The sequence below is a fragment of the Crinia signifera genome, chromosome 6, assembly GCF_055691185.1.
Source record: "Crinia signifera chromosome 6, ASM5569118v1, whole genome shotgun sequence".
NCBI classification, from domain to species: domain Eukaryota; kingdom Metazoa; phylum Chordata; class Amphibia; order Anura; family Myobatrachidae; genus Crinia; species Crinia signifera.
Genome location: NC_139222.1, coordinates 177,733,640 through 177,950,278, shown reverse-complemented (window position 1 = coordinate 177,950,278; position 216,639 = coordinate 177,733,640). Strand labels below are relative to the sequence as shown.

Below are 216,639 nucleotides of genomic sequence, written 5' to 3'. Positions count from 1 at the left end.
GTACATTGTATGAGTGACAGTTGTTGTCCATTGTCCGATTTGGGAAACAAATGACTTCATTACAAATTACATTTGCTCCTATCCAGTACCAGGTTTTTATTCCATCCGATCAACTAGTTGGTTGGTTGGAGGAAAGTTGGTCTGATGTGTGGCAAGCATAACCCAGTGGTCAGGGAACTCGGTCCTTATTACCCCACACAGTGCATGTGTTTGCTGGTAACCCAGCAGGTGCACAGGTGTACTAATTACTCAGACACATTTAATAAGGTCTGCAGGTGGAGTTAATTCTTTCTCTTGTGATTCTGTGAGGAGACCTGCAAAACATGCACTGCGTGGGGTAATGAGGACAGAGTTCCCTGACCACTGCACTAAACCATGGTTGCCTACCTGACACTCTTGTTCAGGGAGAAAATGCTCTGTTCCTGGACTTCCCTGGTAATGTAGGATTGTCATCACCTTTCTTATCAATTACCTAGCTTACCACAGGTGATGTCAATCCTACATTACCAGGGAAGGACAGCAATAGAACATCTCCCTGAGGTAGACAACCATGCACTAACCTGAGAGTTGGTGTCTGGTTCCCCTGTGTTGCGGTTAGTAGGGATGGCCATTGATGCCTTTGCCATCAATGGCAAAAGTGCAACTGGCCATCGATAGTGTAAAATTATGCAATCAATACCATCAATAGTTTTACATATCAATAGTCATCTATTACGTCTGAGTGATTGGTCTGTGGGCCAATCAAAACAGATGTGTGGGGCTTCGTGTGTGTCAGGGGGCGAAGCTTTGAAAAAAAACTTCGTTTTTTGCTGTGCCATCGATGTAGGGAAACCATCTGGTTCTCCCCATCGATGGAAAAAGTATTCAACATCGGCCATAAACTATCAATGATTTTGAATCATCAATGGTCGATGCCCTAGCAGTTAGGGCAAGGGTGGCCAAACCTGTCCTCAGGACCTACCAATAGTTCATGTTTTTTCATGCAACCTGTGGATCTATAGTAGGAATGAATGCAGCATGTTTAAATATGTGAGTTAGTAACGACTACAGCTGTGTACCAGCTAGGTAATTTGGAAAATGTGGACCGTTGGTAGATCTCAAGGAATGGGTTTAGCCACCCCTGGGTTAGGGTATCACTACATGTCACGTGTTCTGTATGTTTTTGTCTGTTTAGGTTGTGTGTCCTGTGTTCTCCTGGTGTAGCCTAACTGTGAGCGTACACTGGGCCCACCTTATGCTGCACTTTGGGAATATAGTTGTCATTTGCCTTATTCATTGAGCCATTATGTAACTACTTATCTGCTGTATGTATATTAGTCTCAAAAATTGTGTGTTGTGTGAGCTCAAAATCCTATCTATAGCACCTGGATGTGGGTTTGTGCTGTCAGCTGCTTATTTTATTCCTGCACAGGTCTCACACATGCCCTGGAGGCATTTTATCAGTAATGTTCACCAGTGATTCATGTTAGCGACTTATGCTGTGTACACACGGGGGCGATAGGGGCTATAATCGCTGGGAATATGGTGCGCGCTCCCGTTTTCAGCCCCATTGTAATCGCTGGTCACAGGAGCTTGCTCCTGCGACCAGCTAATTACCTCTGCGGCACCCCCGGCATCTCTGGTCGCTGATGAAAAGGAGACACTGGGCAATATATTGCTGAGCAATATATCTCCCCCATGTGTACGGGGCTTTAGCATTGAAGATTTCAGTTAAGCAAGCTAATGCAGAATGCTGATCACTATTGCGCTACACAAAACACTGGGGATATACAGTCTTTTTCTAAGCGATCTGATTAGATTTCTGGTACACGCTCATTCTTCATCTAATTTCCTAACTTCATCTACTTGCATTAACTTGCTTAACTGAAATCTCCCATGCGAAGTCACTAATCTGAATAGCTGGTGCATATCTCTGGTGCTTTCCGAGCTATCTAGATGCTGGGAAGCTCAAAGGGCATCACCCATGCTTAATCACTGGCACAAATCGCTATGTGTGTAGGCCCCATTAGAGTCGACCCATTTAAGGTTGACAGTCAATGGGTCGACCACTATTGGTCAACAGGGCAAAGTCCGGCACACAAAAAAGGTTGACATGGCTTTGATCTACATATGCAAAAGGTTGATACTGGAAAGGTTGACATGAAAATGGTCAACATGAGTTTTTCCTTTTTTTTTTGCCTGTGTCAAGATGAACACCATATAAATGTACCGATTTGCTTGCCATGCTTTAGGCACGGTGCCTCGCTATGCTCGGTACACTATTTTAGTCTAAAGCCATGTGCACACAGCAGGGTTCTTCGAGAAATCGTGATCCGCACCCTGACAGAATCGCCCTGTGTGTACACAGCGGCAGATAGCAATGGGTGGCTGGCCAAATAGACTGTGCAGGCTATAACATTTTCACTAGAATCTGCCTGCACAATGTATTTGATCGCAGCTCCCTGTGCCGGCAGGATGTCGTAAGCTGTCTCTCTAATGCAAGGGTGTCCAAACTTTTTGCGACGAGGGCCAGTTTTGGTGAGGTGAAAATGTGGGGGGGCCGACCATTCTGCCTGACATTCTTTGAATCATTAATCACAGCAGAATGGTTCCCCATTCTGCCCCCATTCACTCTGTCCCCCAGCCTGCCCCTATTCACTGTATATTCCCTAGACTGCCCCCTTCTCTGTATTTCCTCCAGCCTGCTCCCATTCACTGCATGTCCCCCACGCTTCCCCCTTCACTGTATATTCCCCTGCCTGACCATCTTTCTCTGTATGTCCCCCAGCCTGCTCCTCCTTCTCTGTATGTCCACCATTCACTGTATGTTCCCCACTCTGCACCCATTCACTCTGTCCCCATGCCTGCCCCCTCCCTTCTCTGTATGTTTCCCAGCCCCTTGTGTGAGCCAGATGATGGAGAGGCAAAGCAGGAACTGCAAGGACAGGAGATCGTTGGGCTCCTGCTGCCGCTCTCCTCCACTCTGCATGTTATGGGAGCAAGCTTCCCCCTTGCTGCACCCCCTCCCCACACACTGCTGTCACTGTGATTGCAGAGGAGGGTGATATACAATTGCAGCTGCAAGGGTTCGATGCATACTCACCTGAAAGACGCCAAACACATCTCACTGTGGCGGCCGGCATCTCCTCACTGCTGCAGACAGCAAGGTAAAGGCACGCTCGCCGGGGCCCCACCTTTAGAGCTGTGTGTACCACATCTGATGCTCCACTCGTTTCTGGCTGGAGGCTGCGGACCGCTTGAAATTACAGCATGGGCCGCAATTGGACCCCGGGCCAGACTTTGGAGAGGCCTGCTCTAATGGCTTAATTTTGTCTTAATTACACACGGGGCTCTGTCAAAATTACCGGGATGGAGTCCTGTGTGTACACCCTTTACTCTATGCCCACTTGGCTAGTAAAGAAAGGAAACTCCTTAAAAAAAAAATCAGCCTCTTCATGGTGAAAGCATCAGTCAAGCTATGTGCATAGGCGAATTTAGGGGGTGATCCAGGGGTGCACTGTCCCGTGTCTCTAGCCCCCTGGGAACCGGAGATACTGCCAGGCAAAGCTGGAACATTTTCCCTATAGGATAACATGGAACCCGCTAATTCCGACCCCCACCCAGTTCAGCGGCTGCCAGTTCCCCCTTCGGCATCATTGAAGCTCGAGGTTGATCTCAGTGGAACCCAAATCGCTGGGCCTTCAATCTGATAGAAGGCTGGATCCATATGGGTTAACTGGTTCCAGGCATATTGAGGTTAATTCACGGGGGTGGTTTTTTTTTTTTCATTTCTTAAATGTAATTTCATGCCTGTTTATGTTCTTTGAAGTCAGATTTCTCTGGAATCAAACAGCCCAGTTTCATGGGACCAAAATCATTTGAAGTCAACTCAAAAGTTCTTCAATATGATACTGGTCTCATGTAAATGGGTCAGTTGGTTCCGAAGATATAGCTGGTTGGTTAAAGGGGGGTAGGGAGAGGGGAGTGGTTGTCTCTCCCCCTCACACCAGAAAATGCAGGGACTAGGCTGGTGTATAAGGGGTCAGCCTGGGAATGTCCCTGCATGATCCTGGGACCATATTCACGGGTAAATCCCTGCATTTTCTGTTGTGAAAGGGGTATTATTTCAAACAGCCGTGACCTGCAGTGCTCTGAATACAGCCAGGCAGCCCCCTGCTCTCTGCCCAGCTGTCAATGACTGTCACCCCTGCAGCTTCCGCTCCAATTCTTCTCCCCGCTTTCACCTCAGCCCGCCCCCCCCCCCCATTAATCATGTGGTGCCGGCGCCCGGCGCGCACAATATTTCAAATGTCCACTCGGCTAGAGGGGACACCAGGAGGGGAGTGGGAGCGTGCTCTGCGCTCTGCTCCTCTCCCCATAGAAGCAGCTGCACCGCTCTCCATCTCTCCCTGCAGCAGCAACGAAGGCTCATATAAAAATTTACAGTAATTGGCACTTTTGGGGGCATTGCTTAAGGTATGCTACAAGTGGCGGTATGTGGGGGCATTACGCATAATGTGTGGCTTAATGTGTAAGGGGCATTACGGTGTGCAGCATCATGTGTAAGGGGCATTATGTGTGCAGCATCATGTGTAAGGGGCATTATGTGTGCAGCATCATGTGTAATGGGTACTATGGTGCGCGGCATCATGTGTAATGGGTACTATAAGGGGTCGGGAAGGGATAGTATCGGGGTACGGAGGGTAGGTCACACCTTAGTCCAAAGGGAAGCGCTGGGCCCTGACCTCAAGTGGTCTGTCGGCCACTAGCGCAGGATGATAACCGCGGGCCCTGACCTAGAAGTGGTCAGTTGGCCAGGGGCACAGCATGGAAGCTGCGGGCCCCGACCTTGAGCGGTCTGATGCATACTAGCGCAGCAGGGAAGCTGCGGGCCCTGACCTAAAAGTGGTCAGTTGGCCATGGGCACAGCATGGAAGCTGCGGGCCCCGACCTTTAGCGGTCTGATGCATACTAGCGCAGCAGGGAAGCTGCGGGCCCTGACCTAGAAGTGGTCAGTTGGCCATGGGCACAGCATGGAAGCTGCGGGCCCCGACCTCGAGTGGTCTGATGCACACTAGCGCAGCAGGGAAGCTGCGGGCCCTGACCTTGAGTGGTCTGATGACCATTAGCGCATCACGAGTTGCCCGCATCGTAATTTGGCCTCGCATCATACCCCTGTTTGTGTTAGAGAGGTGCACGTATTGGAGGGCAAGGTGGCACGGTGGGTCTGGCTGCCTGAGGTGCAGTCACCACACAGGGGCAAATGAAGTTTCGTTGCCACCATCTGTTTCTCCCTGTTAGAGTCTTCTCTCCTAGGTAAGGAAAGGGAGGCTTAGAGTTGTGGAGGATCTATTCCTAGGAGCGTCCTTTTGGTGCTCTAGTCTGGTGGCGGGGTGGGGGTTCCTGGGACCAGGAACCCCGCTCTTGGCGGGAAAGAACGGCAGATTAATTGATTTAGGTCTTCAGTAAGGGATGCTTAGGCATCACATCGGTTGTTTTCGGTGTGCTCACCTTTCATCGACTATAGGCCTGCGCTGGATCACCCGCTCGGGGACAGCGACACCACCCGGTCAGGTGGACAGTCAATCGAGTAGGTGGAGCCATACCGCTTGTTTAGAGAAAATGTCGTTACCACGTCAGTCGTGGGGTGGAGCTTAGATCCCTAGCCGTTCTCTCTGGGCCACCATTCACTAAGCTATAATACAATAAATTAGCTTAAAGTGCTTTAAATAAATTCAGCTAACAATTTCTGCCAAATCCAAGTCTCCGAGTCGTTATTTCAGGTTTATATAAGTAAGTGTTGAAATGTGAAACTGTATACATGCACAAGGTCACACATCAGATGCTAGGATGTTTATCAGCTTTAACTGGTTCAGTATGATTCACCGATGGTCAGTATACCAACATTGGAATCCTGGATGCCGGTATTCTGACAGGGTTAGCAGCATTTAAAAAAACCCATTGTGGGTTGGTGGCTCGCTTTACATGCCACAGGTTCTGTTATCCCTCTATGGGGGCCGTGGACCCCCACAAGGGTGAATAATACTAAGTGCCTAATATTAAACCTCCCTCTCTGCAACCTAACTATAATCCCCCTAACTGGATACGGTCATTAGGTCTACAACAACTAGGTCGACAAGCATTGGGTCGACACCACTAGGTGACATGGATCTAGGTCGACATGCCATTAGGTCGACATGGGCTAGGTCTAGGTAGATGTTGAATTTGCTTTTCCCTACCACTGTGTCAGCGTCTGGACTGGTGGAGGGACATTTGTCACAATTTGGCGGCCAATATTTGCTTAAGCGAAATGATCACCACAGAATGGATCATCACAAGGATTCCAATACCCTGAGGGGTTAATGCATGTTTGTAGAAATTCCATGTGAGTGTGTCCAATAAATGTAATCGGTACTTGTGTATTATCTGGGCGCACGCGAAATCGGCCGCAAATCGCATGCAAAAATCGGATGCGATATGGCGGCCGATTTTTGGCCAATTTGCATGCTATTCCATCATTGCACACCCCCCGATGCGTGGCAAGCGGACGTGGTACGCGTCCTCCCGACTGGTTCATACCCCCACTATCCACGTTGGCGTGGAGTTGAATTTATGAAGCGTGACGAACGCAGCGAGCCACCGAGCCCGAAGCGTGGCGAGCACAGCCAGCCCCGCGAGGGGACGCGGAATACATGTAAAGTAATCCGTGTCCGCTCACCACGCTTCTGGCTCGGTGGCTCGCCACACTATCTAAGATCAACTCCACGCCAACGTGTATAGTGGGGGTATGAAAAGGTCAGAGGACGCATACCGCCTCCCCTCGCGGGCTCGCCATGCTTCGGGTTGGAGTTGATAGTGGGGGTTTAGTTGACAATGGGGGTGCATTTAACATTGTAAGCACCCATCAGCGAGCTTGTACAATTAAAAATCGCATCGCATCACATGCCACTTGCTGGCATGCGTTGCTGTGCGATATTTTATTGTACAATCAGGGGCATTTTCCCAAAAATCGCATTGCATACCATGGCATATGTTATGCCATGGTATGCGATGGGCGCCGTGAAGGACACAGAAAGTCCATTTGATCTGCACATTAACTCCATATAAATGTGAGTGAATTGAATAACAATAAATGATTCTCACAATCCAGACACTGTTGCACTATGATCTGTCCTTTTTGAGGTTCTTTTATTAAAAGGATTGAAGGAAACACTACTCCAGGAACTCTATTTACATCAAATACATTTTGTAAGTTTGATTGTGAACTCGCCAGTGGGTGTACAATTTCTTTTTTTGTGTACAAAAAGTCTTGGTGAAGGCTTCTTTGTATCACCCTGGGCAGATTTAAGTTGTTTGCGCTGTGGGTATCAGTGCTCATATTGTAAACTCATTCACTGTAGACTGAAAAATCATACCTGCATGACAGAAAAGTCTTATAACAATCTAAGTAAATCCTGTTGCCTGGTATACTTCACTAGGTCTGGTGGACCGTGAAAATATTCTGAATATTTATAAATATTATATATAAATAGTATGGGTGGGTCGGTTATGGGTGGTCTCAGATGGCCTCACAGCTGATGCATGGATATCACTGGTCAATGAAGTTGGCCATTAAAAAATTATGTATATATCACGTGAGGTGGAGGCAAAAATGTATAAAATATGGGATAGACGACTGAAGTCTCCTTTTTATACACATCGTGTAGACCCAAGGTAAAATATCATATGAGGCCTAGTAACTCACTTTACTGTGCCCCAAGTAATAGACCATTATATCACTTGTGGGGATGGCTGTGAGTTGTAGGTCTCCTATAGGGCGAGATTCACCAAACACGAAATGCTGTAAAAACCCTGTTTTCGGGGTATTTACAGCATTTTCATATGCAGCAAAGCCCCACTGCCGGGACTTCGCTGCGGGGGGTTACGCCAGTTGTAGATGGCGTAACCCCATGGACCATAACCCCCTTCACCTGTGTCTGGGCAGCTTCCTGCTGTGCTGCCCGGACCAGTAATCTCCTCCTGCCTGCACCGCTTCTGGGTGCAGGGAGGAGGAAGAGGAGCCCTCTCACAGCAGGCTGAGTGTTTAGGGAGGGAGGGGGGACATCGCCGGCAATCGCCTTTGTGTTAATAATCGCATATGTTACTGCATATGTGATTATTAACAATGCGAGTGCCGGCGATGTGCTGCGGGGGTTATTAGAGAATCCCGCCCATACTGTGGCAAAGTTAGCCTGCACTACTGTAAGATGTTTGTCCTATAATACTATTCTCTTTTTGAAAGTTTTTGTTTTGATGATATAACACTTTCCTGGTTTCCTGTCATGTATTATGACCATATTAATAATGAACCAAATAGGTAATATAACTTCAGAAAACTATGAATCTATTAGCAAATTGACACTGAGGGCAGTATTCAATGTAAAATATCGCCGTGTGCAGAGAATCCTGTTTAGGATTCGCTGCACACTCGCTGTGTTCCGGAGGGCTGGCTGTCTGACACTCGCTCTCCCAGTATTCAATGGGCAGTATTCAATGAGAATACTGACGACGTGCAGCGAATCCTGTTTAGGATTCGCTGCACATTCGACACTGCTCGCTGCGTTCCGGAGCCTCGCCGGCTCCAGTATTCAACGAGTCAGGGGCTCACTGCCCCTGACTGGCGAATTTTAACTCCTGCGGCGATGCCGCAGGGAGCCCGGGGACGGCGGCAGGCAGGGAGATGGAAGTCTCCCTGCCTGCCCCAGAACGTTTGTGGGGGAGAGGTGGGCTCCCCGGGTGCTAGGCAGCACAGGCTGCCCACCGGGGGTGCCAGCAGGGGACCGGGTATATTCACTACACCCGATCATGCATATGTAAAAAAAAAAAAATTAAATATATATTCATGTGCTTACAGCACATGAAGAAAAATAGCATGCCCCTCCTCAGAATAAATTTTTTGACACCAAATGTAAAAAACAAAACACTTTATTTTAAAAGTTCACATTCCACTTCACCATAAAAAGATAGCGATTGCTACTCGGTGAATCGAGCCGAAAAAAACCTTGAAATGTATTCGCCATCTGGTCATTGAATAGGGTGATTCACCATTTTAGTCAAAAATTCGCCTTACAGCACAAAATCGCCATAAAAACATGGCGAATCAGCCTCATTGAATACCGCCCAATGTCGGAGGGGCGAATCTTAACCCCTGCAGCGGATGCTTGTCCGCTGCAGGGAGCCGTGGGACGGTGGCAGGCAGGGAGATGGAAGCCTCCCTGCCTGCCCCAGAACGTATGTGGGGGGGGAGGTGGGCTCCCCGGGACCCAGGCAGCACAAGCTGCCCCCCCCCCCCCCCAGAGCCAGCAGGGGACCGGGTATATTCACTGCTCCCGATCATGCATATTGTAAGACAGTGACAGGGAAAGTCATAGACGGCAGGTACCTTTCCCCTAGAATCCTGTCTTATGGCATATAGACTGCAGGCTATTTCAATCTGTGTGGTAAGCTCCGGCTTACAAAGGGTGTTCTGTCCTGGGCTGGTAATCAGGAGAGCACCTGATTCTTTAAAAAGGAGTCAGCCCTCTCCATAGAGCTCTCTCTCTCTCTCTCTCTCTCCCTGGGTGTTGGAGGCAGTAAGCTGCTGCTAGAGAGAGACAAGGCTGTAAGTACTGCACTACTTGATCTATATCTGCTGTGTGTGTCCAGTGTCACATAGTGTGGCCCTGGTATAGAGAGGGACGTTTATTCTGTTTAGTTAGAGCTCAGACGAGCAGGTTTTATTTTCTGTTTTGCCTGAAGTGTAAAGGCTGTTTTTTTAGTTTCTTGCTCTGAGTGCTGCAATAAAACTCAGGCAAGCCCTGTTTTGGACCCAAGACGTGATGTCACTGTCTAAGTCTGTGCCAAATCCTCACCTGTGCCTACCCGTTTGATGCTAAAACCCCACATATGGTGGAGAATGCGAGCAAGCATCTCACTTAAAGAGACATACATCGAACTATAGGACTTTTGCTACAGCAAGCTGGAAGTTGGAAGTTGTTGCTAAAGGCAACCAGCCACAAGTGAGTGTCTGGAGTGTGCTGATACTTGTATGTCCTGGCTGAAGGCTGCTGTAACACTGCAACAGGAGACTGTTAAAATGGAGGACCTTTTAAAACACTTGGTGCAGGCAAATGAGCTGCAGCGGCAGGCCAACGCACATCAGCAAAAGGTGCATGAGGAGGCCATGCGTGCCCAGGCTGAAACCAATGTTTTGCTGCTTGAATCCAACAGACAAGCCTTAAAGGAACAGCAGCAAACTAATCTGCAATTACAAGAGCAAATACAGAATGTGGCTAAGAGTGTGGCGCAGAGTGTGCAAACACCCCAACCCTTGCTTCCAACCACACGGGCTGCAGTACAGAAGTCTCTGCAAAAGATGACTCTCACGGATGATGTAGAGGCCTATCTTGCAGTGTTTGAACGTGTAGCAGAGCGTGAACAGTTACCCGTGGATCAATGGGCAGGTGTGGTAGCACCTTTTCTAACTGGAGAACCACAAAAGGCGTATTTTGATCTGAGTGAGCAGGATGCTAAGGACTACGCGAAACTCAAGGGAGAGATCCTTGCTCGCTTAGGCGTAAACATGAGTGTGCGTGCCCGGAAGGTGCATAACTGGACTTTTTCTGAACAGTTACCTGCGCGGTCCCAAATGTATGACCTGGTCCACCTGGTAAGGAAATGGCTACAGCCAGAGGAGTCTACACCAGCGCAGATCGTGGAGAGAGTCGTGCTGGACAAGTATCGTTGTTCCTTACCTCCAAAGGTTCAGCGCTGGGTCGGTCAGGGCGACCCTAATGATGCCGAGGGGCTTGTCAACTTGGTTGAGAGGTACAGAGCTACTGAAAATCTAATCCAAGAAGTGCCTCCTGGACATTCCACCCTCAAGAACAGCAAAGCGGCCGGATCATCTGGTAAGACTGTTCCGTTTACTAGAGGGGTGAATAATGTTGTAAAGGGAGGTGGCCTAGATGGGGAACAAACAGTGGAGAGGCGTTCCCAAGGGACAGTAGGGTCCAAACCTGGGTCGCAAAAAGACTGGGGCCGCATACAGTGTTGGCGTTGTCATGGACCTGGGCATATTGCTGCCAATTGCCCCCTTACTTCTGAGCCAATGGAGTGTGATACAGCCAGGCGAAGCTCTTTATATGCACGTTCTGTTTTCTCTGCTGAGACTGTGTCAGAAACTGGACAGCAAATATGTCATGTAAAGGTGGATGGTTATCCCAGGAGGGCTCTACTGGACTCTGGGAGTTTAGTTACTCTCATCCATGCCAGCTTGGTAGACCCTGGGACACTCACAGGACGTTACATAGGGGTCTTGTGCATACATGGGGACACCAAGGAGTATCCCACAGCTTTAGTCCAGCTAAAGAGTACTTGTGGAACTGTGTCCCATGAAGTGGGCGTGGTAGAGACCCTGATGCATAGTGTGATCCTGGGAAGAGACTTCCCATTGTTCTGGGACTTGTGGAAACAGAATGTACACTGCACTAGAAATGCTGTTAATAATGAGAATGTGTGCCCTGTGATTAGTCCTGAGCCTTTTGATCAGGATACTGAGGTTCAAACGGTAGGGGTGACCACTATTGAATCTGACCGTTTTCCCCTAGCTGTTCTTGCAGGTGAAGCTGAGGAGCAGGAAGAAGCGTGTGACATGCCTGAACTAGAGATGTCACGTGATAATTTTGGGACTGCTCAACTTAGAGATCCCACCTTATTAAGAGCTAGGGAAAATCCTAAAGTCATAAATGGTGAGCCCCAATACCCCAATGCTGACAAAGAGTTCCCATATATGGCCATTAACCAGGATCTACTGTATCGGGTAGATAAAAAAGTGGGAAGTGTAAATTATAAAGTGTATCAACCAGGTAAACGGAAGCCAGAACAGTTGTACCATGTGAACTTAATTAAACCCTGGAAAGACAGAGAGACTCTGACAGCTGTAAGTGCCCCCTCTAGTGATAGCCCAGAGGTGCGGGTGTCAGAGACCCTGTCCAAATCCCAGAAGCAGGAAACTAAAGAGTTAGTACAAAGGAATTATGATGTGTTCTCAGAACTTCCAGGGCGCACCACAGCCATAAAACATGACATTGTCACCGAACCTGGAGTTCGGGTACGCTTAAAACCCTATAGAGTACCAGAAGCGCGTAGACAGGCCATATCTGGGGAGGTCCAGAAAATGTTAGACCTCTGGGTTATCGAGGAGTCTAAAAGTGAGTGGTCAAGCCCGATTGTGTTAATTCCAAAACCAGATGGCTCATTGCGCTTCTGTAATGACTTCCGGAAGCTGAACGAGGTATCAAAATTTGATGCCTACCCAATGCCAATAGTTGATGAGTTAATTGAAAGACTTGGTCATGCTAGATATTTCTCTACCCTCGACTTAACTAAAGGTTACTGGCAAGTACCTCTTACCGATAGTGCCAAAGAGAAAACAGCGTTTGTCACCCCCGATGGTCTGTTTCAATATCTCTGTTTGCCTTTTGGTTGCATGGGGCTCCAGCAACTTTTCAAAGGTTAATGGACATTGTTCTTAAACCCCATCGTCAGTATGCCTCGGCATATCTAGACGACATCATAATTTTTAGTGATGACTGGAAGAGTCATTTACCCAAAGTCCAGGCGGTGTTGAATTCCCTCAGAGAGGCGGGGTTGACAGCGAACCCAAAAAAGTGTACTTTAGGCCTCGAGGAGGCACGTTACCTGGGGTATGTTATCGGGAGAGGTATAATAAAGCCTCAAATAAATAAAGTGGAGGCTATCCAAGACTGGCCTCGTCCTTCGACAAAAAAACAAGTCAGGGCTTTTTTGGGAATTCTGGGGTATTACCGTAGGTTCATTCCCCAGTTTGCAACCATGGCAGCGCCCCTAACCGATCTTACCAAAGGAGGTAGGGCAGTTATGGTCAGCTGGAACCCAGAGGCTGAAAGGGCATTCCAAGAATTAAAAGTGGCCCTTTGTAATCAACCAGTCCTGATCACTCCAGATTTTAAAAAAGAGTTTGTCGTACAGACTGATGCTTCTGATGTGGGACTAGGTGCTGTCCTCTCCCAAGAAGTTGGTGGAGAGGAACACCCGGTAACATATTTGAGCAGGAAGCTCACACCTGCGGAGAGAAACTACAGTATAGTCGAGCGGGAGTGCTTAGCAATCAAGTGGGCCCTTGAATCCCTAAAGTACTATCTCTTAGGACGCTCCTTTAGATTAATCACTGACCACTCCCCACTTACATGGCTGTACCAAGCCAAAGAGAGAAATGCAAGGGTCATGAGATGGTTTCTCAATTTGCAAAATTTCAAATTTACAGTGGAACACAGAGCAGGAAGGCTTCAGGGTAATGCAGATGCCCTATCCCGAACATACTGCCAGTTGGCAGACAGTGTCCGACCCCACAGGTTCGAACAGAGGGGGAGGGTATGTAAGACAGTGACAGGGAAAGTCATAGACGGCAGGTACCTTTCCCCTAGAATCCTGTCTTATGGCATATAGACTGCAGGCTATTTCAATCTGTGTGGTAAGCTCCGGCTTACAAAGGGTGTTCTGTCCTGGGCTGGTAATCAGGAGAGCACCTGATTCTTTAAAAAGGAGTCAGCCCTCTCCATAGAGCTCTCTCTCTCTCTCTCCCTGGGTGTTGGAGGCAGTAAGCTGCTGCTAGAGAGAGACAAGGCTGTAAGTACTGCACTACTTGATCTATATCTGCTGTGTGTGTCCAGTGTCACATAGTGTGGCCCTGGTATAGAGAGGGACGTTTATTCTGTTTAGTTAGAGCTCAGACGAGCAGGTTTTATTTTCTGTTTTGCCTGAAGTGTAAAGGCTGTTTTTTTAGTTTCTTGCTCTGAGTGCTGCAATAAAACTCAGGCAAGCCCTGTTTTGGACCCAAGCCGTGATGTCACTGTCTAAGTCTGTGCCAAATCCTCACCTGTGCCTACCCGTTTGATGCTAAAACCCCACAATATGTAATGATCGGGTGCAGTGAATATATGAATATCTAATGTGCGGCTCGGCTCCCGGCCCCCTGCTGGCTGCTCTGTGTAAAAAAAAAAAAAAAAAAAAAAAAATTTTTTTACAATTAAAATATATATTCATCTGCTATAAGCACATGAATAAAAATAGCATGCCCCTTCTCAGAATAAAATTCCAGATTTTTTGACACCAAAATTAAAACAAAAAAACTTTTATTTTAATAGTTCACATTCCACTTCTCCATGAAAAGATGGAGAATTGCTACACGGAGAGACACGGCGAAAATCACTCAGAAAGACGGCGAGAAGTGCACGTTGAATAGGGTTGCTTGCTTTTTGAGAGCAAAAGTCTCCGTCCAATGCGAGAAAAGCACAAACTCGCCATAAAACACGGCAAATTTTTCTCATTGAATACTGCCCTTAATATTTAACAGTGCTGTACATTTTACAATTTTAAGTGTTTTACATATATGTACTTTTCTTGAAAAATCTCAATAAAAAATATTGAAGAAAAAGAAAAAGAAAGGTTGAGACAAACTTTAGCAAAAAAAAAGTATTCCAGGCCTAGAACCAATAATTATAATGTATAATAGTGAACTCAGAAATAAATCGGACAGCCATTTTGGGCCATCAGGGATTCTAGTTTATAACAGATAGGTAGTAACCGCATCTGGGTCATTTACACCACAGTAGATCATATAGAAGTTGAACTTGATGGACAAATGTCTTTTTCAACCTCATCAACTATGTTACTATGTATAGTTGAAACATAGTGCATGCAACAATCATTCTAAAGGTCCACACACACTGAGCGATTTTTGCCCGTCTAAACGATTTTCCCAGGAGTGGATGACATTCCATAGCAGGACGCTATGAAAAGCCATCAACCCCGTTGCTCATCTGCTGGTAATACCAACCAGTATGCCCGCGATGCCCTGCACACAGAGGGTGCAAACATTTTTTTTGCATGCAGAAATGGTTCCCAAACTTAATGCTCAAAGCACCATGGACAGGATTCAGACCTGATGGCTGTTGAGCATATTTGCACAGCGGGTGATTATCGGTGAACTGCGCATGCTTATGGGCCATAAGGCGCGCATGCAATGCCTGCTAGAAATCCTGCTACTTTTTTCCTTTGCTAGCTGTTCACAAGGTGATTGACAGCAAGTAGGTGAGTCTGGGTGGTAACCTGCCATTAGTAGGAATGCTAAGAAAAACGCAGTTGTGCCAGAAAAAAACGCTAGGCATGCTTAGGAAAGCACAGGCATAGCCACACTTTTTATGGGAGGGTGTGTGACGTTACGCCAGGCCGGATATTGCTGTATTCATCGCAGTCGCCGAATAAGTCCCTGGCTACACCTAGCTTGTGATGACTGGTGACCAGTGGAAAGATCATTTGATGGTGAGTGAGCAACGGGATGTGGACATTTTTACTCGGCTGCGAACTTGTCACTACACATCATACACATCAATTTGCAGGGCGAGATTTCACTATAGTAGTGTGGCGTCCACCTGTTCACTGGCCAATTCACTCAGAAGCGATATGGTCTGAATCAGCCCTCTTAACTGTCCAGCTTTTAGGGAGATCCATGCTTGATCACAGGTGGCTTAATTTAATGCCTCAGTCAATTTGATATAAACATCTGTGCTCAAGTATGGTTAATAATTAAACTTGGACTGTTATGCTGTGTACACACTTGCCGATATATAGCACGACCAGTGTATACCAGTGTCTGCGAACACCATAATTTCCATCTTAAAATGGGAGTTCTATGTCAGATGAAAGCAACCAATCAGTTCTATGTCAGATGTGAGCAACCAATCAGAATCTACTTATTTATTTATTTAGAACCTTCTAGAACAGTGGTTCCCAAACTTTTTTGAATCACGGCACCCTAGAGCATCAAAATATTTTCAAGGCACCCCTAGGTCAAATGCTTCTTATCGAAAAATTCTGAAAAAAAAATAAAGTGCATTGTGTTTATATGTCACAGTTATCTGGTGAGGGACAGGATTTGCTCCTGTTTGTCCACATATGTTATGATGTGCAGCCTGGTACATCCTAACAGGTTTTGCCTGGTACATTGACCATAAATAATATGAATTGATCTTGGTCCACCAACCCAAGGCACCCCTGCAAGTGTCCTGATGCAGCCCAGGGTGCCTAGGCACACAGTTTGGGAACCACTGTTCTAGAACATAATACCTGATTGGTGACCCATAGAAACATCCCATGTGAAATTGAACTCCCATCTTAGTAAATTTCGTCCAATGATGTAGGGCCCATTCAGTTGCTTTATTTATATCACTATAGTCAATGAATTTCCTTTTCTTAGACCATATAACCAAACTGCAGGAAATATCTTTGTCTGGAATTTCAGTTTGTAGGAGTGAAGTAGTATCTCACATTCAGCTGTAATGGAATAAAAAGTGATGATTTTTTCTGCACATTTAAGAAGCACACCCACCACAGAAGGTTTGGGTAAATCTATCTTGATGTCTTCGTTATTATGCCACGCAGATAATTGTTTCTTTTTCCATTCTACGCACCAGGATAATTGGTTTCGGCCCAGTTGTCCATGATTCTCAATCTCTAATGCTGCAGCTCCAATGCTCCATTCATCACTGTTGTCTGTGCTGATCTCCCAATAGCTGCATTCTGTGGAGAATCCCTCGGCACAAAGGACCTGACTGTGTGTGAATCTGCGCCCATGTTTTGGGTACTGATTCTTATCAGTCACTGTCACCGTCTTAAGGTCTTCAGAAAGATGGAGACGAATGTTGACTGTATTTTCATCAAAAGACACGCTGGTGGCCCCTACAATTAGTAAATATGTATTAACGATACTGTCATTTGTTTAATGTTACTATTCTGTCACTGGAAACAATGAAACATAGCAAGCCCTCTTACTGTATATACAGTATGGCAACAAGAGGGGGGTGGTCACAAGAGAGACCAAAAAGGGAACATGCAAACGGGTTTTTGGGGCACACTTGATGATAAAGATAGTATAGTTTAAGTGAAGAGATGATATATGGGTGAAATAAGACTTAACTTTTATTGAGAAAAAACTCTAAAAAAAGGGGTTGATATTTATATCTGATACAAACAATGTACTAAACAGGACAATACATATTAAATAAATTGTGTATGGAAATATCACAAGATATAAGGTTATTATATATACAGTAGTACCCTGTTTAATTGCCTTATATTGATACTAATTGAACAATTTCTGTTTAACAACAGGGACCCTTTGTTACAGGTATACTTGTACTTTCATCTTAACATTGCGCCCACTTTGATAATTATATCAAGGACCCTCTCTCTTTTTTGATAGGTTAATAACCTTATATCTTGTGATATTTCCATACACAATTTATTTAATATGTATTGTCTTGTTTAGTACATTGTTTGTATCAGATATAAATATCAACCCCTTTTTTTAGAGTTTTTTCTCAATAAAAGTTAAGTCTTATTTCACCCATATATCATCTCTTCACTTAAACTATACTATCTTTATCATCAAGTGTGCCCCAAAAACCCGTTTGCATGTTCCCTTTTTGGTCTCTCTTGTGACCACCCCCCTCTTGTTGCCTTACAGTTTAAATACTGAACATCCTTTGGGAGCACCACCAGCCAAACACTGCCATTATATATTCTTGGAAAGCAGTAACTACGCTGGTTCTTTCTATCCAATACCCCTGTACAATTGTTACTTAATGTGTATTTCAAACCAGTGCCAATCCCTCTCTCTAAAATTCACTGTATATACAGTATGTCATATGCAACAATGGAGGTCATTTACAATAAAAAAAATCTGCAGCCCCATTCTCAGTTAAACCATCTGACCAACGCAGCACCAATTTGTACACAGGTTTGCGCAGAAACATGGCCACATTTCTTACACGAAGCTGGGTGAAATGGAAGTGATGCCATAAAACTTCAGAGTAAGCCCAGAATTGGAGAGGGTGCACTCTTGTGGGTACCCAGCCACTGCCCGGCCATTTGAATTCTGCAACAGCTCCTAGCTGGCTAGGATCTTGTCCCATCTTATACTTTCAATGTGACAAATCACTTGCCAATTACAGCGCATTTTGTAATAATAATATATATATGCATAATTAAAGTATAGATTTAGTGGAAATTAACATTCTACAGATTAATCCATGGGGAGTTGCAAGTTATACCTGTACATAAAGCAAACTAACAAAACACATTGGACAAGTTTTATGATAAGTTTGAGGGGTTATGAATCACTGAAATTATATATATATATAGATCTCTCTCTGCATAGATATATATAAGCCTGATGAAAATACGACTCTAGTATTGAAACGTTGCTTGTAGTAAAATTGTGTTTTAAACTTATCCTGGAGTGCCGTGCCTCTGTCTATTTTATATATATATATATATATATATATATATATATATATATATATATATATATATATATATATATATATATACAACACCCAGTTGTGGAATGGCGCCAAGATTAATAAAAGTCCATAAATATGGTGGTCCGATCTCCAGTGAAACACTCAGGGTAATTTTTTCAATCACTTTATTTTCAGAAAGGTAGTGCCTTCCCTGCAGGACAGAGCGATTTGGTAAACAGACCCATTGATTTTGAAGCTGTACATTGTGGATAAGCTGTTATCCATGTCAACCATTGGATCTTACAGATTGTAAGACTTGGCAAGTCAGTACTGGCAGGGAAGGATTTTTCGGTGAATATATAGTCACTGGGTTACTCTAGTAGATTTACTCACCATTTTTAAATTGATTACCCAAGGCCTCGAACTCTTTGAAGGCTAACGGATCTAAAGTTGTCCTGTATGAGGTCTCTAAGTGTAGGAGACACCTCTTTAAAAATTCCATTGCTGGTTGGAAATCAGTTTCAAATTAAAGACACAAAATTGTTCCCCTGATGAAGTCTGTGTAAGACGAAACGCGTCGGGACGTTTCTGTACATCGTGTCTAGAATATATTTCTGAAAATAAAGTGATTGAAAAAATTACCCTGAGTGTTTCACTGGAGATCGGACCACCATATTTATGGACTTTTATTAATCTTGGCGCCATTCCACAACTGGGTGTTGTATGGTTATTGGGGTCCCTTATCCCTCTGGGGACATTGTGGTAAAGGCTGCCGAACCAATTGTGGACTAATAAGATTAACTTAACTTAATTGTACAGAGAGCGCGATTTGGAATATTGGGTTCATATATATATATATATATATATATATATATATATATATATATATATATATATATATATATATATATATATATATATATATATATATATATATATATATATATATATATATACAGGCTTAGACCGGCACTTGGTACATCCAAACAACAGGGAGGTGCCTTCCACAAATGGATAATATAATAACGGTATTCAAACAAATGAATGAAGACTGGAGGCGGCACTCTCAGTGAAACAAGCAACCTTGTATTAAAATGTCACATCACAGTGGAAAAATTCACAGTGAAAAACGTGTCAGCATTTTGTGTCGACCGTTTCGGAGCTTTCGCCCCTTCTTCAAGACTGCTGGCTGTGCAGTAAAACTCAACAAAGCGTGAAGTGCAGAAAAACGTTTTCATTCATTTGTTTGAATACCGTTATTATATATATATATATATATATATATATATATATATATATGCCAGTCAATAACAGGGTGCACTCACCAGTCTTCTTGCTTGCAAGAAACGTTGACCGTGAACCCACTGTCATGTAACTATACCCTGTTGATGCATTAAAAACTTTTTTTGTCTGCAAGCAAGAAGACTGGTGAGTGCACCCTGTTATTGACTGGCATATGATTGGAAGGACCAGACCAACATTTGGGACTTTCTGGTATTGTGGCACCCCAGCAGTTGGCTAATGGAGGAGAGTGCTGTCCTATCTGGATGGAGATATATATATATATATATATATATATATATATATCCTTGTTCTACTTGAAATACTAGGTACACATCAGGTACATATCATCTGTTGTGTGTGTGGTCAATTTCGAGGTACCGCAGGTAGAATGTGACATCTTCTGTTCAGCAGTGCTGTAGGCCCACTGGACGGTATCACATGGGGCACCATGCATATTAAAGAAGGACATTACAGTGATCATTCCGTCATTCATTAATTCTTCTTGGCCTGTACTTGCATGGTCTCAGGCGAAAGGAAATTACCTCAACCATCGGCCCGACTTCATTGCGATGTGTAGCCTGCCTTAGAGATAAACCTGTCAGTAATGGGGTGTGATTAAATAAAGATACCATGGTATAATAGTATCATAGGCATAAGCAAAGTAAAGTTATGAAATATGACGTTGTGGGCACTATAAGAAAACAGCAGATATCCAAGACCATACACACCCTGGGAGCCAGATATTACACTTACACTGCAGAAGTTTCCTTGGACCTTTCTCTGCAACTCTTACTCTGATTTCCTGTGTGCAGGAGGCTAGAGGTTCAGTAGGCATTACCAACGTTTCTTCAAGCACTGAAACAATAGCAAAAAAAGAAGTATATAAATGACAAAAACATCCAGAGATACCTGACAGAGAACTGTGATGAGGAAGAGAGTCTAGCAAGGTACAGGGTTTACATAGGCAGAGTAACCATCTGAGGAAGAGGACAAGTCCAGCACCATACCTGGCTCCATACTCAGAATGATCATCTGAGGAAGAAAAGAGCCTGGCTACATTATGTGAATAATAGATTCAATTGGGCAACACCATAAAGCCAACAGGTACAAGAGGTATACATTTACAAAAGGACAAAAGGTAAACAGTTCTTAAGGTTGACCTGTACAAAAGCGGGACATGACAATGGTCGACACCCAAAGAGTAAAACATTTTTGGTGCTGTTTCATGTTTTACAAAAACATTTGGTTGAATTTATTATCCACATGGACATCTATTGGGAATAATTACCTGTGGCAAGCATAGGGGTAGCAGAGTGAGCGAAGCAGATTTGTTGACTCACTTACTTTAGACCTATTGACATTGTAGATCTATTATACCAAACACGTTGGCTACAGAGGCAGAGTAATCATCTGAAGAAGAAGAGAAACCCTCTAGCGCTTAAACATGAAAGATGGTACTTCCCTTTGTTGGCGTGGATACTTCTTAACAGACAGGTGTGTGGAATTGGTCGTCCTTGTGGTTCAACTCTCATAGATTTTTATAGTCCATGTAAAAAATGGAGAGTATAGACATCAGTATTCCACACTATATAATTAATTCTACACCCGTGCAGATAGATGGAGGCTGTGAAGTGTTCTTTCTTCCACCAGACAAAAAGGGGGACAGACAGATATAATCTGAAGGAATGGTGATGCGTACCAAGACTCACATAAAAATGTGGCTGGTTCCACACATCAAGGTATCTTTTAATCTTTGGTGCATACCCAACTCACAATTAAGAAGTATGGTATCCTCACATAAAGGTATCTTTTAACCAAACGAAATAGAAATTCTGTCAAGGGGGTGCGTACCCCAACTCACTGGTGCAAATGCTGTAATACTCGCATCAAGGTATCTTTTAGGCCACTCAGTTGATAAATCAGAAAGGTGCTTTAATAACTTCCACATCCAGAAGTGACAATATAGAATGAAATCAAACAGAGTAATCACTGTGACTGCCGTATACAATAGAACAATGGTGCAAACTTGGAATCTACAACCTGGGAGGTCTTCCGGACAATCCAGCCAGGGAGTAGGTCAGTCAGAGTTCCAAGGTCCAGCAGTCATCCAGGGATCACCTTCCTCTAAATACACACAACGCGTTTCGATCCGCTCTGGGATCTTTTTCAAGTGTATAGAGGATAAGCTTGGATGGGTTTATATACCCATGAACAGGAAGTAACAGGACTTCCTGTTTCCTGTGGTCCGCACAATTTTACAACCATTTACATTAATAAAAAGCATATATTACTATAACAGCCTTTAATAACATTAGCCCCAGGTCAGTTATCCTATAGGACATATAACATAAAAACATAAAAACAGCAGAGTTGAACAGACGCTAAAAGCCGCGATACCGGAAGTGTAATGCGTTCCACCGCATACACTTCCGCGTGTCAGCGCGGCCGGAAGTTCCGCTGCCGCGATCCCAGAGCCAGTAACATCAGGCTCTGTGTTGTATGGATGCGCGGCGCCCACTGATAATGCGTGCGCTCCAACGCATCAAAACTTGGGCGGTATATGCGGTCTAAGTAACACTGTGGTAGTGGAGCCGGCTGCATCATGTAGATGCGCGGCGCCCGCTACTGATGTGTGCGTTCCAACACATCAGGAACTAAGTTAGATATGCGGTCCAAGGCATCAATAATAGAAAGTGTATGTGCTTAATAAAGCGCAATAACACTGATCAAAAAGTGCGATTTAAGCACAAAAAGGGTAAAAAGTTTATTAGTACAAAAGATTATATAAAATATTATAAAAAAATATTATAAAAAATCTAAAAATCCTTTTGGAGAATGGACCATGGGCTGTACATAAAATACATGAATCACATATATATCACATATATAAAATACATGGGTTGTACATAAAATACATAAATCACATAAAAAACATCTAATAATCACAAAGTGCGTTGGTGTAATTCATTTGTTGCTTCCAGATAGATGAAATAATATACTATGGAAAAAGAAGACATGTCTTAGAATACATTTGATAGACACATACAGAACATAAAAAACATATCAGCTATTCATAAAAACCGCTTTAATTCAAAGTCACTGTTGTGGCCGCCTGGAGATAGTGTATTGAATTTAAAAATATACTCCATCTTCCGCCTTTGCTAATTTGCTTGCCACATCTTTATCTCTTAAATCCGAATTCACTATTTTTAACCCCAAAAAAACCCTGATATGTGGGTAGGGGAACAATTGTGTGAAGTTTTGAAATGGGCGGACAGAGCATGTGTTTCAACTCCTTTTTTTATGTTACGCATATGTTTGGCAATGCGGACTTTTAATGCCCTTGAAGTACGGCCGATATAAAACTTATTGCATGTGCATCTAATAGCATTCACTACATTTTGGCTATTGCAGGTAATGAAATCACAAATTTTTGCCTCTTTCCCATTTATTGAGATCTCAGTAATTTTGCTTTTTTCCCCTTTTATGTTTCTACATGGTAGACATAAGCCGCACCTATAGAAATACTATACCTATAGAAATAATGACACGCGGAAGTGTATGCGGTGGAACGCATTACACTTCCGGTATCGCGGCTTTTAGCGTCTGTTCAACTCTGCTGTTTTTATGTTTTTATGTTATATGTCCTATAGGATAACTGACCTGGGGCTAATGTTATTAAAGGCTGTTATAGTAATATATGCTTTTTATTAATGTAAATCGTTGTAAAATTGTGCGGACCACAGGAAACAGAAAGTCCTGTTACTTCCTGTTCATGGGTATATAAACCCATCCAAGCTTATCCTCTATACACTTGAAAAAGATCCCAGAGCGGATCGAAACGCGTTGTGTGTATTTAGAGGAAGGTGATCCCTGGATGACTGCTGGACCTTGGAAATCTGACTGACCTACTCCCTGGCTGGATCGTCCAGGAGACCTCCCAGGTTGTAGATTCCAAGTTTGCACCATTGTTCTATTGTATACGGCAGTCACAGTGATTACTCTGTTTGATTTCATTCTATATTGTCACTTCTGGATGTGGAAGTTATTAAAGCACCTTTCTGATTTATCAACTGAGTGGCCTAAAAGATACCTTGATGCGAGTATTACAGCATTTGCACCAGTGAGTTGGGGTACGCACCCCCTTGACAGAATTTCTATTTCGTTTGGTTAAAAGATACCTTTATGTGAGGATACCATACTTCTTAATTGTGAGTTGGGTACGCACCAAAGATTAAAAGATACCTTGATGTGTGGAACCAGCCACATTTTTATGTGAGTCTTGGTACGCATCACCATTCCTACAGATTATATCTGTCTGTCCCCCTTTTTGTCGGGTGGAAGAAAGAACACTTCACAGCCTCCATCTATCTGCACGGGTGTAGAATTAATTATATAGTGTGGAATACTGATGTCTATACTCTCCATTTTTTACATGGACTATAAAAATCTATGAGAGTTGAACCACAAGGACAACCAATTCCACACACCTGTCTGTTAAGAAGTATCCACGCCAACAAAGGGAAGTACCATCTTTCATGTTTAAGCGCTAGAGGGTTTCCACTTATAAAATTGTACTGTGTATCCTTGTTGTGAGGGGTGGTGACAATAAGGTGTCAATAAGTGTTTTGAGACCCACAAGCAGCTGCGCCCGAGGGTGATCCAAATTACTTCTCCTTTGAAGAAGAAGAGAGTCTAGCAGGATACCTGGCTACATATGCAAATGAATAATACGAGGACGAAGAGAGTCTAGCAGGATACCTGGCTACATATGCAAATGATTAATCCGAGGATGAAGAGAGTCTAGCAGGATACCTGGCTACATATGCAAATGCATAATCCGAGGATGAAGAGAGTCTAGCAGGATACCTGGCTACATATGCAAATGATTAATCCGAGGATAAAGAGTCTAGCAGGATACCTGGCTACATATGCAAATGAATAATCTGAGGATGAAGAGAGTCTAGCAGGATACCTGGCTACATATGCGAATGATTAATCCGAAGATGAAGAGAGTCTAGCAGGATACATGGCTACATATGCAAATGATTAATCCGAGGATAAAGAGTCTAGCAGGATACCTAGCTACATATGCAAATGAATAATCCGAGGATGAAGAGAGTCTAGCAGGATACCTGGCTACATATGCAAATGAATAATCCGAGGATGAAGAGAGTCTAGCAGGATACCTGGCTACATATGCAAATGATTAATCAAAGGATGAAGAGAGTCTAGCAGGATACCTGGCTACATATGCAAATGATTAATCAGAGGATGAAGAGAGTCTAGCAGGATACCTGGCTACATATGCGAATGATTAATCCGAGGATGAAGAGAGTCTAGCAGGATACCTGGCTACATATGCAAATGAATAATCCGAGGACGAAGAGAGTCTAGCAGGATACCTGGCTACATATGCAAATGATTAATCCGAGGACGAAGAGAGTCTAGCAGGATACCTGGCTACATATGCAAATGATTAATCCGAGGACGAAGAGAGTCTAGCAGGATACCTGGCTACATATGCAAATGAATAATCCAAGGACGAAGAGAGTCTAGCAGGATACCTGGCTACATATGCAAATGCTTAATCCGAGGACGAAGAGAGTCTAGCAGGATACCTGGCTACATATGCGAATGATTAATCCGAGGATGAAGAGAGTCTAGCAGGATACCTGGCTACATATGCGAATGAATAATCCGAGGACGAAGAGAGTCTAGCAGGATACCTGGCTACATATGCAAATGATTAATCCGAGGACGAAGAGAGTCTAGCAGGATACCTGGCTACATATGCAAATGATTAATCCGAGGACGAAGAGAGTCTAGCAGGATACCTGGCTACATATGCAAATGAATAATCCAAGGATGAAGAGAGTCTAGCAGGATACCTGGCTACATATGCACATGATTAATCCGAGGATGAAGAGAGTCTAGCAGGATACCTGGCTAAATATGCAAATGAATAATCCGAGGATGAAGAGAGTCTAGCAGGATACCTGGCTACATATGCAAATGAATAATCCGAGGCTGAAGAGTCTAGCAGGATACCTGGCTACATATGCAAATGATTAATCCGAGGATAAAGAGAGTCTAGCAGGATACCTGGCTACATATGCAAATGAATAATCCAAGGATGAAGAGAGTCTAGCAGGCTACATTTCAGACCTGATCACAGGGTTACAATTTGTAGCAGCCCTGCAATCAATGAGTCACATCCCTTACAGAGTGTGCATGGCTGTGAATGGCATCTCTCAACCTCTCAAGTTAGTAACAAGCATGATGCATTGCTCCATCCAACATTCTGATCAACAACCAATGAGGATGCAATTTGTTTAAGAAATGAAAGAGCCAGAAATACCATGGGGATTTACGTTACCTTGTTTTGGTGGACAGTGAATTTGTTCAAGCAGTGGGTGAGAAAGGAGATTCTTTTTAATTTGAGATATGTCATGACTTATATCTGCAAGCCTGTTTTCATCAATGATGCTTTGTATCTCTGCTGAAGACGTTGGCATGTATACATTTTCTGATCCAGTGTCCTATAGAAATTAACATGAATTATAGGCATTTAAGATTAAGGGGTATTTTCAATTAGAGTCTGATCCATTACGACATGGGTTTGTCAGAATGGATCAATGAGTGGCCAAAGACTGTCATATTTGAGCCAAATTCGACTGTCGGATTTGGCCGTTGCCGGTGTCCCGTCCTGTTGCTGCTGTCAACAGCTCCCCATGTGTAATATCTCAGGGAGCTACTGGAGGGAGCCGCACCCACCCTGTAGCCACCAGCCAGCTGGGGACCACTGCCAGGAGAGAGGACCCTGGCCAGGGGGATGCCTGTAAGAGAAGAGAGTGTCTTCCACCGACTGCAGCTCCAGCTGCCCCCTTTGGTAAGCACTCTCTCTCTCTCTCCTTCCCTCGCCCCACTCCCCCCCCCCCTTCCCCGCCTGATCTCCCCAATCCAACTTTTTTCAGAAACGGGGGCAAAACCTTTCAGATTTGGCTGTGTTTTGGACAAAAGCATGTGAATCCGCGGCTATTCCGCGATTCGTGTGTTTTCCGACAAGTTTCTGAATTCATGGCTTAATGGGGGAAAAAAACAGCCCTTATTGAATAGGTCGGAACCTCTTCCGACCTAAATCAGATGAAAACTAGGTACTGCTTTGCTAGCACGGCGCCCACGATCTAGATTGTATGTGTGGGGCTGATATCTCAAGCATCTCATGCATCTTATGTGTTTTTGTGGCATAAGATGCATGAGATGATGCAATCGACGCGATGGACGAGATTTTTACATTGCAAGCATCTCATGCATCTTATGTGTTTGTGCGGCATAAGATGCATGAGATGAAGCAATCAATGCGATCGACGAGATTTTTACATTGGAATCAATGTGAAATGGTCCCTGAGACCCAATGTTACATTTATTCCAATGTAAAAAGCCCCCAAAACCCCAATTTTAATTGCTAACCCCCCCTCATGGGTGAAATGTCCCTTCCCCCCCCCATTGTTAACGCCACCCCACTATTGACGCCAACCCGAAGTGTGGCGAGCGCAGCCACTATCCACGTCGGCGTGGAGTTGATTTTATAAAGTGTGGCGAGCCCCGCGAGGGGATGCGTAATACATGTGAAGCAGTCCGCGTCCGCTCGCCACGCTTCGAGCTCGGTGGCTCGCCACACTATATATAATCAACTCCACGCCGGCGTGGATAGTGTGGGTATGAAAAGGTCGGAGGACGCGTACCGCCGCCCCTCGCGGGCTCGCTGCGCTCGCCACGCTTCGGGTTGGCGTTGATAGTGGGGGCTCACGATTTTTGGTTATTGGGGGCTCACGATTTTTGATCTCATGCATCTTATGGATGCATAAGATCCATGAGATGCATAAGATGAGATCCATACGATTAAAAAATCGTTTCAATTGTATTGATTGTATGCCTTAAGTAAGGCATACAATCAGTGAGACGGGCGCCGTGCTAGGAAAGTAGTACCGAAAACTATTGTATTTCCAACAAGACAACAGTCCTGACTCCAATTGAATATACCTCTAAGTGGTGAAATGAGGGAGCGCAACCAACATTACTCATTTTAATGTTTTACACAAGGCTGGTTCCTAGCTGTGGTTTTCAGTGGATATTATTTAAGCAGAATCCTGACAGTGGAATCCTGACAGTCACAATGCTCATTAATTACAAAGGTGAGTATTAGGGTTAGTGTAAGGGTAGGCTGCTGGAGGGTTAGAATACTCACTGGGATCCATCAGAATTCTGACCATAGGGATTGCAATGTTGGATACTGCCGGCATTTCATACCCAAAGCCATCAATACATAAATAAGTATTCATGTGTAGAACAGCACTAAATTAATTTAATTTATGGACAATGTGTTGTTAAAAGATAAAAATTCCAACAAACAGATTGAAAAACCTGACTTATTTGGCGGGATGTCATAGAGGAATAGATGTATTATGCCTGGTGAAGAGATAAAGTAGAGATAACGTAGAAAGTGATGATGCACCAGCCAATCAGCTGTTTGAAAAGGGATAGTTAGGTTGGCTGGTGCATTATTACCTTCCACTTTATCTCTTCGCCATGCTTAACCCCTTCCCGACATTTGACGTACATGTACGTCATGGCCGGGATGTACTTCCCGACACATGACGTACATGTACGTCATGACTTCAAAGTGCCACCGCGTCTACAGACGCGGTGACAGAGGGACGATGTCTGCTGTCCCTGACAGCAGACATCCTCCCTCATTGCCCAGGGAGGGCAGCGATGCCCCCCGTCATGGGCGATCGCTGCGATTGGCTGTTCAAACGTGAACAGCCAAAAGCAGCGTTAAACTGTATGATGTGTAATATTTAGACTCTGCTGCCCCCTAGTGTCCAAAAAAATTAAAGGAGCTTGTAATAATGATTTAAAAATAAAGTTTAGATATGGTCTTTGTTAGTTATTAACTATTTTGAGTGGTATGATTATTTGTCTCACAAGCAGAAAATTTTACATTTTGCAAATAGCAAAATGTTCCATTTTTTTATGACATTTTGGTATTTTTCACACAAAAAAAAAAACTGTATCGACCAAAATTTACCACTAATTTAAAGTACAATGTGTCACGGGAAAACAATCTCAAAATCACTGGGATAAGTAAAAGCAAAAAAAAAGTTATCCCCACTTAAGTGATACATGTCAGATTTGAAAAAAAGGCCTCTGTCAGGAAGGCAAAAACATGCTGCGTCGGGAAAGGGTTAATACATCTGCCCCAGAGTCCAAGTTCACCAGAGGTGCAGGATGCTGGACAAACTTGGACATTTACATAAAGCAGCAATCATATACAAGGCAGCACCTTGTAAATGACTGACACTTTTAACTGCACAGTTAAATCCTGGATAAACTATCTTCTATTATAACTAACCTGCAACCTCTCAGCACCTGCATAATATTATCCTGTAATACAATCACAACTGCAAAACTGAAAAGCTCACCTGCAATTTCTCATCACTTGCACAGTTACTACTTAGTACTTTTTGATCTCTGTATCAGTATACCTGAAAACTATGAATGTAATGAAACCAGATGTATCAATCTTCAAAAAGTGATAAAGCAGAGTGATAACCAGCCAGCCAATCCCTGTATCTTTAAGCATGTGATCTGCAAACTTCCAGCTCATCCACTCACGCTGCCTAGAACTCATCTGCTTCTAATAAACCACAGGTCAGTCCAGTCTTCCTGAGTTCAACTTTTATTATTATATTGCATCCTCATGAAACCCCTGTATCAGTTGCAGGTGACCCAGGCAGAGGGCTGCGACCTGCATGTCGGGTGACGCTAAGATTATGTCCCCTTGCGGGGACCTCTGGTAAACACCCCCAGCGTGTTATACCCGCGCCTCTGCCATGGGTTGAGTCAACTACCTGGCACTGATTTTGACACACCTATATTCAGTATTATCCTAACAACCAAATCATGCAGTATATCTGTTTTCTGAAACCTCTTCTTTGTTTATGTACTCATCTGTCATACAATACTTTTATTATATGGTCTCGAACCTTGAGCACCGTTATCCAGTCATTTTCTAAATGATCTTCGAGTTCACTTCTTTGCTTCTTCATTAATGTTATGTCAGTGGTCAGAAGCTGAATCCTTTCCGATGACTGCTTTTGCACAGTGTCCTGTTCTTGCTTTATCCGCCAGAAGGCCGCTCTTTCCTGCTTCTCTATATAGTCCCGCATCTCTCTGAAGTTCTTGGTGAGCTTATCTTTAATATCACTAATAAATATCTAAAAGTACATGAAAAACATTAACTGTATTGAAACAAGAATAAAATGCCATGCACAATATATATACCCCGGAGTTACGACACTGGATGAACAACCTGCAGCAGAAATGATATTTTGGTACAAAATCCTGCTTTTATGAAAAACTTAATGGAATTATCACATACAAAATAGAACGTCCACAAGGGGCCAAATGTTTGCATGTTTTGAAAACAGTGGTCATTCAAGGGTGTTCATAACTTAAGTGTGGGCTAGGTACATGCACTTGTATTATTTTATGTATAAATGCCTGAAGAAAAAAAAAGAAAATATTAAAAGATTCTTGGTGGAGAGATACATAAAGGGGTATATTCAATGCTAGCTATTGACAGCAAGAAGGGCCGTTAGCTCGCCGTCAGTATTCAACTCCCACACCTTCACTTGCTGTTTCCACCTCGCCTGTTCCCTGAGGCTAGGTGGAAACGACGAATGTGGCCATTAAAACGGCGGGGCTTGCCCCAAAATGCAGCAGACTTACCGTTTAAGGGGATCCTTGCTGTCCTCTCATGGCGAGGATTTGTCCCTTACATGGAATATGGTGAGAGGATAGCAAGGGTGGCTTGTTTTCCTTGAGGAAAAGCAATCTTTACCGTACAAACCCCCTCGTCAGCCGCGTTGAATACTGCCCTAAAAGGGAAGTTAAGTTGGGGCCACAAAACTGGCTTCCACCTAAAAGGACTTTTTTCCCACATCTTTAAAAGTGGTTATCTGCCTCAGACTATACTTTTTAGGGAGACCAATCCTGGGATTCCCAAGATCCCGAGACTGGAGTGCACTTACAAATAATAAGAGCAGTGAGAGTGGGTGTGGGGAGCAGAGAGGAAGTGCATAGGCAGCAGTAATGATTGGTGTAAGGAAGGTTCAGAGTAGGGAGCAGGGACAGTGGGTCTGGGGTGCAGGGAGTGTGGGTATAGGAAGCAGCAAATGAGGGTGAGTGTAGTGAGCCGTAAGAGAGGGTGGATGTAGGGAACAGTAAGGGACTAGGGAGAGACAGTGTAAAGAACAGTGAGGAAGGACAGGAGTAGATAGCAGTGAGGAAGGATGTGAGCAGAGTCATGGTAGGGAGCAGCGAGGGAGGATGGGAGTAGGGAGCAGTGAATGAGGGTCAGTGTAGTGAGCAGTGAAATAGGATGGGAATAGGGAGCATTATAGAAGGATAGGAGTAGAAGTAGAGAGCTGCGAGGGAGGATGGGTTTAGGAAGAAGTGAGGAAGGATGAGTGTAGGTGGCAGTGAGGAAGGATGAGTGTAAGTGGCAGTGAGGAAGGGTGCAGGAAACAGTGAGGGAGGGGGAAACACAAATTGCATATAGGTAGTATGTATCTGTGTAACGTGAACATGGCCCTTAGTCGGACAACCATAGAGACAAACACAGTGCTACAGCATTTCAAATGTACTGCAGACAGACAGCCGATTGGAGCTTGTGGTTGCTTTTCTGATTGGCTGTTGGTCCGCGAGCTCTGATTGGCTGGCAGCCAGTGCTACATTTAGAATGCTGCCAGGTCTTTCCAGGTACCCTGCTAGCCAGAAATATGATCCATGGCACTTGCTAACCCTACAGCAAAAAGTAATGGGATTTACCCACAAATGTGTGACCTGTGGTATAAGAACAGGGGGGAGTGGGGATAGAGAGCAGATAAAGAGAGTGAGGTACATTTAAAATGTTCAATATCCAGCCACCCAATCGTGCCATTAAGAATCTAGGCTGGTTAATTCTGGGGCTGGAATTCATAGGGAGAATTGAGCCTGCAAAAACAAAAAAGGTGGGCCTTTGTAATGACAGCAATAGGGTGTAAGGTTATTATATTGGTAGAATATTAGAAATAATATTGTTGTTATCTAACACACAATATTAATGGCTTTTCCCCTTCAGAGACCATTTAAAGATTATGGGGGAGATTCTCTAAACTAAAAATGTGGTAAAAACCCAGTTATCGGGGTTTTTACTGCATTTTGGGATGCTCTAAGCATCCCCCGCCGGGTAATCGCGACGGGGGGCATCGCCAGAAAAATCTGGCGATGCCCCATAGAAGCCTATGGGCTTCTACCACGACCCACCGCCGCCCCGCACCGACCCCAGCTGCCTTGCATCGACCCCGCCGCCCCACATCGACCCCCCCTGCCTTGCATCGACCCCGCCGCCCCGCATCGACCCCCCCTCACCTGTGTCCGGGCAGTACAGTGCTGTGCTGCCCGGACCTGTGACCTCCTCCTCCCTGCACTATGATCCTCTTCCGGGTGCAGGAAGGAGGAGAGCCCGGCGCAGCAACAGCAGCAGCGCTGGGTAAGGGAGGGAGCCGTCGGGAGCTGCTGGGTCCTCACAGCAAAGGATAGCCCTTCGCCCTGCACTGATCCTAGAAGGGCCACTATATGCCAGCGTCGCTACTACATAAATTCATATTGAGACACTTCCCCGGCAGTTTGAATATCCCAGCTATGGTGTATAAAGATTCATCAACTGTCACAGAACAGTTGATTATCAAAGTTCTCAGTAGCGACATAATCGTACAGCATTTCTGCAGGAAGTATGACGCAGGAGACATTGAAGCAGTGTACAGGATTGCAGTTACCTGCATTTGTGCTGCCACTCCGCATTGCATCATCTAAACCAGGCAAGGCCAAACTCTGGCCCTCCAGCTGTTATAAAACTACACTTCCCAGCATGCCTTGCCATAGTTTTAGCATTCCCTAATAGCAAAACTGTGGCAAAGCATGATGGGACTGGTAGTTTCACAACAGCTGGAGGGTCACAGTTTGGACATGCCTGATCTAAACGGTCCTAGACCGTCAATCACTTTGCACAAAAATTCTCATTGCAAGTGCCATAGCAAGACCATCGCCACCCATGCACTGAGTGACTTAGGTGCATGTGCAGATAGCTGATAATATGCAAAACATCATATTTCAGCCCATCTCAGTGTCTGATCCAGAGGTAGCAAGTGCAGCCAAATGAAAGTAAAGGGGTGTACACACGGAGCAAATTTGTGCTATTTTCTAAGCAATCTGACTAGATTGCTTAAAAAAGTAAGCACAGATCTCTCTGTGTGTATGCTCCGAGAGATTAAATATCTCTTGCTAACTAAGTCAGTGCATGCCGTCAAATCTAGTCAGATTGCTTAGCAAATGACTGCAAATCTATCTGTGTGTACAGAATCAGAGATACTGATCGCAATCTCTTATTCTGAACCACTGCCCTGCCTTTTTTTGCTTAAGCAAAATTGCTTAGCAAAATTGCTAAGCACAAATCTCTGCGTGTGTATGTGCTCTCCATGGGAGATCTTGACACCATAAAATTTGCTTAGCAAAATTGCTTAGCACAGATCTCTACGTGTGTATCCCCTTAACATAAACAGCATATATATTGTTGGGAACACTTCTGATCATAAACCAGGGAAGATGGCATGTACAACATCTATTGCACAAAAGGTATTACGGTACTTGTTTCCTAGCACGGCCACAACGATTTAGATCGTTGTGGTCGTAAGATAAAAAATCGGATCGATCGCATCGCATGCGATTTGGTCGCATGCGATGCGACCGATCCGACCGACCGATTTTTCACCCGATTTTTTTTTTTTTTCACTTGATTATTTTCAATTGTCCCCCCAAATGTTACTAAGTGGGCTAGACCCCACGATAGACGTCAACCCGAAGCGTGGCGAGCGCAGCGAGCCCGCGAGGGGCGGCGGTGCGCGTCCGCCGACCTTTTCATTCCCCTACTATCCACTAGGGCGTGGAGTGAGAATAGAATAGTGTGGCGAGCGCAGCGAGCCACCGAGCCCGAAGCGTGGCGAGCGTAGCGAGCCCCGCGAGGGGACGCGTATAACTTCACAGGTATACGCGTCCCCTCGCGGGGCTCGCTGCGCTCGCCACGCTTCGGGCTCGGTGGCTCGCTGCGCTCGCCACACTATTCTATTCTCACTCCACGCCCTAGTGGATAGTAGGGGAATGAAAAGGTCGGAGGACGCGCACCGCCGCCCCTCGCGGGCTCGCTGCGCTCGCCACGCTTCGGGTTGACGTCTATCGTGGGGTCATGGCGGGCACATAAAAAATGTGAAATGGGTCATATTGGCCCATTTCACCTTTTTTATCATTTTTCCCTATGTGAGATGGACTTAATCAAGTCCATCTCATCTTGTGCCATTATAATGGCACAAGACCGACAAGATCCTCCCGATTTCAATGTTAAAAGATTTTTTAACATTGAAGTCTATGAAAAAATCGGGTCAATCGGTCGGTCGCATCGCGGCCGATTTTAATTGGTCGCGACCGACCGATTGACCCGATTTCTGTCAATCAAAGGGAAAAAATTGTTAAAAATCGGCCACATCGTGAGGATCGTGTCCCTTAATTAAGAGCCACGATCACTCACGATTGTGGGCGTTCTAGGAAACAAGTACCGGTATTACTTGCCAGGTACAAAGGGTTTTCCCAGAATGTTGACTCACTTACCTGGGCTTCACAGTAAATTTGCTTTTGACTGGCTACACTCCTTTCTTTACTTAATAGATTTTTTTCCAGGTCATTGATCCTCTTCTGAATTTCCTCCTTCATAAAAGTACAAAACGAAATTATTCCACCCATCCAAACCACCATCATCAATGAATAATCAATTTTCAACCATATTATTATATTTCTCTCTGCACATGTTACATCTGCCCCACCTGCAGTGCACATGGTTTTGGACATTTTCCAAACAAATTTGTATTGCAATCAGATCTGAATAAGGGCCAGTGTGTATGCCCCAGCGATGAGCGGTGAGCGCTGCTGCGTGCTCCGGCATCATCGCCAGAAAAGCTGTTCATCTGCTGGTCTTCCAGCAGATGAGCGGCTTTGAGGACGGCTTTGCATAGCACTGCACTATGCAAAGCCGCTCTCTGCCTGTTGACGGCGCCGGGCAGGGGGAAAGCCGCTCAGTCTGTATGCACTGAGCGGCTTTCCCCCCAGCAATGATAGCGATCATCGCTGTCCATACACGCTGGGCATAGTCGCCCAGTGTGTATGGACCTTTAGACTTATTTAGATGGAAAAAACTCTTTGATGTTTTCTTTTTTTGCTCATTGATCTGAGACAGCATCGCTATTTGCGAAGCATTCAATTTTGCAATGGGTGGTTATTCTTCCTTTGTGGGAGTCAACTTTGCAATTTTTCTAATTAGCATTCCATGCAGAACTAGGCCCACTGTGTGATAATATCCAAATGCTGCTGTTGTCTAAATTTGTATTGACATTAAATTGGCTGTAAATAAAGATGCAGCATGCCTCAGATCAGTAAATTATCAAAGTTCTGACTGCATCACTTTAGGAAGCGAGAAGTCAGAGCCGCTGTTACTAAATATGGGATCGCAGACAGAGGCTGAAACCAATCAGTGACTGCCAAACACAAAAGCATGCAAAGATGGACAATGCCTCAGCAATGGGTGTGGATTAGCTCACAGACAATAACTAGGCTGATGGTCACTAGGTCGACACCAAAAGGTTGAAATTGACAAAATGCCGACTTTGACAAAAAAAGGTTCAAATACACAATGTCAACCATTTGAAAAGGTTGAAAGGTTGACATGAGTCACCTAATTACATGGACCCCCAAATAGTGTACAGCGTGGCATCCCTGCGGCACCCCAATGACTAATCAATTGAAAGTTTAATTTGCTTACTTAGTTCTTAATTACTCACCGTCCAAGTGACGTATTCTTCTTCCAGCCTGTTCTACAGAGGGTGAGCGTGTGTGTATGTGTGAGACCCCCGTCAGGTGTGTGTGACCCCCCCCCCACACACACACAAACACTTGTGTGTGTATGGTGGCAGCAGTAGGGTACCACAACCACATTTCCCAGCATCCGCCTCTGCAGGAAAGGTGTAAGGGAGATGATGGGGAGCATGCGAATGTCATGTTAATAGTTGGTATGTGCTGCACATAATATCTATCGAATTGCAGGAGCAATCACATGTGGTTGCATACCCTCCAACATATAAAAGTTTGAAATCGGTACACATTTTAAAGGGGCGTGTCCAATGGTAATCAGGGCGTGTCCATGGGTTAATGGGGTATGTCCACGCCCCCCTTTTCGAATGTGTACTCTACTGGGCATATATCAGGGTTGCCGACTTTATTATTCTCCTCTCCGGGAGAAGCCCGGAGAGGAGAGTTTCAGAAGCCGCTCAGGGGGTTGGGGCTTAAGAGTGACATCACTAAGCCCCGCCCCATGATGGTAAAACAGCAAATTCATGGATCTCTGTGGAGGGGGCGGGGCTAAAATTATGTGATTGTGCCGTCTTAGCTCCGCCCCCTCCTCTGAGACCCGAGGATTGCCCCCTCCTCTGAGACCCTTACATACTGTATATACAAATTAACGCCCACCTCCCGCCATGGATGCTGCACAGTTTATCACAAAAATTGAGCTCAGGCTGCATCTGCCTTCAGCTGCAGCATCTCCAGCCCGAGTGCGAGAGGGGTCGCGTGACGTCATGGCGCAAGCTGCCGGGACCCGCCGCAATGCACTACTGGAAACGGAGATTATCGGAGAGGGGCCAGGATCAGCAGAATTAATTATTCTTTCAAGGAGAGGAGGAGCCGCCTGAACCCAACAGAAAACCGGTACAATCGGTACACTCTGATTTAGCCGGTACAGACTGTTAAAAAACAGTACTGTACCAGCTAAATCGATACAGTTGGAGGTTATGGTGGTTGCTCACATGCGGGTTGCTCACATGCAACCTGCGGGTGGTGGGCAGAGGGAACGCTTTCAGCGGTGTGGGTTTGGGGAGAGGGGGCCGGAGGGACTGTTGGCAGTGTGGAAGAGGGCAGGCAGAGGAGTAGCATATCGCTACCGGCAGGCGGGGGTCAGTGGTGGTGGCAGAATTGTTGAAAACAGGCCACCGAAGACCCCAGTGGCGTAAGTTCGTCCCAGTTGCCCGGAGGCAAGATGAAAATTGGTGTCTGCATCTGTCTTAAGGCTGGTGCCAATAGTGTAATAGTATAAGGATGAAACAACTGGTATTATAATGTACACGAATGCTAAGCAATGCCATTTCAGTCCCTGCACATCTGGCCAAAAAGGATGGAGTTTGTAGCACCATACACTATTGATCTGGCAAGTGACAATGGATAGACGCTGCAATATGTGAGGCAGAATCCTGCTTTATAAATCATGTATCCTACCTTCTTTTTTTTGTATAACTCCAGCAGCTGGAAAATCTGGCATTCTTTGTGCTTCAGCACACACACTGAGCACACAGGACAGCTGTGTGACAGGCAGAAATATTCCAGCACTTTCTCATGCTGCTTGCAGGACCAAGATGTAGTGATGTGATTGACCAGCAGATGGCGCTGACCGCTGTGCAGCACTAGGTGATCCTTACACAGGGGAGTCATGCAGGATAAGCAGAGTTTTAAGGCCCCGTCTCCAATGCATTGCAGACATTGTTCATGTGATGATTTACTGTCCGGTTCCCTCAGGCTGTCAAGCAGATGTGAGATATCTGTGTTCTTGCAAAGCTCAGGCTTGCTCTGGAATACCTTATTACACAAGGGACACGTGTATTCACCCCTTTCCCAGAACTTATCTATGCACCCTTTACAGAAAGTGTGTCCGCAGGGCAGAGTGCTGGGGTAGTTGTAATGGAGATAATAACAGATAGTGCAGCACAGGTCTTGGGCCTGCAATCTCAGTAGCAGCGGTCTCTCTTCCATGTTGGAGATGAGAAATGAAAGTGAAAGAAACAGGGCTGAATGACTTGTCTTGGGGAGGGGGAAGGAGGAGAAATACTGGTACATACCTCCCAAACAGTGTCTATTTACATCCATGACCAATTCCAGGAGGTGCACAATGCTCTGTTCCTGGACTTCTCTCTGAATGTAGATTGTCATCACCTGTTTTAAGGTGCCCATACACGCACAGATTTTGTGTGCTGTGCGTTTTGTACCTGAAGCTGCCATGCGATTTTGGCACTTGAAGTGGATGCGATGTGATGTACTACATACCTCCCAACTGTCACGCTTTCCGCAGGAACGTCCTGATATTCGGGGACGTTCCCGTGTCCCGCCCGGGGCCGCCATTGTCCCGCGGTGGGGGGGACAGTTGGGAGCCCCCCCAGCTTGCCGAGAATAGACGCTGTGCGCATGCGCACAGCGTCTATTCAGCGCCGACGAGCGGCGAAAACGGGGGCGTGGCCGGAGTGTGCGTCACCCCGTGAGGCCACGCCCCCTTTTCTTGAGGCCACGCCTTCTTTTCGGGAGCGCGCGCGGCTTAGCCGCGCGAACGTCCCGACCTCCCAACTTCAAAAGTTGGGAGGTATGTGTACTGTACTTTGCGGGTGCGATGCGATTTTAGCCACTTTTTTTTTTTTTCAAAGTTAATAGGTACTAATGGACATCGCATCACATGTACTAATGGACATCGCATCACAAAGTACAAAACACATGCGATAATCGCAGCGTGTATGGGCACCTTTAAACAGGTTCATTGATAAGAAAGGTGTTGCTACACAGGTAATGGTAATCATTAATTAAAAGGGAAGTCCAGGAACAGAGCATTGTGTCCCTCCTGGAGAGGGTCATGTTGGCATGTATGCTGGTAGGGCTGGCCATCGGTGCAGTCACCATCGATGGCAGGGCCGGTGCAAGGCACCGGAGCGCCCCAGGCGAGTCGGGCTGGGGGCGCCCCGGTGCCGGGGGGGGGGGGGGGGTGTGTGTGTGTGTGTGTGAGGTGTGGGGTGGTACCTGTCCTACCGGCGCTGTCTATTTCAATCTGGCGGCGGAGGCAGCGGGGGTCCCTGCAGTCTATTAAAAATAACGAGCGCTATCCGCCGGGCTATGCGGAAGCGCTTCTAGTGTGAAAACTCTGGCAGCACGCTGATTGGCTGAGATCAGCGTGCGCCGTGCTGCCAGAGTTTTCACACTAGAAGCGCTTCCGCATAGCCCGGCGGATAGCGCTCGTGATTTTTAATAGACTGCAGGGACCCCCGCTGCCTCCGCCGCCAGATTGAAATAGACAGCGCCGGTAGGACAGGTACCCGGGCGGCATTTTCCGCCCTCCAGTGGCCGGCGCCCTAGGCAAATGCCTAGGTTTGCCTAGTGGTGGCGCCGGCCCTGATCGATGGTGATTCTGCGACCAACCATCGATAGTTGCAAACTAATGGTCATTCATTCTCTGACTGACTGGCCCAAAGGCCAATCAGAACATGGGGGCAGGGCTTTAGAGTTGTCAGTGGGCAGAGCTATACTTTGTGTCCCGACACCTTGAAAAAAAAAATTAAGAAACAATGTTTCTTCTGTGCCATTGACATGGGGAAACCTTCTGATTCTCCCCATCAATGGCAAAATTATTTGACATCGACCACAAACCGCTGATCATTTTAAATCATCGATGGTCGTTGGCCATCCCTACTGTGGAGCACAAGGGGCTGAGGGTCAGGAGGTTTTTATGTACTGAGGTTCTTTTTGCTGAATGGTTGATAACAATCTGTGAAAGATAGAGGGTGAGATGCAGCAGACATCACAAAAAGCTTGCAATGCGTGCTGCCAGCCTTCGCATGCATACCAGCACTTTCTAACGCCGTATGCATGAAGTCTTCTGCCTAGAACAGCTCTTGCAGTAAGAGACATCCTTTGCGATGATGGGACTTACTAGTTCTGCACCCGGAGTCCTATCTGCGCATGAGGGATAGCGCGATAGAATACAAACAATGTTTCTATGGGTGACACTGATTTTAAAATCGTGTTGCCCACCGCATCCAAGCCCCGGAATGTACCGCATTCCGGGCTTGGTGCATATGGAGGCTGCGGCCAAACCTTTGAAAACAAATTTTTTAGAGATTTAGCCAATTTTTTTTACTTTGCTGCATCTTGCCCTGCACACATATGCCAAAATATGAAAGTATGAAGTCGGGACTTGCCACACCAAAGCCAGACCTAAACGAGCTACCAGTGTAGAGGGGTGCCCTCCCCATTTTCATAATTTTTCGGGGGTGTACCCAGTGGCTACCCTTGCAGCAACTTTAGATTCTGGTCTGAAGTAGGCCCCTAAAAAAGCATCAGGAGTGGTCTCTGGTATATGGCATGTGGCCTAGCACATAACCACCATTTCAATCATTTGGGTGGCATGCCCAGCACTACCTGTGCAGCTAGACAGTCCACAGCTCTCGCCCCCACAAACAATAGCTGAGCATCCACCATCATTTCTTTCAAAGAGATGGTAACGGACCATTGCATCAAAAAAGAATTTGATAGAAAAAAAAATCATATGTTTGGCGTGTATGCAAAAAATGTCTAGTATTGTGCATTAGCAAATATAGGATGGCCACGCATGTGTAAAACCTCTACAACGTGGCCAGGTAGGAATGGGACTGGGGCGGGACCATCGCAACATCTTCATCAAATGTTTACCATTTAATGGGGCAAACATCAGAACATCGCCCGCCATTGAATTGTAAAACCACTGCCATTGGAAAGAAAACAAAAAAACACTCAATGATGGTGAACCATCATAATGTAACGTGCATCCCTACTAATAGATGCCATGCGAATGCGCACAACATCTATTCAGTGATCAAACAAAATATATATAGGTGGAGCGCTAGAAGTATTATGGATCAATCAGATATTACAGTAAACATTACAGATTTTATTAAAAGATATATGTATAAAACATGCAATAAAAAGGATAATAATACAATGGATTGTAACAAGTGTACTGATCCCTTACAATCCATTGTATTATTATCCATTTTTTATTGCATGTTTTATACATATATCTTTTAATAAAATCTGCAATGTTTACTGTAATATCTAATTGATCCATAATACTCCTAGCGCTCCACCTATACAGTATATATTTTGTTTGTTCCTATTATAGGGGATTTGACACCCCCCTTGTGGGAGCAGCTTAACAAAACACCCTATTGGGCGCCTGCTCTATTTAGAGCCATCAAGTGCTCAAATACACCCTATTCAGTGATTGACTGTTGCTCTGCTGTTATCATTGGCTACCCCAACCTTCCCACAAGGCCCTGCCACCCACAGGGGGCACAATGGGACAGTATGCAATTAGCAGGACTTTGGGACAGTTGGGACGGATGTATGCCCACTGCAGCAGATTACAATCAATATTTCTAGCTATCAGGGTGTTAGTGGGAACCCAGGCAAACAAGTAAATTCTACACAAATATGGTCTTGGTGAGAATTGCACTGAAGACATCAGGTCCGTGAGGCACCAAGCTAACCATTGCACCACTGCGATGCCCACTTTGTGGTTCTTTAGTTGCAACAAGGTGTTGCCATCAAAGCTTGCACCTGCCACCAGGGCCGGCAAACGAAATCTTGGGGCCCTGTACAATAATATTTCTGCCCCCCACCTAATCCCAAATCCACACAATGCTCTTCTGCATGAGCCTCTTTTAATCTTTCGCTGCTCCAGAGCCTGCTTTCAGGTTGCGGCTTCTCTCGTTCTAAGTCCTGCTGACCTGGCTCCTGCTTCCTGCTGGCTCTCGGCTGCTGTTGGCCTGTCACTTTCACAAAAGATTGCTGAGCACTACGAGCAGGCAGGGCAGGTCATTTGCAGAGTGCAGAACAGCCGACATGCGCATGCGCAGTAAAGTACAGGGGCCCAGAGACTGAGGCCACAGCGGCAGGTACGGCTGTGCACCTGCGGCCCCAGGCCATGTGCACACAGAGTAGACAGCTCTGAGCGCCGAACGGCAGTGTGCGCACACACATTAGACAGCAGTGGCACACAGTGAGTCAGTCAGACAGCCACACACAGATGGGGCCCTTCAGATCACTGGGGCCCATCACACTTGTCCCCCTTGACCCCCCATGTCGCCGGCCCTGCCTGCCACATGCTAGTTGTAGAAACTTCATCAGAGCTTGGCCTCCATTGTGAATGATTAGGAACATCCCATACATTGCCACGACATTTATACACAAATATTGCTACTGCATCTGTGCATCATTGTTGTCACAATGCAGGTGCAGCCCACACCTGGGTCTCACTGTGGGAAGGGGTGACACCAACGTCCTGCAGTGACAGGAGCCAGGTGCTGCATTGTGATATTTTGCTGCAGCACCTGGTTCCTGTCACAGATAAAGAGCCAACACTACAGAAAGCCCTGATTCCGGGAGCAGCCGGCATCTCTGGGAATGCTGGACATGGCCATGGAGCGACGGAACAGAAAACCCCGTGAGTCCACACCCTGTTTTCATGCAACGACACCTTCGCCGCGGCGGGTGTAATGCAGAGTGCGATCCCAATGTCCCTATCCCCAGTGATGCCTCTGCTGCCCATTATTCCCTCTCATTTCATGCAGCATCAAAATGCACCTTATTCATATACACATCTATCATCGTGTTTAAACATGCACGTGGCTAGTGTAAAAAAGTTATAATTATATAAAAATATACTAAAATCCTTCATATTATATTATATGGCTGCTACAAGAATGAAAGTCAGTATCAAAATTACCTTTCCCAGTCTTGTGTGGTCTCTTTTTAAGTTTTTTTTAAAGTTTTTTGACAGGTGTCACACAGATCTGTCAATATTTCCCGCTGCTATATTTATACAGATTTATTATAGTAACTGTGAGAATACTTATTTTATTTCTTTTTATTAATCTTTTAGTATACTAGTAGTTCATACAGCAATCAGCCGATCTGTTCTAGGACAGAACCGTGGGGGACCCCAATATGGTGAATGAAAGGGGGTAAGGTAGAGCCAAAGAGAGACACAGAGAAGGAGCAGTTAGTTCGATAAGGGGGGAACCAGGCCAGAACAGTGCTAGAGAGGACCATAGTCTGGAGGCTGCGGAGGAGGAGATGATGATTCACAGTACTAAAGGCAACAGAAAGGTCCAGTAGGATAGGTAGCGAGAAGTGACCCTTGGACTTGGTTTAAAGCATATCATTGGTGACTTTGACCAGGGCAGTTTCAGTGGAGAGGAGTGAAGTGAATGAAAGCCAGACTTCCTTGTCTGTGGAGGGGATCTTCTTGTCTATGGTGGGGTGGATGGAGCACAAGGTGGAAAGACTGGGAAGGAGTAGTCCGTGTAGGCAGCAGAGCTGCCCAGGGGAGGTGGGAGGAGATTTTGTGGTGGATGGCCTTAATTTTGGAGAAGGAGGCAAATTCACGGGCAGAGGGTAGGGGGGCAAAGGAGAGTGTTGAAAGTATCAAAGCGGTGGAGGGACTAGAGGACTGAGAAGAGATGAATTTTTGGAGAATGCATTACTTGGTGAGGGAGCGGGCAGTGCTGTAGGAAGAGAGAATAAACTTTTAATTTAGTAAATCCACTAGAGCACAGGTCTTCAACCTGTGGCCCTCCAGATGTTGTGGAACTACATGTCCAAGCATGCCCTGACAGTTTTGGCATGCCCTTATAGGAAAAAATGTGGCAATGCATGTTGGAACATGTAGTTTCACAACATCTGGAGGGCCACAGGTTGAAGACCCATGCGCTAGAGAGTGATATTTCCTTGAGAGGCGCTCAGCAATGCTTGAGCATTTTTGCAGGAACTGAGACAGTTTGGAGTGCCAGGGTTTGGGTTAGAATGATAGAGGGGGACAGGGGAGATTGGGGCAACAGGATGGCATATGGTCATTGGGTCACCAGCAAGTTGTTAGACAGTCATTATGTCGACACCATTAGGCCAACATGCATTTAGGTTGACATGTGTCTAGATCGACATGCAGGAAGGTCAACATGAGTCTAGGTCGACGTGGGTTAGGTTGACAGGGTTATAAGGTCGACAGGGTCATTATATTGTCATGGGGAAGGTCGACATGGGGTTTTTCACTGTTTTTTGAGCGACATGTGCCGACAGGATGTATTTCATGCCCTACCATCCACTAGGGCATGCTGGGAGAATAAAATAGTGTGGCGAGCGTAGCGAGGCACTGATCCCAAAGCAAGGGGACGCGGTGTACTTTAACCTGTGTCCATGTCGACTGTGTTGACATTCAGGTAAAAAGACAATGAAAAACCCCATGTTGACCTTTTGACTGTTGACCTAGACTCATGTCGACCTTCTTGCATGTCGACCTAGACACATGTCGACCTTATGACCCTGTCAACCTAGACTCATGTCAACCTTCTTGCATGTCGTTGGTGTGGTGCACCTTAGAGAATTTGTTACGATTTTTATCGTTACAAGTTCTCTAAGGTGCACCACACCAGCGACAACCTTTTTTCTCCTTATCTTCTTGAAAATGTTGTTGTATCATATTTGTTGTCCAGTGGTAGCACACCTCCCCTATCCCATTGTAGCCACATATTATATTACATCTGGGGGGGTCCAATCTTTTCCTTCTTATAGGAAGACAGTCCTGTGCGAGTGACAAACAACCTCTGTTTCCAATAAACTTCTTGCATGTCGACCTAAATGCATGTTGACCTAATGGTGTCGACCTAACGACTGTTTAACAACTTGCTGGTGACCAACTAATCCACACCCAACAGGATAGGGTGTGGAGGTGAGGGTAGAGTTATAGAAGGAGGCCGTCTAGTTGGTGCAGGCCATAGTGAATAGAGGAAAGGATAGTGGCATTTTATGAAGTCCTTAAGTCACAGATTCATATATAAAGGATATACTTTTTATTAAATAATGTCAATAATACACATTTACAAACAATAACACTAAATAATGGAGATACATGCCATATAGCTTTATGAAAAGAGGAATATAGAAAAGAAGAAAAAGATAGTGCAAATATATTCTTATATTGCACAAACATCAGTAGAACAAGTCACACATCAAAAAATATAGAATACATTCAGCAGGGTGGAGGGTTATGGTATAGGGGGTTGACGGTACTTGGGCGCCCGATTTTTTCATTGCATGCCACTACTTAAGGCATGCGATGCGATGCGAGGCAATGCAATTTGATGCGATTTTTCATTGTAAAGACCCAATTTTTAATTGTATAGTCAGCCATGGGTGATTTCATACCCCCAGTATCCAACTACGCATTGGAGTTGTTTTTATATAGTGTGGCGAGCGCAGCGAGCCCCGCGGATTACTTTACATGTATTCTGCGTCCCCTCGCGGGGCGCGCTGCGCTCACCACACTTCGGGCTCGGTGGCTCGCTGCGCTCGCCACACTATATAAAATCAATCCATGCGTAGTTGGATAGTGGGGGTATGAAATCACCCATGGGTGACTATACAATTAAAAATCTGGTCTTTACAATGAAAAATCGCATTGCATGAATTGTATGCCACTATATTGCATGCGATGACATGCAATATCGGGCGCCCAGATATTACACAAGTACCGGGTTGACAATGCCTAGGTGTGATTCACTAGGTCCACCTCTAATGGTTGATAGTGACAAGGTCAACGCCTAAAAATGGTTGATATACCATAGGTCAAATTTGACATGTCGACACAAGCTTAAGGTAGACACGGTCGACACTCAAAAGGTTGACATGCTTTTTTTTTTTACAGGTTTGGATTCTATGTCGACACCGTATAATTGTTCTGCGTCCCCTCGCATGGCTCGTTGTGCACACCATGCTTCGGGCACTGTGCCTCGCTGCACTTGGCACCTTATTATATTGTCACCTTATGCCCACTTGAATAGTAGAGTACAAACCAAGTTGGTCTAAATGAAAAAAACAAAAAAAGGAAAAGTCGTGTGACCTTGTGAGTGTTGACCATGTCCATGTCAACCTGAAGCTTGTGTTGACCTTCTGTCAATGTCAACTTAGGGTATGTTGACCATTTTAAGTTGTCGACCTAGTCACTGTTGACCATTAGTGGTCAACCTAGTGACTGTCAACCTAGACATTGTTGACCTAAGGATTGGATACCATAGAGGAGGACGTAAAGCAACTGCATATGTCAAGCACACTGTAGCATGGGTGGATGAGGAATTAGGACAGGGCTGGGCAACACCGGCCCTCCAGATGTTAATGAACTACACATCCCAGGATGCTTTGCATTAGTTTTGATATGTGGCCATGCTGAAACTGATGCAAGGCATGCTGGGATGTGTAGTTCATCAACATCTGGAGGGCAGGTGTTGCCCAGCCCTGAATTAGGGGAATACTGTTGTTTTAAAGGCAGTACCTAATGTTAATTCATATGTTGCTGTAGACAATGGCACGTCTGTATTTTTGTGTCCAGTCTGGCTTTATCTGTAACATATTGAAGATGATTGTAAGGTTGCCCAAAGTGAAGGAAACTGAGAACACCCACCCACATCTCATAGCTTCTGCTGCCAGTGGCAACATCGTTCCACCTGATTTATTATAGAATAACTGATGTGTTTCCATCCACAGTCTCTGAGATCACTTTGAACGGGCCAAGTGGATAATAGCAATAGGGTCTATAAATTGTGCTGCATCAATTCCTGTGTTGTAGGTTGGGCATAAAGTTATTCTAGTGTTCTCCTAGTTTTCTGAATTATACCTTCGTATAACGGGCCTTATTCAGACCTGTTCGCTAGGCTGCATATGTTCGAAGCCTAGCAAATAGGTAATCACCACACGTCCACCCCCCTTTCCCCCCGTCACGCTGGTCACTCACCATCGAATGATGGTCAAGCCTGACTTTTATAATGGCCACAGATCAGACGAAAAGGGGGCAAATGCTGACGTCATGTGACATCAGACGCCCGCACCAAGCAGGCATCGCCTGTGCGTGCAGGGGAACATCCAATGTTTTTATGGGCTGCGTCCATCCCCTGCCTGCCCTCTTTGCTCCCCTCCGAGAGTGAAACTTGCCGAAGCTGTTCGCTCCCAGGGTTTGCACATGAGCAAACCTTTGACCATCAGAGAAGGGGCCAAATTAGGAGCCCAACGAACGGGTCTGATCAACCCTAATGCATACTTGCCTACCTGACTCTCTCCATGAGGGACACAATGCTGTGTTCCTGGACTTCCCTGGTAATGTATGATTGCCATCACCTGTGGTGAAACACCTTTCTTATCCATTACCTAGCTCACCACAGGTGATGGCAATCATACATTACCAGGGAAGTCCAGGAACATAGCATTTTCTCCCTGAAGAAGAGGGTCAGGTAGGCAAGTATGCCCCAATGGGAGATAAAGAAGCTAAAAAAAAAAAACACCTCAATACATAGTTCACAGCACCACCTAGTGTTTGATAATTGTTTCTGACATCCATTGATGAAAGCTTGCAGTTGAATTATCAGTCTCTGACATCTTACAAATCACATAAACAACTGTGAATAATGAATACTGAGAGCAAATTTCCCCGGATGTGAATGCTGGTGATGATTCTGCATTGTCCTCAAGGATTAGGGTTCCCCCTCTTTTCTTTTCCAACATAATTATTAGTGGGGATGCAGTCTCTTTAACACGTCACCATTATTTCTTGGTTGGTTTTCTAAATCTGACCTCTTCTGCAAGTTGAAAACAGACATTTTAAAAGTTAAGCTGCATATGGCAAATTTACACAATTATCACTGCAAGCACCAAAACAAATTCTCATACGTTTCTGTGTTCCCTCAGTTCTATTTGCAAAAATACTTATGGGTATATTCAATCAATTTTTTTTTTTCCTAGGACTATTTAGACACTTCAACATTTAACTGCAAACGCTATGACCATTTTTTTTTCACCCATACCTTGGGCGTTCCCATGAAAACGCTGGGCATACGTATGGTAATGCGGCCGTGATGCACGTGTGTGGGGCGGACAGCTGACATAGCCGGATGTCAGCTGGCCGCCCATATCCCTGCTTTCATACGGAAAAATGACTGAGTGGTCTGGAGCACTCGGAGCTGTCTGACCACTCGGTCCATCATTCGATGGTCGGCAACCATCGAACAATGGGGGAGGTTCCCACAGATGGGGGAGGTGTTCGCATGAAACATCCACTCGCGGTCCATTCGCTAGGCGTCTTACCGCATTTGAACGGTCTGTGCGATCCGTACAGTAGGCGGGGCTAAGAACACTCGGTGGCCATCCGAAAAACGCATCCGACCGATTCAACTAGAATAAGGGCCTGTGTGTGAGCATACTTCTACCCTTTGCAAACCTATAAAATGCAAAGATCAATGCCCAATGTCAGCCGCTATACCCCAGTCTCTTGCTATTGTTTCTCTATATCATGATGATACTCTGTCTTACTGTGAGTTACCTATTGTGTCCTGAGATGTCATTGGACGGAAAACAATCTGTCTTAGAGCCTCTAGCCATTCTCTCTGTTCTTTGGTGTTTTCACAGGTAAATACAAATTCTCGCTCCGGTGTTTTTATAATAATGCCAGCATCCCACTTGCTACCTTTAGGTAAACCTTCTGAGACTTGGTATCCACATTTATGGCTTCCAATGAAAAGACCACCTTGCTCATAGGGGTCCTGAAAATAGAAGATAAAGTAATTAATGTTGTATTCTATTGCAGACAAGTACAATGGTGCAACATCTTACAATGTATCATATTCCAGAGGGTTTGTCAAGGATCTGTTCATTGCATTCCTTTCCAACATTGATAGCAGGGGAGAAGGGACACAAAATATGGGGCTTGAGCTATGATTGCGGTACTCCCGCAAGGCCACACCTCTATTTTCCTCACTGTGAGGGGTATGGCCAGCTCTCTGAGAGCTGCTGGGCGTGCCTCCAGCCCTTCTGTCTATCTGAATAGATGCCGTGTACATATGCTAGCGATGTGCAGACTCAGATTCCAGAGATCCGAGCCCCCACGGACGTCATCATTCCGAGCCCGGTTCCGAGCAGCGCACGGAGATTCCCGCCTGACTCGGTCCGTCCGCTTGGTCAGAACGTCATCTCTCGCGCCGGATTTCGCGAGGCTTTAAATAGCGGCTGCTGCGCCCGCCATCTTCACTCCAGTCTAGTAGTGGGCTGGGAGAGGGTGTGTTGGTGCTGCTGCTGGGGCTTAAACTTGAGCTTGACCTTGAACGCAATATTTTTTATTCGCTGGGGCTGTCTCTCAGTGCTGCTGTGTAGTCTAACTGTGTACTTGTAATACTACTGTCTCCTCTGTGCGGTCTACCTCTGGTGTGCTGTGTTGTAATTATTTTATTAGCTGGGGCTGTCTCCCTCAGCTGTAGCGCACACAGGGGGGGGGGGGTTCTTAGTACCCAGAAACCTGAGGGTCCCCTCTTTCCATGGGTACAAGAATTCTTAAAATCGGCCCTGGGGGACCGGAGATATCCGACTTCAAAGCAGTGGTCCCCATCCAAGCCTGTTAATTGCTCTCCCCAGTCAGATATTTCAGTTTCTGTCTGACTTAAAGTTTTTCTGAGGGTATATTCCAAAAGCTGGGACTCTCCCCCTGTGAGAGACACTAGAAGCTGGTCTCTACAGTGCCCAGAACCAGAGATATCAGCCTTCCAGCAGCTGGTTACTGCTCCAGCTCCACACACCTGCTATGTAGTTTTATATACTCATTGGCAGATTGCTCTGCCTCCTGATCCCCGAGTCCCCAATACCATTTGGTAGGTGGGATTCTCAAGTTTTTAGTTCCATTAAAACTTAGAAATCTAATTCCGGGAACTGAAGATATCTGCAGTCAAGCAAGCTGTCCTCCCACCAGAAAATTATGAATAATAAGCCCACTCCACTATACACCCCTCCTCTCGTATTAAACATCCTCTACCACCCTGGAAGTTATGTAGTGGGACCCCTTAATTCAGCCCAATGCCCCCTTCTCCCACCTCATCTCCCACCATCTGTGCAGTAAAGGGGTAATTAGTGGAAATTACTGAGCCCTACATGAGCGGTTGATATAATACCCCCTACCACCAGCGGGACATCAAAGCTTCCGCTCATAGCACCCCCTACCGCTGGAGGATAGGTAGGGGCCCCAATACATTGCTATGCCCAGGGGTCTACACAGCTGTTATGTATATATATTTATATATATATTTATTATTATTATTTATATACATTTGGTCATTCCCCTCCGTTCCTACTTATCCTGTTGTTTTTCGTTCGTCCACCCACCTATTTTTAGTATGTTAACTCTTATGAGTAGGGTCCTCCTGCCTTACGTACTCACCCTACCTCTTTACCTCACCTGTCCTCCTGTCCTGTTCTTCCCTTCCTCTACTTCATCTTCAGTCTCCTCGACAATTTTGACACCTACTTCTGAACTGAAGCTGATTTTATTTCTACCAGCTATACCCCTATTTATACTGTATTTTTCAACACACCCTGTACGTTACCTTGTCATTTGTTTTTTTGTTTGCTATGTACGGCGCTGCGGACACTTTGCGGCGCCTTATAAATAAACGTACTACTACTACTACTATCTATAATACTTTAACTGACCCGGCATATACTGGGTCACCTAAGTGTCCATCTCCGTGCTTTGCTCCGCCCCTCTGGAAACCCCCTTCTGAAAATCCTGCATTTGCCCCTGCTCTGTGCTGCTGTGTACTCTGTTCACCTCTCTGCTTAGGGTGGGCTCTCCCTAGCAAGGAGGACAGTCTGTGTACTTGTAGTATTATTTACTCAGTCCACTGTTGCACCTAGTAGTACAACTACATACTAGGCTGCTATATATATAATTTAATTAAAAAATAATACTTGTGCTGCGTGGGACTGTAAAAAATAATTCCATGCTGCTGGTGCACTGATGTGTGCCACTGAGTGTCACTGCCAAGCAGTACCTAATAATAAAATAAATTATTATAAATTCTGCTGGTGCACACATATACTAGTATTGCTGACGTATCTACCTGTCTTGTGCCTAGTACTGCCGTATCTACCTGTCTGCTGCCTAGTACTGCCGTATCTACCGCTGCAGTGCCACTCTTACATGAGCAACGTGTTTGTGCCGCACACTTGTGTGGCTTAGCATAGTTATCCAGCTACCTCGGTGCAACCTTTTGCCCTAAAAACAATATTGTGAGGTGTGAGGTGTTCAGAATAGACTGGAAATGAGTGGAAATTAATGTTATTGAGGTTAATATAGTAGGAGCAAAAAAAAAAAAATCTGCAATTTTAGCAGTTTTTATGCTTTTTTTTTTACAAAAAAATCAGAACCCAAAACCCAAAAAATCTAAACACAAACATTTAGGAGATGTTTTGGCAAAACCCATTAGAACCCAAAACCTCAAGGTAATCAGAACCCAAAACCCTAAAAGTGGCCGGTGCACATCCCTAACATATGCACAGACTCTATTCACCTGCACTCTTCTCAGCAGAGCAGCAGTTAATAGAGGGGCTCCCTACTGCCCCACCACCCCACCGTGGGACACTGCCGGTCCCGAGTGGGATGCAGGACAGTCACAAAAAAATGGAACTCTCCCGCAAACAATCGGGACAGTTGTGAGGTGTGTTATTGGTGCTATATGGGCGCAGTATGTTCAGTGCACATAGTTGCCTGGGTCCACCTTGGCCTATACCGCACACACATTGCATCCATGTTTAATTACTTACCTTTCTGGAGTCCAATGTTAGCACTGCACAAATAGAAAATGATGCACATTCACAATAGACTTTGGCATAATGCCAGAGTATACTGCGCCATAGAGAGGAGGAGGTGGCAGCATAGTCTGCACATGGGCCTCCTTCTTTGTTAATCCACTCATGGATCTGTTATATATTGTATCTGAAAGGAATATTAATTAATCAGCATATCTGATACTCTTGATCTCATTATAGTTCATCTTCTATTAGTTGCCATTACCACAATACATTTCCTGGTTTAGTTGTCAGTATTTTCAGAACTTTTTAGAACTTACCAAGGGTTTTTTATAATAGAGCAGTCTTCTCTCCTCAGAATCTAAGTTGAACCACCGCTTCTTGAAAGGTTCTTTTTGCTACAGAGTGAATGTGAAATGATTGAGTAGTTGGAGCATGAATAATGGTGATAATTATATTAGTATGGCTGAATTACTTTAATACAAGGAAGTGAAGAACTGAAATTTCCTTCCAAGAAGCTTTGTTTGTTTTACTAATAGGAATGTGATGAATGGACATGTAAAAGGATTGCGCGGCTGGAATGGGGAACTAATCTCTATCTCTCTGCATTAATGGGGAAGTTACACAAAGCAAGTTTATGTACTGGATGTAACACAAAATGAAATCTCCTGATTCTGCACTTTTCTAGTGTTACAACACACACAGCAAGCTGACCTCTGACTCCTAGAGATGCTGAGAAACGCCAGAGACAGTCATACATACCAGTAAATACTCTAGCATAGCAGTGTTCTCCTCCACAGCACGTGTCAACTACATGAGCGTTACTATAATGGATGCAATGTGTACTAGGACTAGTCACTTTGCATTCCCTCTTGTGCCAGATGTATAATCAGACCCACTGTGACCAATGCAAAACAAGGATTTTTCTATACTATATAATACTGTATAATACAGAGGGCAAATATACATATAAATGATGTGTATATAACTGTTATTCAGTTTAATCATTCACACTTGATTCCATTGAGTCTAAATAATCAGAAAAAAAAAAATTCTCAGCAAATGAAAAAGTAAAATCTACTTCCATTATCACCACTTCATAATACAATATAATCAAGACTGTAATCAATGTAATCTGATATCACTCACTGTAGGACCAGTCTTCGCCATGTAGCCAGATTTTGCATAATTGCGAGTGATCTTTGGTAGCAACTAGAAAGAAGATCAAACACATTCAAACTTGTAAACTTTTTTTAATAAACTAGACATTTTCAATGTAACTGATAGATTTATGAAGTAACAAGGAAAAATAAAATACTGGGTGCATAGACTAGACAGATTAATGTAATGGTGTGTACACACGGTCAACGGCCGTGCTATTCGACCCCAATGTGATCGGATCGCATCCTCCAACGATCAAAAAATTGTCTCCACAGAGTGGATATTGAAAAGATAGAGGTCGGTATTCAATGACTTTTATCGCCAGTCACGGCGATACTGTTTTTAGATTCGCCATCAATTCGCCGGCTTTTTTGCGGCGATTCGCCATGCATGGGGATTCGCCGGGACTCGCCGAGTCACCCTATTCAACATGGCTGAGATTCGCCGCCCCCTAACGGCGAATCTCAGCCAATCCGGCGTATCCCTAAACAGCTCCATTACTGTAGTCAGTGTTTAAGAAATTGCAGTGAAATGCATAAAAATGCAAATTACCCTGAAAAAACGATTCCAATACAGCAGACTAAAAAAGCTGTGTAATCTCCTCAAAGGCCAAACGAAGGAGTGAGGTGGGGAGGAGATTCATGGGTAATTGAAGTGAATCATGGTGTTAGGATGGGACAAAGTTATATTTCCACACAAGTTGAAGATTTCAAGTTAATAAACAATATAGTTAATCAGTATACGTATCCAAGGACTTATCCATGTGACATATCGTAATTGCAAGCTACTATCATCTGTTGTCATCAATCAAAGACTACCAGCTCAATCTATTTTGAAGCTACTATCACCTGTTGCTGTCAATAGAAGAGATCGTGAAGTGAATGTATAGCTGAAAATGTATACTCTAATTACAACATGTTTACGTCAGAGAACCGATTAGAACTGCTGACCAATACTAAATATGTTCTTCCATATATGTAATGATTTAAATAAAGGTAGTTAGCATGATCACCATATATGAAAGCACCCCCATACTATTGTGGCCAAAAATAGATAGTAAAAAGTATAAATTGTATGATGTGAGAACAGAAAAAAAAGGAGGGCTGGGGCCTGCCCCGCCTCCTTCTCACACTCCTTCTCACACTCCTCCACACGCCACACTTCATGCTGTGCTGTTCTGTTCTGTCTGTCTAGGAATTAAGCAATATTGTATAATATATTATTTTGGATAAATATGTAATTATGTGTCATTTATTTATCCTCAAACTTAACAGTGGATTTATTCCCGACTTATCAATGGTGACTCCGACGGCTGCTGCCTTCTGCATTGGACTGCCTGCTCCATACTTATATGTGACTTTCCACACAAATAAGGTAAGCGTACCTTTTATTTACTGTAATGTGGTTAATAAGTCACGATGTGGGGAGTAGGTGGTCTAGTGGAGAACGGTATGTAACACGATATATGTTATATTATGTGATATTGCTTATTCTTATTCTAAATTGGAAAACTTATTATAAAAACTGTAGTTATAGGCTGATAAGAAAATAGATGTCATTTAATCGCAGTGAGTGACGTTAAGTCAGCTCTAGTATGTGATAGGTACAATGACTATTGTGTCATAAAATATAAGCCTTTCATTTGTACGGGTTTTTAAAACCTACGAAACTTCGATGAGATATGTCTGGGACTATCAGCTTGAAGTTTTATTCTGGTTCATAAAAGTCTTAGCAAGAGACGTCTTGCTCGGATATTGAACTGGAGTGTTCTGAATATGGTAATTCAGTAATCATCTATTAACTAGATCAAAATCATAGCCTATTCTAAAGTGAAGTAACATGTGGTATACAGTTTTTTTTAATAAAGCAAATTAAACTAAAAAGTAATTTAAGAAGAAGTGTTAAGATAATCATAACAGATTAACTTAGCTTAAACTTAATAAAATAATGTACACTGAGAGCAATTAAGAATAAAATTAAGGACAGACAGTATAAAAATTCAGATAAAACATGCCAACTAAAGTAACTAGTTACAATGAAATTAAAGTTTTTAAAATCCTAGGAATACATAAATGTGTGCCCAGATCAAACAACATGATCTGAGAAAGTAAAAATGTCTATTAAGCCTTATGTTTGAAGTCTGCAATTTGGTAAAATGGGAAAATGTATCCTGGCCAGGAAAATACATTTATATCTTTATTTAGTTTTTTTCCCTTTACCAATAAACAGTCAAATGTATTGCGTTATGCTCATGAGCTCAAAAGTAACAAACTAAAATTATCTAAGAAATCTTGACATAAGTTTATGTCATGTGTCTAAAGTAATTTGTAATGTTTCATGTGAATGCCTAATTCTTACGTATGCCTTTGAGTGCTCTGCATTTGGTGAATTTTACTACTTAACTGTATTTGAACATTCAGTAAGTGCAATATTTTAACATTTGAGCATGTACTGATCTAAACAACTGCATGTGAGAACTCAGGTCAAACAGGTCACGCTGCTGCACTATTTTTAGTACCAGTGTGTGAATTGAGTGATGTCTCTCTGTGTTAAAGCATGTGACATCCGTAGCAGCTGCTCGTGCACGGAAGCTGAAGCTAGCTACAAGAACATCTTTAAGATCAATAGCGCTAAATTTGAAATTTTTTTTTCTTTTAGAAATCTGATCAGTATCTAATATTGTATGTTTCATTTGTTTTTGAAACCATTATGTGACAGTAACATTTGTTTTTTCTGTCTCCTCAGTCAAGTAGAAATACGATCTGACTGCTATTTCTTTTTTTTCAAAGTTCAAAAGCAAAGTACAGTTACATTATGTTTGCAGATAAGATATTTCTTATATTTCATTGATTATTTCTACTAGAATTTTTCCTTAAAGCAAGAAATATGTGATATGTACACTAACACACATTATGTGTGTGCTTTATAGTCTGTTTTGTATCATTTGTGGGTTAAGTCAATTTTCCAATTATGACCTCATAGCCTCTACGGGTGCCTTGTATATAACGATAAATCCATGCTGCAACGGAGTTTGGGCGAACCTAATTTGCCCTTCCAACCGTGGCGGCCACAGGTGAAGACTAGTATCTTGCAGGCACCTGTGGACCACTATGGGATATAATATAATATTATTATTATTTTATTTATAAGGTGCCACAAGTGTTTTATAGCACCGCAAAGGGCCCAGTCTAGGGCTTCAGACTAAGTAGAGCTGTTGAAACATCACTACTAATCACAGCTTGACCGTTAGTTGTAATACCGCTTCCTCGCAAACATTGATACTTGAAATTATGTCATAGCCTATATTGACAACTGTGGTATGCAATCTCTTGATAAATTGGTTTATAACTATGCTAGTGGATTAATCTTTTTCCATAGTATGAATAATGCCCAAGTTTCGTAATTATTTTCTCCTTTATAATTATATGGTTAATTACACGCTAATTGTTTTAAAAAGAAAAATATGTTTCTTAAGTGTTTTGTTTGCTCCATGGGCGAACCATAGTGCAAACAAACAGGGGATATATGTAATAAATATATTTTTAGTTTTATAATGACATAACTGCTGCTGTGCAGTTTTCAATGTTTTATTTTGTTATACAATAACCATGCACATTCAAATAATGGTTATTTACATAACACCAATGGGAAAAATTAATGTCTAAGTATTATTTAATAAGTATATATGCCTTGATAAGATTCCTTGTATGGTCTGCGACCGCAACATACAGTATTTTAGTTTTGGATAATGTGCAAAGTTAATTTATTTTTTGTGTTTCTAGTTAGGTGATCTAAATCTTACCAGAATCCTGATTCAGTTGGGACTGTGTCACTACAAAAAACCAGGGTGGAGCTAGTCTGCCCCAGAAAGGTGGCTATTAATGGCGAAGTCAAAGACCTGCGCAAGTGCCTGCTGACACAGGATATGGTAACAGTCAGAATTAAAGGATACTGTGGTTTTACTACCTCAGTTGCAGAAGCACAATTCAGGTTGAAGTCAACTTCTTACAGACCTGTGAGCCAGAGCAAGGGTTAATTCTGTGCTCATCACAGATTAGCATAACATCTGCACCACTGACATCCACATTTTAGGGCTTATCATGTGTGAGACATTATTGATTATATGTTATTAAATGTTTTATAGATAAAATCCAAAATATGTAAATTATGAAGTTAAATCTACAAAATAGTCAGACAGAAAAGATTTGCCTTATGCTACCTCATAGAAACATCTAGACTGCTATTGGGGATAAGACAGTAAGTATTTGCACTGTACAGAGACAATTATTAAAAGTTATACAGTAACAATAGTATCCATTATGAAATGGAAGATGGATTCTCTGCTGATATAAGGATTGCAGAAGTATTTTACATAAAATCTATTGTGTGAAACATTATCCTATGGTCAAAAGGTAGTTTTATATGTACTAAAGAAATATTGTCTTATTTCAGAGCGACTATTGGTAAGTGTGGGGAATTGTGACCTGTTCACAGACTACACCTCAGGACAATAGTGTGTGCCGTGAAGATCACGTGTGCTCACATATAGGGCAAGCCAGAACCCAAATTTGGGTTATCCGTCAAAACAGATGGAAGGTAGAATGGAGAACCGCAACACACAGTAAGTGGAATTCTTATTTAGGGTCTAAGAAGATCTGAGATAAGACCCAGTACTGTAACACATTGGAACTCCATGCTCTAAATAAAAATAAAAAAAATACATGTAGAAAAGGCTGTCCAATCCTGGAGCGTGGTTGTGAGCGATGGATATTTGGTTCAAGTTTCCTGGTATTACCAATAGCTTCTCTAGTCTGTGTTCATTGCACATAGCTAGGGTTACTGACGTGGATAATGTTACACAAAATTAGATTTACTATAGATATAGATTAAATTGCTATAGTTTGAGAATTTACATTGTCTCAATCACACTAAGTGATTATAAGTACAATGGCCTTATTGTCTCTGGAGTGCAACATACTACTGACATTAAATTAAATGAAAAACATCTTTGATTAAAAAGCACAATAACTATTCGATATTATAAGTGAATTCACGATTTAAGGTTCAATGAAGAGAAAAGTAATTTAAAGCTAATGACACGGGTTTAATGTGTATAATAGTCTAAGATATTAGTCGACAGTTTATTTATCATATTCGTATTGTTCCTACATACTGATAATATTACTAATATCCATTGATTGACTATATAATTGATACAATGATGAAAAAATAGGGTGCTAAATAACAATTTTCTTTTCACTTACACTTAGCTGAACATATGGTATCCATAAGAAAGATGATCATTTATAGAGATAATTCTATATTTTCGAGACCGATAATTATACATATTAAGGGATAAAGCTGATTCTAAAGAAAGAATAATGCAATGGGTTTATTCTTAGTAAGATTCTAATAAAATGATTTATGAATCAAGACAATAGGTTACACGATTATTAATGCATTGTGCTCCAAGATTACAGAAGTTTCTCTGAGTACTTCAAACTGATCATCTGGATCCAGAGATGTCACCTGTATCTAAAGAAGTCCTGTCAACTATAAATCTTCATTTGTGGGAAAAACAGGAGGAACTGTTAGGATGGGACAAAGTTATATTTCCACACAAGTTGAAGATTTCAAGTTAATAAACAATATAGTTAATCAGTATACGTATCCAAGGACTTATCCATGTGACATATCGTAATTGCAAGCTACTATCATCTGTTGTCATCAATCAAAGACTACCAGCTCAATCTATTTTGAAGCTACTATCACCTGTTGCTGTCAATAGAAGAGATCGTGAAGTGAATGTATAGCTGAAAATGTATACTCTAATTACAACATGTTTACGTCAGAGAACCGATTAGAACTGCTGACCAATACTAAATATGTTCTTCCATATATGTAATGATTTAAATAAAGGTAGTTAGCATGATCACCATATATGAAAGCACCCCCATACTATTGTGGCCAAAAATAGATAGTAAAAAGTATAAATTGTATGATGTGAGAACAGAAAAAAAAGGAGGGCTGGGGCCTGCCCCGCCTCCTTCTCACACTCCTTCTCACACTCCTTCTCCACACGCCACACTTCATGCTGTGCTGTTCTGTTCTGTCTGTCTAGGAATTAAGCAATATTGTATAATATATTATTTTGGATAAATATGTAATTATGTGTCATTTATTTATCCTCAAACTTAACAGTGGATTTATTCCCGACTTATCAATGGGTAATAACAATGCATTGTGGGAGAAAAAGAAAATACCAGAAAAAATTAAATATATATTTATATAGCACTTCTACAACCATAAAATCACACAAGGGCAGCAAATAATATTAGATTACACTTGCAGAGTTAAATTGAACACTTAAAACCAATTATTTCAGAAGTTCATATAAAAGTTCACCATAAAAAGATGACGAGGGAAACTCGGTGAAGAACGGCGATAAGAATCAAGAAATAGATTCGCCAACTTCTCATTGAATACACTATTGGCGAATCCCAATGAAAAATCCTATTGACAAAGCCCGGCGATTTGCAGCGAATAACATATGGCGAATTGTCCTTCATTCGCCGGTCGCCATCGGCGAATATAGCTCATTGAATAGGGTGATTCGCTTTTGGAGCTCCAAAAATCGCCGAGACACACAAAAAAATCACAGATTCGCCATAAAACTTGGCGAATCTGCCTCATTGAATACCGCCCAGAGTGTCTTCCGCTGCAGACAGTTATGCCTCCTTTAGAGATACTTGAGCCACATGGTTTTTCCGATTACATTAAATGTAAACAATTTGAACTGGGTGTAGTTTGCTGGCACAACAGTTGGGATTCCGGCGGTCGGTATACCACTGGTACTCGAACAGGGGGGCAAGCACAGAGAACCACAGGTTCTATTCTGCCTCTATGGAGGTTGTGGACCCCCATGAGGGTGAATAGCCCCTGTCTGTCAGAATCCTGACTGTCGCTCCGTCATCCAGTACTAATTTGAGTTGGTCCTGGACAACCAAACCTGGGCACCCCTGCAAGTGGCCCAAGGCACCACAGGGTGGCATGGCACACATATTGGGTACCACTGCCATAGGGGGCAATGTAATTCATTCCACATTAAGGGGTGTGGAAAATCAAACACATCTTCACTCCTTTAGTTTTCTACCCCATAGGGTTATGGAGCCCCATTTCCAACACCCAAATATTAAAATAGAATGACACGCAGGGGTAGATGTATGAAGCAGTTTTAAGGGAGGAGAAGTGATAAACTGCCTGGTACTTCATCACCGGCCAATCAGCTCCTGACTGTTAAGGTAAAGGCTGGGTTTAAAAAGGGACAGTCAGGAGCTAATTGGCCGGTGATAAAGTACCAGGCACTTTATCACTTCTTCTCCCTTATCACTGCTTCATACATCTACCCCTCAGTTACTACTTTGGAGTTGAGTTACTACTGCTGATAAAGAGTGCTCTGTATTTTTAATAAAGTACAATTCATGAAAAGTACTATGACTGTCCATACTTCCTTCGAGGGCAGAAAAATAAAAGCAATATAATATGTTACCAACACAGGGATACTCCATTGTCTCCCAGAATACCCTGTTGCATTTGTCTGATGCTCAGTGGCTCATAGGTGAACATAATAACCTAATCATGCCCAACATGGGGAAAAAAATAAGCTGAATTAGGCACAGAGGGCCTTATTCTGGTTACTGTAGGTCGGTGAAACGTACGTACGGTCCGTTTCACCGTACGTTTCCCCATACGCGGACGGTGAGCGTAAATCCGCCCACAGAACAGCCGCACACGGACGGTCACAAAACACCGACAATGGGGAGTGGCGTACACTTGGGTGTACGCCACCGTGTATGGACGGATCTCCCCTCAGCCCCCATTAACTGGCATACATCAGAGCGTACGCCACCATATACGGACGGATCTTGTCCGTTTTCACACCGACACCTTCCGTATATCTAAGCGTACGCCACAGTGCATGGACGGGTCTCGCCTTTTTTCAATGGAAAACTCAGCGTGTGTCACCGATCGTGAGAGGGAGCGTACGTCCGTGCACGGTGGCGTACCCTTCACATATATGGCCCTGCAAATCTTGCCTTTGAACTATAATTAAGACAATTAATGGTACTTGTGAGTTATCCGGGCTGCCGATTTCTAAATCGGGTCGGATCGGGCACATCGCATCGCATCGCATGCGACCATCGGATGCGATGCGATGCGATGACCCGATTTTTTCATAGGAATCAATGTTAAAATGGACTGAGTCCATTTTAACATGGAATTCAATGGGAAAAAGGGGTCCTTTTCATACCCCTACTATCCAAGTGGGCATGGAGTTGGATATAAACCTGTGGCGAGCGTAGCGAGCCACCGAGCCCGAAGCGTGGCGAGCGTAGCATGCCCCGCGAGGGGACACAGAATACCGTCCCCTCGCGGGGCTCGCTTCGCTCGCCACGCTTCGGGCTTGGTGGCTTGCTACGCTCGCCACAGGTTTATATCCAACTCCATGCCCACTTGGATAGTAGGGGTATGAAAAGGACCCCTTTTTCCCATTGAATTCCATGTTAAAATGGACTCAGTCCATTTTAACATTGATTCCTATGGAAAAATCGAGTCATCGCATCCGATGATCGCATGCGATGCGATGCGATATCGCATCGCATCGCATCTGATTGTATGCCTTAACTTAAGGCATACAATCAAAAAATCGGCAGCCCAGATACTCACAAGTACCCAATTAATTATTCTAACTGTTATTCAATAATTGTTTTCTATTAACTCAATTGTCTACCTTAATAAAGACCCTAATAAAACAACATTTTAACCCTTATTACATGTATATTTATTATGTTTTAATGTGGCATTTTACTCACTATCTATGTGTCCCCAAATTGGTTTAACTTTTAAATAAAGTTATGTTTGTGTTACAGTGAAAAAGTTGACACATGTCGACTTCTGTGAATTGAGTGTCCTGCTTTTTAAAGTATACCAAAACACTTTCTGAATGTGTGTAGATGGTTATAAAATAACTACCTTGACATATATAAGCAGGTCTTAGAATGAATCTTACCTCAAATTAAAACAACCTTTACATGTAGAGAAGTGTAGAAAGATAAGCTTCCAATGTGTTTGAGGGCTGTGTGTGGCTTGCAGGTAGTGAAATCATGGTTTTCACTTAATAGGCTGCAGCATTGCTTATTACATTCAGGTATAGTAATCAGCGTTAATTAGCAGACCCAGGCGTCCGCATTCATACGGTATCTCTAGGGGTGGTCTGGAGCTATCTTTGGCGTCCACCTGTTTTTGGGCCAAAATGCACAGTGCGTTCGCCAAACGAGGCGGTTGTGGCACCGTACATTTTGTGTGCACACCCCCGTGTACGCCCATGTTTACACCCAGTTTTCCTCATTATTCCGGCCGCTCCCATAAAAACGCCCCAATGCCGCCCACAAAGACCGTGCTCTTGAAGGCATATTTTTTCGCACGGAGAGACCCGTCCGTGAGCGGTGTGAGGTCGCCTCACATGTGCATTGCGAAAGCTATGCATGCGCAGATGAAAAAAACAAAACGATCCACCCGTATACGGTCCCACCGTACCAAGCAGAATAACCCCCAGAGTGTAAAAACATGCAAACTTCTATGAAACCTCCAAAAAAACTTCTCTCAACAGCAAAACACTCCATCCGGAAGTTGCCCGTGTGAAACATACAACTCGTCCAATGTAGTAAGGTGTAAGGTATAAACTCGTAGAAAGAAAATGGATAAATAATTTAATTTAAGACTAACGAATTACCCCCAGCATTATTGTGTTTAGCAGAAGCATGCACAGATCAGGGTATCTGTGCAGGCTTCTCTATGTTGAAACTTAATGAATTTTTTTTTTAAATAGTTCCCCCTCCCAAAAGAATAACCAGCTCTGTTCTGTTCCTGATTGTGGAAATATGGAGGGGACAAAAGTGTATGGCTCCCCCGTATTTTTAATCAACCGAAACTAGGCTCCGTGAGACAGTTCTAATTGCGGAAAATCTAAATGACTTAGATGGTAGAACTATCTGAAGTCACATGAATATATGAATGAGAATAATACAGTATATTCTCATTCACTCCTCCCCGACCCCATCACTCCTGTCCAAGGTCTCCGAATGCCTCACGGCCATCTCAGCCTGGATGACCCAATGCTTCCTGAAACTAAACATGTCTAAAACTGAACTTCTAATCTTCCATCCCACGAACATCCCCTCTTCGCCAACTATCTCCATCAGCATTGGTGAAACCGAGATCACCTCCACCGACCAAACGCGCTGCCTCGATGTCATCACTTACTCCTCCCTCTCTTTCACCCCCCACATTCGTGCTCTCTCACAGTCTTGCCGCTTTCACCTCCGCAACATCTCGCACATCAGACCATTCCTCTCCACTGACACAACCAAAATTCTCATTCACTCTCTTGTCATCTCCCGCCTTGACTACTGCAACATCCTTCTCTCTGGGCTACCTCTCGCCCACCTCGCCCCTCTCCAATCCATTCTTAATGCTGCTGCTAGGCTCATCTTCCTCTCCCGCCGCTCCACCTCCGCCCCCCCCCCCCCCTGTCTATCTCTTCACTGGCTCCCCATTCCTTTCCGGGTTCTCTTTAAACTCCTCACCACCACCTACAAGGCTCTCTCCTCCTCCACCGCTCCTTACCTCTCTTCACTGATCTCTATCCATACTCCCTCTCGTCCTCTTCGCTCTGCCGCCGACCGCCGACTGACCTCTCACCTAATCACCTCCTCCCACTCCCGTGTCCAAGACTTCTCTCGCTCTGCCCCCCTGCACTGAAAAAAACTCCCGCCACCCATCAGGCTTTCTGATTCCCTTACCTCCTTCAAGCGCTCCCTCAAAACCCACTTCTTCCGACTGGTCTGTGCCTCCTCCTCCTAACCTCTTTTGATCCTCCTATCCTACCCTACCCCTCCATCCGGTCCTACTTATCCTATTGTTTTTTTGTTCGTCCACCCACCTTTTTTTAGTCTGTTAACTCTTATGAGTAGGGCCCTCCTTCCTCACGTACTCACCCTACCTCTTTACCTCACCAGTGCTCCTGCCCTGTTCTTCCCTTCCTCTACTTCATCTTCAGTCTCCTCGACAATTTCGACACCTACTTCAGAACTGATGCTGATTTTAGTTCTACCAGCTATACCCTATTTATGCTGTATTTTATCAACACACCCTGTACGTTACCTTGTAATTTGTTTTTGTTTGCTATGTACGGCGCTGCGGACACTTTGTGGCGCCTTATAAATAAACGTACTACTACTACTATATGTTCTAATACTCACCTCAGCCTCTGAGGTTTCTGGGAAGGTCTTCTTCAAGAAATTGAACCGGGCTGACCTTAGTACATTAAACCATGTCACTATTTGCTGTAGTAGGACAGAGCAGAGGAAAACAAATCTTTATTACATGAATTCCATCCTAAAGTATGCAAATATCAGAAAATTCCACTCTTAATTTATATAAATAATTCCTCAGTGTTTATTATCGGTATTCAATGCCGCCGGCGAGGGGATTTGTACGGAGAGGATGGCCTTTCCTCGCTGAAAAAAATAAACCATCCTCGCTGTCAAACCCCCTTGCTGTATTTAATGTAAGGGCTGAGTCTGCCGCATTTTGTGGCGGGCCTAGCTATTTTAGATATGCCGGGGTCCCAGCTTGCTTGGTGGTGGCCAGGGACTTCTCCACTATGCTCCAACGCGTTTTGTACAGCTAGGGTACTTTTTCAAGCAGTACGAAATGCACTGGGACATAGTGGAGAAGTCCCCGGCCACCACAACTGACCACCAAGCACGCTGGGACCCCGGCACATCTACCCCGCTGAAGGCGAAGTAAGCCGCGGCAAAGATACAGTAACGCCGCAACCTCCGGCAAATGACTTTCGGCACCTCCCGCTGTCAATCAAAAGACACGGGGAAGGGAAGCCGCGCAGCAAGGTAACTCAGCCTCAGAGCTGACAACATTAACAGCAGGGATAGCTAGGTTGGCACCGGGAACTCCAACACCTCAAAGAAGAGTGTAAACATTATTTTAATAACCCCATTCCTTCCTTACAGGTCACACGCATCTGGTTAATTTCTGTTGTAATTTATTTTAACTTCTATATTTTCATTTTTATTTAATTTTATTATTATTTTTATTTTTAACATTTCATTGGCCAATTATTATTTTTATTTTATTTATATTTATATTCATTTTGTATCTGTGTTGTTTTTAATTTATTTTTATTCATTATTTTTCTCCCTTTATTATTTTTAAACACAATTTTTTAACACTCCTCATATACAAAACAAAGTGCTACTGTGTTATTACAACTATGAATCTTTACCTTTAGTGTAAGAATTGTGGCATCGCATCTGTTCTTCCTATTACTGTGTAGCCAGTTATGAGTGACATAAATAACTCATTATGGATTTGTTTATCGGTGCTACATTCGACAAGTGGTAGGATCTATTACAGGGGATAAAGCAACTGGGTTGATGTCACTTCCCATAATCCATTGGTGCTAATCTGTGTTTCTGAAAATATGTTTACTGGCAGTGCTGGAGAAAAAAAAATGAATTTACCTCCCCATCTTCGTGGTATACATATATACTCCTAGTCCGTCCACCTTCAACACATGTTATCTCCAGCCCATGTGGGTGTTTAATTTTATCACCTTGGAACATGGCATTCAGGGTTTGTATGGGAAACTTGCCCTTAGGTTCAAAACTCTGAGGAAGAGAGACATATGAAGTTGCATAGGCAGATAACCCTTGAATGGACAATGACCCCCTAGGTACATGTCTGCGCTCTGTATAATGAAGATTGTAGAAGTACCATATATTTTCCAATAGGCAATAGCATGTGTGATCTATTTAGCTCCCATATTTATTTCCATGTTAAAGGTCAAATTGAGAAAGGACTTGTTTGATTTTCAGATATGTTTGTTTTTATTTCCTTTCCATGTTTGATTTTTCTCATTGTATACTGAATTGTTTTTATGTCTGCTGTAACTTCCACTGTATGGCACTATGGACATTTAGTGCCGTTACATAGCGAAACAATAATAATATCACTTTTTTTTTTTTGATGTTTCACCATAGTGCCCTGATTGAAACATTTGTTACGTTGGATAGACTTCTGAGTGGGAGATTAGTGAGAGCCAAGGACATCTGCATTTGATGGCATGCTGGTACATATACTGATATGAGTACATCCTGTTTAGAAAGTAGAAACGGTGATGACAGATGTGGAAGTCGAAATTGCATCACTACTCCATTAAGGTATTACGACCGCCCTCTGCACAATCCCAGTATGCCATTAGCATTTTAGTAGCTTAAACGTAACTACCAAGGTAGGATGTGAAACATTAATTGGTAATTCTTAATGACATGTCCCCTCTTGTTTCTTTGTCTTTGTGTGAAACCCCCTGAGTTATCTTGTTACAAATACCGTCAACAGTCGCAAAGGTCAGTATAGTGAAACAATCACTATACATGACCTTAGAGATAGTCGGACTGTGTTATCCTGTTTCAACATGTGAAGACACCAAAAAGAACAATAAACTATAATCCAGTAGAGACTGGTTCTCCCTTTATCCTCAAGACAAAGGACCACATGGCTCGGACGATACTCTCATGAACAGGAAGAGGTCCCCGTGAAGCTGAGAGCCAATGGAGAGATGCCCTAGCCCCTCTCCCTTACCCAGTGACCATCCAGTTTGACCCCACACCCCTTTGCTTTAAAATCCTAAACCCGAGGTCTCTGGACTCATATGTGATCTAATCTGAATACATACCCGGGATCTTGGGGGGGAATTCTTATCCGATCATGGTCTCTGCTTCCTCTTGATGGTAATTGCTATTCCTTATATGTGCTAGTTCTATATGTTAGCTGTGCCTGCATTTGCATCCTTTTGTAATACTGTTTCTTCTATGTATAAGCTGTACCGCATACTTTTATAGTTTATATTGTGTGTCATCTTTTAATCATCTGCGTCCACTTTGGACTTAAATATATTAAGACACGGGGTCGGAGCCGTGATCTCCATATAACCAGTGTTTAATTGCATTATTTCTTAATGAGTGTAACAGCGTCTCAGACGCAACATCAGCATTGACCATAATCAATTGTTCTATCGATTGTATCGCTGGTGGACTTAAGTCTGTATCAATATACATTTTCTGTGAAAGCTCCTTGAGAGTCTCCTACGCACGTGCGTCCGAGTTGCACGTGGAAGAGTAAGCGGGCCAGCATTGTTATATCGTGTAAGATAGCGGTTTCTAAGGGTAATCGAGTGATTGGTATAGAAGGTAACACATACAGTGTAATTAATACATTATCCACTGGTTTATTAAAATATCGGTTTTAATACAGATTATCTGAGCTTTTTTATGGAACTCAGTAGCAGCAATCTATTTGTGACCATCATATCTGCTAGAAAGCATAACAGGTGACATGAGTTTATGCTAAGGCCAGAGACCAATGAGCGTCAGATCTTGTGAAGACTCTTTGAAACACTGCTGACTATCAGTGTTTGACGACCATTAATCTAATATCTGCAGTGGCGGTTTTTACCTATGGGCTGCAGGCTGCAGCTCGACCAGGTAAAATTTGCCACTGTGTGAAGCCAGATGCAGCCTGTGAGACTGCACTGGCTTCACTGTGACTGGCAGTGACTTCCTATTGGAAGTCTGACCTGCCAGTCACCCAATGCAGTCCCATTGGGAGGTGTTTCCTCCCTCCGGGGTGCCTCTCTATGTGCAGCTGCGGGATAGCCCCTAAAAACAGATTATGCGCATACGCAGTACCACAGACGATACTGCGCATGCGCTGGACCCGGGACCGTCAATACAATTCTACGGGTTTGCTCCCGAAGCAGCCCCATAGAGGCTGGGGCCAGCGCAAACACAGTACCGAAGAGACTACTGTGCATGCAATGGTGATCACCACAAGCAGGTGGAGGGGATCTGTGGGGACCAGCAGCGGCGGCACCAGAGGGGGGGACCTGGCATCATGGCAGTCCCTCTTCTCCGCCAAGGTAAGAGCCGCCACTGAATATCTGTGATGTATGCTGCAGCATTACACCTGTGTTATTTTGCAGATGAACTAATTTTCATAATTGCATATGCAATTAACCGTCATTTTAACCACCATCCCACAGAGCCTGAGCATTGACGAGTGACCGAGGTGGCCTGGAGAAATCAGAATTAATGTAAGTTGGCAGTTTGCAGATCACCCATACCGCACAATAATCTAAAGGGGCCTACACAAGATCTGAAATAAGCATCTTTTTGCATAATCTGTACCCTGAATCGTGCTTTAAATGGAATAACCAACTATACACATCTGAGAAAAGCATTTTTTGGGGATTAATTCATCAATTAATGTCACTAATCAATATGTCACTAGTTCCTCATCAGTTGATAATCTGTGATTTTTAAAATATTGGTTCAGAATGCAAATGGTCTTTTTCCAAGTTTTTTTTTTCATGGTTTCTTTGTCCCAAAGATTTTTCTGGATTTATTGTGAAGTAAATATAAATATAAATAGAAAACTACTGTGATACTCACTTTGTCTTTAGTGTAATATTTCAGCAGTCCCTCACTCTCCGAGAATTCAAAAAATCTCTTTAAAAATTGACCATTATCTCGTCCTTTCTTCCACAGAAAACCCTCTTTATGTTCTAACAGAGACAAAATGGAGGCCACTTTACAATACGCAATCAGCTGTTGACACAATGACCAGCGAGATATTGTCCAACCTGAATCAACTATATAAAAGTGAAAAATTTTCCTTCTGTCTGTCTCTCCATACAAATTCACAGTTTACAAGCCAAGATTGTGAAATTTTACATATGAGCATATTATAACATGGCCGAGGCAACTAAGCAAATTAAAAATCGAAATAATTCTGTTACTTTTTAATTAACAAAAAAACACAATTTTTGTTTAACGCTCATTCCGATTACCAAAATCACTGATCACACCAACTGATACAAGCCCATCAACATATGCTCAGTGCAACTCACATCAATGCACTGATTGCCAATAATCTGAACTGAGCAAAATTCAGGGTTGCATCTCTCTTTTTTTTATTAAGTAAAAACACAATTTTTGCTGTACGCTCCTATGTATGTTCCAGCATAACTCTGGAATAACTGCAGCTATTTACACCAAACTTGTATATTACTTACAATCTGTGAACAAACACTGTGGGGGTAACACACCTTTAGCACCCGTAGGGGTGAGGCACCAGCACAGAGTATTTCAGCAGATAGCATAACTCTGGAATGGCTGGAGCAAATTACAACAAACTTGGTACACATATCAATTACAATCTGTGAACAAATACTGTGGGGGTAACACACCCCTAGCACTTCTAGGGGAGCAGAAGCACAGATTATATCAAGACATTCATAATATGTCAGTGATGACAGGGCTGCATGTGCCTGGGACAGTGGAATGATGTGAGGAGGAGGATGGAGACCCACACACAGAGTTATTTAGTGGCAGTAAAAGGGTCCCCCAGCAGCACAGAGTATATCAGGATATACATAATGTGCTGTGCTCCAACGTAAATTAATGAATTACTAATGTTATTTATACTGTTTAGTGTTTATTTATTATTTATTTATTTACATTTTCTTATATAACTCAGCAGATTCCGTTGCGCTTTACAATTGTAAACAGAGATAAAACAAACTGGGTAACAACAGACAGACTTGGAGGTAAGAGGGCCCTGCTGCAAGCTTACAATCTATAGAGTTTAGTATTTAAATAGATTTTTGTAAAGAAACATTCTTAAAATCCCGGGCAACGCCAGGTAATCCAGCTAATAAGTGATGCTCTATGATCATTCTATGTACAGAACACAGATGCCAGATTCACATAAATTTAAGCCAGTGACACTTTGCTGCTGAGCTGGTGCCTTAATGGAGGTTGACTGTGATACAAAGTGGATTTGGAGCATTACAAGATCGTTTTATGTTTGCTGAATGCACTTTTATTGCACATTATACTCTTGCATCAAACCAAAGAATCAGAATAGTTTGCAAGAATAGTATATAGCATGCAGCGAACGAGAAATGTTATTGTACAGTATAGTTGGTCAATACAGAAATATAAAGACACATCAAAGGACAGATCTTTAAAACATGGGACTGTTCCTGGAAATTAGGGTTTACTAGCAGCTATGATAGAGAATGAGGAAGGATGTGATTTTGATTTGAGCTTACTAAGTTCTTATCTATTTACCTACTGCATATGGAGAGTTACTATTACTTGTAAACTCTCGTCGTTCATACTTTGCTCTGATCCACTGTTCCTTTAATACCCTACAAAAACAAAATAAAATAAAAAAAATGATTAATTAATTAATTACTAGTAAAATGCAAAAATAACAGAAAGAAATAGGACAATTACCTGAATTACTCAGTGACAGAAATATTTCTCTGTTATCCCATCAGGGACATTTGACTCGGGCACTATAAAGTCTCCTTCAAGAAATGGCACTTTATATATTAAAAAGTTAACTTTTATCTTGCCAACAGGACAGGGTGTTTCACAAATTGCTTTGAAAACTAATGTACTTTATTAGTTCATTTATTTTCTTCCTCTGATTTACCAGTGTTTTTTGGTGGCAATGCTTCTGTAGTTAAAAAATAGCTTTATTACACCCTCGAGTAGAGTATTTGTTTTCCATGGACTGGACTAACACCACACTCCAGAAAGATAAACTAACTGAACGTTTTTTTTTTTTTTAAACATGGCTTCCATACATCTGTATCTTATCAGCATCAACCAAGGAAGCACTTCTTAAGTGTTTTCAATTTACTACATGGTACAACATGGAGGTCATTGCTGCGGGTATCCCCTTTTAAATGTGAAGGCTTATCGTTTCCTTTTTTCTTAGTTGTGTGATGTTGGGTTTGTGTTTGTCCTGGCTTAACCCAGATATTTGACTAAGATTACATTACATTATATCTCTATGTTGTATTTAGTTTTATTACCAGTTAACTATAACTATACATATGTATTTGTAAACCACTCTGTATGTTATTCATGCCGGCATTGTGTCTTGAACATGCAATGTTATTTTTCTCTTTTTGTGTTATCTGTCAATAAAATATTTTAGGGAAAAAAGAACAGATGTAAAATCTCAGTACCGGATGATGAGGAACATGGACACTCACAGAAAATCAGTAGGACTATTGTGGGATCTTCCTCAGAGATGGAACTATTTATATCAGGGGCTGTTTCAACATCAGGTAACTTCTGATGAAGTTGTTTTTGAATGAAAAAAACATCAACAAGGCCTATTAGAAAAAGTCATATATTGGACGACTTGTGAGACTCACTCCACACTGAATCCTAGCTGGACATGATATCCAAGAAGATTGACACAAATTTTTATAATCGTACTGTACTATAAGCATGTTATCCTGCTCATGGACAGTGTAAATTGATGGAAATGGATGTTTTCATTCCAATATCCCCTATATGTATTTCAATCCATAAACTCATATTCATCCTTATAGCTGCGTTTTCACTGACATTATCAAGAATTATTTGGGTAAATCTTTACCTTGGCCAGTGCTGAATACTGATTTAAACCATATGATTTATATTGTACTATGTACTATGAGCCTTATTCAGATTTGAGCTCAGTACAAATTTGTTTGGAAAATGAGCAAAACCATGTGCACTGCAGGTGGGGCAGATGTAACATGTATAGAGAGAGTTAGATTTGTATGAGTTATTTTGTTTCTGTGCAGGGTAAATACTGGCTGCATTATTTTTACACTGCAATTTAGATTTCAGTTTCAGCACACCCCACCCAAATTTAACTTTCTCTATACATGTTACATCTGCCCCACCTGCAGTGCACATGGTTTTGCCCATTTTCCAAACAAATTTGTACTGAGCTCAGATCTGAATAAGGCTCAAGGTGTGATATTTTGTTACTAAATATGCTATTTTAAAAATTTGAAGTGATTCGCCTACTATTTTTATTATAAATGTATTTTTAAGTAGCCAGGTAGTTATAACCCCAGCATCAGTGGCGGAACTACCGAGGGTGCAGTTGGTGCAGCTGCTATGGGGCCCGGTGACTGGGTCCCCTGCACCCTCGGTAGTTTAAGTATTTTATTACAAAGCCGCCGCCTCTTCAGCGTGCCTCCACCACACTGACAAGTAAGGAGCCAGGTGGGGGTTGCGCCATGGGGAAGGAGCTGGGCGGGGGTGGGGGGGTAGCGCCGTGCAGCATCGTTAAGGTAGGAGTCAGGCGAGAGATCAGGTGGCATCGTGCGGGCAGAGGCGGGCGGGTTTGACGCTGTGCAATGGCTGCAGAAGGAGCCGGAAATGGGGGGTGTGTGCTGTCACCGGGTGGGAGAAGCCCGCGCATGGAGAGTAGAAGAAGTGATGCACACGATGCCTGCTGGTGCCCGCCCCGCATCCTGCTTGGCAGAATGGCCTGTGCTGCCAGCTCAGAATGTGGCTGGGACAGAAAGTAAGGGATAAGTCCTGCTGCTGCTGCTGCTGGTGAGATGGGCTACTGCACATAAACATGTTGCAGCAGCACCAGATGCAATATGATTATATATAGGTTATAAGTTTAAAATGTTTTCTCTACTTTTCTTTTTATGTGTTGATCTGCGTTTATGTGTTTTTATTTTCTTAATGTGTTTATCAGGCTGTGACTCTTGGCATTGTTAGTAAGGGGAATTATGGTGTGCTGCATAATGTGTATGGGGCCTTGCGCTGTGTCTCATAATGTGGAAGGGTATTACAGTGTGATGTGTATTGTGTAATGGCCATTACGGTGTGCTGCATAATGTGTATGGGGCCTTGCGGTGTGTCGCATAATGTGCAAGGGTTTTACGGTGTGTCGCATATTGTGTAAGGGTATCGCGGTGTGTCACAATTTGTGTAAGGGACATTACGATGTGTTGCATAATGTGTAAGGGGCATTGCGGTGTGTCGCATAATGTGTATGGGGCCTTGCAGTGTGTCACATATTGTGTAAGGGGCATTGCCAGGGGGGGGGGTTCTAGTTACGCCCAGGGGCGTAACTATAGCACCGCAGCCCCCGCCACCGCGGGGGGGGGGGGGGGGGCGCTGTGCATGTGGGGGCGCCGGGGGCTGCGGTGCTATAGTTACCCCCCCCCCAATCCCCCGCAGACTTACGTATCTCGCTGGTCCAGGCGGCTCCGTTCTTCTGATGAAGACCACCACAAAATGGCCGCCCCCATATAGCACACTGTTCTCTGAAACTGTCTGCTGTATGGGGGCGGCCATTTTGTGGTGGTCCTCAGCAGAAGAACGGAGCCGCCGGGACCAGCGCAGCGCGATAGGTAAGACTGCGGGGGAGGGGGTTAGCATAGGCGACGGAGCGGCCGGGGGGGGGTGTGCTTGACGGGGCGGCGGCGGCGGGTGGGTATGGGCGCCCCCCCCCCCCCTAACGGCGGGGGGGGCGCCCAAAACGTAGCTACGCCACTGGTTACGCCGCTGCACAGCATTTTATTTCCCGTTTCTCTTCATGGATTAGCGCAAGTGGCTGATTAAGCCATTGTCCAGGAGAATTAGCAAGGAAACCTGTTTCAGTGAAGAACTATAACAGGGCCTGGAAGACATAATGGTTGATTTGATATGTCAACCTAACAACCGTATACCACTGCTTCAACCTCTCTCCCACTACCACTCTCTGCATCTTCCTGTCACCCTCTGTCAGCCTCATCATCTTTTGCTTCCCAATACCAACCTCTGCCTCCCCATCATTCTGTGCATCCCCTGTTTGTCCTTATTCACCCCTGCAACCTGTCACCATCTGCCTCCCCTTGTCACTCACTGCCTCTCCAAAGCACCCTCTGACTATCCCTGCCACATTTGCATCTTCCTGCCAGACCATGCCTCAACCCCTCTCCCAATGTCACACTCTGCCTCTCCATGCCACTTACTGCCTCTTTCTTAACATTTTCTGCTTACTCCCTGTAACTCATTGCCTCCTCTGTCACCCACTGCCTATTTGCCATACCCAAATCCTTCACCGCAGATATAAACTTTAACATTTGCATAAATATAATAAAACACATGCAGGGCAGGGACTCCTAAAGAAGCTTGTCCCTGCTATTGTGTAAGAAATAGAGATATTGCATTGGCAGTCACTTCACTTCTGTTTTATGTTCCACAATGCAGCCATGCATGTGCGAACTGCTGACCACACATGTGTAGCGGCCATACTGTAGTAACTTGCTGGGGTCCCCTAATAATTTGTATTGTCTGACAGTGTCCCAGAGTAATGTAGTTGGTAAAGCCCTGGTCTAGGCCAAGAGTTAAAACATGAATTCAAAGTTTAGCTTTTTGCCCTTTATGTTTTATTCCAGAAAAGAATTGCATTTATACAGGTAGTGCAGACTTATTTTCCCATGGAGTGGTGCAGTGACAAGCATTCAGTCCTTCACAAGTCTTTTGGAACTGGAATTTAATGCTGAACAAATTGAACACTATCTCCATTTACATTGAATCCTAGGCTTGAATAGAAAACCCATTTTCAATGTGAGAAACATTGGCTGCTTAGTGGATCTGGAGGGTGTCTGAGCTGAGATCTCTTGCAAATACAAATTCTTGGTTTTTCTTGAAGATAAGGCTGCTCTTCATATAAAACAATGGGGAATTTTAATAAGGAGAAATGGCTACGAATACGCCTATTTCTGTCTGTATACGGCCTTAAATTTGTATTTGATCAATTTATTATGGCCGATATACGGCATACCTCCCAACTGTCACGATTACAGCGGGACAGTCCCGATTTTCGGGTCCTGTCCCGCTGTCCCACCCGCGGCAGGCATTGTCCCGCTGCGGGGGGGGGGCAGTTGGGAGACCCCCAATCTAATAGAATAGACGCTGTGCGCATGCGCACAGCGTCTATTCTTGTATGAAAATGAGGTAGTGGCTAATTAGCATAAGTCGCACCCTCATTTGCATACACCCCGCCCCCTTTTCGGGCGCTCGCGTGGCGAAGCCGCGCGAGTGTCCCTATTTCCCCAACACAGAAGTTGGGAAGTATGTATACGGGCATTCAGGCGTATTTGTATTCCTATTCAGGAATGAGTAGGAATCATCATTCATTCGAATGGTGATTCCTAATTTGCTAACCAGCCCTATGTTATATACGGCTGGTAATTGAACAGATAATATTCCTCATTTTTCAGTCGTATTTGGGTGAAGTCTGCATGGATCAGTCAGATTTGCACAGGCTTCTAAGTGTAAAAATAGAAAAAAATAATAATAAAAAAACAACAACGTGCTCTCCCCTTCCCGGCATTTACCAGCCTGGTGTTAAAAATTCAGGGAACCAATGACATAGGGGTTCCCTGTAATTTTTAAAACTAGTACCAGATTCAAGGGCCGGTCCTGGATCCCAAAATACAGGTGACAAAATGAATAGGGGTCCCTCGTATTTTGAGAACCAGCAGTGGGCCCAGCCAGCAGGGTAATGCCACATCTGGGGACACATTATATAAGGTTCTGCGGCTGAACCATTAACCCCCTGACCAGTCAGTCCGGGTAGGGATCCTGGGGGAGTGGGGACCCCTCCAATAAAGAGAAACACACCCCCCCCCCCTCCAGGTCAATGGGCACCAGGCTGTTTACAATGTAAAAAAAAAATATTAAACTATTGTACATTGTCGTGAAACTACAAGTCCCAGCAAGCCTGCACCGCCTGCACTTGGAGAACCATAAGAACCAGTATGCGGGACAATAAAGAGCCCGCTGGTCCTTGTAGTTCTACCACAATGTAAATAATTAAACAAAACACACTGACACGTTAGAAAAATAGAAACGTTTATTTCACACTACAATCATTCATATAATATACTTATATAATGGTCTCCCGCAGGTCAGTCCCCTTCTCCTGTAGAATCCAAGTTTGGGGTACCTGCGGATGGAAATTGTACTTACCCAGTGCTTAAAGTGGTCCTGGAGAGGTTGTAGAACTCACTTTCCCCGCCTACCCCCCTTCCCCATATGTCACAGCTAGGGTGGGTGCTAGTGTATTCAGCACCCCCCTGCAAGCTCTAAATGTATGGCCTATTCCACACACCCATGAAAAGAATAAAGCATGGGCATTATACCACCCCTAATTCAATTTATGCCCCACAGTGCAAAACAACACAACACATAAAAAAAGGAGGGCATGGCTTTGAGGGACAGGGGATTATGCACACCCTAATGCCCATTAGACATTATGCCACACACCGTAATGCCCATTGCACATCATGCGACACACGGTAATGCTCATTACATTATGCCTCTTAAGTGCCTCTTAAATGCTCATTGCTAGGGTTTTTTTGCTCAATGCCAGGGGTTTTATGCTTTTTTACAGGGGTTCTAGTCACAGTGCCAGGTGTTTCATGCTCTTTGCCAGGGGCTGCATGCTCAGTGCCAGGGGTAACATGCTCGGTGCCAGTGGTTACATGCTCAGGGCCAGGGTTACATGCATGGTGCCAGGGGTTACATGCACGGTGCCAGCAGTTACGTGCATGGTGCCAGGGGTAACATGCTCGGTGCCAGGGGTAACATGCTCAGTGCCAGGGGTATCAAGCACGGTGCCAGGGGTTACATGCATGTTGCACAGTGGGAAGTTACTGTATGCACTGCACTGTGTGGTAAAGGAGATAGTCAGGCAGAGTGGTGGGAACCCTAGCTGTCTCAAAGCAGGTCCATCTGTGGTGTGGCTATTTCAAATGATGCGCCGGCATGAGACTCATGAGCCAATCAATGTTCGTGCCTGGGAGTCAATCAGGCACATTGTCTCCTGATTGGTTCCCGGGCCACGAGCTTGCGAGTCATGAGTAGGGCAATTTCAAAATTTTTAAGTCCCCATTGTGAACAGTTAAAAATGCCTCTGCCATCAGTATCATTGACGGAGAAGGATGGAGGTCACTGCTGGTGTCGCAGCATGGCCAGGGTCAGGGAGCAGCTGAAAGGAATGTCCGTTTTATGCTCGTCACCGCATCCCCTCCGCACAGCGAGTATGAGCTGACAGGCTGCACATGTTTAAATTCCCCCTGTATGAGGGACAAGGATGCAACCGGCTGAAGGCGGCGGGGACAACTGAGCAGCTCAAACAGAAGCAGGGATGGAAGACCACGGGGAGGGGAGCTGCCGCATATTGTCTCTGCACAGTCTGGTGGTGGAGTGGCCGCTTCTCCCAATGGTCTCTGCCTCAAACCTGCCCAGCGCTGACGTCAGACGGCCCTTTCAATGAAGGGAATTAGAAGCTACCGCCTGCACAACACAGGCAGGTGTGCGTTGATGAAGACAGAGCTGTTGGCTGGGATGATGGAGCAGGAGAAGGTGAGCAGACGGAGGGGGTACCATTCTGCTTCCAAAATGGAACTGATGGGATGCAGTTCCACCCCACTTTAACCCTTGTACTTACCAGCTCTTCCGGAGAAGATTGTGTCCTCTTCGTTCCAAAGTAGGCATCCCCGGACTGGAATACCAATACCCAAAGCTAGAACAGCCCGTGAGAAGCGCAAAATGTTATTGTTTAGTAAATATGCCCTATTTACGAGTTATATTTCATCGAGAATACGGCCAATACCAGACTTATGGCTTAGTATCCGGCATCGGCTGTATTTGTATTTCTTAGTAAATTTCCCCCAATATGTTTATCCAGTGGGTTCCATATTCCAGACTGACTGGGAACAGCAAATATGCTAATGACATATTGTAGTTTTCACAAGATCTTGGGCAAGCGTCCTATGGCTGGCCAGATGGCACTGGGCTGCTCTACTAAAGGACTTCCCAAAATTAATGGAAAGCTTTCTCTGCCCCATTCCAGCGACCAAGAAGTTACTGAATAAGTAAACAATAACACCAAGATAAATTAAGTATAATAAAGGAGAAGCTTTAGTGGTATGATAACACATCTTTTCCAAGGAGAAGTCAGATGGCAAAAATGTCTGGCTCAAAATCTTGAAATATTGCTTCTTGCTTACGAAGAGTATTACTTATTTTGCAGAGCGTTGAATAATAGATTGCATCATTCTTGGCACTTGCCACTAATTTGGGCCCTGACTCTCCTCTGTGTTTGTTCAATTATTTCAAGTGTTCAGAATATTTGCTTTAAGAAATCAAACACATTAGGTAGCCCAAAAACCATAGCATTTTACCTGCAGTCTAGTCCGTGGCAATTACATAGAATATGACTAACATATAAGGGCTACAAAATTATGCAGCAATAGGACCTAATGCTTAATTAAAACAGTATGCAGGTATAGGCTTAATAAAGTCTATATCATTTGTATCATACGTTTTGGGAATGTGATCAAACTGATCATCTACACCTAGATTATACTTTATACTCTGATCATACATAGCATGCATGTAGAATAGCCTCCATATGCCATACTTGCCTTACTATTTTCAGGGAGATTATAGTTGGTAGTAGAATTTTGCATGGCGCCCTGTTGAGGATGTGTGTGTGCTTAAATGTTTGTTGCAGTTATTTTTACATAACATTATTAACTATATATTTTGAGGAATTTGGGAATTAGATAATAACATTGCTGCTTGCAATATTGTATTTATCTGTTGGTAACTATTGCTGTGATATTTATTTTCTTCTCACTTAGGAGACATTCTGGTCGCCGCCTAGCGAATATTCCCGCTGCTTTGTGAATGGATGATTTGCATAAACATCCATTCGCAGGGTAGCAAGCGGGGCCAAAATCATTCGATGGTCGGCAACCATCGAATCATTTCTACCCTGCTCGTAAATCTAAATCAGTCTGGGCTGACTTAGTTGTGGCCGAGGGTCCGAGAACTGGGCGGGTGGCTGATGTCAGCCATCCGCCCCTGGCAGGCAGCTGCCTGTCTGCGTTCGCAATGGGATGCCCAGTATTTTCCTGGGCCAACTCAGCATTTCTGTGGGTATGCCCAGGTAGCACTGCGAGTGCCCCCTGCCCACCTCCATCCCACCCCCCCCCCCCACTGTGCGAGCGGACGACACGGCGACTATGCAAGTCTCCAAAGGCATCCGCACTGAAGCCCTGCATGCGCAGGTTAGAAACATCGGTACCCGGTGCGAACGCACCGGGGACCGAATCAACCAGAATGAGGGCCTTAGCACAATATACATAATAAAAATGTGATGCCATATGTGATGCCATATGCAATCTAATATTGTGTAAATTCTCACTTCTATGATCATCTCAAATGGATTTTAAAACTTTGTATTGTCCTTTTTGTGTATTGAACTATAGCACCATACTCATGTGGCGACTGCAGCCCCATGCTGAGTGAGGTGCTTATGCATGGATAGCTGAGCACACATCGCTGTACACAGTGCGATGCACCCGCAATGCGTGCTGAGCGATCTGTGCGGATTTTGACAGAACACAGTTGAGATCTAGTCAGGCGATAGTGACTCACGGGACTGTGCATCACTGTCGATATGGCCTCTACACACGGGGCAATGTGAGCTTTATTTCAGAGAGAGCTAGTCAGATCGTTTGGAAATAGCCTTGAAAGCCTTGAGACTAGATGGGAAGAAGTGGTTATCTGCTGTTCAATTGTATGTTTCTATTACTAATAAAACATTATCGACCTCACCCACAGCTTGCACCACAGAGCATTTGCGGATCCTGAGATAAGACTGATACTATGCAGGGGACTAAGAGGGGGCTGCTGAGAGTTGTCAGTAGGTACTGCTTTGCCCATAGCAGTGATGATAGTGACTGCAGCAAATCACTGCCCTTGGTGGTACCTTAGCTGCAGTAAACAATCCAGATTTGTTCTATGATGCAGGGCAGCAGCCAGCAGAACACAAGAACTTGATTGGGAGGATAGACAACTATTCCATATACTAATCACTCTCCTTGGCATGTAAAGTAACTCTATACATACTTTGTACATACATTACAGCTGGAATAACCCATACACCGAGAATATAGTCAATAGGTCAACACCATATGGACAACAGGGTTAAAAGGTCGACATGGACAGATGGTATACAATGACCACCACAAATGTGTCAACATGGTCAAAAGGCTGACACTTTCAAAGGTCGACACAATGTCAACATTTGTTTTTATTCTCATCCTAACCATTCCCATAGTGCCTTAACTTAACAGTCCCCTTCTGCAGCCTAACCCTAATCGCCCCCTCTGGCAGGGTAGCCTTCCCCTAAATGTCTAACCATAATACTAACTCTAAACACAACCCCTAAATGGAATGAAAAGCTATGTTCTACGTTGACCATTTGCATGTCGATCTTTTGACCCTGTTGACCCAATGACTATCTATGTACTGTCTAACTACCATCCAGATAACAAAGGGATGCAGGTACTTTATATAGAATAACTTCCATGTCCTATTAGTAGACTAGCCCCTTACACCGACCAGGCAAAAACTGCATGTAGAATAACCCCATACACAGATTCCATATGTATACAGATAACATACATGTAATCTTTTTCAGTGGGTCTGTAGTAAAACAGAGGCACACAGGCTTCATATTCTTCCTTCACTCTCTGATTCCCGTGACTTCTCATAAACTATGGGGAAGAAATAACAGACAGTATGTACAGTATGTGTGTGTGTGTGTGTAAAACATGAAACAATATGATGAGAGAAATATTGTCCAATATCAAGTAACTTAGAGCAATAGATCATGCACAGGGAAGCACATCATAGTAACAGAAAAGAACACAGGGCACCATGTAAGAGCAGCAAAAAACACCATTGACTATAAGATTATAGTGACACAGTCCAGCATGTAACAGGGGTACAGAATAAACAGGCCAGTATCATCTCTATATACATATGTCTAGTAGTGTCCGTTTGTGTGTCCCTGAAACACTGTCATCTGTTGGCAGCCAGTGAAACTACGGGTGACATTCTATGGATTGAGATAATTCGACTTTTGCGATTTTTTTCGCAAAAACGGCCAAAATCGCATTTTTTTCCATTTTCGCATATTTAATGAGCTGCGAAAATGTCAAAAAAGTGCGATTTTGGCCAACAAGTTGGACACACTGGAAATGCGATGGCTGCTTTTCGCAGCACATCGCATCCAGATGTTTTCACATGAAAAAGTATACAAATCGCATATTTAATGGTATGCGATTTGTATAAAGTGTGTCTATAGTTCGCCCAAAAATCAGACCAGGTTCTGATGGGCGAATTAGCCAGAACCCTGCACAGATCGCAATGATCTGTGCAGGGTTCTGGTGTAAAAAAAAACCATTTAAACAGTTAAAATAAAATAAAAAACCAGCGCGGGGTCCCCCGCCAGAGCATAACCAGCCCCGGGCTCATTGAGCCGGTGCTGGTGACATAAAATCAGGGTCCCCGACAAATAGGGGTCCCCTTGATTTAATGAAACCAGCACCAGGCTCAAGGTCCGGCGCTGGTTCCCAAAATACGGGGGAAAAAATGACTAGGGGTCCCCCGTATTTTAAGAACCAGCACCAGACCCAACCAGCCAGCAGGGTAATGCCACAGCCGGGGGACACTTATTATATAAGGTCCCGCGGCCAAAGCATTATCCCCCTGGCTGGTCAGCATGGGCAGGGGTCCTGGGGAAGTGGGGACCCCCCCAATTAAGGGGCCCCCCCCTCCAGGACTTACCAGCCCATGCTGAAAGTCCGGGGCTGTCCCCGATGCCCCTGGGCGGTGGGCATCGGGCTGATGGATAGTGTAAAAAATAGAAGAAAAACTATTGTTTTCTACTGTAGAACTATGAGTCCCAGCAAGCCTACCCCGCATGCTGGGACTTGGAGAACCACAAGTCCCAGCATGCATAGCATAGGATATCACACAGTAGCAAGAAATACATTATGGTCATCCGTAGCTTCCCTAATACTCGGGGCCAGCAATAGAAATCTTAGGGCCCCCTCAACTCGCCATGACCATGCCCTCTTATAGCAGAGAGGGCAAAAAAAACAAAACATTTTCTATACAGTATGTATTTATATATACATTGAGGGGCCCCAGTGGTATTAGTGTACATAAATAATGCCATGCCTTTGTTTACCCGTTTGTAGACAGTCACCCTGTTTGAATTAAATAAGGTGTAATGAAAGGTGACCTTTGGTGGTATTTAGTGCAGCAACGTGCAGTCAGGGTAGGCAGGGCCTCTCTTGTCATAAGCCATGGCAGGGTACACCTTACACTAGTGGGAGTCCATGTCGACAGTTGTTGACAATGACATAAAAAAAAAGGGAAATTAACTCATGTCGACCTTTTCATTTTTCTAACTTTTTCATGTCAGTCTTTTGACCTGGTCGACCTATTGCATGTCAATCTTTTGGGGTCGACCTATTGACTGTCTATCTAGACACTGTCATTCTAATAATCCACACTCGTTACAATACATATATAACTAATAGAATTATACTCCTACCTCTACCAGGTCTTGCTCCATGTTATCTAGTTGAGTTGATTTGACCTTGCCAATTGCTGATATCCTGTGGACACCAGAACACTGCAAACAGACAAACACCCCGATATTGCATGATGCCCAGACAGGATCTGTAGAGAGAACATGTATTTATTGACAAGGTTACCACATACTAGTAATTTGTGCATCACTTATTTTAATTAATAAATAACAAATTAACATAAGTGATGTTGCCCATAAAAAACAATCAGATTCTGTCTATTATTTCCCTATTCCATACAAGAAAATGATAGAATCTGATAATTGCTTTAGGCAACTTCACATTTTTCATTTGTAGAAGCATTAGTATATGTGTCCCTTATTCTCTCTTATGGATATGATATGACAAAATATTCCATTATTATATTGAAGAGAGAAAGCATTTACTGAAGCATTACCTGCTAATACTGAAGAGACACCATTCTACATGATCGATGTGTGAAAATACTGTATGCGTGACATACTGTATGCCTGCATACCTCCCAACTGTCCCGTTTTCACAAGACCGTTCCATTTCTTGGGGTGTGCTCATTCACTCATTCAACTTCCAATATCACCTCTATGCTGATGATACTCAAATCTACCTCATCTCCTGACCTCTCTCCTGATCTCTCCGCTGTCTCTTCTAGGATGTCCCAGCGCTTTCTTAAACTACACATGCCTAAAACTGAGCTGCTCATCTTCCCACCCTCCCACATTACCTCACCTTCCACAATTTCACTTTCTATTGATGGAACAACGATCTCCTCTAACCACCAAGTACGCTGCCTTGTTGTCACTCTTGATTCCTCTCTCTCCTTTAAACCACACATTCAGCATCTCACAATCCTGTCGTTTCCACCTCAATAATATTTCCAGGATCAGACCCTATCTCACCCAGGATGCTACAAAGACCCTCATCCACTCTCTAGTTATATCCAGATTGGACTACTGTAATCTACTAATTTCTGGCCTCCCTTCACTCCAATCTATCCTAATTGCTGCTGCCCGTCTCATCTTCCTCTCCAAACATACTATGTCCACCTCCCCTCTCTTACAAGCTTTGCACTGGCTCCCCTTTCCCTTCAGAATACAATTCAAGCTCCTTACACTCACTTATAAAGCCATCACCCATTCTTCTCCCACCTACATATCTGACCTTGTCTCTCTTTCCATTCCCACCCGCCCTCTCCGCTCCACAGATGCACGTTGCCTCTCCTGCAAACTGGTTTCTTCCTCCCATTCCCACCTCTAGGACTTTGGCCGTTGTGCACCGCATCTCTGGAATTCTCTACCACTCCCTATTAGACAGGGACGTGCAGTCAGGGGAGGCAGGGGAGGCAGAGCCTCACCTGTCATAACTGATAAAAAAAAAAAAATACAAAGATGATATTTATTTCAGATATGCTGTTATAAATATCTTATTTGATTTTTTTTGTTTTATTAGTTAACTTATGAGGTGGGACTGGACACTGTGGGAGGCTGGGCGGCAGCGGGACCTGTGCCTCCCGCTGACAATTGAAAACTGCCCTGCAGCGGGGGCGGGAATAACCCGCAGGGTAGAAAGATGCGGAAAAGCCCATTGAAATTGAATGGGGAAGCGGCATCTACTCCTCTGCCTCAGTGACAGGGACGCACGCCCCTGTCACTGAGACAGATGTGATAGGACAGCGGAGAAGGCTGTCACTCACTGACAGCCTGTATCCGCTGTCCCTGAGCTGCACAGTGACTGTCTGTCAGTGTCTGCTGCAGGGACTTGATCAGCAGCATCATGTAAGTGTTTAGTTAATTAACACAGACATGACATACATTATATAATATATAACATGATGTATCATATTAAAAATGTATCCCGACCCCCTCCCAATTCCCCACACACTCACAATGGGTTTTATTTCTCTCACACACACACACACACACACACATACTGATTTTATTTACATTTATTTAACTAAGGGGCTTGCGGGAGTAGGGGCAGAAGCAGCTCTGGCAGGAGCAGCTTTAGGGTTAGGGGCAGCAGCGGCGCTTGCAGGAGACTGGAGTAGCGGGCAACAGCAGTATCGCTACTAGTACTGCCGTTGCCACTACCAGCCAGCCTGCCGCTGCAGGGGTGCAGCTGACACAGCTGTAGTAATGGTAGAGGGCGGGTGGTAGCGGGCGAGTGGTAGCGGGTGAGCGGGCGGGTGGTAGCGGGTGGGTGGTAGCTGGTGGGTGGTAGCGGGTGAGCGGGCGGGTGAGTGGTAGCGGGCGAGTGGTAGTGGGTGAGCGGGCGGGTGGTAGCGGGTAAGTGGTAGTGGGTGAGCGGGCTGGTGAGTGGTAGCGGGCGAGTGGTAGTGGGTGAGCGGGCGGGTGGTAGCGGGCGGTCGGCGGGTATTTCATCTGCTGCTCAAAGCCGCGGGGGGGAACCCGGCCGCCCACAGCCCTGCGCCTCTACCAAACTCCCCCCTCCGGCTGCCTGTGGTCCCTGTCCGGTCAGGTGCAGGGGGAGCTTTCAGTGTTCTTCCCCGCATGTGAAGCGGGGAAGAGCACAAGCAGGGAGACTTTTGGCTGCAGACAGTGCTGGGCGATATAGATAGTAATTAGTTATTTTTGCACTACAAGTCCCAGCATGATTAGTCAATTGCTGGGACTTGTAGTGCAAGAGTAACGCTAAGTACTATTTATATTTATATATAGCAATTGGTGGAGGCGGCAGTGAGTGAAATATTTGAAATTTAAAGATGGCCGCCGGGAGCCAATCAGAGTGCGGCATGTATTGGCTCCGCCCCCTCACACAGTTTTAAGAGTCTGCGTGAGCCAGTGGCTGACAGTCTGTCTGCAGGAATGGAGCAGAGAAGAGCTCCCAAGAAAGAAGACACTGGGAAGTCCTAGTGGGCGGCAGCCTTGCAAAACAGCTCAAAAAAGGCTGCTGCCCACCAGGTGAAGATGCTGGAAGCCCTGGCAAGGCAGCAGCCGTGCAAAAGAGCTTTTTGGCTGCCGCCTGCCAGGTGAAAATGCCGGAAGCCCTGGTGCGGCGGCAGCCGTGCAAAAGAGCTTATTGGCTGCCGTCTGCCAGGTGAAGACGCCTGAAGCCCTGGTGCGGTGGCCGTCCGCCAGCTGAAGATGCCGGAAGCCCTGGCATGGCGGCAGCCGTGCAAAAGAGCTTATTGGCTGCCGCTCGCCAGGTGAAGACTGCTGTGTTAATAAAACTTTACTTTACACGGTGTGGGTGTTTTTATTGGAGTATTGGTTCTGCTGTGGGACTGCAAGTCCCAGCAGGCCCATTAATGCCCTGCATGCTGGGACTTGTGGTTCCCCAAGTCCCTGCATATAGGGGAAGGTTTGCTGTGATTTGTAGTTCTGCAGCAGAACCCAATACTTTCTTTTTTACACTTATTTTATCAGCCCGGCGTCCACCGCCCTGGGACGCCGGGGACAGCCCCGGGCTTCAGCCCAGGACGGGTGAAGCCTGGGGGGGGGACCCCTTTATTGGGGGGGTCCCCACTCCCCCTGGTACCCCGTCCAGTGCTGACCAGCCAGGGTGATCATGCTTTGGCTGGGGAACCTTGCATAAAAAGTGTCCCCCAGCTGTGGCATGACTCCGCTGGCTGTTGGAGCCCGGTGCTGGTTCCAAAATATGGGGGACCCCCAATTTTTTTGTCCCCTGTATTTTTTGGAACCAGGACCGGTTTAAGAGCCTGGTGCTGGTTTCTTAAATATGGGGGAACCCCACCATTTCCCCCCCCCCCATATTTGGGGAACCAGGACTGGCTGAATGAGCCCGGGGCTGGTTATGCTTGGGAGGGGGGACCCTACGCGTTTTTTTTTTTTTTACTTGTGCACACTTTTTTAGACAGAACCATGCACAGATCTCACTGAACTGTGCATGGTTCTGTCAAACTTGTGTGCGATATTTGGTAATGTTTACCAAAAGTCACACCATATTATAATTTTATAAGTTTGCTATGAGAAAACATCTGGATGCGATTTGTAATTTGCTATTTTTTAAATATCAAAATGTGCGATTTAAAGCACAATTTGCACCCTATTAAATGTGTGATTTTTTGAAAACGCCAGATTTTTTGCCCATTTCTGTTTAAAAAAAAACAGCAAATGACTAAAAATCGCACCCTATTCCATTTCGTCCTATTTGTGTGATGGATGAGTCAGGACTGGGAACGGGAGGAGTTGGGACTGGCAAGGGGAGAAGTCAGGGCTGGAGAGGGGAGGGTCAAGATTAAACAGCAAGCCACCCCCCCCCCTCCCTCCACCCCAGATAAAAAAGTCTACATCCGACAATGAGCAGCGCCGCTAACGTTCACGTCACTTCCAGGTTATGCTGTACACGCTGTGGTGTAATAATACATTTTGGGCCCCTTCATGGTATTTTAGTGCTGCTCAAATGCATAATGCCCCTTACAGTGCAGCGTAGATGCATAGTTCCCCCTGCTGTGTGGCGTAGATGCATAATGCCTCCTGCAGTGTGGCGTAGATGCATAATGCCCCTGCAGTGCTGCTTACATACATTATGCCCCCACTAGCTTTAAATGAATGCCTTTAGTAGGACTTACCCCATTGCCCAAAGATTACGTGCTTATTGCCATGGGAGTTATATAGTTATTGCCATGGGTGTTATATTGCCATGGGGGTCATATGCTCATTGCCATTAGGGATACATGCATGTTGTCCAGGGCCCAAACTGACTCTGCTCCCTGCACCTTGGCCACCTACCCTCAACCCTCCCTTTACCACCAGGGTGTGTGGCTATCACCACTGACAACATGCTGTTGACTATAAGTACTTCTTTGCTTTAAATCCTGTGGAGATGCCGGGAAATATGTTATTGTTATTGTTCAATTAAATGGTAAACCTATCCGGGCTATATTGTATGTGTGTACGTGTGTAACTCTGGCTCTGATACTAGCCAGTGCCTCACCAGTCACTGACCTCACCGCACGTCACTGCTATTAGACTTGCCACCTCCCTACAAAACTTTAAAGGGGCACTCAAGACCCACTTCATTAAATCTAACCATTTCTCATCCTAACCCTATGTTTATGCTCGATTCTATCTTAGCTGTGTCATCCCAGTTTGTCTGCCCCGTACCTTTAGAATGTAAGCTGTAACGAGCAGGGCCCTCTCTCCTAGTGTGCTTTACTTAGAATATATCTCTGCCACTGTTATAATTGCATCAGTGTCCGATGTTGCAACTGTCTTTTTTATTTATCAAGTACTTGTCCTAATTTGCATGTGTACTGTAAATCACAGTCTTTCTTGTATTGTTCTTTGCTCATCTATGTATTGTCAGGCGCTGCGGAACCCTTGTGGCGTCATATAAATAAATGATAATAATAATTTGCATATGCTGCGCCCGCATTAGCATAGTCCACGTCCCCAAGTGTCCCTATTTCCCTAGTCAAGAAGTTGGGAGGTATGTGCCTGTCACAAATATTACTGTTTCACTTCTTGACATATTTGAGATATAATCAACTGAACATGTGCACTATTTATTTCAGCCATCTTTTTTTGTGTATATACAGGATATCCATCCAGAGGCATAACTTTGGGAGGCAATGGAGTCACCAGCTGCTGGGCTCATGTTTTCAAAGGGGCACCTCTCCTTCACTGCAAGTTTGAATCAGTTAATTGAAAGCTGTCGATACCGCTTCTGTGACTCCCCCTCCTAGCAGGACCATAGACACTCTCAGTACTCTTTACCTAGCACGGCGCCCACGATCTTGATCGTGGGCATCGTGAGGTAAAAAATTGCGTCGGTCGCGTCGTATGCGGGCTAAAGATGCCCGGACGCGACGCGACCGACGCGATGTCCACGATTTCCCATTGAAAACCATGTTAAACATGGACATCGCGTCGGTCGCGTCGCGGCCGGCCATAAATGTGCACACGATGGCCGCGACGCGATGCCCACGATTTGCCATAGGAATCAATGTTAAAAGGCCCGATGGACACGATTTTCATGTTAAATGGCTGAATGGACCCGATTTAACCATAGGAAACAATGTTAAATGGGCCTTAGAGCCCAAATACTTACCCTGAACTCTGAAATGGCCCCCCCAATTGTTTACGCCACCCCACGATCAACGTCAACCCGAAGCGTGGCGAGCGGCGGCGGTACGCGTCCTCCGACCTTTTCATACCCCCACTATCCACGTCGGCGTGGAGTTGAGAATAGAATAGTGTGGCGAGCGTAGCGAGCCACCGAGCCCGAAGCGTGGCGAGCGCAGCGAGCCCCGCGAGGGGACGCGGATACCTTCACAGGTAAACGCGTCCCTTCGCGGGCTTCACAGGTGTCCGCGTCGCCATGGACACCTGTGAAGCCCGCGAGGGGACGCGTATAGCTGTGAAGGTATCCGCGTCCCCTCGCGGGGCTCGCTGCGCTCGCCACGCTTCGGGCTCGGTGGCTCGCTGCGCTCGCCACACTATTCTATTCTCAGCTCCACGCCGACGTGGATAGTGGGGGTATGAAAAGGTCGGAGGACGCGTACCGCCGCCCCTCGCGGGCTCGCTGCGCTCGCCACGCTTCGGGTTCATGTTGATCGTGGGGTGGCGGTAACAATTGGGGGGGCCATTTCCCAGTCAAGGTTGCCTATTTGGCCTCTGTGGCCCATTTAACATTGTTTCCTATGGCCACATCGGGTCCATTGAGGCATTTAACAGTAAAATCGCGTCGGTCGGACCATTTAACATTGATTCCTATGGGAAATCGGGTGCATCGCGTCGCGGGCATCGCGGGTACATTTATGGCCGGCCGCGACGCGACCGACGCGATTTCCATGTTTAACATGGGTTTCAATGGGAAATCGCGGGCATCGCGTCGGTCGCGGCCAGACATAAATGTACCCGCGATGCCCGCGATGGGCGCCGTGATAGGTAAAGAGTACCACACTCTCTTTATTTTAAACATAATATACATAACATACATACGGTACATACATACATACAGAAATATATTTATAGAGCATATAGCCTGCATATTTATACAGCATATGGGTATCGACATGAAAACGCTGGGATTCCACCGATAATGCAGGTGGGCCGATGCCTGTACGGGGTGGGCGGCTGATGTCATATGACGTCAGTGCTCACCTCCTTTTCTGCAACCTCCCACAGCATTAAAAGTCAGCTTACCCGCTCGCTAGGCAGCGAATATATGTTGTTTAGGGTGGCACACTATAATATTTATTTAGCATTTTTTTTACACTTTCTAGCATTTTTAACACACCTGTGTAACACTTTTTAACCCCTAGCTTCTGCATCTTTCTTATTAAGGGGCCCATTTATCATTCAATATTTGCAGCTAAATCTCTGAAAACACCCGTTTTCGCAGTGATATTAAGGGTGAGATTCAGAAAGTGAGAGATTTGGTGAGAAATCTCCAGTTGTTTTAAAGCGGAAATCATGTGCACTTCAAAATCAAACCGGATAAGCAGTGTAAATGATTGCCGATTTAAAAACGCTGGAGATTTCTTATCAAATCTCTCACTTTCTGAATCTCTCATCCTATTAAATTTCACCCTAAGTATTACTCCAATGTATGTATGTAGGAGGCACCACAGCAGGAATCTCCGATCCCTGCTGTACCGCTGCTTTTCAACTTCCCCATAGGTTACTATGGGGGATGCATAGATCCCGCCATTAGGATCGCATTTTACAATACGATCCTGGGCGGTAATATTCCGCCCAGATCGCATTGTAAATGCGATCCATGATAAATGGGGCCCTAAATCACTAACACCTTAGCTTTGCACTAGTGTGCTGCCATGATGTGACTGGCATTTGCCAGCTATTTTAAGGTCCTGCTTCCCAGATTCAAACTTAGTATTAGGGACCCACTAGAGACGAGGTCACTTAGAGTCTGGTTGGCGGGCTATTATTTATTGGCCAATATATATATCAAGATTCTCAATATTGCTTCATTTTATATAGCAGAGTTCATCATAATTGTGTACAGTGTGTATCAGCACTATCTTTTTATTTATTTGTAGAACTACAAGTCTCAACATGACAGCACCTCTTATAGTGTGTATTTTCATTATTTTTTAATAATACTTGGAATTTTTGCTTACTATCAGCATCAGTATATTTTACTGCTCCTGGCTGGAACTTGTATTCCCACAATCCTCTGCGACACACTACTTCATAGACAAGGGAAACACTAAAGCAAGCCAGAGGGGAGTTTAGGAGGTGAACACTGTTACTTTTATCTACTTTTATGCTGTGTACACATGGTGAGATTTGACATTCGATTTTTACTATATAGTCAAAATCGTATGCAGATCTCACAGGTTTTTTACCTTTCGATCCCAATGCGCGATCCAGTGACAGCACAAATCAAAACCCAGATAGACAGGGCAGCAATGACTATATAGTGCAAATCTAATGCTGATTGTATAGCAAAGATTGCATAGCACTCGAATCTTAAGTCGAATAGCAAGGGTATCTCACATCATAAGAGCTACGTATATACATAGGATATACAAGAAAAAAAAGGTGCAAAAAAACATTATTGACAAACCAAATGGAAGCATTATCTGTGTCCAGCCTGATTACTACACCTTGGAAATCACAGGGCCAGAAACTAGTACTACTATCTTGAAACTGCAATTCGGTGCAAAAATCATTCATGTGAGGAGGGTTCCATTGCCCCATTATGATGTCAATATAGGAATTTTGTAATTTGTGCAACATCTGAGTGTTCTCCATTTTGTCCATAATCATCAGTTTCCTTTTGTGCTAGTATCATCCCTTTAATACGCATCCTATTTACACAACTGGCAGAAGTCTATTTCTGTTCAGAACAGGAAGCTGAGCGGGTGACCACAGTGTGAGCAACTTTTATACACTAACCATTGGTTCTGTCTCGAGAAAAATGTGTGATAATTAATTATCTCATGGCCCCCTGGGAAGGTGAGCAACTCTTCTGCAGGGACGGGACTACATTTATGCAAATAGATCATTTTGCGTCATTTTAGCCTCTTTCCTTTCTGCAGACACACGAATTGCGGTGTTTGTATGGGATGGAGGCACAATTAAAAGTTGGCAGCCCTGAATTATGCTTTATTGTATTGACAGAAAGCTGTATACACAAACCTCAGCCAGCTAGAGGTATTGAAGAAAGAAGCTAGTTGTATTCCATGGTACCAATAAAAGGCTACGCTTTCTGGTTCAATAAATAGAGACATTAGATGACTTTCAAATATAAAGGACAAGGCGCCTGATTTCGGAGATGGGTGGTAATGCAGCAGCCACTCCCTGCGTAGCTGTTGTGGAAATATGCTACAGGTAGAGTATCCCTTATCCAAATAGCCATTATCCAAATTATTCAGAGAACCATAGTCTCTAAAATGTACCTTTATTTTGCATTTTTTGCTAAAAACCTACTGGGTACATCTGTAACTGGCTCTTAGGGGGAAATTATATATATATATATAACTCAGGGTTGCCGACTTTATTGTTCTCCTCTCCGGGAGAAGCCCGGAGAGGAGAGTTTCAGCAGCCGCTCAGGGGGCGGGGCTTAAGCGGGAAATCACTAAGCCCCGCCCCCATGATGCTAAACCATCGAATTCAGGGATCTCCGTGGAGGGGGCGGGGCTAAAATGACACGATTGTGTCATTTTAGCTCTGCCCCCTCCTCTGAGACCGGAGGATTGCGGCATTTTAATGCCGCAACCCGGGGACAGCGGGGGTCCCCCCTGAATCCAGGAGGGTTGCCCACCCTTCCGGGGGGGCGGGAGGGGGACCCGATCGGCAACCCTGATATAACTGGCACTAAATATGTGCAAGGACATGATTGCTTGGCAATCAAATTCAGTGTCTGAGATAGTACACAAACTTGAATTCATGTTTTAAAACATTGTTTCATGCACAAATAAAATATATCTGTGTGTATTTCATGTGTTTAATGTGCTAATACAACATAGATGCAAGATACCTCATGATACATCATTGAAATATTCCAAAATACGGAATAATCTGTTGTCCAAAATTCTTCTGGTCCCAAGCATTTTGGATAAGGGATACTCAAACTGTAATCCTTTTTTTTTTTTTTTTATCCAAGACCTGACCCTCTCAACCCCCCCCCCCTTTTTTTTTTTCCTTCTTTTTATCTTCTCCCCTTATTTCACTAGATAGTACCATTGATGTATTGAAATGTAAGAGCTATCTGTGTATAGCTATTCAAATCCTATTGTGCAAATTGTTAACCTGGCTCTATTTGTCTAAATAAAGAGTTAAAAAAAAAAAAACCTGTAATGTTAATCTCAGCCTTTCCTTATGCTCCACCATGTGATGGAGTATACAAGCATTGATACTGACTTCCAAGGCCGCATGCAGGGCCGGTGCATTTAACCATCTGTGGTGAGGCATGCATCTACTTAAAACCGTGACCATTATGCTGGGTATACACTAGACAATATGCAAATGATACAATGTTGCTTATAATTTCTCTTGTACTCCCTGAAACTCAAAATATATTGTGTGTACACACGTAGGGATTTTAAAAAAGACCAAACAATATATTTGAGTCAATTGACACTAACAAATTGTTGATTTTTGTCCTATTTAAGTACGTTTAAACATATCTCTCACGAAAGTTGCTTCTAGTCATTAGTGATATTTAAAAAATGAAGTTACGTGTACAGATGACATAGGACGCCACTAGGGACCCACAAGAGAGAGCAATATAGGGCCTGATCAGACCTGAGAAACGTAGAAATAGGGATGGCCATCGTTGCCATTGCCATCGATGGTTGCCATCGATGGCAATTCTGCAACAGGCCATCGATAGTGCTAAACTATGCAATGGATGACCATCGATATTTTTACATATCGATGGTCATCCATTGTGTTTGATTGATTGGCCTGTGGGCCAATCAAAGCACGGGGGCGGGGCTTCGCGGGTGTCAGGGGGCGGAGCTATGCTCAGTGTCCCGACACTTTGAAAAAAAAAAAAGTAAAACATCGTTTTGCTGTTCCATCGATGGAGGAAAACCATCTGGTTCTCCCCCATCGATGGCAAAAGTATTTGACATCGGCCATGAACCATCAATGATTTCGAATCATCGATGGTCGATGGCCATCCCTACTTAGAAAATAAATTATTAAATGCAGTGAATTATGTTTATATGTCATCCTTGTGTGATGAGGGACAAGACTTACTTACATTTGTCCACATACATATGATTGGCAAACACAAGCACTCCTTTGCCTATTGCATTGTCCATAAATATATTGAGCTGGCTCTATACCACCAATCCAAGACATCCCTGTATGTGCTCCAAGGCACCCCAGGTGCCAAGATACACAGGCCCTTATTTAGATCAGATTGCAGTACAAATGTATTCTCAAAATTAGCAAAACCATGTGCACTGCAGGTGGGACAGATGTAACATGTGCAGAGAGAGTTACATTTGGGTGGGGTGTGCTGAAACTGAAATCTAAATTGCAGTGTAAAAATAATGCAGCCAGTATTTACCCTGTACAGAAACAAAATAACTCACCCAAATCTACCCCACCTGCAGTGCACATGGTTTTGCACATTTTCCAAACAAATTTGAATAAAGGCCACAGTTTGGGAACCACTGACCCAGGTTATTTCTGGGCTGGCTCCTTTTACATTGAAACTGGGTCACCCATGTTTACATTATGGAAAAATTTACTTTTTCTGTCTTATGTTAGTGTCAAAAGGGAAAAAAAGGGAGAAGGTTGGGGAACTACTCACAGCATTGTAGCAATGGCTAACAGAGCACTACTGTGTAGCCCTGAGATCGTGATTCATTGTACAATATGTCATCTTTGACAGTGCTTATATATTTCCTGCATACAGTATCTCAGATCTCCCCTTGATCCTCATTAACTCCCTCACCTACATGGCAATTAACCCTCACACTACTGAATTCTGCACTCTTGATATCTGCAGTGTACTGTCTGTGTGTCCAGGACTCTGGCTGCTGACAGCATCAAGGGAAATTCAGGAATAGCCAATCAGAACCTTTTGCTGATTACTGGGTTGAATAACCCAGGTCCAACCAGAATTTAACCCTGCTTTAATCCCGGGTTGAAATGACCGGTTGCTCAACCCAGGTTATTTCACTTTGGGGCTTCACACTGCACTTCAACCTGGTTTGACCTGGCAATAATCCAGGTTATTTTGGCAATGTGAAATATTGGAAATATTAATGTAGTCTAGAATAGCACTGACTTAATACCATCCATGTAATCAAGAACAGAACTGATCAGGAAAGTTCTATGCAGTCTACAACAGTACAGACCATGAAACATTTAAACTGGATACACACTGTAAGATTATATTTCCAATCTGGCTGGTAAGAACAAAAATCTGATAATGGGTGAAATTTAATAGGATGAGAGATGCATAAAGTGAGAGATTTGGTAAGAAATCTCCATTTTTTTTTTATTATTAAAGCGGCAATCATTTACACTGCCAAATCAAACTGGTTTTGCAGTGTAAATGATTGCCACTTAAAAAAAACCCTGGAGATTTCTTACCAAATCTCTCACTTTCTGAATCTCTCATCCTATTAAATTTCACCCAGAGTCTGGAAACAAATTACAATCAACCATTTGATCCCGAAAGCTGGAAAATGGACAAAAACTTTTGGCAATATATTGCTAGCAATATATTGCTCAGCAATCATATTGCCCCGTGTCCCGTTTTCATCTGCGACCAGAGATGGTCGCAGATGAAAATTTAAACACTGCTGGGTGAAGAGGCAGGGGATGTCGCTGGTCGGAGGAGCATGCTCCTCCGACCAGCGACCATTCAGGGGCTGAAAATGGGAGCGTGCACCCGGCGATTTATCGCTGGTGCACACTCCAATCACTGGCAATATGGTCGCTCAGCGACCATATTCCCAGCGATTTCAGCCTCTATCTCCCCCGTGTGTACACAGTATTAAGGTGCATATACACGGAACGATGCCAGTAGTGCTCCAACTTCATTCACCAGTGTATAAAATCGCTCATCGTGCGTACACATGGAACAATTTGATACACTTCACAAAAGATTGGTCTATGCACAGTGGGAAGATCATAGACCATCATTAACGATCGGCAGGTACGGGCATAGTTAACGATGCATGGAACGATTGGTAGTTTCCATCGATCGGGAACACCCACATTGTCCTTCAAATCGTTCCATGTGTATGCACTTTCAGACGGTGTCTATGTCGACCTACGTCGACATAGACACCCCAAAAAACATAAACACATGTTGACTAGTCGGCATGTTAAATGTCGGTATTTTGACCACGTCGGTCAGTTGAACATGATGTTATAATGAATGTCAGTATATTGACTGTGTCGGTATAATGACCGTCGGTCAAACGTCCGTCGGTAAATCATACTGAACCATTTATAAAACTAATAAGGAAAACAACATGTAGTTTAGAACCATACATACCATTAAATATTGAAGGGGATAACGAAAATAAGTTAAGAATATTCAGGGAGAAGATTATACAGGTATGTAGAAGTTAGAAAATCTAAAGTAGTAGTTGATAGAAGGAACAGTGTCCCAGTGGTGGTGGTAGAGGTACAATAAGTAAAAGCTCACAGAAAGCTAAGCTATAATAGATAAGTACTGGATATTTCCTCACCTGGCTTGCCACAGTCCGCACATTGTGAATTCTCTGGCAGTTTCAACAGTTCTGCAATTTTGTAATTGCAATAAGACATCCTGAATCACTGCAGTTAGTGCAGATCTGTGTATTAGAGATTCTGAGATATGTCTCAGCTATCTACACAATAGTAGTCCTGTCATCTGCAGATATTTACAGTTAGATATGCACATACTGTAGTGCTAACTGGGAGCTGGAAACCAGAAGTCAGAGTATCTCTCTGTGTGGTAAACCACTCCCCTGAACTGTACACACACACACACACACACACACACACACACACACACACACACACACAAGTGGCCAGTTCTCATCTGTTTCCCTTTTTCTATTTAATCGATGAGCCAGCTCAGGGAGATTGAATCTAGTATCACAGCCAGTCCAGATGCCACTTTTCATTCAGGACTTTGCAAGTTTGGATGACTTCTCAGTGCAGGTACCCTGCTTCCCAGCTTGTGCTGTGTCACAGAATTACAAGGGAGACAGATCCAAATCAACCGCCTCATTTATTTGTTTCCACTCTCCTGCCATTTCCGAACAGCCTCATCCAACAGCTGGGTGCGGGATGACTTCTTAACAGTCGGGATTCCGAAAGTCATTACACCAACGTCGGGAAATCTCGACTGTTAAAACCCTGACAGTTGGTGTCCTGACTAATAGGTGCTATTCTCCCTTTGGGCCGTAGAGGGAGAAAAGGTGCAGAGAGCCCGCAAGGGGCTTCATTGAGCTCACCACGCTTTTACTTAAATAATGCAGATATTATAGTATCTGGGCTACAGTATGTAGCAATAGCCAACTGCAATATATATCACATAAATCTCCTGCAAAAGTTTACTTAGTGATTCAGACTTAAGTCTGACCCCTGTGTGCCAAGCTGCAAAAAAGTGTAGTGGCAGATGTGTGTGGCAGATGTGTGCGGGAATATTTATTGCATATGTTCATCACTGTACTCATAGAGTATACAAGTCATATTCAAATAGCATTAAGGGGCCCAGTTATTACAGATCACATGTTCATTGCAATCTGAGAATGATCTTACCAACCCAGAATGGCATTGTACTATATAATCCTATTGGAAACATGTATGACTCTTACCTGCAGGAACAGATGCCCCCCTTCCCTGCGATGTGCTGTGCCAGCTGTCAGGGGAGGTGTGCACAGCAAGGACAGCGCCTCCGGAAAGGAGCCCCTCCCTGTGATGTGCCCCGCCAATTGCCAGGGGGTCTGCATATGCACGGTCAGCCAGACCGCGCTGTCCAACAGCCTCTTCCGGGGGAACCTGGCCATTAATGTGCTGTATAGCCTATAAGCCACAATTGGCTACAGCCATTTCAAAGGTCGGTAGCTGCGGGTGCCAATAGCCATATTGGTAAATTGGCCAGCAGGGGTGTGGTATAGCTTACAATGTCTAGGTCAACAGGTCGATAGTCAAAAAGGGTGATGTAAGTTTTTTATTTAGTTTTGTGTATAAATGGCGACACCTCAAAAAATTATTCTCCCCATACTTGCGTGGGTTTCCTCCCACATTCCAAAAATATACTGGTAGGTTAATTGGCTTCCATCAAAAAGAAAATTAACCCCAGAATGTCTGTCTCTGCGTGTACATGTGGTAGGGAATATAGATTGTAAGCTCCACTGGGGCAGGGACTGATGTGAATGTTCAAATATCCTCTGTAATGCTCTGCGGAATATGTGTGCGCTATATAAGAAACCATTAAGAAAGAAATCAACCTTTTGTCACCATCTCCCTTTAGTGCGCAAATGCAGGAATCACATGAGGGAACGGAGATACATTCGCATACCCTCCAACATGACCCATTCCATTAGGTACAGAATGCTCTGTTATTTCCCTCTTAATGTATGATTGCTGTCACCTGTGTTGAACTAGTTCATTCATAATGCTGTGTACACACGGGGGAGATAGGTGCTATAATCGCTGGGAATATGGTCGCAGGCGACCATATTGCCAGTGATTGGGAGTGTGCCCCGGCGATAAATCTCCGGGTGCGCGCTCCCGTTTTCTGCCCCATTGTAATCGCTGGTCGCAGGAGCTTGCTCCTGCAACCAGCTAATTACCTCTGCGGCACCCCCAGCAGAGGTTCGTTTTCAACAGTGACCATCTCTGGTCGCTTGTTGAAAAAGAGACACTGAGCAATATATTGCAAGCAATATATTGCTAGCAATATATCTCCCCCCGTGTGTACGCACCTTTAGAAAGGTGTGTCAACACAGGTGACAGCAATCATATAAGTAAGAGGGAAGTCCTGGAGCAGAGCATGTTGTACCTAATGGAATGGGTCATGTTGGAGGGTATGCATGCAGGGGGGATTACTTAATAACCCCCTTTTCGGGGGTGAGCGGCAAATAATAAGTACCCCGCAAAGTATGACGTAGGGACAGCAGAAGGTATATCCCAGGGTTGCCTACCTGACCCTCTCCTTTAGGGACAAAATGCTCTGTTCCTGGACTTCCCTGGTAATGTGTGATTGCCGTCACCTATGGTGAAACACTGTTCTTATTAATTACCTAGCTCCCCACAGCATACCCTCCAACAGTACAGATTTTGCCGGTACAGTACCGTTTTTTTTAAACGGTCTGTACCGGCAAAATTCAAGTGTACCGAATGTACCATTTTCTTGGTTGCCAAGCACCCGTTCCCAAGGGTGCATTGCGGGTCCCGGGCAAACGCATTGTGTCATGACATCATGCACTGCGGACCCGGCGCACAGCATTCAGGGGACAGCTCTCAGCAGTGTGTCTGCCAGCCCCCTCTCACATGCGCAGTGGTGTTTTCTGGACGTCAAGTGCTGCAGAGAGAGGAAAGCTAGCACAGCATAGGGTGCAGCAGCCGTGGGAGTGACATGGGGGGAATGACTGCAGTGGTGGAGCCCCACCGTGCTAAGGTAAGGGACTGCATCCTGCAGTGCACTCCAGCACCAACGCCCGCCTGATGGAAACAGCCCCCCTACCCCCTCTTTCCCCAGCACCAGACATGTCCTCCCATCCCTTGCAGTAGTCCCCACTTCACAGACGCAGACCAGCCCACCAATGGTGTTTCCTACCAACTTCACACTGGGGCTAGAGATCTCTGTGAAGGGAACTGAACTGTCCATTGGTCCATTGACAGTAGGATCACTACCCCACAGCAGCCAACACTAGTTAAGTATGGCTGTCATTACCACAGTAGTTGTGGTAAGGTGCACAAGACTTATCACCTAAATAGGATACATTTTGACGAGGCTGAAGTTGGCTTCTTATTCGGGCAGCTTCTTATTCGAGCTCCAGCTTCTTATTCAAGCTTCAGCTTCTTATTCAGAACAATCACTTTTACAAGGGTTATTGAATCATGGACCACAAATTTGACTGCAGAAATCAACACAGGGGGGGTCACGTACATATGACCCACTAGCAATTTATTTTGACCAACAACTATTTGGGCAGAAAATGGGCACAAAAATGGGCATGGGTCCCAGATATAATTTTGAATAAGTAGCTGGTGTCCTGCAAGGGTTAAACAGCGTTGGTCAAAAAATATTACACTTGGAATCCACACAGGGGGGGTCACTTACATATGACCCACTTGTCATTTATTTTGACCAACAAGGATTTGGGCAGTAATAGGGCACTAAAATGGGCATGGGTCCCAGATGTCATCATTTTGAATAAGTAGCTGGTGTCCTGCAAGGGTTAAACAGAGTTGGTCAAAAATTTTTACACTTGGAATCCACACAGGGGGGTCACTTACATATGACCCACTTGCAATTTCTTTTGACCAACAAGGATTTGGGCAGAAAATGGGCAGTAAAGTGGGCATAGGTCCCAGATTTCATCATTTTGAATAAGTAGCTGGTGTCCTGCAAGGGTTAAACAGCGTTGGTAAAAAAATATTACACTTGGAATCCACACAGGGGGGTCACTTACATATGACCCACTTGCCATTTCTTTTGACCAACAAGGATTTGGGCAGTAATAGGGCAATAAAATGGGCATGGGTCCCAGATATCATTTTGAATAAGTAGCTGGTGTCCTGCAAGGGTTAAACAGCGTTGGTCAAAAAATATTACACTTGGAATCCACACAGGGGGGTCACTTACATATGACCCACTTGTCATTTATTTTGACCAACAAGGATTTGGGCAGAAATAGGGCACTAAAGTGGGCATGGGTCCCAGGTGTGTGTTCCACCACATCACCAGGACCACTTTAAGCAGTGGTGTGGGGCATAATGTGAAGTGTGCAATACCGTGAGGGACATAATGGTGAAAATTTACACAGGCTAATACACCTAATAAATTTGTATAGTAAAAAACTAATTTTTAGGAGTATACGTATTTTCAGGATTTACTATCCTGAAAATACGTACATTTGTATTCGTATTTATGGCACATTCGTATTTGTATTTACAAATACGAATGTATACGCCATCGGAAAATACGAATAGGAATCACCATTCAAATGAATGGTGATTCCTAATTTACTAATTACGTAAAATACGGCCGCTAATTGCCGACCAAATACGCCAGGAAAATACACGTCATTTTCCTGCCGTATTTGTCAGAAGCCTGCATGGATCAGTCCCGTGAGTATAATTTGCTTCCACAGGTCTCCCCTTGGAGAAAAGTGGAAACCCGGCTGTCTCTCTTAGAGCAGGTCCATCGGTCTGCGACTCCACGGCGCAGCTATTTAAAATGATGTGCCGACAGCTCCGATTGGCTCGTGATGTCACGAGCAAGGATGCCTTCTGATCAGGTCCATGATTATTTGAAATATAGCGCTGGGTCACCAGCCAATAGGAGCTGCTCCTGAATGGCTGCCGGGCCGCGATCTCCTATTGGCTGGCGATATTTCAAATAGCCGTGGACCTGCTCAGAAGACAGCCGGCCAGCCCGCCACTCTGCCCGTTCTGTCAGGTGAGCCGGCATGCAAAAGCATTGGCTGCGGTACGGCGACCTGCAATATATTTCTTACAGATACGCCCTACCACGCCGTACCCCATTATTTGCACAGCTGATTTATATTAAAGTATATAAAGTTTAAACTGATTATACACTAATGTATGGTATACATTTGACCAGACCTGTTTAACCCTTGCAAACTACAGATACTTTTTCCATTCAAACAAATCTGTTGCCCACGCCAACTTTACTGTCTATTTTGATGCCACAAAGTCTGTAGGTCAAAGAAAATTTGTGGTGTGTGATATGTAAGTGACACCCTGTGCGAGCTTCAAGTGTCATACTGTTTGACCAACGCTGTTTAACCCTTGCAGGACACCAGCTACATATTCTAAATGATGAAATCTGGGACCCATGCCCACTTAACTGCCCTATTACTCCCCAAATCCTTGTTGGTCAAAATAAATGGCAAGTGGGTCATATGTAAGTGACCCCCCTGTGTGGATTCCAAGTGTAATATGTTTTGACCAACGTTGTTAAACCCTTGCAGGACACCAGCTACTTATTCAAAATAATGACATCTGGGACCCATGCCCACTTTAGTGCATGATTTCTGCCCAAATCCTTGTTGGTCAAAATAACTTGCAAGTGGGTCATATGTATGTGACCCCCCTGTGTGGGTTTCCAGTGTAATATTTGCTGACCAACGCTGTTTAACCCTTGCAGGACACCAGCTACTTATTCAAAATGACATCTGGGACCCATGCCCATTTTAGTGCCCTATTTCTGCCCAAATCCTTGTTAGTCAAAAGAAATGTCAAGTGGGTCATATGTAAGTGACCCCCCTGTGCGGGTTTCCAGTGTAATATTTGCTGACCAATGCTGTTTAACCCTTGCAGGACACCAGCTACTTATTCAAAATGATGAAATCTGGGACCCATGCCCACTTTACTGCCCTATTACTGCCCAAATCCTTGTTGGTCAAAAGAAATGGCAAGTGGGTCATATGTAAGTGACCCCCCTGTGTGGATTCCGAGTGTAATATGTTTTGACCAACGTTGTTAAACCCTTGCAGGACACCAGCTACTTATTCAAAATAATGACATCTGGGACCCATGCCCACTTTAGTGCATGATTTCTGCCCAAATCCTTGTTGGTCAAAATAAATTGCAAGTGGGTCATATGTATGTGACCCCCCTGTGTGGGTTTCCAGTGTAATATTTGCTGACCAACGCTGTTTAACCCTTGCAGGACACCAGCTACTTATTCAAAATGATGACATCTGGGACCCATGCCCATTTTAGTGCCCTATTTCTGCCCAAATCCTTGTTAGTCAAAAGAAATGTCAAGTGGGTCATATGTAAGTGACCCCCCTGTGTGGGTTTCCAGTGTAATATTTGCTGACCAACGCTGTTTAACCCTTGCAGGACACCAGCTACTTATTCAAAATGATGAAATCTGGGACCCATGCCCACTTTACTGCCCTATTACTGCCCAAATCCTTGTTGGTCAAAAGAAATGGCAAGTGGGTCATATGTAAGTGACCCCCCTGTGTGGATTCCGAGTGTAATATGTTTTGACCACCGTTGTTAAACCCTTGCAGGACACCAGCTACTTATTCAAAATAATGACATCTGGGACCCATGCCCACTTTAGTGCATGATTTCTGCCCAAATCCTTGTTGGTCAAAATAAATTGCAAGTGGGTCATATGTATGTGACCCCCCTGTGTGGGTTTCCAGTGTAATATTTGCTGACCAACGCTGTTTAACCCTTGCAGGACACCAGCTACTTATTCAAAATGATGAAATCTGGGACCCATGCTCACTTTACTGCCCTATTACTGCCCAAATCCTTGTTGGTCAAAAGAAATGGCAAGTGGGTCATATGTAAGTGACCCCCCTGTGTGGATTCCGAGTGTAATATGTTTTGACCAACGTTGTTTAACCCTTGCAGGACACAGCTACTTATTCAAAATAATGACATCTGGGACCCATGCCCACTTTAGTGCCCGATTTCTGACCAAATCCTTGTTGGTCAAAATAAATTGCAAGTGGGTCATATGTACGTGACCCCCCTGTGTGGGTTTCCAGTGTAATATTTTTGACCAACGCTGTTTAACCCTTGCAGGACACCAGATACTTATTCAAAATGACATCTGGGACCCATGCCCACTTTAGTGCCTGATTTCTGCTCAAATCCTTGTTGGTCAAAATAAATTGCAAGTGGGTCATATGTATGTGACCCCCCTGTGTGGGTTTCCAGTGTAATATTTGCTGACCAATGCTGTTTAACCCTTGCAGGACACCAGCTACTTATTCAAAATGATGACATCTGGGACCCATGCCCATTTTAGTGCCCTATTTCTGCCCAAATCCTTGTTAGTCAAAAGAAATGTCAAGTGGGTCATATGCAAGTGACCCCCCTGTGCGGGTTTCCAGTGTAATATTTGCTGACCAACGCTGTTTAACCCTTGCAGGACACCAGCTACTTATTCAAAATGATTACATCTGGGACCCATGCCCATTTTAGTGCCCTATTACTGCCCAAATCCTTGTTGGTCAAAATAAATGACAAGTGGGTCATATGTAAGTGACCCCCCTGTGTGGATTCCAAGTGTAATATTTTTGACCAGACTGTTTAACCCTTGCAGGACACCAGCTACTTATTCAAAATGATATCTGGGACCCATGCCCATTTTTGTGCCCATTTTCTGCCCAAATCCTTGTTGGTCAAAATAAATTGCTAGTGGGTCATATGTACGTGACCCCCCTGTTTTGATTTATGCAGTCAAATTTGTGGTCCATGATTCATTAACCCTTGTAAAAGTGATTGTTCTGAATAAGAAGCTGGAGCTCGAATAAGAAGCTGGCCAAATAAGAAGCCAACTTCAGCCTCGTTACATTTTTCGATTATTGTACCAATTTCTGACTTTCAGATGTTGGAGGGTATGCCACAGCACAGGTGATGCAATCCTACATTACCAGGCAGGAAAGTCCAGGAACAGAGCATTTTCTCCCTGAAGGAGAGGGTCAGGTAGGCAACCCTGGTATATCCGATATAGGTGCAAATACTCTATAGTACATGGTCATGGGCTCAATTATATAGCGTGATAGGTAGTCACGTGACGTCACTCATCATAGTCTCATCATCAGCAACCGCCCGCAATGCAGCAGCAGTAGTCCGGCTCACGAAGTCACATGATCTTCAACGTCACTAAGCAGGCCGGCCACGTGACTGTGTGAGGTCATTAACATGCCGCTGCTGCTCTGAAAGCCGCTGTCTGTCTGCTGCTGCTGCTGCCTCCATGTTCACTTCCGTACAGTCCTTGATTAGTGCCGGTAACAGTTAACATAATTTCTAAACTGCTCAGTGCAGCCGTGTTCTACTATATGTGATATCCGTCTCTGCACTAATACATACACAAACCTGCTCTGCGCAGCCTTGTACTAGCGTATTATACCCACCCATGTGCTGTACTGCACTGCTATCAACACAGGCACAAGCCCCGTTATGATACCGATGTGAACTACTGCCCATGTACTGCAGGGTACAGACTGTTCTATTACATGTGACACCCTTCCCTTTAATGCTCTGTACTCAATACCCATATACTGTTCTGCATAACCTTGTATTGCGTATGGCACCTATCCTGTACTATTCTGCACACTTTCCTGCCATGTCATGCACAATTATGCCATTCCCTATGCTGTATTCAACCCATCTTTATGAGGTTACGTACCCCTAAATTCTCTCTTGTCTATCTATTTCTATGTTCCATTGCAGTCCCAAAACTGTTTCCATACTAAGGTATGGTCTAACCCAATGGTAGCCAACCCTAGCCCTCGAGAGCTACCAACAGTTCACATTTTCCAGACAACCTAGCTGCTGCACAGCTGCACTCATTAATCACTGACACATTTTAAAAGATACACAGATGGAGCTAATTAGCTCACTTGTGATTCTGTGAGGAGACCTGCAAAACATGCACTGTTGGTAGCTCTCGAGGACTAGGGTTGGCTACCCCAGGTCTAACCAGTGACCTATAGAGTAATGGTAGCAGCTAGTTCCCAGGCTGTAATGTAGTTTGCACTATGTGACCCGTTACAGCGGTGGCAGCAGCAAGGTTGGTGGAACTATCCACGCCACCACCAGATGCCTTTCTGAAAGTTACAATGAATCTTGTTTGTTAGCGCCGGTTATCAGTTTTTTTGGAAAATCTATCTCTTATGAAACTATTTTATGCAGTACATTTCAGAATGACATACCTCAGAATTCCATCAAGTCATTTATACACAACATTTTCCACTTTTACAGGAAGAATTCTCTTTATACGATCATGTGCTATCAGTTTATTGGAACGACGGACTATACATGGTACAAGATGTCTTTTGAAGTTGGACATCCCAATGGAGAAAAGCTCTGTGGCCAAGGATATAGAGGAAAGCGTGGACAAGGCGTATACAGCACAGCAGAGAGACACAATCTTGCATATGGTGAACACTGTGTCGGAGAGACAGCTGAAGCGGGTTAAAGTGCTGCAAGAGGGGATGTCTGCCCAGATTGTTCAATACCGGGAGGCTCATGGACCATTCTTAGATCTTGATACTTTAAGCGAAGTTGCTGACATCAACGACATTAAGAAGTTTTGTGATACAATGCTAAGCTACACACCCAACTTACGGGAGAGGGGGCAGACAGCCAAATTTTTAAAGCCAGACATCTCCATGCACAGGCTACAGGTGGGTTTGTTATCGGGAAGACATAGCCATCTTCAGCAGTCTGAGAATCCAACCTGGCAGCTAGACCAATATATCTGATTTGTTCAGAAATTGATAGATTGGTATGTATTACAACAGTCAGTCTGGCCTTAATGTACTGTGCAGCTTGGAGCATATAACTGTAGACATGGAATCAGTCCAATTTCATTTATAATTGTATTAAAAGATTAGAATGGAATTTTGTGAACATTGTCCACCTTCTGCCCCTCCTGTGGATCTCACATCTGCTGCGCTGTAGAAAGCCACATAGGAATAACCTCATAGCTACTGTACATCCACCTGAGGTATCACTGTGCCACATCTGTTTTCTCATGGAAATAACTCTTGAAAGTCAAAGCATGTTTGCTGCTATTGCTAAGATTTGTATGTGTTATTACTCTGAACAAAGTGGATGTATAGGCATGAGATAGCAATCCACTGAGGCGGATTCTGCAAATGTAGGACTTGCAGTCAGTGTAACTTTTAACCTCCAACCAGCTGGGAAGTGGCGGATTCATAATGAAGCCCATAGTCCTCTTTGTGAGACCCTATTTCTATCGCCATCCATATACTGTGTCACAAATTAAGAGGTCTAAAGCCCCATAAACACACAGGGTATTTCTGTTAGCCTGCATGTTGAGCGATGCCAGCTAGTGAAACCACCCTTCCCGGGGCTAGATCGCCATACACATATAGCAATGTGTGTATGGGCGATCCTTGCTGACCAGTGTTCTCTGGGTAGAACACTGGCGATGTGAATAGATCTTGACTACATTTAGTTAAGCTCTTGTCAGGCTATGGCGAAGAGTGGGACCGCGCATCGCCATCGCTAAGGGGCATACACACCTAGTGATCTGTGCTTAATTTCTAAACAGTCTAGTCTAGACAGATAGAAATAGGGCTAAAATTGCCCCATGTGTATGCCTCCTTAGGATAGAGGGAAATATACCAATAAGGTAGTAATGTGGGGAAGTTGTAATTTTAGTTTAGTAGAAATATCTCTTGGAGATGCAGTTGTGACCAGTTGCAAATAAATGCTTAAACCAAGCAACTAATAAGAAACATAAATATAAAGATACTATGGTCATCTATGAAATAAATCTAGGCTTTAAGTATATCCATGCTTGTGCACTAGGGTGACTAATGCTGTGTACACACGGGTCTATATGATTGCTGGGGATATATTGCTAGCCATATATCCCCAGCAATCATATTGCTAGTGTCTCCTTTTCATCAGTGATGAAAAGGAGACACTGCTACTGGGCGGAGGCGGAGCGCAGCAGCAGGTGACTGGAGGAGGGAGGGAGCAGCGTCGCAGGGCATGGGAGAACAGCGCTGATTTCTCCGGCGCTGACCTCCTGCCCGGCGATCGCTGGGGGAAGCCGCTGGTCGCAGGAGCATGCTCCTGCGACCATGAAGGGCTGGCCGCGGGAGCGCGCTCCCAGCCATCTATTGCCGGCTGCACATGAAATCACTGGCAATATGGTCGCTGAGCGACCATTTTGCCAGCGATTTCATACATAATTGCACCCGTGTGTACGCACCTTTTCTCATCCCTTTAATCCGGGACACATATTAATTACACAGGTTCTGTGGCAGTTTAAAACCAGGTGAAATGGAGTCTTGAGGTGTGGCAGTTTAAAACCAGGTGAAAGCCAGCCACAGAACCTGTGTAATTAATATGTGTCCCGGATTAAAGGGATGAGTTGGTCACCCTATTGTGCACAGGTAGTATAATCAAATTGAATTCTTTAAAATCTGGACTCTTAAATTGCATACACACCTAAAGATTTTGCTGTCCAATCTGTCTGCTGGGAGCAAAAATCTGCACTGTAATTTTAATCCGACTTTCTCTAATCTTTGGTTCATAAGGAAGATATGTGTTATATATGTGCACTATACACTGTAGAGCAGTGCTTCCCAGTCATCGGAACACACTAGACGATTTACGTTAAGGATATGCACGATAACTATATTGTTAAAGATATCATTATGCATATTATTTAGTATGTATCTACTATATCGTAACTATGTGCACTCCTGCGGATCATTAACCCCTATTGTTTGAACTTGCAGCAAGATCCCAGTGATGTCACAGAACGATATCGCTAACTATATTGCTCAGCGCTTAACTCGCAGGTTATTTGTTTTGTGGCACTGCCGATGACATTGCGGTGCCGCATATCGTATAGTTGGCACAACAGTGCATGTTTTCCACATCTCCTTGCTGGAGCACAAGTGTATTAATACTGAAAAATGCAGTTATGTGCAATAAAGGAGCTTCTCTATGGCATATCACCGTGGAAAGTACCATATATGTGTAGTGTGGCGGAGCCTAAAACTTCAGAAGTGTAAATAATATTGTTCTAATCCCCTAGATAACGTTCTTTGCAGCATGGAAGACAGTGGTCAGTGATATCGTAAGCATGCTTTCTGCAATATGTTTCATGTTTGGCTCTTACATCTATACCTTACTTTTAAACTATGATAAAAGCCAGCAAAATATTACGTTTCAGTTTTACTTTATTTATGGATTACAATCTGAGAATCTGAACTTCTCCATATAAATTCATTTAATCATAGAAAGTTGTCATTAGACAATTGTATCACTCATATTTATGCTGTATAGATAACCAGTTCCTTTCTTCATATTTTACCAGGCTGTAGAGAGCATCGTATCCATTGTGTTTGGATTGAAAAAAATAGCCTGGGCCCATGTAGACCATAACATGACTGTAAAAGACTGGCAACAACATGAATGGCTTCGATTCATGAAGGGGAAGCAACAGCCTGAGGTCTACCTGGAAGATGTAAGGCATTTTTTTTTGTTTGATCCATGTTAGTAATAATAAAGGAATACTGTTGAATGGTCGACATACAGGAAGGTCAACTGGGGTCTAGGTTGACATGGGTATAGGTGGTGGGAGAATAAAATAGTGTGTCAACCGTAGTGAGGCACCGTGCCCGAAGCATGGCGAGCACAGCAAGGGGATGCGGTACACTTAAAATTGTGTCCATGTCAACTTTGTCGACATTCGGGTAATTAAAAAAAAGGTCTAAAAACCAATGTCGAATTTTTGACTGTCGACCTAACACTTGTCAACCTTCCTGTATGTCAACCTAACGGCTGTCGACCAAATGATCCCATTCCATAATGAAGCCCCTACAGGTCTTTGAATTATAATCTACCGTAATCAAAATAACAGTAATGTCAGCATATCTTGCATGAAATGGACACTGCACCCTCTTATCTATACTAGAATCCAAAGAGCCCGAGCTGGAGTGTGACAGAGCGTCTTATGCAGACATGGGCGTAAACAGAAATATCATTTTTTTGGCATCTTGATCTATGATGACTAGCATCAAGCTAGGCCAGTGGTTCCCAAACTGTGCGCCTAGGCTCCCTGGGGTGCCTCGGAGCACTTGCAGGGGTGCCTCAGGTTGGTGGTCCAGAATCAGTTATTTATGGCCAATCAAATAGGCAAAATCAGGGCTTGTGGCTTCCAATTAAGAATATGTGGGTAAACAGAAGTGAATCATGTTTCTCACCACATAAGTGGACCTAAGGAAAACTTTTAAATCACAACTTTTTAAATATTTTTCCTGAAATTAGTAGCCAACTTTTGGCCTTGGGGTGCCGTGAAAAATATTCTGATACTTTAGGGTGCCGTGATTCAAAAAGTTTGGGAACCACTGAGCTAGGCACATATGTTTCAGACATGTTATGGAGACAACTAGCATATAAGCTACACATTTCTTCAGTAATGTACGTTTCTGCCAGGTCTTCATAATATAAACTAACCCCTGGAATCCACTTCCAGAACCCAAGTTATTCATGTTCCTAGAGATTCAGGGCATTTTCAGCGATACAGGTAAGGGAGATATGTGATCTGCGTACCAATGTTACATGACCTTCTGCAGCTAGTAACACAATTCCAATTTTAAGTTACAGATGATGGTGGACTTGAATAGTATCTGCTCCAATAAGCTATATTCCCCATACTTTGAAAGAAATGTCTGTGCGAGGCTTTACAGTATTCATGCCATAAAAATGAATGGAAAACAGAAAGACTATGTTGCCTGTGCTTTAATTAATAGCTGCAGTTCTATGTGTATTCACCATGTTCTTTTTACATGCGGTTTCATACATAGTCCTTTTAATTATGTAATTAAAGATAAATTATTCTGAATGCTTAATGGAAGAGCCATTTGGTTTTTACTTTTGGCCCCAATTCAAGCTTTATCCTATTACCCATTTTGCTTTCTATCCTAAATTGTGGTCATTATGTGGCCTTACTCCAATTCTGTGAACAGCCGATGGGGTTGTATATAATATGCTGGTATAATAACAGTAGCTGCCACTAATATCATTCTTATGGTAAGGCCTGTAGAGGGTTAATAAATCTGGTGTTGTGTAGTGCTTTTCGCATAGAGGTGACTTTCTTGTGTGATTGCATGCAGTTTAGATTATGTACGCCATGTTTTCTTGCAAAAGCATCTGTGTGACAGAACCCTAAAACAGAATATTCATTGACTTTATAAGAAAATAAAGAGCTAGTATTTCTGGTGGGGATTCCAATAAACCTTCTCTTTGATCTGGGTATAATGGCTGTAACTGGGCTGCTTTCCTGGTAAAGTTCTGGGGGGTCAAGAGTTTGATTCAGGCCCTAATTCAGCATTAATTACGCTCTTCTGTGCATGTGGCAGTGCACATGCGCGAGCCCTTAAATAGAGCTTGCATTGTGGAACCTGCAACCAGTCTATGAAGGCTAGCAGGGTGGTGGTGAAAGGGCCGCCACTGCAACCCAAAAACATGGGGGACAGCACCTGCCTTCACAGCAAAGCTGTGCAGGCAGAGGGCTACCCTAAACAATTAGGCCCTTAGTTTAGATATTTTTCTGTTTATTTACATTGGGTTTCTTTCAATAACCCTATAACCTATTGGTAGGTTAATTGGCTCCTGATAAAAACTGACCTAAAGTTTCTCTGTGTTGTACCAAATTTAAAATGTATGCTCCACTAGGCCAGGGGCTTGTGTGAATATCGATATAGAGATAATATAAATATACTGTATCTAGCTCTGTGTAATATGAGTGACATATAAACAATAACTATGTATTCAGCTTGTTGCATTATGTCATACACTGTTTATTTCTAGACATAAATAACACATTTTCTTATTCACTTTGTCCAGGTATCATTAGCAGTGTCTAAACTTCCAGAAGCGGATATTTATATAACTGAGAAACCCTCTATTTCTATTCAAAGCACTACATTGTTTCCTGTGATGTTGCATTTGCACACAGTTGAAGCCATGTTGTATGCAATGCTAAACCCCAGTTTCACAACAGAGCAGGAACACAGGGTATTTAGTATGTCTAGGAACACAGTCGGAAAGCACTTTGATATCATGGTAGGGGAGTCAAAAACCAGCGGTGTGAACATTGTACAAAGACTCGTTGATGAGGCAGTCACACAGAAACAACCCAGAATTTACTTTACACAAGATATTATTCAACAGTACAAGCACAAGTTCCAGGCCAGAGGACAGAATCGGAATGAGGAAATGTGTGATGCCTTGCTGCAAGCAGTCACCTTCTATGAACTCACTACAGGGAGAATTGTGCCTCCTGCATAATGTACTGGCTGCGGTGTTGCCCACTGTTTAGTGATCTGGTTATGTGTTATTCGGCTGCACAGGTTCTTAAGAAATGGTTTCCTATAAACACATTTCGACAAATATGATTCAATTTATTGGGACACTGAAAGTCTCTCATTTTATATATATTTTTTCTTATAAAGTACAAGTTCATCTTTACCAGTGGTCATGGAACTCGGTCCTCATTACCCCACGCAGTGCATGTTTTGCAGGTCTCCTCACAGAATCACAAGTGAAATAATTAACTCCACCTGCGGACCTTATAAAATGTGTCTGAGTAATTAGTGCACCTGCTAGGTTACCAGCAAAACATGCACTGTGTAGGGTAATGAGGACGAGTTCCCTGACCACTGATCTACACCTGCTCTAGTAAATGTAATGCTTACACTGGCAGTAACAAGTCATTCTACCCTACAATATATATATATATATATATATATATATCACAGTGAACACGTATATGGGGGTTAGGAATATATATTCCTAACCCCCATATACGTGTTCACTGTGATTCAAACCTGTGCAACTGCATTCACGGTTGCTTTCTCCCCTACTGTTTGAGTTTGACTTTTCCAGTAAAGATTATTATTTCCCTTATCTGACTTTGGTGTTTTATTCAGGGTCACATGTGAAGATTGATTATACGTTGCATAACATTGTTTCGGAGGGCTTTGTATAAATGCATTAGTCAGAAATGTAATCCTCCTAAATAAATGGTATAGGCCTACCAGCGTTCCTGATCTATATACCAGTGTTTCCCAACCTCGGTCCTCAAGTACCCCTCAAACAGTTCACATTTCCCAGGAAGGTGTGAAATAGATGTGTATTACCACTAGTGCAGGCAAACCCAACCACAGACAAACAAACATATATATATATATATATATATAGGTAGGAACAGTGCGGCACTCCCAGCATAATAAAGAAACTCTTACACACCAATAGTGGTCAACGTTTCAATTTTCCTGATGAAAATTTTTCTATAAAAATTGAAACGTTGACCACTATTGGTGTGCAAGAGTTTCTTTATTATGCTGGGAGTGCCGCACCGTTCCTACCTACATACCTACCCATTGTGAAGGCACCGGCTCAACATTACTGCATCTTATTGGGAGTGCCGATTCCTGGACGTATATATATATATATATATATATATATATATATATATATATATATGCCAGTCGCACAGGATTTAGATGCTTTTTAGGGTATTTAATATCACGTAAGGTTTTGCCCCCTGCCTATTTTAATTGGTATTTTCAATAGTTTTTGACCAAAATCAGGGGTGTGCTATCAGACACAAAAATATGAATAGTTTTTAGGAAATAAAAAGGTGTGTCTATAGTGCGATGCACCTCAAGAAAAGTAATTGCACAATAAGATAACTTTTAATAATGTCTTATTTAAAAACTTCAGTGAAAAATATAAAAAAAAAACACAAACATAAACAGACAAGTGAGACAGTGTGCGTGTTAAAACAGCACGTGTGGGGATATTGTGTGTGTTTTTTTACGTCTCAGTTTTATTTATCAAACAACTGTTGCAGGTTTGTAGAATCTCTATAACCAGAGGGATAATACTTTTTGTTATATTGTAGCTGGTCTCATTTGTATGATGAAATCATGTGTCAGATGACCGGTACGGTAAAGGATGCTGCAATATACCGGAATATCAGCAATATGATGGCAGCATCAGGATTTATAAGAACCACTACGCAAATTATAAATAAGCTGAAGGCATTGAAATGCTTATTCCACAATGTACTAGACCAGAACCGGAACCGAAGCAGCTCTGCACGTAAGGAGTGGTTGTACTCCGACCAATGCATGGCGGTTTTTGGGCATTCTGCACTTGCTAATCCAGTAGCATTATCATCTAGCCTGCCAGCAGCTGAAAGTCGGCATGAAGCTGCACAGTTGTGTGCAGAACAAACATTAACCCCACCTGTGGAACCAGCCCAGTCCACAACATCCACACCTCTGTTTAATGAGGACATGCTGCGACTGCAGACCCCTGAAGTGATCCCTGAAACTCAGAATGACATGTGCTCTGTCTGCCATTATTGCAACACTAATCAAACCACTCCTCCCCCCCCTTTTATTCTCTCAAAACATCATCATTGTGGGCCTGTGGGGGAAGAAAAGTCCATTCTATATGACAGCCCATGTTTACTATGGGTTTAAACGTGTTGCTTAAATGGGTATATGTGAATGTGACAAAAACAGCATTTAAATGTCAAATTACTGTTTAAGAGCTGCAGTGGGAAAGGGTCTTTATAGCTCTTACCCATTTAAAGACCAATTTAGGCAGTGGAAAAGCAGCATTAATTAGTATCTGAGAGATTCTGATTAAACCATCTGTGCTGAAGCCTGGATATCACTAAAACCTGCACTGTTGGTGTGTCTTGAGGACCGTGGTTGCGTTGGGAATGCCTGCACTAGGGTAATAAACAGGCACTGTTAGGGCTTAATTCAAATCATTAAATGACATTAAAAAACACTTTTAAATGAATGATTGTAGTACATAATATACCTTTATTGTGCTTTTACTTGGCATATATATGGTGCAAGCCTTGAAAAATTACCCCGTTGTTGAAATGGGGGTATTCGTATGCGGATCCTGTTCCTATTTGGACTCCAAATGGGCAAAAGTAAAAAAAAAATTTGGGAGGGGGGGGTGTATGTATATGCCACTGCCCCGTGTTGTAGTAGAAAGTGGTCCCCGTGAGAACGATGCACTGTCCTTGCTTGTGATATTGAAGAATCCCGATTGGTAACAAAGTCCACTTTTGGGTCCTGGTTCAGGTATCCTTGTGGAACATTGTGCTTGGTTCCACAGCCGCACTGGGTAGGAGAAGGTGGGGGTGCTGTAGACTTTTGCCCATTTGGAGTCCAAATAGGAACAAGATCCGCATACAAAGGACTAGTGGGGTGCTTTCCCACAATACCCCCATTTTAACAATAGGGGTTCATTTTTCAAGGCTTGCACCAATTATATTATAAGTATTATGTACTACAATCATTCATTTAAAAGTGTTGAATGTATTTTAATTTATTTTTAATAAATCGATTGTAAATAGTGTGATTTTCTTCCACAAAAAGCGCAGTTTCAATTTCTTCCTACCTGGAAGATGTATCTTGTTGTTTTTTTTTTTTGACTGACATGCTTTCACATTAATACATACAGATAGTGGTAGATGCTCAATTAGTTCAGTAATATTACTCAGGTGCATGAGGGAGGGGTTAATACTGGGTAAGTAAAACAAGACATTGCCCCCCCCCAGCTCACTGAATAGTATTAGTAACCAATCTTGAACACTACATAATAGAATTCAGAGATATTGGTTACATATACCTGCGCAGGTGTATGCTTTGCCCCCCAAGCCACGTCAAGGCTTCTCTGTATATTGGGGGTCCCTAGCGCTATATCTAGGTGCAGGGTGTGGCACCCCAAAAACTATCATGAGCTAGGAAGCCCAGTGCGGCACGCCAGTGAGATACTATAGTGTTAATAACTAGTGATAGGAAGCCAAAGCTACCGTGTTTCCCCGATTTTAAGCCCTCCCCCGAAAATAAGACCTCCCCCAGATTTGGGCTGCTGCACCAATATAAGCCCTCCCCCGAAAATAAGACCTCTCCAAATACCTAAATTTTCCGTTTAGAAAATCCCCCTTGATGTCCCCCGTCCACCAGCCCTAACTCCCCTCACCTGCATGGTGTCGGGAAGGTGTGCAGTAGCTTCTACTGAAGCCACTTCTCCCTTGCTCGCGGTCCCAGTCATGCTATGCGAGCCGCGATGACGTCATCGCGCAGATCACACGGCTGCAGAACGGAGTTCTGTGGCGCAGTTCTGTGCTATGTGTCCCGTTACCCGGATTTATTTTGATTCAGTAAGTTTATTTATATTTTGATTCAGTAAGTTTATTTAATTAGCACTGGGGGCATGTTAATTAAGGAACACTGGGGGCATTTTAAGGCGCTCTGGGGGCATGTTAATTAAGGAGGATTGGGGGCATGTTAATTAAGGAGGATTGGGGGCATGTTAAATGTCTGGCACCTGTTTTAGGACATTTGCTGTCAAGGTCTATTAAAATAAGCCTTCCCCCGAAAATAAGACCTATGGTCTTTTTTGAGGGTTAAAAAAAAATAAGACAGTGTCTTATTATCGGGGAAACACGGTATATATAAAAGAGATAAAAATAAAAAATGGAATGCAATTAAAATGAGAGATAGTGTTAGTGAGGGGAAAGTGTTAATAGAATGTAAGGGCGTGCCGCACTAAAGCCACCCAGCCCAACCAGTCCAGGGGCACCGCACCCCACACCACTGTTACCCTAAATTAGGTCTACGATTAACCAGCAAGGAGCCACATGATAATGGCTCCTTACTTGATATATCCAAACTAAGAGCTACCTACCTTGGAGCAACCCCAGACTACTCCATGTGGCATATCAGGACCCATATCTCCTCCCAATATAGGCTCCCTTCTGCCTCTCACAACATACATACAGATAGTGGTAGATGCTCAATTTGTTCAGTAATATTACTCAGGTGCATGAGGGAGGGGTTAATACTGGGTAAGTAAAACATGACTTTTTTTCCCCATTTTATATATAGCTTCGGCTTCCTATCACTAATTAACACTATAGTATCTCACTGGCATGCCGCGCTGGGCTGGGCTTCCTAGCTCATGATAGTTTTTGGGGTGCCACACCCTGCACCCAGATATAGCGCTAGGGACCCCCAATATACAGAGAAGCCTTGACGCGGCTTGGGGGCATAGCATTCACCTGCACAGGTATATGTAACCAATATCTCTGAATTCTATTATCATGTAGTGTTCAAGATTGGTTACTAATACTATTCAGTGAGCTGGGGGAAAAAAATATCTTGTTATGCTTTCACATTAAACCTGGATTGCCCACGTTATTGGACTGTGCTAACTCCACCATTTTTGCACTACGTTAAATTGAGTTTGAGAATTCTCCATTTAGAACAGGCATGTCCAAACTATGGCCCTCCAGCTGTTGTGAAACTAAGATTACCATCATGCCTTGCCAAAGTTTTGCTATTAGGGAATGCTAAGACTGTAGCAAGGCATGCTGGGATGTATAGTTTCACAACAGCTGGAGGGTCATAGTTTGGACATGCCTAATTTAGACAGACGAACCACAGTTTCTCACATTGAACAGTGTTAAGAAATGCATGTGTAAGTGGGGGATATATATTGAATCCTTAAGGTGCCCATACACTTATCAATTACCCGGTACTTTTTGTGCTAAAATAGCATCGCATCGCATGCACAACGATGCTATTTTAGCACAAAAAGTACCGGGTAACTGGTACGTGTATGGGCACCTTTAGATAGAGACTCCCAAGAGCAGATCTTTTCCTTGTTTGAAGGCACCACTTAGTATTTATAGAGATCTCTTGGTAGAGATAAAACTACATCCGAGACCTAATTGGGTGGGTAGGGGGTTGATTTTTGTCAGTGTACAGTATTTCTGATTTCGTGATCTGATGCATTTTGCACATAACTATATCTGTGTCAGCCTGTGTCTCTTTCTGACAAAATCCTTCTTAGATGGACAAAACCATGTGCACTGCAGGTGGGGCAGATGTAACTTGTGCAGAGATTAGATTTGGGTGGGGTTTTATTTCAAAGTGTGATCTACATGGCAGTGTAAAAATAAAGCAGCCAGTATTTACCCTGCACAGAAATAACTCACATAAATCGAATTCTCTCTGCACAAGTAACATCTGCCCCACCTGCAGTGCACATGGTTTTGTCCTTCTAAGAAGGATTTTGTCAGAAAGAGTGAACTAGAATAAGGCCCAGTGTGCTGTTTCTGGGTAAACATCATTTAGGGTGAACCCTGTATTAACATAGAAATGGCAAAAAATTTATTGCAGGATATTATGTTATAGATAATTTATATGAGAATAACATTTCTATAGCACCCAAACAATAGTTCATGTGAGTGTGAGCCAGTGTACAACTGAATTCCACTACAAACCACATACACTTCCTTTATATTTGCAAATACTGTATTTGGACACAGGGACAGAACTAGCACACCTAGTTGAGCTTTCGGCCCCCCTCCCTACTACCTAGGGCAGGGGTAGCCAACTGCAGTCCTTGAGAGCTACCAACAGCTAATGGTTTTCATGTCTCCACACAGAATCACAAGTTAAATAATTAGCCCCACCTGTGAATCTTAAAATGTGTCAGTCAGTAATGTGCGCACCTGTTTATCTGTGAGGTGAGCTTGAAACCGTGAACTGTTGGTAGCTTTTGAGGACTGGAGTTGGCTACCCCTGACCTAGGGGATGCAAGATACCTAGCACCCATGTCCCCCTACTGCATAAGAAAATAAACGGTTACTTTAATACGTTGCCATTTATATGTAAGAGAAAGCCCTGTGAAATGGAAAAGTCTTGTAATACCCATGTTCGACCATAAAAAGCGGTCACATTTCCTGTAACAATTGTGGGGGCCATTTCACACTTCAGGGTAGGTATTTGGCCTCTGTGGGCCATTTAACATTGTTTCCTATGGAAAAATCGTGTCAATTGAGGCATTGAACAGTAAAATCGGGTCAATTGAGAAATTTAACATTGTTCCCTATGGGAAATCGCGGGCATCGCGTCGGTCGCGTCGCACCCGATTTTTTTAGTGCATTCAATGCCCGCGATGACCACGATGGGCGCCGTGCTAGGTAAAGAGTACCGATAATTGTCTTCTTTAAGTAAATTAAATGGTGGAGGCTATAGGGGAAACCTCCCAATCACACATTGGGTCATATTCAATGCGACCCTTGCCAGCCGCTCACCCTATTCAACGTTCCGGGGGAACCATTGCTGTCAGATGATGGTAAGGATTCCCCCAATCAGCAAGGCTTGCGGCTAATACAGGGATCCCGCTGCATTTAGCCGCAAGCCTCGCAATTTAGCAGCTGCATATGCAGTGTCCACGTCACTGCAAAAACCCAGTGAGGTGGAAACGGTGTGTGCAGGGGGTCAGTTGAATACTGACCTGCGAGCTGTGACAGCGAGCAGTCAGCACAGTAATTGAATATACCTTATTTTATGTTATTTTGTGCAGTACATGCTAAATAATATGCTCTTTTAAAACAAAATGCTCCCATATATGCCCTATACTATATCTTGTGTACAGTTTTTCAAATGCAGAGTTGTAACGAGGTTCAAATCATAGAACACACATCATGTAAGAATGTACTATATGTAATAGAGGTAGATGGGTCTTTATTTAAAACCTCCTTTAATATTCCAAAACAGCATAAAAAAAATCTATTAAAATAAAAGTCCGCTTTAGAACATATTCAAAACTCTGGGCCAGTAAAACAAATCTGTACAGATCTATACAATGTTGAGTGCATTCTATTTAATGTTACAGATTTTTTTTTTTTTTTTTTAAGAGGGAACCACCAGGATGCAGAAGACAGAAATTAGGAAATCAAATTAAACCATTCCGTATAATGTACATACAGCCAATGAAAGGCTGAGCCTTAGGATGCTGCCCAATGGCCCTCTTACTGCCATAGCCTGCAGTTAGACCAGGGTGACATTTAGGGTTAAAAAGACATTATGGCAGTGATTAAATTTACACCATTTCTCACAGCAAATGGCCATAAAATGTGCTTTATTTTTTCCCTACACAAAATTTACCCCAAAATTAGCTGCTTATTTCATATGATTCTGAACGTAACATTACATTTCCAGGCATAAATAAATTAACTGTAAATTAGGGCATATGCCTGGGAAGAAGAAAGTCATTACTCGATAAATAAAATTAAGTGGAAAATACACCAGTGAAAGGTCTTTGTATGGTTAAGGTTAAAGTCCAGGCACAAAAAAAAGGACAAAATGGAAGTCCATGATTCCTTCACTTTACAACACACAATGCAGGTTACGGAAAGTCAGCTGCCAGACGGTTCAGCGTCGTTTTTGGTAACTCAATATGAATTCCCTCTAAGTAGTGGAGAAATCTGTGGATATATAATAAAGTATAAAAGATTACTACAATGTCATTCTGATTTACATCTATTTAAACAATAGCAAAGGGAAAAAAAATTCAGCTGCCAAAGTGCCAAGTGCAGCACTAGTGACCAGGGAGCCAGTTTAGGCGCTCCACATAAAAACAAAAGAGCAGGCTGGAAATTTGCTTTTGAAACAAATAAGCTGGGTGCACACTGGGCAATATATTGTTACCAAAATAGCTACCAATACATCGCAAACATTGGCCAGTGTGTAGGCTCAATAAGTTAACGATGCCTGCTCCCGTTAACGACTCCCTTTTGTTCTCTGTACAAGCAGCGCAATCTGACAAAATCATCAGCGGCTGCATGAACTGAGAAGGGGGATTTGCGGTATTAGATCTACAATGTCTAGGTCCGCAGTCAAAAGGTTGACCACTAATGATCAACAGTGTCACAAGGTCAAATGTCAAAAGACTGACATGGAAAAGGAAATGAGTTTTTCCCATATTGACCTTTTGACCATGTCAACCAATAGTTTTTAACCTAGACACTGTAGATCTAATGACTGCATACCAAGCAGATGGACACAGTTCATACAGTAGCTGCGTACAAAGATGCAGCTACTATGAAAATATGCAAAAGCAGGAGGTATCTTGAGTAAACAGATGCTTCTGCATGCTTGTGTGATCCGCTATTGCATCTGAAAATGTAGCATCATATTACAGACAGGTCCACCAGAGTAGAGCCCGTACACACGGGGTGACTTCAGCCCATGCTGAGCGTTTTCGTTTAGCACAGATCACTCAGCACATTTCTTGACCCGCATGTAGCGCGATCTGACTGCACATCGCCGTTGTTCTGGGGGCATACACACCGAACGATCTTTCCTTAATTTCTATGGATCTAGACAGATGGCTTAGAAAATGGGCTAAAATCGCTAAGTGTATATGCCCCCTAACAGTCATGTTACGGTGGTCGGCCAGGAATGCAGCCACTAGCCTAGTGACACACCCCATTTTTAAGAATGCTGCCAAGCTTCATCCAGCTCTCACCACTACTAATCTGTGAATTAGGCTGTGTGGCACTGATTGTGAGGATGCAGGACCTATCCTGTGCACACCCACATAACCCATTCAGCTGCAGTTGTACAATCAAGGGAGGCATACTGGCATCCAAAAAGCTAGCATCAAAGGCTATGTGCTTGGATACTTCTCAGATATTCGTAATCCAGTCTGAGTTTGCCTGAGCTGCGTGATGTCAGCTGAACTTGGATGTTTTTTCTTAAAGTGACAATCATTTGGAAGGCAAAACCATGCCTTGTGTAAAGCAACATCCCAGTCCAGCCAACATCCTACACTTCTAGCTAGTCAGTAAATTAAAATTCTGGTTTTCTGCAGGGTTGGGCATTAGAAAATGTATTTATTTCTTAACAGTTTCTTATATAGCGCACACATATTCCGCAGTGCTTTACAGAGAATATTTAAACATTCACATCAGTCTCTGCCCCAGTGGAGTTTATAATATATATTCCCTTTCACATGTAAAAGCGCACACAGACATTCTAGGGTTAATTTGCCAATTAGCCTCCCAGTATATTTTTGGATTGTGGGAGGAAACGGAGTACCCGGAGTAAACCCACACAAGTACGGGGAGAATATACAAACTCTGCAGTTAGGGCCATGGTGTGAATCGAACCCATGACCTCAGTGCTGAGAGGCAGTAATGCTAACCATTACACCATCCGTGCTGCCTGAAAATGGTTCTGGTCACTTGACATTTGCTTTGTTAGCACAGCACAAAACCAGAGAGGTCAAGAGACCCCAGCAGTTGCAAAACTAAACCTTAAAATTTAGTATTAAAATAGGGATGGTTTAGAGCAGGGGTGCCAAACTGGTCCTTTTCATCTAAAAATAGATCACATTTTCAAGGCCGCCTGCGAATTTGTAGAATGTCAGTTAGGAATGATTGCAGCACATGTTTAAAAATGTGACAGTTAGTAATGACTACACCTGCGCACCAGCTAGGTGGTTTAGAAAACGTGAACTGTTTGGAGATCTCGGGGACTGGTTTGTCTAGCCCTGGTTTAGAGGAATACAAAGCAAAATTAATCTTAAGACAAAAACATACATACAAGCGTATGGACAGTCCCGCAATCCACCACCCACCCGCTGGAGCAGTCTGACAGCCAGACGCGGCGAGAACAGGAGAAGGGAACAGCGCACAGCTGATTTCAGCTGTTTGAGATCTGCGCACCCCAGCCAGAGACGTTCCGGCAGTCTCTTGGCTCCTGTACCATCCCCATTTGACATCCAAGGACTAAACGCCAGAGGGGTCAGTAATACTGGGAAATAGGAGAGACCAGTGGCTGCAGTGGCAGTGCGGCCACTGAGAGTAACAGCACTCGCCTAAAAAATTATTTTAAAAAAGGCCGATATCCAGAGGAAAAGGGGTGCACAGAAGATTACATTGGCAGTGTATCGACCCGTGACGTCCCCAGACCGAAGGATAGGAAGGACCCTACCAGTGACTACAGCGGAAGGGTGAGAGTGTCTTTTTTCCTCTATTTGCTCCAGGCCTTAGAAAAGGTCGCTTCAGACTATGCCTAAATGCTCATAGGAGATACCCGGGAAGTACATCTTTTTCCATGAGATTGTTTTTGACAGAGAAGTTACCCAGAAAAGGTCTGGTTTGTTACATCTTAATTTCCCCGTTTCGAGATGGTGCAGTGACATTGCTTGAGAGGAAATATTTTTTTTTTGTCTTTTTATTGTATGTGGAAGCAATTTTCTTGATTTGGAGTTTTTCATGTTTTTTTTTTTTAAATAAAATGTTTTGGAGTTTTTAAGAGGAGTGGACTGTACTACTAAATATTGCTATCAAGTATATATAAACATCTAATTTGCCCTGATTCCAAGGGTCCAGCGCTGTGAGAGATCTTCAAAAAAAAGTTTGATTTTTTCCCCCCTATCTTATAGTACACAGTTGAACTATTATTTGGAGATCAGCAGCAGCAGGACTTGTCTAGCGCTCAAGAGTTACTTTGTCTATTTGTGTGGAATACTGTACACTAGCTCTAATTGTCTTGTGACCTAGCTCCTAGTAAGTGGTTTAGTGGGATATCAATTTTAAAGTACCTCACTAAATTTTCTTTTGAATATACATATCTCAAATTATTGAACAATCACTTGCAATTTAATACAGGATACTATTCATACATTTATTGACTAGATATAATTGAAACCGAGTCCTCAGGCCCTGACGTCAGTGATTGATACCTGGTTTCACATACTTAAAATAATCTTACCTCCGCTTAGTCTTCCCTTCTTCTTTTGCCTTCTCTAACCGGCAAATAGTGCGAAGTGTGGGAAGATAGTCGGTGACATTCTCTTGCCTGTTCCCCAGGCTGATAAACGTTCTGTTGGATAACACTGTTTTCACAACAGATGACCTGTTCTCCGATACACTAATGAAATAGAAGAAAGAGTAACAAACACATCAATATCTCAGCAGAGACACAGAAGGGACTTCAATTTACAATCCAATAAGCATAGATGCTTAGATAATTTACTCTAGACATATAAATAAATCACAAATGTAAATAAATCACAAATGTATTAAACTTGATTTCAGAACCATCATTGAACCAAAAACAAAGGCGGCAAATGCTTACTTTCTACTATTGGCTGTTTGCCCGAAGTGCACCTCTTCTCTGGCTTTAGATACGTGCAAAGTTAGTTCTTCGGTTGGATCTTTTCCAGACTGCTTGCACAATTCCAAAGAGGAGTCCAAAGCTTTCGAAAGTTCAAAAGAACACTTGCGAAAGGAGAGTGCTTCTATGAGGGCCTGGATTTCGCCACAGCTCTGACTACCCCAAAGGTTATTGGCTTCTGTGCGCAGGCCATCACAAAGGCCATGTTTTAATCTGCTTTCGGTCCACTTTCGACTGCAAATGTCAGCTTCTCCAGTTGTGTAAGATGTATAGCAATCTAGAGAAGACATGTTGTCTGCAAAATCAGCTAATGAATCCAGGCAGCGATACACAAGGAGGGCAGATTTACAGTCTTCTGGCAAGAGTTTTCTCTTTGCAACAGCAGTTTCTGAAAGTTTGTTTACCACATCATCCATACAGGAACTGTTCTTGGCTTCAAGTTCACTTTGAATTGTTTTCTCTGGTGCCAAAGAGAGTATATCATCAAGAGAGTTTGCATCACTTTCAAACAAGTCACTGTCATTTAGAAGCACCAGCTTCTTTTTGTGCTTCGACTGTACAGAAACCTTGACACTTCCATCCTTGTTGGGACAGTCCATGTCAGGGTTCTCGCATGGGGTAGTTATTTGTGGCTCCACTATGCGTAGTGGTAATGGTAAAAGGAACTCTAGATTACTGGTTATGAAATCCACTCTTCTCATTTGAAACTCTGCCAGCAGCTGCAGGATCTTGTCCCATTCCGCTGTGTCCATGATTTTACCCTTAAACACAAAGTCATTCAGTTAGTATTTGAAATAACCATTTTCTATTGTCAGCATTCATGAAATAGGAGCACGCTCCTATTCTGCCATTTAACTCTTCAGGAAGCGAAGAGAAATGAACAGAGCCAATCCTGCTTGTGTAGATAGCATTGTTTTTACACGATGTAAATAATTAACGCTTAACATTCAAGAGCAAGATGATAATCAGTGTCTACATACTACAAAGCATTTTTCTCTACAACATTTTAATCAGGATAAATTAGAAAAAGTATTATTACACTGCAAGTTCTAAAGCACTGTATATAAAGCAGTCCCCACTCCTTTAATCTGCATCTTACCTTTACAAAAGATATCAAGCCTTCAGTCGGGGCAATGATATTATTCAGGCCCATCAAGTTTTCAGCACAACCATAGTGAATTCTTGGAGGGTCTTTTAAAGCAACATTGTTGCAAAAATTCACATCCGTTACTGTAGCAGATATCAATTTCCTGTGATTACCTGACCAAAAAAAAAAAAAAAAAAACAACAACCACCCCATAAATAATTGATTGCAATAGTTCATATCCACAATAGTCACCTGTTTTCTAGGTTACAATTCTTTGTGCACATTGCATACATTAAAATACCTTGTAACCGCGGTACTGCCGAGTGCTTTCTCATCCTCAATATTAAACCACTTTCTGTGCTGGTCATAGTCAAACATGAAGCGCCACATAACCCCCATACACTTAATATTGTGATCGTATATTTGGAGGTTGGAACTCTTTAAGCTTGGAGTAGAAACCCACCTACCTGTTCTGAATGATTTTAACTAGTTGGCCTCTAGTAGTTATAAGCTTTTTCACAGTGCGCTGCACCCTGCCCGTTTTTTTGCCGCCCTGCACAGTAAATAGCAGCCGCTGACAAAATAAGGTCTGTGGGTCCCTGGGAGGCAGGTGGTACCTGGGCAGCAGGGACTGGGCAGGGGGTGCCTGCGGTGTATAGACAATCTTGGTGGGGTCCCTGTGGGGTATGGACAATCAGCAGCGGGGTCCCTGCGGCGGATGGGAACTAGTTCAGGTCCCGTTCACTGCAGGTACGCCGCCGTTGATTGTCCATATGCCGCAGGGACCTCCTGTCCGCCCTTCCCAGACCCCGCTGCCTAGGTTACCAACTGCCTTCAGCGGGAACCTCCCCCCCCCCCCCCCCCCCCCCGATCACTGTGGCCAGCAGTGAACAGGAGGATGCGGAACCATCCCCTTTCTCTCCAGCGCAGCGGCGCCTGTATCTCTCTGGCCGGAAGAGACAGGGTGCCCACATGTGCTGCCTACAGAGTACCAATGTGAGTCCAGTGCCGATGAGGAGACCCAGCGCAAGGCAGAGGAACTGCTAGCAGTGGAAAGGGAGACCCAGTGCCAGGAAGGAGAAGCCCTGTACTGGCAACGAGAAGGAGAGTCGGCGCCGAGTGCAGAGATAGAGAGACCCTGAACTGGGAAGAGGAACCCTGCACTGCTGGGGACAGAGTCCAGGTGCGCTGGGGACAGAGTCCAGGTGCGCTGGGGAGAAGCCCTGCACTGTGGTGGGGAGAGTGAGACCCAGCTCAAGGGAGAGGAACCCTGCCCTGCTAGCCGTGGGAGAGGGAGATCCAACGCTGCTGGCAACGAGAAGAGGAAGCCCTGTACTGAGATGGGCAGAACAAGGTACAATACACATTCAAAGTGTCATTATGCTTTCAAACCCCTGCTCAACCTTCTGCCCCCCTCTCGCCATGTGTGCCCCTACCCAGGTGTACCTCTGTCCCAGCCTGTGTGTTCCTTTGTCTCTGCCCATAATTTCCTCTGTCCCTGTCCATCTGGGCCCATGTGTGCCTTTGCCCCTGCCCATATGTGCCTCTCTCCCTGCCCATCCGTGCCCCTGTACCTGTGTGCCCATGCATGCCTCTCTCCCTGTGTCCCCGAATTTTGGCTCAATCTGTGTGATTGTATGTAAAGTTTGGATCAACCGTGTGGCAAAACGTGATTTTTTTTTTCTTAATCTGGGTGGCAGGACATGAATTTTGGCTCAATATATGTTGCATAACTTGAATTTTTGCTCTTTCAGTGTGGCATGATGTGAATTCTGTCAGTCCGGGTACCAAAAAGGGGCTCAATCCAGGTGGCATAACATGAATTTTGGCACTTTAATTTTGGCATAAAGGTGCCCATACACAGAGCGATCCTTTTTTTGCAAGGTGATGGGCAGTCCCTCGCATCGCACAAAAAGTATGTGCTGCACGTACTTTTTGAACTAGATTGCATCTAGTTCAAAATGCATGCTGCTTTTGCACATCGCATACATTTTTAACTAGATGTGATCTAGTTTGAAATGCATGGAGCACATCGCTCCATGTATGGGCACCTTAACGTGAACTTTGGCTGATTCCGTGTGGCATAGTGTTTATGGAGCAAGTATAAGGGGTCTACTATTGTGTTGTGTGTGTCTATCTATCTATCTATCTATCTATATAGAGCATATTTTGCCCTTTAAAATGAAAACGTGCCTTCCTGACTGAAAAATGTGCCCTCACGATTGAAAAATATGCCCTTGCCGTGGTCAGCAGACTGCCCTAAAAAAATTCTATAGTGAACAATAATTTATAGGATGTATTTGGGATGCAGCTCCCAAAGGGTTGCCTTGGAGTTGCACATTTTAGCACTTTAACTTTTTTTTTTTTTTACCAATATTACACTTAACAACTTTTTTTTCACCTGTGTAACACCTTTTAACCCCTATTAAATCACTAGTGTGCTGTCCAGGGGTGACTGGTTTTCAAGAGCTTTTTGAGGTCCCACGCAAGTCTCTTTTTTAAAGACTCCAAGATCTAGAAATCTATTTAATTTGAAATTTGTCAAGATCTGGAACATGGGGACTTTAGAGTCTATGAAAAATGGAGTACATGTTTCTGGATCACTTGTATATTCTCCCTGTGCTTGTGCGAGTTTCTTCTGGATACTCTAGTTTCCTCCCACATTCCAAAAATACGCTGGTAGGTCAATTGGCTCCCAAACAAAATTAATCCTGTAATGAATGTGTGGGTGGGTGGTGTATATGTGGTAGGGAATATAGATTTTAAGCTCCACTGGGACAGGGACTAATGTGATAACCCAACTTGTTACTTTAATACACCATGGCTTGAACATTTTATTTTCTAAAATCGAGGACGCAGATAAGAACCAGAACAGTCCTCGGCAGCCACACTGCTATGCAGCTACCCCAGTCAACCCCCCCTTACTCCAAAGTTTTCTTCTCTGGCTGCAAGGTGTTTGTTATAAGGACATATTAAAGCAACAGCTGTAACAAAGAATACATGATTGTCTCCCTGTTGCCATTATGCCAATAGGACATGATTACTTTATAACACATTGATATTTCATATTGTTCTACCAAGATGGTGTATATATACCATAAGACAATTGCATATTTTGGTTACATTATTTTCAACTGTGTATACCTTTATGTATTTAATGTGATTGTTATGCTGAAAATTTGAATTAAAAAACAAAGCCAACCACTTGAGAACATTGCCTGTTCCTGTGACTTAACTTCTGACATGCTAGCCACTGATGCGAATGTTTGGGTGCAGGGCCCCTGAGCTAGTCTGCCTGGGCCACTTCAGGGCATCACTATTTAACACACATTCACATTTTATACCACTTTCTTTGTATGTCTTTTGTCTATTTGTTCACATAATTTTTTACTTCTGTAAAATCTTTAACTGAGAAATCAGTTTCACACACGTTACACTCTATAGCAGTGGTTCCCAACCCTGGTCCTCAAGTATCCCCAACAGTGCATGTTTTCCAGGTCTCCACACAGAATCACAAGTGACATAATTAGCTCCACCTGTAAGGTCTGACTAGTGAGTGCACCTGCTGTGTGACCAGTGTTCCCTCTAAGCTGTGCGCATGTGCGCGCGCACACAACTCAACGAGCGTGCGCACAGACATTACAACAGAGCGCACAAAGCAGCTGTGGTCCCTTTTTGCAGTTGTGGACTCAATTGATGTGTGTTTCACCCATTAACTACATTGTGTGCTGTGTTTTAATGTTTAAATGTTTAATATCATTTTGAAGTAAAGTTAACACAAATGCTGAATGTCATTTTCCAGTTATATATAAGTGACGCACAAAAATGTAAATTTCCTTCCAAAGTTGCACAGCCAAAATCTTTTGCCGCACACAGCCTTCGTAAAATTAGAGGGAACATTGTGTGTGACCTGAAAAACGTGCACTGTTGGGGGTACTTGAGGACCAGGGTTGGGAACCACTGCTCTATATCACCCAATACCCTAACGCTTTATTGCTATATTACATTATTGTGACGCCCTGAGTTCTAGCGACCTGCACAACAGAGGTGACCTCAACGTTGGAGGGCAGGTTCAGATCTTTGTATAATGGTGAACAACTTTCACCAAGCAATCCTTTATTCTGTAAAGCCCTGCTGTCCATAGTTTGGTGTCCCTCACACCGAGGGTGGGTAATTGTGGTGAAACAGTATTTAATGAACATAAATATAAAACTATACACACACACACACACACATTAAAATCATGAAGGAAAGGGAAACGGCGAGGGGCACAGAAACAGACGTCAATATGCGTGTCACAACTACATGGTCAAACCTATCATTTAAGTTAGTGGACATAGGATGCAGTCTTACCCAGGCTGTGAGGTGGAGCCATAGGTGGTGTTAGCAGAGGGCCTCCGGAGGTGCATGCATCCTTCTAGACTCACAATTGTTGAGACTGGGCAGTCCTGGTCTGTTTGATATAGGTCACCAAATGTGTATCAGAGGCGTTTCAAGCCGCTGCGGTCCTTGCAAGAGTGCCTTTAGCGGCTCAAAACACATCAACACATTTGGTGACATATCAAACAGACCAACAGTCGATCCTGCCGCCCAGGAACGTCATACAACTGCTGCAGTATATCGCAGTAGTGTATGGCCACCTTCAGTTATCATGGGAGCCACCTCTATGTGTTTCAGTTCACCATGGTTGTAACAGAAGGCAGACTGCATATGTTTAATTCTTCCTAACTTCCTGTTAATTCATTTATGCAGGCTAATGTTATTAAATGCAATCTTGACATATGAGTTTTCAACTGCTCTTATTAAAATAATTTATGCATTTGGAATGTTTGTCTGTGTGTTGTGTTCTTACCAGGTGTAAGCAGCTGCTTCTCTCTGTAACCATCCCCTCCACTGCAAGCCCAGAACTGCAGATGCAGAACACTTTGCCTGATGTCACATTTATTTGTAGTTAAAAACGTGACAAGATCCTTAAAGTCAGTCCTGATGTTTTCAGCCAGACAAAGCACCTGGAGATAACTTGCAACATTCACCTAAAACAAATATGAGATGAGAAGAATCCCAAACCAGCAGGCACTATGAATTTAGCACTTTCTGATACTTACAACAGAGGGTGTATGAAAAGTAATCTCTTCAAATGCTCCATCAAATACCATGCCAAACATAGGATCTATGAAGGGACATTACATTCAAAATCTTTATTAATATAAAAATAAAAAAATCACAACACTAAATGGTTTACACATAGTTCCTATACACAAACATTTAAAAAGGTAATTGAATTGGAATAAATTATATTCATTCTGAACACAGATTAAGGGATTTGTAATTATACAAGAGGATAACATTGCACCACTGCACTCTTCAAATACATTGTTAACACCATTCTAGCTACTTCATCTACTCTGCATAAAACACATTAACTTATACATCTGCTTATTGTAATTCATATTAAATGAACACATTCCAAAGCCATCATCCTTTGGTCAGTCCTACACTAAATATAAACATCAATGTAATCAGTGTTCTTATGATCATTACCATGCTTTTAGCTGTGTTTACAATTACTAATGTGTAGAGGTTATATAATATAGGTTTTTTTTTTTTTTTACACACGCCAAAGAAAAATTATAGGTATTGTGCAATGGTACATGTATTTCAGGATTGTAAAGAAACACAAGACTGGTGAAGAGGAGGGGTGCAAACACATTATCTAAATAAAAGACATCTTGGGTCTTATTCAGATGTGGTTGGAGTAGCTATCACTGATCCTTTTTTGGAAGCAGCAGTTCCAGCACTGTATGGCAGTGCAGCAGGAGGCATCTATTAAAAGTAGACGCCTCATGCAGCAGATACGAGTTGCATCCAGGAACGCAACATTGTATCACTGGACCACAAATGGGAGGCTTTAATGGTTCTGCGTAAGTAACCGTTACAGAGGCCAGGTAATCTCTGGGTCCAATGAGTGAGATCCTGACCTCTCCCCTCCCCCCCTAAAGGGCACGTCACACTTCTATTTTCACAAACAGAGGCTGTTGCAGCACCACACAGATGGCAGCACACTGTCAATCACTGACAGAGTGCTGCCGTCCAGATCCATATATCGCATGCAGATAATCGGTCCTTTATGCATCCCGTAGCAATTTCAGCAGGATATGAATTAGCCCCTTCTGCACTCAATGTTATTCCAGCTAGTTTTTGAAAACATTTAAAACGATTCCAGGTGTAACTGCTACAGGTTATTTTAAATGTACACAAAAGAAACTGGAAATGCAATCAGAGTAAAATAAATGCTGGTTTATAATGGATACAACTGCACTTAGTTTAGTGAGCATCTGTGTTCTGCCGGGTGACCAAGTACCACTGTCAGCATCTGAAGAATAAAGTCAACTTACCACTTGTAGTGAGAATTACTGGCCTCTTTGTAGTGCTCATGAATGTTTTTATAGCATTTAAAAACCCAGAATCATCATCGAATATTACATCAACCTGCAAAACAGAAAATGCTTCCTAAGTAGTAAAAGGACTCATTTAGCAATACAATGTAATTCTGGTCTTTACACAAAAGCCAATGACATCTGTCACGAGACTCTTACCTCTTCAAAGAGAATGAGGGACGTAGCAGATTTACGTTGAGACTCATCTGCCCCTGTTCCTTTATCTGGTGCCACAGGTGGAATTGTTGAGGATTTGTCATCATGTGACTTTCTGGCAGAAATACTTTGAATATCTGCAGAGAAAAACATGCATAAAAAAAAAAAAAAATCAAAAAATCCAACCACTTCCTTATCTTTAAAATTGGATCTTTATTAACGAATGAGAATTATTTTACTTACAGTATGTGGAATCTATCTTTGATTCATTTTTGGGGACCCAGACACCATAGGGCAGGCTTTCCCAACCATGGACCTTAAGGTACACCAACACTGCAGGTTTTAGTGATATCCAGGCTTCAGCACAGATGGGTAGATCAAAATAACCCCGGTACTAACTAAGTCACCTGTGCTCAAGCCTGGATATCACTAAAACATGACTGTTGGTGTGCCTTGAGGACCATGGTTGGGAATGCCTGCCATAGGGTATGGCAAGTCCAGTAGCAGAGAACTTGGATTACCACAGCCTGATAGGAAAGAAACAAAAGGAGTACAATTCACTAACTAAAAATATACACTAGTAACAACCAAAACTGAAAGTGGAACCTCAAAGTCCCCTTAAAATAAAATCAGAGAAATGAATGTAATGAAAATGTACAAAAATGCACATTATTACAGTAGAATCGGAATTAGTGATGGGTGGATTTCTCATTCCATGACAGCAGGTCCCAAGAAAGGATATTAAATTCTGTATGTTTTTTTTTTTATTATCAGATATTTCTTTATTACATTTTTCTTTTTTATCAACACAACACTTACAAACAAATTATAATACACATAGCAAATATTTACATTGTATAAATCTCTCTAGGGATGGTCTTTACTAGTGTTCCCGCTAGGCTGTTTTAGTGGGGCGCTGCGCCCTGCCCGATTTTTACAGGGCAAAATGCGCCCTGCTAGCAGCGCCCCACTAAAACAGCGTGGTGCCTGCCCTGGCTGTGTGCCTTAGACGGCGATTCCCAGCGCTTCCCCGGCAGCACGGTAACTTCGGCGGTGCCGGGCCTGCCTCCTTTAGCGCCGGCCCACCCCTTTTCGTGACGTTGCGGCCTGGGCATGCCCCTTTTCGTGACGTCGACGGGCCTGGTCCGCCCCCCTTGCGCTGCCCCCGTGCAGCGGCGCCCTGCCCGCCCTCATTTCTAGAGGGAACACTACTTTACCTATCTGAGACAACACCAAAATAGCATTTAGCAATCCAATTTTTACTCACTTCTGTGTATATGCATATAGGAGAGGGGAGGAGAAAAAACAGAGAAAAGGGAAGGGGAGAGAGAAGGAAAGGAAGAAGAGAGAGGGAGGAAGAGGGAAAAAAAAGGGTATTTTGTGCCTATACTATTCCTTACATTTAACGTGTACATGTCTATCATTCCTAAGTGTTTACTATACTTAACTACTGTGTTACCTCCTTAATTTCCCTTAACGTGCATAGGACAGCAATATAATATACTGCTGTGTAAGGGCATTTGCTGTAGTGTAAAAAAGAAGAAGAAAAAGAAAGAAAGAGAAAAAAAAAAAAGGAAAAATTACTTACTGTGCCTATACAGTGTTTTGTGTACTGAATTACTGTGTGACGCAGACTTCACGGTATTATAATGTATTACTATGTGAGGGTAGTTTACCAACGTGAGAGAAAGAAATTTTTTTTTTTTCTTATAGAGGGCGGTATTCAATGAGGTTGATTCGCCAGGTTTTTATGGCGATTTTGTGCTGTAAGGCGAATTTCTGACTAAAACTGTGAATCACCCTATTCAATGACCAGATGGCGAATACATTTCAAGGTTTTTTTTCGCCATGATTCACAGAGTAGCAATCGCTATCTTTTTATGGTGAAGTGGAAGGTGAACTTTTAAAATAAAGTGTTTTGTGTTTTACAATTGGTGTAAAAAAATCAGGAATTTTATTCTGAGGAGGGGCATGCTATTTTTATATATATTTAATTTAAAAATATATATATATATTTTTTTTACACAGACCAGCCAGCAGGGGGCCGGAGCCGAGCCGCTCAGATATTCATATATTCACTTCACCCGATCATTACATATTCATGATCGGGTGTAGTGAATATGCCCGGTCCCCTGCTGGCACCCGGGGAGCCCACCTCCCCCCCCACAAACGTTGTGGGGTAGGCAGGGAGACTTCCATCTCCCTGCCTGCCACCGTCCTCAGGCTTCCTGCGGCGTTCGCCGCAGGACCTCATATTCGCCGGTCAGGGGCAGCCCCTGACTCGTTGAATACCGGAGCCGGCGAGGCTCCGGAATGCGGCGACCAGTGGCGAATGTGCAGCGAATCCTAAACAGGATTCACTGCACGTCGCCGGTATTCACATTGAATACCGCCCAGAGAGGCAAGAAAGAAATTCCATATCCTCCCTCCCATCACCCCCCCCCCCCCACACACCCAATCCAACCCCAACCCCACCCCCCCCCCGCCCCACACACATACCCACAACAAATAGATATCGATATGGATATCCAGTAATGAAAGGGAAATCACTATGCATATTGATTTACCATTTCTAGCAAGTAATTTGTGGTTTACCAGAAAGGTATTGCTCAGGAGACAAAAACCAACCCTGTACATGTTTATAAAGAAAAGAAAAAAAGACAAAAAAAAAAGTAAAAAAAAAAAAAAAATTATATATATATATATAAAAAAAATTCTGAATGTTTAATAGTGGAGACCAACCTAAATAAATATACCTATTGTGACAAAAAGGGAGTGTATGTGTTGGTGGCACACACACAGGAGTCAAATATAGGCGAATACGCTAAGAGGAGAATAAAAAAAAAAAAAGAAAGAAGATTCTGGTTTTGGGGCACTTCTTTAACCCCTTCCCGACATTTGACGTACATTTACGTCATGGCCGGGAGGTACTTCCCGACACATGGCATAAATGTACGTCATGAGTTTAAACTGTCACTGCGTCTCGAGACGCAGTGACAGAGGGACGATGTCTGCTGTCCCTGACAGCAGACATGTCCCTGCATGCCCAGGGGGGGCTGCGATGCCGCCCCCCCGTCGGCGATCGCTGTGATTGGCTGTTCAGTGTGAACAGCCATTCACAGCGTTTTCCTGTGTTACCAGCGAATCAGACGCTCGGTAACACAGGTGTCAATCACCGCCGGGCGTCAGGGGGCATGAGGGGGTCATCGGTGACGATGACACCTCACCCCACCCTCACCCCACCTGCCCCCAAGGCTGTGATTGGTCCGTGGGACCCACGGACCAATCACAGCCAAGGCGCGACATTTAAACTGACGGTGACTGCGCTGCAGACGCCATTCCGGTCTGGAATAGCGTGCAGAACGGTCACCGTGCCTGCCTGCCGTGAATACCGACCTGATCCTTGCTAATACTTACCTGATCCTTGCAAATACCTTACCTGATCACCTTATCACTGCTTGTAGCGTGCTGGACGCTTCCTGGATCTGACTTCCTGAGACTTCCTGCTGCTGCTGCAGTGTGATAGAGAGATAGAGAGAGAGATAGAGAGAGATAGAGAGATAGTGACAGAGAGAGCTATATTTTGTGTCTGCTACCCCCCCTTTTTGGGGGTGCAGGGGTTTTCTATATATAAATAACTGTCAGTGCTGCTGCTGCAGTGTCATACAGTGATAGTGATAGATAGTGATAGATAGTGAGAGGTAGAGAGATAGAGAGATTTGTGTCTGCTACCCCCCCTTTTTGGGGGTGCAGGGGTTTTATTTTATATATATAACTGTCAGTGCTGCTGCTGCAGTGTCATAGAGTGATAGATAGTGAGAGATAGAGAGATAGAGAGAGATAGTGACAGAGAGTGATAGAGAGTGTATATTTTGTGTCTGCTACCCCCCCTTTTTGGGGGTGCAGTTTTTTTTTATACATATAACTGTCAGTGCTGCTGCTGCAGTGTCCTAGAGTGATAGATAGTGAGAGATAGAGAGATAGAGAGAGATAGTGACAGAGAGTGATAGAGAGTGTATATTTTGTGTCTGCTACCCCCCCTTTTGTGCTGATCAGTATATCTGTGCTGATCAGCAACTTTCTGGGGGCGCAGAGTTTTTTTTTTTATATATATACCTGTCAGTTGCTGCCAGTTGCACTGTCAGTTGCACCAAAGGTTGTGCACCTGCTGTCCCTCACTGGTAATCAGTGTCGCATCACTGATCACCTTTTTTTTTTTTGTGAGTGCTGTGGGGTCTTTTTTTAATTTTTTTTTTTACACACACTGATTTTGTGGGTGTCCTGTGGCCACTGTGCGCCGATCAGTGACGTACATCACTGATCAGCTTTTTCGGCACAGGGTTGATCAATTTTTTTTTTTTTTTGATCAGATTCCTGTTGCCTTTGAGCGCTGTTCAGTGACAGACGTTACTGACCAACATCTGTGCTCAATTTTTGGCGCAGGACCTTTTTTTTTTTTTTTAACCCCTTCAATTTTTTATTTTTAACCCCTTCATTTTTTTTTTTTTTATTGGTATAAAGTATTTTTTTTTTTCTGCACCACATACACACTACACACTACATACCCCCCGGATTGAAATAAAGTTTGTACCCCCCCCTACACTATACACGTGTTGAAACATTTCACTACCAGTAACACAAAAATAAAAATGGCATCCCAAATGTCCTCCCAGTCATCCAGGAGAATGTATTCAGTGGAGGAGGCATATGCCATGCTTGCCTCTGACTCTGACACAGGCAGTGATGCAAGCGGGGAATTTGAAGGATTCGTCTTAAGCTCCTCTTCCTCCTCTGGTGATGAGGGACCCCCTCAAAGACGCCCCCGTAGATCAGCTGAGATTCCCCCCCCAATAATTGATCTAGTATGGACCCCACCACCAGACAATTTTGAGCCCCAGGTTCCTGAGTTTTTGGCCATGCCAGGAATCCAATTTGATTCCACAGGTCTCAGAGAAATTGACTTTTTCAAATTATTTTTCTCTGATGATTTTATAAATTTAATGGTGGACCAAACTAATTTATATGCCCAGCAGTTTATTGCTCAAAACCCCACGTCATCATTTGCTAGGTGGACCCCTGTAGATGCAGTAGAGATGATGACGTTTTGGGGTCTGGTGTTTCATATGGGCATAGTAAAAAAGCCAGAAATTAGGCAATATTGGAGTACAGATGTTCTGTACAGTACTCCATTTTACCGTATGGCCATGCCCCGGACTCGATTTGAGACAATTCTTAAATTTATACATTACACCGATAATGCACAGTGCCCACCCAGAGATGATCCCACCTTTGACCGGCTATTCAAAGTCAGGCCGGTCATTGATCATTTCAGTGCCAAATTTGAAGAGGTGTACATCCCTGAAAAATTTATTTGTATCGACGAGTCCCTTATACATTTTAAAGGAAGGGTTAAATTCCGCCAGTACCTTCCCAGTAAGAGGGCAAGGTATGGCATAAAAATGTATAAACTGTGTGAAAGCACCTCAGGGTACACCCACAGGTTTAGGGTTTATGAAGGGAAGGATTCAAGAATTCAACTGCCAGAATGCCCCCCCTCCCTCGTAGGTGTTAGTGGGAAAATTGTCTGGGATTTAGTGCATACCTTCCTGGATAAAGGTTATCACCTCTATGTGGATAACTTTTACACTAGCATCCCCCTGTTTAAGGCCCTTGGTTCAAGAGGTACAGCAGCTTGCGGTACTGTGCGCAAGAACCAAAGAGGCCTCCCAAAAACGCACATTGCCCAAGTAATGAGAAGGGGTGAAAGCAGGGGAATATGCAACGAAAATATGTTGTTGGTCAAATATAAGGACAAGAGGGATGTCCTTATACTGACAACAATTCACGGAGACAGTACCACCTCCGTCCCTGTACGAGGTACCAGTACCCACACCTCAAAACCTAATTGTATCCTGGATTACAATAGGTACATGGGCGGAGTGGATCTTTCAGATCAGGTACTGAAGCCGTACAGTGCCCTGCGGAAAACAAAAATCTGGTACAAGAAGGTGGCCGTGTATATCATCCAGATGGCACTGTATAACGCTTACGTGCTATTCCGTTCTACCGGCCAGAGGGGGACATTTATGCACTTTCAAGAGGAAGTCATAAAGGGCCTAATATTTGGGAACCAGCAGGCAGAGGGCCCCAGTACTTCTAGTACTGGCCCCCGTATTGTACCAGGGCAGCATTTTCCTGATGAAATCCCCTCCACTGGAAAAAAGGGCAGGACACAAAAAAGGTGCAAAGTTTGCTATAAAAAGGGAATAAGAAAGCAAACTATTTTCCAGTGTGACACTTGCCCCGACAAACCCGGCCTATGTATAAAGGAGTGTTTTAAAATATACCACACATCTATGGAATATTAGGTTCATAATTTCACCGTGCTTCGGGGGTCTTGCTAATGCCACATAGCACCCACCATTCATTCCACCAGAATCTGAGCCGCAAAATCCAAAAATCACTCCTTCCCTTCTGAGTCCTGCCATGCACCCAACTGGTATTTTTTGGTCACATGTGAGGCATTGCCGTACTCGGGAGAAATTGGGGCACAGATTTTGGGGTGCTTTGTCTCCTTCATTCCTTGTGAAAATGAAAAATTTTGAGCCAGAACTGCATTTTTGTGTAAAAAAATGTAATTTTTTCATGTTCACTGCCCAGTTTTATCAAAATTGGTGAAACCCCTGGGGGTTTGAAATGTACACTATACCCCTAGATGAATTCCCTGAGGGGTGTAGTTTGCAAAATGGGGTCACTTGTGGGGGGGTTCCACTGTATTGGTGCTTTGGGGGTCTTGCTAATGCGACATAGCACCCACCATCATTCCACCAGAATTTGTGCTGCAAAATCCAAATATCACTCCTTCCCTTCTGAGTCCTGCCACTTTTTGGTCACACATGAGGCATTGCCGTACTCGGGAGAAATTGGGGCACAGATTTTGGGGTGCTTTGTCTCCTTCATTCCTTCTGAAAATGAAAAATTTTGAGCCAGAACTGCATTTTTGTGTAAAAAAATGTAATTTTTCATTTTCACTGCCCACTTGTATCAAAATTGGTGAAACCCCTGGGGGTTTGAAATGTACACTATACCCCTAGATGAATTCCCTGAGGGGTGTAGTTTGCAAAATGGGGTGACTTGTGGGGGGGTTCCACTGTATTGGTGCAACATAGCACCCACCATTCATTCCACCAGAATCTGTGCTGCAAAATCCAAAAATCACTCCTTCCCTTCTGAGTCCTGCCATGCACCCAACTGGTATTTTTTGGTCACATGTGAGGCATTGCCGTACTCGGGAGAAATTGGGGCACAGATTTTGGGGTGCTTTTTCTCCTTCATACCTTCTGAAAATGAAAAATTTTGAGCCAGAACTGCATTTTTGTGTAAAAAATGTAATTTTTCATTTTCACTGCCCACTTGTATCAAAATTGGTGAAACCCCTGGGGGTTTTAAATGTACACTATACCCCTAGATGAATTCCCTGAGGGGTGTAGTTTGCAAAATGGGGTCACTTGTGGGGGGGTTCCACTGTATTGGTGCTTGGGGGGTCTTGCTAATGCGACATAGCACCCACCAAAATTCCACCAGAATCTGAGCTGCAAAATCCAAAAATCACTCCTTCCCTTTTGAGTCCTGCCATGCACCCAACTGGTATTTTTTGGTCACATGTGAGGCATTGCCGTACTCGGGAGAAATTGGGGCACAGATTTTGGGGTGCTTTTTCTCCTTCATACCTTCTGAAAATGAAAAATTTTGAGCCAGAACTGCATTTTTGTGTAAAAAATGTAATTTTTCATGTTCACTGCCCACTTGTATCAAAATTGGTGAAACCCCTGGGGGTTTGAAATGTACACTATACCCCTAGATGAATTCCCTGAGGGGTGTAGTTTGCAAAATGGGGTCACTTGTGGGGGGGTTCCACTGTATTGGTGCTTGGGGGGTCTTGCTAATGCGACATAGCACCCACCAAAATTCCACCAGAATCTGAGCTGCAAAATCCAAAAATCACTCCTTCCCTTCTGAGTCCTGCCATGCACCCAAATGGTATTTTTTGGTCACATGTGAGGCATTGCTGTACTCGGGAGAAATTGGGGCACAGATTTTGGGGTGCTTTGTCTCCTTCATACCTTCTGAAAATGAAAAATTTTGAGCCAGAACTGCATTTTTGTGTAAAAAAATGTAATTTTTCATTTTCACTGCCCACTTGTATCAAAATTGGTGAAACCCCTGGGGGTTTGAAATGTACACTATACCCCTAGATGAATTCCCTGAGGGGTGTACTTTGCAAAATGGGGTGACTTGTGGGGGGGTTCCACTGTATTGGTGCAACATAGCACCCACCATTCATTCCACCAAAATCTGTGCTGCAAAATCCAAAAATCACTCCTTCCGTTCTGAGTCCTGCCATGCACCCAACTGGTATTTTTTGGTCACATGTGAGGCATTTCCGTACTCGGGAGAAATTGGGGCACATATTTTGGGGTGCTTTTTCTCCTTCATACCTTCTGAAAATGAAAAATTTTGAGCCAGAACTGCATTTTTGTGTAAAAAAATGTAATTTTTCATTTTCACTGCCCACTTGTATCAAAATTGGTGAAACCCCTGGGGGTTTGAAATGTACACTATACCCCTAGATGAATTCCCTGAGGGGTGTAGTTTTCAAAATGGGGTGACTTGTGGGGGGGTTCCACTGTATTGGTGCTTGGGGGGTTTTGCTAATGCGACATAGCACCCACCAAAATTCCACCAGAATCTGAGCTGCAAAATCCAAAAATCACTCCTTCCGTTCTGAGTCCTGCCATGCACCCAACTGGTATTTTTTGGTCACATGTGAGGCATTGCCGTACTCGGGAGAAATTGGGGCACAGATTTTGGGGTGCTTTTTCTCCTTCATACCTTCTGAAAATGAAAAATTTCGAGCCAGAACTGCATTTTTGTGTAAAAAATGTAATTTTTCATTTTCACTGCCCACTTGTATCAAAATTGGTGAAACCCCTGGGGGTTTGAAATGTACACTATACCCCTAGATGAATTCCCTGAGGGGTGTAGTTTTCAAAATGGGGTGACTTGTGGGGGGGTTCCACTGTATTGGTGCTTGGGGGGTCTTGCTAATGCGACATAGCACCCACCAAAATTCCACCAGAATCTGAGCCGCAAAATCCAAAAATCACTCCTTCCGTTCTGAGTCCTGCCATGCACCCAACTGGTATTTTTTGGTCACATGTGAGGCATTTCCGTACTCGGGAGAAATTGGGGCACATATTTTGGGGTGCTTTTTCTCCTTCATACCTTCTGAAAATGAAAAATTTTGAGCCAGAACTGCATTTTTGTGTAAAAAAATGTAATTTTTCATTTTCACTGCCCACTTGTATCAAAATTGGTGAAACCCCTGGGGGTTTGAAATGTACACTATACCCCTAGATGAATTCCCTGAGGGGTGTACTTTGCAAAATGGGGTGACTTGTGGGGGGGTTCCACTGTATTGGTGCAACATAGCACCCACCATTCATTCCACCAGAATCTGTGCTGCAAAATCCAAAAATCACTCCTTCCCTTCTGAGTCCTGCCATGCACCCAACTGGTATTTTTTGGTCACATGTGAGGCATTGCCGTACTCGGGAGAAATTGGGGCACAGATTTTGGGGTGCTTTTTCTCCTTCATACCTTCTGAAAATGAAAAATTTTGAGCCAGAACTGCATTTTTGTGTAAAAAAATGTAATTTTTCATTTTCACTGCCCACTTGTATCAAAATTGGTGAAACCCCTGGGGGTTTGAAATGTACACTATACCCCTAGATGAATTCCCTGAGGGGTGTAGTTTTCAAAATGGGGTGACTTGTGGGGGGGTTCCACTGTATTGGTGCTTTGGGGGTCTTGCTAATGCGACATAGCACCCACCAAAATTCCACCAGAATCTGAGCTGCAAAATCCAAAAATCACTCCTTCCCTTCTGAGTCCTGCCATGCACCCAACTGGTATTTTTTGGTCACATGTGAGGCATTGCCGTACTCGGGAGAAATTGGGGCACAGATTTTGGGGTGCTTTGTCTCCTTCATACCTTCTGAAAATGACAAATTTGGAGCCAGAACTGTATTTTTGTGTAAAAAAAATAATTTTTCATTTTCACTGCCCAGTTGTACCACAATTGGTGAAACCCCTGGGGGTTTGAAATGTACACTATACCCCTAGATGAATTCCCTGAGGGGTGTAGTTTGCAAAATGGGGTCACTTGTGGGGGGGTTCCTAACTTTTAGCATCTTATGGTGCCTAGAAACCTACATGGTGCCTAAAAAATAATCTCATAAAAAGGAGGCTCCAAAATCAAGTAGGTGCTCCTTCTATTATGAAGCCTGTGGTTTGGTCACCGTGCACACTAGGGCCACATATAGGATATTTATGAAAACAAAAGAATTGGGGGAATCAATTTTCAGTCACATTTCTCTAGTAAAATGTACTGTGTTCCTTAGAAAAATGTATTAAAATTGCAAATCTGCAAAAAAAAAGAAATTTTGAAATTTCACCTACACTTTGTTTTAATTCCTGTGAAACACCTAAAGGGTTAACAAACTTCCAAAATGCTGTTTTGAATACTGTGAGGGGTGCAGTTTTTGAAATGGCATCATTTATGGGGGTGTCTCACATACAAGTCCCTCAAAGTCACATCAGAACTGAACTGGTCCCTAAAAAAATCAGTGTTTGAAATTTTCTTGAAAATTTGAGAATTTGCTATTCATATTGTAAGCCTCCTAGTGTCCCAAAAAAATAAAAGGAAGTTGAAATAATGATGTCAACATAAAGTAGACATATGGTCTATGTTAGTTATTCACTATTTTGAGTGGTAAGATTATTTGTCTCACAAGCAGAAAATTTAACATTTTGCAAATCGCTAAATTTTCCATTTTTTCACGATATTTTGGTATTTTTCACAAAAAAACACAGACTGTATCGACCCAAATTTACCACTAATTTGAAGTACAATGTGTCACGAAAAAACAATCTCAAAATCACTGGGATAAGTAAAAGCAAAAAAAAGTTATCCCCACTTAAGTGAGACATGTCAGATTTGAAAAAAATGGCTCTGTCAGGAACGCAAAAACTGGCTCTGTCAGGAAGGGGTTAAAAAATTGAAACAACAAAAATCAAACTTATTGCTATATACTTACATATGTCTATTCAATCACTTTGAATACAATTAAAAAAATTCAGTCAGTTCCAAATTATCACAATATTTTTTTATCCTGTATTATCCTGTAGATCACACTGGTATGACTGTATTTGTCAACCTAACTAAACAGCCCAGTCAGATAATTCACCAATCGGGTTCCTAATGTGATACATTGTGATTTTATACTATTTGTTACTTATTTTCTGTCTCCAATGTGAAAGTCTTCATCTATGCACTTGCTACAGGTATACCCATTGCAACTGCAACATATGTGTTTGAATTGAATTCTACAATTAGTGACTATTCTTCATCAACCCGGTTATGGCATTGCCTAGAATTGTGGAGTATTACTCCCTACTGCCATAACAAACTGGATGTGCCCAAATTCATGCGATCTTGGAAGATCGGCACTATGAGGCCAGTACCTGGAAGGGCAACCACTCGAAAAGACTTTGTAGTGTTTGGATGATCACTCCCAAGGTAGCTCCATTGTGGCTCCATTTAAGCCACAATTTGCTTCTATATCCACACAGACCCCAATAAATACCCTTCTTCAGGACCACCACGACCTATCATCTGTATTAGTCATTGAACTCATCACCAGAACACCTCTAGAACCCCCTGCCCTGGAAATGGAAGCTGATCTGGTGACAGCAGATTCAAATACAAATTCTTATATTCCTTCCTCTCATCCATCCGTCCACTGCCGCAAAACACAGGGATAGAAACATAGAATTTGACGGCAGATAAGAACCACTTGGCCCATCTAGTCTGCCCCTTTTTTAAACATGTTACCTCAAAGCATATTTGGATCCTTATTTTTTTGTAAGGATATCAATATGCTTATCCCAAGCATGTTTAAATTGTACTACTGTATTTCCATCTACCACCTCTGATGGGAGTACTCTTTCTGTGAAGTAATTCTTCCTCACATTTCCCCTGAATCTCCCTCCCTCTAGTTCAGTGCATGTCCTCGTGTTCTGCTGCTCCTCTTCCTGTGAAGAATGTCTCCCACCTGTACCTTGTTAAAACCCTTGATATATTTGAAAGTTTCTATCATGTCCCCCCTTTCCCTTCTCTGCTCTAAAGTATACATATTAAGATCTTTTAGTCTTTCCTGGTACGTTTTGTGATGTAGGCCATGCACCATTTTAGTTGCCCTTCTTTGTACAGTCTCTAATGTATTTATATCCTTCTGGAGATATGGCCTCCAGAACTGAACACAATACTCTAGGTGAGGTCGTACCAATGACCTATACAGTGGCATTATTACTTCTTTCTTTCTACTGCTGATACCTCTCCCTATGCAACCAAGCATCTGACTTGCCTTCTTCATTGCTTTGTTACATTGCCTACCTGCCTTTAAGTCCCCTGAAATAGTGACACCTAGATCCCTCTCTTCCTCAGTAGTTTCCATTATAGTGCCATTTATACTATATTTAGTCTATGGATTTCTGAGACCCAAGTGCATGATTTTGCATTTTTTGGCATTAAACTGTAGTTGCCATGCTCTTGACCATTCCTCTAATCTACCTAGATCCTCAATCATTTGTTTTACCCCTCCTGGTGTGTCTACCCTGTTGCATACCTTTGTGTCACCTGCAAAAAGGCACATTTTACCCTCAATTCCATTTGCAATATCACCAATAAAGATATTAAAAAGCACCGGTCCAAGTACAGATCCCTGGGGTACTCCATTTGTAACCTTTCCCTCCTTTGACTGTACTCCATTTACTACAACGCTGTTTTCTGTCCTGCAACCACGCTCTTATCCATTCAACTATCTTAGAATCCAATCCCAAATTTTCACGTTTATTTAACAGTCTGCGATGTGGGACAGTGTCAAAAGCTTTACTAAAGTCTAGATGAAATATAATCTCACTAATCCCTAGCGGGAGTGTATGGTCGCAGAACCTTTTCCCTTGACATTTTCTAAGTCACATATTGGATGACCTTTAGATTAAAGAATATTAGTAATACTTCAGATTTCCTATCCTTTTTGTGAAAATTTTCACCAAATACATCACATTAGGACACCCAATTGGTGTACTACCTCTGTTCTTTTGTTCGATTAACAAATACAGCCGTACCAGTGTGATCTACAGAATAATATACTATCCAAAATACTGTGATCATTTGAAAATGAATGTTCGGTATTTAAAAATATATTCTCAAAAAAAAAAAAACTTTCACGATGAGAGATATTTTAGTGTATATTAATAAAATTAAAAAGGAATTGTTTCCATGTACAATATATAAAAAGTGCCCCAAAACCAAAGTCTGCAAGTACAACAAATCCATCTAAAAGACCAAAATCGTCCTTCAAATAGCATAACTTGAAGCTATAATCATAAGGCGGGACACAAGTCAGCACCTAGTATGGCATGTTATCTTCCAGCTGTGTATTAGTCTTATGCATTTCTTCACAGCAGACTTTATACAGGTTGCGCTTAGCTGTATGACTGCAGGAATTCAGCACTATAAATCCATTGCTAGAACATGTTTTCTAGATCATATATCTAATCCCTCGCGACCTGAGTAAGCCGACCCATTTGAACAGTAGTTTGAGTTTTTTTACAAGACAGTCTTAAAAGTTATTTTTACCTTTTCTTTAAGTATTTTGATTTGTCATCTTCCACTAAGAAAAGTATAAAGGGCCCCACACACTGGGTGATATTCAGGCATTTTCTGAGCGATTTTAAAAAAACACTCAGAAAATACCTGAAAACGCATGTAAAAATCGCTGTGTGTATAGCCTACACAGCTATTTACATGCGCACCCCTGCCGTTCTGAATCTCGAAGGCTGGCGTCGGTAGTGGGAATCTTCCACTCTGAATTAGAATGGATGACCCCGAGTCAGGTGGTCTGTTTGCAGCCACCATTGAAGAGAAGGTCTTACCTCCTGAGTCAACGTGAGAAACATTGACCTGATGTGGTGAGGGTGTCCATCCCATTTCAACAAAATGAGGCGTTGGAGGAAGCATGAATGAAACTGCGCCCACTCCACCATATCGAAAGTTGACACCACCAGGCCCAGAATTTTCATTGCCAGGTGGAATGAGATTTTGGGACTCTGCAAAAACAACCGGATTCGGTGTTGCAAGGAACCTGTGTCCCTGGGGAGAAACATCCTCAAGGAGTGAGTGTCCAGGAGTGCACCCAAATGCAGCATTTGGTGCGAGGGGATGAGTGATGATTTTTCCCAACTGAGGAGCCAACCGTGTTGTTGGAGTATCCTGTTTGTTATCTGTAGAGGAGATAACAGGACTTGGCCACTAACAGTGAAGGTGCCCATACACTAGTAAGATTTATCTGCAGATCTGGCTGGTTGGAACAAAAACATGGTTATGGATGAGTGACAGTGTCAGTTTTTCAGCATTTCCAAGCAAATGGTCAACTGTCATTTGCTCTCATCCATAACCAGGTTTTTGTTCCAACCAGACAGATCTGCGTGTGTATGGCCACCTTAAGGGCCTTATTTTGGTTCATTCTTTCTGACAAAATCCTTCTTAGATGGACAAAACCATGTGCACTGCAGGGGGGCAGATGTAACATGTGCAGAGAGAATTAGATTTGTGTGAGTAATTTTGTTTCTGTGCAGGGAAAATACTGACTGCTTTATTTTTACACTGCAATATAGATCTCACTTTGAAGTAAAACCCCACCCAAATCTAATTCTCTCTGCACAAGTAACACCTGCCCCACCTGCAGTGCACATGGTTTTGCCCATCTAAGAAGGATTTTGTCAGAAAGAATGAACCAAAATAAGGCCCTAAGTCGTCCAGGTATGGGAATATCCTGATTCCCTGGTGGTGAAGGTGTTCTGCCATGACCGCCATGATTTTTGTAAAAATCCTGGGAGCAGTGGCTAGGCCAAGTGGAATTGAAAATTACGATTTTGAATAGAAAACCTTAGATATTTCTGGTGTGCTGGTAAAATTGGGACATGCAAGTAAGCGTCCCGAATGTCCAGGGAGGCCATGGTTCCAGGGCTTGTTGAGTGACTACAGGTTGAGAATTGGCCTGTAAGTGCCGTCTGGTTTTGGAACCAGGAACAGAGTCTAGTAATAACAGAGTCCCCTCTGGGGATGAGGGACAGGAATAATGACTCGAGACTGTTGCAGACCATTCAGAATTTTTTGTAATTTTTCTGCTTTGTGTGAATTGTGGGGCAAGCCTCTACAAAAAAACTTGCGTGGGGGAGGCTTTTTGAATGAGATGAGTAGCCCCTTGACACAACTTCTCTTACCCAGGCATCCTTTGTTGTGGATGGCGACTGGTGGGCAAAGTGGAGAAGGCTGCCTCCCACTTGGGGGTCCCCCTGCGGGAGGCCCGTCCCATCCTGCAGAAGGTTTATATGGTTTGGCAGGGGCCTGTCTAGCGGTCCAGGAATGCTTGGGCTTTGCCTTACTTGCCTTATTGGCAGGAGGGTTTCTAGGGTAGGACTGTCCTCGGGCTTTACCCTGGGGACGAAAGGAAGAGGTCCTAGCTTTTTGTGGTATAGCTGTGGGCAGACACAAAAATGGAACAGCAAGAGCAGACACACAGTCTTGGCTGCTGCCAGCGAGGCCACAATCTTGTTAAGCTCCTCAATTCCAGGTTCGCTTTCCATGGTCTTAACCAAATGATGCGGTGGGCCTGAACGGAACTGGCAGATGCTCTAGCGGCTAAGGTACAGATGGAGCGTGGCCCATCTTTGCAGGGGATGGTGGAAGATTCGCCAGCCACCATCCCCCGCCAGCCGCCATAAGGGGCTCCCCCCCGGGTCCCTGCTGCCTTGCCGCACCCCTCCTGACCCTGTCAGTCTCCCTGAAGCGGAGACGGACAGGGTTCCCGTCCCCCCACCGACTGGAAACTGAGACGCACGCGCGTCCCAGTCTCTATCGCCAGCGCTCGCCAGTGCAAGGGATCTGGCGAGCGCCGGCAAAAGATGGGACACGCTCCATCTGTACCCGCATCTGACATAGCCTCCATAATGTAAAATGCTGCTTGTTTAATGTGAAGCACACATAGCTTGGCATCCTCAGAGGCGTCTTGGGTAAGTTTGTCTTCTGGGACCTGTACCCATGGTAAAATGGCTTTAGCCGCCCAGGTCGCTGCTATGGTAGGTCTCTGGACCGCTCCAGTGAATGAGAATATGGCCCTTAGGGAGTGTTCCAAGCGCCTGTCCGTAGGATCTTTTAAGACAGATCCTGAAGTGACCGCAAATACTGAAGGTTTAACTAACCTGGTCACATGAGGAATTTCCCATGGTTTACAATCCTCAGGAGGTAAGGGATACCTGGACAATAGCTTCTTACAAATAGTGGACTTTATCCCCAAGGCATCCCATTGATCCCTCCTGATCTCTATCAAATGGTCAGAGTGAGGGAATTGGGCCTTGATCACTTTCTGCTTTTTAAAAACATCTCTGGTTTTAACAGATGGTTCAGGCTCCTCAGAGTCTGACAATAATACTAAATGAATGGCATTAATGAGAGGCTGTCTCTACTTGTGAAGCAGGAGTGTTGTCCTCTGTAGGCATAGGATCATCATCCTGGTCATAGTCAATATTAATGTCATCATCAGCATTGTCATTATCCCCATCATCATCTGTGTCATCCCGTGCTACAGTAAGCAATGGTGTTAGAGGCCTATTCGGTTGTGCAGCATTAGGCAGCAGCTTTTGCATGGCTACTGTAGTCTGTCGCAAGGTCTGCACCGTGGTCGACAGGGGATCCACTATGGTGCCTAATAACTGCTGAAAAGCTGCCCAGGGAGGTTGTTGGGAAACCGCTGTGGCAGCGGACTGGCCATGGGGGATAAAGCAATTAACACATAGCCCCTCCTGAATGACATCCTGTTTAGACAGGCCTGCAGGACAACTCTTGCAAGACAAGAGCTTGGGAGACTGTCTGATTGCGCCCCCGTTTGGACAGAATGCAAAAAAACCATAGAGGGGGATTACAGTGCACAATCGGTATAACTACGGAGGAAAACCTACAGTGATATCACTGAATGTATGTGACCTGAGAGGTAAAACCTCTGTAATCTTCCTCAGAAGATTTGTGAGAAATACAGTGGACAGTGCAAAAGTACTGACAGAGAATGAGAGTAAAAGTTCAGCACAATACAGTCACATACACAAGCACTTACAATTAGCTGGTATATCCAATAAATGCTATCACACCCTGTATCAACCGCTTAAACTCTATGGAGTAAGGGATTAGGGTGTCTGTGAAAGCCTTAATCAGCCTGTAAACTGTTTCACTGGGGAGACTGTACCCGCACTCTGGAAGACTGTGCCTAAGATGGCCGCTGGTCTTAAGAGAAAGGGTGGGCACAGGGTTAAACAGCTTGATGGATGGCAGATCTGCGGAGAGATTGGCATCAAAGCTGGGGGAGGTGCTACAGGCCAAGCGCCACCCCCTCTTGCTGGACTGTCCCCACCGGGGCAAAGGGAGCCTGTTAAAATGGATCCTAATGATCAAGCCTGCGCTCTGGCCCCGGTGGTCTAGTGGAGTCCCTGCCCGAAGGTAGTGTCCACGCCAGCTACTGCGGCTGTCTCCCACAGCACGCAGCACAGCAGCGGTTTGTGCCCTCAGAGGGCCTTACCTGCTCCCGGAGATCCGGCCACGCTGCCTGGGGAAGATGTCCGGCAGTGCTAGGTGCTGTAGTCTCCCCCGCCGAGTACCCCTCTTGACAGTATCGTGGGGGAGTTCCGGCGCCGGCGGGAGTGATGTGGCCGCCCACGCTGCCATCAGTGATTGACAGCAGGGGCGGCCTCAGCCGCTTAAGCGACAGTGTAAAAATAAAATCAAGCTTCTTCTGGGATTACCTCACTGCCAAATGACTTATCTACTCATGTGAACCACTGCTTCTGTGTAACACATACTGAAAGCCTAGTGAACTGTATGTTAACCCCTTCCCGACATTTGACGTATATATACGTCATGGTCGGGAAGGACTTCCTGACACATGACGTATATATACGTCATGGCTTTAAACTGTCACCGCGTCTATAGACGCGGTGACAGTTTGGAGATGTCTGCTGTACCTGACAGCAGACATCCCCCCTCGCCGCCCAGGGAAGACAGGGGTGCCCCCCCCGGTCGGCGATCGCTGCGATTGGCTGTTCAAAAGTGAACAGCCAATTGCAGCGTTTTCTGTGTTACCGGCGGCTAAGCCGCTCGGTAACACAGAGATCGGTGGTGATCGGTGCTGTTAAGTACAGCACCGATCACCACCGAGCGGCAAACCGCCCTCCCACCCGCCCTTCCTCCCGGCAGCCTCCCTCCAGCCCTCCCTCCCACCCAGCCAGCAGCCGCAGCGCCAGCCCCCCTCCCACCCTCCCGCCAGCAGCAGCACAGTTAAATATTTGATTTTGGGCAGAAATTCATTTATATGACATATATATATATATATATATATATATATATATATATATATATATATATAAATAGATATATATAGATAGATAGATAGATAGATAGATATATATATATACACACACACACACACACACACACATATATATATATATATATATACACACACACACACACACATACATATATATATACACACACACACACACACACACATATATATATATACACACACACACACACACATACATATATATATATACATACATACATATTATATATATAAAGAAATTTTGAAATTTCACCTACACTTTGTTTTAATTCCTGTGAAACACCTAAAGGGTTAACAAACTTCCAAAATGCTGTTTTGAATACTGTGAGGGTGCAGTTTTTGAAATGGCATCATTTATGGGGGTGTCTCACATACAAGTCCCTCAAAGTCACATCAGAACTGAACTGGTCCCTAAAAAAATCAGTTTGAAATTTTCTTGAAAATTTGAGAATTTGCTATTCATATTTGAAGCCTCCTAGTGTCCAAAAAAATGAAAAGGAGGTTGAAATAATGATGGCAACATAAAGTAGACATATGGTCTTTGTTAGTTATTAACTATTTTGAGTGGTATGTTTATTTGTCTCTCAAGCAGAAAATGTGACATTTTGCAAATTGCAAAATTTTCCATTTTTTCCACGACATTTTGGTATTTTTCACAAAATACACAGACTGTATCGACCCAAATTTACCACTAACTTGAAGTACAATGTGTCACGAGAAAACAATCTCAAAATCACTGGGATAAGTAAAAGCAAAAAAAAGTTATCCCCACTTAAGTGAAACATGTCAGATTTGAAAAAAATGGCTCTGTCAGGAAGGCAAAAACTGGCTGTGTCAGGAAGGGGTTAAAAGTAAATCATATGGGGCAAATTTATCAAACTTTTGTAGAAAAGTGATAAATAGAAGCATACTGGTTGCTATAGGCCAGGCATGTCCAAACTGTGGCCCTCCAGCTGTTGTGAAACTACACATCCCAGCATGCCTTGCCATAGTTTTAGCATTCCCTAATAGCACTTGTAGTTTCACAACAGCTGGAGGGCCATAGTTTGGACATGCCTGCTATAGGCACTTCTCCACTTTATATCTCACAATCATTTGGCATATCCACCCCATAGAAATGTGTTGTCAAATAGGGCCATTTAATAATTTGTTATGGCATTAGAATGTTAGCCAATACCTCTATTCGGTTTCTTTTCTTCAGTTGTCTTTTCTTCAGTTGTCTGCTTAGTTGTAGCTTTGAAAAAGTTTGTCAAGGATTTGGGGGCAAGACCTTTTTTGAATCCACGTCCTCTAGGTGATAAAGGAGGCTTCCTTGGAGAAGAGACAACTCGCTTTGGGGAGAGTAGTTTCCCTAAAAATATGCAATTCAATTAGTTTACCGTTATGTGAAAGTTTAGATAACAAATACAAAATATGGGCTCCATATAAAGCAAAATTGTAGCAATTTTAACCCTTTGAGTGTCAAGGGAATGTCAAAATAAGTGTGAAAATTGGCAAGCAAGCATTTTTATACATCATAATGACCTGTAATGTATACCTTATAGGAAATATAATCTTTTTTTTTTTTTACACAACTTTTTTTTTTATTTCTATACTAAATGTGAGCGACGCTGGCATTTTCAGCAGATATTTTGCGCATCTCTGAGACGCTGGCACTCAAAGGATTAAAAACAGACTGTATAATAAATATTGATAAAGTCTACAAGGGGTACACTGCAGGCTGCTTGGTGGTAAAAAAAATATTGGTAATGGCAGAAGGAGGAAGAAGTCTCCCATTGCCTTGGAGATGAACCATGGTGCATCACTTCCAGTTCCGTCATCATTGTCTCCCCGTGCTTTTGCCCAGCCAGCAAGGAAGCAGCGGCATTAATCCCACAAGTGTTCATGGGAAACCCCCGGAGACAGTGCACAGCCAGACAGAGGCACCCGAATCCTGATCGCACACTACTCCTTAATATAAGGACACACACTGCTCACTTGCACTACACTCGAAAGAACTGTGGATATTTTAAAATTAGAGGAGGGGTACTCAAATAGCCTAATCAAGGGGTACGGGAGATAAAGGTTGGGAACCACTGATGTAGAAGGTCTGAATACAAAGTCCAAGTTAGCCAGCCTGTAGCCACAAGGATTACCGTAATACAAGCAGCTTGATGTACTTCAGAATTCTTGTCAGAAGTGGAAAAAGAAGGGATCATTTAGACCAGGCAAAACTGCCACAAAATGCAGTCAACTCTCCTGCATGCACCAAATACACATCACTTGGGAATAGAAGATGGTTGAACTCTTACCCCATGTCGCTAAAGCAATGATCTTGTCTGTTACAAACAGAACTTCCCAAAAATACTGGAAAGCATTGATTCAGTGCTCCGTTTGACAAGAGGCAATGGCTCAAACTGCATTTTTATGTAGTGTATGTTTAACATGATGAGCTATGGAAAAATGCAGATGAGTCATGAGAACTTCCACCTCTACCCTCCCATTTTAACTGCAAACGTCTCCCTGCCTGTTATTGTAAAAAAACAATAAAGGAAGCTGTTTTATGTAGCTTGTCCGGATATGTGAATTTTTCAAATATGTGCAGAAATCAAGCCAAGTGCTTACCTGCCTATTATGGGTTATTTTCCCACCATGGCCCTAACTGTGCAGAGTTTGTATATTCTCTCCGTACTCGCGTGGGTTTACTCTGGGTAAACCAGTTTCCTTCCACAATCCAAAAATATACTGGTAGGTTATTAACCCTAGAATGAATGTCTGTGCGTGTACATGTGGTAGGGAATATAGATTGTAAACTCCTCTGGGGCAGGGACTGATGTGACTGTTTAAATATTCTAAAGCGCTGCGGAATATGTGTGCACTATATAAGAAACTTAAATAAATAATATAATTTATCTATACAGCACCACGGGCATTTGCAGTGCCCAGTTACAGAGATCATTAACAAGTAATCAAGACAAGAAAACCATGACACAGTTCAGGACAATATAGGACAAGTAAAGGGTATAGAAACATTTCTGCATCAACAGACTATACCAAAATAAGTATTAGGGTGGCGTAAAACAAAGGGATAAGATGCCTTGGAGATAGTTTAGGCAATAGAAGGAAGTGCACATGAGGTAAGAGGGCCATGCTTGTGAGAGCTTATATTATAAAAGGGGAGGGGCAGACAGGAGTGACCAGTAGTAGAGGAGAGCATGTAACAGCGGGTGGGTTTGGTGAAATAGGTCTTGAGAGCCTGTTTTAAGTTTTGTAGAGAGATGGAGAGGCTGATAGGGAGCAGCACGAGGAAAACCTTGGTGGCAGGATTGGGAGGAAGTTACCAGGTGGCAGGAGAGATGGTGTGCATTAACGGAGCGAAGAAAACGTGTAAAGGAAGATAACTTCAGTTATGTAAAGAGAAGAGAATTGGGTGAGGGCTTTGTAAGTGACTAAGAAGCTTGAATTGTATTCTGAAAGGGAAAGGAAGCCCGTGTAGGGCTTTTAAGAGAGGCGAGGTGGATGGACTGCATTTGGTGAGAAAGATAAGCCTGGCTGCAGCATTGAGGATAGATTGGAGTGGAGAGAAGTATTTGTTAGGTATGTCACATAGGGGAAGATTACATCAGTTTAGTTATGAGATTACCTGTGAGTGGATGAGTGTCTTATTAGAGGGGGGGGGGGGGGCGCGGGTGGAAAGATGATCAGCTCAGTCTTCGACATGTTAAGTTTAAGAAAGCACGGGGACTCATCTATATATTCATGGTCACAAGTGGATGACAAACATAATATAATAAAGAATTGTATTACATATGTAGCACCTACTGTGTACATGATACTCACTTGGAGATTTTCCAGTGCTGTAACTGGTAAAGAAACAAGGTTTGTGTATGTTAACGCCTTGTTGATCCACCTGGTGAGATTGTGTGGCTTCCTTAAGCTGAGCAAGGATTTGTCGCCCACTACGCTGACAAGATGCGTTTACTTCAAACACCTGAAAAAAAGGCGGTGGTAGTATTGTGTTACACACATACAGAAAATTGGCCTGGTGCTAATGGACAAATCAGAAAAGACAAACCTTGAAGCCCAACTCCTGTGCACAAGCATAGACTGCTGCTGTTTTACCCACCCCAGGAGGGCCGGTGATTAGCACAGTGTTACACAGAGATTCTTCATCGCTATCCTCACTGCCATGGAAGTCATTAACGTTCCAAGTATCTGTCCCAAAAAAGAAGTAATGCGTAAACCAGTGCTGCCAGCACAACCCAATTTTGAAGCATACCTACAGTTAGGTACATTACCATTCTCATTTTTTCCAGTGCTTTGCATCTGATTTCTTCTCTCCTCCTTTTCTGCCCTGTTCTTCCAATCCCTCAGCCAGCTAAAAAACATTCATATTAACAAAGCAGCAATCTAAGGAAGCCAACTGTGGCAAACCTAGCATCACACATTCACTCAGGTGTCACAGTGAGCATGGCTAGTAACAATGAACATATACAAGAATATTAAATGATTGACTCACACAAAAGATGGGAATTGATAAGGTACAAACCTGTGTAAACGTTTGACAGCAGCAGAATTTCCTATCAAGTCTTCAGAATGCTGGGGCTGGTATTTTTCAGTCCACAAAACATCTTCCCATATTGTATCTAATGGGGGGAAAAAATAAAAATATATATAGAATTATTTTTTTTAAGCTGGAAGCTGCCTCAACACAGAATTCAGTGACACAGCCCTCGCCAAACTAGATGGGAATAGATGGGTTCAGACCTAAATAGGAGTACACAAACACATTTTGGCTACCTGACATTCACTTTAACAATTTAGTAAACAATTACTCTCTCCAATTGCCATCTTCTCTTCAACAATCATTTCAGGCTCAGCAGAAACATTAGCCTTCCTCCTAGATGCTCTAGAAAGGTGCCCTCTGGTTGTACATTTTGATGGAACACTCTCTCCATCTTCACACTGTGGCTGAAAGTCTCCTGTATCTTTGGCAGGTTTTCTTCTTTTATTCTCTGTGGCAGGTAACTCCCTCTTTTTGCGCTTTGTCTGGCTGCTAGCATTTTCAACAGAAGTGTCATTGGCTTCTTTGCTGCCATCTGTGTCTCCAAGGCATTTTTCAAGTATTTGTACTATAAAAACAAATAAACTATTTTAAATTCATTTAAAAAACAAAACAAGCATGTTGGGTAGTCCACCCACCCCCTCCATTACTATTATATATATACACCACTACTATTTGATACGATAGGATTAATAAGAATCTAAGCCCTGGTTGATAATGGGTAGATTGGAAAGCTGATCTGTAGATAACTTCTTAAAATTACTTTGACTGTTGCATAAATGCACATATATGTATGTAACTTGTTTGTATATGTATAATTAATATGTAATGTCTTTTATAAAATGTTTAATAAAGATGATTAAAAAAATACAGAATTTGTATACATATATAGAAGTGCTCTCTCTGAATGTGTTGGGGAGAGCATCCATTAGGACTTTAGCACATTCAAAATCAGTAAAACACAATGCTCCCAAAGGATTGCCCCAACAGGACAGAACTTGCACCCCAGCACCCCCCCCCCCCCTAAAAAAAAAGGGTTTGGCAATTGTGTAATACATTCAGGGAGACACAATGTGTTGATTGTTAAAAGGATATGTATAATGGAATAGAATATTTTTTCCAAAACCCACCTAGATACATTGGAACTTTAGGTATGAAGATTCAAACAGGAGAGCATTTGAAAAAAATTTTTTGTGTGTTATACATAAGGGGCCAAATGTAATGTTTGTTTACCGAAAATCTCACACACAAAATAAGGCGTGATTGCAGCAAGTGTCGCAGTTTTTACAGTGACCCAAAAAATATGCACATCAAAAATCACACCCAGATGTTTTCAAACGGGAAAAAAGAAACCTGCAAATGTAATAAGGGTCCAATTTTTGGAATGACACATTTAACAGGACTAAAAAATAAAAAACAGCACACAATAAGACCAGATGGCTGGCGAGTTTGACAGAAACACACACAGATCAGTAAGATCCGTGAATGCTATACTGTAAATAGCACAGTGGGTAATGACAGGCACTAACACTAATTGGAAGAGACCCAAATATAAATAAGTGGCTCGGGCATCCCCGAGCCTACCACAGTAGTAATAAAATGTAAGGTAACAGAATATACTGAATAAAAGAGCTCAAAACTACCACAGACAACCACAATTAGTGAGAAAAAAGGGTGCAAAAAGGAAACCCCCTATATAGGCATCTAATCCCAACAACCAAGACCATGAGGTGAGGAAGGGGAAAATACGACCTGACACCAGGACTGTGTAGGGCAGGGAGGCAGGATTGCACTCAGGGCCAGAATCTCTTTCTGAGTCACCCACCCCTTGCAGGCATGCAGGATAGGTTATAAGTGTCTGCAGTGGCTGACCAAATCTTCTCCACATGCTGTGTGGAATGACAGCCGCGAGGATGAAGGAGAGGGAGAGAAGCGGGAGTGAAGCTGCAGACAGTGACCTGCGCTGGGACTGGGGGCGGAGCTACAGGTTGCTCGCTATTTGCCCATATAGAACACCAAAACGTCAGCCCTGGTGGCCTACAGAGGAGATTGAGTGATTGGGAACTCTGCTGCCGGTGGTTGCCGTTAAAGGTATGCTGGAGCCCGAAAGCGGGACTCCGCTTACCTGATGGACACCTTCCAGTGCTGTCGCAGCTCCCCCTCCCCGATGCCTAAGATGACGCTGGGGCATTTGACCATGAAGGTCAGAGACCCAGCACAGCGCGGTGGTCACTGAACAAACAGCGCCTGCAGCAGAAACTGAAAGTTAAGGGGGAAAAAACTGCAGAAGTTTAACTCCTTGGTGCCCGGTCAGAGGACATGCAATATCCCATGGTTCCAGTGGTCCACCATAGGCTGAAGGAAAAACCATGTGAATTTCAGTCACAGAGGGAATACAATTTTGATGGATCTTCAGATACATTATGCCACACACTACATTACCAAATGAACCCAAATGTAGATGGAAAAATAATATGATCACAAACCTGGCTTATTTGTGCTCTGAAGTGCAAGATACTCGCTCTGTTTTTTGAGGAACTGCTTAAAATATTTTTTAACTGGAAATGGTGGATTATGCGACCGAATCTCTTCTAAAAGAAAGACTCGGATAACTTCAGAGAACTTTGATCCCTTTGACACCTAAAAGCAGAAAATACATGAAAGATGTATTAGTTAAAAGGATAACTGCACTGTCTATACATTTTCTTTACATCTATGTCAGTTAATCATGTCCTGTCCTTTTGCTCAATAGTAGTTAGTTCCATGACTTAATATTGAATTTTTTAACTACATGTCCCAAGATTTATGCAGTTGACCCAAAAGAGAGAAACTGCTGGTTACATTGGACCTTAGCGACTCTCCCAAAGTTAGATTTTCCATAGAAAAAAACTAGTTTAAAATGAATGCCACCTGAATGTTCTCAGGAAGTAAGAGAATCATTTCAGGACAGCAGAACACACCAAGAATACTAACCATGCCAATGTGTTGCTTGACTGCAATTGTGGAGTTTAAGCAGGTGAATTCACCAATAGAAACTGCAAGCTTCGTAACATCTGTAACATCCGTGCACAACTCTGAGAGTTCATTCAACAGAGGGCAGAGGGGGAAGCCCAAATCCCACATAAAACCACCTGTAAAATTAAACCAATACTCTTAAGCCTGTGCTGTGTGCACAATAATAAAAACTATCCATGTGCAAACATTACAGCCTACCGCTTATTATAATCTAAACAATGCACTTAAGTTACAGTTCACTTTAGAAGTGATGAAAAGAATACTTGCCATTTTTCTGTTGAACATGAATGGCAGTCTCGAAGGTAGAACTGGAAAAATACGCTTCCCTCAGAGCAGTAGTTTTCGCAATGTGCCGTTTTAAAGAATCAGGTAAACCGCTCTGTAGAAATTCTCGTTTAGATTTAAACTGCTCATCATCTTGAGAATTTTCTGACACTTCCGAGCTGAAACAATTTGTTTAGACTCAAAAGTGAGTAGCACAGCAGAAATCATTGTCAGGAACACTGTTGAGAGGAAATTCATTATACAAACCCTTACACAGAAACAAACAAGGAGTATGGAATTGGTACCCCAAGTAAAAGAGAGAATGTGCAGGTACATGAGAGTTAGTAAGCAGATTTGCCGTTTTCTTTAGATTCAGATGGATCTAACAGACCGATCTGAAGAAGACAGGCCCAATCTGCGCTCACTGAGATCAGATTTGCAAGTCTCAGATCCAGCTGAAAAAAAATAAAATTATCTTCGGCGCTGCACCAAAGATCCGATCTGAAGCGGTCAGGAGTCCATCATAGATCTGAGCAGATGTATCTGAAGTGAATAGTGAAAATTTAGCCCATAATTAGATCAGATATGTCTGCGTAGTGGTTATGGGGGGCGCGGTGTTTGTAGAAGCCGCGTCTGTCTCCGCTCCGTTGCTGCAGCGTGTCTCGGCGTTGCTTGATGGAATTCTTCGCCGGACTGGGTAGCGGGGTGAAAGCGGCAGGATCTTTTCTCCTCCACGGGCAGCAGGTATCAACGCGTTTCATGCGCCAAGCGCACTTTCTTGAAAAAGTGCGCTTGGCGCATGAAACGCGTTGATCCCTGAGCGGAGACAGACGCGGCTTCTACAAACACCGCCGCCCGCTCCACACACGCTGTATGCTGCACGCAGAGTCTGGATAGAGGTAGGGATAGCGACAAAGCACCCCACGGACTCCAACACAAACACCCCTACAAAGGAGCGTAAACATTGCTTTCATTAACCCTTCCTTTTACAGGTGCTTTTTTGTCTTTTATCTTCTACATCCTTTTTTTCTTTTCTACTGCTTCTAAACAAAACTTTTCTTTTTCAATCTCGATAGCGCTCATTTTTTCTCACAAATTGCATTATATTTATTGAGCAGCTTCTTACACTGTTTAGCGCAAGTGAAATCCCTCCCTTACAATAACAACCAACAAAATGAGTCTACTCACCCATCATCAATTGTGATAATTCTACATTTGTCCACTTTATTCTTAAGTTCTTTTCTTTGGCCTTTAAAAAAAAAAAAAAAAGAATTACGAATTACTTGGTTTAATAAAATCCATGTAATTTCTGGAAAAAAAATATTAGTCAAATTACCCAATGTGCAGGCTACATAATAAATTTACTTTTATTGCCTCTGATGGGGCATGGAGATGAAATCACACAAGACATCCTTCTGTAATAGAAAAATCAGATTACCTGAAGGAATATTTGTCGCTCTCATTTTCTTTCCCAAGACATCATTTAAATTCCTTGGATATGGCTTCTTCACCTCTTCATGTTGGCTGCTACAAGAATTACTGGTTTCATCTAGAATAATAGGATCCTTCAACGAAAACACAAGTGAATAATGTAGCTAGTGATGCAGGATGATGGAACGCAGGCTGATCATTTAGAAACTTTGCCCATATGTGCTGTTGGCTGCCTATTTGCATTACTTTGTGTTAACAAGTTTCTATGTTAAACAGACTCTTCTATGCCAATTCTCCCCATCTGAATGATCCTCTGCTCCTAGCTTGGTCGCCTGACCTTTTAAAGAGTGAACTTCAATTAACAGTGGAGCTTCTGTAGTCCCACGGTTGTAGAATAGATTGGTCTACCACTACACCTTCTCAATGGACATTGTATTTGGGTGATCTTCTAGGACTCTGGCCTTCAATGGGTATTTCTGCCAGCAGACAAGATTCAGGCCCCACGACAGTGGTTCCCAACCCTGGTCCTTCAAGTACCCCCAACAGTGCATGTTTTGCAGGTCTCCACACAGAATCACAAGTGCTATAATTAGCTCCACCTGTTGATCTTTTCAAATGTGCCTGAATAATGAGTGCACCTGCCGGGTGACCTGGAAAACGTGCACTGCTGGGGGTACTTGAGGACCAGGGTTGGGAACCACTGCCCTACAAGGTTCGCTCATCCTTGGACCTTCGCTGTGTGTCCATTCATGTCCTTATACATCTTTAAAGGAACGTTAAAAAGGAATGATGTTCGCTATGGTGGAGTATCCTTCAAGTTCACTCTAGGATTTTTTTATGGCAGCGTGTTGTAGCCCCCTCCCCCATCACCGAACATGCACCTGGTAGAGCTGAAACTGCACTCTCAGGAGGTGAGCTGCGTGTCAGTATGCAGCTGCAACACCTGACAGCCGCTCTCATCAGAGGAGGCGAGCTTACACCCTGCTCTGGATTTATCAGTGTGTAAGCTCTTCCAGCAGCTTCCCGCACCCCACTGACAGGACATTCAACACTGACCTCCTCTGATGAGAGCCGCATCCTGTCGCTCTCAGCCTATCAGCGTGGAGGGGGGGTGGCACAAGGGCGCATAGAAAAAAAGGGACAAGTCTTTTTAATAAATAATCTGTTTGAATATAAAGATTTACTCTGAATAAAAAAAAAACTTATAATAAAATATATATTTATTAAAAAGGGCAATCATGACAGGATATAAAAAAAATGTGATCAATTATAATATTTAAGAAAGAAAAAAAAACACATAAAAAATTAATTACTGGTCTGCAAGAGTGATGGTGTTTTTAAGAGATACACTCGGTATCTCGTGCTCAGTGTCTTTTTAAAAAAAAAAAAAAAAAAGTCACTGGTTTGCAAGTTTACCAGACACCTGGACATTGACCCTGGTTCGCTCTATATTCATAGCCACCCGCTGGATGTGCTGTCCGTGATTGCGCCCACCGCTGCTACACGCTGTGTCCTGCTACTCACTATTGGCTTCCAACTATACAGATAGCCGTCCGTACATCTGCAGTCGAAGGCATCTGCATTGGCAACCTCAGCCATAACACCCGACAGCCACTGTGCTTTTCACCGCCGACGGCACCTGCATTCCCCGCATCTGCGGCCGTCCATCCCCGCAGCTCGGACATCTATCACAGACCACCGCATTTATTAAACAATCGAGGGGTATTGAGGTTGACAGCCACTAGCAAGAGAGCTAACAGTCAATAGTCGACATACACGGCGACTGCAGCCCCCAAGCCAGGAACCATCATGTCTAACAGTCTGGCTTCATTCCTGCCGTGATTACAATACTGTGTAGCTGTGATTCTCGTTACCATCAGTAAGCACCATCACAACGGCACATCAACTAGTGGCCATTCATCATTACTAGGCACTTTTATGAACAGTGAGTAAACCCATCATCTTCCATCTAAGACGTTAATTTTATTTTTAACTTATACTAATAAGTGCCGGACAAGCATAAATATCGATGCAGTGGACACTGTTCTAATTATCCTATAAGAGAACCGGGGACGCTCGGTAATTTTAGGTGTATTTTTCGGTACTTGTTTCCTAGCACAGCGCCCACGATTTTAATCTAATGACATTGTTTTGATCGCATCGCATGCGATTAAAATGATTTTTTAATTGTACAGGCACAGTGATGGGTGATTACCATGCTATAGGCACCCCCATTATGAACGCCACCCCGAAGCGTGGCGAGCGCAGCGGTATGCGTACTCCGACCTTTTCATACACCCACTATCCACATCGGCGTGGAGTTGATTTTATATAGTGTGGCGAGCGCATCGAGCCACCGAAGCGTGGCGGGAGCAGCGAGCCCCGCGAGGTGACGCGGATTACTTCACATGTATTCCGCGTCCCCTCACGGGGCTCGCTACGCTTCGGGCTCGGTGGCTCACCACACTATATAAAATCAACTCCACGCCGACGTGGATAGTGGGGGTATGAAAAGGTCGGAGGACGCGTACCGCTGCGCTCGCCACGCTTCGGGTTGGCGTTGATAGTGGGGGTGGCGTTAACAATGGGGTGCATTTAACAAATCATCAGGGTGCCGGTACAATTACAAATCGCATGCCATTGTAATGCCATGCAATATTAAAATTGTACAGTTCGCCTCTTAGAACCCGAAAATCAGGTCCCATCGCATACCTTAATTAGTGGTATGCGATGAAATAAGATGGGCGCCGTGCTAGGAAACAAGTACCTATTTTTCTTTGAAAATTATAATTGATCACATTTTTATTATATCCTGTCTTGATTGCCCTTTTTAATAAATATATATTTTATTATTAAAGTTAAAAAATTTAAGTTTTTTTATTCAGATTAAATCTTTATACCTACCTTTCTATCCCTTTTTTTCCATAAATTCTTGTATTTCAATTAGCAGCAGCAGCTTTTTGCCTGTTGGATTAATTGATGGGCTTGCATTTTTTACGGAACAGGAATTACAGCGCTAAGGGAATCTTTTTCTGTTTTTACAAGGGCGCATGGTATATGTGAAAGGGGCAGGGCGCATGAATAAGTAAAAAAACAGGCAGGGTGCGGTGCCCTGCAAAAGAGCACAGCGTGAACACTAACATTTTTTTTTTAACAAAACATTTTTTAATTGAATTTAACAAATATTATGTTTTTAGCGGATTATTTGCACAAAAAAAAATACAAAATAAAAACCAATGTACTGAGAATACAATTGTTCATGTTCAAATCAGCTGTATTTAATAAACTATACACTTCACCTGGGACACATGTTTCTGCTGGCGAGCGGACCTCCTGTGAGGAGTTTTGACAATATTTTGTTGGATTGCCTTTGCTTTTTGAACAATCTTTTTAGCTCTGCTGATCTTCTTTGAACTGGTACAAACCTGTGTAGAAAAAGTAGTTTTGAAGAAAAAAATCTAAATGCGCTGGTTCTTTCCAAGGTTATTGTATATAGAAAATAAGGATTTGCTAAGACAACGTATAGAAGGTAAAGGTTTCTAACCTTTTTGCAGCCTGGTGTAAACACTTCATCATACACAGAGTCATTCCGTCTCAGAGCACTTTTCCTACAAAGTCGTGTAAATCTCATTCTAAGAGGACAAAAAAAATAAAAATAAGACAATTAGATTAAAAGACTAATCTAAAAAAAAAAAAAAAAAAAACACACTGGCACCACCCGCCGGATACAGGGGATGTACCAGGAGATTGGAAAATTAAGAGAGTACTTTGGACTGTCCCATATGCACTTTTTTTTTGATAACCAGCAGCCGAAAGCATGATTTTCAATTTATCAAATGAACGACATATTGTGTGATGTATCGGTCAGTTTGTACAGGTGACCGATGTATCGTTACATTGGTTGTCTCGACGTCCATGACACACAAACATTGTTGTAATGTGTACCTGGCTTTAATGGAAAGCAATACACTTAAAACACCTAGCTATATTATGCCCATGCTCCCTCAAATATAAAACAATTACACTAGCACTACATAAGAGTTGAAACAATACAAGCACATGCACATTAATTACATAGTATACACACACGCACACACGTCATTCTACTTTGGCGATAGCACTGTAAAAGCAACAAATCCAGGTTTCCATCCCCATCCTCAGCCATGTTTTTTTGTAATCATTGTAAACTCTGAGCATCATAGAAAAAAAAAGTTAGTTACATGGAAATCGCCATCTAATGTCCTCTAGCGAAGCCTCCTCAAGGATGATACATCTGATAGTAGCCTATTGCAGTATTGTTGTGAATGGGTCCCGAGTGTGAACGTACCTTATTATGCCATACAAGCATAATGAGACTACTTTGAAGAAGTCTTGAATGCAGTTATTTAATTTTGGCCGTAATTTAAGAACATGGGGTCTGATGGTTTATTCCAGTGCACACAACCAGAACAACGTCAAAGATTTGCTTCTCCACATTCAGCCTACCTTAAGGTGCCCACAGACGCATCGATCCCAGCGTGCGTTCTGTGCTTAACTAGCACACATAGCATCGCATCGTATGCCTTGTGCATGCGATGCGATAAAAAGCTAGTATGCAGCACATACTTTTTGTACTGTGCGATGAGGTGCCGCGGGAGCGCGCAACCCATCGCACCGCTGGGATCGGTGCGTGTGTGGGCACCATTAGGTGCCCATACAATTTACAATTATTGTAAACAATATCGCATTGCATAGGTTTTGCAATGCAATGAGAGATCTAGTACAAAAAGTATGCAAAGCACATACTGTTTGTACTAGATCTGATCTGATCTGATTGCAAAACCTATGCAATGCAATGAGATGCGATATTGTATACAATAATTGTAATGTGTATGGGCACCTTTAGAGTATATTCAGAGGCAGTTGGCTATATAGAATTTTTTATTTTACCCTTTGGGACAGAATTTATCAGCGATGAGTATTTGTCTTGTGGTGACCTGGCATCATTGGATATTCGGTACTTATGTAGTAGCAATTGCTTAGTGGGCGATTCTGCGTAAGAAAATCGCATCGCATGCGTTTTTGCATGCGATGTGATCACATGAGATGAGATTTTCCTATGTAATTTATTCACTGCTCTGTGGCCTTGGGCGGTGCAATGAGATTGCATCGCCTGCGATCGCATCACACATTCAGCAAAATCGCATGCCATTTTATAGGGTGCGATGCCATTTAATGTAGTATACACTTGTATGACATCCAATGGGACTTAGGCACCCCCACTATCCACGCCACCACGAAGGAACGCGTCCTCTTGACCTTTTTCATCATCGGCGTTACTAGAATTTTTGCGCCCCCCCCCCTCCCCACCTTCCCAAGTGAAGTTAAACCCCCCTTACCCCTCCGCATGCCGCTGCATTCAGGGTCCCGCCGCGCATATCTTCTCCCGGCTCCGTCTCCTCCTGCAGTTCTATAATGACCATCAGAAAATGGCTGCCCCCTAACAGCAGACAGTTTTTAAAGATGCTAGAGGAGGCCCTCGCTTCCTCTAGCATCCCAAAAAACTGTCCTGCTGTTAGAGGGCAGCCATTTTCTGATAGTTATTTTTCATTAGAAGTGAACTGCAGGAGGAGACGGAGCCAGGACAAGATCTGCGCTGCGGCCGGGACCCTGAATGCGGCAGCGGCGGCATGCGGAGGGGTAAGGGGGGTATGTAAATTTACTTGGGTGGGTGGGCTAGTAACTATAGCCCGCAGAGCGGCGCCCACAGTCCCTCAGTGCCTCCCCGCCACCGCGGGGGCTGCGGGGCTATAGTTACGCCACTGCTTTTCATACCCCCACTATTCACGTTGGCGTGGAGTTGATCTTATATAGTTTGGCGAGCAATCGAGCCCCGCAAATTACGTTACATGTATTCCGCTCGCCACACTATATAAAATCAACTCCATGCAGACGTAGATAGTGGGGGTATGAAAAGGTCGAGAGGACGTGTTCTGAGGCGCTCGCCACGCTTCGGGGTGGCGTGGATAGTGGGGGGGGGGGGGGGGGTGCCTATATCCCATTGGATGTCATACAAGTGTATAGTGCATTAAATGGCATCGCACCCTATAGAGAGCAGTGAATAAATTACATAGGAAAATTGCATTGCATGCGATCGGATAGCATGCAAAAAAAAAAAAATCACATGCGCTTTTATTACGGTGCCATAAGTATGCAAATTGGGCGCCCGGCTACTACATAAGTACCGAATATTCTATTGTGGTTCAAATAAAAGATGTATTGTAAGGTCATCTTGAGACCTCCACCTGAATAGTTTCTGACTTAAGTTGCTTCCATCATTAAGCCCGATGTTCATATTTTTTTATTAGGCCTGGGTTCAGAATGTAAACTGCATAGGCACTTATTGTTGACATCGGTTATATCCTGCGCCGCGGCCCCCCCCCCCCCACACTTTTTTTTTAAAGAAAGCCCTGTTAAGTACAAAGCAGTATTACTTCTCTGGCATTTAAAACATGCTTACCTTCTTAGGATGTGAACAGGCCTTGCTGCTGCAATTCAGATTTCTTTAAGGCTATTCCTATAACCTTGTTTAACCTATTGGAACTCATCGCCGTTAATATGAGAGTTATGGCTGTGCACTGGTCAAGTGCAGTCTTTTCTAGTGGGTAAGGCAATTGCCGTAAGGAAGCAAATGCCCCCCCCCCCCCCCCCCTTAGGCGTATAGGTTCCCAGTTTTAGAATTCTAACATTTATTGAGCAAGTCCCCATTAGGTCAATCTCCTTTGCAAATACACAGTTCTTCCAGAATATGGTGTGATTTTGACTATATAATCAAATTCATAAGGAAAGTTAGCTAAAAGCACACAGTATTAAGGGGCTTGCGATACAGATGCACGTCTCAATGAGGTCACAAGTACAAAGATAGACTGTGCAGGCAGATTTTTTACTATGGAGTGGATCGTTAACAAGGGCCAGGCTGCAAAATACAGTGACTAAAAGGGCAGTTTTACGTGAAAGGAGACTAGATGTATGTGGATACATCTGTAAACCTACTCCTAGGTCACAAAACTACAGGTGCAGTGAAACACCCCCTGCTATAATCGGTGTTGGGGAAAGGGAGTTTGTCCTAGCCTAGGAACAAAGGAAAAAGTTCTACCTGTTCCAGATGACACTCAAGAAATCTGTCTCATGCACAGTTCAGGGTGCCCTCTGTGTAGCAATTAAGGCAAATGGATGAGGCAACTTGAAAATCCTGCATCCACTAGCATTCCCACCGAGTCTGTGCAATGTCTAGAGACATGGGTTGGCTGGTGTGAACTATTCTTTAGTTGTCACAAATTCTTAGGGCAATGAAGCTGCTTAGAAAAATGGTGGAGTCTTTCGAGGTAGTTCTGTTCGTCAGGTTTAATGCCAAACCACCTAAAACCAGCTCCCAGATTATACATCCAACGCTGCTCCTCCCCTCTTTGGTGCCACCAAACGTACTATGTTGCAACCCCAGGACAAGTAGCAGCAGTAGCCAGAAAACAGATGTAGAAACCCCCACACTGTCCCGCAGCACTGGGGTAGATGTATGAAGCAGAGATAAAGGAGAAGTGATTAAGGGCTAGATTTATTAAGCTTGGTGAAGTGATAAAGTGTCTGTTTTTTATCACCAGCCAATCAGCTCCTACCTGTCATTTTTAAAACCAAGCCTGTAACTTCACAGGTAGGAGCGGATTGGCCGGTGATAAAAACCAGACACTATCACTCCACGAGCTTAATAAATCTGCCCCTAAGTGCCTGGTACTTTATCACTGGCCAATCAGCTCCTGACAAGTTACAGGCTGGGTTTAAAAGGGACAGTTAGAAGCTGATTGGTCAGTGATAAAGTAACAGACACGTTATCACTTCCCTTATCACTGCTTCATACATCTATCCTTGAGAGTGGAAGCACAGCAGACACTTACTGGTGGGGGTAGTTTAAGGAAAATCAGTCTGGTATGAAGGGGTGAGACCTTAAGTGGGGTGAGCAGTGCAGCGACCAGAAGTCAGTGCAGGGACTGTAGATGATGCAGGGTCTTGCGCTTGCCCCCTCCTGCACAGGCCATGCTCATACAGGACCCTGGTGGTGGCCTCCGACTGGCTGGGGATGTGTGGGCGTGTCACTACTGGTGTATATGGTGCGTGCTGGTGTATTAGAGCCCACCCAGTGCAGATATATGCCGCTCCTCCCCTTTATGGTGCACCTGCTCAGCATGACAGAGCCATGACTACCAGCAGCAGGAGTTCCAAATAACCTAGCAGCTCTGAGAGTAGCAACCACGCTCTTATCTCTGGCCCTGGGATCCTGCATTCTAACTGGCTTTTGACTAACCTTTCCAAAATAGAGCGGGTCAAATAAATACAATTTAAAAAAAAATCATTTGCTGCTCTTCTCTCCTACGGGGTGATTCTTCCTTACGTTCCTCTCAGCACTATCCTATGCATGCTTCCAGTGCTCCTTATCAACTCTAGTCCCCTTAAGTGACTCAGACAATGTGCCCACCCTTTTCATATACAAAGAACTGTCAATTTCTATGTTACAAGTTCACAAGTGTCGCAATGACTCATTCACTTGTCTGCAAAGATAGTTGGTGACCCCATCTCCCCCTCTAGACTACATCATACCTGTTTTATCCTGGGTTCTTGAAGGGATGTAATAGAAGGTTTTATGCTAAACCTTTTCTGATCTTTGCATCTATACATTACCTCAGTCAAGATTGTTGTTCTTGTTAAAGAAAATGTTTTTTTTTCCCCTACTCTGTGCCTACTGAACTAGAACCCTAACCCCTACAAAAATGACAAAAAAGATAGGAGTTTAGGTGGGTATTGGTAGCAATAATCAAAGTATTAAATGCTTGTAAAGGTGTCAAATGGTTTATTGTTTTAACAAACTTAAAACATGAAGGAAAAAGGATAGGCTGCTAATGTATTTCAGCAACATTTTGCATATTTTGGAGTACATTTAAAGGACCACATTCTTAAGCATTTATATACAGGTAAGTAAAAACAATAGTGAATCCAACTTTGCAAATTTAAAAACCATTTCCTGTCCATAAAACTCAATATTAATGTTCAACATAATGACAAAAGGAATTTTTTATTGGCCAGATCTTTCTACACACAAAAAAAAGAATACATTATTATTTATTGGGAGTACCAGAGACACTGCAGTGTCCTGACATTTAAACATTAAAATAAAATCTTTTTTGTAGTTTTCACCTAGTCTAGATGTGTAAACTAAAAACATGATTTTCAGCCACTGAAGTAACTTGATGCAAATTTAGAATAGCATGCCACAAATTCACACAACCCAGTCTGCAGCTAACTGAATTGAACCCCAAAAGAATCTAAAAAGTCTTGTAATTTCCCTCAACACCAAACCAGTTAGAAGGAATAAAAAAAAAGGGAATAAAACAAAGATATATATATGGATTGTGGTTACCTAATTGGAGACTCTGTGTCAGAGGGCACAGTTAACACTTCAGCCATGTATCGGTCACTTTTTCTGCAAGGTGTTTTGGTTTTCGGAGTGGACATTAACATGGGACCATCAGACTGACCCTGATCGGGTGATTTGGAGAAAGTATCAGATTTGTGCTTCCTCAAGCTTCTCCTTAAAACTATACAACCGCTTTCAACTGGGATCTCAGTCTCGTCGCACGAATGAGCTTTCTCCTGATTGGATGTTTTATTAGTTTTGTGTGTATCTACATTTACTTTAGCTTTCTTTATCCTGCTCTTTAATTTCTTTGGACTTTTCAATCTTGGCATGATTGCTGTGCACCCTCCATTGTTTTCATCATTTTCTAGTGGTTCTCTTTCACATTCCAGTTTATTGTGGCAATCATCTATGTCCTTGGTAATTATGCTTGCATCTTTTTTTCTCCCAATGGTCTTCTTCCCATTGTTTTTAGAAGTCTCTCCGACTTGTCGGAAAGCTTTCATAAACTGCTGCCTTTCTGCTGTGCTACAGTTTTGTTTCATGGGTTGATTTGTCTCTACATCAATAACTGCCAATTCTAGGTCTTCCTCTTGTACAACCACATTGGACTTTCTCTTTTGTATCAAGGAGCCAACAGAGTCACTTTCAGAAGCTGGTGGATCTATTATCTTCTTAGCATCTCCATCTTTTTTCTTCTGGAAGATGGAAGCAATCTTTGCGGTGTTAGGTAAACAGGAAGTTAGTAGAGGAGGACTTAAGTGCACTTGAGCTTGTACAGTTACCATCTTAGGGGAGGGCTGCCGAGAAGACTCCAGATCATTGTCGTCATTACCACTGCATAAACCTGAACAGTCCACTGACACAACTTGGGAAGATACCTCTGAAGTATTTTGATCTTTAGCCACCTGGCTTTTCAAAAAATCTTCAAAAGATACAGTTATACTGCCGAAGTTGCTGGATTTTTCATCAACTTGAACCTCAAGGCTCGAATCTATTACTGTGCTCTTGCTATCTGATGAACAATGTGTGACTGAAGGTTGCAGCTCCAGTAGATCAGTGGTTGGAATAATTTGTTGCACACAGGGCTCAGTCTCACTGTCTTTTTTACGCTTTCTTTGTGATCTTTTTGTTGCCACCACAATGGGATTATCCAATTCAAGTACATCAACATCCAAATCTCCTGCCTGGTTACAAATCTCTGCCAGTAAAGCAGCAGTATCACTACCCATAAACCCAGTATTTCCACAAACCGTTGCTGCAGGTGGAGTTTTACTGCCATCATCTACACTCTCAACATATTCACTGTTTGGATTTAAATCAGTCAGTCTCTTTATTAATCGAGTCCTCTTAGCTTGCTTTGTAAGCCTGCGGGTGGTCTTTGAGGATCCTGTCAAGGGAGTTGTGGGAGTATGGTTGTTTCTAATACCATGCTCAGGGGTGGTTCTCTTATCCCTAGGGGAGAACTCCTTGTCAGCTGATGGAGAGCTTTTTATAAAATAATCTGCAATGTTGCTGGATCTGGGAGACGATAGTACCTTTTCAACATTTTTGGACAAGGGTGAAAAGTAATTAGTGATCGTTTTGCTTGAAGGATCTTCAGCCTTTCGTTGTTTCTTACATGGCTGAAAAAAAAGTAATAAGTGGTGTAAAAATCACATTCTACTACACAACAGCTGTAGAACAAATACATGTTTGATTTTTTATTATTATAATTTCCAGTTTTTTTATATAGTGCAGCATATTCCATTGCGCTTTATAATTGGAAATAGTGATAAAACAAACGGGGTAGTAACAAACCGAAAGATTTAGGAGGGTCCTGCTTCCCTATCCTATGCTCTCTCACCCACCCAGTCTGTCACCCCAACAGCTGCTGTCTACTCTTTTTCTCTACCTTGCCCCATCTCTCCCTGCTCTTCCTCCTGCCCCATTTGTCTCACATCTATCTCTCAAAGCCTAGTCATTCTCCTGCATAAGTTCCTCTTTTCTCCGGCAGTTTCTCCCTTGCTCTCTTTAAGCCCACTCCTTTCTCTCCCTGACACACTCTTAAGGTGCATACACATGTAGAGATCTGTGCTAAGCAATTTTGCCGGTGTCCAGTTCTCCCATGGAGAGCACATACACACGCAAAGATTTGTGATAAGCAATTTTGCTTAAGCAAAAAAGGCCGGGTAGTGGTTCAGAATGAGAGATTGCGATCAGTATCTCTCATTCTGTACACACAGAGAGATTTGCAGTCATTTGCTAAGCAATCTGACTAGATTTTGACTGCATGCACTGGAGCATACACATGGAGATCTGTGCTTACTTTCTAAGGAATCTAGTCAGATTGCTTAGATAATAGCACAAATTTGCTCCATGTTTGCAAATTTAGAGTGAGATATACTGAGCCTTAAAAAGTGATAGTGATAAACCACCAGCCAATCAGCTCCTACCTGTCATTTTTCAAACCCACATATGGATAGTGGTAGATGCTCAATTAGTTCAGTAATACCACTCAGGTGCATGCAAGGGAGGGGTTAATACTAAGTAAAACAAGACAGTTTACCCCAGCTCACTGAATGGTATTAGTAACCAATCTTGAACACTACATAATAGAATTCAGAGATATTTGTTACATATACCTGCGCGTATGATATTTTTCAAACACAGCCTGTGACATGGCAGTTATGAGCTGATTGGCTGGCTGTTTATCACTTTTCAAGCTTAGTACATCTGGCCCTTACTCTCTTTCCCTGACAAGGTCACTTTTTTGCTCCCATCTTTCTCTATCTCCCTGACATTCTCTCTTACTTTTGCTCACATCCTTCCCTCTCTTCCTCATCCCACTTTATCGGAAACCCTCTCACCTCTTTTATTGCCTCGATTTACATGAAGCTCTATCCCTGACCACCGCTCTCCAACTTCTCCCCCATCTATTTTTTCTCTTTCCCCGAAACCCTCTGTCTCACTTTATTCTGTAACCATAAGGGGCATTGTAGTGACAGTAGGGGGGTGGGGTAGCTTAAAAGCATAATATGTGATAAGACCCAGAAACAGTGGAGTGGGACCCCAACTTTATAAAGTGAGGGGTCCCCGGAACCCACATTTTTCCACTGACCGCAATCACTGCCTGCAACTCCACAGGTGGAATTCAATGTTCCACCTGTCGAGTGTCGAAAAGTGTGCGTGTCTGCGAATACGGCCGTGGATTGTCGAGAAACGGATGTGGATTTGCCAATCCAACGCAGTTTCTGACAAAAAAGATCTGACTTGTTTTAAAGTCGGATCTGTTTTGTTGGAATCCGCCTTCAATGTCAGAAACAGTGCCCGACATCGAATACAGCCCTACGCAGTAATCCGTACATCGCAAGAGTTAAATTCCCCCAATTTTTCTGAAATCTTACAGACATGTACCTTCATATATATATGCATACAATTGCACTTGTGACTATGGGCCTTATTCTAGTTCACTGACAAAATCCTTCTTAGATGGACAAAACCATGTGCACTGTGGGGGGGGGGGGGGGAGATGTAACATGTGCAGAGAGAATTAGATTTGGGTGAGTAATTTTGTTTCAGTGCAGGGTAAATACTGGCTGCTTTATTTTTACACTGCAATATAGATCTCACTTTGAAGTAAAACCCCACCCAAATCTAATTCTCTCTGCACAAGTACCATCTGCCCCACCTGCAGTGCACATGGTTTTGTCCATCTAAAGGTGCCCATACACGTACCAATTACCCGGTACTTTTTGTGCTAAAATAGCATCGCATCCCATGCACAACATATGCACAACGATGCTATTTTAGCACAAAAAGTACCGGGTAATTGGTACGTGTATGGGCACCTTAAGAAGGATTTTGTCCGAAAGAGTGAACTAGAATAAGGCCCTATGAGCCAGAAGGACTAAGCTTGAAAGTGATAACCTGGAGAGGGATAAAGTACCAACCAATTGGCTCCCAAAATGTTACAGGTGGTGAAAAATGACAGAATGGATGTGCTTTATCACTCTCTAGTGTTCCCACTAGGCTTATTTCAAAGGGCGCTGAGCCCTGACCCTTTGAAAGCCGCAGATTTCCACCCTGCACAGTAAATTGCCGCTGCAGAAGTCTCCTCCTGCTGAGAGTGTAAGCTGCTAGTACGGCAGCGTGTGAACACTCCCCCCTCAGCTTTGCAGTCTCCATAGCTGCGCTGACATGCTGCTCACCTCCTATGGTTTGAGCGGTTGTCAGCTATTCCAAAAAGCATGCCTCCACCCCTGCCAAGCTGACGACCTCTTATGTGAGCAGCTGTCAGCTCTTCCAGGAAGCATCCCCCCGTAGCACCGAAACGCCGTTCACCACTACTGAGTGTGTCAGCTCTCAGGTGCCTGCCCACCCGCCTCCTCTTCCATCCCAAACACATTTGTGGGACTCAGCCGACTAGGTATTTTCTATATTTTTAAATGCGCCGCCGCCCACCATTTAGAGCATGAGTGCCTGAAGCCAGGGTCAGTGTTTGGCTTACAGGCTCAGGAGCTGGCACCATATTTCAAATGGCAGCTGGGCAGTCATGCTGAAAGATGGTTAATTTCGGCTTCTCTCAATAAGGAGGCCGCAGCAAAAGAGGCCAGCCCGGGGTGGTGAGTGTTACTGCTGGGGGGGCGCGATACCCGTGCCACTGCTGCTGGGGGGGGGGGGCACGATACCCGTGCCACTGCTGCTGGGGGGGGGGGGCACGCTACCGGTGGCATTTTTTCCTCTAGGACGCTACTCTGTGTGTGTTTGGGGGGGGGGGGGGGGGTTTGGGGTGCCCTCCGGATTGAAAAATGTGCCCTGCTTGTTGGTCAGCACGATGCCCTAAAAAAACACTAACTCTCTATTTTATCACTTTTCAAGGCTTAAAGTATTTAAATGATCAGATGCACGCTTACATGAATATTTTGGAACATCTTCTGATCTTACTTATGCTCTTGCCCAAATTCTTTTTTACAGGACGGACAAAATATTAATGGAAAATGTAGGCACATATCTCAGGTGCATACAGACTAAACAATTTGGCAAACGATCCAATCTTGTTAACGATTTCTTCAGAACCCCTGGACAAATGATTTGGTGTCAAATAGTGAATGATTGTACAAAAAAAATATACATAAACAATTGATCTTTAATTATGGTAGAGGGGAGTGGCAGACAGTCAATCAGGTTTTACCAAATTGTTCGTCATGCATACACATGAAACTATTTGAACACATTACAAAAGATTGATCTATGATCTTTCTGCATGCATGAATGAATGAATGATCTGAAGCTGCCCATACACGCCCCGATACGGGCGTGCGTTGTGGGCTTATATAGCACGGATCACATCACATTGCATGTGTATGCAATGTGATGAGAACTAAGTACAAAAAGTATGTGCAAGCACATACTTTTTGTACTGTGCGATGAGGTGCCGTGGGAGCGCGCACCTCAAAGCACAGAACGCACAGCCCGGCATCGCAGCATATGGGCTGCTATAGACCTCTTAACAAGCAGCAGCGGGTACAGCGTCGATATAGTTCCTACACAATGATTTGAACAATTGGTCAGGAACACCCACATGTATGCCAAATCATTCCGTGTATGCACCTTAAAGATTGCAGATCTTTATAGCGTGGGCACCTTAGTAGAGTCCCCCATGCCTGGTTTATTGTTTCACACTGCCATCTAGTAGTAAGTTTTAGGTAATGCACTAAGTTTTGTTTAACTTTTGGTAGTGATTAGGGGCCCATTTATCAATAATTGCATACCCCATGTGACCTTGGCACAATATAAGCACCCAAAATTCCATTGTAGAATGCAATTATAATGCCAGTATTTATCATTCAACACCCGCAACATGTGAAGAGCAGTAACATGCAGACTGCTGACCACACCTGCATGGAAGTCATAGCTTGGGAGGTAGTGCTCCCTCTAAGCTTCTTTTGCAGGGTGCAGCACAATGCCCATTTTTAAAACCTCAAAATGTGTGTGGCACTGTGCCACTGTATCTCAAAATGTGTGTGGCACTGTGCACCGTTAATCTACCCCCACAGCGCTGACATGCTGCTGAGAACTTTTGGTATGTGCCACCATGTGTAATAGGTATTATGGTGTATGCCATCATGTGTAATGGGCATTATGGCGTGTGGTATAATGTGTGAGAGGCATTACTATGTTTGCCATAATGTATAATTGTCATTACGAATATAAAATGTGCATAGCACAGTATGACCATGTTTAATGGGCGTAATCCTAGTACAGTGTGCAATTTTTTTATATACTTTTTTTGTTAAAATTCTAATATAAAATGTGCCCTCCCCATTGAAAAAAAAGTGCCCTGCCTGGTGGTCAGCACCCTGCCCTACAAAAAAAAATCCTAGAGTGAACACTATATGTGTGATATATAAATATTTAGCGGGCAATAAACAAAATACATTAAAAAAGGGTATGGTATAATCTATAGTACATGATAGACAGGTACAACATAATTTTAAAAGCTGTATCTACAACACAGGCAAGCATAAGCCGTAGATCATACCATCTGTACAAAATGGACAGGTAACGCTTATGACATAACAGTGTACAATAAAAACAGGTCTAACTTAATGAGAAAACATCCAATATTGATAATCATGTATAAGACCATGGTATAATATACATCGGGGAGTATTCAATTCCGGATTAATGCTGGCAGTCAGACACTGGCCCATTTTCAGTCCGCCCTTTTTAACGACAGGTGGGATTCAGTCCCACCTGCCGATTGGCAAAAAAGGAGGCGTGTCTGCTTAACTGGCAGTGGATTGTCGAGATCCAGCTGTGATCTCGACAATCCACAGCCGGTTTCATCAAAACTGCTTTTAAAGTCAGATACGTTCTGACGAGATGCTGCTTCAATGCTGTCGGAAATAGCGGTGGGGATTGAATAGCCCTCAATGGGTGAGATGGACAGGCATAAGGTTAAAGTAAAATGCACAGCATGCAATAGGGATAGTTATAAGCACATCTTTTTATGAAGTTTTGCTCCACAGCTCAAAGGGGTGCAAATAATGGGTGTATGTGCCAGATCTGCAAATCTGAATAGCTCGGTTGGGCACCCATAAAACAATTGAACTGCCCCTAATGTGCATCATGGACAGGTTGACAGATATAGTACATCAGGGCAGAGCGTACAGTGCACAATGCACACATGTGCTAGATCATACATGAAACCCAATAGTCCATAAAATGGACAGGTAAAGGTCATGGTAACAAATATTTAGTACAATAAGAACAGATACCTTAATGAAGAAACACACATTTGGTTCACAGGAATATAGTTATGGTATAATGTACAGTGTGCATTTTATATCATGACTAGAGAGGTAAATCCTAGGATGATTTTCAATCTTGGGCTTCGGTATAGAACAATTCTGAATCCTGGGATTGGAATATGGATTTTTTTTTAAGGAGCTGGGAGAAGCAGCAAGGGAGTGAGAAGTAGCATGGAAGTGTGGGAAGCAGCAAGAAAGGTTGGGTGGGAAACAGAATGGATTTACTTTAACAGGACTTACTATTAGGCAGGCAGCCATAAAGACATATACAGCAGCATTTCTAATGTAGTGCAGGCTGCTTCCCTGATTGGGTGCCAGTAAGCCAGTCACAATTGGCTGGCAGTCAGCCCTACAGGTTAAATAACGTTGTCCCCATCTGTCCATGGCTGCAGATCTAAATGCTATAGACACCAGTGCTACCCAGGCTTCATAGCATCTGGGCCAAGTGCCCAGCATGAATGTGAAACCCAATACAGGGATTCAAATTCCAGCATATTTTGGGACAAAATCCCAGGATTGGCTTCCCTTAGGGCTATTTCACATGCTCCGGCTCCTGCTGGGCGGCGAAACCCCGCACGGCCAAATGCCGTGCCGCACACAGTAGTTAATAATGGACATAATTGTGTCCATTCACACAGGACAGCCCCGGCCGCAGCCGAATCCCACCATTGTAAACTACTGTGTACGGCACAGCTTCCTGGCCGTGTGGGGTTTCGCCGCACGGCAGGAGCCGGAGCGTGTGAAATAGCCCTAAGCATGACCTTATTACTGTCCATTATACCATAGCCCTAGCCATATCACACACTGGGGCAGATGTATTAAGCCCGGTGTGGAGATAAAGGAGGTGATAACGCACCTGCCAATCAGCTATGTTCAAAAAATGACAGTTAGGTGTTGATTGGCTGGTGCATTATCACCTTCCACCAAGCCTAATACATCTGCCCCTACTGTACATACAATGCTATGACTTTATACCTGGACATCACACCATGGGTGAGATGCAGCAAAGTAATAAATGCAGCCAAACATCAGTAAATGCAATTTTCTGAGGTTTGGCCACAGCCCCCCATATGCATAAAGCCCAGAATTTGGTACATTTGTACTTCCGGTACTTGTGTATTATCACGGCGCCCACTAAACTATTTCCTTAGTGGGCTATTCTGCGTAGGAAAATCGCATTGCATGGGCCATTGTAAGTGCCGATGCGATCCGATTTTCCTATGTAATGTATTCAGTGCTTTTATTTATATTGTATACGGTGTACAATGCCATTAGGTATATAATAATAACATACAATAAGGTTTTAGGCACCCCCCCACTATCCACGCCACCCCGAAGCGTGGGACACGGAATACATGTAAAGCAATCCGTGGGGCTCGCCGCGCTTCGGGCTCAGTGGCTCGCCACACTATATAACATCAACTCCAAGCCAACGTGTATAGTAGTGGGTATGAAAAGGTCGGAGGACGCGTTCCGCCGCTCGCCACGCTTCGGGGTGGCGTGGATAGTGGGGGGTGCCTAAAACCTCATTGTATGTCATTATTGTATACCTAATGGCATTGTACAGATGCAATGCGATTCCCCGGGTCTAAGAGAACAGTGAATAAATTACATAGGAAAATCGCATTGCATGGCCATTACAATGGCCCATGCGATGCGATTTTCCTACGGTGCCGTACGTAAGAAACTTGGGCGCCGTGATAATACACAAGTACCGTACTTTCCCTTCCAGTATACCTGGGGGTGCACACATCACTTGACGCATGAGGCTCTTGACACAAGAGCCGTCCTTTGCAGAATTCATCATGAATACAGTGTTTGTAAATGCCGGTATGCGTGCGGATTCTGGCAGCAAGCATCAAAAGGTTTGAGACGCTTGCTGCATCTCACCCAATACATATTAACATGCATATTGGTTGTTTTACCATTAAGTTCTATCCATTTTTATTGGCATGAGGCTATGGTATAACAAACACATGCAGTGTGCAATACTGACTGTGTAAGGTTACCATAAAAAGCACAGTGCGGCGCTGACAGTTATAATGTACAATACAGACAGGGATAAATCTATTGTACCGGGTGCAATATGAATAGGTATAATGTAATGGTATATAGTGTATGCATTGTACACCGGTATTAGATAATCACAGATTTATCTGGACACACATTCATATGTTATGGCACACAGACCCATTCACACAATTAAACAAAAAAGGAGTCGTGTTTATATTACAGTGCCCGAGAGAACTTATGGTAGTAAACACATGCTCCTGCTAGGGCAGCTCACCTGGACAGTGTAATCTTCTAGCGGGGACGACATGGTGAGTACCCCGACCATATCGGTAGCTACACGGGGCGGCTATCGCCCCCCTCGCTCATCTCCGGCCCGCCGCTTCTTCCCGGTACGAAAACTCCCGCGCGAGAGAGCGCAGACAACGTCATCTTCTAATTCCCAGCTTTCCCATTGGTTCGCGTCGAACACTACTGGTTTCCCATAGGCGGCCACAAAGCGCGGCTGGTTTCCGATTGGTCTTCGTTCAACCACCTTCCTGAAGCCGTAAGCTGTAGCTCGGGACGACAGTTGTTGTAGACATTGCGGAAAGAATTGGCGCCAAAATCAGTCTTTCAGGAGAGAGCGCGGGACCTGTATCATCAGGCGCTGTACTAGCCTAATATCAGCCCGGCCGGCTCACCCATACATGCTATCCTGTATTGTCATTAGGATCACCGATGCATGCTATGTACTGTATTAGCAACCGCTCACTGATGCTGTGTACACACGGGGTAATATGATTGCAGGGGATATATTGCTAGCAATATATCCCCAGCAATCATATTGCTCATTGTCTCAGCGATAAAAAGGAGACACTGCTACGGGGCGGAGGGGGAGCGCAGCTGCTGCTGTCACTTTGATGGGAGGAGGGAGGGAGCAGTGGCACGGGGCTGGGGAGATCAACCGCCGGGGAAATCTGCTGGTCGCAGGAGCATGCTCCTGCGACTATTAGGCAGTGCACACGGGAGCTCGCAGCTGGCGATTTATGCGCTCCAAATCACTGGCAATATGGTCGCTCAGCGACCGTATTCCCAGCGATTTCACATGAAATTGCACCCGTGTGTACTCACCTTGAGGTATACTATGACGTGAAATCACGTCAAATTAGTCACTGGGCGGTATTCAATGAGCCTGATTCGCCAGGTTTTTATGGCGAATTTGTGCTGTTTGGCGAATTTCTGTCAAAAACGGTGAATCACCCTATTCAATGACCACATGGCGAATACATTTCAAGGTTTTTTTCGCCATGATTCACCGAGTAGCAATCGCTATCTTTTTATGGCGAAGTGGAATGTGAACTTTTAAAATAAAGTGTTTTGTTTTTTACATTTGGTGTCAAAAAATCAGGAATTTTATTCTGAGGAGGGGCATGCTATTTTTATTCATGTGCTGTAAGCACATGAATATATATTTAATTTTAAAAATAATATTTTTTTTTATTTTTTTTTTACACAGCATCCAGCAGGTGGCGCCAGAGCGGAGCCGCTCATTACATATTCATATATTCACTGCACGATCATTACAGATCGTGTGTAGTGAATATACGCTCGCCTGCTGGCACCCCCGGGGGGGCAGCCTGTGCTGTCTGGCACCCAGGGAGCCCACCTAACCCCCCACAAAGGTCTGGGCTAGGCAGAGAGACTACCATCTCTCTGCCTGGCACCGTCCTGAGGCTCCCTGCGGCAATCGCCGCAGGAGCTCATATTCGCCAGTCAGGGGCTCGCTGCCCCTGACTCGTTGAATACCGGAGCCCGCCGGCTCCGTAACGTGGCGAATGTGCAGCGAATCCAAAAAAGGATTCGCTGCACCTCGCAGGTATTCACATTGAATACCGCCCACTGACTGGTGTGCTATAATGAATTGTCACTCCAGTAACCGAGATATAGTATTATCGCTGAAGCTCTCCGATGCCATAGTATCTTTGTAGCCACCACTTTATGCTATGGAACTTACGTAGTGTATGGTGACTCACGAGGGTTAATTTCATGGTCCACGCCACCCTTCTGTGTCCATGCCACCATCTATTATCTTTAGTAAAGTGGCGAGCCACCGAACCTGAGAGTAGCGAGCGGACCATCGTGATTTACGTAGTGGCTAACGTAACTGGCGTGAGCTGTGGCCGCAAAGAAGTATTGTGTATATTTTACTAGACTGTCATTGGTAACTAATGTATGACATACTATTATGCCACCATCATTACAGTTTTGTGTCATTGGGTCAACCAAATTAAGGTAGCCACAGTAGGGATGGCCATCATTGCCATTGTTGGAAATAGTGCCATCGATAGTGTTAAATTATGCAATGGATGGCCATCAATGTTTTTACCTATTGATGGTAACCCCTTTTTATTTTTTTTTACTGATTGGCCTGTGGGCCAATCTAAAGACGGGCTAGTGTTTTCACAGGGAGGAGGCGGAGCGACATCAGCCACAAACCATTGATAACTTTGAATCATCGATGGTTGATGGCCATCCCTACGACACAGTCAAAAGGCTGACATGCATTAGGTTGACATTGGGAAGGTCATCGTGGGTTTTTCATGTTTTTTTTCCCCCTGAATGCTGACATGCACACTATCGGTGCACCACGTCCCCTCACATGGCTCGCTATGCTTCAGGCATGGTGCCTCACTACACTCGGCACACTATGCTATTCTCCCTACACACCCTAGTGGATGGTACACAACCAGTGAAAACCCATGTTGACAGTTTAACTGTCAACCTAATGCATGTGTTGACATTTTGATGCCGTCTACCTTAGGTATATTGAACTTTTGACTGTGACGACCCAATGTATGTCGACCTAATGACCGTGTCCCTGCATTACTTTCCCACTAAAAGCGGAAGGTTGCAGTGATAATATTGCACTGTATAGGAGCAGTGAATATTTGAACCTTTCCATACCAAACTAAGCAATGCTAATTTCCATCTGCTTTGGTTTTACAACATGTTTGATTTGACCAGACCACCAACCATGCAATATCATTAAAATAGTTCAGAAGTGTGGGAAAGTGAACCTATTTCTCTGGGGCATCACGGACGGTGTAATGGTTAGCATTACTGCCTCACAGCACTGAGGTCATGGGTTCAATACCCACCATGGTATTCTCCCCGTGTTTGCGTGGGTTTTCTCCGGTTTCCTCCCACAATCCAAAAATATACTGGTAGGTCAATTGATTTCCAACCAAAAATTAACCCTATAATGTCTGTTTGCGTGTACATGTGGTAGGGAATATAGATTGTAAGCTCCACTGGGGCAGGGACTGATGTGACTGTTCAACTGGGATGCGGTCATTTGGTCTACTGCATTATGGTAGACAGTCATTAGGTCGAATCCATTAGGTTGACATGCTAAAAGGTCGACATGACTCTAGGTCGACATGGGAAAAGGTCGACATGATTCTAGGTCGAAAGGTCATTAGTTCGACAAGGTCATTAGTTCGACATTGTCTATGTCGACGTTCACAAGGTCGACATGGAGAAACTGTTAATAAATAAATACTGTCGTGTCCCTTTTTTTTTGGTACTTGTTTCCTAGCACAGCGCCACCGATTTTAATTGTATACAATCGGGTTGTAAAAAATCGGGTCAATCGCATCGCATGGAACCAAATTGCATGCAATGCGATTGACCCGACCAGATTTTTTACATTGCAACCAATGTTAAATGGTACCTGAGACCCGATTTTACATTGACCCCAATGTTAAATGCCCCCCAGACCCCATTTTTCATTGTATGCCCCCCATCTCAGAATGGCGGTAGCCCAGGGACCCGACACCTCACCTCACCTGTAGTGCACATGGTTTTGCCTATTTTGAGAACAAATTTGTCCTGCGATCAGGTCTGAATTAGGCCCATTGCTGAGGAAAAAGTTAGCGATGTTGAGGAAACCTTGGATGCTCACCATTGCAGGGTTAAACATTGACTATTGGAACTATTTGACTGATTGTTCTAAACATCCAATGATTGCCATCTCTACTTTGGGGTATAAGCAGGGCCACTGCAGGGGGGCATGGTAGCCGCTCCCCCCTCCCACTTGGAGCCAGATGAGCAGTGCCCAACCCCCACGACGCGCAGCCCAGGACTCCCTTTCCCCTATACCCTGCACCCAGGACCGCAAGTTCTCAGTTTGGTGCAGGCAAGGAAGGTAACCATTTTAGAGAGACTGCATTTGTTGTCCCTCATTTCAGTTTTATTTTCTTTTTGACAACAAATGCAGCAATGGTGGCTGCAGAACTGGTAAATTTGACAGTGACTCATTCAAACACAGGGGCATCTCCCAGAGCCACAGCTGTACACACAAGGGGGGTGGGTAAGACCGGCTCCCTGCCTGAAGGAAGCTGCATTGTCAAAGCTTTTATTATGTGGCAGACCACTGGTACTGTTATGCTGCTTTCAGACCGCATAACTGGCTTTGACCCTGTATTTGGAAACGTTTCCAAAAACGGGTCTGCCAGATAAAACCCCTTTCACACCGCAGCACTTAAACGGTATATTACCGTTTAAGTGCCGATTTTTTGACACTGGCAGACCCGTTTTTGGAAACTTTCCAAATACAGGGTCAAAGCCAGTGCAGCCTTCAGCCCTCCCCTCCGTGCAGCTCCCCCCCCCCCTCGCGTGTCGACCGAGAGCATGTCGACGCCCCCCCCGCGTGTCGACGCCCCCCGCGCGTGTCGACGCCCCCCCCCCACCCCGCGTGTCGGCGCCCCCCCCCCCCCCCGTGTCGACTTACCCCGTGCCGGTACCTCCGTTGTGGACTGCAGCTCAGTATGCTCGGAAAGCACTTATGAAAAAAGTGTCTTCCAGAAAATGGCTGCCCCATAGGAAACCCTGTTTAAAAAAACTGTCTTCCGTATGGGGGGCAGCCATTTTCTGAAAGACACTTTTTTCATAAGTGCTTTCCGAGCATACTGAGCTGCAGTGCCGGGAACCACAACGGAGATACCGGCACGGGGTAAGTCAACACGGGGGGGGGGCGCCGACACGCGCGGGGGGGTCGACACGCGGGGGGGCCGTTGACACGCGCGGGGGGCGTCGACACGCGCGCGGGGGGTGTCGACACGCGCGGGGGGGGGCTCCAGTGCTGTGAATACTTAATGAGCGCTCATTAAGTATTCACTGTGCTGAATTTAGGACCCAGCTCATTGGCTGGGTCCTAAATACCGTTTCTGAGCCGATTTTTGCGCTAAAATACCGGTTCAGAAACGGGTAGGACCCTGCATTTTAACCGGTTAGAAAAAACGGCATTTTCTAACCGGTTAAGTGGGACTGGACCTTTCAGACCGCACACATTACCGTTTTAAAACGGTAAAAAAACGGCAATTTACCGTTTTAAAAGTGCGGTCTGAAAGGGGCATTAGTGGCACCACCCCTGCTGAGTTCCAGTTAAGGAATCATTTTCTCTGCTACCTACCATGGATTAAGCAAGTGGGAGTCACATCTTGGGTTGCTGCCCACATTGCTCGTTTTGTTAGGGGTTTTCTGCGGTTAGCTGAAAATATTAGATGTCTCATAGGTTTCTATGGAGGATGCAATGCTGCCCATTTAACCAATATCCAGAAGGTGAAGTATCCCGGGTATTGGCCCCTGCCGCTACTGCCATCTGAAAATGTGGGCAACTTTATGCATTGCTGGCTGGACACAGGGTTCCCCAAAAAACCCTCCCTGGAAGTGGCCAGTGTGCAGCGTGATCTGGCTGACTGCATTTCTTTCAATGCCTCTGTCCCTGCGGGTGCAGTCATACATGTGGCCAATAGGATTGCATATTGCAATGCGATCTGGTGCTGCAAGATCTCGCCCAGATTGCATTGAATATGGTTCTGTCTAGATCTACTTCTGTACTTCGATGACTATGTGTGGTGAAGTTGATGCCCTCACAGCGTTTTTTATTTTATCTATAATTTACGTGTAGTTTATTTTATTGCAGATGGATTGTACCCTGGCGGGCTTGCTACGTTCGACACGCTTTTGGCATGGTGGCTCGTGTCACTCGCCACACTTTTATATCCCCCCTCCAGGTATACGTGGACCCAGTGCATGATGGGACATTTCAAAGACAGAAGTGGTTCTAGCCACAACCCATTGAATATGGGTCCCATAAACAATCAACAACTCAGCTTTTGTCATTTTATGGGTCGTGTTTCAAATGGCAGTGAGGAGCTGATTGGTTGCACTTTTATTTCTCTCCAAATAATCCAGCATAAGGCAAGTGCATAGAGGCAGGACATCCCGCTCCCCCAGGTGCACTACATGGTTCATCCCACCCAAGTATGAACAATGGTCATTATTAATTAACTGAGCTTTTACTGCCACTGTCCACAGAAGATCATGTCTATATGCCCTTCGTGGTAAGGACCTGGTCCTTATGGTGAAGGGTAAATAGCTAAATCATTATAGAGCAGGCTTATTCCCCTTCACCGTAAGGACATTTATGCCTCTAGTGGTCAGATCCTGCAGATGAAGGAAAATTAACCAGCTCTGTATAGATAATGCTATTCGCCCTTCACCATAAAGACCTTTATGGTCCCACAGATGTTAAGTCCATATGGTGAAGGGTATTTAGCCAGCCTTACAGTATTAATGCTATTTTCCATTCACCATAAGGACATTATGGATCAAAAGATGTTATGTCCTTGAGGTGAAGGGTATTTAGCCAGCTTTACAGTGATTACGCTATATTCCCTTCACCATAAGGACATTATGGACCAAAAGATGTTAATCAGAATAAGCTTTATTGGGCAGGTATACTTGCATATACGAGGAATTTGATTTGAATTGCTGCGCAACAGCAAGATTACGTACAGTTCAACGGCGACAGTACAAATATACATATCACATACAGGTACTGTATAGACTAGTTGTGCCTTGGGGATAAGAGACACAGGGAACATATATTCACTCAGCAGCAGAGTGCCTAGGCAGCCATCAGCTGTGCCACTGGTCACCCAGGCAGGCAACAATACAAGCAGGGACAGTACGGTTATCACACAGGGAACCCATACCCACGAGCTGCACAGCGCCTAGGCAGCCATCAGCGTTGCCACTGGTTGTTGCAGCAGCCAGGTAGGTAACAATACAAGCAGAGTTAGTATAGCGATCACAAAGGGGACATATACCCGCCGAGCTGCACAGCGTCTAGGCAGCCATCAGTGGCGCCACTGGTCATTGCTGCAGCCACCTAGCATATTAGATTTGGGTGAGTTATTTTGTTTCTGTGCATGGTAAATACTGGCTGTAATACTGAAGTAAACCCCCAACCAAATCTAATTCTCTCTGCACAAGTCACATCTGCCCCACCTGCAGTGCACATAGTTTTGTACATCTAAGAAGGATTTTGTCAGAAAGAGTGAACTAGAATAAGGCCCATTGTGCCTGAGTTTAGACCGGTTTGGGCATTTATATGTAACTGTCAAGTTGAGATATTATACACTTGTTGCACGGGCCATCTGTGACTATGAGGGTGATTCTAGTTGGCTCGGTCCACTGTGAATTTCTTATGGAGACTGATGTTAAAGCGGATCCGATACGATTTGCCGGCGGTCGGAATCCCGACACTGGAATCCCGACCGCCGAAATCCCGACAAGGGGGGGACATGGATCGCCCCCCCTTGCGGGCTCGCTGCGCTCGCCACGCAGCGGGCCCGGTGCCTCGCTACGCTCGGCACGCTATTTTATTCTCCCTCTATGGGTGTCGTGGACACCCACGGAGGGAGAAAGTTTCGGGATTTCGGCGGTCGGGATTCCGACCGCCGGGATCCCGACCGCCGGCAAATTAACTGCATCCCGTTAAAGCACTGTGCATATTCGCTTCTGTGCAGGTACCTTGCAGTCACCAGCGCGCTCACACATGGGGGATGGAAGCAGGCAGTGCGTTATCTGGGCATACCTAAAAAAAACAGTGGGTGGGCCCAGGAAAACACTGGGAATGCAGACCGGCACTTGCCTTCTGGGGGTAGGAAGCTGATGTCACAGTACATTAGCCACCTCCCCATTCTCAGACCCAAATGCCACAAGTCTAGGTCAGTCCAGACGGACTTAAGGCCCCCATACATTAGTCCGACTTGTCCTAAGGACAAGTCGGACCTGATTTCCCCCTGCAGCTCCCCGGGAGGGGGACACACGATTTGGCACTTGATGTGCCAAGTTTTGCAAATGATACATCGCATGCGATGTATCATTTGCAACTCCCGGGGAGCTGCAATGTGGAGCGAGCAGGGGGGGCCGGGGACATCGAGGTGGCGGGCGGGGGATGCTGCAAGGCGGCTGGGGGGACGGACGCACGCTGCTAGTAGTGCGGACGCTGCGGGGGACACAGGCCGCAGTAACATAGAGCAGGGCGGGGGGAGCCGGGAGCTGTCAGTACTGAAAAAAAAAAGCCCATACAATGAATGGGCAGCCTGTGATTGGCTGAGCGCTCTCTCAGCCAATTGCTGACAGGCTGAGAGAGCGCTCAGCCAATCACAGGCTGCCCATTCATTGTATGGGCTTTTTTTTTCTTCAGTGCTGACAGCTCCCGGCTCCCCCCGCCCGGCTCTATGTCACTGCCGCCTGTGTCCCCCGCAGCGTCCGCACTACTAGCGGTGTGTCCCCCCCCCCTACCCGGACGGAGCATGACAGCTCCCTGCTCCGGCTCCCCCTGCCGCCCCCCTCCCTCGCCGGCGTCCTCAGAGTCCCCACGGCTGCACATAAGATTTATCTTATGTGCAGCCGGGCCGACGTCCCGACTCTGACCCGATGCGCACAGGACCGCGCATCGGGTCAGACCGGGTGTCAAAACCTGCGATTTGGTCCGATTTCACTGCCCGGTCCATCTGGATCGGGTGAAATCGGGGGACAAATCGCATAGTGTATGGCGGCCTTTAGGTTTGCGAGCAGGGGAAAGAGTTATTTGATGGTTGGCAACCATGGTAGTTAAGCTACCCTAGGAATGGATGTTAATGAAAAACATCCATTCGCAAAGCGGCAGGGATGTGCGGATCATGGCAGTCGGTGTTGGAAGACTCGCCAAGCAGCGAATTTCCACTGCTTAGCGAGTGAATCAGAATCATTTAATTTTAAAAGTTACATTTTATTTAGTATTATAGGACTTTCAGTGCACCCATATCCCTACTATTCTTGTATGTGTGTTTTTGGACAGTGGGTAGCACCTTCAAATTGAATTAGAAGGCATTTCTCCTTCGTATATATAATGTGGAGTGAAGAGGGTCTCTTGTAAGATAAATTAAAACTGACTGACTACCCCCCCTGTTGAGCAGCAGCTAAACAGGATTACAACTACTGTAAAGTGCCTGAAATCTCCTAGGGATTATTTCCTTGGATAACTTCTTTCTTTGTTTTTTTGCGCAGGATTAATTCTTGTATCTGTGTCTTTCGCAGCCTGCCTGTACACCCAGTACAATGTGCCAATACATCTGCTGCCTGTACACCCAGCACAATGCGCTAATACATCTGCTTGTACATACACCCAGCACGACGCGCAAATACATCTGCTACCTGTACACCCAGCACGATGCGCCAATACATCTGTAGATGGGAGGCCTATGATTTAGCGCCATCCAAGATGCCTGTTATCAATTTAAAGACAACATCATTCCGGGCAGTGGAATTCCGGCAGCAGGCAAGCACAGCAAAGTACGGTAGCTGGAAGCCGTGGTTGGCGGAAGACAACAGCTGAAGCAGCTGCATGTTACCAATGCTCCTACCAACAGCAATATGCACAGCCCCGTGATCCACCCCACGGCATCTGTACGATTGGCGACTAATTGTAAAGTTTACATCCCAGACTTATGCTGAGTACACACGGTGCAATATGATTGCTAGCGATATATATTGCTAGCAATATATTGCCAGGAATCATATTGCTCAGTGTCTCCTTTTCATCAGCAATGAAAAGGAGACACTGCTACTGTCAGGGGGCGGGGGGGAGCAGCAGCGTCTGCTTGCTGCTATCACGCGGCGGGGAGGAGAGAGACCCGAACGGAGGAGGGAGCAGCAGCAGAAGGGAATTCTTCTGCCGCTGATCTCCGCTGACCTCCTGCTCAGCGCCGGGGGAAGTCGCTGATCGCAGGAGCATGCTCCTGCGACCATTAGGGAGTGCACACGGGAGCGCGCAGCTGGCGATTTATCGCCAGCAGCACTCCAAATCACTGGCAATATGGTCGCTCAGCGACCATATTCCCAGAGATTTCAGCCAATATTGCCCCCGTGTGTACCCACCTTAACTCTGGTCTGAGACCAATCACCCCAAAGCCTGTTCCCATGTCGGTTCCACCAGAACAGGGCCATGGTCAAGTGTCTTTGTGCAACACAAAACCGGGTGTGACAGTCCACGCACAATGACCCAGTATCAAACTGTCCAGAGTAATTTCCTACTACATTGGCCACATGTAGAAAAACCCATAAAAGCGATCTTCCATCATAATATCCCAGAGTTCTCTCTAAAGGGCCCTACACATGGAGAGATTTGTGCCAGATAATGGGAGATTCAGCATGAACGTGAAAGTATTTAAATAATGGATCGGAATAAAGCCTGGGGGATGTCTATAATAGAAAAATAAATAATGTAAAAAAAAAAATGGCGTGGGGTCCCCCTTGTGAGCATTACCGCCCCAGGCTCTCTGAGCCAGACCTGGTTTCTCTAATACCAGGTGAAAATGAAGCAAGATCTGCCTATACTCAATAAACCAGCACCGGGCTCTTGAGCCGGCCCTGGTTCCCAAAATACAGGTGACAAAATGAGTGAGGGTCCCACGTATTTTGGGGACTAGCAGCAGGCTCCACAAGCAGGTGTAATGCCATAGCCAAGTTGATGTGGTCCCGTGGCACAAAACATTACCCACCCTAACTAATCAGCCCAGGCCGGGAGCTTTGGAGGAAGTGGGGTCCCCTTCTCCAGGGCACCCCAGACCTGGGCTGAAGCCCAGGACTATCCCCCACAGGGTTGATAGCTGTTTTTTACAGTAGGACTACAGGTCCCAGTAAGCCTGCCCCACATGCTGGTACTTGAGAGAACCACATATACCAGCATGTGGGGCATTAAAGACTTTCTGGTATCTATAAAGGAAATATTAAAATAAAAACACAAAGGTTTTAAAATATTTTATTAAACTGGTTCTTTCTTCACCCACGGGCTGCCCCCTGCGGCGTTGCGGTGTGGGCTACACACAGCAATATTTTGCAATTTCACATTTTAAATTAGGGCCCGTAGACTTGGGAGGTGAATCAGGGTCCTCCATAGACCGACCTTAACCAAAGCCTCTATGTCAATATGTTATTGAGAGTTTCCAGGGGTAGAGGATACCTCAACAGATGAAATAGAGCCAGTCTCCTTTTAGACTGACCCAGAATCTGAAGTGCACAGGAACAGCGACATGGAAGCCCTGCTGTGCACAGCATGAGGAGACAGGGCTAGAAGAGGTGAGGTGACAGGGTGAGCTGGTGTGGTGCAAGACATCGATGTTCCCAAAACATCGATGGTTGGGACCTAGTGCTCAATGTTTTGGGCATCGGTAGTAGATGGTCGAATAGTTATATGCCATCGATGGATGGCTTCTGATGGTAAAAGTTGGGGGCGCATGCGCACAGCGTCATTGCTTCCAGCGGCGTCGCTGTGGGCGGCCCGCCCCGCCGGGAGGTGCGCGCATGCGCAAAAGAAACTTAAACTGGATTGATGGCTAAAGTTTCTTCTGCGCATGCGCATGGATCCCGGCCGGGCAGGCTGCCTGCAGCGACCCGTCCCGTTGCTCTGCACATGAGCGGCTAAGCGATGGCAGGAACCATCGATGGTGTGAGGTAGAATGGTTTACAGCCATCGATGGTTCCTGCTCTAGAAGCCATCGATGGGGGATGTGCCGATGACCATCCCTAAAAGTGGGGGTGACGTGACTAGGGGTGGGGATAGCGAAAAAGAGGAAAGAGATTGGGGGGGGGGGGGTGAGATGAGAGGGGGTAAGCTGATGGGGTGGAGCAAGAGGGGGGGGGGGGGGTTTCAGTAGCCACAGTGGAGTGGGCCCGGGCGGTGGCAGCTGCAGGCGAGAACCTGGGGGGGGGGGGGGGGTGAGGTGAGAGGAAGGGGTGGGTGGCAGGTGCTGCCATGGGTGACAAGGGGGGAGACCGCGGGTGAGAACCGTGAGGGGGGGGGGGGCGGGTGCAGCCGCGGACGAGAATTAGGGAGAGGGGTTACAGCCGTCGGGTGGGTGATGGAGTGGATGCGGTGCGGGCAGGCATCGCGGGTGTGAAATGCACCCTGTAAATGTATACCTGGTGCACAGTCAGTAATGCTGCCCGCGCTTCTGCTGCTTGAAAAAACCTCTAGTCACATGGGACTAGTAGAGATCCCATGTGACTAGAGGAGGACAGCGGGTCACATGGGGGGACGTCATCAAAGGTCCTCTCCACAAAGGGAAACTAGCCGTTTCCTTCCACAGAAGCCTGTTCTCACTCTCCTTCCTGTCAATGCCTGAGTGTTCTTGCCAATAAAGTTTGTGCGTTCAGTAATAATGCCGGCTATACTGTGGGGCATGACGGGACTAGTAGTTCTAGGAGTTTCTGCTTCCGCCGACTCTGCTAGCAGCCGCAGCAGCAGTGCACTAGCAGCCCAGGGCAGAGCGGGACACACGGCTTAGAGCTGGCGGCTGCGGTTTGTGCACGGAGTTCGGAGGGAGGGATGGAGGAGGCCGAGCTGGATGACCTTCTCCTGGAGGCCAGGGAGAGCATGGAGGCCGCCAAGAACTACAAGAGAGAGTTGCAACAGAGACTGCAGGGGCTGACTCAAGCCAGGAGACAGGTAAGGCACCCCATGTATTGCAGAGACTGCTGACGTGACCCAGGAAAAAGTCGCCGATACAGAGATTCAGATTATTTTTTATCGCGTGTCTTTATTATCAGAGCGCTCAACCAACAGACTCCTTTTATGATAGAGCAAAGTTACCTCTGTCTACTTAAATGGCACACTATTATTAGATAACTGCAATATAATAGACCTCTACCTTTTTTTAAATGAAAAACGTTGCAGCAGATGTGGTAGTACTGAGAAAAGAGCCAGGTCACACATCATATTCCATTGCAAAAAACCCCAATATCAGTGCTCCCCACTCTAAGAATCTTTGGAGTTGATCCTAGTTGTAATGGGTATGAGGTGCTGTTTCCACTGCATTTAAACTCCAGCAGAATATGATCAGGCCAGTGTTGACCAGATTTCAACTGTAATGCGGGGTACACACCAGGACGACCCGCTCACAATGCACATCGTGAGCGGGTCGTCAGTGTTTCTTCTGACCCGCTCACTATGTGCACCGTGAACGGGTCCAATCCGATGGCGACCCACACCCGGGAATATGGTTGTTTCCAGATCCTACCTGCTGCAGGTAGGATCTGAATAACGGCCGACCGACCCGCGTGACCGCGCATTGGATCGGTATCTGACCACACCAGGACAGAAAAGGGCCCAATCACCACACAATCTACATCCAATCGGTCGGAATTGGATCTAGATTGATGGGATCGGACCCTTGTCGTCCTGGTGTGTACCCAGCATAACGCAGTTCGGTACAGCTGCACTGTGTGAACATATACATTAAAACATCAGGCTGAATCGGGTTCTGTTGCTTAAAAGCGTGAAAACAGCATGGCACCTCGCACCCTTCGAACCTAATAAGATAGACCCTAGCCTACCCTAACCCTATAAAATCATGGATTTGTCCAAGTGTTCCTAGAAGAATTGATGCTGTTTTAGAGGCAAAGGGTGGTCACACCAATATTGGGGCAGATGTATTAAGCCTGGTGAAGAGATAAAGTGGAAAGTGATAACGCACCAGCCAATCAGCTATGTTTGAAAAATTACAGCGTTGATTGGCTGGTGTGTTATCACCTTCCACTTTATCTCTTCACCGGGCTTAATACATCTGCCCCACTGATTTGATTTATGTAGCTCATACACTATGGCGATATTGTATACATTCCTTCAGTTTCAACCACATCTGTGCGATAAATCAAAGTATTGGCTGCGCGGGCCCGCCGGTCGTATGGAAAAATATGTCCTGCACATAATATTTATCGAATTGCATGAGCAATGGCATGTGATTTTTAACCAAATGCCATCGCTCTAATGCAATCAGCGGTGGGTTTGAAGAGCAAGTGCCGGACCGAGGGTCATGGTGGAGCGGTGACCATACCGATGGCGGCGTTGGAGCAGCAGTGCTGAGGGAGCGCTGGCGGCGGCGACAGAATCTGAAAAAAAATATTTAACACACTGTGCGGCCTTCTGAAACTCAGTGTTTCAAATTCTGCTTCTGCTGAGCTCCGCCACCGTCAGCGCTCCTTCACAGCACTGCCGCTCCACCTCTCCGGTCCCCACCCCATAGTCGCTAGCGCCCCGGTGCCTGCTCCACCGCCACCCCTCTTCCAGCACCTGATGTGGCATCGCAGATGGTATGTGACATTGGGTGCTGTAAAAAACACACTGGGCACCACAAGATGCGATGGGACATTGCGTTGTGATGGCGCATCACAACTGATTGGTTGCATGGGCACCTTACAACCAATGGGCACCATTTGATTTTCTTCTGTTCATTCACTTTACATTAATTGATCAAAATAAACCTGTTTGTTTTTGAAAGCATTCTTAACTTTGCTGTATTTTTTCCGCACCTGTCTTTCACAGTATTGCATATTACTTTTTATAGTGCTATAAATCTTCCTTTTTTTTTTTTTTTATGTATCCCGTAGTCCTAAGCATTGAACTCCTCGCTAGATCTATTTTATTTATTTATTAACAGTTTCCTATATAGCGCAGCATATTCCGTTGCGCTTTGGATCTATTATACCCCTCACCTAAATGCTTGGTACAACTTTGGTTTTGGAACCTGTGGCAAACCCCATTAATACTGTAGGATGGTCTCGGAGTGTTGGTGGGTAGATCTTTCAGCAGCCTCTTTACTGTAGGATCGCATTGTACTATGCTATCCTATCGGTGTGATGTATGTCTCTTCAGATGCAGGGGCAACATTGTGGTCTGTAGCTCATAGTCTACAATGGGCTACCACCGTCTCAGAATGGCAGTAGCCCTAGACCTTATGCAATGCTGACCGGTATTGATACATTGAGCAGCATTGCATCCCTCATAGAAACCTCTGGGGGATGCGGCTGCCGGTGGCGCAGGAGGAATCGCAACCGGTATCAGTGATTCCTGCTCCAGTCCCTCCATGATACATGCAGGGGGTACTTAATATTTGTGGCTAACCCCCGAAAATGGGATTTTGGGTGGAATTGGCCACAAACATTAAATAGTAAATGGGCCCCTCAGACTGCACCTGTGTGCAGTCTTTCTGTTCTGCTGTTGGATATGAAATAATTTCTTAGCACTGGTCATCCAGCTCTCTGTACAATTATTATACCATTAAATGCAATTACATGGTTCTTAGTGCTCTCTGACATTGTATAATTCTATGACTGTGGCTTATCCACAGATAAGTCAGCAAAAGTGACTTTTCCTTTTACTGGATAAGTGTGCCCATTACACGTGACTCAGCTGACAGTGAATTGTATTAGTAACCATAGGCTCCAATAGGACCCCACTTCTAGTATTCAGTTTAGCGAGGGAATAATAGAGTTTCTCTATCATCCGGCAGGGGACACTGGCGTTCACGCTGGGTAATAGAGGTGGATGGCTGGGAACTGGCACACTGTAACTTTAAACAGCTGGCTCCTCCCCTCTAGTACCCACAATCCCCAGTTAGAAAAATTGTGCTCGGGAGCTGGCCACGCAGGAGATCTCTCCTGTATTTGCATCTCTTTTGGGCATTTTTTTCTGACATTCCCTGCTAGGGAAGTTATCTCAGTTCTGAGTGTTTGTTCCCTGTAAGGGAGCTTGGCGCGCTGGTTTAACCAGCACTGTCTGTCAGGGTCTCTACTAAAAGACGCCTGCCAGCCTATCCTGTGTTCCTGCGGTCCCCCACCAAAGGGACCGTCAGACACCGTTTCTGCCTGCCTGTGACGCCGGGAGCCCCAAGGACAGAGTCACCAACAGTGAGTACCCTTTCAGCGGGGCGGGCTGTTTGTGTTTCGCACAGCGCGCCGCGTGTTAACCCGCTGTCGCGTCTCCCAGCAGGTGCAGAGGGGTTAAAACCTTGCTGGCTGGGAGGCTCAGCGTAGCGGGGGGATAGCGGTATACCGCTGTGGGAGACTGCTCAGACGCGGTACCGCACGCGGCGGGCGCCATTTTAAATGTAATGCCGCGGTGAGGGGGACTTGGCAGTGCTTAGTTTTCAAATGTGGGAATATCGCTGTGTTTAGCTATATTCTGAGGCATTGTTCTGCTTGTCACCTCTCTCCTGCTTAGGTGTACAAGACAGTGGGACGTTAACCCTTGTATCCCCTCTGGTGGCTTTATAGCTTTGTGTAGGGGGGAAGGTTTGGGTTGCTATCAAGGGGGGCTTAGTCTTCCCTCTGGTACCTACAGTCCCTGGGTCCTTACACCCATCCTGTCTTTTGTGTGTGTGAGGTGTGTGTAAGTGCTTTGAAAACATGACTGGCAAGGCATCCACTAAGGCTGCGCAGAAAGCCTTCATATGCATCGTTTGTGGTGTAAAGTTTTCACAGTCCTCTGCTGAGGGGAAAGCTACTACTTGTGAAACTTGCAGGGGTTTATCACAGGGTCCTTCTGAGGTCTCTGTTGCTCCTCCTGCATGGGCTTCCACATTAGTGGGGGCCATGTCTCAGCTTTCCTCTGAACTGGCTGAATCCAGAGTGGCTCAGCCAGCCTGGGTTTCTTCTTTAACTAGATCCATGGATTCTTTTGTGTCATCTATGTCTGTTCCTTCTCTACAGCAGAGGCGGCCAAAACGGCCGTTGCTTCTGCAGGACTCGGATGATTCCGCGGAGGAACAGGAGTTTCTAGCAGACGACATGGATCCGGACCAGGATGATGATCAGGTCCAGCCTGCAGCTGAGCCAGAACAGGCCCCGGCAGGGGTGGAGGCGCTTATAGTTGCTGTTAAGCGGGTCCTTAACTTCCCGGAGGAGCCGGAACCCGTGTCCCAGGATTTAGAGCTCTTTGAGGTACGTCCTAAGCAGCTGGTGGTTTTTCCTTTTCCTAAACAGGAACAACTTAATTCACCATGGCAAAACCCGGATAAACGTTTCCAGGTTCCGAAGAAATTTCTTTCCTTATACCCGTTTCAACCGTCTGCGCTCGCGCAGTGGGTGACACCTCCTCCTGTGGATGCCTCCTTTTCGAGGTTGTCCAAGAAGACTACCCTGCCGGTTCCGGGGGCCACGTCCTTAAAGGACCCTGCAGATAGGAAGCTGGAGAACACGCTGAAGGCCATCTATGTGGCAGCAGGAACCCAGTTGCGTCCAGCGGTGGTGTCAGCCTGGGTAAGTAAGGCCATTTCTAAATGGGCTGACCAGCTAGTCCAGGGTCTGGATGCGGGAGTTCCTCGCCAGGAGCTGAAGGTACTGGCGGAACATATCCGCGAGTCGGCAGATTTTCTCACAGACGCATCCAAGGACATCACTACGGTTGCTACCAGGGTTTCGGCCAACTCTATCGCCGCCAGAAGAGCCTTGTGGTTGCGGTCCTGGCAAGCGGATATGGAATCTAAGAAGGCGGTAGAAGCCTTGCCTTTTACTGGGGACATGTTGTTCGGCCCTGAGTTGGACAAATGGATCTCCCAGGCCACGGGAGGTAAGTCGGCCTTTCTGCCATCTGCCCCTCCTCCGGCGAGACGTCAGTACACGGGGCCCTCGTTCAATTCCTTTCGTCCACAGCAGTCCTTTCGCGGAAGGGGAAGAGGTTCGTCCTCTTCCTTTCGTGGGTCCCGTGGAAAGACAAGAGGTCAGCCTGCAGCCAGGGCCCAGTTGCCCAAGCCCCAGGAGAAGCCTGCAGCGTGACTATCCTCCAGCCATGCTGGGGGATTCCCAGGTTGGGGCCCGTCTTTTGGGATTTCGACAACAGTGGCTTGCCACCACGTCGGATCCTTGGGTCCGTCTGCTCATTTCGGACGGCTACAGGATTCAGTTTGCGGGTCCCCCACCTTCAAGATTTTTCACAACTGCTCTGCCTCGCGAGCAGGAGAAAAGAATACAGTTGCAGGGGGCTATGGAGAAGCTCCTGAAATCCAGAGTGATTATGCCGGTGCCGTTCGAGGAGAGGGAAAGAGGTTTTTACTCGAATCTATTCACGGTTCCCAAGCCAGATGGATCCGCGAGACCCATCTTAAACCTCAAGGCACTCAATTTGTACGTCCAGTACCATCCATTCAAGATGGAGTCTGTACACTCTGTCATAGCCTCTCTGGAGCCTCAGGAGTTCTTACTTTCCTTGGACATAAAGGATGCGTACCTCCACGTCCCTATATGGAGGCATCATCAATCTTTTCTCAGGTTCGCTGTTGGTCTGGAGCATTTTCAGTTCCGCGCCCTTCCGTTCGGGCTGTCCTCAGCCCCTCGAGTTTTTACAAAACTATTGTCAGTCCTGCTAGCCTGTCTGAGGCTTCAGGGCATCAATATTGTGCCGTACCTGGACGACCTTCTGATAAAGGCAACATCTCCGTCTCTTCTGCAGGAGCATGCTCACAAGACAATTCTGTTCCTGACGCAGCATGGGTGGATAATGAACTATCCAAAGTCATCGTTAGTGCCGTCCCAACGCCTACAATTCCTGGGTCTGTTGCTGGATACCAGAGCACAGAGAATATTCCTACCAGAGGACAAGATTGCTTCCATCCGGTTGTTGGTGCGTCAGATTCTACTCCACAAGAGAGTTCAGATCCTACTTTGCATTCGGCTGATAGGGAAGATGGTGGCAGCCTTTCCGGCGCTTCAGTTCGGGAGATTTCACTCTCGAACCCTTCAGTTGGACTTGCTTCGTCAATGGTCAGGTTCTCACCTGTTCATACATCGGAGGGTACAACTATCCAGTCGAGCAAGGTCATCACTGCTGTGGTGGCTACACAGACAGAATTTGACTCAGGGCCGGCGGTTCGCCATATGGGACTGGGTAGTTCTGACAACAGACGCAAGCCTCACAGGCTGGGGCGCAGTCATCCTGGATCGTCGACTGCAAGGTCTCTGGAATCAGTGGGAGACAAGTCTGCCCATAAACGTCCTGGAGCTCAGAGCGATTCACAATGCTCTACTGGCTGTTCCAGACATTGTTCAGGGCAAGACGGTCAAGGTCCAGTCGGACAACGCGACGGCTGTCGCGTACCTAAACAGACAAGGAGGCACCAAGAGCAGGGGCGCCATGAAGGAGGCCGCAAGGATCCTAGTCTGGGCGGAGAGACACGAGGTGATTCTGTCGGCAGTATACCTTCCAGGAGTCGACAATTGGGAGGCCGACTTTCTGAGCAGACAGAAGTTCCATCCGGGAGAGTGGTCTCTGCATCCCGACGTGTTTCAGGAGCTAGTCAGGAGATGGGGTCTACCTCAGATAGACCTCATGGCCTCCAGGCACAACCATCAACTTCCTCGTTATGTCTCACGAACAAGGGACGAGGGAGCTTGGGCAGTGGACGCTCTGGAGGTTCGGTGGCCCTTCAACTTCGTCTACCTGTTTCCTCCGATTCCACTTCTAGGAAGGATCCTCAAAAAGATAAGAAGGGAAGGGGTCCGAGCCGTGTTGATTGCCCCCTTCTGGCCCAGACGCACTTGGTTCGCCGAGATTCAGTCGCTACTCATAGACCAGCCTTGGACACTCCCGGACAGGCCGGATCTCCTTCTGCAGGGGCCTTTCCTGCACCCAGCGCTGAAGCCTCTCCGTTTGACGGCGTGGCTATTGAAGAAGACATCTTAAGGAAGAAGGGGATACCGGCGTCGGTAATTCCTACGATGATGGCGGCCCGTAAGCCGGTGTCTGCTAAGCATTATCACCGGATATGGCGGGCATATTCCACTTGGTGTTCCGCTCGGGGTTACCCGTTCAGGAGTTTCCATCTGCCTAGGTTACTTCGGTTCCTGCAGTCGGGGTTAGATTCAGGGCTTCGTCTAGCCTCCCTGAAGGTGCAGGTTTCCTCGCTGTCCATCCTGTTCCAGAAGAAGCTGGCCTCATTGTCAGAAATCAAGACGTTTTTACAAGGGGTGGCCAGAGTCCAGCCTCCCTTTGTCCCTCCTACACCACCGTGGGATCTACCTTTAGTTCTGCGTTTCCTACAGTCCGATGCTTTTGAGCCCTTGGAGCAGGTAGACTTAAAATTCTTGACCTGGAAAACTGTTATGTTATTGGCTCTGGCTTCGGCAAGGAGGGTCTCAGAGTTGGGTGCCCTGTCTTGTCGGGCACCTTTTCTTGTTTTTCATTCAGACAGGGCGGAGCTTCGTACAAGAGCATCTTTTCTGCCTAAGGTGGTTACTACGTTTCATGTGAATCAACCGATTGTCATCCCTGCCTTTACGGATTCCGACCCGCAGTCGGTTTCCCTTGATGTGGTCCGAGCCTTGCGACTTTATGTGTCTAGAACAGCGTCATTGAGGAAATCAGACGGCCTGTTTGTCTTGTACGACGCCCTTAAACGGGGTTGGCCGGCCTCTAAGCAGACCATAGCTCGATGGATCAAGCTCACTATTAGGCAGGCCTATTTGGCTGAGGGGAGGGCTCCGCCTCCCTCTATCACAGCTCATTCCACCCGTTCGGTGGGTACTTCGTGGGCGGCGCGTCGAGGCGCATCTTCAGCTCAACTATGTAGAGCGGCTACATGGTCGTCCTCTCACACCTTCATTAAGTTTTATAAGTTCGACACGTTCGCCTCTTCAGCGGCGGATTTTGGTCGGTTGGTCTTGCAGGCTCCTCCGAGTTCTCCCGCCCAAGGGGGAATCTTTGGAACCTCCCCAGCGTGAACGCCAGTGTCCCCTGCCGGATGATAGAGAAAAGAGGAATTTGGTACCTACCGGTAATTCCGTTTCTCTGAATCCGCAGGGGACACTGGCCTCCCTCCCTACTCTGGTCGCCTGCTGGTCATGTTCTCTGGTGTGTACAGTTCTTGTGGTCTGTATATATGTATATATGTATTGTATATATGTATTGTATATATGTCGTGAATAGTTTAATGGTAAGCCTGGTGTCCTTCCTCTCGTTCCAATTTTCCTAACTGGGGATTGTGGGTACTAGAGGGGAGGAGCCAGCTGTTTAAAGTTACAGTGTGCCAGTTCCCAGCCATCCACCTCTATTACCCAGCGTGAACGCCAGTGTCCCCTGCGGATTCAGAGAAACGGAATTACCGGTAGGTACCAAATTCCTCTTATTTGTCTTCACCAATTATTATTTTTTTCTTAAAGCTCTGACATCAAATAAAATCCTGCTTAAGTAGCTAGGAAAGTACTGTAAAATCTATTGTGCACGTTTTTTATTTTGTATGCCATCATCATAATATATTCGGTAATGTCTTGCTTACAGTAAACCGAAGTCTAAAGGCCCCATACACTGTGCGAGTTCTCTGAGGGGAGAAATCACATATGTTGCCGCTTCAACCGCCTGGAAAGCTCCCAGGCATCAGGGACGCATACGATATATTCTATGCAGTCCTTCTGCATACGATATATTTTCTGCAATCCCATTCCTCATTGCCACGAGGGGGGCTTAGTGAGAGGTTGGACATGCACCATGTCCAACGTCTAACTCCGATCCAATGCCCATGGGACCACATATTGGATGGCAAACATATCTGATTTAGCAACATTTCACCAAATTTCTCTGCCCAGTCTGCTGGAACCGTGTGAAAAGTGTATGGGGCCCTTAACTGTAATAGCCTGTGAGTTGAGAGCAGCCAAAAGATTTGGGAAACTGTTAGATTAAAAGTTGTATTTAAATATTGCTGCTTTAAATCTATTGGCTAAATCGCTGAAATCTTATGGCAGCCTAAAGTTTCAGGCTTTTCCATTTGGGTAATAGTGTTTGACACTGGGCATATTAATAACGGACTTGATGATACAGGCAGAGGCCCTCTTATCCTAAAATTGGAAGCAGATTAAGCCACTAAAGAATCAACATTAATGAATCATAGATTAAGATTGTGACTATAAATAAACCTTTATCTCGTCATTCAGTGTTTCCATCGTTGCACCTATATACAGGGAGTTTAGTTATAAGAGTTGCTGTCAGTCATGTTTGTACTAGCTCTCTCCATTACAGCACGATAAAAGCATGCAATAGGGCTCAGCCAAGTGCTTTGTTCCTGCTGGTCCCGCTATTGTGCAAGGTTAGGAGGTTGTTCTAATATCTGCTTTATATTGCATGGTTCTAGTAGAATGTACTGCTTAACTGTCTCATTCCAAATGCAGAGGTATTTTTTATAGAAAAAAAAATCAGTGTTTAGTTTTGATGCACATGTTCAAGTAATTTAGTGTGTGTGTGTGTGTGTGTGTGTGTATATATAGTTCAGGCTTAGAGATGTTCTATAACCACATAATTCACTCAGCTTCCTGTCTAATAGTGTCACTCTGAATTGTTTGGACAAACTTCTCTTTGTGTTTTCCTGTCGGTTGCTTCTGAATACTGTATCTCACCATGACATACTATATAAATGAGCAGTACACAGATCCCGCTGTGTCCTGTTATCACAATGCTTCTGCTAAGAGCCCCAAACCACAATCCCCAGTGTAATAGTATCAGCACTTGTCACTCCTATCAAACTACAGAATTAACAGAACACCGGGAGTCAGAAGGAGAAAGTGCTCAAGAGAATGAACCTCCAAACAGTGTATCTGGTTACAGAATATTAGGTACTGCTTTCCTAGCACGGCGCCCATCGCATTAATCGTGTACATTTTTTATGTGCGATTTCGGTTTTTAAATCGCATGTATCGTATGAAAAACAGTAGTATAGTAAGGTACGATGCGTGCGAGTCGATGACTGCGATGTATGCCTTTAAATAGCATGCATCGCACTCATCGTTTACTTACTCATCGTCGAGGGGACGCGGATACCTGTGAAGGTATCCGCTGCGCTCGCCACGCTTCGGCCTCAGTGGCTCGCTGCACTCGCCACACCTTATAAAATCAACTCCACGCCAACGTGGATAGTGGGGGTATGAAAAGGTCGGAGGACGCGTACCGCCGCCCCTCGCCACACTTTGTATTCCCGTTGATAGTTTGGGGAGGCATTAACAATGGAAGTGGAGTTCACATTATAAGCACCCAATTTGATGCATCAACACTTAAAAATCACATCATCTCATTATAAACCACTAAATACAGTGTCATTTTAAATGCACCCCACTGTGAACACCAACCCGAAGCGTGGCGAGTGCAGCGGTACGTGTCCTTCGACCTTTTCATACCCCCACTCTCCACGTTGCGTGGAGCTGATTTTATAAAGTGTGGCGAGCCCCGCAGATACCTGTGAAGCCCGCGAGGGGACGCGGATACCTGTGAAGATATCTGCGGGGCTCGCCACACTTTATAGAATCAACTCCACGCCGACGTGGATAGTGGGGGTATGAAAAGGTCGGAGGATGCGTACCGCCGCCCCTCGCGTGGTCGCATCAATCGTATACATCGCATGCATCTTATGACATTAAAACAGTACGACCGATGCGATGCATGTGATAAAAATGGATACGATGAAAAATCACTGTAGTCGCATAAATCGTATACATCGCATGCATCTTATGGTGCAGAAACACATAAGATGCATGCGATGCTTGTGATTAAGGACCGATACATGCGATGCTTATCGTGGGCGCCGTGCTAGGAAAGCAGTACCGAATATTAATCTATTTTTTATTTTTAAAAGTGACCTAAACATTTGTCAGTGAGAGGGTATAGGCCACCTTTCCATACTGTGTGGGTCGCCCCTTCCTCAACTGCTTGAAATGTGAACTGTTCAGCTGTAGTGCAATAGTCAACCATCTGCTGCCCTTGCAACAAATGTCCTGCCAATTGGCAGCAGCATTATAAGATACTAGATTGATTGGTTATACACATTCAATGTGAATTTCTGCTTTGTGCTAAATCAAGTATAGAAAATGCAAAATTGTTCATTCCATTCATTATTATCAGTAACATGGTTAATGGCTCAAGGCTAATTATTGTACCAAAATTTGGCCCCACTGATCTACTGTATTTCATGTATGTAACTCCATTGGTTCCTCGTTGGCAGCTAGTTTTCAAAAGGGCCATAGGCAACTATGGAAAAGATCACCCAGTCTATAAGAGCATGTAGGAGGACATTTGAAGTGGGCAGAACTGGCTTCTAAGTAGGGTTAGCGGTAGGTTTAGGGTTTCTTAAGTTACTGACTTGGCACTTTCTTAGTCCTTCATTCCATACGATGATCTTATATCAATCTTTTGTGTTGCCATTTAATAAAATGCTAACATACCAGCCACATCCACCACATGTAACCTGCGCAACAACAAATTGTTCCCAATTACATGAAGCCCATCATTGAAAATTTCAGTAACCTTATTTAAGCTGTAAATTTATTGTTCAGGGTGACTGATTCTTCAGCTTTTTTATGAACTACAGTATAATACAGTATTGCATTCTCCTCCACATTACTAATGGGAACATATACAAGTTATACAAAATAAAACCACACACAAAAAAACCATTGAAACACTGCTTTAAGTGAAGGTGCCGTGACATCCCACCACCACATGCACCTTCTGCAGAGCTGCCACCTCAGGGTGTTCATTTGGGCTGCGCGATATGGCTCAGTCAAGATTTATAGAACCGGTGAGAGATAGACGGCTATCATCCTGAGTCGCTTAGCCTGTGTACAGCCAAATATTATTATTATTATTATAATTTTATTTATAAGGCGCCACAAGTGTTTCGCAGCGCCGTACAAAGGAACAATACAGGGAGACAAAAACTTGGCATAACATTGAATAAATAACAAAAATACAGTACAAATAAAGAGCACCACAGTTCAATACACATTACAGCTTAAATGTAAGTAGTGAGGACCCAATCAACATACAACTAGAGGCTTGAGGCCAATGATGGAGATGAGTATGAAGATGGTCACTGAGTGTTGGAGTAAAGGAGAGCTGTGAGTGAAATGTGAAGAGAAGTGGGCTTTGACAACAGGAGGGAAGAGGGCCCTACTCGGAGGAGCTTACAATCTAGTAGGAAGGGGAGACAGACAGATTACAAGAGGTGCAATACACAGTCAGCAGCAGCTAGTCAAAATTGCCTTGCCTGCACAGTCTAATTGGCTGGGCGATAGTAATGCAGGGGGGCTGTGCATCGCCCGCATTGTGCACAAGGTGTGAGTCTGGCTAACCTAGGCAATTTTGACCAGTCATAATCACTTGGCCAAATTGCCCTGTGTGTTAACCCCTTTACCCTTCTGCACAGAAGGGTACCACCCATATAACATTGTGACGTGCTCTGGAATTGGGAGAGAGCCTGGTTGGACATACTGTAGCTAGTATAATCATGTTAGTTATCTAATGTAACCTATTCAGCAGAATATAATGCCTTTCATATTTATTTTAATGTTGAATACCTGTTCCCTGATTCATTGCACCCAGAAATGCACATGGTGATTATCTTGTGTGCAGAGATATACATAAGTTCCCTGATTCGTACCTCCTCACATGCCAATGCAATTACCAACCCCCCCCCCCCCCCCAAGGAGGAAGCTTTGCTTAACCATACTCCTTCCTGTGTGCGTTTAAGTCAAATCACGAAAGTTCTGAGCGGCTTTCATCATTTCCTGTGAGCAGCCCATCTTAGAAGATGATGTTTTAGACTCCACAATGTAAGGATATACAACATTAGAGAGACAATTATTTTTAGTAAATGTAATATTAGATTCTCTCTAGTGGTGCAAATGAGGTTGCAAGATCACATTTAAAACCTACTAAGACCTACTGTATAGTCCTATGAATGACATACATGTGTGCACACATCTTAGGGTCTTATTTTGTGTGTTTTGTTTTTTGTATAAAATGTAAATGATATGGGCAGCACGGATGGTGTAATGGTTAGCATTACTGCCTCACAGCGCTGAGGTCATGGGTTTTATTCCCACCATTGCTCTAACTGTGCGGAGTTTGTATATTCTTATATTCTCCCCGTACTTGCGTGGGTTTTCTCCGGGTACTCCTGTTTCCTCCCTCAATCCAAAAATATACTGGTAGGTTAATTCATTACCAACTAATGTAACCCTAGAATGAATGTGTGTGCGTGTACATGCGATACGGAATATAGATTGTAAGCTCCACTGGTCAGGGACTGATGTGAATGTGCAAATATTCTCTGTAAAGTACTGCGGAATATGTGTGCGCTATATAAATAACTAATAATGGTTGTTGTAGTAAGTATCTCAATTTTTTTTTTTTTTAACACCCCCCCCCCAAAAAAAAGTTGATTTAGACACTACTAAGCAAATTATGTGTGATACCCCTAGGCAACGAGCAGGGCCACAATCAAAGAAAAGTGCCTAACTGACATCTGGTGTTAATTGCTCCAGCCATTCCAGAGTTATGCTGTCTGCTGAAATACTCTGTGCTTCTGCCTCATTCCTATGGGTTCTAGGGGTGTAATACCCCCCACAGTGTTTATTCCCAGATTGTAAACCATATGTGTACCAAATTTTGTGTGAATTGCTGCAGCCATTCCGGAGTTATACTGTCTCTCCTGATATAATTTATTTCTTTATTAACAGTTATTTATATAGTGCACACATATTCCGCAGCGCTTTACAGAGGATATTCGAACATTCACATCAGTCTCTGCCCCAGTAGAGTTTACAATCTATATAATCCCCAGTAGAGTTTACAATCTATATAATTGATCTTCTAGATCAATGAGAGCGCGGCTCAGACACGGGAAACTCTGCAGCAGCATTTCCAGGACATGAAAAGTGGGGTGTCCAAGATGCTGGATGAAAGGATGGGCCTGCTCATTCAACAAGTGGATGCCATTGAGCGTGAGAATATTAAACCATTAGATGATTGTCAGAAGCTTCTGGAACATGGTGTCAGCACAGCAGAGGATCTGCTGAAAGAAGGTGAGTTGGGAATTCTACTGGGTTTTTCTTTGTTTTTTTACTGCCTGAACTTTGAGGCAGTAAGGGCATTTATAAATGTATCCTATCTATATCTCAACACTTCCTGATGGTACTACATGCTTATTTATTTATTAACAGTTTCTTATATAGCGCAGCATATTCCGTTGCGCTTATGAATGAAGATGCATATCGGGGCACATGGATAAAGTATAGCTATATGTCGAACATTAGCATAGCAATAGGTTATCCCATATGGAGGCAATGGAATTTGACTGATTAACATGCTTCAGAGGCTCCAACTTTCACTTCTCTAAATACAGACTGCTGTATCTCCCTAATAATGGAGATATAAATAGTACCATATTTAGTTAAATATTGTGCCCTAAAAAAAGGTTGCTGTGAGCGATGCTGCCATTTTTGTGACTATTTTGCACATCTGTCACAGCAACATCGGCACTCCAAGGGTTAAGCTATAATACAGTTGAAACCACTACTGCAATGTCATGTGGGATTGGTTAAAAAAAAACGACTTTCTCTAAAACCTAGTATTTCTCTAGTATTTTCGGTACTCTTTACTTCGAACGGCGCCCACGATTTTGATCATTGAATGCACTAAAAAATCTGGTGCGATGCGACCGAAGCGATGCCCGCGATTTCCCATAGGGAACAATGTTCAATGCCTCAATTGACCTGATTTTCCTGTTCAATGCCTCAATTGACCCGATTTTCCTGTTCAATGCCTCAATTGACCCGAATTTCCTTTTCAATTGACCCGATTTCCTTTTCAATGCCTCAATTGACCCGATTTTTCCATAGGAATCAATGTTAAATGGCCCACAGAGGCCAAATAGGCACCCTGAAGTGTGAAATGGCCCCCACAATTGTTAACGCCACCCCACGATCAACGTGAACCCGAAGCGTGGCGAGCGCAGCGGTACGCGTCCTACGACCTTTTCATACCCCCACTATCCACGTCGGCGTGGAGTTAAGAATAGAAAGTGTGGCGAGGGGATGCGGACAGTTGTGAAGCCCGCGAGGGGACGCGGATACCTGTGAAGGTATCCGCGTCCCCTCATGGGGCTTGCTGCGCTCGCCACGCTTCGGGCTAGGTGGCTCGCTGCGCTTGCCACACTTTCTATTCTCAACTCCACGCCGACGTGGATAGTGGGGGTATGAAAAGGTCGTAGGACGCGTACCGCCGCCCCTCGCGGGTTCGCTGCGCTCGCCACCCTTCGGGTTGATCGTGGGGTGGCGTTAACAATTGGGGTGGCCATTTCACACTTCAGGGTGCCTCTGTGGCCCATTTAACATTGTTTCCTATGGAAAAATCGGGTCAATTGAGACATTTAACATTGTTCCCTATGGGAAATCGCAGGCATCGCGTCGGTCGCATCGCACCAGATTTTTTTAGTGCATTCAATGCCCGAGATGGCCACGATGGGCGCCCTTCTAGGTAAAGAGTACCGTATTTTCCAAATTGCACTTAAAATGCATATCCCCTCAGGGCCTTAAAATTTGTACGTGACCAGCAACACGTTTCTTGCCAAATATTTCTATAGAGATTGGGCTATGTAAGGTGCGGCATTGTATATAGATTCTCCTTGCAGATCAGAGTTGATGGGGTGTGACCACTTGCTTTACTTTTGGTTTTATTTGATTTAAACTCTGCTGTACATCTCTTTTATAGATCAAGTTACATAGGGTGTAACATATACTGCCCTATAATTCCTTCCAATTTGTGTGCATAGACCACTATCAGATGCTGTAAGAAATAGCACTCCAGCATTATGGAGCGGGCTGTACGTGTATCGTTCTCGGCAGGACCGATTTGTTGCTGAGGTGGCTTATTCAGTATCAACATTCAGGATACTGAATAGGAAAATGGCACAACTTACAAGGCATAACCGCAGGATAACTTGGTTCCAGCGCCCCTGCCCCCCCCCCCCCCCTTTTTTTTTTTCTTCTTCCCTTTTTGTAATATCTTCCTAGTTGCTGCTGCGTAATCTGTTCTTTCTGCAAGGTGTATTCATAGTAAGGCACTCCTGTTTATTATAGATCAAGGTTCTCTGGGCATGACACTTTGGTTTAGACTCTACATATAGATTAGAGTTTAAGAAACTGTGGCTTTGGAGAATTGTGTTTGTAATTATGTGCAATTTTTTTTCTCCAGGAGAGGTTGCTGTGTCCTGCAAAACTGGGGAGCATGAGAACCTGTGTAATTTCACAAACAAAGCTCTTCACATCCAGTTGGACAGGTAAGACTTGAAGTAGAAAATATAGATCCTCTCAGGGATAGACTTAAGAGTGACAGTACGCTTCCCTTAAAACTAGACATGGGGACGATAGGGGAGGGTGAGGCTTAGTGTTGTCAGCTGTGTGCTATAACAAATTTTGTGTCCGTTTAGTTTGCCCGAGGTCCCCTTGCTGGTGGAGGTCCCCTGTCTCTCCGCTCAACTGGATGACTCGTTCCTCTCTATAGCTAGAGATCACATCACCAAACATGGCACAGTGGCATCCAGGCCTCCAGTACAGATTGAAGAGCTGATTGAGAGACCTGGGGGGATTTTGGTGAAATGGTGCAAGGTGTGTAAATTATAAATGATTATCAGCTGCTCTCATCCCAAAGATTCCCTCTTTATTGTTGCCTAACTATACATTATTTATTGCTGTCTTATATTCTAAAATGGGGAAAAAAGGTAAAGTGACATTCAGGGGATGTTTCTGAATCAAAATTGTAAAGTCAGCCTGAATATGTATGACCAGTAATGTTCCATTAGAAAAGGGAACACACACTAGGAATCTGAAACACACTAGCACTCAGGTTCTTAAACTCGGTCCTCAGGACCCCACACAGTGCATGTTTTGCAGGTCTCCTGACAGAATCACAAGTGAAATAATTAGCTCCACCTGTGGATTCTTTAAAATGTGTCAATTTAATGAGTGCACCTGTTGGGTGACCTAAAAAACGTGAATTTCGTGCGATCCCGAGGACCGAGTTTGAGAACCCCTGCGTGACTAGCAGAATTAAAACTGCTGTTTATATTAAACTATATTGCTATTACAAGGAGGAAGAGCTTATTTTCTAGTACAAGATACTACTTAAATCATTGCATATAAATAATTTGCAATGTACACAAACCTTCATACTAAATTTTCTGCTGCTAAGGTTTATTACCTTAAGGTCACAATTAAATGATCAAAGGGCAAAAACTTTGAATTGGATATGACAAACAGATAATTTGCAAGTATTGCCAGCTGCTGTATATAACTAGTATGATGGCAAGATTGCCAGCGGCAGGCTTAACCTCCCATTTGTTAATTATTTAGTCCAGTGTAACACACATATAGCTTGCCATTGATGTCATTTGTGGCAACCAAAGTCCGATGTAATAGTGGCGGTAGATGAGCCACCATAGATAGTCTGTCCCAGCTGTCCTCTAATACAAATCTAGATATTACAAATAAAGATATATATTTTTTTATATTTGGATTGTATATCTGTGGCCATAAACGGGTAATATTTTTGTGATATGGATAGTATTTACCATTTTGTGTTATGACAGATTTGTGATGTCTCATACCCAAGTGCTTTTTGTGTGTTGCGAGCATCTAGGGAGCTGGAACACTGAGATGAGTCCTATATATTTGTAAACCCAGCCCCATTTCATTGGAGACTGGTAGTGTAAAGAACTCCGATGAGTGTTTACTGGTTACGCCTCTGATGAAGTCTATTGACAAAAACGCATTAGTGCAGGGCTAGTGATGCTCCGGTATCCTACACTCTTCGGCTCGAGCCAGTCTGTGGCGTCTTGGATTTGTAGTGCTAGTGTTGATGTTTGGTGGGGTCTTGCTTGGTAATTGTGTATTTACACCATGTTGTAGCCAGACCTCAGTAGATTGTCCATAAATGTGGAAAGATCCTTATATAAAGGAAATGGGTAAGTAAATATTTATCCATATGGAGGGAAACTTTTTAGGGTATGGTCATCTTGGATGCAACTTTATTTTTTTAATTGAAAGGTACTTATGTGACTTCAAACAGATGCAGAATTTTATAGGAGAAATAATAGTTATTTGAATCGATCTTTTATTCATACTCAAGTTTTAACTGTGCTTTCTTTTGCAGGTAGTAACATTACTGACAATGGTACTAACACAAACAGAACTTGTTGTGATTATCTTGATAACTGAAGAATGAAGCACATATGCTATTGCAAATAGGCCACCCATTACTTGCAGTGCAGCTGCCAATATTCTATAAACTGGATGAATGTGGGTGTTAGTTGTAAGGCCATTTTGAAAGTTTTGTGTACACATAAATGGCCTATTTGGGTGACCTATGTTGCTTAGCTGTACATTTGTAGGATACCTATTACAAAGAACCCACACAATTGTGCACGCTACAATGGTTTTACAGTGGATGAAGATACACAATGCCCCAGAATCCTTAATTCTGCAAAGTACTCAACCCAACCATACAGCAGAAACCCACCATAATGATAAATCTTAGAGAGCAGACCTACAGGTCTCCTCAGAGGTCATTATCAATGTATTAAGTCTTTGCATTTTGCTTATTTCAGGTGGACGAAGACTTTGTGGCACAGGATTACCGACTGCAGTATCGCAAGAATTCCTCCTGCCATTTTGAGGATGCATATGTGGGCTCCGAGTGTGAATTCATAGTACTTCATATTGACCCCAATGTAGACTATAAGTTCAGGGTATGTGCTCGAGGAGATGGACGCCAGGAATGGAGCCCATGGAGTGTGGCACAGCTTGGCCATACCAGTCTCATTCCACATGGTACATTCTCAAAAAGAAACTGACACTAAACATACTAGTTTCAAAGCTACTTTAGAAATTTAAATTGGTTGGTGCTTGTAAATGGTACATATTTTTTTAATCTGGCAAATGGTTTAAATGCCTTCTAAGAGGTAAATATACTAAAGCTACAAAAAATTTAAAGAAGTGATGTTGCCCAAAGATGCTTATTGCTTGCTAGAAAATGATAGACTGTTGCTATGGGTAACCTCACCTCTATTTTTAGAAGCTTTAGATTTGAATTGCAAAGCACTATGGGGTACATTTACTAGTCATGTAGTTGTGAAATCCTTATTCAAGTGTTAATCTCTGGATCTTGTGATAGGACCTGTAGGTGTTTTGATGCTAGTTGGGGGGGGGGGGGGGGCAGGGGTGTGTGTGTTATAATATACTGCTCTCCAGTGCATTTCCTGCCACATGTTGTTGGTTTTTTGTTATTGATTTTTTTATTTTTCTGGTAGAGTGGAACCCTGGATTAGAAGGCTACAGTTTGAGCAGCCGCAGGAACATTGCTCTGAGAAATGATACATTTTGCCGTGGTGTCCTCTACTCAAAAACTGCCACTTATTTCCCTGGTCAAACACTGACATTTAGGTAAGAGGAGTTGGATCATTGCCAAGACGCAGTATGTGGTACTCCCATTGTTTCAGACATTCCTGTTTTACCTAAACCAGGTACTGTTCTGATTGACCACTTCTCTATCTATTTCTTTCCTGTAATGACTACTATGTAATCATTTAACCAATGTTATAGGATACGTGTCCCTTTGTAAAGTATGCCCACAAGTTAGTTTATCCTATATAGGTCAAAATTTAATAGTGGAAGGTTGTACAAACCGCAACAGGAAAGTATTGTGTTGTATTTCTGGACCATTGTTCTGCTGCTTTAAGCTTCTTAAGGAAACACCGTGGACTGAATTACTAATTTCAAATATGTGGCATCGCACAGGGTGGAGACTGCCGGACAGCCAGATAAGAGGGACAGTATCGGAATTTGTGTGGAGAAGGAGAGTGAATATGATTCCTTACAGAGAGACAAGGCTGTATGTATTAGCACAAGTGGTAAGTGCACATCTACCAATCATGCTTGTCACCGTAAAATGTATAAGCACATTTAATGTTATTCAGTTTTGGGGCACAGATTTATGCTTCACACTGAGGAGTCAGTGCACTAGGGACACTGCTCAGAACTTAACCTTGTTCTAAAAGCTTTGGTGGACACTATAATAGGAGTCCCTTCATGTGTTTCTCTAGGGCAGGCATGTCCAAACTATGGCCCTCCAGCTGCTGTGAAACTACACATCCCAGCATGCCTTGTCATAGTTTTTTTAGCATTCTCTAATAGCAAAACGTTGGAATGGCATGATGGGACTTGTAGTTTCACAACAGCTGGAGGGCCGTAGTTTGGACATGCCTGCTCAAGGGTGTTCTCAATTGGAAGGATTGTTCTGTGATAAACCTTCTCATGGGCTTGTAAGGGGGCACAGTACAGCGCCTAAATAATGCTCTCTTATGCGCTCCAGGGCAAATATATAGTGCAACATCTCCTTCCTGGAAACTCTCAGGTGTGTGCGTAGTTCTCACTTGTCCGGGTTTTCCTCGCCCTATTGTACTGTCTCTGCACATTTAGTTTGCTATGGCTGTCATGGATTTGATAAGGAAACGAGAGAACTATTACCATTAATGTTTTACAAACTCCATGGCAGGAGTATTCCCACCTGTGATTTCTGTTTTGATTTTTTTTTTCAGTAGTCTCCTGAGAATTTCTCAGACACGTCAGGGAAAAGAGTTGTCACACTATATGCCCTCAGTGGGTGTATTTTATGTGCTTGGCTGTCTCAGGTGTTTACCCTGTAGTTAGGGATGCTATAAAACATTTCAAGTAAATTAATGGAACTATAATTTCTTTACAAATACTCATAGATCTGGTTCCCTTGTTCCAATAGCAGAATAGAGAAGTTTTCAGCTTTTTTTTTTTTTACAATGCCTCTAAGGATTCTGTTCTAACTCAGGGGTAGAAAATGACAGGTAGGAGTTGATTGGCTGGTGATAAAAAACAATCAACTCCTACCTGTCATTTTTCAAACCAAGCCTGTAACTTCACAGGTAGGAGCTGGTTGGCTGGTGATAAAAAAAACAGATACTTTGGGGGAAATTTACTAAAGGAAATTTGTAAAAAATAGGTGGATTTGTATCCAGAAATACACTTATTTTTGACATTTACTATCCTGAAAATACGGCAATTCGTATTGATAGCACATCAATACAACTACGAATTGCCGTATGTTCGGGATAGTAAATATCAAAAATAAGCGTATTTCTGGATACAAATACACCTATTTTTTACAAATTTACTTTAGTAAATTTCCCCCTTTATCATTTCACTGAGCTTAATAAATCTACCCCTCAGTCTGTATTCAATTGCAGCATAGGAGAAAATTGGGGGAACTTTAAATTTAACAAGCAAAAAATAAATACATTTTCAAATGTGTGGGTTTTTTTTTTTTTTAATTAGCTGTTAAATTCATTATTTTGTCTCCTACAGGGGCTGTGTTTGTGAACGGTAAAGAAATGACCAATCAGTTGCCTCCTGTCTCACCTGGGTCCACAATCACATTTGACATGGAGATTGTCAATTTAGGACCAACAAACAACAATGATGTTCTGTACCACAAACACAGGGTGACTATAGGTTCCAGCAACAGGGAGGTAGTATTTGATTGGTTGCTGGAGCAATCTTGTGACTCTCTCTATTTTGGATGCTCATTTTTTCACCCTTGCTGGAAGGTTTTGGTGTTTTAACTCATCGATATTTCAAATTAGACTGATCAATGTTGTCTTGAGAACCTTTTTTTTTTTTTTTTATCTGAGCAACTGTTCAAAACTCGCACATATCCATTTCTAATTAGCGACTCATTTTTCTCAATGTTCAACCTCTTAGCTGCGATTCTGGTCAGCCCTTAGGCTTTAAGATCATTTCATCTCTATTACCCAGGTATTTATTGTTTGCATCAGAAACTGATGAATGCAGTGTTATTTTGACAGCTGTAGTGTCTAGAATGGATGGAGACTGTGGTGTACAATTCCGGTGCCTTTGTAAAACAGGACTTTTCTTCTGACCATAGAATTACTGTGAACCTCCGCCATTTATTAGATGCAATCCAGCACTTGGGTTTATATAGTAACTACAGTGCTTTTACTGGTGATCATCTACTTTTCATGGACATACTGTAACAAGTTAGTGAAGATATAAATACTGAGTTAATGCCATAACAGTGATCAATGTTATGTAGATAGAAGCAACTCCTTAGGGTATATTTGGTAATTTAAATTGTAAGTCTTGAAATAAATGACACATTGGGCAGATTAAGGCCCTTATTCTGGTTCACTCGCAAAGGCAAATTCTTTTTCAAATGGACAAAAACATGTGCACTGCAGGGGGGGGGGGGCAGAAGTAACATGTGCAGAGAGAGTTAGATTTGGGTGAGTTATTTTGTTTCTGTGCAGGGAAAATACTGACTGCTTTATTTTTACACTGCAATCTAGATGTCACTTTGAAGTAAAACCCCACCCAAATCTAATTCTCTCTGCACAAGTAACATCTGCCCCACCTGCAGTGCACATGGTTTTGTCCATTTGAGAAGGAATTTGCCTTTGCGAGTGAACCAGGATAAGGGCCTAAGTTACCCTGCATGGCAAGCCTCTGTACACTTCAAGCAGATGTTCCTTCGCAGCCTCAAGAGCAATGAGAAGAAATTTGTGGCGATTGCTTTGGATTTATGTGTGAGGTAACCCATTTACTAGAAATACAAATTGCTGTGGACATTAAACCTGGAACATTGTTGTGTTCTGAAGGTCCTTAACACCTTCTTACATTGACATAACGCTAACACATTCCATGACTCCTAACAATCAGCAAACTGTATCCTTCCCAAAAGAAATTGGTGAACTAAAAGGGATGTGGTCAATAGGTTGTCAGTAATTAGGTTGACTTGGAAAGGATTGATATGAGTTTTTTATACTTTACTATCCAAGTGGTCATAGTGTGGCGAGCGAACACGGTACACATATACAGTGTCCATGTTGACATAGACAAAAAACCTCATGTTAACCTTTTTCATGTTGATCTATTGCTGGTGTCGACTTAATGCACATTGACATTTTTTTGCGTGTCAACCTTTTGACTGTCCACCAATAGTGGTCGCCCTATTGAATATTGACCTCATTACTGTCTACCCTATGACCCATACTTGACTAAAACCTTGATCACAACTGAACCCCTGGCCCAGTGCTGATGCTCAGTGTTGCTGACCAGTGGGATTCTCTGTGTGGACAAATTTTAGTCAGTGATTACATCTCGGCTTTATTTAGTTACACAGATCTGTTAAAGGATAGAGGTGAAATAATGGGGCAGATGTATTAAGCCTTAACGAGATAAATGCAAGGGTGATAAAGAGAGAAAAACGTCCATCCAATCAGCTGCTAACTGCCATGTTACAGGCTGTTTGAAAAAAAGTCAGTAAACCCCTTTTCCACTTGCAAAAATATCCCGGGTTTTTGCACTTGAACGCACATCAACCCGGGATTTAGTGCAGTGTGAAAGGGTCTTTGAGGAATATCCCGTGTTCAGCATTCCGGGATCTCTACCCAGGACCTGGAATCGACACGGGATGCCGTCAGTGTGAATGGTCCCGATTGGGTACACAGGACTGTACGCTACCGCTAGAGCCCGGAAGCTGCTTCCAGCAGACACTATGGGGAGAGCACGGGAGGCTTCCCAGTCCAGGAGAGCAGGTTCAGAGCCGCCTCCAGCTGTCCCCTCCCCTCCCCAGAGCCACGGGGGAAAGAACGAGCAGCAGGTCCCCTCCGACCCGGCCACCTCCGGCAGCAGCCACTTCACAGAGGTAGAGGAGACCAGCGCGTCCTCAGACCCCGAGGAAGCCACCCCGAGGGGAAGCGCGTCCGGGGCACAGGCAGAGTATAGCGCCGCCCCCCCCCCCCCCACCCCGGAGCTTCCGCAGATGGACAGACACACCCCACCCCCCCCCCCCACCCCCCCAGATATTCCCCTGGATGAAGAAGCTGCAAATCGGTCACGGTACCGATGCTTTTTACTTTCAATTTCACAGGGGGGGGGGGGTGCGAGTGCGAGGAGAGGGATCTTATGGATTCTACGGGGATAAGACCTAATATAAATGGAGAATATTGCATTCAGTGTGAATGGGGCTGTCCCGGGTCGATCCCAGGTCTGAATGCAGTGTGAAAGGGTACATTCCCGGGTAGTGTCCCGGGAAGCATCCGGTAACACATTCCTGGGTATGACCCAGGACTGCAAGTGGAAAAGGGGTATTAGGAGCTGATTGGCTGGACGTTTATCTCTCCTTATCACCCTTGCATCCAAAACCCTTTTATTGGTGGAGAAATCATAAATGTAATTTATTGTGCATATACATGTATTTGTATGTTAACATAACTGTCTATTAAGGCTACAATATTGCTGCCTCCACAATATGTAGGTGACAAATGATGTTTAAGAAGCGATGTATCCTTCCTTTCCTTTTGTATTGTGATTTCCTTTCCTTAAAGGTTTTTGTACAATATGATACAAGTGCCTTGCCACACTTACCTCCAGTATTATTCTAGTGCCTTTTCATGTCTATTATAAGAACAAATCTATTTTTATCGATGAGAAAGAAAATAGCTTTATTTTATGTACCGTATATTTTCTCTAGTCATTGCCTTGTATGATACCTCACTGCACAACGGTTATCGGTGTGTTTTCTCAGCCGTGTCACTGTAGAGTTCCTGTAGTCTCCAAGTAGATGCCTGACGTGCCTCTCTGAGTTATTAGTAAGGTGACAAGGGGTAGGCACATTGTGTCATATGGATAATAAAACTTAGCACGTTTGCTATCTGAATGCCGATCTGTTTACCACATGAAAGCTTCTAATTTAAAGGCAGTATTTGCCATTCTTGGTTCATGTTGTACATCTGCCTCATCTTGTATAGAGAGGACCGTCTCATCAGAACTGTATGTTACATGACAGGCTGCTAATAGAATCCTGAACATTTATGGAACACGCAGCTTGTAGACCTCTCCTCATGTAATAGTGCCTTCTGGCTCAGGTTCAGCAGACTAATGGCGTTTTAAAAGAGTTTCCAGTAGCCTGCATTAAGTTATTACTAATCCCTAGGTGAGAATATTTGTTTAGACTCCTGATATATCAGGTGAACAGAGTTCTGAGAATAGATGTATGTACAGACATGAAGCAATGGAATCCTGGTTTCAGTATTGTAATGATTTATAGAGAGATCTGTTGGTTTTTTTTGTTGTTGTTTAAGTCTCTTTAACCCTTTCTGTGCCAACATCTCTATGAAATGCGCAAAATATCTGCTAAAAATACAAACATCTGTGTGGGAGGTGCAAAATATTAGCTAAAAATGCCAGTGTCGCTCACCTTCGTTATAGAAATTAAAATATATATATTTTTAAAGATTATATTTCCTACATGAGGTAAACATTACAGGTCATTATGATGAATCAAAATGTTTGCTTGGCAATTTTCACACCAATTTTGACACATTCACTTGGCATTCAAAGGGTTAAATGGAAAGAGGCTACAAATCTCTGTATATAAAATTGGTTTAAAAATTCCAATGGGTAACCTGGATTACTTAGAGGTGGTTTTAAAACCTGAACTCCAGCCAGACTCTATTTTTTAAAATGTATTTATAACTGCAATATATGAGGAGGAGGCGTGGTTCACATAACGTATTATTTGTGAGATTATATATATATATATATATATATATATATATATATATATATATATATATATATATATATATATATATATATATATATATATATATATATATATATATATATATATATATATATATATATTTTTTTTTTTTTTTTTTTTTTTTTTTTTTAAACTATGGAACACTTGTTTCTAGTGTCTTCTTTATTTGACGTGTTTACTGTTGTTTAACTGTGTCCCCTGGATTTAGGGAGAGACAGCCTGTTTTGTTTTTTTTCTATTATAAAGGGGTGGCACTGTGCAATTTTTTTGCTTTGTTTTAATATGGTTTGTCCTGCTCATTTTACACCTGAAGCTATAAAGAAGTTCCCCACATTTGGACAGTCTGCCTCTTTATGTACATGGGAGTTGAGACACCACCTAAAGAAATTTTTCAGGATTACACCACAATGTGAATTTATAATTTAATGCAGCTGTACCGGAGGCTGGCAACATTATAACAACCTCAGCTAGTGATCGGACTGTTTTGTATTACTTATATTAATAAAGTATTTTACATTTAAATGCATCTTGGCTCATCTGTTGTGTTATCTTGTCTTTTAGAAATTAAAGTTCTTTATAATGAAAAGTTTATTATGAAAAATGATGATTCTTCAGCTTTAGGGAATACAGGAATAATACTGGGTAAAGGTTGGGCAGAAAAAAAAAGTTAAGATTTCTCTCCCACCAACACAGGCTGCCCTGGCCCCAGCTACAAACATTTAGTTACAGTCTGGTGCGCCTCATGGAGAAGGCTCACTATTTTACATTTGTCTTGAGCATGCACTAAGTCAGCTCAGGAGGTGTCCTCAATGCTGCTCCATTGATCCCCAGTGCTGGCAGGTGCAGCACTAGTAGCTGGGTCAGTGACCTCGGGCATGCTCTAGCACAGAGAAATGGTGCTACATCCTGGTGGTAATCGGGTACTATACAGTGATGCAGCCATTACCCTTGGCTCCAGAACAGATCTGGGAGGTAGTGCCACCCCCCAAACACATTGCACATTGACTCCTGCAGGCATGCTTCTATTAAGTCTTTTCCTCTATGTCCTCCCTTCGTAAGATGCTGGGCAACCATTTTTTCCCATTGTCTGCCTCTGCAGAGAGAAGTACAGGTTCCTGTCTCCTTTTATACCGCTTTCACACTAAAAATACTTGTTTTTAAAACGTTTTGGCAAACTATTTAAAACGTGTCTGAGCCTTCA

At 44.0% G+C, this 216,639-nt stretch overlaps 5 protein-coding genes and 1 long non-coding RNA gene across 12 annotated transcripts; 3 read left to right on the top strand and 3 right to left on the bottom strand.

The window, feature by feature from the left end:
* Positions 1–14,154: 14,154 nt before the first annotated feature.
* On the bottom strand, positions 14,155–37,668 carry RNF135 (ring finger protein 135). Its single transcript, XM_083148239.1, has 6 exons — positions 37,104–37,668; positions 34,395–34,490; positions 29,678–29,908; positions 26,005–26,167; positions 20,379–20,480; positions 14,155–16,776 (listed from the first exon to the last, which is right to left on the bottom strand). Exons 1-6 carry the CDS (start codon positions 37,632–37,634, stop codon positions 16,259–16,261), a joined length of 1,641 nt encoding a protein of 546 aa, XP_083004365.1. The 5' UTR covers positions 37,635–37,668; the 3' UTR covers positions 14,155–16,258.
* LOC146008695 (uncharacterized) lies at positions 36,409–68,490 on the top strand. Its single transcript, XR_014444548.1, has 4 exons — positions 36,409–36,539; positions 65,573–65,752; positions 67,633–67,683; positions 68,138–68,490. It is a non-coding gene; the product is annotated as an uncharacterized LOC146008695 (long non-coding RNA).
* ADAP2 (ArfGAP with dual PH domains 2) lies at positions 46,862–103,557 on the bottom strand. 6 transcript variants are annotated; one of them, XM_083148241.1, is made up of 11 exons: positions 103,415–103,557; positions 81,885–82,012; positions 79,943–80,034; positions 69,725–69,804; positions 68,042–68,154; positions 65,054–65,200; positions 63,773–63,856; positions 52,440–52,502; positions 51,611–51,688; positions 48,040–48,259; positions 46,862–47,299 (listed from the first exon to the last, which is right to left on the bottom strand). In XM_083148241.1, exons 1-11 carry the CDS (start codon positions 103,440–103,442, stop codon positions 47,265–47,267), a joined length of 1,068 nt encoding a protein of 355 aa, XP_083004367.1. In that variant the 5' UTR covers positions 103,443–103,557; the 3' UTR covers positions 46,862–47,264. The 6 variants fall into 6 exon arrangements, with proteins under 6 accessions (XP_083004367.1, XP_083004366.1, XP_083004368.1 ...); XM_083148240.1 differs by lacking the exon at positions 103,415–103,557 and adding an exon at positions 95,516–98,816; XM_083148242.1 differs by lacking the exons at positions 51,611–51,688; positions 103,415–103,557 and adding an exon at positions 95,516–98,816.
* A 65-nt stretch (positions 103,558–103,622) lies between these two features.
* TEFM (transcription elongation factor, mitochondrial) lies at positions 103,623–111,446 on the top strand. Of its 2 annotated transcripts, none has more exons than XM_083148246.1 (4): positions 103,623–103,771; positions 104,748–105,172; positions 107,851–108,000; positions 110,385–111,446. In XM_083148246.1, the coding sequence occupies exons 1-4, from the start codon at positions 103,738–103,740 to the stop codon at positions 110,826–110,828; spliced, it is 1,053 nt and encodes a 350-aa protein (XP_083004372.1). In that variant the 5' UTR covers positions 103,623–103,737; the 3' UTR covers positions 110,829–111,446. The 2 variants fall into 2 exon arrangements, with proteins under 2 accessions (XP_083004372.1, XP_083004373.1); XM_083148247.1 differs by lacking the exon at positions 103,623–103,771 and adding an exon at positions 104,419–104,556.
* Positions 111,447–118,092: 6,646 nt separating this feature from the next.
* On the bottom strand, positions 118,093–177,376 carry ATAD5 (ATPase family AAA domain containing 5). Its single transcript, XM_083148237.1, has 23 exons — positions 177,096–177,376; positions 167,517–169,138; positions 161,616–161,703; positions 161,371–161,496; positions 158,079–158,205; positions 157,829–157,889; positions 156,644–156,819; positions 156,335–156,492; positions 155,848–156,001; positions 153,633–153,929; positions 153,347–153,443; positions 153,096–153,175; positions 152,873–153,012; positions 152,638–152,788; positions 149,996–150,169; positions 130,241–130,374; positions 130,040–130,133; positions 128,750–128,814; positions 128,497–128,677; positions 123,657–123,817; positions 122,519–123,318; positions 122,153–122,311; positions 118,093–118,857 (listed from the first exon to the last, which is right to left on the bottom strand). Exons 1-23 carry the CDS (start codon positions 177,144–177,146, stop codon positions 118,779–118,781), a joined length of 5,175 nt encoding a protein of 1,724 aa, XP_083004363.1. The 5' UTR covers positions 177,147–177,376; the 3' UTR covers positions 118,093–118,778.
* An 11,836-nt stretch (positions 177,377–189,212) lies between these two features.
* Positions 189,213–212,037, top strand: CRLF3 (cytokine receptor like factor 3). The gene is made up of 8 exons (XM_083148236.1): positions 189,213–189,644; positions 203,605–203,812; positions 205,983–206,067; positions 206,218–206,395; positions 208,393–208,615; positions 209,095–209,227; positions 209,582–209,694; positions 211,178–212,037. The coding sequence occupies exons 1-8, from the start codon at positions 189,525–189,527 to the stop codon at positions 211,432–211,434; spliced, it is 1,317 nt and encodes a 438-aa protein (XP_083004362.1). The 5' UTR covers positions 189,213–189,524; the 3' UTR covers positions 211,435–212,037.
* The last annotated feature ends 4,602 nt before the right edge of the window (positions 212,038–216,639 follow it).

Bases quoted from the DNA above. Each gene is read 5' to 3' on its own strand.
- ATAD5 (XM_083148237.1), bottom strand. From the start codon at position 177,146: ATGGTCGGGGTACTCACCATGTCGTCCCCGCTAGAAGATTACACTGTC. The intron at 153,444-153,632 runs GTAATTGTTTAC...TCCCCCCATTAG, and splicing joins GAAGATGGCAATTGGAGAGA to ATACAATATGGGAAGATGTT. The intron at 118,858-122,152 runs GTAAGATTATTT...ATATATCCACAG, and splicing joins GAAGGGAAGACTAAGCGGAG to ATTTCTCCACTACTTAGAGG.
- ADAP2 (XM_083148240.1), bottom strand. From the start codon at position 95,594: ATGTCTTATTGCAATTACAAAATTGCAGAACTGTTGAAACTGCCAGAG. The intron at 52,503-63,772 runs GTGAGTATTAGA...TCTTCTTTCTAG, and splicing joins CAGAAACCTCAGAGGCTGAG to TTGCTACCAAAGATCACTCG. The intron at 51,689-52,439 runs GTGAGTGATATC...TTCACTCTGTAG, and splicing joins TGGCGAAGACTGGTCCTACA to CAAAAAGAACCTTTCAAGAA.
- RNF135 (XM_083148239.1), bottom strand. From the start codon at position 37,634: ATGGAAGAGAGACCGCTGCTACTGAGATTGCAGGCCCAAGACCTGTGC. The intron at 34,491-37,103 runs GTAGGATACATG...ACTTTTATGAAG, and splicing joins AGTTATACAAAAAAAAGAAG to GAGGAAATTCAGAAGAGGAT. The intron at 20,481-26,004 runs GTAACGTAAATC...CTATTGTTTCAG, and splicing joins TCACTGTCCACCAAAACAAG to TGCTTGAAGAAACGTTGGTA.
- CRLF3 (XM_083148236.1), top strand. From the start codon at position 189,525: ATGGAGGAGGCCGAGCTGGATGACCTTCTCCTGGAGGCCAGGGAGAGC. The intron at 206,068-206,217 runs GTAAGACTTGAA...GTGTCCGTTTAG, and splicing joins CTTCACATCCAGTTGGACAG to TTTGCCCGAGGTCCCCTTGC. The intron at 206,396-208,392 runs GTGTGTAAATTA...TGCTTATTTCAG, and splicing joins TTTTGGTGAAATGGTGCAAG to GTGGACGAAGACTTTGTGGC.
- TEFM (XM_083148246.1), top strand. From the start codon at position 103,738: ATGTTCACTTCCGTACAGTCCTTGATTAGTGCCG. The intron at 103,772-104,747 runs GTAACAGTTAAC...CCACTTTTACAG, and splicing joins ACAGTCCTTGATTAGTGCCG to GAAGAATTCTCTTTATACGA. The intron at 108,001-110,384 runs GTAAGGCATTTT...CACTTTGTCCAG, and splicing joins CTGAGGTCTACCTGGAAGAT to GTATCATTAGCAGTGTCTAA.